Source organism: Balaenoptera musculus, chromosome 16 (genome assembly GCF_009873245.2).
Source record: "Balaenoptera musculus isolate JJ_BM4_2016_0621 chromosome 16, mBalMus1.pri.v3, whole genome shotgun sequence".
Lineage (NCBI taxonomy): Eukaryota > Metazoa > Chordata > Mammalia > Artiodactyla > Balaenopteridae > Balaenoptera > Balaenoptera musculus.
The window spans coordinates 1,691,351-1,979,708 of record NC_045800.1 but is presented as its reverse complement, the minus strand read 5'-3'; the positions used below and the strand labels follow the sequence as shown (position 1 = coordinate 1,979,708).

The 288,358-nt window shown below is 48.9% G+C and overlaps 1 protein-coding gene and 2 long non-coding RNA genes across 3 annotated transcripts; all 3 read right to left on the bottom strand.

Annotated features, from left to right (window-relative positions):
• Nucleotides 1-72,827: 72,827 nt before the first annotated feature.
• Nucleotides 72,828-73,888, bottom strand: LOC118882939. The gene is made up of 3 exons (XR_005016888.1): nt 73,788-73,888; nt 73,355-73,519; nt 72,828-72,861 (listed from the first exon to the last, which is right to left on the bottom strand). It is a non-coding gene; the product is annotated as an uncharacterized LOC118882939 (long non-coding RNA).
• Nucleotides 73,889-75,008: 1,120 nt separating this feature from the next.
• LOC118882938 lies at nt 75,009-77,071 on the bottom strand. Its single transcript, XR_005016887.1, has 3 exons — nt 76,771-77,071; nt 75,478-75,560; nt 75,009-75,131 (listed from the first exon to the last, which is right to left on the bottom strand). It is a non-coding gene; the product is annotated as an uncharacterized LOC118882938 (long non-coding RNA).
• Nucleotides 77,072-83,064: 5,993 nt separating this feature from the next.
• TCERG1L (transcription elongation regulator 1 like) lies at nt 83,065-276,475 on the bottom strand. Its single transcript, XM_036829411.1, has 12 exons — nt 276,155-276,475; nt 273,984-274,130; nt 272,732-272,912; nt 237,121-237,306; nt 145,989-146,080; nt 142,536-142,624; nt 131,487-131,641; nt 119,139-119,208; nt 102,393-102,528; nt 91,092-91,181; nt 87,053-87,171; nt 83,065-83,363 (listed from the first exon to the last, which is right to left on the bottom strand). The coding sequence occupies exons 1-12, from the start codon at nt 276,473-276,475 to the stop codon at nt 83,207-83,209; spliced, it is 1,743 nt and encodes a 580-aa protein (XP_036685306.1). The 3' UTR covers nt 83,065-83,206.
• Between the last annotated feature and the right edge of the window lie 11,883 nt (nt 276,476-288,358).

Below are 288,358 nucleotides of genomic sequence, written 5' to 3'. Positions count from 1 at the left end.
ACAACTTTATATGCAGTAAGAAACCAAAAAATTCATGTGATTTGCTTTATTGCGATATTAGCTTTACTGGAGCCAAACCCACAATACCTCTGAGGTTTGGTTGTACAGCTATATGCATATATAGTTATATATGTATGTGTATAGCTGTGTATACATATATATACACATAGATATATATAAAATAAACATTAATTTATTCAGATGCATAGAGAGACCAAGCAACACGGGGAATATCACACAGAAACACACACACACCCACACACACACGCAATTGTGCCAGTAGGAAAGCTGGAGGGGGCCCATGGCACAGTTCAATCTTGACCTTTAACTAACAGGGGCCCGCTTCCTAACTTTTATTGATGAGCTAAATGGGCCGCGTGTCCAGGTGCGTCCAGGACACACACAGGAGGGTCTAGAGAAGGTAACCTGAGGAAAACAATCACAGGTTTTCCCCTCAGCCGTCAGCAGACAGATGGAGGTGACAAGAGGTAATGCGTGTAACCCCTTCCTTTGATCCTAAATTATCTATCCTTTTAATGAAATTGATGGCACTTGGGGAGGAGGGCACTGGTGCATTTTGTGCTTAAACAGTAAGCCTGAGCTGTCCTGTATTTAGTATTTTCATGGGTCAAAAAAAGTCAAATAGAAACACCTTCCCGGGCCCCAGCTGGGATTGCCCGTCTCAGTGATGTGATCCTGCAACAGTCCAGCCGATTGCCTTAAACACTGATGTTTGTTCAAATGATCCAAGTCAACAGCTTTATAATTTTGTCCGCTCTATTCCTGGGTTTAAAGGCCTTGTAAAAAGGGGACCTTCGAGTTCCACTGTTCACCAAGTTATTCTCCACGGTCAGGGGTGTTCTTTCCTGTTAACTATGACTGAGCCAGCAACACATCTGCACAAGGCTCAGAAGGGGGCTGTGCGTGCTTTACAGAATTCCAGAAGGTGTTTCTTGTTCCAATTCCAGTAAGTACTGGAAATTTCCTTTTATTCCTTCTAAATGCAAATTAATCAAGGCTGTCACTTAAACTTAAAAACTGTTCCCAGCTCATCAGAAATGAATTTGATATTCCACAGCAGCGGGACCAGTCTTGGCAGCATGTACTGGCTTTGCAGCCCTGCGGGCTGCTCTTCCGAGATGGGCGTTTGCTGCTGCATCGGTCACGCAGGTGGTGACCCTGCCACCGCCGGCCACCCAAAGATCTCAGCCCAGAAGAGAGCATCTGCCTCTCTGTCTCACCACCTGTCTGTGATGGCCAGACGGGGCTTCTGCTCTGTGGTCTTTGCTTAGAGACTCAGGCTGCAGGAGGAGATACCTTCCTGTTTCTGGATTGTTCGGGAGGGAAGAGGGGACACAACAAATTGGCCCCGGGCTCTTCACCTTTCCGCCCAGAGGTGACATGTGTCACTTCTCCTCATACCTCATCAGTCAAAGCAAGCTCCGGGTCATGCGTTATGTCATCAAGGGCAGAGGCTCTGATTCTCCCTTGGGTCCGGAAGGAACTGAGTTGTAGATATTTGTTCTGCAGATAAATATGGAGCCTATTAAAAGCACCTCCAGAAAGCTGGTGATGCTGGGGGTTGAAATAAAGACACCTGCAGACGTGTCAGAGGCTCTCACTCTTGCTTCCTCAAGGTGGAGGCCTCCCGCACCTAGAAACTAAAACAGTGCGTCTGACTTCATTCTAGAAATATAGCCACCACCCTGACATCCGCTATCTCTGCTGGAGATGGGATTGGGGGCACAGCAGGTCACAGCCCCCCAACATAGGCATCTTCTCCTCTTGGGAGCCCCTGAAATGCCCTGCATACAACTGTCTGCGTCCCCCAAGCCCCCCACCTGGCACACTCTACCAGCCCTGAACCCCTTGGTTAGACAACACGGGGCACGTATCTCCTCCCCTGTAGGAGCAGGGCCTGGGGGGGGGCTGTGTCTCTGGTCTCGGAGCCCCTCCCGGAGCTGGGCCTGGTCTTAGGAGCGAAGCCTCAGTTGGTGCGATGACGGAGGTGAACCCACGGGGCGGAGCCGGTGCCCTCCTGCTGCTCGTGCCCCCGGGTGGACTCTTCTTGTTCTCAGGGTCGCATCGCACACGGATCGCCCTCCTCCCAGTTGCCCCCTGCCCCGCCGCCCCGAGGCACAGCCTTCTTTTTCTTGAGTAGGAACACTGTACCGGAAAGACAGCTTATGCTGTACCACCGCTTTCTGGTCATTTGGTTGATTCCAGAAGCGCTTTCCACAACATTTATTCCGAGGGAGCTACCTGGGTCATCGAGGGAGGGCTGGAGGAGAAGCACGGTATTTCAGAGTCGGGGGAGCCCCACCTCTTCATCTGAACTCTAGGAAACGAAGGTCCTGAACGGTCTCAGAAGCAGAACTGGGACCCAGGGCCAGGCTGCCCAGGCCAGCCGTCACCAAGACGCAGAAAGCTCCTCGCGGCCCGGACTCACCCCGGGACGGTCTCTGGCAAAGGCGTTTGCAGAAGCCTCGTCTCGATGCACACCAAGGCCTGCATCCTGCTCCCCCAGCGGGGCAGCCAGGCTGAACCCCAGCCCTGGGGGCAAGGTCGGGGGGGCACATCGGGCAGGCCTGACCTTTTGTTTCCAGTGCGATTGAGGCAGTGGAAGCCAGGAAGCAGAGTATGGGGGGTGGGAGAGAGCCGAGGAGAGAGAGCCAGCGCCGCCCATAGTGGGGGGCTGGGGGGGGGTGACTCCCAAGGAGCTGTCTAGGAGGGGACCAGCGTCGGAGCCTCTGTTTTCAGGACTGTGGTGCCCCTGTGTTACTCTCCTGGGGCTCCACGACAAAACACAACACACTGCGGGGGCTTAAAACACCCGAAATCCTTCCTCTCGATGTTCTGGAGGCCAGAATAGGAAACAAGGTGCTGGCAGGGCTGGTTCTTCTGGAGGCTCCGAGGGGGATCTGTCACGCCCCTCCCCTCCCTTCCAGTGGCCCCTCCGTCCCTGGTACCCCCTGGGCTGTAGACACATCCTCCAATCATTACCTCCGTCTTCACATGGCCTCTCCCTCCCATGACTCCCCATTTCAGATCCCCCTCTCTTTTCTCTTGTAATGACACTGTCTTTGATTTGGGGTCCACCCTGAATCCAAGAGCCTTAACTTGATTACACCTGCATGGACACTAATTCCAAATCAGGCCACGTTCACAGGTTGTGGGGTTAGGATGAAGATAACGTGTTTTGAGGGTGCACTGTTCAATCCACTCTGGTACCCACGCACTCTGGTTTCTAAGGATGGCTGGGGGCATACGGAAGAAGACAGTTCGGGGGTCCTCAGCCTACAGGGGGAGAAGGCAGAAAGCAGAACTGGAGAGAGACCATGGGCCTATTTAGAGACGGGAGCTTTTTAATCCTGCTGAGGCTGGAACGAGCCCCACGGCCAGCAGGGTGAGGTGCGGGTTGCAGCGGGGCCATGGGGAGGCAGGGCTCCTCTGAGAGCCCCGGGAGGCCTGGCCCTCAGGTGGGGGCCACGTGTGGGCACTGCGTGCGGAGGCGCCCTCTCCCTAAAGTTAAACTCCTCGGCACCCTGCCCAGCTTCGCAATGCCAACGGCTGTGTTCCGAGGAATGAGTGAATAAATAAAGGAGTCAAGTCAATAATTTATACTCCTAGGGTTTCAGTATTAATAAATTCAATGCTCCATTTGTTAAATTTAAAAAATGAGAACAAAACACCAGAAATGAGACAATTTCCCTATTCTAATCACAAATTCACATTCCTCTGTTTCACCTCATATCACCATGTAGAACATGTTATTATATTGAAAAATCAGATTATGCCGTTCAGGTTGCAAGGCTCAGAACTAAGCCTCTAGGAAAGAGAATAAGCCTAGAATATTAAAAGTTGGGTGTAGAGTCCGAGGCGATGGGAGGCTGGCACAGTTTCTAGCTGTGACTCTTCCACAGCCGAGCAAACTGACTGTGTGAGCCACGGACCTTTCTGGCCTCTGCTCCCTGTCGACAGAGCTGCACCAGCCCTGCATCTGGACCCCGTGGCCAGGGGCCCGTGAGACCCAGGAGGCACCACATTCAGAAGCTCCCGAGAGATTTAAAGTGTTTGATGAAAATATGCTTCCAATGAGGAGTAAGAGAAGAAACAGAATAGATGTCGATGGAGAACCTGTGTCAGTCACTGTAGTAGATGCTCTCCTGTGTGTTTCAGCCCCTAAAACTGCTCTCACATTTGTTTTTCAGGTGACAGCATGGTGTGATTTGTCTATTTCTCTCTTTACCTCTCTCACTTTTTGCTTCATATGTTTTGAAGCCCTATTATTAGGCACACACATTTATGATTTGTTACGTCTTAGCAAACGTATGGCTCTTTTCATCATGAAATGTTATTTGACCTTTAGTTGTATTTCTTGTTCTATTTTGCATGATATTAACAATATAGCCTCCCCTGTTTCCTTATAATTACTGTTTGCATATACATATATATAATTTATAATTAATACATATAAAATTTATAAACACACATATATATATAAAGATATATATACCTTTTTATTGTGGTAAAATATATATAACATAAAAATTTACATTTTAACCATTTTTAAGTATACAATTCTACAGTATTAATCATATTTACAATGTTGTACAGTCATCACCAGTAATTCCAAAATTTTTCATCGTCCCCAACAGATACTCTGTACCCATTAAGCAATAACTCCCCTCCCCCTGGCCCCTGATAGCCTCTAATCTACTTTCTGACTGCATGAATTTGCCTATTCTAGATAGTTCATATAAGTGGAATGCTATGTATCTACCCAAAAGAACTGAAAACAGGGACTGGAACAGATACTTGTACACACATGTTCATAACAGCCTTATTCACAATAGCAAAAAGGTGAAAACAACCAGGTGTCCATCAACAGGTGATGGATAAACAAGATGCTGTCTAGTCATACAATGGAACATTATTCAATCACAGAAAGGAATGCATAATATATGTTTTTCCTTCATTTGATTTTATCCTGGTGTTGTCTTTGTTTTTAAAATACATTTGTTTTTGCTGAGAGCATCTGATTGGGTCTTACTTTTTAAAATCAGTCTGGCAAGCTCTGCCTTTTAGGTGGAGTGTTTAGTTTATTTACATTTGATGTAATGACTGATGTTTGATTAGGCATGCAACTTGCCCCTTGTTTTCTAGTCATCTCATCTATTTTCGTTCCTCTATTTCTCTTTCCCTGCCTGCTTTTGAGTTAATTAAATATATTTAAGGATTCCATTTAGATTCCTCTGTTGACTTGGGAGGTAGAGTGCTATTGTTCACTATTGTTCACTATTGTTCAGTGGTTGCTCTTCAGATTATGATATGTCATGAATTTATCACAATAATTAAAATGCATTGCTTTGTGTAAAATACAAGAAACTTGCCACACCACAGCTCCATTTACCTGTTCACTTTCCTCTCTGCTCTTTAACATCCGTCAAACACAATAACGAGTTCATTTTTTGTTTGCTTTCATGAGTCAGTTTACGCACATAATCACCACATCTGGTGCTCTTTGTGATGCTCTGCTCTCATTTTCCTTCATCGTGAAGTTTTCCTTCAGCAGTCTGCTGCTGACAAATTCTCTCCATTTTTATTTACCTAAAATGTCTTTATTTCACCTCCATTTTTGAAGGGTCATTTCACTGGATATGGAATTCTGGTTTGACTTTTTGTTCCTTTCAGTATTCCATTGCCTTCTAACCTTTATTGTTTCTGATGGAAAGTCCACCTACATTTGTATAATTTTTTTCTCTTATATCCAATGTATTTCTTCAGATGCTTTTAAGATTTTCTCTTTATATTTGGGTTGAAGCAATTTGATCATGATGTGTCCAGGTATAGTTATTATTTGTTTATTTATTTATTTACCCTACTTAGCATTTCTTGATCTTCATGGATCTATAAATCAATGTTCTTCATCAACTTTGGGGACATTTTTGCCTATTTCTTCAAGTATTTTTTCTGCCCTCTCTTTTGTCTCCTTTTAGAACTTCACTTATATATATATAATATTTTATATATGCTAGTATGCTTGATATTTCCATGCATGACTTTGAGATTCTGTTTTATATTTTTAATCTCTTTTTTTTCATTTTATTCTTCAGATTGGATCATTTCTGTTGATCTATCTTCAAGTCTGCTTTTTTTTCTTCTTCTCAAACCTTCTGTTATGCCTTCCTAGTAAAGTTTTTCATTTAATTTTTGTACTTCTTGAGCTGTCAATTTTCCACTTGGTTCTTTTTCTAGCTGTCTACCTATATGCTGAGAATCTCTGTTTTGACACTGTGTGTTTATTTTTCTTCAAGTCCTTGAACATGTTAAGAAGAGCTGCTGGAAGTCATCATCTGCTAATTGCAACATCTGGGTCATCTCAATGTCAATTTCTATTTAACTTCTTTTCCTTCTTAGCTTGGGTTACATTTTACTTTTTATCATTATTATTATTACAATTAAATAGTGGGTGTTATGAGTGATATGTTGTGGAGACCCTGGCAGTTCTTACGTTATCTGAGGAGTGAGTTTTGTCTTAGAAGGCAATTAACTTACTTGGAATCAAACCATCTTCTCTGTTTCCTCTGTGGTGGAAAATAGCTAATCTCAACTCAGTTATTTCAATTTTCAGTCCTTCTTTTCTACCATCCCTTGTCCCTCCACACGCAGGTTTAGCATAGTGGTAAGCCAGGGATTTGTCAGGTCTTACACACAGTTTGGGAGGCTCCCTCCCTGCCCGGCTTTCCTCACTGATTTTATGGCTACCCTGAGCATTCTGTTTGCAGTCAAGTCTCACTGGCGTGAGTGGTCTTCTCCCACCCCAGTCAAAAACCTACAAACTGGCAAACCTCACCCACCACAGTTCAGTGTTCAACAGAAATTCCCTCCAGTTTCCCTAGTTTCCAGTCTTCCTCAGTGCCTGCCAAAAGTTATATTCTTTAAAAATATTTTTAGTCTAACATTTATGATTATTATCTGTGAGCAAGTTAGTTTGCTAAGCTAAGGTCGTTAACCTCTAATAGATTTTTGCTAACCATCTGGTTAAGTAACACTGATTCTGGATTCTTAAGGAAGAATATTTAAAAGGTCATATTCTAGGTTTAGGCAACAGCTAGAAACTCAACAAGATGGTGACAATAGCCTTAATCATTTACCTCTACTAGTCAGCTTAAAAAAAAATCATTCTGTGATTAAAATATGAGGTGCTAAAATCAGAGTATAATTATTGTACCCACAAAAGACTGTTGCTAAGGTTTTTGTACAGTTCCCTAGGGTTTCAAATCAAACTGTGTCAGAGACCATTCCATCAATTATTTTGGTGCTTGTGCTCCTTGATGTATGGAACCTAACGAGCTAGTTGATTGCCCGTGGGGTTCCAGACGCTTCCTTCCTGAATCACAGGGAGACCCCACAGTGTGAGTGCCCGGGGGCGCCTCCCCGCGAGAGCAGAGAGCTCTGGACACAGGCTGTTCATGGGACACCAGGTGGGCAGGAGGGGCCGCTCTCTGGTGTTAGAGCTGGGCCAGATGCGAATCTGAGCAGGCCCACTCCTGGCTGCAGAGGTGGGATTTCACCCTGATGACAGTGAGAAAAGCCGGCAGGCAGCATTGAGGAGCGGATGGTGGAGAGAGTTTGTTTTTTTTTTTTTTTCCTAGCTTTTTGTTTACTTTATGTGTTTGTCCTTCCAAATTTGGGAAAAATAGTCCTTTATAGGCTGAGGAGGATGAAATGAAAAGAGAGTATTTAGTGATACAGGAGGAGAAGGCATAAATGTTGGGACAGGCTCTGCAAAGGGCTTTGGGAGTGGGATTCAGGTTTGGATGGAGGGACCTTGAGTGGGATGATTGGCTTTGCTCCATTTCCACGGAAGTGACAGATGGAGCGAGGGGTGCCGGTAGAGATGTTAGCAGGTGAGAATTAACCCCACTTCGTGAGCGATCAGCAGCTTGGTACCAGGCCGTCGGAAGGCGAGGACACCTTCCTGCTTCCCTTGTTACTGAGACAACACAGGCAGGTGGACCCCTGCTGTTCTCACCTTCTCATCAGAAAGCAAGGCACAGAGGTCATCCTGCCAGGTTACAAGAAAAAAGAAAAGCATCCCTGCAGAATTAAAGATTGACATGCCATCATTCTATTTTGGGGACGAGGAACAGAGGTTGAGACAGGACCTGGGAAAGGTCCTGAGTGAGGCCCCGGGCTTCCCCGCCCCGACTCTGCTGTGGGCACAAAAACAGTCAGCAGAATCACGTTCACTGCAGGGCCCGCACAAGGAACAGCATGGCGTTTCCTATTTAGAACACTGAACACGAGCCAGTACTGAACGTCTTCTCTCGGCAAAGGTAGAGTTCTGTGTGTGCAGGGAGCGCTCCGGGATGGCATCCACTGAGGCCGTGCTGCCCTGCCCCTGCTCTCCAGGATTGGAGGGGTTAGGGGCACAGTGAGGTGCCCTCTGGATGGAACCCCTTGGGCTGCCGAGCTCGGGTTTCTCGCTTCGGATTGTCGAGCCGTCAGCGCCAGCATCTTACAGCATCTCCACTGGTGTTTGTCAAGCATAATCTTCTCTCCCGTGTTGCTCAAGCACCTGTTTCTCACCAAGACAGGCTTCCTTTTCCCCCCTTTCTAAAACCAGCGTTCCGAGCCTTTTCGCATATTATTTAAGAAACGTTGTCATCTTTATAGGGACAAAAATAAACATTTCCTCTCTCTTCCCCCTTCCCGAGGGAAGCAGTCCTAGAGGCCAGCTGTGTTTTCAAGGAGACCATGAAAGGCATTGTGAAGAGGGAGCGGGTGTGGGAACGGGGCGGGGGGCGGGGGGGTCCCTGTTCCTGTCCCGGGGGCGGGAGGCTGAGCTCCAACCCGCCTGTGACGCAGAGCGAGAAGCAGAAGCTTGAGGAGACGAGGGGCCTGACAAAGCTTCTGTACAGCCTGAGAGCTGGTGCCCCGGCTGACGTGCCTTCAGGGGGAACTTCAGGGGCTGCCGGGGGCCCAGAATTGACCCGTGTCAGCGGGAGTCAGGAGTTTCTGTGATGGGTTCTCTGTGCTCAGAATTCTCCTGTGGTCTGTGGTCGGGTGGGGTCTTCCCTTGGAAGAGTGGACAGGACTGGGTCCCCCCTTTCTCCTTCCCCCCTCACCCCGTGGCCACTCACAGCCACAGAGGACCAGGGGAAGTCACAGCCGGGACCCCCGGGGCCTCCGTCTTGGGCGCTGGCCTCACCTCACCTCACCTCCTCTGTGGCTCTGATACCTCTCAGCCTCTGGGTCTCCAGACCCCCTGCTCTACCCCTGGTTCAGACGCAATCCCCACCGGGTCCAAGACTGGACCTGGTGTTTTCACTTCCTGCCTGGGGCGCCTGGGGTCGAAGAGGCCCTCGGGCAGCCGGGCTGCTGAGATTCAGAGGTGCCGGCCTGGTGGGCATCCTCTCCCCTTCAGAGCCGCGGCTGGACACACAGGCAGGGCTTCCCTGGTCTCCCCACAAAAGACAAGTGCGGGCAGAACAGGAGGCCACCCTGCCTGGCTGGAATACGTGCGGGTCGTCCATTATCAATTCACTCCGTGATGGTGTGTCCCCAGCCCCGCCCATCCCCCCAGGGTCCTTGCCCTCTGGGAGAAGCCATGTGTCACGTGACTTTGCATCCCCTTAAATGGTAGCGCATCTTTTCATAGGTCTTTGATACCCAGAATGTTTTCCTAGTCTTGGTTTCGCCAGGGATCCAGCCCAGTTTCACACACAGCGGCAAAGTGTTCCCTCTCTTAGAAACTCACGTGCCCTAAAGAACCACAGAATAGCGAGCTTCCCTGCGAAAGATTGGCTTCCTCCACCAGAAATGACTGAGCAGAACGAGCTTTGCTGAATTGACGAAGGCTTTGAAGCCTCCGATTTCTGGCCGCCTGCTGTGGTCCCCCTGCTTGAATCTCAGTCACTCCTGGGTTCCTGGCCCCAGGGACTCAGAGCTGCCTGGAGATGTGTCTGTGTGGACGGAGAGAGGGGGGAAGAGGGGGGCTTTCTCTTCCTTCCTCAGCTGTAGGCTCTGTGCACCGTGGGGCCGGGAGCCTCCTGCACACAGAACACCCCTGGTGGGATCGGGGGGCTCGGGGCTGCAGGAAGAGGCCCCGTAATCCTCGAGGGCTCTGGTCTGTGTGGTCCTGGGGCGATCCCCACGCCTGCATGAGGCCGCCGCTCAGTATTCAGGATACGAGTTCTTCCCTTACTGGATCTGTAAGAAAAAGAGAAAAGGAAGACAAGTATTCTTGTTTTCACTTATTAGACACAAGACAGACGTAGGCAGGGACGGAATTCTGGTGAAGCATTTGGTGGAAATACGATTCCACCTGTTGAGCTATTTGAGGCCAAGAGATGTATGGCCATGACTCCTCTCACTCCTCATGAATGCCTCTGACAGCTCTGGGGGCCGGCCTGGCCACGCCACAGCCGTTTGCATCCTGGCTTTGCACAAAAATATAATCTGGTTTCGCAGTCAAGTTCGAAGGCAGCCTATGGAATTGCAAATCTTTTCAACGGTCCAGTCTGCACCTGTCTCAGCCTTGTCACGGCCAAGCAGTGCTGTGGGCACCAGCTGCAGGAAGGGCACAGCCTCTCCTCCTGGAACGGCTGGATCTCTCCTGGCCCGATTTGCTGCTGGTTAAGGACCTGTTAGGGATGGAGAGTGATCCATGGGTGGTGATGGGGAGAAGCAAAGTGTCAGCATGCAAATCATGATTCTTCTCTCTTTCCTGCTTGTCTGGTCTCAGAAATGATGAGGGTGTGAATTTCAGTTCATGTCACCCCACAAGTGGCTTAATATAGTTTTCTCAGAGCTACCATCTTGGTTCTTATAAGGGTTCTCCATCTTCTCATGTCACAGTTGGGCTCTGGTTTTGAGGACAAGAAAAAGACAATAGCCCTCTATTCTGACGAAGCCCCTGGATTCTCCCCAAGGCTTGCTAAAGGGATTCTGTGTGCCCATCATTCCTCTGGGCTGCAAAATTTGTGGTAAAAGATCTGACGTTAATATTCTTTTCCCCCACTCCTCCTGCCAGACCCATTCTCTGCCAGACTAACAGGATGGGTCATCCACACCGATGAAATAAGAACCTGTTCTGTGAAAGACTGTTTCCTTTGCATTAATCAATATGTTATTTACTTAGGAAGTTAAATTACCTGCACATTGACCTTGAGGTGCTAAAATATAGATGGTTTTCATAAGCTGGGAATGAAACACAAGTAACACATCTAAGTCAAAAGTTTTGTGATAAATGAAGAGAGCAAAATTAATCTGATATTTATGGCCATTTTGAGTCTGTTTCATGCTGCCAGCCATGAGGAGAGAAATCAGATTTATGCTCCAGAGCAGAAGAGCTGAGCCCCCTCGGCAGCCTTGAAGACGCTGCATTCTGCTCTCACTGAAGCAGGAGCTGGACGGGTGCTTGAAACACTGCATCTTTCCCGGGAGCCCTGACTCCCGAGGGGCTTCCCCCTCCCCAGCACACGGGGTCCGGGGGGTCAGGGCAAGGGGGCAGCAGCAGCAGCCCCTGGACTCTTCCCCCTCCATTGATCCATACCTGTGTTTACAAGGCGCTGCATACGTCTTGCCAGTTAACGGCACCCTGCAAACCATTCTGCTCCAGTTGACAGCAAAGAAGTACAGTGTTGGAGGTGGGGCTTACAGCTGGAAAAGCCTCTTGTTCTCCGTGACCCCATCTGGTTCTCTCAGTGGCAGGGAGAGCAGATGTGGCATGTTTGCAGGGGGCGGGCACAGAGGGGTGGATGAGGCTGGGATGCTCAAGAGGGGAAACTGAGGCAGGGATGCACTCAGAGATTTGCTTAAGAGCTCAGAGTGATGGAGTCAGAACCTGCACCCAAACTATTGATACATTAGCCGAGGTCATGCACACCATGCCTGTGGGTTTTTTTTAATTAAGTCCTGGGAATGACTTCAGTGCTTAAACACACGGTGAGAATTTGAACTGGACTGTGATTCCCCGAGGGTATTTTGCTCATTTTTGAATGCTAGACCCTAACACAGGGATTAGTGCACAATTTCACACAAATCCATTTTGTGCATAGCTCAGAGCAGTTAAAAGTCTTTTGTTTGTGTCGTTTGTGATGTCTTTTATTGCATCGCATGTCATCGAGCTGTTCTGTCTCCAGAGAGAGGCAGAGAGTATGGTCCCTTTAGGAAAGGACCCCTGCCTGCCTTCCTGGATGGAAAGGGCTCCCTGGCTGATGAACACTTGAAAAGATGCTCATCCCCCAGGAATCAATGCAGGTGTGGAGAGCAGGGAGCGCCACAAGATTTCCTGTCCGTTTGCTGGGCAGGGCGGGCAGGGGGGTATTAATTAGTAAAATTACTTTGGGAAACTGACATTCTCTCCTAAAGTCAAATATTCATATGCCTTCTTCCACAGACATTTCCCTCCTAGATAAATACCCAAGGGGATTTCCTGCCTCTGGACACCTGGAGACACACGTTAGTATGTTTTTAGCAGCACTGTTGATATAGCAAAGCCCTGGAAATAAGTCAAGTGCCCATCGGTGTAAATGGATGGATAAAAACTGTGGTGTACTCAGCAAAGCATTTTCTAGAAATCAAAGTGAATAAACACAATAATACAACCTGATATGGTTTAATCTTGGCAATATAATATTAAGTGAACAATTAAATCCCTGAAGGTTACAGGCAAGAAAATAACATTTTTATAAAATTAAGAATAAAGAAAATTAAGAATAATGAATAATAAAATAAAACATGTAATTTAAAGAAAAATATGCAAATTGGAAAACAAAAGAATGATGAGTCTGGGATTGAAGATATTGACTTCGGATGGAAGGAGGCAAGGGAGGGGATGGATCCACCATAGGTTAGAGGTGGTTCCTTTTCTTTCTTTCTTTCTTTCCTTTTTTTTGGCAAGATCCTAATTTTTGTTTTTGACAGTGGATTTGCTGGCACTTATAATATCATAAAAATAACTAAGTAAAATATAACTAAAGGAAAGAGTTACATGTTCTGATAAAAGGTTTCTCTCAGAGAGCCCTACTACGTGCAAGGCAGTATTTTAAGAAATAATGTAATATTTAATACTGCAACTTTCTTATAAGGTAAATACTCTAAATTTCAAAGATACTATCTAAATTTCAAATCAGGAAACAAAGGCAGTTTCTAAACCCAGGCTGCCTAGAACACAGTCTAAGGCACATTTAAAAATTGCAGGCACAGCAAATTCACTGTTTTGAAGAACCACCTTGAAATAAAAAGTGTTTTCAGGAAAATAAAACCAGGCAAATTGACCACCCTCAAGCCCTGCTCTAGGGAATTCTAAGAGATGCACTTCAAGGGGAAGGACCACGCTCTCAGGAGGATGATCTGAGGGAGCGACAAGCCTGGTGAATGGGGTTAAATCTAAACAAAAACAGACTGTGTGAAAATAACGGATGCTCGGTTTCTGGCGGTAAAATGGGGGCAGGTGGTAAAGAGCCCAACAGGAAATGGGGAGCGGGGATCAGAGTTCAAGTGCTTTAGAGAATTTGTGTTTTTCCTGCAGAAGAGGGAACTATCGATTATCTAGTCTCTGTTCAGCCTACAGTGGAAGTTTCCAGGATAACCACGAAAGCACAGCACTGGGGCTTTGGGGAGGCACTGGGGTGAGTGTCTCGGGGTAGGGGGGTTATGACGTGCGGGGTGGCGTGACCTCCAGAAAGGACAGCTGGGCATACGGAGGAGATCCCAGACAAGACTGGATTCCCTGTCTTTCAGCCATAGGTGGAGAGGGACAGTGGTGACCCTGCAGAAGGGCCTGCTTGACTGGGCTCTGGGCGGGACCCGGGGCTGCAGTGTGCCCCTGGGCGAACCTAGCCCCTGCGCACCGACCCTTCTAGCACAGGGAGCTCGCACCAGCACAAACATACTTTCAGCACCTCTAAGAGTGTTGTTTTTCTCACCTTAAGAATATAGCTGGTTTTTCTTTTCTAATATAATGGTAATTGTTGCCAGTTATTTTGAGCACAAACACCCATCCCTCAGCTGTTCCACAGAGCTGGGCTGACGGTCTGCTCTCATCCCAACATACATCCAACCCGCATCCCTATTTCAGTTCTGTGCGGCTTACTACTGTTACAGAAGATGGAGTAGCTTTCATATTCTGAGAGTTTGTAAACTTCATGGACAAAGACTTTCTTTCCTTCTCTTAGCATTGTCAGCGGTAAATAAGGAAAGAGAACAATTTGACATAATAATCATCTCTCGCAGACCATTAGCAACAACTCTGGAAATGATTTTTGTTTTGCTTTTTATTCCTGCAATGAGAATTAGTCTTCTTTGGTTTTTGGACCCTGAAGTAGCATGTCAAACGCTCAGGTGACATCGCTCTGGGGAAAGTAAACCTCTTTTGTACTCAACCAAGAGCTAATCATCTTCTGTTATTTTCAGAATTAATTTTTTCCCTGGAAATATTAATTATCTCTTCATGTATCAAGTCGTCAATACAAGTGATTCTAGGAGTCTCAGCTTGGGGGAAAAGAGAAACGAAGTCACATGAAAACAGAGTGAATTTTGTGTTTGGGTCAGTAAGACACGCTGAGACTGCAAACATCACGTGGGTGGATTTCTGGGAAATGTTTCCTTTGGTCAGAAGTGGTGCTTTTATCTTTGACCAGTACGATACTATCTATAGCAATTCTGTATAGTTGAGAACAGACTCTTTTCAATAAAGTGAGGATAACACTAGTAGTGTCTTAGACAGCTGTTCCTGAGATCAAATAATCTCCTGTGAATGGAAAAGTGGGTACATTTTAATTCTAAGTGTCTGGTTTAATTCTTTTGAAAAGTTTGCACAGGGACCGCTCCTGCAGCCACCTGAACAGGCCTGAGAAAGGGGATGCGGCCGAGCCAGACGTGGGAGGAGTGAGGGGGCCCAGCGGGTGGCCAGGGTCAGAGACAGAGGGCCCGCCTCTCCCAGGGCCGGGGGAAGGTGCGAGGCTGAGCGCTGGCTCCCCACGCCCCCAGCCCGCAGAGGCCAGGCATCCGAGGGCCTCACAGGCCGGGCCGCGGGACTGAATCACCTCCCATGGCCCACCTTTGCTTTTGGTGGACCAGAGACTAGGAGCCGGTAAACACCTGTGTGTTGGTTTCCATTTATAAACTTCCTCCACCTCTTCCAAGGGCAGCGCTTAGGGCGAGGCCCCGCCGCATCGCAGCAGGATCGTTGCAAGAGCCCAGGGACCGAGTGCCAGGCTGGCCTGGGGGTTATCGAAGGGGAGTCAGGACAGAGTGAAGAGACCTGAGGTGATGAAAACACTTGCACGAGACCCCAGCAGGTCCTGTAGGGGCCCGTCCCGACCTTCCGCCCCGGACCTCCCACCCTGAGTCTACAGCCACGGAGAACAGGCCCTCTCCTGTTCTCCTTCAGGCATACCTGGGCCTGCACCGTTGTTTCTCCAGACTCACAGCCCCCGTCCCCCTGTAAATTCCACCGATCCTATGCCCTGGTTTCCAGATCCTTCTCAGCTGTCGCTCCCTACACATGGCACCAAGAACCCGAGGTGGTGCCTTTCATGGTCTTCCCTGCAGGGAGGGAAGCCCGTGCCTACACCTGCTTAAGTCTGGAGTCTGCTCTCCTCTGCGTGTCTGTGTCTGTGCCTGGAGGGGTAGGGGTGGAGGTAAGCAGCCGGAGTCCATCCGTATTCCCGGGGAGGGAGGTTCAGGAGCAGAAGTCTTTTCCTGGGAAGAGCAGTGGTTGTGAATATTAGTAGGATCGGGAGAAGCTGGGAGTCAGCAGAGAAGCCGTACAGGTCCTAGGACCGACGGCAACACGAGTTTGGCCACAGAGCAGGGGCCGGGGTGCTGAGACCAAAGGTGTGGTCTGTCAGGGCACTGATGTCAGCTCCCACCCCCACACTAAATGCCCTTGTGGGAGAAGACCCAACATTAAGGCTCAATATTGCATGCTGCCCTGGCATCTGAAACTGGGGGGCCTCGAACAGCTAACTGCTGGTGTCCCCTCTCATCTCCGCTCCCACCGATAAGGTCCACTGGCCCAAACAGCCCTCCTTCTCAAACAAATTGAATACAGGCCCTGCCCATTCCTGGGTGGCGAGTCTTGGGTCCCTGCCGTCCTGAAGAATTATCCAAGCAAGCCAATCACATCCTCCCTCAGGATCCAGGGCACCTGCTCTCCTGTCACTATAAAGCATCCCCTGGCAACTCCTGCTGGTCCACTCTGCTCCCCAGAGCCCCTGCCCTATGACCCCGTGTGGCAAGCCGTGTCCTCTTTCCAGGAGCTGTGAGCACATCTGATGGATGAACTGTGCTGATCTCCTCTGTCCGGGGTCAGACGTGTGTCCGTCCATCCCCATAACCCTAAGGCGGAGGCTCCTCCCTCACCGAAGGGGTGAAGAGGAAGCAGCCAAAACAACCAATGTGCAGCCCAGCCGGCACACTCAGAGGGAGCCCGACCCAAGCCCGGGAGAATGGGAACCGCTTAAGCCCAATACGTTGGAAAGTGTCTGCTTGTCTTTCCCTGGCCTTGTTCTCCAATTGGATAACTGGGCATTTATCACCTTCCCAATGTGGTTTCCCCAGGCACCTCCAACCGGTGACTGGGGCCCCTGCCCGGAACCCTGACCTGAGTCTGAGCCAGCCCACCTGCACCCAGACCTGCCCCGGGTTGCCCACTGCCTGGCTTTCTGTCTGGGTGACACCTCTCTTGGAGTCACAGTTGTCAAACTCTCCCTGCTGGGGGCTGAAAGTTTATGTCCTTCCAAACTTCATATGTTGAAATCCTAACCCCCAAAGGTGGTGGCATGGGTAGGTGGACCTTTGGGAGGTGCTCAGGTCATGCGGGTGGAGCTCCCATGTATGCGATCAGTGCCCTTTTAAAAGAGGCTTCAGAGAGCTCCCTCACCCCTTCCACCATGTGAGGACCCAGGGAGAGGGTGTCAGCTACGAACCAGGAAGAGGGCCCTCGGCTGACCGCGCTGGTGCCTAGATCTTGGACTTTCCAGCCTCTGGAACTGTGAGAAATAAAGTCATGTCATGTGTAAGCCACCCAGTCTGTGGCATTTTGTCATAGCAGCCCAAGCGGACTGGGACCTACCCAAGCTGAGGCTTCTTCAGGCTGGTCACCACCCCGACTGGCTCTCACTGGCCATCTGCCTCCCTGGCCTCTGGAATCCACTCTTCCTCTGGGTTGGCAGTGCCTGCCCACTTCTGAGCCCTGGGACCATGCAGTTGGCTCACTGGAGGCTTTTCCCAGGGCTCTGCCTGCACGTCAATGGCTGGCCCCGCACCGTCCCCTCCTGCATCTCACGCTCCCAGTGATTCAGCACAGGATGAATCCAGAGCCTGGGAGCCACAGAGCCCGACAGCTAGCAGTGGCTCTCGGGTCCCCGTGGGCAGAGTGGCCATTGCTAAGTGACCACGTGGGGTCAGTGTCTGCCCTCAGCTAGTCAGAGGGCGATTATTCCAATCCATTTTATTCCGAAAGCAAATGATACAATTCAGATTTCTTTTCATGCACAAAAATAACTTTATATCTTTAAATCACATAATCACTACTAATTGATTCTACAGGCTCTTCTATTTTATAAATGGAGAAATTACTTTATACAAAAAAGCCAGGAAATATTCTAAAATGATATCAATTTGAATATTACTCATAAATAGTACAAACGAAGTTTTTTAAAGTTCTTATTTTACAAATATTAAGTGACATGGCCTATGAACATTTTTTTTTAATTTTAAGGTTTTTACTGTCTAAAATTTAACAAATGAGTATTTAAAAAGGACCTTGTTTGGCTTTGGTTCAAGATAACACAGATGGCAAAGAAAGCTTGATGGTGGGTGAGGTTTCTTTGATTGAAAGCAGTGGAAACTCTCTATGATCATTTAAGAAAAAAGGAAACGCATGGAATGATTCTTGTGGCTCATTGCGCTGGAGATGGTTGGACCCATGGGCCCCTGGAAGGAAGGAGAGCAGGCTGAGATTTCCTGCCATCCTTTCCAGGGCTGGGAGTCCTGTTGGCCTGGCCGGGGTGACCCCTGGCTCTAAGGGGTCACGGCCCCCAGTCAACAGACTCACCAAGACCTCAGAGAATGTGTGGCTCAGCTCCCAGAGGAAAAGGAGAAGCTACGACCAAAGGGGGAAGAGCAGGGGTCCTGGGCAGATAAAGCCCACGCGTGCCCACGGATGGCAGATGTTTAGTGATGAGGAAAAAGTGGCCTAATTAGCAGCATTCAGACACAGGCACATTGTCAATTTCAGATAAATGATCAATAACAGGTTAGGATTTAGTAGATGAATCATCCTTTTGTAAATTTAGAACATAATCATAGGACACTATGTTTAAAATATTTGTATTATAAAACACAGGCTAAGCATAATTATAAAAATCATTTGGGATGGTGCATTTTTCTTAGTCGTTTGATAATTTTCTGAGATTGGATTCTCATACTCATCTCTAAATTATTACCGGGACAATCTGGCATTTTGTAAGAGTAGAAGAAAAATTACAAAAGAATTCATCACGATGTTTACAAGCTGGGAGATAAATTTTGTGGAAATGTACCTAAAAGGATTCTTGGAGAAGAGTTCTTCTTGCGTTTGAACATTCATCTTATTCCATCGATAGGAATTTTCTTGGTGCCTCCCACATGCATTGGACTGAGGGGAATGTTTTATATATTTATAACTATTTCTATGTCTAGTTATTGATCTACCTATCTGCCTGTCAACCATCTATCTATCAACCTCTCTGACTTCTGGGCTGACTACCTTTTGGCACCTGAGACATGTACATACAACTGACACATGTACTCCAACTACTGAGTCAATTCCAATCCAGATGTGTATGAGATGGTCCCAAATGCAGGGGAAAAGGGAAACACTGTGAAAGTCATTAGGAAGCAGGGAGGTCTCTTTCACATGTGGCCTGAGCCCAGGTAGAGAACACCTAGGACTTGAAGGACTTGTGTGAGGACTTGGCCACACACAAGGGAGAAGGGAAAGTGTGACGTGGGCACAGCATGAGCTGAGGCTCCGGTGTGTGTGAGTAGAGGACGGGAAGGAAGCAGGTCTGGATGAAGCCCTGGTTATATTTTGGGGTCCATGGGAGATAAGACAGTTTGCAAAGACCGAACACAAACATTTACCTCAAGAGCCCCCAGTGCTCTGATAGACAGGTCCCAATGAGAACAGAAACTTGCCAAGCAGAGGAATCTCCAGAAAAAGCTTTTGTTTTCAGAGATTCAGAGCCTAGAAATGGGAGGAAGGGGAGCTGGAAGGGGGATAAAGGCAGGGCTGCCGTCCCTTGCCTCTGCAGGTACAATGTCCCGGAGTCCAGATACCTGGTGGACATTGAGGGCCTCGCTGCAGGAAGGAGGGATACCCAGCCTGTCCTGGTCCCCATCAGTGCATCCCCTGGAAGAGTTTTACTCGTGCCTTTGTCGAGCAAAGTGTTAAAACAAACCATTGTTGGGTAAGTGCCAGCCTTCAGATCATGCTTCTTCTTTCCCTCACCAAGGAATGCAGTGTGAGCTCTTGCATTTTATAACGCACTCCAATTCTTTGCGTGTGTGGGATTGTAGATGTATTTGCTCTCTTCAGTTAAAAATCAATTTTACATGATACTTTTATTCTCAAAAGTCTTCTTTTTTTAAAAGTGAATAACTGCTCACCCTAACAAAAAATGATGAGCATCTTGGCTTTTCATTTGTTGTTTTAATCAGAAAAATGATACCCAGTTTCCCATTACTGGTCCAGCCCACTTTTCTCATGAACAACAAAAACATGATGCACGTTTTGCTCCATACTCTTTTTACAACACAGTATTATTTTTTTTGAGGAGTTTTCTACAATGGTCCGATTTTAAACCAGGGAGCAAAGTGGAGCTTTTGGTGGCTGCACTATTGGTGGCCATTGCTGTTGGGTTAGGGTGGCCTAGGAGAGAAACAGCGCCGACAGAAAAGACCAACTAAAATACATCACAAAAAAGTGCAACCCAGGGAAGTCTAGAAGGAAAAAAGCAAGGCACCAAAAACTGCAATGAATCTACCTCAGTAAAATCAGCTACAGATATTAAATATGCTTTACCCTCTGTCTTAATATAAAATGGTGCCCAGGAATAGCTAACTTAGTAATAACGCATATAAATGTGCGTATCACAATAGGTATGTACACAGATGTGTGTCTTCAGCAAAGAGAAAGAAATTGAACAAATAAGAAGTAATAGGCGGGCTTCCCTGGTGGCGCAGTGGCTGGGAACCTGCCTGCCAATGCAGGGGACACGGGTTCGAGCTCTGGTCTGGGAGGATCCCACATGCCGCGGAGCAACTGGGCCCGTGAGCCACAACTACTGAGCCTGCGCATCTGGAGCCTGTGCTCCGCAGCAAGAGAGGCCGCGATAGTGAGAGGCCCGCGCATCGCGATGAAGAGTGGCCCCCACTTTCCGCGAGTAGAGAGAGCCCTCGCACAGAAACGAAGACCCAACACAGCCAAAAATAAAATAAAATCAATTAATTAATTAAAAAAAAAAGACTCCTTCCTTTAAAAAAAAAAAAAAGAAGTAATATGCACTGTCTAAATTCAGTCAGGGGTTAGAACTCTGAAGCTGTGAATATTCATAAAATGAACCCCTCTTGTTGAAGTTCCCACTCAGACTGACAGTAAGCATAGCTTCCATTGCTAATAAATAAGTAAATAAGCTCTTCTTTCCTTTTAATTCTGCTACTTCCGACCATGGAACCAATATTGTTGTTTCCTTTGATTCTGAATCGCTAACCCTATGAGTCTCAGCTTGGCTGCAAGTGTCATAGCCCGTGGGGTCAGCAGTGTCCACATTAACACAGCCAGGGGTCCTCAGCGAGCAGTCTTACTTCCAGTACAGAGCTGAGCTCTGACTACTTGGAGCCAAAGGAAATTTTGAGCAGGAAATGAAGGAGCCACAGCACCTGCCCTAGACTGGGGAGCCCGGCTTGGGATCCCAGGCGGCCCTGAAGGCACCTGCAGGCTGGGTGAGGGACGCCGCCATGCTGTCCCAGCAGGAAGGGGTGGATGAGTGCCCCGCGACCTGATGACCATCTGCCAGTTCCCTCTCGTGTCCACTGTCGGAGGCTTGGGTGCGTGGGGTCTGTCTGGCTGAGGTAAGTTCCCTCTTGGGGGAGGGAGCCACTGCTACAGCCCTTTTAGCTGTCAGCTTTCCTGGTGGCAGGAACCACCAAGCAGAGACATCACTTTCACCAAGATTGCTCACACTGGGAGGGGCTGCAGCAGATTGGGAGGGCACGGTGAGGAAGGGACCATCCTTATGGACCACCAGAAAGGAACAGGTATCCAGGTATGCTGTGTAGCTGGAGCACTGCAGAGAGTTTTCTCAAAGCTGATGGCAGCTAAAATACCCTCTCGAATCTAAAAGCTTTTGAAGGTTTGCAAGTGTTAATAAACAAACCAAATATCGGACTCAATTTCAAGCCAGTGTCCTTTCTCTAAAAGACGGTGTTGCAGGCAGTCTCTAGGGCGCTCCTGTGATCCCGCCTCCTGGGGTCCACCCTGTGTGATCCCCGCCTGCAGGGCATGGGCAGAACTGTGACTTGCTCCTACCCACTGGAGTATAGCACGTGACAGGATGTGACCAATGCACGACTGCAGTGACCGCCTTACACAGGCTCTCCCTTGCTGGCTTTGGAGAAAGAAGCTGCTGTTTTGTGAGCTGCTGCGGGGAGAGGGTCACATGGCCCAGAGTAGAGCGCAGGCTCAGGCCATCAGCCGGCAAAAACCGAGGCCACAGGACCTGAATACTGCTGATGAGCACATGAGCTCAGAGATGCATCCTTCCCCACGGTCCTGTAGCCACAGGACCTGAATACTGCTGATGAGCACATGAGCTCAGAGATGCATCCTTCCCCACAGTCCTGTAGCCACAGGACCTGAATACTGCTGATGAGCACATGAGCTCAGAGATGCATCCTTCCCCACGGTCCTGTAGCCACAGGACCTGAATACTGCTGATGAACACATGAGCTCAGAGATGCATCCTTCCCCACGGTCCTGTAGCCACAGGACCTGAATACTGCTGATGAACACATGAGCTCAGAGATGCATCCTTCCCCACGGTCCTGTAGCCACAGGACCTGAATACTGCTGATGAGCACATGAGCTCAGAGATGCATCCTTCCCCACAGTCCTGTAGCCACAGGACCTGAATACTGCTGATGAACACATGAGCTCAGAGATGCATCCTTCCCCACGGTCCTGTGGCTACAGGACCTGAATACTGCTGATGAGCACATGAGCTCAGAGATGCATCCTTCCCCACAGTCCTGTAGCCACAGGACCTGAATACTGCTGATGAGCACATGAGCTCAGAGATGCATCCTTCCCCACAGTCCTGTAGCCACAGGACCTGAATACTGCTGATGAACACATGAGCTCAGAGATGCATCCTTCCCCACGGTCCTGTAGCCACAGGACCTGAATACTGCTGATGAGCACATGAGCTCAGAGATGCATCCTTCCCCACAGTCCTGTAGCCACAGGACCTGAATACTGCTGATGAACACATGAGCTCAGAGATGCATCCTTCCCCACAGTCCTGTAGCCACAGGACCTGAATACTGCTGATGAGCACATGAGCTCAGAGATGCATCCTTCCCCACAGTCCTGTAGCCACAGGACCTGAATACTGCTGATGAACACATGAGCTCAGAGATGCATCCTTCCCCACAGTCCTGTAGCCACAGGACCTGAATACTGCTGATGAGCACATGAGCTCAGAGATGCATCCTTCCCCACAGTCCTGTAGCCACAGGACCTGAATACTGCTGATGAGCACATGAGCTCAGAGATGCATCCTTCCCCACAGTCCTGTAGCCACAGGACCTGAATACTGCTGATGAGCACATGAGCTCAGAGATGCATCCTTCCCCACAGTCCTGTAGCCACAGGACCTGAATACTGCTGATGAACACATGAGCTCAGAGATGCATCCTTCCCCACAGTCCTGTAGCCACAGGACCTGAATACTGCTGATGAGCACATGAGCTCAGAGATGCATCCTTCCCCACGGTCCTGTAGCCACAGGACCTGAATACTGCTGATGAACACATGAGCTCAGAGATGCATCCTTCCCCACGGTCCTGTAGCCACAGGACCTGAATACTGCTGATGAGCACATGAGCTCAGAGATGCATCCTTCCCCACAGTCCTGTAGCCACAGGACCTGAATACTGCTGATGAACACATGAGCTCAGAGATGCATCCTTCCCCACAGTCCTGTAGCCACAGGACCTGAATACTGCTGATGAGCACATGAGCTCAGAGATGCATCCTTCCCCACGGTCCTGTGGCTACAGGACCTGAATACTGCTGATGAACACATGAGCTCAGAGATGCATCCTTCCCCACGGTCCTGTAGCCACAGGACCTGAATACTGCTGATGAACACATGAGCTCAGAGATGCATCCTTCCCCACGGTCCTGTAGCCACAGGACCTGAATACTGCTGATGAACACATGAGCTCAGAGATGCATCCTTCCCCACAGTCCTGTAGCCACAGGACCTGAATACTGCTGATGAACACATGAGCTCAGAGATGCATCCTTCCCCAGTCAAGTCTCAGATGAGACCCCAGCCCTGGCAACACCTGATCTAGCCCCTCAGAAGACCCAACGGAGCTGTGCTGGGACCGCTGACCCCCCTGGAAATGAAAGGTGATTGTGTGTGCAGTTCTAAGCACTAAGGGTCTGGAAATGCAGTTACAGAGCAACAGATAACATACAGCTGGTTAGTCATAACTCCCTGTGTTTCCTGTGGAAAACAAATAATCGTAGAACTGTAGGAGCTCCAGCACCCCTTACATCAACCACGCTTGGATGCTCAGGGCTTCCTAACCAGATGGAGGTGAGGACCAGACCACATCGCCAGCCTGTGGGCCCCCAAACTCTGTGCCCCCGCCTGTGTGCTCCTCATCTTCTCTGAAAGCAGCTGGAAGTTGAGGTTTTGCAGTCTTACTGAGCACATTTGACATTTAGGAATAGACAGTACAGTCTGTAATCTCCTCTTGGTGTTTTTTGGCCTGTTGCCTATTATTTGTCAGCCCCAGTTGAAGATCAAGTCTCTATGGGAGAAACAATTACAGACATAATGGCAGGGGAAAAAAAAACCCCAAAAGCCTCCAAATGAAATATTTATCTGGCATCACTCATGTTTTTTAAGTTCCGCAGATCTTTTTCACAATTGATAAACTGACCATTTTCTCAAACAAAATGAATACGAACGGGCTTTGAAGATAAAGGCACAGCTGGAGCAGGTACGTTATTGTCAATGCTCCTTGGTCTGCTTCCCCCTGCACCCCCTCAGCAGGAAGTAGCCTTGAACGAGGTGAGACAGACAAGGTCCGCTTGTCTGAGCCCCGAGCCGGGCACAACTTCAGGCTGTGTGAAGGTCATGAAGGTCAAAGCTCAGAATCCTGCTTCCTGGTTTAGAGAAGCACCTGCTTCACTTTTTTTTTTAAATTGTTTTTTGATCCCTGGGTTATGAATTAGGATTAATTTGTAAGAATTTTCCATCAATTTAAGTGGATAAATAAACAAGCAGGAGTTCTCAGCTTTCGGGGATCAGTGACCCCAAAGGGGAGAGTTGATGTCCCAAGGTCACAGCCCGTCCTGTCTCATCTGCAGTTGTGATGGACCAGGGCTGGGCCCTGAGGGCTGTCGGGTGTGTTCCCCTAGCCCCCTGCTGCACTTTGCTAAGGGCTGCAGCCCAAGTGCGTTAGCAAAGCCGAGAAGGAGATGGCAGTGAGAAGCACGTTTGTCCAGCAGAGCCGTTCCTGTCCTTCCTCCCAACTGTGAGCTGAGGACCATTGCGGACGGCGGGCCAGCAGAGCTGTTGTGTTGGGCTGCACTCCGTTATTTCTTGGTGATGGTCCCACCCTGTGCTCGCTGCACTTGGGAAAAGGGCCCCGGGTCGCTGCTTTGTCATCTTTCAAACAGCGGCAGCTTCATGTTTATCGGACAGGAGATGATGCTTCCACACCGTTATCCTCCTGAGGTGTCACTGGCAGGCGGGATCAGGTTCAGGAGGGACCCAGGAGACGCTGCTCTCAGAAACCCCGTGCATCTGCTCATGCGCTGTGTGTGTGCGCGATGTAAAAAGACTACGGTTTTTTGTCCCCCTAAGAAACAATTCTCGTTGCCCTGACATCCCTGTTGAGAATGCACGTTTGGACCAAAGGAGGCTTAAGAAATAGACTGTAACTATTCGAGTAGGACAAGGGCAGGGGAGGCTCGGGGAGGTCGCCCAGGCCACACGGCCCCTCAGCATAGGGACACAAAGGAGACAGCGGGGTGACATTGGCAGGGAGAGCACAGTCATGGGGACGCTCTGCCAGCGTGGAGGCCGTCCCGGAACTCAGCCACCGTGAGAACCACTGGGACAGACACCTGGGTCTCTCTCCTCCCCCGGCGTCTCCTGCTGGGGTCTCCACGGCTGAACTCAGCTCTCCCTTGGACACCTCAGGCCCCGAGGCACAGGGACAGAGAAGGATGGAGAAGGGGGGTGGGTGGATCCGTGGAGACACAGCAGGGCTTCAGGGCGCCCTGCCCGCCTGCTGGCCTCTCTCTCTCCCTGTCGGCAGCGCTCCCCAACAACTTGCCCCCCCAGATGAAGCAAGCCAGCCCTGCCCCACCCCACTCTGCAAGAGCTTGGGCTCCCATAGACCACAGAGTTCATTCATGGAGGGCAGGATGTCGCCAGGCCTCTCTTGGAGGCCTCTGGCCGCCTGCTCTGCCCACTGGACCGTCCACCCCAAGTGCTGTGAACTCATCACATCAGGCTTTCCTCGTCCTGATCCTGCCGCCTGGACGCCCTCGCCTCCGAGAAGGGAAGGTGACTTCCTACAGAGCACAGCTCAGTCCCCAACTCTGCTTCCGGGGCCAGTCCTCTGCAGACCCGCTCCGCCCCGGTGCTCCAGAATGTTCCTCTCACAGCCTGCGCGTGCAGGGACCTAGGCCTGTCCAGGCGCAAGCTCCCTGGGCAGGGAGACACCACCCCTGTCTGTGCCCCTGCAGTGGGTTGGGGGCTGGGGGACTTGCCACATGGAGAGTCCCAGCAGCCTGGGCTTCGTGGTGGGATGAGGGGATTGCCCCCCCCCCAAGGCCCTGTCCTCCCGCAGGGCAGGTACTTCCGTACAGACAACGAGGATAACGCCATCCTGAGTCTTGATGGGCTAGGAGTTCACCTGGGCAGGAGGGGCTTTCATCCTTTCGGAACACACACGGCATGCTCACGCTTTCCTGCCACACAGGAAGCTCAGGCTCCAAGGCCCAGAGAGGGTGCTGGCCCAGCCAGGCTGTGCGCCCTGCATCCTGTGTGTCCGTCCGTCACCTCCGCCTGGGCAGGGTGGACGTCGGGTGTTGTTCGCACAGTGAGGCCGGCGTTGAGTCTGGGTGTTACCTATACAATGCAGGGGTGGAATGCCAGGGTCCTCAGGACCCACGTCCCATCCTCTTTTCAAGGCCGTGGCGGGTTCCGTAACATGACTCTCCAGAGCCCGCGTGGGGTGGTCTGAGGGGAACCATTTATCCTGAGCTGCCCCATCAGCCAGAGCTGCCCCTCGGGTCACCCGTGTGCTGGAGATACTTGCTCTAGGAGAGTCTTTCTAAAACCAGCACAAAAGGCCCATCTTGGAAGCATCCAGTTACCTATTTCCTGGATTAGCCCCACCTTCTGTGGATACCCAGCTGCGCTGTGGATTCACAGATGCTCGTACCCTCTTTCCTGTGTCCACAGGAAGAGGAGGAAGGTCCCCCAGCACAGGACCAGCTCGAGGGGAGCAGTGGGCCACTTAGAATCCAGGTGGGGGGCTGCCAGCTCTGGGGTTGATCAAAGATGAAGTTGGACAAAGGCACCTTCCTTAAGAGACAGAAGGGAAGTTCCCGGGAAGATAGCACGTGCATTTCACACAGTGGCCAGGATGGAAGGACACCTCACCAGGATAGCACAGCTCGGCCCCCAAGGAGCCAGGACCCTGAGGCAGTGCCTTCCTGAATGCAGGCTGGAGGGGACAGAAGTTCATGACCCCCCCCAGGACAGGGCAGGATAGCAAGTATGCAGGGAAGATCAAAGGACGTGTCCCGGGGCTTCAAAGGGGACAGAACGCACGGTGGGGTGTCCTCGCTGAGCTCTCTGAACGTGTCCATCAGCAGCCCTGGACGGGGTACTCTGTCCTGCCCTGGACCCAGCTGCTCGGCCCTGGAGCTGGTGCATTGGTGGCCCGCTGCTGAGTGGGAGGGAAGGAGAGCTTGTTCTCCAGAAAGCGGTCACACGGCAGGAACCCCAAACACACCGCAGGAAGGTCAAGCTGGTGAATGGAACCAAGAAGGGGGGTCTCGTGGAGGAACGAGGGTGTCCAGCAGCCTTCCCCTTTGCTGCCCCCTCACCCGAGGGAGTGGGCACCTGGGCCCTGGGTCACAGGACGACGAGGCCCCACCCCAGGACGGCCCTCGGGCTGGTCCTTTCAGCTTCTCCGCACCAGGGCTGTCCATGTGCAGCCCCTGAAGACTCAGGATGGTGGCCTGGAGCCTGTCGGACCTGCAGGCACACAGGCAGTGCCCGACAACTCACTATCAGGGTCATGGGATGAGGCGAATCTCCCAAATATAATTTTTTAAACTTGGCCCAAAATGCTGTCCATCTAACCCCACGTACCTGCCCCGCCCCCATCATTGCAGGGCAAGGATGGAATTAGCCGGCATTAGTGTCATATTAAACACATAACCTTTTTAGCACATCAGGGAATCCATCCACCCAGGGCAATAAAACAGCAACTGCAGACCAGCCCGTACCCTCCAGACACAGGTCTGCCTTAGAGAATGGGCCAGAGGGGCGGGGGCTTGCTGGAGGGCGGGAGGGAGACCTGACCTGGAAGGGCTGCTTCATCACCTCAAGGCATCAGAACAAAAGCCCAGGTGTGATCCAAGACCAGGTGGAGCTGGTCCTGGAGGACACGCCTGCCCTGGATTTCACAGGGAGGGTTGTGATGCCCACTGAGATGAGACCGGGCCTCACCTGGAGGTGCGTGTCCGTCCCACGTGAGCCCCTGGAGGCCAGTAGTCCAGCCCTGGCACGCTGCGTGTGGCACAGGAATCGAGGCATTTCCCCTACACCCACCAGCAGAGAACCTCTCACTGCGGCACAGAGGGGGCCTGGGGAAGACGGCAGCTGCAGGTGCCGCGTTCACGTGGCTTCTTGGAAATCCTGAGATGCAGGCTGGGCTGGGAGCCTCAATTGGCTGGACAGACAAATCAGTCCCAGTTGGAATGTTTTCCCCAAAGAGACGCATCACAGAAACTGGTTTGAGAGTCAGGTGCACCAAATTTGAGAGCCTGGGTAGGTAAGGAGGGCAAATTGGAGCTATCAGTGGGTTTCTCCTTCTGCATTTTAAGGGTAATAAACTGTAGAAAGGTGATTTCAGTGCTGGTGTTTCAGAGCAGCACCCTGGCAAGGCTCCCAGGCCACCCGCCCCACAGAGCCGCCTGCACTGTGCAGGACACGCAGGTGTGTGGGTAGGCGGGGCAAAGGCCCAGCCCTGGGACAGTCCTCAGGGCCAGGCTGGCGTCCGCGGCCCTGTGGGATTTTCTGCACAGGCTAGCTGATGGGAAGCAGGGGCAGCCGGGACCAGCTCTTCTCTGGTCACCGTGCCTCTTGCCTGCAACCTACCTTGGTCCTGGTGGCCCTTCAAGGTCCTGGGCTGCAGGAACTGCACATCTGTCACTGCCCCACGCACACTACCCCCCAAACACGTGGGTCAAGAGTGTGGACTGGGGCTTTATAATAGGGTCACCACACATCCTGCCTACAGGGACACTTCACTTTACGTCCATCGTGTCTCTGCAGTGACCCCCAGCCCCTGTTCTCTCTCTAAAGTGTTCTGGTCTGAACAACAGAACATAAGACCGCCCCATGAAGAACAAACAATTAGGCAGGGGAGTCTTTACTGGTCAGAATTCAGCATCCCGAGACTCTAGGGGAGACCCTGCCAGTTTGCCACCCTTCGGGGTCCAGCTCCTTGAAGAACCAGAAGTGCAGACACCACACGTGCTTGTCGCTGGGGTCCTCCCATGGGGGATGTGCCATCAGGACCCGGCGAGAGCACAGGCCAGGCCACGACACAGCTGGAGGAGGACAAAGCTACTGAAAACTATCGCAAGAGTGACCATCTCTATTTTCTATACAGTGATGTGTATCTGTTCATCCCAAACTCCTAATTTATCCCCCCTTTCCCCTTTGGTAACCGTATGTTTGTTTTCTATGTCTGTGAGTGTGAGTCAATTTCTGTTTTGTAAATAAGTTCATTTAGGTCATTTTTTTTTAGATTCCACATATAAGTGATATCATATGGTGTTTGTCCTTCTCCGCCTCTCTTTACTTCACTTTGTATGATTATCTCTGGGTCCTACAGCAGCAAGGACCTACTGTATAGCACGGGAACTATATTCAATAGCTTGTAATAACCTGTATAATGGGAAAGAATCTGAAAAAGAATATATATATATATAACTGAATCACTTTGCTGTACACCTGAAACTAACACAACATTGTAAATCAACAATACTTCAATAAAAAATCTATTACTAAAAATTTTTTTTTAAAAAAGCTCCATTTACTTAGGCAAGCCACCTTTACTTTATCTCAAAAATGTTTTGTAATTTTCCTGTGTCTGACTTACACAACTGTTAGTTTTACTCTTTGATACAGGATGCTTCTTGATGCTAATGTAACTGGTATCATTTTTAAGAAATCGTGACTTTATAATTTTATCTGTTATTACACAGTAACATATATTTATTTGTATATTGACCAGGTATCTAGAGACCTTGTTAAATTCATTTTCAATTCTATTTCAATAATATTTTGGATTTTCTATATACATAATAAGGTCATACGTGAATTATGACCATTTTGTTATTTTTTCCTAAACCCCTATGCATTTTCTTTCCTTTTTCTTTTTTGTTCCTTGCCGTACTGTTGAAGAGAGGACTTATCTCAGTGTGGAGACAGTGGACATCCTCGTCCTGTTGCTGACCTCATGAGCAAAACTCAATAGTCACTATTGAGTGGAATGTTTGTTAGAGATACATTTTTGTATATTTTTTAGTTGAGATTGAGTTTACATACAATACAGTGCACAGATATTAAGGATTCAGCCTCATTACGGTTTACATGTGTATATACTTTTGGAACCACCACTGCGTCAACCACCATTGAACATTCCAGTTGTCTCAGAAGGCTCAGGTGAGCCCCTTCCCATCCTCACCGTGCCTCTGGCTTAGTGACTGAATCCAGTCGGTTCCTGATCTGTTCAATTCATCTGAAATTCATGACCCAGAAAAGCCCCCTCTGGATGTGTCCTGGGTTAGCTCCTGTCCAGCAAGGACACTCAGCTGATGGGCTTCTACCTAATGCACACTTAGGAGGCCTTTCTCTGCTCTCTCGAATTTTGAGTTCCTAACTTCCCTATAATTCTTCTATTTATTTAAAAAGTTATAATACTTACTTAACCATAAAAAGAAACGAAATTGAGTTATTTGTAGTGAGGTGGATGGACCTGGAGTCTGTCATACAGATTGAAGTAAGTCAGAAAGAGAAAAACAAATACCGTATGCTAACACATATATATGGAATCTAAACAAAAAATGGTTCTGATGAACCTAGGGGCAGGACAGGAATAAAGACGCACACACAGAGAATGGACTTGAGGCCACGGGGAGGGGGAAGGGGAAGCTGGGACGAAGTGAGAGAGTGGCATGGACATATACACCCTGCCAAATGTCAAATAGATAGCTAGTGGGAAGCAGCCGCATAGCACAGGGAGACCAGCTCGGTGCTTTGTGACCACCTAGAGGGGTGGGATAGGGAGGGTGGGAGGGAGACGCAAGAGGGAGGGGATATGGGGATATATGTATACGTATAGCTGATTCACTTTGTTATACAGCAGAAACTAACACACCATTGTAAAGCAATTATACTCCAATAAAGATGTAAAAAAAAAAAGTTCTAGTACTTGAAGATTGATTTTTTATTTAATTCTTATTCGACGTAAATGGTGTTTGTTGCTATAGTCACATTTCCATTTTCCCTCTCCCCTCTAAGTAGTGACGATACTGTTTCCACGCTGATTGGGCTCCATATGACTGACGTTGAATTAAACCAGGCGCTGGTGTGGCTAGCCAGGGAGGGTGAGGCCCACGGAGGCCAGAGGCCCCCCCGCACCCCTCCCCCTTTGCAGCTGCAGGACAAACGTGGTTGATTCTGTGCTCAGTGGTCCTTCACCAGCACAGCTGCAAGCTAAAAGTAATCAGAACTCTGACCCCACGGCGCAGCTCGCACTTTATAAGGCGAGGGGTTCCCCCCCTGAGCTGGTCACACGGACGCTCTGAAAGGTCACAGAAGGATTGCTGGTTGTTCTCAGAGACCTCCATGGCGAGCATGAGGGCCCCACGTGGTTTCTGAGGTTAGGGGTTGCTCCCCGGAAGGGAGGCGATACACAACATCGCAGCGATACAGGACATCCCCAAACGTGTTGGCTAGGGGTCTCCCCGCCACCGGATCCCCTGGTTTTGCTCATGAGATGCATGAAGAGGGTAAGTGTTGCGAAGAGCAGCCTTGACTTAGTATTTCCTCGTTCACGTCTCAAAGCCGCCCTCAGGGGCAGGTATTCTAAACCCCTTTGCAGAGGCACAGATGTGACCCTCCAAGGACACACAGCTGGTGTGTGCCCCTCTGGGCACCGAACCAGGTGTGGGTGACCCCAGGTTCACACTTATCCCCTTCAGGGCACGACCTGCATGTGGGCAGCGGCTTCACCTGGATGACTCTCTCCCCTGCAGGAGGCACCTGGGCACCTAGCATCGGAGGGATGGAGGAAAGCCCACCGCAGAGGCACACCCAGACCCCGGAGGGAGCCCTGGGGCCGCCCGGCCAGTCCTGCAACTGCACCCAGGTCTGCAGCGCCGCAGAAGGAAGAGGGGCCCCGACGTCCCAGGAGCTGTGGTCTCACTGGGGAGATGGGAGGAACTTGAGTGAGAACTGAGCATGCGTCAGAACGAGGCTCTGCGGGAGGGTCCAGCTCTCCTGAGCACGTGTTGACCAGGAGGTGCTGTGCCCAGACCGTGCTGGACGTCGGGGTGAGGGCTGGGTGTGCACGAGGTCGCAGGAGGGCTCAGTCTCTCGTGGGACACGTCCCGCAGCCGCAGGGTGGGAGGCCACAGGGAAGGCTTCTGTTGACACAGCCGGGGTCTGGGGCTGGAAAGAGGCCGGGGTGGGCAAGAGGAGAAATGGGAAGGACCCTCCAGACTGGAATGGGGGAGGGGAGGGCAGAGGCTGGGCCCGGGGAGGGGGAATGGGGGTGGGCCTGGGATCCTTCTCCCGGATGATGGAACTCCCGTGGCTGTGGTGGTCCCCTCTGCTCCCCCAGATACAGCCAGCCACAGAAGAGGCGGTCAAGACGGCCAGAGCGGCTCCTCTTCCAGCGTCTCCCAAGGCCGCTGGCCACCCTGGTGAAGGCGCCCAGGCACGTTAAGCCAGCAGCAACCCACAGCTTCACCGTGCGGGACACCAGCCAGAGACCCTACAGGCAGCCTCTTGGGAAACATGACTCGGAGGATGGACATCCGTCCGCAGTGCCCGGGAGGGAGGGGCTCTCAGAGCAGTGGAGCTGGGGGACCTGGCTGGGATCTGCTTCTCCGCGCAGAGACGGCCCAGGTTCCCTGGACCTGCGGTGGGTGACACGGACCAGTGGACACCAGAGGCTTGTGACAGGCAGAGGCAGCGGGGAGGCGGTGCCCAGCAGGCAGGTCAGGGCTCTTAGGTTTGAATGTTTTTATTAAGCTACGAAATATTTTTAAAGCAAAGGAGCCCAGAGAACATCGTCATGAAAACATGGGACCCCTTCCCCGTCTGTAACAAATCTTAGCACTTCCGCATAACTTCTTCAGATTTTTAAGGTGTAAAACGTGGTGGACGCATCAGAGGCCCCGGCCCCTCCCCGAAGCCCCTTCCACTGTCTTCCTCGCCCCAGAGGCACCCCTGGTCCTGAGTTTGTCGTTTCAGTACCCGAGTGCTTTTAGATGTGGGTCATATCAGGTTTGCGCGAGGGCACAGGCCAGGGCTGAGCGGGGCCACGTGAGCCTGCACCCAAGAGCCCTGCCACTTGGGTCCCTCGGGGCCCAGCCCCCCAGCGCCACCCTGGGAGGAGTGGCTCCTTCAGTGCTTCCACGGAGGAGGTGCGCCAACATGTGGCCATGTTGGGGTGCCCTGTGATTTCTGTGTAAATCCATAAGCAGTTTGCGCGTCCTACAATTTTATGTAAATATCCTGCGGTCCTCCCTGCAACTGGCTTTGGAGATTTAGCCGTCTTGACATCTGTGGCTCCTGGTTGCTTATTTAAACTGGTGTGTCACTGTGCATAGTTTAAGTCTACAGACTTTACCCGCCCATCTTCTTATTCATGGGAATTCAAAGAGTTTCAGCGTTTCATATCACAACACGCGTTCTGATACTCGTCCCCGTGTGCATATGTGGAGGACTTGGGGGGCATCTTCAACTTTACTAGTTTTTGTTAAATTGCCCTAAAACGTGGCTGTACGGTACTCTCCTACGTCAGTGTCTGAGCGCCACGCCGCTGTCTCATCCGAGCGGCTGAGTCCGATAGCTTCTCATTTCAATGTCCATTTCCCCAGTCGCCTAAGGCTCAGAAATGCACTGGATGTTTTTGGCCATTCGTGGTCCTTCATCTGTAAGTTATGTGTTTGTGCATTGGGTTTTGCCTTTTATCTTATCGATTTATTGACCTTTATTTATCTGACATTGATTATATGCATTGCAAATACCTTCTCTGTCTGCACCTTGAGTTTCCATTCTGTTTATGGCATCCTCTCTTTTCAGAAACGTAAAACTTTAGTGTTACCATATTTATCAGTCTTTTCTTCTACAATTTTTGTTTTGTGTATCTTATTTAAGAAATCTTTGCCTACCCCAGAGCCAAAGAGACTCTCCTAAAAGTTCTTCTAAAACCTTAAAAAAAAAAGCCCTGTGTCTTTTACATCTCTGTTTCTGTTTATTTCAGACACACAGAAATGTATTAAAATTATTTTTGATCCTAGCTATGTTTCTCTGGCTTCCCTTTTCTGTACTGTGTATGTCATTGATCTTCACTGGAAGCTGTGGAATGCATTGAATCGTAAGCAGTGTCCCCTTTCGGTCAGAAGTCAGCTCTGATCCTCAGGGAGACAGCCAGGGTGGCAGGCGGGATGGGAAGGACGCCTCCCCGTGACCTCATTGAGGGAGTCTTGAGTCTACAGGTAAAGTTCCCCTGACCTCTGTTCTCATTCCTGAGATCAGCAAAGCATTGTGGCATTTGCCAAAGTGGCTCGTTGCTTCAGCGCGTTTCCTGGGTATTGAGTGTTTAGCTTTCCAGCTCGCTAATGCAATGGCCTCGACCTTTCTCTTGCTGGGGACCCAGGGCTCTGGCAGGATATAAGATTCCCCGTGACAACTTCTCCATCAGTTCTTCTCAGGCCTCGCTTTCAAAGAAAGCCCCCAAGCAACAAGGGGGCTGGAGGGAGCCCCCAGCAGAAGGGCCCCATCCTCAGGGTTGGTCCACCGTGGTTCTGCAGCGGGGACCCTTTCTGCTGTTGACGCCCTGCCCTTCTGAAGCCACACCGATCCTGCACTCAGAGGCTGGTGCCTCTTCTCATGGACAAGCTCTGGTGCATCAGCTAAGCAGTGTGTGTGCGTGGAGCCATGGGTGTCACACCATCCTTGTCCCAGGAGTCTGTGCGTGACAGGCGAGGCTGGTTTTGGGGGTGCTGGGTCCTCCCAGGCAAGGACTTGCCCAGCACACCGAATTTTCTCTAAACTCCTTCCCCTCAAAATGCACCAGTGTCATTTCCCATTGGGAAGTCTTGTTTGTTATCACACATGAACTCAGGAAGACGGGAATGACGAGGGACAGCTGGCATAACTTTAGGGGCAAAGGTGGCCTCGTCTTCAAAGGCAAAATCAGATGCAGCCAAGGTCCTGGCTCCAGACATCCCTGGGGTCACCTCTCCTGCACTGGTGGACACGCTACCCTTATACGTCAGCATCGAGCAGATTCGAGGCTTTGGTGGTCATGGCTGTTCTGGTCTGACCTGCTTTCCTTCCAACGGGGACCCCCACTCCTCATTCCATGATGTCTTTCCCAAGTGCCCCCTGCCCAGCAATGCCCCCCATTTCCCCTTCCTACCACTTCAACACCCATCAAACTCAATACCCTCCTCCCTTGACAGCCGTCATTCCTGTCCAAGCATCACGATGATTATGTTTCTTGTTATGGCCCATCTCCCCATTAGAGGGTAAACTTTGCGAAGGCAGGCATGCTGTCTCTTGTCTGTTTTGCGCCCACACTGTCACCAGTGCCTAGAACATGCCAGCCACGGGAGGCACTGTTCTAGGACCATTGAGTTACGTACAAGGATGTTCTTCCGATGGGCCCCACGGCTCAGCACGACTCCAGTTTGTCCAAGAAGAGGTGACAGATCCAAACCGGCCTTTCAGAGCTCTTCTGGGGAGCCCAGGGAAGCTCCCTCTCCCTTACGGATCACAATCTGTAAGGACAGAGGCTTTGGGCTGCCGCCACCATCTTCCTCTCCACACGGAGAAAGCCCATCTCTGGCAGAAGCGCTCAGAGACAGCTTGAGAAGAGGCGCAGAACTGAGGGATGAAGAATAAAAAGGAGGAAGAGAGAGATCAATGACATCACCTGAGCCCTAGGATCCAGCTGTTCCTGAAGCTGCCCTTCGAATGACAAGTTCCGTGTGTCAATCAATTTGCCTCTTGGCTGGGGATTCCGTCACTTGCAACTTTTGATGTACTGGATATTACAGTGTGCCAGCCTTGGGCCCACACTAGAGAGCTAACGGAGCCCCACCCCCCAAAAGCATCTGAGAAATACAGAGCTTTGAAAAACGCCCACATCCATGCTAAAGGAATGAGAGGTCAATTTCAGCCAGACCTCTGCCCCTCCAGGAGGGCACTCAAGGCTTCCCAGGTGCCTGGTCCCTGGGCTTCCCCTTTAATCCATAAAGCTCCAGGTACGGGACATGCCCTAACTCAGGCCTCCGTGCAGCAAGGTCCGATGTGAAACCTACCTGCCAGCCTCCAGACCTTCCCCGCTCCTCTTTCGTGTCACATAACCCCGACTGGGTTCAGACAGCTCTGTGCTCAGCCTGGAGGCTAAATCAGGGTCTGCCCGCGTTGATCCTGCCACCTGCTGCCTCTTTACCTGAGATGGGTCTGGGATGGCGTACAGCCCAGCTCTGGCGAATGAGAAGCACAAGTCTGCTGATCAATAATTTTTAACATATAGACTTAAAGTTTGAAATCCCTTAAGACTGACAGGATGCAGCAATCCCACGGTGAGTTCCTGAAGCCCCTTCCCCCAGTCTCCCCCAGTAGTGGCGTCGTGCATAATCAGGTGCCTTGTCAAAAGCAGGAAATCAGCCTCAGTACCATTCAGTTGATTCAAATATAGTTCTTGTCCGGACTCATCAGTTTTTCATGGACTCTCTCTTGTTTTACGTGTTTGGCATATAGTCCTATGGAAACTTAGCATATACACAGATTCAAGTTACCATCAGTACCACCAGGGTGCAGGACTGGTCCAGCACCACCCGAACAGTCATGAGTCATGTCCTCCCTCATGCTAAGCCCTGGCCACCATGTTTGTTCTCCATCACTATAGCTTTGCCACTTCTAGGATACCATAAAAATGGAGTTGGATGGCGTGGAACCATTTGAGCCTGGCTTTTGTCACTCAGCATGATGCCCTTGAGGTCCATTGAGTTATTGTGTGTCTTTTTACTGCTGACTGGTATTCCATCCTATGGACCTACCACAGTTGATTTATTCATTCAGTTCTTGAAGAGCATTTGGGTTGTTTCCAGTTTGGGGAGATTACAAATTAAACTACTATGAATATTTGTGAACAAGTTTTTGTATGAACATAAATTTTCATTTCTCCAGGATAAATACCCAGGAGTGTGATTGCTGGGTCATAAAGTATTGTCTGTTTAACGTCATAGGTAACTGCCACTTCTCAGAATGGATGTGCCATTTTGCATTCCCACCAGCAATATATGAGGATTCCAGTTGTTCTGTACTCTTGTCAGCACTTGCTATTATCAGTATTTTTATTTTATCCATCCTAATAGGTGTGCATAATTTTTTCATCCTAGAGCTAATTTCTGTATTATTCATGATTAATAATGGTAGACATATTTTCATGTGCTTATTTGTGATCTAATTCTCTAAAGAAGGGACAGCTATGAATCTTTGGTCAAGCGTCTGCTCAAATATTTTGCCAACTTTCTAATTAGATGGTCTGATTGCTCCTCACTGAGTTCAGAGTATTCTTAATATATTCCAGATACAAATCTTTTCAGATATGTGGTTTGAAAGTATTTTCTCTCAGTCTGTGGCTTATTTTTTCATTCTTTTATCTTGAGCTTTCATAGGGCAAACATTTTTAATTTTGATGAAGTTCAGTTTATCAATATTTTAAATGGATTTTGTCTTTGGAATCATACCTAGTAAGCCCTTGCCTCAGAACAGGTCAAGAAAATTTTCTCTTATATTTTCTTCTAAAATTTGTACAGTTTGCTATTTTACATTCAGATCTATGATCCATTTTGAGTTTATTTTTGTGTAAGATATGAGGTACTAGCTGCTTTTCAGAAAGATTTACCTCACTGATATATTATAGAACTACCACTAGATGGCCCTTCACCACCTCCCTTTCTTTGCCAGTTTTGGATATTATTATGAAGATGTGATGGCAGGAGCTGTGGCAGCTATTTGGGTATCATGAAGTGAAATGATTTAGGATGAGAAATAACATGACAAGAATGGTAGAGTAAAAGAACCAAAAAAGTCACCAAACCAAACTTGGGGCCTGATACCTTCAGACTTCTTGTTCAGTAAATGTCTTTATAATTTGAGACATTGTTTGGGTTTTCTTTAACTTGTAGTTTAGTGCATCCTAACAGATGCCCCATCCTGGTCAACGAGGTGCCTGGTATAGATGGATTAGTCATCACCGTTTAGTCCAAAAGTCCATATTCATAAGCCCAACAGAGAATGGAGGAAACTTCTTTCACGCCTGTCCCAACAAAGCTGAGGGGGCAGTCAGTCCCAGCCTGAGCTGTAGAAGCATCAGGAGGTCTGTTTTTGCCTGGTCGATGGTGAACCAATGAAGAAAGGGGCTTCTGAGTTTGTAACAGTCAATCACGAGCCTGATCCCACCCAACATAGGATGGAGACAGGACACAGTGGGAGCTGTGCTGCCACAGAGGGGCACAGAGTCCCCACCTGGGCAACAGTGACAAACCAGACAGCCAGGGCCGTCACCAGGCAGCACTCCTTCTGGGCACAGCTGAATTCAACTGTGTCCAGCTGGGCTTTGTAGTAAAGTTCTTCAGCCACCCTTCTTGGGACCAGGACTGTGGCCAACCCTGGATCATGTGGGTGTCCTGCCAGCTACAAAACCCATCAAACAGTGTAGGCTTCCCAGAGACACTCCTGCAGGAATCTCCACCTACATCTTTTATGAGCATATTTATAATGGATTTTGAAAGCATCCAACATTAGCACTGTCTGTAAACCAGGCTGCAGCTCCAGAGTTCACAGCGTGGTTAATTGTGGCTAACAGGAAAATGGGGGACATATGCCAATATTTATGCAAATAGCAAGGCTGCCCGGGGCGTGTGCCCTGGGGACATCTGCTCAGCATGGCCATCTTCCAACGACACAGGCCTTGTTTTCACAGGGCAATTTAGATTACTTTGCAGACTGGATGGAAATAAATTTTGAATATTAATACTAATGGTGTCAAAGGTTCATAATCAGACTCTGTGGCCCTAATTTTAGACCCAGTCGTGTGTCTGTGGGAGAGAAGAAGTTGGGAGTGTCTATGGCCATCATGGGAGTGGTGGGAGAGGGGGTAGTAGCTCAGCTGTTCACCATTCTGGCATCAGGAGAACTTGGTATGAGCACTGAGATGTGAGGACCTCAAATGCTTAAGATGCAGTCTAAGAAATCCCCCAGACACCCAGACTTTATAAAATCTGCATAGCTACTGGCCCAGGTCTGGTCCCCCAGAAGCAGCACTGGAGATGGGACAGCACGGTCCATTGATGTGTTGCGGGGATGGCCCTGAGGATGCGGGTGAAGGAAGAGGGTGGGGCTGGGGACAGCTAAGCAAGGGTGGGTCTTGGCTGGAGACTGGCTTCATTCTGAACTGTGGAATCTCCCAGGAGAGCAATGAAACTCCTTGTCATCGTCCCATTCAGGGCCCTGGAAGCCTCTTTCAAATCAGGAAAGGGATGGAGGGGAAACTTTCTCCCTTCTCTCCCCATCATACATCCATTCATCTGTCCGATGGTGATTTCATTCCGACGTGCTGGGTGATGTCCATCCCGTAAATATGCCTCCACCTCTGCCTCCGAGGAGGCTTGGAGGACGTGCTGGTTCCAGATGGTCAGAGGTGGAGTGGGCAGCAGGGAGCAAGTGGAGGGAAACTTAGTCTAAGTAACGATAGCAATTCCTCATGCGTCCTGATGGGGGCGCAGCAAAGGAGTTTAGATAAGGGTGTGGAGACCACGAAGGCACCTGCCTGGTGGCCATGCTCCTTCTTTCCCAAGAAAGCATCCCTTGTGGACCAGAGCGCATTTCCTGACCACTGGAGCTCTGATGGGTCTCTCAGTCATTCCCAAAGCAGCGCTCCGGGAAGCCATCACGGGTCACTCGGGGTGGGCAGGCAACTTGGACTCTATTTGCCTCGGCTAATCTAGTCCACAGGGAGATACTGAGGCGTTTTGATTAGGGGAATAATCTGAGTGATGCTTTCGTAAGACTAACCAGGCAGGAGAGATGAAGGAGCATAGAGGCCAGGACCACAGACTGTTGGCTTTGACGGTCATCCTAGTAAGGGGTGAGGACTGCTAGGAAGCAGGTGGGTGCAGCAGTCAGTGCGATGGGAGTGGAGCAGTGGCTGCGTGGGTGGGTGGTGTGGAGGGGGCCATGCTCTTGCCTTTGATGGAAGAGGAGGCTTCCAGGGGGTCCTCTACCCACAGCCTGCCCAGGAGAGCAGGATCTGAGATTCAGCAGCAAAGACTGCGGGGGGGCAAGCACGCTACCTAAATCCAGTCAACTGGGGCACCGCCTCGCCCCTTTCCTGATGGTTACAGGCAGGAGGGAAGGTGAGTCCCACTGCCACAGAATTGGCTCCAGGGCATTCTCAGGAATGCCCCCGCCCACACCCTCAGCCACTGTGCTCACTGGTGTGGAGCTCACAGCTCACTGCCTGAGTAAAGGAGCCACGTCTTCTCCCCGAGAAAGGGCACGTGATATGTAGAAAGACCATCAGTGCTTCTCCTTTCCGGGAGCCGGGGCTGCAACACTCACCGCAAGCTTCCTGTCCCCTGTCCACAGTGCTGTCCCAGGGACTGAGGGGGGGCGAGGCCAGGCGTGGAGGCGCCCCAGTGTCTGCAGATGCACCTGTGCAGTTCCCAGGCTGTCTGTCACAGGCTGGCCACTGTGTCCAAGGCCATTGGCTGGGCTCGTTTGTCTTAAGCAGAGCCACAAAACACTCGTTGTCAGGAGCCTTGCTGGACACTTGCCGGACACAGGCTGTGCCTTCCCAAGGGCCTGGGCACCCTGGGGTCACACGTCTGTAGGAAGCTGCTGTTGCTCCTGGGACAAGGGAGTTCCTCCTGCTATTGCACGATGAGGCAGCTGCCGCCAGGGGAGAGACGCTCATGCTCCTGGGCGTTTTGTTAGCGCAGGTGAGGGACAGGACCGGGTGGCCCTCATCTGCACCTGCTTCGTCATCCCCAGGGACCTGTTCCCTGTCACATGGGCCAGTAAAGTACAATAAGAAGCTCAGGCCTTCTCCTTCTCCCTCTCTCTCTCCCCCAACCCCTACCTCTCCCTCCCACCCTCCCTCCCTCCCTCCCTCCCCCCCACTTTCTTGCAGTCACCATGGCAATTTGAGCAGATGTTTTCATCTCTCTCCTTCACTCCGCCAGAGCACTTGGGTGGGTACAGCTGAACTTCTGATCACTGATCTTTAATATTGCACTAATTACAGCCACAGAAATCAGGCCACAGGGGCAGGAGAAGGGAAACCAACATTTGTGGAACCCACTGTGAGCCGGGCCTGCTGCTGGCGCCCTGACCCACGATGTCCTTGGATCCACGCCAGTAACCAGGCTCCAGAAAGGCTTCCTGTGCAGACCCCTGGTCCCGTGGCTGGTGCGTCTGCCCCCTCCAGGTGAGTGAGGACCCCCGCAGAGCCTGGGGAGCCGACCTGAGTCCAGATCAGACCAGGGCACCGCAATGAGGAAGGCAGGTGGGTTCTCCCACAGCCCCGCTGAGGTCCCTTCCAGCCAAGATCATGCTGTTGGTCTACATGGAACTCAGCCGCAAGCACCTCCAGTGTGAGGGGATGGGTTACCTCATCCTTCCTTTGGCATCTCATTAGAGGGAGAGGGAGACAGAAAGAGAGAAGGAGGGGGAGGGGGAAGGGGAGGGGAAGGGGGAGGGGAAGGGGGAGGGGAGGGAGGAGAAGAGAGAAAGGTGGGCAGTTCTTGTTAGATTTTTCCACCTTTAAGCATCTTGATCTGGCATCCTGGGGGTACAGCTTGTAAATGAGAACTTTCTCCACTAGAAAAATACTACAAAACAACTATTAAATAAGGGGAGCAGGTACCATTCATACCTTAACATATGACTAGAAAAATAGAGCAAATTTTCTAATTTTTGAGACAAATATACATTTTGCATCTGCTCTCTGCCTGGCATGTGTAGGTTCACTCTGGAGGGAAATAGTGACCAAAAAAGGTGTGGTTTCCCCCAACACTTCCTCCACTTTTGTATTATCTAAATTCTAGCATAGGGACAGAATTTAATCATAAAATATACATTAAACAAAGTAGTCATCTGATAAAATTATGCAGAGGAACATGGATTTGCTATAACATTTCTTTTCCTATTCATGTTTTTCATGTGAAACACCCAATCAGTCACAGATTAGTTCCAAGGTGTTATGAAACCCAAATAAATCTGTTTTTTTTCCTACTTGCTTTAAGGCCCATCTCAGCCTAGTTCCACATCTGAAAGAAATACATTTGCCTCTAGAAACCTTAAAGTGCACATGAGTATTCAAGGAAGGCGTTCTTTAGGGGGCTGTACCGAGAAATGACATCGTGTAACTCAGAGCAAGATTTCTGCCTGATCCCCACACCATTAATCTCCTCACAGTGCCCCCAAAACCCCTTTCACAAGAAACTTGCCTCTAAATAACACTTCCCTTCGCTCGCTTCCCTCCTTGCTACTCCCCTTTCTGGCCACCACCAGGAACGCTTAAGACAAGAGTTTGGTCCCTGTCATAACTGCAGTGGACCTTCCTTCTGCCTCCGAGAATCTCGTGGGGGAAGAGACAGAATTTAGGAGCTCAGAGACCACTCTGCCAGGCTGTCACACCTGGAGGGGGAACAGCATTGGCGAGGTGGGCCTCCAGGGCGGCCCCATGGATGGATGCCATGTGCCTGGTCCCCCTGGTCAGGGGCAGAAGGCCACGCTGAGAGTCCTGTCACGGCATCCCGGACACAAGGACTGACCCTCCCCAGGCAAGGCGGCCTTGTCCATGTGGAGCCTCCACTTTCCTGGCCGAGCCGGGGGCCAGGGGACCATCCTGGGGAGCAGTGGCCAGGGAGATTGAGAGCCGGCCAGCAGAGCAGGGGGGAAGAGGAAGATGCAGGATTACAGAGGAAAGAAGCTGCGAGAACAAAGGCTTGGGCGGGAAGTGGCTGCGTGGGCTGGGAAGGTGTTAAACAGGGGTGGGGGGGAGGACCCTGCGATGCTGTGAGCACTGTTTGGAAGGGGCAGTGGGATGAGGGATAACTAGATGCTGGGCTTCAGGGGAAGGGCGGGCTAGCCAGGTCTCTGGCTCAGGAAAGCGGGACCCCTGGAAGCCATGGTTAGTTCCAGCAGGGGACAGAGAAAGTGGAGTGAGCCTCAAAGGAAAAGGGGTGGGAGGCTTTCGAACACCTGAGTTTGAGAGGTTGTGAATGAAACTATGTAGATCGTCAGAAATTAGGGTCAAGAACAACAGAGTTGGGGTCTCATTAGTAAAAGATGGTATCTAAAGCCAAGACAGTGAATGAGCCTACAAGGGAAGCATTGTGATGTTGGCATGAGAGGAGGGACAGGGGAGAAGTCCTAGGCAGGCACTGTAGGAGAGACTCCGGGGAGGGTGAGAAGAACTTGCCAGAGATGTCGGAGCGGAAATGGGAGAATGTGGGGTTAAAGAAGCCAAGAGAAAACACCTTGAAAATTAAAGCATGGAGATGGTGCCAGCTTCTTCCAGAAGAGGAGGATGAAAGAGGGGAAACGTGCACTGGCTTTCCCACCGAGGCTGAAGCCCTCTTTCAGATGTCACACGTCGAGGGAAGAATGCAAGGTGAAGAGGCGAAGACCTAAAGCAAAAGCATTATTCTCCGTGATGCTGATTTCTGAAGGAAAAGAGCGTGTGGTGGGGAACCCTGGCTCTGGGCATGGATTCGAGAGAGAGATGTTTGACAAGAGACACAGCCATGTGAATGCCGAGGGGAGGACGCTCCGGGAGGAGACCTGGCAGAGATGCATGAAGAGCTCACCTGCAGGAGGGGCCCAGGTGGGAGGATGAGACAGGACCAGAGGGAGGGCGCCGCTGAAGCCCAGTGGATGGGAAGGAGCCAAGGAAGTTTCAGAGGCAGGAGAACCTGCAGGTTTGAGGTCAGGACATTGCCGGGCTCTTGGAGCCCCATGAAACCTCCGAACTCTAGGCCCCCGGCGTGCTCCTCTCCTCCCAAAGCCCTGGGAGGGACCCTAGTGAAGTGGTCACATGTTCCTATATTTTTAATAAAATTTGTAAAATCTCTGCCACTCTTCCCCTCATGTGTGGTGGTGTTGGGTCAGATGTAGATATTTTTAGGATCCAACTAAGGAAGACTTAAGTTCAATAAGACATATTTATGGGTTTAGAGTTAGCGCCTGTCCTGGTGTAGGGGTGGCTTTGAGGAAGCATGGCCTGCTCACCGTGGTGACTTCTCAGGTGTGGGGACATGAAGGTGCAGGACCAGGCTTCTAGACAATGTGGACCTGGCTCACGGCACCAGCACTGGAAGAATATGGTTCACGAAGGAGGAAAAGGGCTGGAAATCTACGGAGCCAGAAGCTGGTCTGGGGGAAATTTTCCCAACCATCATCTGGGTAAAACTCTAAGAGGCGAATCAACTTTCATTAATACCTAGACAAAAGGGAAGTCTCTCTTGTCAGGTTAAACTCAATGACTGAGCACATACAATTTAAAACGTGCCATACACAAATATGCCATAGATACATATTCTCTCTGGATGGATAGATAGGTGGATAGAATATATTCTCTCAGAATGTATATTCTGTATATTCTATGCCATATAGTTTCAATAAAAATAATTACATATATAATATATATATCTATGTATATATAGAGAGGTATATATAATTACTTTTGACTGAAATTGCATGGAATGTAATTTATCAGAATTCCTATTCTATATGGCACACAGTTAGCAGGACTGCCTAAAGCCCCATTACCAACCCAGTTCACTGTTCTCATGCACTCACATAAACCCACCGGGGAAATATTTATATTCTCTGCTCAGATGACATGAATGTTTACATCAAAGAAGATAACATAAAACTCATACCGCATGAGTCCATCAATGACAAACTACTTAACAAGTGTTGACAACTCAGTGACTAATTGAGATTTAGCAGCTGCATAGGACACTCAAATGCCCTGAAGTATTAGGGTTCATATATGAAAGAAACCTGACGAGATTTTCCCACATTTGACTACAGTCCTAAAATGTGCACCACATTCCCAAGAAGTTGTGAAGCTGAAAGAAATTGTCTAAGCTATCAATTAAAAAGAAAAGAAGAAAAATAAGTTTGATCTACCATGCTAGAGGAAAGAACTGATTCATTTTACTATTCTACGTAGAAAATGTTTTGCAAAACCATGTTAAGTGAAAAGTCATTGAAGAGTCCACAGTCAAAAATGTAGTAAAAATAAAAAGGATCATATGAATGTCAGGCAGCTAATACATGCATGATGGGTTCTTTGTTGCGGGGAGGAAGTTTGTGATGTTTCTGGTATTTGTCATTATTTTCAGATTTCGTAATTTGTTGTGATTTCTCTCGTCATTATACATATGTATTTTTGTATCTAACTTATATTTGTCATTTCGTTGTCTTTCTCAAAGGTTTTTCTTTTTCCTCCCCATCAGCAGTGCCTGGCAGGTGACGGAGCAGCCAGGAAACGATACCTCTCTTCCTAGGGAAGGACACGGGGCTCAGGTAAAGTGACGCATTGCTGGTCCAGACCAGGGGGAGATGCACGTGAAGACGAGAAGGAAATGGTGGAGCAGAATAAGGCCCCGGGGCTGCTGGCCCTGATGAGGTCCAAGAGGGGTGCTGGGAACCAGGACGTGCGATCCAGAATGACAGGCGCCAGGGCACATGTCAGTTTCAGGTCTCAGAGATGCCACCGTGCCACGGTGAAACTGGGTGCGGGGGCTGCAGTGTGTAGAGGTGACGGTGACAAGGCACGAGGGCCAGGCATTCGGATGGCTCGTTCCCAAGGACCCAGGTCACTCTGGATGCAGGTGGGCATTCTGGCCCAGGAGAGCATCACCGTCCAAACACCGTCTTCAGGGCAACCAGGACAAGAACAGATAACAGATAAGGAAGAGGGAAGCTTTTCTCAAGAGAACACGAGCCTTGAAAGAAAAACAGAGCTTTGTGGTTCCTGTTTTGTGAAGAAAAATGGAGCGTTACCTGGAAGGAAAATGAACATTCTCTCTCCTCCTCTGAACTTGGAGCAGCAGTTAACGATCACAGGCGATGCTTTTGGTGTTCAAGTCACATCCTCTCCACCCTGTTCCAATTTCAGCCACAGCGGCAGTGGATGGCACAGGCTCCATGCTAACAGCTGGGGCGCTTGCAGCTCAGACCACCCCCCTAAGCTCCCCTGAGCACCGGGGGGGGGGGGGCTAGAACTGGGGCTGCAGAGGAATGAGGCCTCAGCGTAGAGGGAAAGCTTAGCAGTGCGCTCTGAAAGTGAAAGCCCAGCAGGCAGGATGCTTCCAACACACACACAGGAACCAGCACTTTAGATCTGATCCCATTCTTGAGAAAAGATCAAAATCCAAATATCCCCCCTCCACTGCGGACATTGTGATGACATTGGAGATAATGCCCATCAATATATAACAAAGACTGCAGTAGCTGTTCTCACGGCACCCTGCCTTCATTTGCTCAAAAGTAAAGACACACCGCCACTTTACAGAAAAGTAGGAACCCTCCACGTTAGAAGGTAAATTCTCTTCTCTAAGAGTTTGCTTTTTATCTGCTCTATTGGAAAAAAAAACTGCCTCTTTGCTCAGTGAACTAATGAAGGGTTTCCGCCCACCCACCTCCACTGCACAGTGTGTAATCCCTTTAGCATCACAAACGGGGTAATGAGCCTACTCTTCCTCCAGGCTGCCCCCCACAGAGTTAATCTTCAGGATTGTGAACAGGAGGGGCACACTTCAGTGGGCCCAGCCGGTTGCAGGGGGAATGAGGATTGGGGCCAATGACAATATTTTTCGATTACTCATCCCTTGTGCTTGGATGACTCAGGCTAAAGAGACCCCAGTGGGTGCTGCCCTGTGCTGTCTGGGTGCCTGGTCCCCGCTCTCCAGGGGTCCTGGTTCTTCTCCTAATCCCTCTCCTGGTCTGATTCTTGAAAGCAACACTTTACTGAACAATAGAAACACTACCATACAATACAATACAGTTGTATTTTCCACGCAATGAGGCAAGCCACAAATATCACTTTTCAACATTTTTCTGAGGACTTCCCTGGTGGTCCAGTGGTTAAGACTCTGTGCTTCCACTGCAGGGGGCGTGGGTTCGATCCCTGGTCAGGGAACTAAGATCCCACATGCCGTGCGGCGCAGCCAAAAAAAAAAAAAAACAAAACAACATTTTTCTAGCAGCCACATTTAAAAAAAAATGAAACAGCTGAAACTAATTTCAATAGTATTTTATTTAATCCAATATATCAAAAATATTATCGTTAAAACATGCAATCAATATAAAAATTGTTAATGAAACACTTCCCATTTTTTTCGCACAAAGTCTTTGAACTCTAGCATGCATTTCGGACTTACAGCACGTCTCAGTCTTGCTCAACCCCATTTCAAGGGATCAGTAGCCTCACAGGTCTAGGGCATCACTTGCCATAATCCTCTGTTCAAGAACTTCACTGACTTATTATTGCTTCTTCAGGGGTTCAGATTGTGGGTTGCAGAGTCAGATCACTTGGGCTAAATCCTGCTACACCTCCTCTTGGTGACCTTGGGCAAGTTGTTTCACATCTCCGAGACTTGGTTTCCTTATCCATAAAAATACCATAATACCAGTGTGTAGTTCATGGACCTCATGTGTTATGGCGCTTGTCTCATAGGAGGTGCTGAGTCTGGGCTCCCCAAGCCCGTTGGGCAAGACTGTGGGGTTGCTCCCCCTGCAGCCCTGGTTTTGAAAACAACTCTTTTGCCCTTTTCTTGTTTGCCCGTTCCTGTTCCCCTCTCACCTTAAAAGAACCTGATTACAGGAACGTGATCACCCGGCAATTTAACCTAACTCCTGACGTGCTCCACTGAATGCACACCATGCCTTACCTAACCTGTTGATTCTCTTCCTAGACTAAAAGAAGTAAGAATGAAGAATTAAGTAGTTAAAGAATGACTAGCTCTCTACCCCCAGCAAGCCCCCTTAGCAGTCCAGCAGGCAGACCACACAGGCAAGATAACATCTGAAGAAGGATCATGAGTCAGCCAGTCTGCATGGAAAATGATGCAGAATCCATCCTCCTGTCTCAATGATTTACTGAGATTCTTTCCCCTTTTTTCCTTTGAAAGCTGTCATGGCCAAGCAGAATCTTCAGAGTTGGTATGGGACACAAGTCTGCCTTCTCCCCAGGTTTGCCAGCACCCTGAATAAAGCAACCTTTCCTTTCTACCAACACTTGCCTCTTGAGTATTGGCTTTTTGAGTGGCAAGTAGTCAAACCTGAGTTCGGTAACCGTTTGCGGATGTGTCTGAGGGTAGAGAATCCTGGACAGACCCTCATCCGTCCCCCATCCCTAAACATCATCACAACCCTCCATGACTACCCCCCCCCAACAACTCTTCCCCACCTTCTGGTCTCATTCCCCACCAACCTGGTCCTTTTCCTTCTGCCGCCTCCCCACTCCTCGGACTTTTCTCTAACCATAGTGAATTTACACAATTTCTCTTCCCATTAAGGAATTCACTGTGACACTGAAGCTGAGCCCCCTTAAAACCAAGTCCCTTGCCGAGTTTATGATTAACTTCCTTATCCAAAACTGTATTCCCTTTCTTGTCCTGCTTCTGTTTCCCTGAGGATTGAGGAGCAAAAGAAAAGGGGGGGTTGGAACCAAGCAGATCCCTGTGGGGCCTCCCAGGTACAAAGTCCCTCCTTGTCCCCTGTTTCTTGTTTGTAGAAAAAGGCATTAGTCTCCTAGGCCTTCCCTGAGTTCCAAAGAGCAGACTCCAGCACTTACTAATTAGAGAAGTACAGGAATGCAGAAACAAAGGAAAAGCAGTTAAGCCAGAAAAGTAACAACAGTAGTTCAGTGATAAAACAGAGTCTTATTTTTCCCTCAAGGGATATACATAACAATCTGACGCATATCTTTTGAGCACCAGCTGTCCATTCTCCTTGCTTGGCACCCTTCAGTAAATGCTGTACTTTCCTTCACCACAACGCCATGTCAGGTTTGTGAAGGGTTGCCACCTTCTATATATTCCAAAGACTGTAGTGGATTCCATGTTAGTAATTACGAATCATTGAATGAATGGCGTGCATAGGGCTTGGAATAATGGTGCTTTTTTTTTTTTTTTTTTTTTTTTTTTTTTATTTATGGCTGTGTTGGGTCTTCGTTTCTGTGCGAGGGCTTTCTCCAGTTGTGGCAAGTGGGGGCCACTCTTCATCGCGGTGCGCGGGCCTCTCATTATCGCGGCCTCTCTTGTTGCGGAGCACAGGCTCCAGACGCGCAGGCTCAGTAATTGTGGCTCACGGGCCTAGTTGCTCCGCGGCATATGGGATCTTCCCAGACCAGGGCTCGAACCCGTGTCCCCTGCCTTGGCAGGCAGATTCTCAACCACTGCGCCACCAGGGAAGCCCCGGTGCTTGTATTTATTGTTTAGCAAAAACGTTCCGGACCTGGCACTTTAGTCATCACTGAACACATGAATCCAAGCAGCTGCATCACTGGAGACAGAAATCATAGCTAGTGCAACACAGCAGTGCAGTTCTTGTGCTGTGTGGAGTTAGTGCAGACCGCATAGGGCACAGCCCCCAGCAAGACTGTCCTCACTTCAGATGCCAACTGCAAGTTCAGGGTTCCCCAGGCCTCCTGAAATTCCAGCCAACTGGCTACAAACTTGAGGGTTTCATGACCCTCTCAGTTTCAATAATTCACTAGAATGACTCAGAGAACTCCAGAAAGTGGTACGCTTATGATTCAGTTTTATTATAGAGGATACAAATCAGGACCAGCCATGTGAAGAGACTGCTGGGGAGGGACACAATTTTCTTTTGCCCTTCTAGGTTCTTCTGGCTGGTCTAATAAAGTGACATGAGACAGATTAACAGGAGAAAATCAAGCAAAAGTTTAATAACAGGTATGCATGGGAGAGACCCAGGAGGACTGAGTAACACCTCAAGATGGCACCTTAAGTACCATCTTCATACAAGACAGAAGAAGATATTGGGGGCTGCGGTTTGAGACTTCAAAGGGGAGAAAGGCAATTGACATGGAGAATAAAAAGCAAAATTTTTGGTGTCGCATTGTCTCTCCAAGGCCCAGCAAACATTTGTTTACCAAACCTTTGCTTTTCCATGAATTTCCTAGTTAGTATAAGCACAGATGTGGTCCCAGTGCCCACCATGAATAACAAAGACATCAACTCTTATGCTCACGAAATCCAAAGTGTTTAGAAGCTTCCTCCCAGCACATGGGGATAAAGGCTAGATGCATTATTTATTATGCACGTTAGTTATTCAAAATGCATTGGAAATCGGGTTCTTGTTACTGCCATTTCTAGTAAATCAAGAATTATTACGCTCTTACTTCTCTCTAAAACTATGAAATAAAAGTTTTACACGGGCACACACATTTTATGTGCACTCACAGTATATTCCCAAAGTCTCTGGGAGAGCACAGCTCCCATAAGGTAATAGAAGGATAGAATGTTGTGCCACTTTATGCAGACGGAAATAACGAAAGGGCTGGAATTCACATATACAGATGTTTAAAACACAAAAATACAATTATTATGATATAGAAAATTCTGGTAATGGATATATTTTTTGAGCCGAAGGATAATAATTTTCTTCAAATTGTGTAAATTGACATCTAGTGAATGAGCATAGCATTACAGGTAAATAAAATTGTATTACCATAAATTAATGGATAAGATGATGAGCCCTGTGGTCCCTGTTACTATTTTTATTTTACTGTGATCATATCACAAGAAATGCAAAGTAGGAAAGAATTTGTAGAGCAAATCTTCAGTTTTTCCCCCAGAATTACTGCAGTTTAGAGTCTTATTTTTCTGTTAGGGTGGAAAGTTGAATTTAAAAAAAAAAAGCAAAAAAACTCTCCATAACTTAGAGGCTTCCTGGCAAGGGAGGAAATTTCAAACTTTATGACCCTTGATGATTTAATTAACCTGTGAAATTGTCTTTCTAAGTGCCTCCAGAACCTCCTTTATTTTTGTCCTAAGGCCTCTATCAAACCACTTCCAGTATAAAACACTAGTATTTGTGACACAGCTCTTCTCAATTTAGAACTTTTGCTTTTGAGAGAAAATAAGTAAGTCACTTTCCTGAGGTTCTGGTGAACCTGAGTTCCATTTTAAAGGAAGATTTTCTTGGTACATGAATATCCTTCAAAGGAAGAAAACAGGAGTTCTTTACCTAAGGTCTACTGGGGTACATACACCTTACTTGGAATTTTTACAAACTGCAATATCAAATGATCTCATTGGTTATTTGGTTTCATTTCTAAGCATGGGATGTGACCGGGCAGAATTATTGCAGGAAGGGGGATGCCTTCTAGGGCCCAAGAGTGGGCTCTTTTCTAACACTCGGAAATGAATTGTCTGAGGAGACACACGTGCTGATAAAGCAAGAGACTATTGGGAAGGGGCGCCCGGGCGGAGTGCAGCAGGGGTGAGGGAACCCGGGAGAACTGCTCTGCCACATGGCTCGCAGTCTCAGGGTTTATGGTGATGGGGTTAGTTTTCAGGTTGTCTCTGGCCAATCGTCTTGCTTGGCCTGTGTTTGGTCTGACTCAGGGTCCTTCCTGGGGGCACGAATATCTCTCACCCAAGAGGGACTCCAGCACGAGGGTGTTTGGGAGCTTGGCAGGACATATTATGGGCTGGCGTCTCCGCCCTCTTGTGGCCCCTCCCGAATTCTCCCAGTTGGTTTTTGGTGGCGGTAGCATCATGGTCCTTATCAGACCTCCTGCTGTGAGACAAGTCATGCACGTGGTTATCATTGTGCCTGGCCAAGGCAGTGGTTTCTTTCAACAATTCCCTAACAGAATCAGGTAAAATACCAATCATTACCACCATGTTATAGCCTCTAATAATCTTTATGTCCAGCAGCCAGAATTTTTAAAAACTGCTTTGTCATTATTGATGGTTTTTTTTTTACATTTCTTTTAACATAATTGAGGTAAGCAAAGAAAAGAAAGCACAACAGAGAGAAAGTGTCCATGGAATTTACTTTTGTCCCTGAGTGGAGTGGGAGTCAAAGGGCACAGAGCTTCTTGTTAAGGTTGTTGGCAACTGACACACTTAGCAGTGATTTACTTCTGTGCATCTGCATAAGTACATTGGAGAATATGGATCATTTCAGAGGATAATTGCTCTTTTTGAAAAGACTGTAATTTAAGCAAAACTCAAACCGGCCCCAAGGCAAAAACCTTGCCTTGAAACACCCTGAAAGGCTGCTCATTTCCTGCTGAGTAGAAAAAGCCACATAAAAGTGGGGAGCCATGAAAAAAACCCTGGGTCCTGGAACAAACTGGATTTGTAGCTTAGAGTGGAGGAAGGGAAGGGAAGCAGTGCCTCTGTTTAATGATGCAGCCCTTTCCAGAACTGCTGCCATTTCATGTGACACACCTGAGCAGGTGTCCCCTCCTCATGCACCCGGATGACTCCACTGGTACCTGCTTTCCACTGTGTCCACTTGTTACCAAACACAAGTTCATGTGTCCGACATACAGCGAGGCCAAACAAACTGAAACATCAGAGTTTGGAGCAGAGAAAGTTTTATTGCAAGGGCCAAGCAATGAGAACGGGTTATTCATGGTCAAAAACCCTCACTCCGTGATGGCTTTGGGGGAAAAGTGTTTCTAGGCAAAATTTCAGGTGAGGGCTGCAGGGTGTGTGACTTTCTTTTGATTTTTTTTTTTTTTTTTTTTTTTGTGAAGTAACAGGGCGGTGCTCCAAGGATCTTGTGCTCAGCCTGAAGTTACCATCCTCAGCCTGGGTGCAGGCCTCAGTTCCTGCAGAAGAGCTCAAAGATATTATTATGTATATCCCTTGAGGAGGAACCAGGACCCTGCTTTAATTGTTGGACAACCATTTCTTGACTCTTCCTCCCTTGTTTCTGCATTCCCTCCCTTCTCTGATTAACAACAGTTTGAATCTGTCCCTTGGAACTCAGGGAAGCTCTAGGAGCCTGAATGATACCTATTTCCTACAAACAGGAAGTGGGGGACATGGAAAGGATTTGTACCCGGGAGGGTCCCACAGGGTCCTGCTCGGTTTCACACTCTGCCATCGTGATCTGTATGCTGCCTGTCCTCGGCTTCCCTCTCCTGCTTCTTTTTTAAACTTCAAAGGATGTACATATCTTTGAAACTGTGGAAAGTTTTCATTCCAAGAGTAAGTTTGACTGTAGTAAAAATCTTAGTATTCAATACACAGACAGAATGCCTTCTGTGTCTGGCAACCCATCTGGCTGTGCTGCTTTTGGTGTAGGAATAAGCGCCATGAGCCACCCTGTCTCTTCGCATCCGATATCAGATTACACTCCAACACCATCAATTATCTGGAAAATGCCTATGACCATGGATTTATCAAATTCATAAGAGACAGTCTTGAATTACTGCCTTTCAAGAGATTTTTGTCAAGAAATGGAAGTAGGATGTAAGATTTTTCTCCGCAGAAATCCTTTTGCTTTTCAACGCGTTCTTAAGTGCCCACTTGAACCTCATACATACACTTCGCTTTGCGGGAGAAGGGGAGCTGGCTCTGGGGACAGCTTGACACGGGAGATGTAATTCACAGCTCGGCTCGCTCGGTGAATTCTGCTGACATGTGAGCAAGGTAAGCAGTGTGATTAAAAGTCCCACCATCACCACGTTGAGTGCGACTGCAAAGCTTTCCATGGATGAGAGCTTTGTCCTGCTTCAGAAATTCAGGGCTGGGGCTTCCCTGGTGGCGCAGTGGTTGAGAATCTGCCTGCCAATGCAGGGGACACGGGTTCAAGCCCTGGTCTGGGAAGATCCCACATGCCACGGAGCAACTAGGCCCATGAGCCACAACTACTGAGCCTGCGCGTCTGGAGCCTGTGCTCCGCAACAAGAGAGGCCACGATAGTGAGAGGCCCGCGCATCGCGATTAAGAGTGGCCCCCGCTCGCCGCAACTAGAGAAAGCCCTTGCACAGAAACGAAGACCCAACACAGCCAAAAATAAATAAATAAATAAACAAATTAATTAGTTAATTAATTAAAAAATTAAAAAAAAAAAAAAAGAAATTCAGGGCTGCCTCTCCCATATTTCTGCAGACAAAAGCCCAGAAGAAAATATCTTTCCATTTCTCTTTTAAAAGGAATCTAGGGCTTCTTCCAGCAAGATGGAGTAGATGAGCTTTTCCCTGTGCATCCCACTAAGTCCACCACCACCCCAGATGCTGTGTATGTTATAGACACAGGAAGACTGTGCCCTTGCAGGGAGTGTGGACTGGTGAGCCACCTCGGAGGTCAAAGATGACAGGTTGCCATGTCCAAGTGCCAGCTTCACTTTCAACTCACTTAAGTCCGTCTGTGGAAATATTTTCATTGACTTTTTCTGTTATGCATTATTTAAGTGCACTTTTTTGTCTTACTGGTCTAACTAACATTTGTGTAAGTTATCTTACATAAACTGGAAATCAATTTTTGCATGAGAACAAATGAAGGCTAAAAGATATTTCCTACAAAATGTGGTCATTTGTTTTTATTAAAGATAGTTGTCTCTGGTGCGATATACCACAACTGTATGCAAATTTCTATGAGCATGTGTCAGTAGAATATAGCTTTTCTCAGAATCACAGAGATCCATGATAATATATACATATATATATTTATATATATATATATAATATATATAAACATATATATTTTATATATAAAAAATATATAAAAATATATATTTATATATAAAATATATATGTTTATATATATAAAAATATATATTTATATATATATTTATATACATATATGTAGTGAAGAAGCACTGAACTTCTAGACTTTAACAACTTGTAGAATTTCCCAGTAGGAATTACTTGCAGAGTGTAGTTTAGACCAGGGGTCCCCAGCCCCTGGGCCTCGGCCTGTTAGGAACCAGGCCGCACAGCAGGAGGTGAGTAGTGGGCGAGCGAAGCTTCATCTGCCGCTCCCCACCCTTCCCACCCCTTCCCACCCCTCCCCATCCCTCCCATTACAGCCTGAACTATCCCCCCCACCCCACCCCAAGTCCATGGAAAAATTGTCTTCCACGAAACTGGTCCCTGGTGCCAAAAAGGTTGGGGACCGCTGGGTTAGAGCATCTAAATGTTATTTACTTAGAAAGGAAGATGAGAAAGAAGCTGCTGTCCTCAGGAAACAGAGACGCGACGCATTGGGTTCAGAGCAAGCGCACGCCCAGAGGCCCAGGTGGCCTTGATTGAAAGCGTCACCCAGCCCTCGCTGCTCTGCATCCCTGTTGCCTTTCAGAGAGACGGTGCTCAGGTGTCCGAGACAATGACGTCAGTCCCGGTCTAAAAATGACCCGCTATGGAATATCAGAACTGGAAATCTTTCACTCTGGGTGATAATCTCCCTCCCTTGAGTTTCAAGCAAGGGCCTTGGTCTCCTCACCTGTGACCCAAGGGGCAGATATGAGTTATTACTAAGCTCTCCCTGTGCTGGTGCTTGGAGACCGCGTGTTCCTGCATACGTTTTAAGCACCTTCTCGCTGGTTAAGCAGTATCACTTCTTGGCCCTCTGGGCCTCTACTGGCGTGGCTGTCTTTGGGTGGAGGGCTTAGGAGTGAGCTGAGGCAGTGTTGGGCTCAGGTTTAGAAGATGCCACAGCAGCATTCCCTGAGTGTCTGGATCATAAAACCTAAGACGGGCTCGGCATGGGAAAAGAAAGCACCAACTCCTATGTGTCAGAAACACCACGTAGGCCACCAGCTAGTGACCGTGGGGTCGTGCTCTCCTGGGGACCGGGGCGGACACCCACTAGTCATCATAGGGGTACTCTCACTGGAAGCCCACAGGGACGCCTGCACATCCACCCACTGACATCCCATCTCCCCACGAGGCTGTGCCAGTCTGGACGGTCCCACATCTAGGTCCCCCTCTAGGGAGACACAGAGGCCTTTAGGATGTCTTCTCAGGCGGGACTCGGTGAGAGTCAGCATCCAGGATAAAGCGGGCAGCCAGAGCAGGGTTCGGGGAGGCAGACGGTGGCGGGAAGTGCAAGTCTTCCCGAGGAGAGGACAACGGGGCCCGGGGCCTAGCATCCAGCCACACAGCCCCGATCCCAGGGCACTCAGGGTGTCCTCTCACACACATCACAGTGGCCTCTGTCTGAGCCCTGTGTTCCCACTCACGGAACAGCCTGAACCAGCCCGTTTCCCCACCTGTGCTGCTTCCTCTGCCTGGAACCCCCTGGCCTGCCTCCTGCCCACCTGAAAAACTCCTACGTGCACCTCAAAACCCAGGTCAAGCATCACCTTGCTGACAAAGCTTCTCCTAGTTTCCCCAGTGCCTCACCACTTCCGGGTCATTCAGCTCACACACTGTCTACATCAAAGAGCATCCCTGAAGACAAATACCCCTGAGCAACTGACTCTTACCCTGGATTCAGAGGGCCTCCAGGTGAGGGCTTCCAGGTGAGGGATTCCAGGTGAGGTTCTCCAGGTGAGGGCCTCTAGGTGAGGGCTTCCAGGTGAGGGCTTCCAGGTGAGGTTCTCCAGGTGAGGGCCTCCAGGTGAGGGCTTCCAGGTGAGGTTCTCCAGGTGAAGGCCTCCAGGTGAGGGCTTCCAGGTGAGGTTCTCCAGGTGACAGCTTCCAGGTGAGGGCCTCCAGGTTAGGTTCTCCAGGTGAGGGCTTCCAAGTGAGGGCCTCCAGGTGAGGACCTCCAGGTGAGGGCATCCAGCAGCTGAGGCCTGACCCCTCTACAGGAGGGTCTTGTGGTATTCTCTGAATGAAGGGAGTTTAGCTGGAGGCCACTGTGCAGATTTCAGTGACCAAACACAGAGCAGCTGTGGCCAGCCAAGACAGTGACACCTGGGCTGGGGACAATGATATATGCCTTGGCAGCTGGAGGCAGACACGGGGAAATGCACAGCCTTGAGCCCACTCATTGGCTCAAACAGGGCCACCACCCCTGCGTCCCAAGGTCAGGGTGGGAGTCACAGATGTGGAAGTCCTGGCCTCTGTGGCTGGGCTCAGCCCCTCCTCTGATGGTCAGCTGAAGTGGGACAGAAGGCCATGGTGGGTCCTGAGGCACCCAGACAGGAGGGGACAAAACAGACTGGAAAATTAAGATCTATAAATGTGTAATGATGTATGACGAGGAGCTTCTTTAGTCAATAGAGAGCAGAATAGAATGATGTGATTTTTGCAGGAGGCTGACTAAGGCGGCAGATGGAGGTCCAGCTAAGAGGAGGAGTTGATTTACACGGTAACTTTGGGGTTTTGAAACTCAAGCACCCTAGCTCAGCTGCTAGAGCCCAATACAGCTCTTTATGTAAAGGACTCTGGTTTTGTCATTACTATTATTTTTAGGAAGTGATACATACTTATAAGGAAGTATAAAGAAGAGATATTTTAAAGAAGAAATGTATTCTAAAGACCTATAATGCCATAACACAGGGGTAAGCACTGTTAAATTCATCTGCATTTTCTGCTGGGCTTATGCACAGAGATTTACATAATTGGAATTATACTGCATGTGTAATTTTGTATCCTGATTTTTTTTCAGTTAATATTGTGTAGTAAAATTTTTTACATGTTGTTGACAATTTTCGAGAAGTATTTTCTTGGTGGTGTAATTATCTGTTGAGTGATCTAGCACAATTTAATAATTCCCTATGGTTGGACATAAGACTTTTGCATTTTTTCACTGTTATGGATAATATTAAGATGAGTACCTTTACAAAGAAGTCTTTGGTGGTCAATTTGACTGTTTCCTGATACTAAGAAAAGTAAAACAGATACTAACAAAAGGAATCACTGGGTCAAATTTTGTGAGTCAAGAAAGACTTTTTTTTTTTTTTTTAGATTCATAATTGTTTAATTAGATACATTTTATATATCCTGAACATAATGGTTCCCATAGAAATAAATATTTTGTACACAAACTTTATTTACTTTGCCACAGTCATAATGTGCCAGTTAATCCTTAAGTAGAAGAAGCAAGCTCACTGCACTCTTCCCTAACAGGTAATAACTATTGTCATTATTTTTAAACTTTTCTAATTTAGTAAGTAACAAATATCTCACTATTGTGATAAATTGTCTCTCACTAATCACCAGCAAATTTGAATATTTTTAAGTTGGCTTATCAGTAATCTCCTTGTCAATAATCTACTCATTTCCTTCAACCACTTTTCAATTAAGGAAAACAAAAGACTTTATTAATTTCTCTTGAGTTTTTGTCACTTAGGAAATTGACTCTTTGTTTGGTATATTTGTAGACATTCTCTTCCCTAACTCCTGCTCCCCAGGTTATAAATCATCTCGTGTGCTTTTCAAATGATGTTTTGAACATTTATTTAGTCCTATCCAGAAGAACATCATCTTCTTGTGATTTCTTGTACTGTTTATCTACTTCAAACAAAAAAAGAAACAGCAAACAAGAAATTTCCACTCATCCAGAAATCAGGTAATAACCTCCTAAATTTCCTTCTTGTTCCCTGCCCTCAGCGCTGTGCTTCTGCCTTTAGCTCCACGTGGCTTTTGTTTTGTTATAATCGTGTAGTGTAAGAACCCTATGGCCCCCTTGTTTTTTTCAAGATAAGAAATGTCTTGGTAGGTTACACTGACTAATGCATCTCTCCCTGATTGAGCAGCAACAATTCTCTGATTAAATACTAAGCCCTCAGACTCAGTCGGGTCCGTCTGTGAAAAGCCTTTTCTGTTTCTCTGGTCTCTCCATTCTTCCAAAAGCATCGCACTGTGCTAGTTCCTTCAGGATTGCAGCATCTGAAGACTTTTTCCAGAATGGCCCCAGCTCTTCTCAGCTGCCGATTATTCAAACACATTTCTGTGAATAACCGAGTGTAAGCAACTGTCCGCTGGGCGTCTAAGAAAGGAGCGCTGCCCCTGCCCTTCATGGGGATTGCATTTTTACAATCCACCTGCAACCACAAGGGGGTGGAATGCTGGAAGCAAGCAGACTCAAGGAACGTCTAGTCCAACTCCTAAATCATACCCCACTCGAGGCCTGTGGCATTGCCGCCTGCCCCTGCCCTGGCCCCTGAGGGTCCCCATCCTTGGTGGCTCTCACGGTGACTCAGGGCTGCTGACCCCTCTGGGGCTTCCTCCACCCACAAGGACCTGAGCCCTCCAGAGACACAGGGAGCAAGTCACTACTGCCTCCGTGAGGATGGTCCAGAGTCTATGGAACCAAGTTTGAAAACAGAGTTTGCAGGGCGGGCCCTATCAGGATGCAGGCTCTGGGCGGCGGGGAGATTCTTTTGCTCCTTGGACCACTTAGGAGATGGATCCTGAAGTGATGCCTTCTAAGGACCAGACTTATGGTTTCTTCATTTAGACAGTGCATTGCACGAGTCTGATAAGGAAGCTGGGCTGGGAAAATGTCATTTCTGATACAGAAGATAACAGGAGTGACTATAAGCCGATGAGGGAATTTGAGGAAATAACCTCGAAGGAGGCTGGAAGTGTGGATTTTCATCAGGAAACCCGGGGACACTTTTTGAAAAAGTCAGCCGTAAGATGTACACTTCACCTGTGTGCCGTCTTCCAGCAGGAATGCTAACGTGATAAAATCCATGACTATTAGAAAGATAGGAAAAACTGTTAAAAAAATAGGAAAAGAGACTATGTTCTGCATACGTCTTTAACTTAGTTCACAAAAGGAAAATTCAAGGTTGACCAGTGATCATTCAATGAATAAATTTTCTTGAGAGTTTTAAATGCCAACATTCTGAGAGAAACACAGAAATAAGTAAGAGTGGTTCTCTGCCCTCATGTGTAAACAACTGAAAATAAAACAAGATTCGATTTTAAACTCTGTGGGGCAAGGACCGGGACTTTCCTTCAGCCCGTGGTCCCCAATTCCTGGCACAGGCTACGTACTTGATAAGCGTTGTTGAAAGAGTAGGAAGCAGCCGTCCTGGCAACCTTCAGAGCTTCCTGTTGACGGGACTCTCCCACCTGTCATCTTGTTGGTGTCTCCAACAGTGAGTGGGGTATCATTCGCTATTCCACAGCAGTTACTGAGGCAGGAGCCGACCACAGCTCAGTTCTGCGTCGACCTCTCAGCCCCACCAGTACCCCTGCCCTCACCGCACACGCGCCAGGAACACTTGTGGCTGCGGGGCCGGCTCTCCTGGCGTCCTCACCACGGATGAAGCGCCCTGGATTGTGGGAAGATCTGTTTGCTGATGACACACAGGAAATGGGTGTCTGGGTTGACACTTGGCTTTGTGGGGCCAGTAAGGACCAGGTGGTCCCCAGGGTCTGGAATTCCAGCTCTGAACCTACGGAGCCTCAGAGCCACGCTTGGGACTCCAGCAAGGGGAGCCCCTGACAGGTGGCCACTGTGGATCCTGCCCCATTCCCAGCCGGATCCCAAACACTCGGGGCTGTGTTCCAGCAGCAGGGCCAGCACCTGCTCTGAGGAAGAGCTTTCCTCTCAGAGTTTTGTTGGATGGGAACAGTGGTCAGACACAGAGTGGTGCTTCCTGAAAGCTCCCTAGAAGCTCGGCCCCCAGAGCAGCCGGCACAGGATGAGTGCTATGGGGGTCATCTCTCAGGCACCTCCCACTCACACACAAGCACTTCTTCACGAACACCGGGGTCCAGAGCAGGGGAGCTTGCCATGAGATTAAAAACCAGCCTAGAGCACCGAACCGAGGAATTAACATAGCTTTTCTTTTCATTGAATTTACATCCTTTTTCTTTAATTGAGGTATGGTTGATTTACGATATTATATAAGTTTCATGTGTACAACATAGTGATTCACAATTTTTAAAGGTTATGTTCCATTTACAGTTATTATAAAATGTTAGCTATATTCCCTGCATTGTATAATAGATCCTTGTTGCTTATTTATTTATTTTATTTTTTCTGTATTTTTTTAATTGAAGTACAGTTGATTTACAATGTTGTGTTAGTTTCAGGAGTACAGCAAAGAGATTCAGTTATATATATATACTTTTTCAGATTCTTTTCTTATATAGGTTATTACAAAATATTGAGTATAGTTCCATGTGCTATACAGTAAATCCTTGTTGTTTATCCATTTGATATATAGCTTTTTAAAGAACTTAACCCCAACCCAACAATGCATTCAGCTGGCACTCAAACTCAATGGGCACAGTAAGTGTTCATCTAATGCCTGGTTTGCTTAGTGTTGAGGGAGGGTGCTGGCCGGGCTCAGTGCACACGGCCCTTTCCTCTCACAGGAAGTTCTCTCAGGAGCTGGGCCTCTCCCACCTGAGCGTGTCTGGCTGCCGTGGACAAGGGCCACCCTGCGTATGGGACACAGAAGCTGCGGTCTCTGCGCCTCAGTCTTTTATTCCTTCCTGCCGGTCGACCCAAGTCCTGAATGCACAGCTTCTGATCCATGATAGGTCTACATCTCAGAGGTTGCACAGCAGGTGAAGCAGACACAGTGATCCCCGCTTGTTTTCACCCTGTAGTTTCCAAGGACACAGTGCTTGGAGACAGCCCTGTGTGAAACTTCATGCTTGATTTGTGGCTTCTACAAATCCCAAGGCCAGTTTCTGATTAAAACAGCAACAACAAAGATGCTCAATTAGGTAGGAATTGATGGCAACAACCTTGATGTGATAAAATATCCCTCAGTCCCAAAGCCAAGCTGTTTCCTAATAAGAAAACATGGTGAGATGCCGCATGCACCATCTCCATGCCTGCTGGATGTTCCGCTGGAGGTGTCAGCCAGTGCAATCAGACAGGAGGAAAGAATAGAGGGGCAGGAAGAAGACCTCCTGTTTGCAGTGCAGTCAGACAGGAGGAAAGAATAGAGGGGCAGGAAGAAAACCTCCTGTTTGCAGTGCAATCACACAGGAGGAAAGAATAGAGGGGCAGGAAGAAAACCTCCTGTTTGCAGTGCAATCAGACAGGAGGAAAGAATAGAGGGGCAGGAAGAAGACCTCCTGTTTGCAGTGCAATCACACAGGAGGAAAGAATAGAGGGGCAGGAAGAAGACCTCCTGTTTGCAGTGCAATCACACAGGAGGAAAGAATAGAGGGGCAGGAAGAAAACCTCCTGTTTGCAGCTGTGTAAGCATATCCGTAGAAAACCCAGGAGGATCAAGGATAAAGCTAAATTTACTAAAGTAAAACTGAAACCTAGATGTACAAAAGCAAAGCAAATTCAGTGAAGTATCAGGATATAAAATTAACACAATAATAAATAGCTTCTGTGTGTACAAACAATGACCACATAGAGGGGATGGTGGATTAGAGAACACCATTTAAATAGAATAAAAAGAAAAAAAATACAAAAAAATAAACTTAACAAAACTGTGAACTTATATGAGGAAATCTTTTAACTACTTAAAAAAAATAAAACCAGACTTGCCTGAATAGAAAGGCATCTTCTCTTTTGGGGTGAGACTATTCAAAGTTATGAAGATGCCAGGTCCCTCAGGTTAATGTATAAATTTCCTGCGATACCAATAAAAATACTAATGAGTTTATTTTTTCTGAAAACAAACAAGTAGGTTCTAAATTTCATATGGAAGCTAAAGCAAAAGATCTTTTAAAAAATTAAAAGGAGGACTTCCCTAGTGGTGCAGTGGTTAAGAATCCACCTGCCAATGCAGGGGACACGGGTTCGAGCTCTGGTCCGGGAAGATCCCACATGCCGCGGAGCAACTAAGCCCACACGCCACAACTACTGAACCTGCTCTCTAGAGCCCGCGAGCCACAACTACTGAGCCCGTGTGCTACAATTACGGAAGCCCGCGCGCCTAGAGCCCGTGCTCCACAACCACAGAAGCCACCGCAATGAGAAGCCCGCACACCGCAACGAAGAGTAGCCCCTGCTCACCGCAACTAGAAAAAGCCCGCGTGCAGCAACGAAGACCCAACTCAGCCAAAAATAAATAAATAAATATTTTTAAAAATTAAAAGAAGAGCAATGAAGGGAAACATTAGATATTAAAAATATGATAAAGTATCTATGATTAAAACAGTGTAATATTGGGACATGAATCAACAGACCAATAGATGAAAGTAGAAATCTATAAATCAACACAATTATATGTGGAAATTTAGTATATTTTAAAGTATATTTGACTATCTCTCCAATCTCTGGGGAGAATATAAATGTTGTTTAGTGATTTTAGGGACTTGACAGCCACTTGGAAAATTTGGCCATCCCTCTCATCTTTCATCATAACACAGTTCAGATAGATCTGAAGATAAAAATAGGTATATGCAAACATTAGGGGAAAGCAGGGGTGAACTTCTCTGTAACCCAGAGATGAGAAAAGCTTTTCAATTTGGAACTCAAAATTTAGAAATAATAAAATGAAAGATTGATAAACACAACAGCATACTTTTAATATTGTGTGGTACAAATCCCCATAGATGAATTCAGGAAAAGAACAAACTGTGAAAATGTATTTACAGCTTTACTCATAAAGGAGAGTAGTAAGTTAAAACAACGTGTTGATCCCATTTCTCACCTCTCAGATTAACACGAATTCATAAGTTTGACGACACTCCCCTTGGCAGGTAGTGGGAGGAAGGGCCCCTTCCCCAGTGATGGTTGGTGTACAGAATGCTACTTCCCTGTGATGGGGAACTAAACTAAATGTCTAAGAAAATGGCATAATCACACAATTTGGCCTCGGGGTGCACTTCTAGGAATCCCCTCAAAGATGAACCCACCTTTGCACACATTCACCAGGGCAGCGTTTTTCCCTCTGGGAATAGTGGAAGCACCCCGGGGATAGTCATGTGGACCACAGCACCTCCTGCTGGTGGGAAGTCAGGAAACCGGAGAAATGACCAGGGGCCTCTCTATGCTGAGAGGGCAGGACCTGTTTTATTATTACTTTTACTATTTAAAAAAGATTGGACTATAGTTAACTTACAATGTTGTGTTAGTTTCAGGTGTATAGCATCAGTTTTATATATATATATATATATATTTTTTTTTTCAGATTCTTTCCCATTATAGGTTATTATAAAATATTGAGTAGAGTTTCCTGTGCTATACACTAGGTCCTTGTTGTTTATCTATTTTATATATAGTAGTTTGTTAATCCAAAACTCCTAATTTATCCCCCCCCCACTTTGGTAACCATAAGTTTGTTTTCTATGTCTGTAAGTAAAAATAAAAACAAACACAAAAATTCCAAAAATTGCACATAGTACACAATCACTTGTTTTTTTTACAAAAGGAAGCCCAGGAAGACTAAACTGTATGATTTGAAAGGACACAGGGTGAAGGGGCAGGAATGGGTGTGAGGCTCCTCTGATTAATCTGTTTTATGATTTTAATTTTGAGCCATGTAAATATTTTCCATATTCAAGAAATGAAATTAGTTAAGAAAGAAAGAGGAAATAAAAGCAAGCCATAAAACTGAATTCAAACAGAACTACATGGACCCAAGTGTATATCAAATTTATAACAAAAAACAAACAGGAAAATAATTCAAAGATCTTTTAAATAGTGCACTCTGTCTACCCTTAGTGGGATATATTTTGAGAGCGAAAATAAAAAGTTTTAAATTTTAGTTAGGTTTACTGTTGAAAGTGGCAATGATGTAGTAATTGTGAAATGATTTTGTGCGTACTGTAGGAGAGGGCAAATGAATGAGAGCTCTCACTGTGGTGGAAGGGAAATAACATGCAGAACGACAGAGGGTGTAAGAGAAACCTGTGATGCTGGCTTTGAAATAGTAGTGTCGGTATAGCCTATGATCTTAAAGATATACATTCTTTAATTAAAAATATAAAAATAAAATTCCATGTACCTCTGCTGTAATTGTGTGTATATATGTGTGATGTGTGTGCCTATACGTGTATGTATATATAATCTCCTGTATCTGCCCAGTAAAAGGAATCAGCGTTCCTTGGAGCCTGGCAGAGGGAGAGTGGCACATGAACCCAGGACATCTCACTGTCCCAGAAATAAGGCAGAGCCCGAAGCCAAAGGACTCCATGGCAAAAGGACACAGATGCCCATTTCAAGGACCACCGACTGGCTACATCTGAGACCATTTGAGCATCAAAAAGAATACTGGTGATAAAGGGTGATAACGCATTGAAAAACCTATTCATACAGATGACCATGAGAGAGGAAGAGGCAAAAAGGAATATTTCTCTTTACCAGTGTAACACACATGTCCCACTATTTTGCCACCTGTGGTTCCCTAAGTGAAGGGTCGTGACCCTGGGAGGGAGGTGGCTGGAACCAGGCGTCCATGCAGGCTCAGCCTCGCCCACTGAGTGCACAGCACTGCAGAGCGCGTTTCCAAGGACACCACCCAACTTGGGGACTGATAGCGGAGCAAGCGCCATCATGTGCCTCCTGACAGGAGGCAGGGGGAAGATGACATAGTCGAGTTCTGGGCGAAAATGCTGATTCCGAGGTTAACCATATGGGACAATCCGACAGTCCCAAGGGCTGATGCTGATCTTCCAAAGAACCAAGGTCCTGAAAAATAAACAAAATACTGGGAAGCGAAGGGAGTTCTGGATTTTTAAATGTCCAAAGACAACTGACCACATCTAGTGAGTGAAACTGATTGTATCCTGGGGGAGGAAAAAGTCTGGCATTTTTATAAATAGAAAAAACTTGAATATGGACCATGAGCTGATATTATTGCATTGCTGTCAAAACGCCTTAGGTGTGACAATGGCATTTTTGGCTGGGTGGGCAAGAGTTCTTATTCTTTGGAGACTCATGATGAAGCATTTAGTGGTAAAATGTCATGATGTCTTAAATTCACTTTCAAATAATTTAGGAAAAAGGTAAGTGTGTTTACAGAGGTGTATGTGTACGTATGTGTATACATATATAAAGAGAGAGCACAGATATGACAAACTGCTGAAAACTTATGAATCTGAAAAGTACAGCACTGTTTGTTTTACAATTTTTAATCTTTTTTTGTAGGTTTCAAAATTTTAAACTAGAAGCCAGGGAACAAAGAATAATTCTTTGTACACAAAGCTAGGTAATTTCTTTAATCACTAATATGAAAGGTGAGTCAGAGCTGATTCTGGCTGGAAAAGAAGGAATCCCTCAGAGAAGCAAGTATGTCAGGCCACCACCCGGCAGGGACCGGAATTGCCTCTGGCCCTTCGGGACACAGAGGAAGAGGGGGCTCTGGGCACAGTGTGGCCGACGGCCGCATCCTCCTCCAGCCCTGGGCAGAGTGTCCTGGTCTCTGCCCTCCCATCCCTGCCTGGGTGGTTTGTCTTCAATGCCCAGAGGTTCCTCAAAAATACCCCCTTCTCTAAGCTGTATCCCTCTAACTATACACTTGTAAAATTGTTCAGCGCCAATCTACTCGCCCATGATTCCATTGATGCAACAGCTACGTGATGTCCAATGTTTATGTGCTCACTACGAAATATTTTTACAGCAAAATAAAATTCATATTTCAAAAGGAAGTGATGCCTTTAATAATTTCTGTACCCAAATTATCTGACACTTGCATTTCCCAGCGTGCGTGGGTGTGTGGACACAGGGTGCACTGGGTCTTGTGTTGAATGAACACACATCCAGGGCTTTGCTCTCCCCGTTGTCAGGAAACCACAGGCCCTGCCTTGCTGCTGTCTGCCATCCAACCCTGCAGTCCAGGTGTGGACAGGTCACCCACCACGTGGCACTCTTCTCCTTTCCTTTCCATGCACACACACGTGCGCGCACACACACACACACGTGAGTCCTTGCTCCCCAGGTGCTTTCAACTCTACGTTGCATGTTTAACCCTCATAGCTCAGACCGTGCAGCGGGTCCCTACGGCATCCATGCTTCCAAAGCGTGAGAGCTCAAAGCATCCCAGCCCAATGGGGCAGTGGTCCCTGCATCCTGGTGGCGCACACAGCTCGCACTACCTCTACCCTGAGCACCCCTCCACCCAAGCTGGCCTGGCCTCCACTGCTGCCTGTCTGTCCAGGCTGAGCTCAGTAAATGTCGTCCAGGTAATTGAGAAAAGCAGGGTGAAATTGTTGGGTTGGGGCTCATGGCAACAGGCATGAGTGCCTGAGAGCCACAGGTCAGCAAGGACAGAAACGACCCTGACCCCGACGGAGAGACCCCGTGTGTGATGTTCCAGGGGAGGACCCACCTTAGAGCCCCGCTGGGCATGTGCTCTGGCCGTGGTCTCAGCCCCCAAGGATTCTGTTGGAGGGAAGGGTGTGGCATGTGTCCCTGCAACGCAAAAGGGGCTGCTGTGGCCCCTGGAGGACCGGCCCCAGGCTGTCTAGAACACGGCAGGAAAGAGCCCAGGAACACAGAAGTTTCCACCCAGAACCAGGCGGCTCTGCGGGGTCCATGGGGCAGCCTCGGGGCTGTGCTCCTTCCTGCACGTGACCCCATCTTCAGGTGGCTCCCCTTGGCTTCACTCCCTTCTCAAGCAGATCCCCGGCCCCCCCTCCAGACCTCTGCAGCCCACTCCCTTCCTGACGGCAAAGCGCCCCGAGCGCCCCCTGACAGAAGACCCTAGCCACAGGAGAGTCCTCGCGTCACCTCCACGAAGGCTCCTGAAGCCAGAGGCGCACACGGTCACCGTCACCGGCACTGTCCCTCCAGCCTCACAACTGCACACACGACCCTCCCTGCAGGGCTGCACCCGGGCAGGGCGTGTGGGCTCAGGGAAGGGCCTGGTTATGACGGGCGGAGCTCACCCGGCCCTGGCTGCAGAGTAACTACCCTCCAATCCACTCAGAACACAAGCTTTTCGGTCCAGGGGTTTCGGGAGACATTCTTTTCCTGCGTTTCTGTATTGAGTCTGACCAAGAGAGTTCTCAATGCCTCTCTCGTAGAAAAAAAAGTCTTTTCATTAATCAATAGTTTGTCTAACGACTCTGCTGAGACGATCAATAAACTTCTAAAGATGTAGATTTTGTCCTAGTCTCATTATTGGGCCTTCATCACAAATTTCTATTTCGCGCAGCTGATTCTAAACTCAAGAAAACAGCAGGAAGGTCGGCTGACCTTGAGCAGTGCGGGGCCAGGCCCTTGATGACCGAGGGCCCAGCAGCACCTGAGAGACTGGGCCCACACGGACGAGCGGTTTCTGCACCTGCTGAAGCTTGTCTGCCCAGGAGAACCGGGCTAGCCACACCCAGATGTCACCTCCATGGAAACTGGTCTACACGGCACAACGCCGCCCAAACAACAAGTGCACGCAAAACTGAAAATGAAAAGAAACATCAAACCAACCAATGCACAGAGGACCCGGCGGGCCGAGTGGCTGGATTTCCGCGGGCCTAGGGAGGAGGTGGGCTTTGTTGGGAGGTGGACTTGGGCTGGTCATCCCTCGGCAGCACGAGGCGGGAGCAGGGGCCTGGGAGCAGGGGCCTGGGGTCCGGACTGTTTCTCTCTTTATGTCACCAACGCAGGGTCAGGGCCGTCTCCACTCCGGGCAGAGCTGAGTGGGATGCTGATTGGGGCTTGTGCCCAGGAGCCCTCCTCGGTCACCCCCTGACCCTAGGTGCTAACTCTGGAGTATGAAGTCTGGATCTGGAGGAGGAGGGGGCACCCAAAGGCCCAGCTATGGGGACTGGGGCTCCTGACATGAGGTTTGGGGTCCTGGGGCTCACTGCTTTCTCTCCACTCTTCTACATGTTTGAAAAATTCCATCTTAACATTTTTTAAAGGCCTTAATTCATCCAGGTCAGAATCTCATCTAGGTCCGTCTGAGTGTTGCTCAGAAACAGGGAAGGGTGACGGTTAGGACGTGTAAGCACGTCGCCTGTCATTCTTCTGGTGCCGAGTCAGCCCTCGTTCCTTCCTGGGGCCTCGCTTTCCCCGTCCTGGTCTCCAGCCGGGCCTCCGTCCACTTCGGGCCGTCACTGCTTGCCAAGAGGAGACGTGTTACTCACCAAGCGGTCCCAGCCTCGCTGCCTCCTGGGTCCATCCGCTCCCGGGCTGAGCAATCCAGACGCGGCCAGAGCCTGCTGTAAAAGCAGCCCATTCCTGGCCTGGGCCCCTCGGTCACCAGCGTGATCTGATCTGGCAGCGTCCCTGGCCTCCCTGTCTTTGCTCCCAAACAGCCTCTCGCGGTTTGGTGCGAGGACTGCTGAGAAGGTGACTAATTCATGAAATATGCATAAAGGTAACGAGAGGCTCCACCAAGCTCGGAGCATTCAGCTAAGGCCTCTGCGGTGGCCTCATTCACAGCCCCGGGGGTGCTGCCAGAGGCTGGGAGGCAGCACAGAACCCACAGAGGGAGGCTTGGAGATGATGGAACCCAAACCCTCACCTACGGGTGGAGAATTACAGTCCCACAGAGGAGGAGGGATTGACCGGCTTGTGCTGCTGGATGCCACCTCCCACCCCCGCCCCGTGGCCAAGCCCGGACCAGCAGGAGGCGGTGCTGCTGGGGGGAGGGGGGTGCACAGGCGAGGACACCGCTCCCCCCCCAGCCACGACCCCCCACCTGATCAGAGGCTCTTTAAAAAGCCACCCTGCATCCGGCCTGCTTTCTCAGCCTGTGGATGAAAGGAACAGTTAAATCTTAAATATTTTCATGTAAATTTGCCTTTAGACTTAATACTAAAACCACAAATGATCGTGGAAGTGAACACATAGCTGAGAGGCTGATTTTTTTTCTGGAGATATTTTCATTATTTGATAAGGATATAAATGGATTTTAACTACCTCCCCAGATAGTTCTTTTTAAATGTTTTAATTTTAAGAGCTTCCTGGCTTCATATATTATATGGTACATAATCAGGTTACATATTCTCTATCCTAACTCTGCCTGAATAATAAGAAAATGGAATTATAATAATACCTCTGCAGGGGCGATTAAATGCAGCAAGGCTGGTCTCCTCCCCATCTGAGCTGGACGGGGGGGAATCTTTGTCCCCATACCCGCCATCTCCCTGACCTCCTCCGCCCCGCTTCCACTGTCCGCCTCCGCAGGCCCTGGGTCCTGGCCACGTCCAGTGCAGTCCAGACCCCAGGGTTCCTTCCCTGTGATAAGGACGTCTTGGAGGCCTAAGATGTTGTGCATGTGGCATCGGCTGGGCCTGTCTTGTGCCAGCCACCTGCACGTGTGACCCCCTCGCCCTGCAGCCCTCACGAGACGGGAACCGCTATCTGGCAGCAGAAGAACCGAATTGCCTCTTCCGAGAGTTTACAGGGCCAGCCCTAGCTTGCTGGATGCCCACCAGCCCTCGCTGACCCTCTGGCTCTATTCCAAACAACACTGAACGTGAGTCAGCCCTGGAGGGACCACGAGGTCGGGTGTGGGCTAGGTCTGTGGCCCTAGGTAAGTGCCTTCTGTCTGAGCCTCAGAAGGCATAAGAAAGGACTCCTGAGAGCTGGGTGAGTGCGGGAGGGGAGGGGCTAAAAGGATTGATGGGGCTCTGGGCACAGAGTGGTCATCACAGGAAGTTCTCTCTCCCTGGAGGTCACCTCCCGTCCTGACTGTGAGGGGGCCGTGTGGAACGGTGGCTGGACACCCAGGTCCTCGAGACAGCCAGCTGTGCTCCAGTCACTGCCCCAGTGCACACGGCCTCTCTTTGACTCAGTCTGTCCATCTATAAAATGGGGCGATAGTCTTGACCAGCTCCTGGGTGCATGTGAGGATCACGGGAGTCTGCAGCGTGAAGCAGAGAAATGCCTGGCAGGGGGTCTGCACTGAGGACATCGAGGGCCATTGTTGCCTTCAGCCCATAACACCCTGGACCTGGCTGTGCTAGGTCAGCAGGGCCCCGTCTCACGTCTCCCTTGTCTCCACTGTGAGCCCTGGATGCAGGGGCTGGGTCTACGCCTTCCATCCCCAGAACGTAACAGGCCCTGGCACTTGGTAGGGATGCAGCATCTGTTTTGCCAAGTTGCCACGTGGGACCTAGTTAGTTGTCCCACCGTCCACAGCTAGAGATGAGGGCGGTGGCAGGATTCGGACAGCCGACAGCCCACTGGGCAAGGGGCTCCTCAAGTCGAGAACCCAGGGTTTGCTGACCTGACCTCACGGAAACCGTCCCGGCTGCCGGAGTTCATAGTCCCCTGAATTGGCGCCAGGAACACTTTACGCTTTACTGCGAGCAGCCCAGAGAGAAGCGGTCCTTCCCTTTGCCTCCCGGGCGATGCTGATGCGTTCACGGCGGGCTCACCGGCTTCTTTATGGGCTGTTTCCATTTCTAAAATATGGTGTCAGTTGCCGAGTGATGATGCATGTGGCAAGAAATATTTATTATGTGCAGGACCGTAATAAATGTTTCTTTTATATCCTAAATAAAACCTAAAACTCCTGAGCATTTTGTGGGCCTATTTTATGTCTTCCCATTATGGACTTTGTCCTGTGATTCAGCCAAAATTTAGTGGCCATGAACGTGAGCTACCGTGGGGCTCCCCTGTCCCCGGGCAGCTGTCAGCACTTGGTGCCCAGAGCAGGTTCCATCACCTTTGCCCTGAAGGGAGACCCCTAGGGGGGCGGAAAGCAGGGGGGCGTGGCTGAGAGGGACAGCTTTCAAAACACGGGAAGTGGCCTCTGATACACTGATTCCTGCCTTCAGGAGCCATGGTTGGATCAGGATTTCTGTTTTCAGATCTCCGAGGGCAGTGCGTTGTGTAAAAGGTAAGATTGGTGAAGGCAGTATGTTTGCAGATACATCTGGATTCAGAGAGCGTCTCAGTGCTGTCGGTCAGACCTGCAAAACAAGGGGGCTGCTGGTGTGGGTCTCTGACTTGCGTATGGGGTGTGGGTATGGGCGGCAAAGTGGTGGAAGTTGGAAGGGGCGGAAGTGTGTGTCACTCCTCGACACACTTGGCCAGAAGGTGATTTATCGTAAGAGGCGTGTGGGACGCCCACATTCTAAGGTTTCGCTGGCAGCATAGGAGGACGGGAACAGAGAGGTTCACCGCGGACGACGTGGAGATGAATCCAGTAGCGTTGCCACCAACGCCACCACCCAGTCGGCCTGCAGCTGTAGGGGGTGTTTGTCCTCCCCTGGGAACCGTCGTCCCGTTTGTGGTCATGTTCTTAACTGTTACCCCCACGAGGTGGCAATCATCTCCCTAAGACTGGTCCACGCAGGACCAAGACAGGGGCCCTAGAGGACGGCTCACGGAAGAGGGTTCAGAGAACAGACACATCCAGGTGGGGCACAGGGGAACCCGGAAACACTCACGGTCCCCAGCATCCTGCTGAGAGGCTCACTCTAAAAGAGCCTCTGAGGGGACAGACTGCCTAAGGACAGGGGAGTGGGCGACAGAAGGTGCAGGGACACGGCGCTATTTTGGTGCACACTTGTGCCCCAGGCACTGTCATGGGGCTGTTCACACACACACTGCACACGCGTGTACACATATAGCCACACGCACACACCTCACACACGTGCACGCACTCACTGAGGAGGGAGCAGGGCGGCCTGCTAGCTCAGCACCGCTTCGGCGCTGGAACCTCCACCACCGGCCGCCGGGCACACAGAGGCCTTGATGCCAGCTCTGCTCTCGAGGGCAACAAAGCCACAGGGTTATTTCTCCTGATAACGCAACCAATCCTCCTGAAATGAAAATGTTTCTACGCCTTCTCGCCGCAGCTGGCGCCTCGAGCCCCTCTGCCTTCTCTTAGACAATCCCCTCCTGCGAGGGGTGGTGGAGGCAGTAAGGATGGTTCCGGGACCGAGGGACGGACACGGAAGCAGGTGGAGAGGGTCCTCTTGCTCTGACCGGTGTCCAGTGAGCCCCCTTCCTGTAGCTCACAAGGTCATAGCCCAGCAAAAGCAGAGAAACAAGAATCCAGACCAAAGGACAGGAGTTCCCCCCCTTCAACAGAGACGTTGTTTTAGACCATCTGAGCCAGGCCTGCGTGAGCAGTGGACGGCACGTAGGTGCCCATGTCACTGATGTGAACCTACCGGTGGAGATACTGCTTTAAAATCCCGCCTCTGGGTCCTCGCAGAAAAGACATGTTCTCACGTGGAAAAGCCCTGCAAGGGAAGAAGCAGGCCGCGCGGTGAGCTGAGTACAGTGGCTGCGGGTCCCCGTCTCCTCCCGGCAGCTGGAGGCTGAGAAGGCCCTGGAGGAGCTGGTGTTCGGCTCTGGAGGAAAGAGACTCGGGCAGGGGTGGAGGAGGCGACACGGGCAGGTGTCCCCCAGGCTGGCAGGCCCGCCAGGCACAGGCGCTCCAGGCCAGGGCACCTGGAGCCCAGGGTCCCCGTGAGAGCAGGTGAAGGGGCACATGTGCTGCTGGCCACCAGGCAGCAGGAGGGTCACCTGGGCTCTTCCCATCAGCTCCGTGGCATTTCTGAAAACAAGGGACCTGCTGATATGTTACTCAATCCTTACTTCCCTTTCCTCCCGACCCCCGATCCACCAAAAATTGAAAAGTGACAAAGTTCAGTGTCCTCAGAGAACCAGCTGGGTGGCCTGCTGGAACCCGCACCTGGGTCATCCCCACCAGGTGGGCGGGGGTCTCCTGACCTGAGTGTCCGGAACTCCCGGAGGATTGACGATATCCCCAGAGTCCACCGAAGGGGGCACGTGGAGGACTGGCCTGGACAGAAGGTTGGCAGACGGCTGGCTGAGGACTGACCATGAGGGCACAGCACCGCTGGCATGAGGCTCTACCTGCTGGGGGCAGTGTTCCTGGAGAACGTGGAGGAGGGCATTTGGAACAAAGAGGGAATGAGGATGGCAGCCCCCAAGGAGATTCTCCATGAGCAGCGGCTGGAACCCGGCCGGGGGGCTGCTAGGGTCGCCGGGAGAGTGGTGCCTCCTGGGTACTGCATAGGACACCCTCTGCTGTTCTTGGGGCGACAAGGATATGCCAGATCATGCCAGCCTGGGAATAAAGCCAGGATCCTAGGGGCAGGGGAAAAATGGAAAAGTAGGGACCCTCTGGTTTAGGACCAACCTGCTAAGGCATGAGCACCCTTGTCACCCCCCCTCCACGAGATGATGTGGGCCATTTCTAAAGGTGTCGCTCTGGTTTCACAGCAGCTCCTGGGAGGGTCCGTCATCCAGCTGTGTTCGGGGTGCATCCTGATGCCCTGGGTGGGATGGAGATGGAGTTGAGTTTCGGCTGAGGGCCGGCTTCTGCACACTCCCTGTTTTCAGGTTATTCTCTCAGTGCTCACAGCAAAACGCGTGTGCCGGGCCCTGAAGAGAATGAGTTGATAAAGTCATCTGATTACAACTTTTCTGTGTCGGGGAGAGGTGCTACGGAGCCGGGGAGCAGCTGTTTTCATCTGTGGCTCGCAGGAGGAGGTCACCAGGTTGAGGGCATCTGGGTGAGGTGACTGGGCTGGGAGTAATTGATCATTTCAGGACGGTCTCGGCTGGCGCTGCAAATTCACAGCCACCCGACACAAACTGCATCTGAAAACCCGGCGCCTGTGCACTGAGTGAACAGGGAGACAGTACAGCTAATTGGCTTTACTGTTTCTCTTACACGATAGCAGGGAGATGGAGGGAGCTGAGCAGCTGCCAGCTGTGTCACCCAGGCCAGGGACACAGTGGATTTAAAGTCACCCCTTCCCTTTCATGGGGTTAGAGAGCACTGACATCCCAGCCCCCGGGGCCTGAGCCTATGAGACCGAGGGCAGGGCAGGGACCGGATGAGAATGGTCCTGTGACTGGACCCAAATCAGACGTGAACTGGAATCAGGGTAAGGGCAGAAATGAGACGGGCTCTCGGCCAGTGACCAGCGAGGCCTGGCTCCGCCGGGATGGAGGGCTCTGTGCTTCTAAAGAACAAGGGGGCGTGAGGCTTGGAAGACCTGGGAGAAAATGGGGCAAATACCAATGGTGCTGATTCAAGTACCGTCCAGGGTAGAGGTTGGGCGAAATGACCTTGAGGACCGTGGGCGCCTGGGGGAGGCTGTCCCCTCACAGGGGTGAACGTGCGGCCCTTGCACCCCTGTGGCTGACGCACCACCTACAGCAGGTGCTCTCTGCTCCCACCACAACTGCCTCGTCCTCCCAAGAACCACAGCTCAGCAGGTCCACCCGCCCTGGGGTTTTGGTCCCACTGAGCCCTTGACCCGGGACCTGGCCCCTCCCGTGCCTGCCCAGCCCCATCTCCGCTCTCCGGGAGGCTCCCCGTGACTATCTACACTGGGCACATGCCCCTGGACCTCTGTCCCAGCCACGACCCCTTTGTGACCCCACGTACGGACCAGGTCATTCCCAGAGGGCGGGGTCACATCTCTTCGTTTCCTCGTTTCCTGCCTGGCACCTCCTAGAAGCTCACCAATATCTGTGGGTCAAATGAATGAATGAGGCCATCCAACAATATGATCTTGCTCTCCATGGACACACATGTGACAGACTTTGAAGAAGCCTCCCGGGCCACGTCACTGACTCAGCCATTTGGTGTGTTTGTGCTGCATGCTCCCCCAGGAGGGGCCGGGCGCTGGGTCTTCCCTGGGCCTCAGGTGCATGAGACATGCCCTTGTGGGGTCACTGATGCTGGGACAGGATGTTGTGGGAAGTTCCTGGGGCTGATCTCGCCCCCCCCACTCTGAGCCTTTGCTGACCTCTTCCCTCCCCCTCCACCTCTTCCCCTCCTCACACTGCCCTGCGCCCTCTCCTGCAGCACCTACCTAGCTCTGCATTAACCGCTCCATCACGGGCTGACCCTCCTGCCGGCCTGGGAGCCGCTGCTGGGGTTTCCTTCCCGCAGGGCCTGGTGCGAAGACACACAGTAAACGTGAACGTCCCTGAGCAAAGCAAGGAATGACCACTTCCAACCACAGTGGCCTGAGTCCTATGTGCCCTGGCTGGGGGGGTCGGGGGTCAGGGAGGGTAGTGGTTTAGAGCACAGATTCCAGAGTCAGACCGGCTTCTGTGCAAGCCCTGCCCGCATCGCAGTCTAGGTGCCTTTGGGCAAATTGCTCACCCTTCCAGACCTGAGATTCTCCTGTGAACGGAGGAGGGTAACAGAACCCACCGCAGAGGTTGCTGAGAGGACCCGGGAGGCCCTCGGCCAGTGCCTGGCACGGAGCAGCGTTCGTGACATCAGCCACCATGATTGGTGTCTCCGTTACCTGCACATCAAGTGTGCTGGTTGCTTGGAGCCAGGAGCTTGTCCTGGTTACCGAATCACTCTGAACCGCGGCGGCTCCGAGCACGGGCATGTCCCGTTTGGCTCACAGGCCTGCAGTTTGGGTGAGGCTGGTGTCTGCTCCCCCCAGGGTCAGCGGCTGCCTCTCTGAGGCCGGGAACCACGTGCGTGGCCCCCAGCTGGGGCCGTGAGTGGGACACCCGCACCGGGCCTCTCCGGGGGGCCAGGTCTTCCGCACAGCACGGCGGCTCCCCGGAGCGGCGTCCCGGCCTGGAGGAGCTAGGAGACGCGGCATCCCCTCCCCTCCTGGCCCGGGGAGGCTCAGCACCGCATCTGTCACTCCCCGCTGGTGCAGGCGGGTGCAGACTCCCACCCAGCTCCCACCTTGTTGGGAGTGTCAGGCAAGACGAGCAGGAGGGGTGCAAAGGGGGCGTTCATTTTGGGCAAAGGCGATTTGCCACAAAACTGCACCAGAGGGAAGTGTGTGAACTAAAACTGTCACTGCCGTATCAGTAAACAAAGGATGTTGCTGCTATCAAGCCGTCACATGGCAGCCGCCCCTCGGGGAGCCCGGAGGGAACCTGGGATAGAGGCAGGCTTTGTCGCCCACTCCCCACCTAGCTGACAGCCCCTGCAGCCGGCGGTGCCCCGAGGAGACTCGGGATGAGAAAGCACAGGACACCGGCCCCAGAGAGCTGAGGTGCCCATCAAAGGGACGATTTCAGTGAGCCCAGACTCCTGCATCTTCTCACACACAGAAAAGTGCTACATTCCTTAACTTGAGATGTCTGGTTTTCTTTATTTAACAGTCATCTTTTGATGTTCTGATTACCTGGTCTTTGTTGCAGAAACTCCTCTGTATCCTGGCTTCACCCTGACCTCTTCAGAGCGGCCCCTCCGAGCGATCTGAGATGCTGTGTCCCGGGATTAAGTCCTCAGTTTTGTCCACCGAATAAAGTGTAACTCTCATCTTCTAGGCTGTGCATTTTTTTCAGGCGACAAGAGGACGCTGCTGAGCCCTGCGTCTGGGAGAAGTACACCCAGGCCCTGGGAGAGGTCGGAGCTCCACGTTCCCCCACTTCTGCAAACAGCAGGTATTCTCTTCATGGTCGTAAAAACATTCTTAAGTGTAATGCAATTTTTAAAGATTGTTTCTTGGGAAATAGAAAGTGGAGGTGGAGAATTATCACATGACAAAAATCTCTAACGTTCCGTTTAAACAACTCTGTTTGCCCCGCATTCCATGCTCCTGAGAGGCTGTCCGAGACCCTCCCTCCTCTCGCTCGTGCCCACCCGCCCTCTTCTCTCCCCACATCATCCCTCTGCCCCCCACCCCCTGGCTCTGCCTTTGGACCTTATAATTGTCTGTAAAGGCGAGCACGGTGGTTTTTTAAAGGCCTTCCTTTAAGCTTTCTTTCATAGCAGTGACCCCCTGCAAAATCATCGCTTCGTTATCTCTACAGCTGTTTCATGAATCATCAAGAGCCTTTAACCTAGTTGACACTTTAAATATTTTATGGGGAAAATATAAATAAAGCAAAGTTTACGTACTTGGGGGAAAAAAGACAGAGGAACAACTTTCCCTCCTTATTGTTGATGAATTGTTTGAAGCGTATCATTCAAATGAAGCAACCAGAAAATGAACAGTAAAGACAGTAAACATTTAGTAAGAAAATAAACACTCAGCAGATCAAGGACGAGGAATCTGTCACAGCTGTCAACAAGGAAACACGTGGGAAGGAATCCACTCGTGTTTGTCATTCTTGCTCATGTCAGCAGACAGGTCAAACCTCCATTCTAATATTACTGCTCCGGGCCAGTAAGACCCAGGTCCAGGCCCCCTGCCCGCCTTCCAAGGACCCTCCCTGCGGGGCTGGGGACCCGAGGAGGGAGATCCCTCCTGAGGTGAGCTCTCCCAGGGACGTCTGCCCTGAGCGAGAGGTCCTAAGACGATGAGGAAGTGAGGGACACGGCATCACCAAGAAGGACTTGAAAACTGTTGGGTGGAGAGAGGGTCACTGCCCACCCAGGGACCACAGACAGGACTCCACCTGTGGGTGGTGTGTGGCAGGATAGCGGGGGAAGCACGGTCTGGAGGACAGGTTCTTGTCTGGGTGACACACGGGAAGAGAAGCAAAGGGAGGGGGTCAGGTTGAAACGGAGCAGGACCCTACGGTCCTTGCCCCCCGACCCCATGTCCTCCACCTGCCTTTTGTCTGTGGAAAAACTTCAGCCAAAGAATAAGTTTAATCAGAGAAGTGAGAAAATGTAGAGACAAAGGAAAACAGTCCAACAAGACTAAATAATAACAGTTTAGTCATTAAGCAAAGTCAAGGACCTTTAGTTCCTCCTCAAGGGCTATAGATCATATTCTAAGCCATATACTGTGAGCTGTCTTGTGGATACTGAAACCCTCCACCCGCCAACTCCATGATGACCAGGCTGTAGCCACGACAGAAGCTGCCACAGTTCCGAGAACTGGACTCAAGGAAATGGGAACAAACCGACCCTGGAACTGAAGATTCACTGTACCTAAAACAATCATGAGGACGCTGGTCAGACCACCGATGACTTATTTCAAGATGACTGTCAGAGCTGACTGTATTGTTTCTGCGTGCAGCCCCTTCCCTCCGCCTATAAAAGCTCTTGCTCCCTGATTGTCAGAGGCGGGGGGAGGGAGGGCCAGGGTGGGGGGGCTTTGGACAGGAGTCCGCTCTGCAACCTCACCCCCGTCCCCCGTTACTGGCATCCAAAATAAAGCAAACTTTCCTTTCCACCAACTTGCCTCTTTTTTGGCTTTTGAGCGTCGAGCAGCTGGACCCCACTTCCGGTTACAAGGGGACCAGGGGACCAGGACCAGAGCCACATCGTCCCGAGGCTCTGGCCTCTGGGGCATGAAAGGAGGTTTAATCCAATGATCGATGACAGGAAGACCCACCTCTTCTTCCAATTCTCATCTTTGTCCTTTGATTGGATCCCGTGTTAACTGATTGACATGCTCACAGTTTCCTGCTAAATTGTTTTTTAAGAGAAGACGCACATGAGGTTTGTTTTTTCTCTCCTTTTCACCCATTTCTCCCACCTCCACCCCTTGCCCCTGGCAACCACCAATCAGTGGTTAGTTTCCTACTAATTTTTAACAGCTGAGAAGTCACTACTGAGTTAACCTAATCTATGCTAGTGGCATTTAAAACGAAAGTGAAATGTGCAAAAATTAAAGGAACTTACCATTTAAAAGAAATCTTAGTCTATTGTATTTTTTTTAAAATAAATTATTTTATTTTATTTATTTATTTTTGGCTGTGTTGGGTCTTCGTTGCTACGCATGGGCTTTCTCTAGTTGGGGCGAGCAGGGGCTGCTCTTCATTGTGGTGCGTGGGCTTCTCGTGGTGGCTCCTCTTGTTGCGGAGCACGGGCTCTAGTCTAGGCGCGGGGGCTTCAGTAGTTGTGGCACGTGGGCTCTGGAGCGCAGGCTCAGTAGTTGTGGCGCACGGGCTTAGTTGCTCCATGGCATGTGGGATCTTCCCGGATCGGGGCTCGAACCCATGTCCCCTGCATTGGCAGACGGGTTCTTAACCACTGCGCCACCAGGGAAGCCCAGTCTATTGTAGTTTTACAATGACTTAAATATATACAGAAGTCTAAAAAAGTGTTGATTACTTCTACAGCCCTGAAAAGGAGCACATATTTCAAATATAGTCCATGTACAAAGATAAACCAGCTTTTCTGAAACTTGTGTTTATCCTTGAGGGCCTGTCTGATTAGACCCGAGCTGCCCTTTCCCCTCCTACAACATACTGATTGATAAGTGATAGGTGTGAGTCTAGATGTAGATATAAAGATAATCATAGAGATGATCCGTCTATCCATCTACAACTTTAAACCATTTAATTTTCTTAGATTCAAAATCACGATTATGTGAACTAATATGTAAGCTTCCAAATACTTGGGTGAAAAGCAAAAACGTCTAGAAATTTTCCTACAGGCCATCAGGCGCCTGTGTCTTTCTAAGCACTAAGATATGTATAATTTAAGCTTATAGGCAACATTCCTTTAATGATTAACTTGTAGCAAAAGCAGTAGAATACAAAGGTTAAAGTAAAAGAAACAGATCCAATATGGAGTCAGCTTTGTTCTCCCTGTTACAGTTTCAGCTCCAAGAGGAGTCGACATGGCCAGAATCCAAGTGTCTAACTGAGCAGAACCAAGGCGCTGGATTCTGCCCTTGGGCACCAGGCCCTCCAAACTTACCAAGCTGTGGGCAGTGGGAGTAAGAATTCCCTGTGTGGGTAACTGAGAAGGGCCCCTCCCCCCTCCCCTCCCACTGCAGTCGGCACGGGGAGACAACCCCACACCCCGGCCGCGGGTTCACCACCTCCTGTGAGAATCACCCAGCCTCACGGGGTCTGTCCCTCTGGTGGCACTGTGTCCACACCGTCAGCGGGCTGCCCAGCACTTCATCAAGCCAGCTGCTTCTGGGGGATAAGACCCATGGTCACACCAGTGAATTTGGTGGGCAGGAGCCCATTGTTGCCTTGTTTCCCTTAAAACAAGTTCCGTGGTCAATAGGACGTCCTGTGGGAAGCCAGGACGATAGACAAGGCCTTCTGAGAGAGCGTAGACTGTGATGATGGTGGAAGCGCTTTGGGCAGGAAAGGAATCCACATCTTAGGGATTCATTTCTTCACGAGGAGAAATTGCTGCCCCGTTAACAGCCAGAGGATCCACGTGATCTGCCTGGAAGGGCGCTGCAGTGGGGACTCAGAGCCACCTCTTGCAGCAACAGCGACACCACAGTGACAGCGATGTTGCTAAACTCACACACACACCCCCACCCCCAGCATTGCAGTCTCTCTGCAGGTTGGACCACGGAGCAGGGATCCAGGGGAGGACGCGGCTGATGTCCCGCAGGACTGCCCACCTGGCCCACCTGGCGTTGAGAGCTCTTTGTGACGCTCGTGGGGCATCAGTACCCCCAGCTCTGTGGTGACCTCATCATCACCCATCACCCCAGCCGCTGGCACCGCATGAACCCCAGCCGAGAGCAGCGTGGATTCCTGCCTCGGGCCACCTCCCCCTTATGCGGTGGATGACGCAGTTTCCAGAGCAGTTGCTTGGAACAGCCTCAAGCTCCCCACGGAGAGACTCTCCCTCCACTGGTGCTTTTGGGGTCTCTCCTGACCAGGGCTGCGAGGGGCAAACAGCAGCTCATGGCTGGGGCCAGCGGCACGTGAGTTCGTTCACTAACCCAGGCTGCACCTTCTGGGTGATGTGCAGGAGGCAGGAGGCAAAGCCGCAGACAGGGAGAGGCATCCGGAGGGGGGCGTGGGTCCTCTTATGCCTCCAGAACGGCTCAGGCCCGGTCTCGGCTGTAGTCGTTCATTTTAAACGACGCTGTCATGCACATCTGGTGTTATGCTGGGGGATCAGACGGCAGCTCATGGAGGGCGACTCGGGCTGCAGACACCTGGTGTTCCGTGGTCAGGTGGTCAGCACCTCCCCACACCCCGGGCAAGAAGCAGGCAGCTGGCTTGGCAGATGGACGCTGCCCATGGCAGGAGAGAGCACCGGCTTCGTGCAAAGCCCCAGGGGTCCCCGGCGGCCCCTTACTGCAGCGCCCAAGGGCTGGGGAGCCAGAGCCTCGCCTCCCAGACACCTTTCCTGGTGGTTCTGGGCGGAGTGCAGCTAATGAGACACGGCCACAGGGCGACCTTCCCCCGGAGGGTGGCTCACCAGCAGCTCCCGTCGGCTTCCTGGCAGTTCGCTCGGCCGGGCTGTGCCTTCTCTGGCCGTGTCTGGATCTCTGTGCTGGTGGGGAAGCTCGTCTGAGCTGGGGCGGGGCGTGCGGACGGCCGCTCCTTACCTCTGCTCTTCCCATGTTCTTCAGACCTGTCTCTACTCACAGCCCTAATCACCCCAGTTCCCTTTCTGCTCAGTTCCTCTCTTCACATTACGAGGGGACTTCTGTCTCCTGATGGACCCTGTCTGATCTGGCAGCGGCATATGCATCTCAGGGTCCATCTCCTGCAGCGCTGGTGGCCGCAGACGCCCAGCCCCACTGGGTGATGGTCTGAATCTGAGCCACGGCTCCGGAACCCACAGAGGTCACTGGCATAGAAGGTAACCAGTTAACAATACGGGCAGTAAGACCAGGGCGTACCCCGATAAAGAGAGAATCCCTCCTTGCCCAATTCCCTCCTAATATGTGTGGCAAAAAGTGTTCTTTTTTTGGGAACTGACTGATGAGAAAGAAGGTAGGTGGGGAGGAGGTGCCACTGTGAGCTAGAGACAAAGACAGGGTTAGTGACTCCATAAACCTGAAATCAGTGAACAGGTGTTCAATTGATTAGAATGCAATTAATTAGCTGGAGTTCTATCAAGTAGGGTTCCACCCGGAACTCGTAATTTGAAAAGCAAGATTTCTATTTGAGTAGTACTTTCACAGCCCTTACGTGCAATCGTAAATATTTTTATGAATCTTTCCAAATAGAGTATCTTTAGCTGAAACACAGTTTTGTTGCTTAAGATCGTGTTGGAAGTCTAAGCCACAAAAATACACTGGTTTAAAATATTTATTAATTCAAAAAAATTTTTAATTTTTTATACAAAGATGGTGAGAAAAATCTCATGCAAACTCTGGGCATACAAGAAAAATAACTTAAATATTAATAGGATGATTTTGTACAAAATAATTCTTTTTTAAGTAGGACCTCCCACAGAAAGCACAGCCCTCTTCTCCAGGCCCGATGTTCCCGGAGGGGGCTGAGGCGATCGCCCTTTGACCTGTAGGTGGTCCACAGTTCAAGTGTCCGACGGTCACAGGTGTCACTATGATGATGAACAGCCTACACTACTACTTGGAAAACTAGACCCGGGGACCCGAGCCGGGACGTCCCAACACCACAGAACTCCTGAAGGATGGAAGGAACTCATGAAAATTTTCACAAAAGTTTCAGATAATCAGCTCGACTCATGAAAACACCTTGAGATGGTTAGAGATGGTGTCTGTTTCTGCTGAGGTACAAACCTGCAGATTTAGAATCTGTCTATATTACAAGTAATTTGCATAATTAAAGCAATTAAGGGAGCAACATATCACGGCAATTAGAAATGCATCAAACTCGGAAAGTTCTACCAAAGGGAGCTTCAATATGAAACAATAACCCTCTGAGAACGAAGCCCACGGCCCCTGGGGCTCCCGACCTGGCTGTGTGGGCGGCCGCCGCCCCGGCCTCCGCCACGCTCAGCCTGATGGCATTTGCTCACACTCATCTCATTTTCCGGAGCCTGAGTCTGTTTTCCTTGTCCCGCTTCTTGAGAATAAGGATGAATTGGTTGAAAAAATGCTCCTGGTCCTTCCGTTTTTGGACGAGTCGAAACCTCTGATCCCGGCCGTACTTCTCAGCAAACTCCTTAAATGTGGTCCTGAAAGACCAAAAGCACCCTGAGAACCCTTCCTGGAGGAGAGCGGGCGCTGGTGCTCTGCGCACCTCCTGCCCGAGCTCAGGGTGGGGAGCTCCCCCTTCCAGGCCTGGGAGCAGCACCCTCGGCTGGAGGGCAGCAGGAGGACGGGCAGCAGGAACAGCGCTGGGCCTCCGGCGCCACCTGCCTGCTCCCCTCACTGGCTGTCATTCCCCACTGGGCCCGGCAGGGGCCTGAGCCACGTAACTCGCACACTTGCCCATCTCTGCATCCAACCGGCCTCTGGGCATGAGCCTGGCCTCACCTGCCTCCTGGGCCTGGTGTCACCGCGAGCTTCTCACTGCCCACCCCCATCACCGCTCCGGCCACACAGGTCTTCTGTCCCCTGCTCTCACTGGGCTCCAACTTGCCATGGTCTTTGCGTATGCTGTTCCCTCTGCCTGGCACACCCTTCCCTCATTTCTTCCCTCATCATGTAAAGCCCTCTCCTCATTAGATGTGAGGACCAGCCCGTCTTCCTCAGGGAAACCCGCCCCATCTACGGGTCAGAGAACTGGGTATCATCTTGAGGAGCCTCAACTGTGCAATGTTACTCGCCTCTCCCTGCTCGAGTAGAAGTGTGTCACCTGCTTTGTTTTCCGTGGAGCATCTCGAATATCTAAGCCCAGTGGCCGGCATGTGCTCCGCACCCAAATACTGACTGAATCCGTGATTGTCCGGCCAGGGAGTCCCCTGTAAGAAGCTCAGTGGCACCAGCCAGGCCAGGCCAGAGCGGGTGGGGCAGCTCAAAGGGCAGAAGGAGTGGACGTGGCTTTGCAGACAAATGGAACCTTTGCCAGCATCGGCTCCCCACGGCTTCCTCTCCTCCCAGGCCGGAGCTTGAAGCCAGTGGTTGGGACGGCTCCAGGCAATGGAGGGGGGAGGCGGGGGGGGGGGGGGAGGGCGGAGGAGACAGTTCCTGCACATGTGTCGCCCGCCTCCTGCTCTCAGAGAGCTGGGGCTCGCCCTGTGCCGGGGGGAGGCCCCTTGCTCCTCGTATTTCTCTTTGCGGAGAAATTTATATTTCATTGCAGACATTTAATTGTTGCATTAAGTTATTATAACTTAATGGTTCTTTTTTTTAATCCGTGAATAACAAGATTATACTGACGTGGCTGTTAGGAGACAAGATGAATCATTAGTAGACCCACCCTCACTGCTGTCACTAAACGATGAGTCTCATTCCTTCCTCACCAAGCACTGCTCTCCTCCCTGCACACGCCGGGATTCCGCTTGCTAGACACTTCCCAAGGAGAGAAAACCCTTCTCTCTGGTTTTCAACTTTCTCCGTTCGTTCTTTCCTTCTTTTCCTCCCTCCCTCCCTTCCTTCCTTCCTTCCTTCCATGATTTCACAATTGCCATGAGGTGTGACTAACGCACACTTATCTGAGCTTCCATCACCGATCTTGGGAAAAGTGAGACGCTGAGAGGCACAGGGGGCTTGTTATCCTGGTCGCGTGTCTGGGGGGAGCCTGAGCACCTTCAATCAGGGGCTGGGCGGAGCCCCTTCTAGAGAGGTCCTATTCTGGGCACCTCTGAAAAGAAGTGTCCCTGAAAAGAAAAAAGAAAACTCCGACCCTTTAGCCGTGCCCAAGGGGACAGCCTGGCTTACTGCTGACCCTGGTGGACCGTCCAGTGAGCCTGGGGAAGTCCTCCGAGTCGCCTGCACTGCATCTCCCTTTCCCCTGGGGACGTGGTCACCCGCAGTTGAAGGAGGTGGCCGCTGTGGCCAGAGCACCAGTCCGCCAGCCCATGGGGAGGTCCCCAGAGGCTCCTCTCCCCTCTCCAAGACCCCGAGAGCCGGGCAGGGCTGGGATCTGGCCCTGGACCATCCCCACGGCTAGCATCAGAGCCAGGATGACTGGAGGTGGGGCCGAGGGTACTCAGGACGCCTGTGCTGAGCCCGCTGGCGACCAGTGGGCGGCAGGGAGAACTGTCACTAGGACGCCTGCGCAACGGCAGGAAGAGAATGTAAAGAAGATCTGAAAAGGGTTTTGAAATGTCGCAGAATTAGCTACCTTTGAAATAAAAACTAGTTTTATAATTATAAAAGTAACATATGCCCAGTGTACATTTCTAAAAAATAGCAGGCAATTAAATCTAATTTCAAAGAGTAACTTCATTTCTACCACTGATTTTCCTTCTCTGTGTGCATAATCTTGTTCGTAATTGCTGAATACATTCTGAATATCTCTCCTTTGCCTTCATAACATATTCATGGCAGGGGGACTAGGCTGGCTATTGTTAACATTTTACCAATGGATGGCCAGAGACGATTAGCTAATTGTCTTCACCGACGGCACCAGTGGTAATGATGGGAGCTCTCCAGGACCTGCCAGGCGCCGTGTGTCTTGCCTACACGAAGCCCCACACACCATCCTCCTCGTGGCCCGTGAGGCAGGGCAGCTACACCCCCTCAGATTAAGACACTTGAGCTGTGAAGGTCCAGTGCCTGGCCCTGCGGCGGGGGCCAAGGATGGGCAGGGCTGCTGTGCACTGAGGCAGGGGCTCTAGATCCAACCCCCTCTCCCCCCACCCAGGGTCACCAGCTGGGGGGACAGAGCAAAGCCACGGCTAGAACCCAGAGTTCTCATAGAAAATCACAATTTACAAATCATTAGACCCACATTTGCTTTCCTGGGTTAGCATTTGGTGATGGGGATAATTCATGCGAATTTTTTTCCCATTCAGAAAGTATCTATCCTTTAAATAGGCGAAGAAGTTTTCTGAGGCCTATGTAACCAACACTAAATTATATTATCCAGTTATTGGCCAATGAATTAACCAATTATTGATCAAAATGTAGATGCTTACATCTGCGTAGAAGGCAAACATCATTCATTCCTTAAAATGAATTAATGTTCATTTAAATATGATTTATTTATGCATTATTAAAAATGCATGATGTCAGCATTATTATAAAAATTATAATGTGTAAATGACCATTTAAAAATAATGTCTCAATTTAAAATGAAAATACATCAAAATCAATCATTTTTCACTTATAAAAGTTATAGTTGTATAATTAAGTAGTTCTTGCGCATTAATTTTTAAATGTCAATTAAAGTTAATTTTAAAGTCGAGTTCAGCTTATGTATTTTTCTAGTTTCTAACATCGTTTTCATATTAGTTTGTTTTATTTCATGGGAATAATGCCTGATTATCTTAGGTGAGGTTGACAGCCAATTTCACTCGGGCCCTTTGCTGGTGTGTAGTGTCTTCACTTCACACTCTGGACAGCTGCCCAGGCGTGTGGAACCCAGGGGCTGGCGGGGTTTATTTTACTGTTGCTGTGTATCATTTGTTTTGCATTTGTATTCCTCCATCATTAGATCAGGGGAATTAGGCCCCATCTCACGAGGGCTGACCTATTGATGAGTTATTTTGGCCTTGGAGTCAGGGCTGCTGAGCTGTGGAAAACCACCACGCAAGGTGGACAGAGCTGCCGGGGTGCCTTTGGTTAGCAAGAAGTGCTGGGAGGTTTGTTCACGGCCGGCACAGGGGAGAAGGGCTTCCCGCTCCAAAATTACACGTTTGATGTCTATGGAACATAGGTCACATGATTTAACCCAAACTGACTTTAAAAGACCCCTTACAAAATTTGGTAAATTTCCAGCCCCAGAAATCGCCTGGCCTTAACTCACTTTCCATACCTGGGTGAGAGTTTAGATTCCTCTAGAAGTTTTTTGAATTCTTCTTTGGCTAGCAGCAATTTGCTTTTCTTTTCCTTGTATTCTTCTTTTATTCTTGTCTTGACAAACTGTTCAAATATCTTAAGACACACACAAAAGAGAACTATTACAAGAATGCATATCAGAAATGAACTCTCGTGCTTCAAACACCACGCAAAAACACAGCAAGAATCTGAGATGAGCCTGCCTTTTTCACAGTTGCTGGAGCTACAAACTAGAGCCTTTAATCTGGCCTCTCCATGAAAACAAGTGTCTGGACAATTACACCTGCTCTCCCACGAGGCCAATGTGCTTCTCCACGTCCAGGCACCATCTGGGCGTCAAACACTGAATCAGCCTGCTTAGGAATCCTGGGTATGAGTGGGCGGCCATCTCCAGAGGCGCGGTGGGAGCGGTGGACAGTCTGGAAATCCCAGCCCCAGTGCTCCGGAATTTCTTGTTTTGGAACCTCTTGAGCAGCACTTACCTGCATGCGTTGTCTCACCGACTTTCACATCCTGGCCAGCAGTACCACGACACATGAGAGTACGTGCTTTGTTCTAGTAATCCCTATGGCAATGTAACTGGCATTTGAGTCTCCAAAATGACTTTGAACTTGTGAAAAGAAAGTCAGCCCAGCATCTCTGGTTTCCCACACTCTAGTCTTCAAGAAGACCCACTTGTGAACAAGGGTCTGGTTCCCCAGGGGCTCCTGTGGACAAGGTGAGCCTCTCCTGGGTGTCATGGAAACACCCAGTGAGGAGACCTGACCACCGGGCACTGCACTCCCACTCCCCAGCTTGATGAGAGGTGGGCTTTGAAGCCTACCTCAACAGGAAAACCAGCCCCTTAGCCTAAAGGATATGGAAATTGTCTGGTAGGCAAATCCATCCAAGACCCTGGAAAGGTTTCTCTTGGGTACTGGCAGCCGACATAACTAAATGCCACCAGGGAATCCTTCTTTGCGGTAGACCATAGTGTGAACCTCCCTTGCTTGGATTAAGACCGCTCGTTGTTCTAATATCAGAAAATTGTCATTTGTAGACTAAAGCCAAAGGGAGGTGGAGACAGCTGTTTCATTCCCAAAGCTCTCCAAGCCTCGAGAACGTTAAAAGGAGAATAAACTGGAGAAAATTTAGACGTGTGTACGAACGTAGATAAAAAGATCAACAAAAAGCCCACATCTGGTCCTATTAGGCCAATAAACAGCAGTTCTGTACCAACCCAGTCAGTGGTCACTGCAGATACTGGAAGCTGAGCCAAGAGCTCAGGGAATCTCCCGCCCTCCTGCCAAGGACATGGAACCAGGAAGCGGCGACTTGGCCGAAACCCCATCACTCCCCTGCAGAATGGGTCTCCCGGCTCTGCCTGATGGTTTCAGATTCCGTTTCAGTCACGGCCAGCCTTTACAGGAGTATAAATACAAAATGCTACTCGCCTGCTGAAGAATCATCAGCAAAATGAAATAGTCAAGAACAGGTTAGACGGAGAGCGTGCATATATATTTAAGTGAGAATATGATTGGCTTATTTCACCTTCAAGGCAAGTGGTAATGTAAACTCTCCAGTTCTTTTATAATTTAAGCTAATAAAAAAGGTAAATGTAGGGTTATTATCCAAATAAAAGCGTGTGGGTCCATCATTAGTCGGAGTTTTGCTCTATTAATTTTAAATCTGGATAGAAACCCTGGCTGGTGGTGGGGTCAGAGCTGGTGAGAAAGACCTCCTTCTCTCTCTGCCTGGAACCATTTATCCCTCTAATCAGATTTTGCTCTCTCCTCTGCCTTTGCTCTGCTGCTTTATTTATGCCGCTACAATTTAATGTAACAGGTTCTTTTCCCCTCCTCTTTAACAAATTACACCAGTTTTATTCAAAATGGGGCATGACTTTTTAAAAGAGAGACCATTGGCCATTATCTTGTCATGGCGTGTTCTAGTGAAATAAGATGGAACACTCTGTGTTACCATAGAAACAGGTCTGATGAGCGCTCCCAGGACCCCTACTCTCTGTTTCGGCTCATTCACGTCTCCTCTGCAGACCCCATGGAAGGATGGATGCAATATGCATATACCATGAGCCTCGGCTTTTCCCACGAACGCTACGTGACAGTAGGTCCCACACAGGGTCCACGTTTGGTGCTTGCCAGCCCAATTCATTCATAAATAGGACTGTGTTTTCTGAATGGGGCCCAAATATTGTTTCCTTCATCAGTTCAGCTTCAGCCCCATGCCTCTTAGAAACTACCACACTGTCGATTTGCTGGGGTGGGGTTTCTCTTACGATGCAGGCATTTAATCTGAGGCCTCTCTGGTGGGGAAGTGCATCAGCTACGGGAAGCCTGCTTCCTCCTCCTCCTCGTGGGGCTCTGGGACCACGCTGTGGTATGAACACAGGCCTGATGTTTCCTCTGCGTGACTTCACAGGGACGTCTGAGGGCCCCCCACCAAACGGCGGAGTCTGGCTGTGAGCTGACCTTCTAGTCTGATCTGTCTGCCCCGAGAGCACCCTGGCAGTCACGGCCCCTCCCGGTCAGCGCCTGTCTCTCTCACCGGGGCTGTGGGCGTCCAGCCCCCCTGCTCCCGTGGGTGAGTCCTGTGCCATGACCGCCCCCCAGACACCCGGAGGGCAGGAGACCCTGCCCTGCCCAAGAGCCTGGTCCATTCCGGGCAAACAGCGCCCTGAGCTCCCTGACGTCTGAGAGACGGGACTTAAGCATTGAATCATCAGCTCGGCTTTTCTTGGGGGTGTGGTGGGAAGGGTCTTACTTCTTCACTTCTTCAACTTCCTTTAAAGGGCCTGATGGCCTCTAAAACCACCCATGGACTAGAGCTGGGATAGCACTGATCACGACCGTCAGTGAGGCAGAGTCTACAGCTGTGCTGATCGTTACCTGTTACGGTTTAAAGTGATCTTGTCACCAAAATAAACGGGCTTCTCTCTGGTCACAGCTGGAGAGCTGAACTTTGTGATTTGTAATAGGGCAACAAAAGGGTGAGATATTACCAATGATTAAAATCACCGAGTTTCCTTGGCTGTGGGGAAAACAGATATAAAACACCCAAACACAAAGTGAGGCCCTGCCCGCTTGGCCTGCATTGAGCCCCTTGGTCTACACCTAAGGGAACTTCACGAGTTGATGACAGAATTGAAAATAAAATTGCACTTTCCATCCTCCTGGCCCGGGCTTTCCCAGACCCTACTGTCTGAAATCAGATGGATGCCGCCAGGGCCGTGACATCGGAGGTGAGATGACCCTCATGGGCTTGTGTCTCCAGTGATGGCGCCTGGTCACCCACTTTCCACATGCATCTGCTCTGCACTCAGAGGGCAGAGGGAGGGAGACGCACGATTGGGGCGGGACCAGAGATGCAGATGCAGAATCTGGATCCTTCTGGAATTTATCTTGGGGCCCTTCTTGGATGTGCTCCAGGAGCCACCAGATCCTGGCAGGGCTGTGAAAGCTCAAGCGTCCCCATCGGTCAGCACAGCCCGTCCCTCTGTCTGCTTAATCCGGGAGACAGTTCTGGCTCCGTGACTTGACTTGTCAACAAGCCAGGGCGGACCCCTGTCAAGTGTCCATTTAAAATGACCTCCAGGCCAGCTATCTCTAATCCATTCTTGCTTTTCTGGGGACCCACTTTCTAGAAAAGTCCATCCTTTACTTTTGCTACTATTGTTCCCTGGACCCTCTCCTATTTCACTTTAATTATCTCAGATCTTAAGTCTTTTTAATACAGCCATCCAGGATGTGGTTAATGTTCCCCAGAGCTGAGTTTTCACCTCTGTATCTGTCTCACGGGGTCATGACCAGGCGGTTCGCTAACAGCAGGTACCAGGGTGGCCTCCCTCTGCGCCCGTAGCTCTTCCCATTCACGAGCTCACAGGCCAGCACTCAATTCTCATGGCTCCCCCACTGACACAGCAAAGATGACAGGCACCTGCTCGTCCGCAGAGATCTCGGGTGGAGCACCGCTTTAACTCCACGTCCTCGAGTCCATCACCACACCTCCTACCACCTTACCTGCTTCCGCTCCTCGGAGTTCAGCAGGAGATAGCGCGGATCAAACACGATTTTATGTAATTCTTTCTCCCAGGTAGAAAACGCTGACACCTGAAGAAAGATAGTCAATAGAGTTGCTTTTAGCATCTCATGCTGAGCCTGGAGTCACGCTGAAATGATCAACGGTGAGAGACAGCACTAAGGAACCGGGGGTTCAGGGATGTAGCATCGTTTAAAAGTGTTCAACTTGTCAAACTTTTAAGAAAATCAATATTTAGAGCATTTGAAAATCTAATTTCTAGACTCACGACATTATTTCCTCCCTGGATATCTTCCAGAGCCATGCGTCCTGCTCTAAAACCCCAATTATGCCTGTGAAGCTGGGACATTCTGAAACATCACATTGTGAAAGGAGACATTTGTAAAAATTTTCAGGACACCGCAGGTTGTAACAGAGGACAGTGTTTTAGAAATAATCAGAGTTTGGCACAATTTTAATTGATTTTTAATCAACATTTAAACCTTTTTTAGATAGGTAACCTTTTTAAACAAACTACCCTACTGTCTAATAGTTTTAGATTTACAGAAAACTTGCAAAAATATTATGAAGCTACCGTCTACCCCATACCCAGTTTCCTATATTGCTGACATCTTAATGTTAGTATGCTAGATGTGTCTACACTATTATTAACAGGAGTCCACACCTTACTCAGGTTTCTTTAGTTTTTGCCTAATTTTTTTTTCTGTCCCAGGATTCCACGCAGGACACCACATCACATGTAGTCTCATGTCTCCTCGGACTCCTCTGGGCTGTACAGTTTCTCGCTCTCCTTGGTTTCGATGACCTTGATAGTTCTGAGGAGTACTGGTCAGGTATTTTGTGAGATGTACCTCTGCTGGGATTTGTCTCAGTTTTTCTCTTGGTTCAACCAGGGCTGTGGGTTTGGGGAGGAAGACCCCAGAAAATGTGCCCTTCTTGTCCCATCCTATCAAGGTCCATACTGTCAACGTAACTTATCAGAGCTGATGTTGACCTTGATTGACCAGCTGAGGTCTTTCCTCTATGAATTTATTCTTTTTCCCCTATCCCATGCTGTCCTCTTTGGAGGGAAGTCACAATGTATAGCCCACACTTAAGGGGTCCTGCTCCACCTCCCGAGATGGGAGTATCTGTATAAGTTCCTTGGCATTCTTCTGGATGGGATATTTGTCCATTCTCTCACATTTACTTATTTGTTCAATCATTTGTTTATATCAATATAGACTCATGGATATTTATTTCATACTTTGGGTTATAATCTAACATGATTATTGATTTGCTCCTGGTTTGGCTGTCGTGGTTGGCTCCTGTGTCCCTGGGACGTACCCCATCATTTTGTTTTCTGGGCCCTTCAAGATGCTCCAGGGTCATCTCATATCGCTCCTACCTTGGCCCTATTGACTGTGCCTTAGGCCCCATGCTGGGTGCTGAGGGTTCAGAGAAAATAAATCAAGGCCACTGGCATCAGGAGGCCCACGGTCCAGGGTGAGGCAGAAAGCTAACTCAGGATCTCCTGGGGGGCATTAGTGTCCTTCCGGAGACATGCCCAGGAGCCAAGGGGACACAGAGAAGGGCCTGGGGAGAAGTTGTCTCGAACACTGGCTGTGCTGGAACCGGGCCCATGAAGGGCCTGGGAGGTGCTCACGAGGCGCTGCCTGCGGAGCGAAGGCCAGGCTCCGGGAACTGTGGGGGATGTGGAGATGACAAGGGCGGAGCACGGCTGGGATGAAGGAGGCCATGCGGGGCTGGGAAGAGGCAGGAGAGACGGGCAGAGCAGATGCGCGGGACACTCCCAGACCCACTTAGGCACCAGGGCCTTGTCTGGAGAGCAACGGGAGAAGAAGAGCCAGACGTGATGTGTATCTAGGAGCCTGGGCAGGGGAGGGACTCCCGGGACGTGGGGAGGTGAAGCCAATGGGCAGTTTACAAAAACAAGATCCCTTCACATTCTGACTTTTGAGCAGGTTAAAACATTTCTGGTAGAGATATTATTTCAATAGGAATTGTGCTTTGCTTGGTGCATCATAACATAATGATTTTTCAAAATTGACAATTCCTATCTTCACTAATAAAAATTAAAGCCCTTTTTAATACTCATGAGCTCTTTTATCAGGCAGGGTGACCCAAACTCCACCAGGGATTTTTTTCAGTTGACTAAAAACATGGTGAAATTTTGACACATTACAGGGATTGGGGGGAGGGGCTCTGGAAAAGCATCAGGGCAGAATGATTTTTCTATTTTTTGAGAGCTGACACTTGACCACGTGAGCATTAGGGTGGATATGGAGAGAAGGAAAGGCCAACTTCAATACAGCCCAATCAGATGGACGTCTATCCACCATGTAGGGACCTGTAAACCCCTCCAAGGTCCTAGTTTTATAAGGAAGGCCAACGATTATTAAGAATTGGTGTCACATAACTGACTCCACCAGTTTGTTGAGAAGTTTTGGAGTTCTAGATGTATAATCAACTACGTTTAAAAAAATTAATATATTGTCCTTGCCTCCAGAGGAATTTACAATCTGTATACAAGGCAAGATGGGCCATCTCCCCAATGACTGTAATTTGTGATAAAACAGACATCGTCACATAACCTGACAGCCACACTAACAGATGCTTTTGAAGTTCAGAGGAGGGTGGCAGTTTTGGACAGAGGGGCAGCCCGGGCGTGGGACCTGCGACAGAGGCTGGAGCAGAAGGGAAGCCTGGGCAGTCGAGTGTGAAACGGGGCCCGTCACTGCCTGCGGGTGGGCACAGCCTTGTCTGTGAGACAGACTCTTGCCAAAGAAGGACCTTGATGACTGTCGTTCCCTCGACTGTGAGACTCACTCTTGATGGAAGCCCAGCCTCCCTGGACCTGTGTCCCCACGGTCACGTTGTCTGGTAGGTTCATTCCATGGGGCAGGGGCTGAGGTCTCCCCTTTCTTGCTGGAGGCCTGCGGGGAGCCATTCTCCACTCCCAGGGGCCCCCAAGTTCTCCACGGTGGGCCCTCCACAATAGGTTGGCTTCCTTTAAGCCGGTGGGGGAATCTCTATATATGAGACCCAATCTTACATAACATGGTGTCACACCCACATGAGGGTGACCCCCCATCCTATTTGGAGTCCTGCCCACTCTCAAGAGAGGGGGTTATTCAAGATGTGTGCCCCGGGGTGGGAGTCTTGGGGCCACCCTAGAACTCTGCCCACACAGCAGGCCCCCAAGACAAATGCACGTTCTTGCCTCTAACTTGGCCTTCGTTTCTCAACAGTGATCTCCATCCCTCATCTGCCTAACAGTCCTTTGAATCTTTGACACTTTACATGTGATTTGGTCCAGGATAGTGGAACTCTTCAGCCAATTTTAGACCCTTTCCTGCAGAAGTCCCGTCCTTCCCTGCAGCCTGACCGTGTCGTGTAGTGAGTCCGCCTCCCTTCCTGGGCCGTGTTCTGTGATGTATACATCATCTCCTGACAGTTGGCAACGTATTCCGTCTCAGGGTGCTGACACCAGGTGACTCCGGGCCGTGGGTGAAGGTCAGCACTACTCGTCTTGCCGAGAGTGTGTTTGGACACTGTCCTGGCCCATGCCGCTGGCCTCTGGTTAGCACTCATGCACATCTTTATTTAACCCCCACTGGAACATCACGCGCTATGGGCTGGGAGTCGGGAGACGTGGGCAGCGGGTCCCCTGAGCTGGGCTGGAGGCCAGCCTCCTGCAGTCTTGTGCTTCTCCTGCTGGCAGACTCCCCTCTGATTCATCTTCAGTGTCCGAATTGTGTTCCCTGCCATTTCTACAACAGAAGACACCAGAGCTGGTGGTTGGAAACCCAGGCACAGAGAAGCAGCGGCAGCGTGGACCGGCCAGGGCGCAGTTCCCAAACCTGGACAGACGCCGCCATGAAGTGGAAACTGTCAGCGGGCGTCCACCCCCGGCAGTGGTCCGAGGCTGCCGCCTGGCTGGCTGACACGTGGGCGTCCCACGTGGCACTGTCTGCACCTACAGGTGCCACTGCTGGAGGGACGACAGTTCCAGCGAGGCTGCAGATCAAAGGGGAGACACTGGCACCCTCTCTGCGGCCACATAAACCAGGCCCTTCCTGTCATAGTTGTTTTCAAGGTTCTCCCAGAAAAATAACCTTGTTTTAAAACCCCGAAGAATCGTGCCAGCACAAGTAGCAAAATGACGACCTCACCCTTGTCGCCTTTGGGGGTGGTCATCTCGTGCCTGGGCGACCACAGTGGCCTCCTGATGGCTCCCCGTCCCCCAGCGTCATTTTCCCTTGACCCGCAGCCCCCACCTTTCCATGAGCCCTCAGACCAACGGGTCGGCCACTCGGCCAGCACCCAGGGCTCTTGGGTCTGGCCCCAGCTGTCCACCCAGCGTCCGGTCCAGCTGAGCGGCCCTGAGCGCCCCCCACCAGCGAGGGTCCCCGACGGTGCCCACGCCGGGCGGCTGACCCCTCCACCCCCTCCACCTGCGGGGCACGGCAGGGTGACACCCTCTCAGAAGCCACCACGAGGTGACCCTTCCCCGGATGACACCGGCTCCAACCTCAGCCCCACCTTCACGGAAACCTCTCCGAAGGCCAAGGAGTGGGCCCTGCGTTGCTCCTGGGGAAAGGGACCCCGTTAAGTAACGTGCTCAGAGAGCGTTGGGTTAAGGCTAAAAAGCGGGATAATAACGCAAGTCCCGTGGGTGCCACGGGGCCACGGCTGTCCCCTCGGGGTCCTGCCCCCAGGCTGGGCACCCAAAGGAGGCAGGCATGCTTCGTCTCCGAAACCAAAGGCTGTTCTGAGTTCTTGTCAAGCCTTGGGTCACAGAAAAGGCCAGGAGCCGAAGGACGAGAGGAAGGCACCCGTCTGCCTGTCTGTCTGTCTGTCTGCACGTGCGGGTTGGACCCTCGGCTGGCATCCTCTCTCCCCTTGCTATCACCTCTGCTCTCTCCTGGTCTCAGGGAAACGGACCAAGGCCTCAGCCAGGAGGTGCGAAGGCCTCTCTCACCTGGGAAGGGGAGAAGCAGGTGTGGGAGCTCTGAGGGGGCACGAGGCCACTGGGGGGGGAACCTGACATGCTGAGCCGTGCAGGAGGCCCAGTGGCCCCTGAAGACGGTCCCTGAATCTCCCTCCAGCCTGAGCCCACTGCCCTCTGCTTCCAGGGGCCGGAGACCGTGGCCACGGCCCCTCCGTGCACTTGCCCAAGTTTGCCCTCCTGGCTTCTCTACCTCCAGCCCCCACCCTCGCCCCAACACCATCTCCCTCCGTCGGCGCTCACCCCACCCCTCCCGAGCCCAGACCCCCTCCCTGCCCACTACCTCTCCCTCCGGGGCCACCCTTCCTGAGCACCCAGACCCCGCCGCCCTGACACGGCGGGTCACGTGTGAGGATGTGCCCAGCATCCTCTGGTCCTCTGCTCTGTCCTCCACGCCGCCTGCAGGCTCCGCTGATGAGAGAGGGCGTGTTGCTTGTAATTAGCACTCCCGCCATTCCCCTCTTTATCCAATTTCCTGGAACGCACAGCTGTGTCTTCTATTTCTGGCTCTGGAGCTCCTGACAATTAAAGGCGGCTTGAGGTGGACACAGCACAGGATGAAGTGAGCAGGCTGTGCTCCGGGCTCACCCTGGGCGGGAGGCGGTGTCATCTCCGGGACCATCTAGAAGCAGCCGCGAGAACGGAGCTTGGGTGACGGCGGCGCATTTGGGAGGTGATGCCAGGCATGCAGGACACTGACACGTGGAGGGAGAAGAACGGTGCATAAATGGGCAGGACACTGACACGTGGAGGGAGAAGAACGGTGCATAAATGGGCAGGTGGCCCCTGGGGGTCCCAGGCCGCCGTGCCCCCAGGGAACCGTGGAGACTCACGCAGAACACGCTGGAATCTGCCTGCAATTCGTCCCACCGAAGGCGGGGAAGTGGCGGTTCACCTCCTGCTCCCACCCTCCCTGGTGGAGCGCTGCCCCTGGAGATGCTCAATCCCTAAATTTAGAGGGGGGAGTGGTCGGCATGTGGAAGGTTCCCCTGAGCCCAGGTGAGCCAGGTGACCCACAGGTGATCCAGAAGTGAGAAAGGGGCCGCGTGCTTCCCCCAAACTCCAGAACATGTCAATGCCCACCCTCAACTCCTAGCGCTCATGGTATTTTGCCAATTTTGGCGCTTTTTTTGGGTATTTTGATTGATAAATAAAACTTCGCACTGTTATTCCACCGTATCTCAGCTAATTTTACTTACTTCTCTTTCACATTAGGGATAGTTATAACCCCTTTCTAGGCATTAGAGTGGGTGGTCCACAACTCCCCCAAGGTCATCTTCATGATTAGACCGCGATCTACTCACTAATAGAGAGGTGACCACAGTAATATCTGCAGAGCTGAATCGCCAAAGGCCATGGCAGTTAACTCAGGAAAGAGACACCACACCACAGCATAAAAACCAAGAGAAAACCCAAATCAAAGGAAAAGAAGAATGAGATTCAAAAAATAATAAATAGTAAATATTTATACTTCTTACTATTCAGTGCTGGTGGAGCACGCTGGTCAAACACCGCTGGGAGAATACATTGTAAGAAAACGACTTTTTCCAAAACAATTTGGTAATACAGGTCAAATGTTGACAGCGTGTAGGAAACAATCCTACACACAAAAAAACCAACATTAATGCATCAATATGGTCATCAGAGTGTTATTTAAACTAGCAAAACTGGGCAATAAACTAAATAAATGAAAAAAGGGATTTTTGAACTGACAATGAATCGACTACTATACCCTCATCAAAAATGTTCCCAAAGGTTTATAGTAATATTTTAAAAATGGGTAAAAGGAGAAAACAGTATACCAATGTATAAGTTAGGTTGAACCTTATGAAATTGACTATATTAAAAAACTTTGGTTCAGCCATGTTCAACTACAGTTCAATCTTGGTTATACTATATAATACAAATGTTTATTTTTGCTATTTCTTTAAAATCTGTTTCTAGAAAGAAAGACTGGAAGGAAATGTACCCACTGATGATAATAATTGTCTCTTAGGGTTGGGCTTCAGGTGATTTTTTTCTTATTTCTATTCTTTGTATTTTGCAATTTTCCTATAATGAGCATGTGTTCTTTTGAGAGCACGATTTTATTTTATTAGTTGTATGTGCCTGGTGAGACTTTGAAGAGCTGCCATCGGAACACGAAGCGGATAAACTTCCCAAGGAGCAAAGATTCACCTCGTGGAAGAGACCCTGCAGGTGTCCACAACTCACGAGCTACAGCTCAGGCACCTCACCTCCAGAGCCATCTCACCTGTGATGTGTACCTGCACCTGAGGGTGACCGAAACCCTTCCCCACATGTCTTGGCCCAAGTGCCGCTACAGCCCTAGGCAACACCACTTATGCATCTGGGTGAAGGAGCACCGGACATCCCCCACGAGGGAGGGGGTCTTCCTGCCACATGGGAGAAGATGCAGCTTCCCTGATGGTGGGAGGACACCTGGTAAAGAGCCTCTCCTTCATTTGGACCAACTTTGCACCAAAAACCTCAGGGTGGACGCCTGTCTTAGCGCAGAGAGAGACCACTGTGGCTGGGCTGGCGAGGGCCTGTGGCCTGTGAGTTCCATATTTCAACACAGACTCGGACCCAAGTCCAGGGGTCTCAGCTGCAGAGCTGGCCACTGTGCCAGTCAGTCTCCCCAAGGCTGCCCGCTGCTGGGAAGCTGGCTGTGGGTCACTCGCAGAGGGACTCTGGAGTGCCTGAATCAAGGTCCAGGGTGATGGAAGAGTCTTTCTTTCTCGGCGCCTGGGAAAGCCACTTCCAAGGGATACTTTGCAGAAGGAAGACACCTTCGATAAAATGTCTCTAATGCATTTATCTAAATAGACAGGGTTAAATTAATCCTCTGCTACTCAATGAATCCTGCCCCTTTATAGACCAAAGTTTAAAGAAAACCCTACTGTGGTTTATACTAGTGAAACAATATAAAAACAAAACCTTCCACTTACATATTTCAAAACCACAAAACCGAAGGCCCCTTCCCCAAGCCATAATCCCCATGGAATGCCCCAAACCATATGCCCTTTTAAAACTACTAGAAATCCACACACCTAGTGCCATCATTCTATAAGCACATGAGTTTCTGAGCTGAAGCACTGAGCAAATGCAATAAAAAATCTTATTAATCACCCAACCTGTGAAAAACGTGACCTTTCTCGGCCGCATTTTTAAGCAACTGGAAATCTGATGGGCTTAGCTATCAACCCCTCTTGAGCACGAGTAACTCATAAAATCTGCTGGCACACTTTATAAAGTCCAGAAGTCATAAACGCTGGCTTTGCTTTACGACATCAGCAGTGCATTCAGGTTGGCCTTTTCTCTTCATGAGCAGCATACGGGCTTCTTCTGAAACCCTTGTAAGATAGGGGTCTAGGCTTCACCCCAGTCTCTCTGCAGAGAAAACCCAGAGCACTGGAGTTGGTGCCTCCCATTCCCAGGGTGTTTTTGCTGAGGCTCATGCATGAGTACCTAAGAATCAAAGGCTGAATGGAATCACCCACCTCAACGAGACAAGAACACACTGAAAATCTCCTTAGTAAAACTGCTCAACTGAGGCCACTGGGATACATTCAGAGACTCACATCCTTGGGAAGGAGAGGGCGGAGTCTCCGGCAGCCCTGATCTCCCACGTGGGTTAGTCTGATGTTGTGCTGGTAAGATGCGCCTGGTTGGTTTCCAAGACAAAGAGGTGGACAACTTGGACATTGATGAGATGAACGCTGCATCTATTTCTCAAATGCTCACAATGCCATCACGTCTCACGGAGGACGGGCCATGTCTCCCACTTAACTCCACTGGGACAGACTGGCTGGGTCCATTCAGATACTCGGAATTATGACTATTTCTGCACTGTCCTTGCAATCAGAAGAGGTGTGGCAGCACAACTCAGGAGTATCCCTCCCAGTGGGTTTGCAGCAGAGAATCTTATTCTCAGTGGCTCCGAGGGGAGAGGATCTGCTTTATCACATTCACGTGAGCGATGCCATAAGCCCTGTCGTGCAGATGCCTTGGGGCCACACGAGTGGCGGAGAAGGAAACAGAAACAGCAGCTGCTCCAGGAGATAAACCCCCTTACCCAGGCTCATGGGCCCACTCTGGGATCAGTGCTGGGCCGGCCCGGGGCACGTGCAGCAAGACCAGAGCTCGGACACAAAGGGAGTCCTGGGAAATCATTGAGCGCCTCCTGGGAGCCAGGCCCTGGGAACCCAACGGCGCGTTGGAGAGTCCCGCGTCTCCAGGAGCTGCAAGCCAGCACGGTGACTTGGCGATGTGGAGGGGACACAGAGCGGCCGTGTGGCATCATGTGTCAGCTGGGGAGCCAGGGAGGCGAGGGACGGAGGGCCTCCCAGGGAAGGGACCCCATGCCAAGAGTGGAAGGTTGGTGAGGGGGGCTGTGAGACAGCTGAGGGCGGCCACCAGGGATGGTGACCGGTGGTGACACTGGGTACAAGCCTCCAGGACCAGGAGGACACTGACAGCCACGGAATAAGCAACCCCGTCGAGTGGCAGTGACGACATCTAAATGGAGTCAAAGCCCTGTTGGCAGAACCCTCCGGGGTGGCTGGAGAAGGGAACGTGGGCACCGGACCCATTTCTCCGCTGTAGGAACAGAGGGGCTGGATGGCCAGAGCTCGGAGCTCCGGCCTGTGTTCCTGGCCTCCTCTCCTTAGCCAGGCAGTGACACTGGCTTTGTCTGCCCGTCTTTGCTGTTGAAGTGGGAAGGCTGAGAATGGGGCGAGGGCCGAGCAATGGGCGAAGGGAGAGGTCGGCCGGAGCCCTTTCCCAACTGCCACGCGGAGTCTTCGGTGGGTCGGGCAGGGAGCCCACACCACACACACAAACACACACACACAAGCATGTACACTCACAGGCGCACACACACACAGACACACACACACAGACACACCTCTCACAAGAGAGTCAGTTGTTTCAAGGCTATTTCATCCTGCAGGATTTCTTTAATCAAATCATCTCTATGTCTTGGTAAAAAAAAAAGGAAAGTTGCATGGGGAGGGAGTCTTTTTTTAGAAATAAAATTTTAGCCTAGTAAATATAGTTTTTAAAATTATGTCTTTTTACAAAAACACGTCCTCGCTCTACACCAGGGACCACTCCAGTGTGCGTGTGCGTTCACGGCCTTCCCATCTTGCACTTCTGGGTTACTCGGCATATATGTGAATATAGGCTTAATCCATTGCATCGTAGTTTTAAGCTCACAAGCCTACTTTTCCTTCCAGGTCCTTGCGCCAAGGGCTGTATTTTATTTTTGAGTGAGTCTCTAGATAGATAGAGCAATGCATGCATTAAAATTCATGGTGCAGAGGAAGAGAGGTCTCCCACGGAAGGTGCCTGAGATAATCTCCTTCTTACGCCTAACTCTTAAGCGCTGGCACCGTTTAAGTTTCCCTGTAGCCCCAGGGCCTCACCCTGCCCAGGTGCCAGCGCTGCTCAGACCCCCTGCTCTGGGGGAGAGGAGGTCTCCCCAGGCCGCCCCCCACCTCAGTTCCCAGCTGCACCTGCTCTGGGAGAGGCCATGCAGAAGGCAGCCTTGGGTGGGTGCTGACTGCAGAGGGAATTTGCTTTTGAATTCCTAAGGCCATTTACAGTGTTCATTATAATTATCATTACACACCGGTTCCTATTACTGCCTTCTGCGTTCGGTCTCATTTTATGAAGAAATCCAACTGGGCTAAACTATTGTATCGGGCTCATTTTATACCCAAAAGCCAAAACAGGAAATAAAAGTCATTGGAAGGAGATTCAATTATAAACTGTTTTTTCCTCCTCAATTCAAAATGAGATTCAGAAGTCAACTACAATTAAGACATCCCAGGTGTACGAAGACCGTTGGGTTGATCCAGAGGTGTACGAGTCCCTCCCCAAGTGAAGTGGAGGGCTCGTCCCTCTGGGGGTGTGGACCCCGGAAGCCAGCAGGGCTCCAGCAGGAAGGCCATCAACACAGACCAATCATTTCTCCACATGGCCCCGGGGACCGTCCCTTCCAGGTGACCCACACCTGTTCACCTCTCAGCCGCTTCCTTGGACAGGTGGCGACAGCTACCCCGCGATGCATCACACCCTTCAAACCTCCTTTCCCTTTTAGGACAAGAAGCAGGATTCATTTCCCTTTGCTTTGGCCTCACATCACGTGGCCCCTGAGTGTCAGGCAGCGTGACTGCGGGCTCGGTGAGGAAGGGGAGGGGTCTTGGGCTGGGGGACAGTAGCTCCGCCACCCCCACTGAGGAGCGCTATCATGTGGCATCCTTACCCCTCTCTCCAGGAGCATGTCTCGGAAGTGGGTCACCCGCTCCTCCAGGGGCAGAAGAATCTGGGGCGGCGGCGTCTTGGCACCCGTGTCTTTTCTCTCTGCCTCCTCGGGCCCGGGACTCACATGGCCTTCCGTCCTTCAGGGCACAAGACACAGAGAGTCAAACGTGACCTTGGAGACCCAACTGCTTCTCACTGCAAGCTTTCAAAACCCTCTGGGTAACCCTGTAAGGGGCAAAGATTCTTTGGACACATGGCAAAGCTTGGAACAGTCAGCCCAGAAAAGCAGAGATTTTGCTCTTGGGATGTAAACAGCATTGCTGCCTTTGGGGCGGAAAGTTGAGACTGAAGCCCTAACAGGATGGACACCCTCGGGAGGGAAGGCGACGGTGGGAGAGGGCACCCCGCTGGGCCACCAGGAAGGAGGCTGTGAGTCCCTCACCGTTTCACCGCCAGAGACCGGTCGTCACCCGAGGGAACGGAGCGAGCCTGTCACTTGAACCAAGCGGTGGAGCTTCAACTTGGTTCCGCTTTTGTTTTTAGATACTGTTTCATTTCGGATAAATGCATGGAAGACATTTATGGGGAGACTATTCTATGAACACTCAGGGGACAGAAAACTTAGTTCTGACGTCTAACCTGCAAGGGAGATTTCAGTGACAGCGGGGAGACGGGATGCCACCTGGGCAATCTGCACAGGGACGGGGACAGCTGGGCAACGTGAGCCCAGAGACGGTCCGTCCCCCTCCGCAGGGGTGGCTGCAGCCACGGCCCAGACACAAGGGGCAGGGAGGAGGAGGGCCCAGCGTGGGCCCAGGGCAGGGGCCAGGCAGGGCGGCTGGGAGGAAGGAGAGAGCCTGCTTTTACGAAGCACCAGCTCGGCAACTTGCATCATTTTATTTAACTGGCCATTTGATAGATCTCTTTATGGTTCTACACCTTCTTCTGAAAGCATCTGGAAACCTCCTTCTAAAGCACCTTGACGTTTGCTGCTGGAAGAAATCATCTGGCCAAATGCAGACGCGGTTACCCCCACTCCTGTCCCTCCTGCTCCCCAGCCTGGGAGTGGGGTCTGCCCAGCCCCACCCCCGGTCTCCTCCCAGGCAGCCTGTTCTCAGCCATGATGCACAGACCGGACCTCCACCGCCTAGAGAGCAGCCCTGCTTCGACACCCAGACCCCTCTGCGGGGCCTCCTCCCGGCCTAGCCCTGCCCCCCCAGGACCAGGGCCCTCGGGCAGTGACTTCAACAGGCTGGTGCAAACCTGATCCTGAGGCCACCTTTCTGACATGCGCTCAGGTCAAGTGAGGATGTCAAACCTAAAAAGCAGCCCTCTGGGAAGCACCGGGACTTAGTGTCTCCTGCATCCGGGACAGCGTCCTAAGTGCTTGGAGGTCCAGAAGAGCAGGGCACACACACTTCAAAAGCCTGGCACTTCCCTCCCTCTTTGCAAAACCAACCGCAACCCGGGAATTGCAGGGTTGAAGGCGCTCACGCCACGCACATCCGGGTTTTCTGATGTAGGTCAAGATCAGGGCTCTGGCCCGGGTGCTTTGTTCCTGGGGGACTTTGGCAGTGTCTGGAGACATCTGTGGTTGTCACCACTGGGAAGGTGCTCCGGCACATAGGAACAGAGGCCAGTGATACACAGGAAGATCTGGGCACATCTGCACTCCCGCGTTTCGGGACAAGGAGACGGACCGTTCAGGTCATACAGTCACTTAACGGCTCAACCAGGGCAGCCCCACCTCCTGACGCCCCCCAAATCTGCAGCTTTTCCACCTCTGTCCAGGGTGCTGTAAAAATATGCAGGCTACCAATTTGGGGACATGATGAGAACGTGGTATACCATGTGCTACGTCTAACAAGGGTTTTCACGCATCAGGGTTATAACGTGGATTAATCAAACCTCATACAAAATGTGCAAAGAAAAAAACCTGCTCGCTCAGCCCAGTAGGGAATCTTATTTATAGACCAACTAACTATTGCAGGAGAACTTACATTCTTCGTTTCTCGTGCAATTATGCGGAATTTTGAAAAAAGAAAATTACCAGTGGATTTGCCATTGAATCACACTCCAAAGGGTATAATTAGGATTTCTTTGTAATACATTTTCATTCGTTAAAAATAGAAGTGTGGAAACAAGCCTCGCATTGTTGTAACTTGAAATAAGATTAATAGGAACGTTGTGAGTGTGGCAATGATCACGGATTACAGCTTATTCCACAAAATATTGTGTTCAGAACCACTGGGCACCTTCCAGACTGCAAAGCTATTGGTTCAATTAGAATTAATCAAAAGCAAATGAAAACTTGCTAAATATATTTTCAATATTCTTATGGCTGAAAAATTTTGGTACAAAAAGTAAATTCTGGGAGGAGCTTCAAGATGGCGGAAGAGTAAGACGTGGAGATCACCTTCCTCCCCACAAATACATCAGAAATACATCTACACGTGGAACTGCTCCTACAGAACACCCACTGAACGCTGGCAGAAGACCTCAGACCTCCCAAAAGGCAAGAACTCCCCACGTACTTGGGTAGGGCAAAAGAAAAAAGAAATAACAGAGACAAAAGAATAGGGACGGGACCCACACCAGTGGGAGGGAGCTGTGAAGGAGGAAAGGTGTCCACACACTAGGAGCCCCTTTGCGGGCGGGGACTGCGGGTGGCGGAGGGGGAAGCTTCGGAGCCGCGGAGGAGAGCGCAGCCACAGGGGTGCAGAGGGCAAAGCGGAGAGATTCCCGCACAGAGGAGAGGCGCCGAGCAGCACTCACCAGCCCGAGAGGCTTGTCTGCTCCCCCGCCGGGGCGGGCGGGGCTGGGAGCTGAGGCTCGGGCTGCGGTCGGATCGCAGGGAGAGGACTGGGGTTGGCGGCGTGAACACAGCCTGAAGGGGTTAGTGCACCACAGCTAGCTGGGAGGGAGCCCGGGAAAAGGTCTGGAACTGCCTAAGAGGCAAGAGACTTTTTCTTCCCTCTTTGTTTCCCAGTGCATGAGGAGAGGGGATTCAGAGCGCGGCCTAAACGAGCTCCAGAGGCGGGCGCGAGCCACGGCGATCAGCGCGGACCCCAGAGACGGGCATGAGATGCTAAGGCTGCTGCCGCCGCCACCAAGAAGCCTGTGTGCGAGCACAGGTCACTCTCCACACTGCCCCTCCCGGGAGCCTGTGCAGCCCGCCACGGCCAGGCTCCCGTGATCCGGGGACAACTTCCCCGGGAGAACGCACGGCGCGCCTCGGGCTGCTGCAACGTCACGACGCCTCTGACGCCGCAGGCTCGCCCCGCCTCCTCTGTACCGCTCCCTCCCCCCGTCCTGAGTGAGCCAGAGCCCCCGAAGCAGCTGCGCCTTTAACCCCGTCCTGTGTGAGCGAAGAACAGATGCCCTCAGGTGACCTACACGCAGAGGCGGGTCCACATCCAAAGCTGAACCCCGGGAGCTGTGCGAACAAAGAACAGAAAGGGAAATCTCTCCCAGCAGCCTCAGGAGCAGCGGATTAAAACTCCACAAACAACTTGATGTACCTGCATCTGTGGAATACCTGAATAGACAACGAATCATCCCAAATTGAGGAGGTGGACTTTGGGAGCAAGATATATATATATTGTTTCCCCTTTTTCTCTTTTTGTGAGTGTGTATGTGTATGCTTCTGGGTGAGATTTTGTCTGTATAGCTTTGCTTTTACCATTTGTCCTAGGGTTCTGTCTGTCCTTTTTTTTAGTATAGTTTTTAGCACTTGTTATCATTGGTGTATTTCTTTTTTGGTATAGTTGCTCTCTTCTTTCTTTCTTTTTTTTTTATTACTTTTTAATTTTCTTTTAATAATTATTTTTTATTTTACAAACTTTATTTCATTTTATTTTATTTTATTTTATCTTCTTCTTTCTTTCTTTCTTTTTTCCTCACTTTTATTCTGAGCCGTGTGGATGAAAGGCTCTTGGTGCTCCAGCCAGGCATCAGGGCTGTGCCTCTGAGGTGGGAGAGCCAAGTTCAGGACACTGGTCTACCAGAGACCTCCCAGCTCCACATAATATCAAACTGCAAAAATCTCCCAGAGATCTCCATCTCAACGCCAAGACCCAGCTCCACTCAACGACCAGCAAGCTACAGTGCTGGACACCCTATGCCAAACAACAAGCAAGACAGGAACACAACCCCACCCATTAGCAGAGAGGCTGCCTAAGATCATAGTAAGGTCACAGACACCCCAAAACACACCACCAGACATGGACCTGCCCACCAGAAAGACAAGATCCAGCCTCATCCACCAGAACACAGGCACTAGTCCCCTCCACCAGGAAGCCTACACAACCCACGGAACCAACCTTAGCCACGTGGGGGCAGACACCAAAAACAATGGGAACTACAAACCTGTAGCCTGTGAAAAGGAGACCCCAAACACAGTAAGTCAAGCAAAATGAGAAGACAGAGAAACACACAGCAGATGAAGGAGCAAGGTAAAAACCCACCAGACCTAACAAATGAAGAGGATATAGGCGGTCTACCTGAAAAAGAATTCAGAATAATGATAGTAAAGATGATCCAAAATCTTGGAAATAGAATGGAGAAAATACAAGAAACGTTTAACAAGGACATAGAAGAACTAAAGAGCAAACAATGATGAACAACACAATAAATGAAATTAAAAATTCTCTAAAAGGGATCAATAGCAGAAAAACTGAGGCAGAAGAACGGATTAATGGCCTGGAAGATAAAATAGTGGAAATAACTACTGCAGAGCAGAATAAAGAAAAAAGAATGAAAAGAATTGAGGACAGTCTCAGAGACCTCTGGGACAACATTAAACACACCAACATTCAAATTATAGGGGTCCCAGAAGAAGAAGAGAAAAAGAAAGGGACTGAGAAAATATTTGAAGGGATTATAGTTGAAAACTTCCCTAATATGGGAAAGGAAATAGTTAATCAAGTCCAGGAAGCATGGAGAGTGCCATACAGGATAAATCCAAGGAGAAACACGCCAAGAGACATATTAATCAAACTATCAAAAATTAAATACAAAGAAAAAATATTAAAAGCAGCAAGGGAAAAACAGCAAATAACATACAAGGGAATCCCCATAAGGTTAACAGCTGATCTTTCAGCAGAAACTCTGCAAGCCAGAAGGGAGTGGCAGGACATATTTAAAGTGATGAAAGGGAAAAACCTACAACCAAGATTACTCTACCCAGCAAGGATCTCATTCAGATTCGACGGAGAAATTAAAATCTTTACTGACAAGCAAAAGCTAAGAGAATTCAGCACCACCAAACCAGCTTTACAACAAGTGCTAAAGGAACTTCTCTAGGCAGGAAACACAAGAGAAGGAAAAGACCTACAATAACAAACCCAAAACAATTAAGAAAATGGTAATAGGAACATACATATTGATAAGTAGATTAAATGTAAATGGATTAAATGCTCCAACCAAAAGACACAGACTGGCTGAACGGATACAAAAACAAGACCCATATATATGCTGTTTACAAGAGACCCACTTCAGACCTAGGGACACATACAGACTGAAAGTGAGGGGATGGAAAAAGATATTCCATGCAAATGGAAATCAAAAGAAAGCTGGAGTAGCAATTCTCATATCAGACAAAACAGACTTTAAAACAAAGACTATTACAAGAGACAAAGAAGGACAATACATAATGATCAAGGGATCAATCCAAGAAGAAGATGTAACAATTGTAAATATTTATGCACCCAACATAGGAGCACCTCAATACATAAGGCAAATACTAACAGCCATAAAAGGGGAAATTGACAGTAACACAATCATAGTGGGGGACTTTAACACCCCACTTTCACCAATGGACAGATCATCCAAAATGAAAATAAATAAGGAAACACAAGCTTTAAATGACGCATTAAACAAGATGGACTTAGTTGATATTTAGAGGACATTCCATCCAAAAACAACAGAATACACTTTATTCTCAAGTGCTCATGGAACATTCTCCAGGATAGATCATATCTTGGGTCACAGATCAAGCCTTGGTAAATTTAAGAAAATTGAAATTGTATCAAGTATCTTTTCTGACCACAATGCTATGAGACTACATATCAATTACAGGAAAAAATCTGTAAAAAATACAAACATGGAGGCTAAACAATACACTACTTAATAACCAAGAGATCACTGAAGAAATCAAAGAGGAAATCAAAAAATACCAAGAAACAAATGACAATGAAAACACGACAACCCAAAACCTATGGGATGCAGCAAAAGCAGTTCTAAGAGGGAAGTTTATAGCAATACAATCCTACCTTAGGAAACAAGAAACATATCAAATAAACAACCTAACCTTACACCTAAAGCAATTAGAGAAAGAAGAACAAAAAAAAACCCCCAAAGTTAGCATAAGGAAAGAAATCATAAAGATCAGATCAGAAATAAATGAAAGATCAATAAAACTAAAAGCTCGTTCTTTGAGAAAATAAACAAAATTGATAAACCATTAGCCAGACTCATCAAGAAAAAAAGGGACACAAATCAATAGAATTAGAAATGAAAAAGGAGAAGTAACAACTGACACTGCAGAAATACAAAGGATCGTGAGAGATTACTACAAGCAACTATATGCCAATAAAATGGACAACCTGGAAGAAATGGACAAATTCTTAGAAATGCACAACCTTCCGAGACAGAACCAGGAAGAAACAGAAAGTATGAACAGACCAATCACAAGCACTGCAATTGAAACTGTGATTAAAAATCTTCCAACAAACAAAAGCCCAAGACCAGATGGCTTCACAGGTGAATTCTATCAAACATTTAGAGAAGAGCTAACACCTATCCTTCTCAAACTCTTCCAAAATATAGCAGAGGGAGGAACACTCCCAAACTCATTCTACAAGGCCCCCATCACCCTGACACCAAAACCAGACAAAGATGTCACAAAGAAAGAAAACTACAGGCCAATATCACTGATGAACATAGATGCAAAAATCCTCAACAAAATACTAGCAAACAGAATCCAACAGCACATTAAAAGGATCATACACCATGATCAAGTGGGGTTTATCCCAGGAATGCAAGGATTCTTCAATATACGCATACCAATCAATGTGATACACCGTATTAACAAATTGAAGGAGAAAAACCATATGATCATCTCAATAGATGCACAGAAATATTTCAACAAAATTGAACGCCCATTTATGATAAAACCTCTCCAGAAAGTGGGCCTAGAGGGAACCTACCTCAACATAATAAAGGCCATATATGACAAACCCACAGCAAACATCATTCTCAATGGTGAAAAGCTGAAAGCATTTCCTCTAAGATCAGGAATGAGACAAGGATGTCCACTCTCACCACTATTATTCAACATAGTTTTGGAAGTCCTAGCCATGGCAATCAGAGAAGAAAAAGGAATAAAAACAATACAAATTGGAAAAGAAGTAAAACTGTCACTGTTTGCAGATGACATGATACTATACATAGAGAATCCTAAAAATGCCACCAGAAAACTACTAGAGCTAATCAATGAATTTGGTAAAGTTGCAGGATACAAAATTAATGCACAGAAATCTCTTGCATTCCTATACACTAATGATGAAAAATCTGAAAGAGAAATTATGGAAACACTCCCATTTACCATTGCAACAAAAAGAATAAAATATCTAGGAATAAACCTACCTAGGGAGACAAAAGACCTGTATGCAGAAAACTATAAGACACTGATGAAAGAAATTAAAGATGATACCAACAGATGGAGAGATATACCATGTTCTTGGATTGGAAGAATCAATATTGTGAAAATGACTATACTACCCAAAGCAGTCTACAGATTCAATGCAATCCCTATCAAATTACCAATGGCATTTTTTATGGAACTAGAACAAATCATCTTAAATTTGTATGGAGACACAAAAGACCCCGAATAGCCAAAGCAGTCTTGAGGGAAAAAAACGGAGCTGGAGGAATCAGACTCCCTGACTTCAGACTATAATACAAAGCTACAGTAATCAAGACAATATGGCACTGGCACAAAAACAGAAACATAGATCAATAGAACAAGATAGAAAGCCCAGAGATAAACCCACGCACCTATGGTCAACTAATCTATGACAAAGTAGGCAAAGATATACAATGGAGAAAAGACAGTCTCTTCAATAAGTGGTACTGGGAAAACTGGACAGCTACATGTAAAAGAAAGAAATTAGAATACTCCCTAACACCATACACAAAAATAAACTCAGAATGGATTCAAGACCTAACTGTAAGACTGGACACTATAAAACTCTTAGAGGAAAACATAGGAAGAACACTCTTTGACATAAATCACAGCAAGATCTTTTTTGATCCACCTCCTAGAGTAATGGAAATAAAAACAAAAATAAACAAATGGGACGTAATGAAACTTCAAATCTTTGCACAGCAAAGGAAACCATAAACAAGATGAAAAGACAACCCTCAGAATGGGAGAAAATATTTGCAAATGAATCAACGGACAAAGGATTAATCTCCAAAATATATAAACAGCTCATTCAGCTCAATATTAAAGAAACAAACAACCCAATCCAAAAATGGGCAGAAGAGCTAAATAGACATTTCTTCAAAGAGGACATAGAGATGGCCAAGAAGCACATGAAAAGATGCTCAACATCACTAATTATTAGAGAAATGCAAATCAAAACTACAATGAGGTATCACTTCACACCAGTTAGAATGGGCATCATCAGAAAATCTACAAACAACAAATGCTGGAGAGGGTGTGGAGAAAAGGGAACCCTCTTGCACTGTTGGTGGGAATGTAAATTGATACAGCCACTGTGGAGAACAATATGGAGGTTCCTTAAAAAACTAAAAATAGAATTACCATATGATCCAGCAATCCCACTACTGGGCATATACCCAGAGAAAACCGTAATTCAAAAAGACACATGCACCCCAATGTTCATTGCAGCACTATTTACAATAGCCAAGTCATGGAAGCAACCTAAATGTCCATCGACAGACGAATGGATAAAGACGGTGTGGTACATATATACAATAGAATATTACTCAGCCATAAAAAGGAACGAAATTGAGTCATTTGTTGAGACGTGGATGGATCTAGACACTAGATCTAACTAGTAAGTTAGAAAGAGAAAAACAAATATCGTATATTAACGCATGTATGTGGAACCTAGAGAAATGGTACAGATGAACTGGTTTGCAGGGCAGAAGTTGAGACACAGATGTAGAAAACAAACGTATGGACAGCAAGGGGGGAAAACCACAGTGGGGTGGGGATGGTGGTGTGCTGAATTGGGCGATTGGGATTGACATGTATACACTGATGTGTATAAAACTGATGACTGATTAAAAAAAAAAAAAAGTTAAAAGGGACTTCTCTGGTGGTCCACTGCAGAAGGCCCGGGTTTGATCCCTGCTCGGGGAACTAAGAGCCCATGAGCCATGCAGCACGGTCGAAAAAAAAAAAAAGTTAAAAATGGGCAAATCAACTCTGACCTCTTCATTGGGCATATTGAGCCATTTTCACTGTGTTGGGCCTTTTCCAGCACCATGTCTGACAGTGGAATAAACTCACAGCCGCTCTCTGTCTCCCTTCCCACCATATTAAGATCTCTTTGCCTTACTAGAAGTCATCTCAGCTGGGCCTTTTGAATTTGCCTGAGCTGCCTCTTCCCCCGGCGCTCATTTCTCTGTGGCCTCTCCCTGTGCTGACAGCAAATCTCTCACCCTCCTCCATCCTCTTCAGGACCAGCCTCCGTCCCCATCACTGGGGCAGCAAACGTCAAGCTGAGCACGCTTTCCGGCAGAAGGCGTCGCAAGACTGAACAGAGTTAAACCATTAATTACCACAAACAGAGGCCAAATACATGGAGATACGACGAAAGACTCTCAGATGACTGCACAGTTATACCTCCAAGGGGCTGTACAGAATGGGCCAAAATTCTTGATAACCAGTCTTGGGAAGAGGATGGTGGGTCGATGTGAGATGTACTCCCCGCCTGGCGATGTTTCTCTGTGTCCCTGCGATGAGGTGCAACAAACCTCTGGCAAACCATAATCACAAAATAAATAAGGATTAACTCGATTACACGGAAGGATTGCTGAAGATAGACCCGCCATCTGCAAGGAGGCACGTCTCCTCCAATGCCCTCTTCCTAGAGTCCTCTGCTCCCTTGAGAAATCTGTCAAAATCCTACTTAATATTTAAGACTCAACTGACACGTCACCTCCCCGATTGCCTGATGTCCCCATGGCCTTGTCGAAGTCCCCGAACTGCTTTATCACGGATACAGCACTGGCCGGGATGCAATAGCTCCGGTGTTGATGGGAATCTCAGAGACCTGACCCCTGGGCCGTCCCTGCCCAGGGCAGGAACTCAAATCAAACAGCAGCTACTGCTCCAAACATGCAGAGACCCAGGCTTGTCCACCCAGAGACCCTAAGGAGAAGCCGGGGGCCCAGGGAGGCATGGGAATCAGGCAGCGTGCCCGGCCCCGGTGCAGGGGCGGCAGAAGGTCCCCGTGCCCAGGGGCAGGGGCTACAGCTCAGCCATGTTCTCATGAGATCACCAGACTGTCAGTTCAAAAAGAAAGGGCCAGGGCTTCCCTGGTGGCGCAGTGGTTGAGAGTCTGCCTGCCAATGCAGGGGACACGGGTTCGAGCCCTGGTCTGGGAGGATCCCACATGCCGCGGAGCGGCTGGGCCCGTGAGCTGCGATTACTGAGCCTGCGCGTCTGGAGCCTGTGCTCCGCAACAAGAGAGGCCGCGATAGTGAGAGGCCCGCGCACCGCGATGAAGAGTGGCCCCCACTTGCCGCAACTAGAGAAAGCCCTCGCGCAGAAACGAAGACCCAACATAGCCAAAAATAATAAATAAATAAAAAAAAATTAAAAAAAATATATAATGTTGGCTTTGTTTAAAAAAAAAAAAAAAAAGAAAGGGCCAGAAAGGGGAGTAGTGACATGGTGGGACATGGGGCAGGAGACAGAGATATTTCTGCAGCTACGAGCTGGCAGCAGGGTGCTTCCAGCCAAGGAGACGGTGCGATTTCCGGGGTACCGCATCGCAGTACTCTCGCCGGGAAGAGCACATCTCACTGTGGTCACCTGACACACCATTAACACACCCTTTCTCCTGCGCTAGAGCATCTAGGGGCATGGAACGGCACCTAACTGACCTGTGTCCCCTGGTTCCCTGCCCCCCCCCCAACACGATGGGTGGCAATAGACCTCTGTTCAATGCTTGTCCGAGAGAGAGGACGTGGTAGATGGGGGAGGGGCAGGAGTAGTTATAATCTGGGAATGTGGTCATTTATTTTTTCCTCCATCTGCTTTGCCTGCCTTCCCGGGGCCATGACCTTTCATGGAAGGGCCAAGCCTCCTTCTTCCGCAATCAGTTGGCAGGTGATGTGAGCCTCACACTGTTCCTGAAAGTCTCCATCCCATCAGGGAGAAGGGGGCCTTGGGAAGCTCCCAGATGTGTCCCGTCTGGACCAGACTGGGAACCTGGCATACGATACACTGCATACAGCAGGCACTTAGCATCTGATAAATTACTGGTCAGAACCTCAGGACTGGAGACGAAACAAGGTCTCCTGTCTTTCCATCTGGGAGTGGCTTGGTGCCACTCCGTGGGCAGGAGAAAGACCTGCCTGTGGGTGGGCGCCATGCTGGATTAGATGGTCATCAGGGGCTGGGAAGGCCCCCAGGTCCCCAGCAAATGCTGGACATTTGGGCATGCTCTCAACTGCTGAATGAAGCCTCAAAGAAGATTCTACAACAGGCCCCTCCCTCACGCAAGGGAGGACAGACCTATGATGGATTCATCTCAGAGGTCACGTGCCTGCTGCCAGCAAGCAAGGGCCCCAGGAACGCCCGGCCAGGTCTCCTTCCTATTGGTATGTGAGGATACGTGGTACGTGGTAACAGCTGAAGGCCAAGTGCTACTGAACAACAGGGCCAAAGGCAGTGAAAGGCAGGCAGACTTGTCTGAAAAAGAACCAGTGAAGACACTCTAAGGTCAGGGGCTCTAGAACCGATTCTAGGTTGGCCTCCTAGTGGTCAGATTTCAGATTTATCTCCGTGTCGGTGAAAAGTTTCACGGAAACTGGAAAGAGAACTTGGCCTATTCACCCAAACCCTAGGAAACAACACCTGCCATAGTACACGAGGGTGTGATGCACGGGTCTCAGGATTAATGCTGATATCTGGTCTCCCTTCTCAGAAATTCATGTTTTATAATCCTTTTTTGCAGAGAAAATAAATGCCAGGTAATATTTATGCTTCAGTCTGAAAGGACAAATTAAAATCCCATGACAAATGACTGTGCACACAGTCTTCTCATGGGCAGGTATTAATGAGGCGTCCATCCCAGGTAGGATGTCCTAATGACACAGGGCACAGACTCCGTACGGTTTACAAAACCGCAGGTTTCTATAGAAACTAAAATCATGAACTATGTACAGAGACTAACTTACAAGGCAAGTGGATGTTAATAATTCATTTTCCGTGGATGTTAATAATTCATTTTCCATGCATGTCCAAGGCCACAAAGAGACGCACACTGCCCCATCTTATGAAGAAATCCAGACTCCGGCACTGGCATTGGAGTGTAGATCATTCTCTTGTTATCTTGGGACACATCAAAGATGTAATTTTATAGCAATCTTAACTTGGATTCACATACTTTCTAGCATTACCTTAGAGCATTTCAGAGGAGCCATGCTCTTACTTTCTCAACAGCTAATTTTTCTGGGATTCTGGAAATCATGTATATGGAAGTGAAAGAGCTGGTCTCACGGTTCATGTGAGGACAGGGCCCAGCACGCTGGCCCCTCCTTGCTGCCCACACTCACTGACTATCCTTTGCCTTTGCACCTCGGGTGGCGGCAGCAGCTGTCTGACTGTGAACAGAGTGTTTCCTTTCCTCTCTCACAGTTGACTCTCTCTAGGTGTGGGCTTGATCTGGGGACAGGCTCATGGGTGGCGGCTACAAAACCTCCAGACACTAGATTGTTTGGTCTTGTCCTGTCTTTTGGATGGTGGTGTTCTTTGTTTGTCCTAGACAGATGCCCCCTGCCCCAGGTGGCCCCCAGGTGGGATGAAGAATTGCAGGTGAATGGATCACAGTCTCACAGCTCTGTGAGGGCACCCTGGTGTCACGGATGGGCATGGGGGCTGGGGACTACCTCCTCAGGCTGCCCCTAAATCCTTAAAGATGCAGCCTGGTCCAGGGGACATGCTTTCAGTGTGATGTGGTCACCTTGGTTTGTCAAGAGGAGAGTAATGGAGGGCATATTTGGGGAAAGCAGAAAAATACCACAAGGGCACTTCTTGCTAATTCCATGCTCTTGTGTCTCCAGCCATAGCTGTATATGACTCCATGGGAGCACCTACTGTAGAAGGTCAACGTTACCACTTACATCCAAGGCCATCAACGGGACTTCCCCAAAGTTTACGAGCTACCACAATAAACAATGTTCCAAGCCAAGAGATTTCTTTCGGTCACTTACCGTAAAAGGCTTCTGCACCAAATGGCCTAGAAACATAAGTACACTTCCAAAGCCGTGGGGCCGATGATATTTAAAAACTCAAAAAAGTAACTGCACCCTGTCACGCTACAGAAAACCACTAGTTTAGCAGGAATCCCCTGGCTCGGCAACTGGCAAAACCTGGCACCTCGTGAAGGGGCTGGAAGCCGTACGTACCACTGACAGTTTCTTTACTAACGGGTTTTGTAAAGAGTGATCATTTCACTCTGGCTTTTAAACCAAATATACTTTTGCTGAATCCTTCAAATAATTCAACTCAACGATTTGAAATAAATTCTAAATTCTTTAAGTAGACAGCACATTTGAAAAGCAGGTCTGAACTATAAACAACGTACACATCAGAAACCAGCCGAACCCCTAGGCACTGCACACAAAGGGGAGATGCAAACGATCAATTTTCCGGTCCCAGGGAATTCGCACTATCGTGTATCACAAACACATTCCATTAAACAGTAAATAACAAGCCATCTGCAACAGCGCTTACCAGGTAGCTGAAAATATTTGGGTAATTTGAAAGCTTGTCATTGTGACATATTTCTCTTCCCAGGGAACTTTAGGAAAAGTTATCATTTGGACCTGAATCATATGCACAACTGATTTAATCCCATCTGTGTAAGAATGTTCAAAATGTATATGACCTGGGCCAGGGTGTGTAAAAGATGCAGGGAGCAGAGAGCAGCGTCCAAAATGTGCCTCGTAGTTTAGAGGCCAGGATATGGCCGCTGAAGAGTCATAATTTGCAGAAGCACTTAAGTGCTTTTTGATGTGAAAAATTACACTATGTATACGAAAGGGAAGGTCAAAATGGACTGATTTGGGCAGGTTCTCTGGAGCCTGGCCTCTTACTAGTTATGCAGCGTCTGCTAAATACAAGTGCCCAGAAGCAGCTGGAAGCTTGAGGAGTCCTTGGGCTTACTGACAACCACCTTCCCCAAAAGGACAAAAATGCCAAGATGATGCTGGGGTCCATGCACCCGAGTGAAGAGCTCTGAGCAAGGGGCACACAGGCCCAGGCTGGGAGGAAGCTTTGGAAAAAGCCACACGAGGGTGAAGCTTCCCCTAGACTGGGCGCAGTTTGCAAAGCGGCTCAGAAGTGAATGACCAGGACTCATGGAACATTCCAGACCCCGAGTGCAGCCCCCCAACTTCCGCTGAAACCTTTTCCTCCTGGATCTCAGTGGCAGAACAGAGTGACCCAGAGACCGAGGCCTGAACCATGGCGGGAGCCAGGTGCCTGGGCACCTGACGGCCGAGGGGGCTTGGAATCATATGATGGCCAAAAGCTTCATGCAAGCACCCGTGTTGGTTTCAAAGTCAGTGCTGAGTCATGGAAGAAGTCTTTCAGATGATGAAAACCGAGACTAATGCTTTGACATTATTTAAATGCCGAGTGTTCAGAGTTTGGGGCCAGTCCCACAGGAAAACGAATAAAACTGGGTGATATAGGCAGACATCCCCACTCCTTTGGAACCAGCTGAGACCTCCCTCCTGCACGAGTTCAAAATGCATCCAGTAATGGCTAGATTGCTGTTTCTCTTGTGCCTCAGGAAGCTCATCTTGTTTTTAAAATTATATACATTTATCCAAAGATCACAGAGACTGGCTTAGCTGACAACCAGGGTGTGAACACAACAATAAAGAGATGACGCTTGATTTCCTTTCCTGGAGCCCTTGGTCCCCAATGAAGACACTTGGTGTCCATCCTCTGTGGCCCACGCAAGTGTCCTTTGACCCCAAAAGTGACTGTCTAAGCAGAGGATATGGGGGAGCAGGAAAACAGAGGCCTGGGCGATTGGGTGGGAGGTGCCTTGCTCCAGTGCCGCAGGGAGCCCCCGGTCCCGCCAAACTGCTGCCCCAGGTCTCCTTCACCCGTGGAAGGAGAACCCACCCTCCACCCAGACTGCCTTCCTGTCTTGGGAAGGACACTGCTTACCCTTCCCTGCATTGTTTCCAGAAAGTTCTGTGGGGTCTGCTTGGTACCAGTTAAAATAACAATATACCTGGGCCCTGGTCAGCAAAATAGTTTTGTGAGGGGTGCACAGTGGAAAAAGGTATTGAAATAAAAGGAATAATGTACCCACTTAGGACTAATTCTGTAGGCTTGTGTCTCCACAGGCACCCTGACCCTTGGCTGCCAGCCCTGCCTCCACTTCCTCTCTCCCTTCCTCTCCCACCGTCTTTCACCAGGAAGCCACAGGGCAAGGATGGAAGAGGTGAGAACGGGCACAGGTTCTGAGTCAAGATTGTATTTTCCTTCATCACTGCGAACATTTGTTACTGCAAAAGTACTTCTTCTAAGGCACATTTTTTTAAAGAGAAAATACGCACAGTGCAAACATCCTGACAGCTGCTCAGGGATTCCTGCCGCAGGCCTGGGGTGACCCATGATGGGGGCTGATAAATGGGCACCCGGTACAGGACTGAATGCCCTGCTAGGCTGGGATGAGGGCCATTCCCGCCGGGACATCGGAACCACGTTGGCACAGGAAGTGGCCTCGTGGGTCCTTTTTAGATTTGCCTTCATCCTTCCCTGCCTCGTGCCTCCCACGTCCCCCTTCTGGGAACTTGGACACACAGACCCCTAATTTTACCCCTTTACGCAGAACTCAGTAGGAAAGGGACCACAGACCGGGCCTTCCAGGAGGGCCAAAGCGGGAACAACCGTTCCCCGCCCCTGGCTTGAAAGGAAGGGCGGATTTCCCTCCTTCCTGTGCTGTGGGCACAACCAAATCATAACACGCAAACTTGGACGGAGAACTTATTCTCCTGGTGCCACAGGAAGTCACACGGGCAACATCTCACTAGGGCATCACCCACTTTGCAGATGAGAAGTCTGATGTGGGAGTGAAATTACTTTGCCCAAAGTCACTAAGCGAGCAAGACACAGAGCTGGACCTCCAACCCAGGGCTGCCAGACGCACAACCCCCCCCTCACCCAGCGCACAGCACCACCTTCACCTCGGTGCTCTCTCCACTCCTCAGGGCCCCAAAAGCAAGGCTAGGGGTGAACGTGGTCCCGGGGAGGCCAGGGGAGGGGAGACGACATCCAGTGTAGACCCGGTGCACCCAGAGCTGGTTCTGCTAAGACAGACCTGGGACCTCCCGCCCTCTGTTTAGGGGTTGGATCCATTCTTGGCTCAGTCAATAGAGTCAAAGTGATCCCTTTTCTTTCTCCACCACCAAATCATCCCTCGAAGAAAGACGCACAGGAAAGGGCGTGGCCACCTACCGATTCCTCTTGGTTTTCACGTGTGGGTCTTCCCTGCCATCTTCGGAACGTGATCCATCGCCGGGCTTGGCTGAAAGAAAGCCAAGTTTGCCTGTTAGCACGGAGCCTGTGGCTTTGACAAGCCATCGGGAAGCACCACTTTCAAGCAGACTCATCTTGAAATTAAGAAAACAGGCTTCCCTTAAAGATGGACCTCAATCCTGTAACTACGCTCTCAGGGTGCACTCCTTTCATATTTCAGCAGAAGAGAAATCTGATGTGCTTTGGTGCAGAGAAGTCATCTCTAGCTGCTGGCCGTGTAGAGGCTGCTGGACCTCCCAGAAGGGCTGGAGGAGGAAGGGGCGTCCACCTGACCCCACCCCTCACAGGACTTAGGCCCTGGACCAGCCCTGCTAGCCACGCTGCCTTCACCTTCTTGTGCTTGAACCACAGATCCGGACTCCCCGCTTTGTCTCCTGCAATGAACAACCCAATTTCTCCTGCATGCGGCGTGCCCACCACCGCTGTCTACGTGTCTGCTTTCTAAAAGCCAAATTGATTTTGAAGTCGGGTCCCCTACTTACATCCTGAAGAGGTTGGCCCTATAAATGTTTGATGAGCTTTCGGAATGAAAAAGTAAAAAGGTGCTTCGGTGTTTCATATCTGTCTCCAAAAGGAAAGAGGAAAAATGAGCATAAAGATGGTTCTAGAGCATCATTGTTTCGGTGTTGACAGGTTGAATGATGTCCAAACACTTCCTGGCATCACAACTGCCTCCTTGCCTGCTTTTTATTCTGTGTCTGTCATCCCCAAGAAACCACTTTCTCATAACCACGTCCTGCGTGGGCACAGGTGCAGGGTTCTGGGCTCTGCAGTGCGTGTCCCATGTCCTCACCCGCTGCCCCCGTCCCCCAGGACTGCTTGAACCCACGTCCTTCCTGAGGAGGCTCTGTAATGAGCTCATAACGAATGTGAAGCTTATGGGAAAAGATATGAATTTCCACGACTGCGAAGCCCTCATCACCTCTTCTTTTTATAAAACCTGACAATTCTCCATATGCGCTGTTTGAAATCCCAGTAATGCCTCCTGCTCCAGCTCCAACCCCCATCTACTCTCAGGCTTGCTTTCAGTGCACAGTGTGGGGCTGCAGTGAGCTGAGAGGGGCGGGTTCTGGAGGCGCCCAGCTCGTCCAGACCACCCTGCACCTGGGTTCTGGTGGCCTCTTCCCACCGACGGCCCGTCCACAGCGGGTCCTGCCCAGTACAGCATTGTGGGACCAGTGAGCGCTCCCTCGGCGACAGCCCAAGCCCAGGTGGGCCTTTCGGGGCTCTCCAGTGGGGCCCTCCCCACCTTGGCTCCAGTGACACGTGGGGCTGGATGATGGGGCGTCCCGTGCACCCTAGGGTTCTGAGCAGCACCCCTGGTCTCTGACCCCCAGATGCCCGGCGCCCCTCCCAGGACTGACAAGCACAGGTGTCTCCAGTAATTGCCAAATGTCCCCCAAGGGACAGAGCCTCACCCCATCCCCTGCCCCTGATGAGAACCAGTGGTCTAGAGAGAGACCTTTGCGGTGACCGAGCTGACGGGGCGGGGACGGGCTTTCTTCTTCACTCCGATGCTCTCTCCCCACGAGCCCATACATGGCTCCGACAGTCAATCCCCTCTCTGCTGTGACCCCAGAAGGCACACTTACCTCCCCTGCTCCTGCCCGGCTCTCCACCTCCGTGCCCCACGGGCCCCTCATCTCAGCACATTCAACCTGGATCTACCCTCGCTCCCACTCTGCCGTCTCAGCCTCCAGATCCACCAACACCCCTCCACGTAGGAGCTGGGACTCTCCCTTACGACGCCCCTCCTGGCCCCCACTGGCTCTGGCTGGGTTTTGAGGAAGGAGTGGGTTGTGTTTGTCTGCTTGTCCTTCAGGCGGATACGCAGACATCAACATCAAGACATTTAATAAGGTGTAGACGAGGCAGACCCTTCCCCACACCCCACACAGGACACACTCGGGGAGACCAAAGGCAGGACAGGGAAACTGAAGAAATAATGTTTTTAAATGAGGTCACACAATTTTAAAGATGTTGGTTATTTTCTAGAGTGTTTTTGTTCATTTTGAAGAATTCTATCATGAGTGAAGTTTCCTGATCAAGATTCAAAATTCAGAAGTCATAAAGGAAAACACAAATTTGACTGCCTTTAAAAATACAAGACCAAAGGAACATCAGGAAAAACGGTGGAATAGGGGACTCTCGGGTCCGTCCCTCCACCAAAACAGCTGCTGAACTGGAAAAGTGACTGGAATCAAGTATTTGAGAGCTCTGGAAACTTCAACATCAAGGGCAGTGCTGGCTGGGGGGAGAGGTTGCTGTCCTTCAGCTGACCTCAGTGATAACGGAACAGAAACTTCAGTTTGGGGATTGAAAGTGACAAGGAATACACACACAAAAACTAGTTTGGAGGGACTTCCCTGGTGGTCCAGCGGCTAAGACTCTGCACTCCCAATGCAGGGGGTCTGGATTTGATCCCTGATCAGGGAACTAGAGCCCGCATGCCACAACTAAGACCCAGTGCAGCCAAATAAATAAATACATATTTTAAAAATCTAGTTTGCAAAAGTCACAAATGGACAGCTCCAACCCTCAACAAGCAGGAATCAGAAATCCTTGAGGAGTGGGAGAATCGCATTTCCAGGGTTGCCCCACCGTCACACTCAGAAAGTCCAGATCTCAATAAAAAGCTACAAAGCATACAAAGAAATGAGAAAGCACGGTCCATTCACATGAAAAAAAAGAATTTGACAGCAGCCAGCTCTGAAAAAGCCCAAGTAATAAAATTCACTCAAAATGGATGAAAGAGCTAAACTTAAGAGCTAAAACTATGCAAATCTCAGACAAAAATGTAGGGGGTAAAAGCCATGATGCAGGATTTGAAAATGGTCTCTTAAATATGGCACCAAAACACTGGCAATAAAAGAAAAAAAAATAGATAAATTGGACTTAATAAAAAATTTTAAATTTCTTGCATAAAAGGACACTATCAACAAAGTGAAAAAGCAAACCACAGAATGGGAACCACATTTGCAAATTAAATATCTGATAAGGGATTCGTATTCATAATATATATGACTCCTACAACTCAGCAACAACAACTAAAACAAAAACAGCCCAGTTACAAACGGGCAAAGACTTAAATGGACCTTTCTCCAAAGAAGACACGCAAAAAGCCCATGAAAAGGTACTCAACACGTAGTCATTAGGGAAATGGAAATCAAAACCGCAATGAGGTACCACTTCACACACTCTGATGGTAATAAAATAATAATAATAAGAATTTTAAAAAGGAAGACAAGTGTTGGCAAATATGGAGAAGGACATGGAACCCGTGTGCACTGCTGGTGGGAATGCAAGATGGGGCAGCTGCTGTGGTAAAAGGTTTGACTGCTACTCTAAGAGTTAAACATAGAATTACCATGTGAGCCAGAAATTCTACTCCTAGGTATGCACCAAAAAGAACTGAAAACAAGGATTCAAACAGATATTTGTATGCCAACATTCATACCAGCATTATTCACAACAGCAAAAAAGTGGAAACAACCCAAGAGTCCATCAACAGGTGAATCAATAAACGAAATGTGGTTTATCCCTACAATGGAATACTATTCAGCTGTAAAAAGGAATGAAGCATTGACACATGCTATAACATGGATGGACCTTGAAAACGTTACGCTAAGTGAAATAAGCCAGACACAAATGGACAAATATTGCATGATTCCACTTACATGAGGCATATAGAACAGGCTAATCTATAGATATGGGAAGTAGAATAGAGGTTACCAGGGGAATTATCAATAAGTGGTTACAGAGTTTCTGTTTTGGGGGAGGAAAAAGATGGGACATAATGGTGATGGTTACATAATACTGTGAAGGTATTATTGATAAATGTCTCTGAATTGTGCACTTAAAAATGGTTAAAAAGGCAAACTTCATATTATGCATGTTTTACCACGATAAGAAAAAAATTCAAGATCAATTAGTTTTATGGAAAAAAAATCAAAAGAAAAATCTTGGAATCACACTATAGACAAAATATTGATCTCCTTGATTTACAAGATTCCGTATAATTCAATAAGGAAGACAAACACACACTTCACAGGAATACAGAACAAAACAAATGGCCAATCAACCAGTTGAAAGGTTCAATTTCACTCACAATTAAAGAAATGCCAACTGCCACAATGAATGGGTCTAAACACTTAAGATTGGATGATCTACAGTGCTTATGAGAATAGGCAGAATCTATTAGTGGGCATGTGAACTGGTTGATCTTTTTGGAGGACGATTTAGCAATATCTGTCAAAATAAAATGCATGTACCTTTTGACCTGGCAATTCCAGTAATATGAATTTATACAAGAAAAGTACTCGTAAAAATGCTCCTAAGATAAATATATGTGTACAAAGGTGTTCATATCAGCATTCTGTGTGTGCATGAACAAACAGATGACCTAGAAGTCCACCAACTGGAAAGAGTCATGGGTATCCAGCCGAGAGAGAGGGGAGAGAGAGAAAGAGAGAGAAGAGAGATGGGCTATGGGGGTAGAGGGGCTCAGAACACGGGGAACCGGAAAGATACCCACAATGGTGAAAAGCAGAAAGTGCAGCATGTCAACTCCTCAGCTGTTCTACTAAAAATATATTCAATACATACTCACAAACATCTACCTATTTTCAAAATTTATTGTTTTATGCCTTTAACCGGCAAGGAAAGGCATGTACATTTTTTTTAAAAAGGCACTGAGCATACAGTGAGGCTGGAGCAGGTGGTTAAAGTTCTTCGGAGTCTGTGAGACAAATGTCTTCCTTTGGGCAAGTGGAGGTGATGACCCCTATTATATGTTCGGTCCCCTCTCTCAGAAGGGAAGGCACAATGTCTGGTTAAACTTGCTGGAGAACTGCAGGAGCGGATTTGTCGGGGGAGGGCATGTTTGCATTCAGAGGAGAACCCTGGTATGCGGCATACACCTGTGCCCCAGGCAGATGCAACTTGGAAGAGTCCAGGGCTGTAGTTGCCCCCGGGGATCTAGGAACAGTGGTGCTCTGGCCTGTGAATTGCGCGGAATCCAAAGTTCACTCCTTAAAGGCAGGTGCTGGTCACCAAGGCTGGGGTCGCGTCCATCACCTGAGCGGGCTCCACTCCTCAGCTTCCAGACTCACTAGCTTTTTCCAGGGGAGCCGTACGCCCTTAACACAGATGAGCTTTCACCTTAACACACGTGAGCAAAGCACGTGACCTGAGATCTCAGGGAAGTTCTAGGGGCGTCTGCAAACATCTGGCTGAAAAGACTGACAGCGGGTTAAATAGCCTTGATATTCAAGAAAGGCACGGGCTGCTCAGCAGAACAAGACCTCAAAGTTTCTCCACCCCTGGAAATGCTCACAGCCCACAGGGAGTGCTGGCCCGAGATGGGGCCGTCATATCAGTGGGATGGCCCCTCCGGCCAAAGTTCCGTCCTTTCACTGGGGTGTCTGCAAACAAGGCAGTTTGGGAACCTAGCAGACAAAGTGATGCGGTGCTTCCGTCCCGGTCTCTGCGAGTCATCAGCCCCTCGAGGGTCGTCTGCCCAACGAGGCAGCACTGAGCCGAAACCTTCGTCAGCTCCTGAGACTGTGACCTGGGAACCCTGCCAAGAGAACGTGTGCTCTGCCCACCTGGAACGTTTGCGGAAAATGGCCCTGGGTGGAAGCCTGGCTGGGCCATGCGAGCTCCACCTGCACAACGGCTGCCCTCATTCCTGGGCCAGGAGGGCAGGGCATTTGAAGCACTAAGTTCTGGGGGAAACTGCTTTGAAAAATGCTGTTCCTGTCCAACCTATTTAACAGTCCTGGGTCTTGAAGGCACAGAGACAGGACATAACCCCTTTATCGGCACTAATTCAGGGTGGCATCCAGAAACCTGGATGAGCCCTGGCCCTGCCCGTCCAGCAAACTGAAGGTGAGTGTTACAGAGCATCGTAAAGACACCACGGTGCCAGCACGTCCGGCTCCTCCCTTCCCATCACAGGCTGCCTGGTAAATTCTGTCAATAAGCGATTCTCTGGAGGGATGACCAGTCTCCACTCACCTCCCTTACTTGTGGTCCTGTTACAGGGACTGACCAGTGTGGGCACCGATGCTGATAATGGCGTTAACAAGCCACCTGGTTCATTCATTGTGCAAAGAGGAGGCGTAGGCGAGGCTGCCAGGTGGCGTTGGGCTGTGGATGGGACACAGGTTCCAGGTGATGGTCAGGGTTCCTCCCAAACAGCCGGGGCAGGTGACTTCTGCATGGGGAGAGCCCCTCTCATCCACCTGAGTCCTCGCGGATGAACAATGAGGCACATCTTTGGCACTTTGGAGAACACCCAGCACCTGTGTTTTCAGCAGTCCTGGGTCTTTTGGAGTACCGGGCACCTGGTCCCACTGTGAGGTGGGGATCAATGCACCGTCCCTGGGCAAACAATGCTTGGGAACGTGACCCGTTCACAAGTCCTAGCTGGGTTTACTCACAGGGACGGTTTCATGTCCTCCTTGGTGAAATGCATGTCATTGTCAATGTACATTTGTCTTGAATATAAACGACTGAAATGTTTACAGAGCAATTGAAGCCAAGTGACTTCCTGCCACGTGGAAGCGCCAGGCTCCCCGCACCTGACTGTCCTGTATCAGGCACAGGGAGCATAATGATCTCCAGAAACTCCTTTTTATCGTATGCTCATAAGATGCCTGGCGAGGCCACCCCTCCTTAGATCTGGAGTCAGACCCTCCAGGGTGCAAACCCTGGTCCCCTACTGGATAGAAGTGTGACCTTGAGCATGTCAATTGATCTCCTTTCTTTAATTCCCTCTTCTGTAAAACAGGTATAAAGATGATGGATTGCAGAATAATGGCCTCCAAAGATGTCCACATCCTGATCCCTGGAAACTGTGAGTATATTAGGTTGCGAGGCAAGGGGGATGAAAGTTCCTAACCAGTCAACCTTGAGACGGGTGGTGAGCCTAAGACATCCAGATGGGCCCAGTGTCATCACAAGGACCCTGAAAAGTGGAAGAGGGAGGCAGAAGAGTCAGCCAGAGAAAGAGCTGAAGATGCATTGCTGCTGCTTTGGAGCGGGTGGGCAGGGCCACGGAGCCCAGGAAACCAGGTGGCCTCTTGAAGCTGGAAGAGGCAGGGGAACGAGTTCTCTCCTAGTGCCTCTGGAAAGAATGCAGTTCCGACGACAACAGTGAGACGTAAGCTGGGCTTCTGAGCTCCAGGACTGGAAGGTAATACATTGGTGTTGGTTTAAGCCCCTAAGCTTGTGATGATGTGTTACAGCAGCAAAAGGAAGCTGATATGGATGGCGCCCACCTCCTGCGGCTGCGGTGAGCATGAGGAAACAAGCGCCCCTTTTTCCCTCCAGGGTTCCCTCCCCCTCCCCCCTCAGCACTTCTTGCCCCCCCACAACGCCCCCCCCAGCCCCCCTTCCTGTCCGCCTCATCCACTGGGAGGCACCTGAGGGAGACAAAAGGCAGGAGAGAGAGGCTGGGAGATACTCCTCCTCATCTCTGCCCCCGTCTCCTGTCTCCCCCACCCCAGAGGATGGGCCCCCAGGCGTTTTATCTGATCACCCTCTGATACATCCCCCCGGACTGCACCAAACCCTCCCAGCAGAAGGGACGGAACCCGCTGTGGATGGTGCTGGTGACCAGGCAGCAGGTGCCCAGCCACACTGCCGGAAGATTTCTACCTCGGACAAAAAAAGAGGGCGCCTGCCGTTTCAGTCAACAAAGAATGTTTGTTTGATGGCGAACAAGCCATCAGCCACGGCAGCTGTCCTGATGGAGAGCCCTGAGGGGACTTCAGGATGGAGAAAAGCAGGGTACTGGCCCTAGATAGTTGAGGTGCGTATCTAAGGAATGGTTTCAATGAGCCCAGACTCTTGGATCTTCCCACAGAAAAGCGCTAGAATCATTAACTTGAGATGTCTGGTTTTTATGATTAGCTGTAATCTTTGATGTTCCATTAAATGTTTGTTTTTTTTTTTTCTTCCTCAACAAAAACTCCTACATATCCTGGCTCTTCCCTGACCTCTTCGGAACAGCTCGTGATCTGAGAGGCTGTCTGCCTGGTTTATAGTCCTCTGTAGGTCCTCGAATAAAACTAACTCACAACTTTTAGTTTTCCTTCAGTCTACACTACCCATTGCTCAGAAGAGAGGTCTTTGGTGCTGCAGGTAAATACAATGGAAGAATTGAGCCTCTAAGAGATTTGAGAAATGCTGAAGCTGGCGGAAAAACACACATGAGTATGGTACCCTCCACACTGAAGTGCTTGTAGCAGCCCCGAGAGCATCAGGACATAGAACGGATGTGGGGTGAAGGCTGGTACTTCTCATTTCACGTTAGTTCAACAGGCATTTATTCCCAACTAACAGTGTGTCTGCTAGAGACATAAAAAAATCTGGATGTGCTGCAAGATAATTAGGAAATAATTCAGGCCTTCATCTGAACCTCTCAGCAATGAAAACAGAGTGGAAAAAAGGGGACTTTTCCCTTATCTGCTGAATGATGAACCGCTTAGCACTTTGGGCATCTCTGTATCCTTTTCCCCGTAGTTGTCTGACACTCTTAGCTCCCCCTTCCACAGCTGACATTCCTAGTACACACACACACACACACACACACACACACACACCCCTTCAAACCTACTAGCAGTTCAATGTGGCAGCGATTTTGTCAAATTCATTTATTTCATTTGCCTATTGAAAAATAATCAATATCAACTGGAATGTTTAATGCTTCCATTTCAGGCGAGAAACAGGCTTTAATTTTCAAATCTATAATGACTCATACTTGAACAAAATGTGAAAAACAAAATTCTACACTGAGAACAATCTCTTCTAGAGCTGGTTCTTATAATAATTAGGGTCAAATCACTGGATGAGTCATGATGGATGACCAGCCAGGGAAAAACGCCCCTTGCTGGTGGCCTGAGGTCACCAACTCTGCCTGCTCACTGCTAATTAGTCCTCCAGAAATATTTCCTGTCCTGTTTTGCAGCAGACAGAACAATTGGGGTGAGTGGCTTTTAGGAAATTAGAAGTAATGCATTTAAATGCCAATTCTACTCTGCAACAGCAAGTTGAGAATTGAGGTCATTTGCATATCTTTAAGATTCAGGTTAAAATACGCTGGTTTAAGGCAGTGTCTTCCTCTTTTTATAAGAGTAAGTAAGGTTAAAGCTCATTTTGTAACTGCTTGTAAGTTTATAATCACACATCTATCTAGATAGAGTAGTTAAGGGGCTGCCATTATAAAGGTGGCAGACAAAATGACTTGATATGTTAAATCTAGGAGAATCAGGTATTTCCGGTTGTGTTTGTTAGATTTAAGGTTCCATTCTCCACCTTTTTAAGTGTAAAATGAGATTCAGGTCAGCAGAGTGAAATGGAGCCATGATCTATGACCCAGATAATTCAGGTCCTTGTTGCAATTAATTATACAAGGAGGCCATTGGACCAACATCTAAGCCAGTAGAAGCCTCAAGGTTACAAATCAATGGAAACGCTAAGGAGGACCAGTCTTGGCAGCTGGCTGGGCTTTACCTGTCGCCCATCAGGTAATTTCCTTTCTCTGCCTCTGCGCCTTCACTAGGTCAGCCTTCCCAGGCTCTAAGCACTTCCAGTTTGGTGCTGCGGGATTGGAATCGATTTTTGCTCAGATGAACTCTTCGCGTTTCTAATATGCCTGTTACTCTTTTAACGCTGTCTTCCACGTACAGGCCTCACAAGCCTCGAAAGGGCAGAAGACCCAGTGGGGGACTCTGCAGAGCCCTCTCTGCTCTCGCAGCCCTGACTCGACTTGGTCCAGAGGAGAGAAACAGGCCAACAACTGTACACTGACTGCTAATGAGTGCCTTCCTTTCTCATTCCTTCCGGGCCTTGGGGAAAAAAAAGAAACAGCACCCAATGATCTCCAAGAATGATAAGCTGACGAAAGGAGCAAGGAATCTGCCTGCATTGTTTGCGTCTACCACGAAAATAAACATCATGGCTATGACAAGCTGCACCCGACTGTCCTTGAGGGGTTTGTAGGTCTCAGGACACCCCCTCCCAGGGTGTGCTGCTCTCTCTTGCCCCAGAGTGAGGGCCTGGGGACATGGCTGTCTGTGAGGGGTTTTTGGTTCAAGCCTCCGTTCAGCGTGCAAAGCATCCCTTTTAGAAATGGATGCCACTTAATAAAGGAGGAAACAAAATCACAAACCCAATTCTTCCTGTCCCTGAGCACAGCTCAGTGTTACAGACTCAGCTGGATGTGCACCTAGAACGTTCCTTTCTCTCCACATCAGCTGACCTGAGTTGACTCTCGGCAGCGGGTGGGGTGGCGGGTACGGGGCTGTACTCTTTATCTTAAGAGAGGGGGACTATTAACCGTGTCAATCTCTCCATCCTAGCAAACTGCTACCAGCTTTGCAAGAGCAATCTTTCCCATGTCTCTTAGCACTGATAAAAATGTTAAAACTTTTATGATACCTTTTCCTAAATTTCTGTTCAAATACCTCTGGCTCTGACTAAAAATGGGGGCTGGTCTCTGTCATCTGTGTTAGCCCCACCTCAGGCGGAATCAAAACTATCACTGCAAACCCAATAAAACACCCACAAAAATAAAACGAACACTTCTTCAAGGGGTCAAGATCCTACTTCCTGGCCTTTCAGCCAAGCTCTGCGGGTCAGTCAGGGAGAAGCGCTGATCTCAAGTTTCCCCAGTGAAGCCAGTACTATTTTAACCCACGTGCTCAGGGAGTGGGCCTTTCCCAACACAGCAGCTGATTAAAAATGTATGAGATCTAATGGGAAAGGATCCTTTCTGAAAATGTTAAGTGCTCTCCTCTGACTCTTGGGGAAACGAGATTTGCTGGGGCATCATTGGGAACAGTTACCGCTCTGCAACCATCCGATTCCTCTACAGCTGAGAAGAATCCTTCTCCTCTCCACATGCACTTCCACTGAAATCAAGCATCCCTTCAAATAAAGAACGAATGGATTTCATACAAAGCTCTGAAGTGGGTGTGTGAGGGGGAAGGGTTACGTGCTCCCATTCGTGACATGTGGTCTCAAGGGGCGTTCCTATGACATTTGGAACAAAAATAAATGCTGGAGAGAAAAAAAAAAAAAAGGAATTAGTACATCAAAATGACCACCACGGATGAGCCTGAAAGGTGAGACTTTTCTGCATTTTCTGAAATGTTTAACCAGTACACATTAATTTAATAGTAGAAAACAGATTTTAAAAGCAAAAAAAAAAAAAGAAAAAAGTTAAATGCAGGCTAATGTCTGTGCTGGAAAGGAAGTTTTGAGTGGCTGACAGATGAGAGGGCTTCCTCAGGTTAGTAACTTTATGTGAAAAGAAAGTCATTAGAGAAATGCAAATCAAAACTACAATGAGGTATAACCTCGCACCGGTTAGAATGGGCATCATCAGAAAATCTACAAACAACAAATTCTGGAGAGGGTGTGGAGAAAAGAGAACCCTCTTACACTGTTGGTGGGAATGTAAATTGATACAGCCACTATGGAGAACACTATGGAGGTTCCTTAAAAAACTAAAAATAGAACTACCATATGACCCAGCAATCCCACTACTGGGCATATACCCTGAGAAAACCATAATTCAAAAAGAGTCATGTACCACAATGTTCATTGCAGCACTATTTACAATAGCCAGGACATGGAAGCAACCTAAGTGTCCATCTACAGATGAATGGATAAAGAAGATGTGGCACATATATACAATGGAATATTACTCAGCCATAAAAAGGAATGAAATTGGGTCATTTGCAGAGACATAGATGGACCTAGAGACTGTCATACAGAGTGAAGTAAGTCAGAAAGAGAAAAACAAATATTGTATATTAATGCATTTATGTGGAATCTAGAAAAATGGTACAGATGAACCGGTTTGCAAGGCAGAAATAGAGACACAGATATAGAGACAAACATATGGACACCAAGGGGGGAAAATGGGGGCAGGGGGTGGGATGAACTGGGAGATTGGGATTGACATATATACACTAACATGTGTAAAATAGATAACTCAGGAGAACCTGCTGTATAAAAAATAAATAAATTAAATTAAATTAAAAAGAAAGCCAGAGCCACCCCCTTGGGAGGATCAGTGTTTCTGCAGAAAGCGCCATAAAAACTTAATGACTAAATTCTGCAACAGGGAACACGATTCCTTCAAAATCAATTGCCAACATAACCAGGAAAATCGCGCTTTCCTTTCATGCTCATTGGGAAGGTACAGTTTAGACCCTTATAAAACTGGGTTCACAGGGCCCGTCTCTCAGTTACCTATTGCTGCCTCCAGCTTGCGCTTGTGGGGAGGGTCTTCGATGATCCTGTTGAGGTCCCCGCGGTTCCTCAAGTCCATCGGCTTCTCCCAGACGGACAGCTGCATCGTCGGGTTGAAGAAGAACACCCGGTCATCGCCCGTCCAGACCACACACCTGTGTGAATCGAGAATCTCCTCTTGGTTTCCCTCAAAGACCCTTGGCATGAGCCCTAACTCAAAAAGCCCTTCAGGGCTGAAATCCACACCTTTGCAAAGGTTACTTTCGCAAAGTATGAATGACGGTAGCAATGTCTGGCTTTTAGGGTGATTTACAGATATTTCTCACATGTTGTCTCATTTGATTCACAGGCAGACATTGTCCTCACCTTCGTTTTACCGGTAAGGACACCAAAGTTCAGAGAAGTGAGCGGCTTAACCGGACCCCAGGGGCTCTGAGCTCTTCCTGTAGGCCAGCTCTCTCCTTTTAGCGGAATTCCCGCTCTGGCCCTGGATCCAGGGACCGAGTAACATGGAGCGCGGTGCCCGGTAAACCTCCCCAACTGGGCACCGCCCGTGCAGCAGGGTTCACAGGCCCCGGCGGCCCACACAGGCCTGCAGCCCACCCCTCTCCAGCAGAGAACTAGCACATGGGCTGCTTGAATGAGCGGCCTCAGCCTCAGCTCAGTCCTGGTTTGTTTTTAGAAGAGCAAGGAATTAAGCTTTGTGTTTTCACATGTAGGATTCTAAAATCTCCGAAAGGAATAGTATGCAATTTTAAGACCTCTTATCTGTGAAAGGTTATCAGGGAGGAGAAAAAGATTACAAAGGAAAAATAGTGAAGAAAAGAAAAACAAAAGAAAGGAAAAGCTTCCTTCCTACGGAATATGTCTGTAACGTGGGAATGCACACAGATATTCGGATTTGGCCTCAATGTATCCCAACAAACAAGGCCAGTTAAGGCCACCAGACTGGCCTCTGGCTGTGTCCTGTGACCAGTCTTGTGATGGTGCAGAGAAATGAGCTCTGTACCTGTTTCTGGTCTGGGCCTTCCAGAAGATTCCTCTTGGGCAAGAGGAATCCTCTCCCCTTCCTGGACCTCAGCTTCCCCCAGTGACCTCTGAGGGCCCTGAAAGCTCCAGGACTCTCCTCGGGCTCCTCAGAAGCTGCGGAAATGGGCAGGACAAGTCCACATGACCTGAAACCTGAAATCTTTGATTTCTCTCTGGGGGGAGACTGATCAGGGACACTTCTGGGCAGTGCCTGGGCTTCCGGCAACCGGCTCTGGCCTTACCAGGCAGACACACATGGATGTCTGCCCTCTCTCTGGATCTGACCCAGCACAAGCCACTCTGCTTCCCGCAGAGAAAATCATTTCCACACTTGAATCTCCATGCTCAGCCCAGCCGGCCACTTCCCATAGGCCGGACAGAGGGTTCAGGGGCTGAGCCTCATGTTAGGGGAACTCTGTACAGACCAGGTGCCTTCGTAGAAATGACCTTGAGTTGGTCTGTCTGATTTACTACCCGGCCAGGCCAGGTTCATGGGAGCGGTGGACCGAATAATGGCCCCAAAGAGGTCCACATCTGACTCCCTAGAACCTCTGAATGTTACCTTACATAGCAAAAGAGACCTCGCAGACGTGATTAAGTTAGTATCTTGAGATGGGGAGAGTAGCCTGGACTGTCCAGGTGGGTTCAGTGTCATCACAGGGTCCTCATAAGAGAAAGGGGGGGGTCCGAGTCAGAGAAGGTGTGAGGACAGAAGCAGAAGTAAGACAGACAGACAGGCAGACACACGCACACACCTGGGGTGGGTGGGTAGGGGGAGAGAGAGATTGGAAGATGCTCCACTGCTGGCCTTGAAGTTGGAGGAAGGGGCTAAGGAATGCCGATGCTTCTGGAAGCTGGAAAGGCCTGGAACAGATTCTCGCCTGGAGCTTCCAGAGGGAACCAGCCCCGCCCACACCTGGATTCAGCTCCGTGGGGTCCGTGTTGGATTCTGACCTCCAGAGCGATGAGATGACAGATTTGTGGGGATGAAATCTCTGAGTCTGTGGTAGACTACCCAGCGCGCTTCACCCTTGGCCCCTCTCCGTCCTGGGTGCCAGCATCCGGGCCTGCATCCCTCCAGCAGTGACCCAGACCCCAGTGCCCACAGCATTGGCCCCTGCTGGCCTGGTCAGCCAGGTGGAAGGCCACAACCCGCCTCTTCAGTGGACGCACCCTCCAGCTCTAGACCTGCCCTTGACCTTCAGGTGATCTTGAGAGCCACCCTCACCCTCTGTGGCCTTCGTTCCATCATCTGCACAGGCGGGGGTTGGAAAGGAGATTCGTGTTGTTCTGACATGCTCACCGCTGTGGGAAAACTCAGGCAAGACGTGAGGGTCCCGCCTTTATTAGACACTGGGCGGCTCATGGGCCCACAGGGGCTGGAAGTCGAGGGGCAACGCTGGCAAACTGGGCAAGATCCCTGCCTATGGATTGGATCCGCCCCAGCCCCAGCGAGCCCAGGCAGGGGACAGGTAACCTCTCGGGGCCTGGAGGAAGCTGCGTGCCTTTTGGTGCAGAACTCAGCTGGCATAAGACGTTTTTATTGAGTATAAAGCTGCAGGTAATTATGCTGTGCTGTAGATTATGTACAATTCCGCCACTGAGTGAGCTCTCAAACAGGATTCTGGGCTAGCAGGGACGGGACCATAAACCCTGCTGGGGACTGTGGCCCCTTCCCTCTCGGACACGGCTCCGGTGGGTGATGGAGAGCTTCCTGGCGGGTCTGGGAGCTGCGCTCTTGGCAACACTGAGCACATGTTAGCTTCTGGGGACCATGGGGCAGGGTTGGGGGAGGTTGTCTGTTGTGAACGCAGGCTGTTTCCAGCTTCAACTGGATGAGAATGCAGGTGATGTCAAGTAAGAGGCAAGCAGACCAACAGCAGCACAGGGGTGATGGCAGGTCCCACCCGGGCACCTCCCTCCCTGTTGAGCGCATCAAATCAGGTTTGTCTGGGGCACAAAAGCAGCCGGTCACCTGCCCACATGCAGGCTTCTGAAGCCTTCTTTGGCTGGGCTGTGGCTGGAAAGATTTCTCCAAGACCAAAGCTCCTGGCAGCCACCAGGGTATGTTTGTAACAGTCTGGCTTGAATTTTTTTTTTTTTTTCATGATGTTTGACTTCACTTGGCCTGAGTGAAAACTTCTAGAAGCATCTTTGGCTCCCTGCATCCCTGTCTATACACTTAAAAATTTAAGAGCTGCTGTGTGGACCCCAGGACCCCTGACCTCACTTGTAGGACAACGAAGTTCTGCAGCTGATACACCTGACAGGTACTGCTGTCCTGGCAGGAAGTCATCCTGTCCCCACCACCCATACACACACAAACACGCGCATACCAGAGATCTGGGCTTCACAGCCCAGCCCCCAGCAGCCTCATGCCCACAGCCGACTGGTCTATTTCCTCCTCTAAGAGTCACAGAGGGGAGCTGGGGACTGGGGGTGGGCACCCAGGAGCCCAAGGGCGTGGAGACCTGCCTTCCAGGACGGCTCTGTCTCTGTGTCTCAACACCTCAGACAGTGAATTCACTCTCCTGGGCCTCAGTGCCCTCATTTTTTTTTTTTTTTTTTTTTTTTCTATTTATTTATGGCTGTGTTGGGTCTTTGTTTCAGTGCGAGGGCTTTCTCTAGCTGCGGCGAGCGGGGGCCACTCTTCATCGCGGTGCGCAGGCCTCTCACTATCGCGGCCTCTCCCATTGCAGAGCACAGGCTCCAGACGTGCAGGCTCAGTAGTTGTGGCTCACAGGACTAGTTGCTCCGCGACATGTGGGATCTTCCCGGACCAGGGCTTGAACCTGTGTCCCCTGCATTGGCAGGCAGACTCTCAACCACTGCGCCACCAGGGAAGCCCAGTGTCCTCATTTTTACAAGAAGAGTGGACGAGGCTCCAGCCCCAGGTGATTTCTCAAATCCCTTCTGACTTGTATTCTAGCTTCTATTCTTTTCCCTTAATTTTCCAGCTCAGTCCAGGGCCCCAGTCATGGTCAGGTCGGTGCCCTCCCCATGGATCAACCTTACGGGCAGGCGCACCCACCCCCAGCTCCCTGAGCTGGTCTGCCCTGGGCTCGGATAATCGTGCTCAGTGGGTCACTGCCTCACCTGGAGACCATGCCCACCCTGGGGCAGCCTCCCCTAACAGCCAGGGGGTGAAAGCATGGGTCAAATCCAGGTGTTCATGGCCCAAGGCACCCAAGGCTTGGCCTCCAGCTGAGACCACATCCTCTCTTAGCCCAGCCCCCTCCTGCCCTGCCTCCCCACTGCCCCCTCCCTGGAAATCACTCCTCAGGTAACTGGTAACCCACAGGCACCCGGAGCGCTGTCCCGGGTGCTGCTTCTGGGGACCCCGATTCAGGACAGACCCCAAAGGTGAGGAAGGACTGACTATTCAGGAAGACCTTCCGAAAGCAAGGCAGCAGGTGGTGTCTGGGACGGGCCACCCTCCCCCACCACCTCCCTCTTCCCTAAAGACCTGCACTCTGGGTTTTCAAAGATGAGACCTGGTCCCACCAAACACGGCACCGCCATCGCTACAGCAGCTGAAGGACCCAGGGAGTGATGCGCTTGCTGAGAAAGTGCAGTCAACTAGGATCTGCCGACGTGGGAAAGTCCGGGGCGTGTGACTCCATCCCACAGGGGACAGGGTATTTCGGCGAGAATCACTGAGGAGCTGGCAGCCTCGGATGCAGAGGCGGGGAGGTGGTCATGCACCCAGGGGCGCAGAGAGAGCAGCCCCGGGCCCACCCCCAAGGCCGTGAGAGACCAGCCTCAGCACACCCCAGCCCCCCCACTGGCTCTGCGGGCGTCCTGAGGTCCTGGAGCCGGGGGCCTGCCGGACATGAGAAGGTTCTGGTCGGCGGGGGGCAGGGCCTGGGTAATAAGAAGCAGCTGGAAGTAGGTGAGTGAAGGTGTCCCGGCCCCTGGCTGCGGGGAACGGGCCCTGTCCTGTGCTGCTGGGGGGTGAAGAGCAACAGGGTTTCAGCTTTCAGCCCAGGCAGATGCTGACAGATGTCACCGCCACCTAATGCTGGGCTGAGGGCAGACGGCTCACCTGGGCAGGTGTCCTTCCCCAAAGAATCGGATAGACTCAGACACAGGGAAACATGGGCTCCAAAAAGTCCCCCTGACGCGAGGCCCCAGATGTTCATCAGGTGGACACAGTTCAGTATCTCAGTTTCCTGGGTACCTGCCCCTCTGGCTCCAAGCCTGGCTATTAAGAAAGAAGCTTTCCACTGGGGGATTGACTTGGGCCAATTCTCTCCCGGTGCTGGATGGGTCTGTGTTGTACCTTTGCTGCCTCGGGGATGCACTGACTCTGTAAGCGCCCAGGGCTGCGTCCACGGATGCCCACACCACACATTCATCGCGGGGAAGAGCCAGTGCCCAGGACCACAGTGTAGGACACATTCACAACCTCCTGCTTTCACCACCCGCTGAGCCTCTCCAGCGAGGGAGGAGTGGAGCTAATTAGGGACTTAATAGGGGATTATTACCTGGGAGATAGAGGAGTGGCAACAATTAGCACGGCACATGTTCATATCTAGGCTACAAAAAACCCAGTTCCTGTGCCGCAGGGACACGTGTGGGACTGAAGCAAAGAGCTGGCGGCCAGGTAAATAAACATGATTCCCCAAGAGAAATCTGCTTATCCACTTGTTATGGTTGGTCTCAACTAGACCAAGCCAGCTGTGACATGCAAAATTAATTTTATGTATCGTTTTATGCACATTTTAAGTAATATGTATACGTTCCTCTGCTTTAATCACGCGGTATAATTTCTGGATGGTTGCCATATTCCCTCTTCTCTTTATCTGTCCGCAGATCCCAGAGGACATAATTAGTGCACCAGAGTTAGTTAGGCCTGGTACAAAGCATCCATACTTAGCAGCCTTACTATATGAAGATCTGGATTTTAGCAAATGGAAACGGGGATTGCTGGTTTGTCGTACAAAAGGATCCCCACAATCACCTTCACATTGCAAATCCAGATGTTTATGGGTTCTGCAAGATGGAAGTCACCTTTGCTTCTCCCTCCAAGCGTCCATCTCAGCCCAGTGGGGAAAGGGGTACATGCCTTGCCACCCCCGACAAAGACACACGTAGGTCCCTCTCTCCACCTGTTGCTTGCCCCCCAGCGCCCTGTCCCAGGAGGAGTGTCCCATCGGCAGGACATTCACTGGGTCACATCCCCAGGGCTGAGGTCTCTGAACTGAAAAGGCAGCGCCTCTGTGTCCTTTGCTCTCTGTTCCTCTCCTCATTCTGCCCACCTTTGTTCCTGGGAAGGGGCTGACCTGGAAGGACTGAGCAGCCCCGGCTTCACGGGGCAGGTTGCGTGAGGCACACTGGGGCCCGCAGACACGAAGATTTGAGGAAGAGAGAGTAGAAACCTCGCTCCCACTCTCCCTCCTGGGATATCGTGATTTATGCTCAGACATGTATATTTGGTCCCCGTCCCCGTTTCTGCACAGAGCTCCTAAACTCTTCGCAGGTGAGGAGGGAGGAGGGATCGAGGTGGAAGGAGCGTCTTCTTACTCACATCCCAGGCTCCTTCCTCCACGCCCGAGGTTATATCAGTGAGGGACTCTGGGAAGGTCCCTAAGGAAGGGGGCTGGTGGCCAGGGGACCAAGCCTGTGATTAGAAGGTGGGAAATTTCTGTCCCCTCCCCAACCTCTGGGGAGGGGAGAGGGGCTGGAGGTTGAGTCAGTCACCACCGATCAATGATTTAATCAATCATGCCTATGGAATGAAGCTCCCATAAAACCCCACAAGCACTGAGAGCTTCCAGGTCGGGGAACATGTGACACTTGGGGAGTGTGATGCCTGGGGGGCCATGGAAGCCCTGAGCCCCTTCCTCATACCCCACCCGGCACATCTCGTCCATCTGGCTGTTCCCCAGTTGCACCCTTTTATAACAACCGATGACCTAGTAAGTGGACGGTCTTCCTGAGCTCTGTGAGTCGCTCTAGCAAATTCACTGAACACAGAAGGAGGTGCTTCGAATCTTGATCTATAGCCGGTCGGTCAGAGGCACAGGTGACAACCTGGACCTTCACTCGGCATCTGAAGAGGGGGTACAGTCTTGTGGTCTGAGCCCTGAACGTGGGGTCTGACAGTGTCAGGTGGGTTGACCTGTGGGACACCCAGCCGGTGCTGCAGAACCACTCCATGTGGGTGGACCACACAACATGTGTCAGAAGTGAGGTCAAGGCTTAGGGGGGTCTTGAGAGCAGAGGACACACCGGCGCGTTTTTGTTCATCCTCTAAGCCTGGTCTCCAGCTCGGGCACCTCCGGCTGCCATGCCCACCGACACCAACGTGCGTTTAGTGACCCGATAACCTGCCGGCTGGAGATGAGGGCAGTGACCAGCCACAGGAACGCCTTGCGTGTGCCGGGGAAGCACCCGCGGGTCCTCAGCTCCCAGCTTGGGACACGGGCGCCTGGAAAGGCCCCAAGACCCTGGCAGCGTGGGAGCTGCCTGGAGAAGGGGATCCACCTGTGCCCCTGAAGGCCCCACTTGCTTTAACTTCTTTGTGAAGCTCCTGGAAGATGCTGCCTGCCAGCCCTCAGTCATTGACCGTGAACTTTTGGTCCCATTTTCAAGTGGTGGAGACAGGGGACAGCACAGAAGCATCAGGCAGCCCTGCGGAGAGAGTGACCCCCGCAGGGGGCTTGTTCTCACATCTCGTCTAGGACCCCAGGCCATCTTCATGGAACAGACGCCTTCCGGGTGGCTCCATCTCGACCACGGGCCAGGGCGTCCAGGAGAATCCGCCTTCAGGGACAGTCACAGTGTTTCCTCCTCTGCTGTCACATCAACCAGCCGTTGCCCTCAACCAGGCAGAGAATGTGCCGGGGACCCGCTGCAGAGTCCAGCTTCCTCAACCCGGGGGTCTCTCACTGCAGGGAGGTTTGAGCGCTGGCTTCCCTGCCAGCCTAAGAGGGCAAGACGGGGGTCGGCTCGGTGGGAGCGGGCCCGGAGTTTGACTGGCTGGGGACTTCCATGGAGAGGACGCACCATCAAGGGAAGAACACAGTGACTTCGGACACGGAGAGGCACTCCGGGTGCTCGGCCGTGAGAAGTGGAGACCCACTCGGTGGAGACAGCCGAGCTCCCCCGCGGCCCTGCCCACTCCTCTGGTCACCGCAGCCTCTGACAGCACCTGGGGACCCGCCGGGATCCCTGGACTCACGTCTTACAGACCCAGTCACCTCCCCCAGTCTCCCCAGTGCACTGTCGTGCGGACGCCCCACTGTGAATCCCTGCTTACCAGAGAGCTAAAGGCAGCGGGTCCCTGGCACGTTCTCGGTCTGGGTGAGGGCTTCCTTACACACGTGGGCGAAGTCAAGCTTCCTGGCCTGCGATGGCCGGTGGGGACGGCCGGTGGAGGGGCCAGCGTCTTGGCCTCCCACACCTCCAGGAGGTCTCCCTGTCCTCCGCCTCCTGAGGACCTGGTTGACCCCAGGCGCAGGCTGACGACTAGCCCACTCCCTGGACGGGGTCGTGGTGGGTGACCCGAGCTCACTGGGTGCAACAGGTGCAGCCCCCAGGGCAGAAGAGCTCTCCCCAGAGGCAGATTGCGGTCACACAGGGTGTGTCCTCACCAAGGCTTCCGTTGGTGCAACACCAAGGTTAAGGACGCGTCGGACCACGCTGCACACAGCCTCCCCCAGTCGGGAGGGAGGGAGGCTGCAGGAGAAGCCGGTCTGGTGCTGCCCCTACGCCCCCCTGCTCCCTGCGAGGTCCAGGTCCCTCTTCCACTTTTCAGGGGATGCCCAGACCCAGCCTCCCAGGAGTGGGGTTTTTTATACACTGGCACCCTTTACCCCGGGCTGCTCAGTGAGGCCAGGCAGCCTCGCTCAGCTGGGGCTGAGTCAGGAAGGCAGGGAAATAGGGGAGCAGGGGTGGGAAAGATGCCCAGGTCCAGCCGGCGGGCCTAATTCCCGCTCAGAAAGCGCACCACGGCCTCGTCTGAAAGTCCGGACCGCGGCCTGGACACGCCGGCCCTGCGGCACGACTTCCTCGTGCAGTGTGACAGCCTGAGCCACCAGCCTCCCTGTCCTGTGAGTCAGGAGAGGACAGGTCCCTCCATGGCCGCCACTCGGGCTGGAAGCCTGATCAACAATTCAGGCAAAGGACCCACGCAGAGGGCGAGGGGCAGCCGAGGACGGTGTGACTTCAGGATCCCAGGAAGCATTCTGTGCCGCAACACAGTGTTATTGAGGAATCGAAACCACAGCTTCCACAGTTAGAAGCTTCCAGGGCCCAAGGTCATGTCTTCTCCCCACTTATAATCCCCAAGGGCGGCATCACGTACTGACAGTAACAGGGCCACGCACCGCGCTGAATTTATCCCCACCCCCAGTACGATTTGCGGCGAAGCGCGGTTGCCTTAGAAACACACGTGAGGAGTCTGCTTACAGAAGACCCCAAACAGCCTTCGTGGCGTCATAAAAAATAAATGGTTTAATTTTGTTTTGTCCCCCATTCGGTTCCTGGCACCAAGCTCCTAAAGCCCTTGGAATCAGCTAAGTGACTGAGCGTCTTTTTTACTCATAAGGAGCCCCTCTGAGCACACTCGAGTCTGCGCCCACGCCCCATGCGGTGACCCTTGGGGGACGGGGCTGGGCCCGGAAGGACCCGCTACGTGATGAGGGGCTTGGTTTGTGGCCTCACCCCAAGCCGTCCAGGAGGGGAGAGGGCGTGCCTAGTAATGAGACGTCCATAAAACCTCCTTCAGGTCAGAGAGGTTGAACGTGGTGACCACACTGGTGTCCTGGGACGGTGATGCCCCCAAGAGGGCATGGGGGCCCCGAGACCCCTCCCACACCTTGCCCTGTGCCTCTCTTCCACCTGGCTGTCCCTGTGTTGTGTCCTTATAATAAAACCGCTATCATAAGTAAATCACTCTTCTAAGTTCTGTGAGTCGTTCTAGCAAATTCTCAAACCGAGGGGAGGTCGTGGGAAGCCCTGAGTTCGCAATCAGCTGGGCAGAGATTCCGGCAGCCGGCTGGGTCTGAAGGAAGAGGGGTGGGACTGAGCTCTCAGCCTGTGGGGTTTTGGCTAACCCAGGAGTGGGTGTCAGAAACCAACTGAATTGCAGGACGCTCTGTAGGCGTAGGAAACGCTGTGTCACTAAGTGTTAGCATAGGGAGCGCCGACCCGTGAGGCTTCCCCAGGGTGCCGAGCATTTCAGCTGAAGGCAGAGGGCGGGAGGCCCCCGGGTGCCGGCGACACCGACCATTGTCCGGCCAGAGGAGCGGGTGCCCTGTCTGTCCAGTTAAGAGCACAGGTTCTCGCCGTGAGCAGGTGACCAGGGCAGGGCCGCAGGGCAGGACAGATGCCGGAAATCACTCAGGACGCCATGCAGGGCGAATGCCACGGCCGGGGACCACGGTCGGCTGCTGCTGCCGCCCTGATGGTACATTAAGCGATGCCAATGGTTCTATTTCTGCTCTCTAAATTAGCTGTTCCTCCTGACTGTATCCTGCAATCTAATCTTCAGGTTTTAAAACTAATTTTACTATTATAACCTTTTTTTCTGCTTCCAAATTACTCCATTATAAAAGGGCATTTTAAAAAACCAAAGTCAGTGGCTCCCTCGTGGAGGGCGCTTTGAGTGCGGCGTACTCAAAGACCAGGAATCCTCACAGGGCAGCTGCAGAGAGCCAGACACATCTTTAATTAACATCTATTCAGTTACGCTTTTCTTGGAGTAGAAGAAAGGCCTTTGAAGCTCAAGGCGTGCTGCCGTTTCTTCAGACACTGCCTTTCACTGATATATATGCAACAACATTACTATTTTAATACATATTTGCAAGTATATTCGAGCAGGGTAACTTATCACTTAAATGCTATTTTTCGGCAGAAGGTGACAACAGTGTGAAGTCCTACCTGCCGGGAGCTGCAAATTAATTTTTTAAAACAGCATTACCGATGGAGTAGGCATTTCTCTTTCGTGACAACAAGCAAATGCTGGATCAGACAGGGCTCTTTCCCACCGCTCCCAGGCTCCGGGCATCTTACCATGGGGATCCGGGCACCGGGGTGGAGGCCACGGGTCTCGTGCCTTTGGCCGCACTGTCTTCGCCTGTCACTAGGACCGATGCAGCCTCCTTTCAGTAGAGAGAGAAGGAGAGCACTTTAAAAAAAAAAATTTAAACAGTCCTCTTCAATTACAGGCAACCGAGTAAAGAATAACAAGTCTCCTGCAGACAGACCTGCCCACAGTAGCTATTAGATAATGACCTGCTCAGTAGAGCCAGCTAATGGGACCCGGCAGTCACGTGAGAATTTAGAGGTAATGGCACCACGGACCGTGTTGAGTGACTCAGACTAAGGCTTCCCTCTAATTATCCCCAATTGGCTCAGCTGCCTGCTTTTGTAGAAGCAGACACAGGCGGTGGTGGCTGACGGTTTGCTTCCGGATGCCTTAGTGTCTTGGGGGCAGAAATTCCCACTGGATTGTCTCTGGAGATGGGCTGACCCAGGGGCTGGAGTTACTCTACCGCCAAACACTGCCTTCAGTGGCAGGGAACCCTGGAGCGGTGAGGGTCCCAGGTGCGGCTGGGCTGGCCCGTCCCGTCCCTTGAAGGCAGGGGAAGTGACAAGCCTGTGTCCTTGCAGTGTTCCCTTGCTCCAGTGACTCGCCCCCCCCACCTTCTAGAGCATCCATGTGAGGGCAGAGTTCAGGGCGTGTTCTACATTGTGCAGGTGACTGTGGTGCACAGTTGGGTTTGAAAATCACTCTGTCTCTGTCTTCATGTAGAAAATAAAGAATGTTTGAATATGACATCACCCAGAAGAAAATGAAGATTATTCCCTAAAGTTAAAAAAAAAAAACCAAAACCTATGGCTGGGACACTTGATCATTGTTCATTATGGACAGAATCCGGAGAGAAACAAAAGTTGTTTGAGATTAGAAAACATGGGCAATTATGACGCCAACATAAACATGGATCCAAGATTCAGATTAACTTATTTAGCTGCACTGATGTACGACATGTATCAGATTTTCTTAAACAAAGGGAAACAGAACCAAACTCCTACAGGTGGAACTGAAAAATCACCATGAGGAATTTTTTTTTTTAAAAGTCAGTGCCATCTCAATTTTGGAGCAGCTATAAGAAAGAAATGAAACCATAGTGAGCACAATAAATTCTAGTGGTGAGGAAATACTTTTTCTTCTTCTACCAGCTGTTTCCATGGTTTTAATCTCAAATTTAGAATAGTATAATAAGGACTGTGTTCTCTTTCACAAAATCAGGTGAGATTAAAAGATACCAGTGCATTATTCAAAGCAGCGACCAGGTTCTGAGTTGAGAATTAATTTAATTGTCAGGAGCAATTAAAGCTCTAGATTCGTTTAAAAAGAAATTAAATGTCATCCTAAAATTTGAGGATCTGTTTCTACCATCGTCAGTGTCAGTGCTTTATGAGGCCGTGTGGGTGAGGAAACGGTTAGCCATTTGTGGGAATGATTCAAAGTCAAGGACGCCAATGCTGCCACGCCCCACGTGGGCACCGCTGCCAGGCCGGCTGCACAAGGACAGGGCAGTTGCACCAAAAGCCCACAGGCTTGTTCCAGGGCCCCCGAGGGCCATACTGGGACCAGTACTCATTCCCACCGTCCCAACCTCCTTTGAAACAGAATCGTTAGCAAGGAAAGTGCTACTTTATGAGAGCACTGAAACATCAAATTCAAATATAAAGTTAAAAGATCACCAAGGCTCTATAAGGGTAGGAAAAACCCCCAAACAAGTCACGTGAACTCCGGCAAAACCACAGGCAACGGAGTGAACCTGCTTCCTGCTCACTCGGGAGTAGGGCCCACGACATCAGGAGAGAACGGCCAGCGCCAGCAGAGCCAGGCAGAGGACGGACGGGAAGGGCCGGGATGAAAAGGTCGTCCGGACCAGGTCCAGTGCGGCCTCTGGGCAAGGACCACGGGGAACCGCATCAGTTAAAGGTTAGACAGGCAAGATTCATGACATGAGGGGTGATCTCGTTCACGCCTGTCCGTCCTGGTGTCTCACTGGGGTCTTCCTGGGGCCCTTCACTCACTGTGACGTATAATTACACTGACTAAATGATTTGTAATTTACGTAATTATCCCTAAGCTCATAAGTTGAAGAACAATCTTTTTTTAGAATTTTGGGGTAGTAGAAAATGTCTTTGTTTCCTATGAGAAAATAACATAACTGGGAGTATTCAGAAACAGTTGTGTTAGAAATACATGTGTATATCAAGACCAGAGTTTACATTACTAATCCAATTAGAAAAGCGAGGAGAGATTTTCATTATGAAGCTAATTGAAGAATGAAACCTAATGCGGGGCCTCTGAGTAGTAGATTTCCCCCACTAATTATTCAAGTAAATACGGTGGGACATGATTTCTGATGGGGACTAACACTTAAATTTGGCAAAGCTGGGGCTCTCTTGGTGATTCTCACTAATTACCAAGGTCTTCTTCTTGAGATGCACGCTGGTTATGATTTCCTGTTGGTGATAAAAATGGCTAATCATGGAATAAAACTCCCCTTCCACACTGAAGTCATAAAAGTGAATTAGAGGCACAGAGCCCAGAGATAAAGAAAGTAGTTAAAACAGAAGAAAGACGATCTGTTTAATAAATATGTAATTCTGACACGGATGTTAATCTCTTACAGAGAAATCTTACATCAGGGAGCAACAGTTTAATTTGCACTAACGTTTGTGATCCATTTATACCATTTAGCATTGGCACTAATGATGGGGAGGAAGGCATGGGCCACAGGTGAGTGTGCCCAGGGATGTCACTACCGGGGAGCTGGCAGGACAACCGCGGGAACGGGGACGTAACAGGCTGAGGCAGAGACACACCTGGTAACAGCAAAGGAAGAGAGAATGTTCACACGACACTGGGGCAGACCAGAGGCCAGCAGTGTATCCGACAGATCAGACCAGAGGCCAGCAGTGTATCTGACAGATCAGAGCAAGTTAAGTGCCATTTGTGACTTTCAAAAGCAGCAATGAAAGCTGATTTCTTGGGTTAGTCATGGGAAGAGAAATGCACCCAACACATTCACAGTCTATAAAATGCCTTTTGGTAAACGAGCAAAGGGAAGGACCTGAGATTCTAATGTGTTCAGAAAACACAAACAGGCGCTGGTTTTCCTATAACAGTGAAACCAAACTCAGACCGCAGCCTCGCCTGAGGGGCGTCCAACTGCATAGCCTGGCTGCCCGCGTGCCCGTGCCTGCTGAGACGTGAGGACGGCGGACCCAGACCAGGAAGGGAAGGCCAGGCTGCTTCTGCCCGGCTCCCGGATGCACCTTCCCTTCCTCAGGGCTCTGGAGCTGTCCTGCTGGACCCGGCCCTGTTCCACACAGGGGACTGCAAAGCACCACGGCCGAGAGCCAGGTGGGAAAACAGGGGCGAAGGCCGTGCAGGCCCCGCAGCCCCCAGCCCGGGGTTTCCCGTCTTCACAGCCCACTGACCTTGGCTGGTCTGTCCCCCGCCGGGCTCTTCGTCTCCCCGTGCAGCATCAGGGCTGGCGGGCAGGGCGCCCGGCTATGCTCTCTGCTTTTATCTGCGGGGCCAAAACAACCGTCATTAGCATCCGTCTGTCCTGTCAGTTTGTGAAACTGAACAAGGACAAACAGTGGCTTGGAGAACTCAGAGTGGTGGCGCACACGGTGCCTCCCACGGGAAGCTGTGCCGACTGCGCGGTGCTGACCACGCCTCCGCTGCGACCTCACGGCGAGGTCCTGGCAACCCCGTCTGAGCCTGCCCAGCGCTAGCCACGGAGCACTTGGCCACGCATGCATCCTGGACCAGGCCACGTGGGTCACGATGGATGGGATTCAGGTCTCCCTGACGGGGGGCCAACGCGGGCGGCAGAGCCAGGATTCCATAGGCTTCAACAGCCAGTGGCCGTGATGGGCCACCCTGAGCCCTGTCCCAACAGGGGCTGGGGGTCCATGCTGGCCAGACTTCCCGTTACTGTTGTTTGCCCATCACTGAAGTGGACTCTGGCCCCCGTGGGTGGCCTGCACAGTGCTTTGACTGTGCAGACAGTGACTGTCTGGGAGGAGGGAGGGGAAAGTGGCAACAACCTGACTCCAGATATGAAAACAGACTTAGGCTTCATCTTATTCAGAGACGTTGAGTAGCCTCAGACGTCTGCGGGCAGTGACGGACAGCAAGATTAACCACGGTGTTAGGACCAAGGATTAGTAGAAACACCAAGCCACCTAAACACACCAGCCTCACAAATGGGTAAATTCACCGAGGAGACCCTGGAAGGGTCTGGAAGGGATGTTTGACCTGGAGCTCCTGTCTGTGCAGCACAGTTGAGAAGGTCCCAGGGTCTCTCCTTCCCAGGGGAAGGGAGGAAAGAAGGATTGAGCATCGCTCTGTGTGTGTGTGTGTCTGTGTGTTCTCATGAGTGTGCATGTGTGTGTACATGTGTGTTCATGTGTGTGCATGTGTGTATGTGTGTGCATGTGTGCGTGTGTGTACATGTGTGCATGTGTGTATGTGTGTACATGAGTGTGCGTGTGTGCATGTGTGTGTACATGTGTGCATGCGTGTGTGTATGTGTGTACGTGTGTGTATGTTTGTGCATGTGTGCATGTGTGTACACACGTGTGCGTGTGTGTGTATGTGTGTGCATGTGTGTGCATGCTTGGGCTTGGCGCCCACCTGGGGCCCGGCCATGGCGCCGCGGTGGGCATCGGTGCCTGGCACCCTCGTGGCTGCAGAGCCAGGTCCAGGCTGCAGGGCAGCCGCCCCAGAGCCTGGGTGAGGAAGCAGGCACCCCACTAACAACCGTACCTCAGAGATGCAGCAGTGCCCGGGGCCAGCTCTGGACCTGGACCAAAAGTCCAGTCCCCACAGAGGTGCTGCGTCTGGGCGAGGCAGAAGCACGCGGGAGCCAGCCCTGAGGCCCCGCCTCCACCTGTCATGGACATGGATGGACAGACAGAGGTTGTTATGACCACAGCCAGGCTTGCTGTCACTCTGAAGAGTGGCCTGGCCTGCAGGCTCTCCCCAGGGGCCAGCTGGCTGGTCCTGGCTGTTAAAGGGACCTTAGCTCAGGCTGGTGGCAAACAGACCGAGTGTGGACCCCAGACTTTGCGGCTTCCGGCTGCCCTCACATCTCCAAACCGCGTGCGTCTGGAGCCTGGAACGCACATCCCCTTCACACGGGGGCGGTCAGTGCCGACCACTGGGCTCCCGGGCAGCCGTGACCACCACCCAGAGGCTCGCCTTGGGCCTGGCAACACCGCGTACAGGGCCATTTCACCATCGGCCTTGGGGAAGGAACTGTAAACCAAACCTCAGTCAACAAACCACACCCCAGCCTCGAGGGCAGTGGAGCTACTTTGTCATCCCTCACGGGGACCAGCAGAGCCCCTGGGCCACGTGAGCGTTTCCAGAACCTGTAAGAATGACCCCCCCACAGCCTGCTTCTTGTCAAGGTGCAGAGGGCTGTGCGGGGCCAGGACGGCCCCACACCAGGCACTCCTGTCCCCGCCCCCTTCCTGTGTGTGCAAAACAGGCCAGCGCGTCGCACCGTCTACAAGAGACATAGGAGCCGATAGATAGGGAGGATTTAGGGAAACGGTCACTTGCTCGGTGACACTGCGGCTCTGCTTGAAAGAACAGAGGCAGAGACAAGTGTGGCCCAGAGAACAGACACCCCAGGAGCGGGGGCTTCGTCATGAGGTCACGCGACTGCATCCGCGCGCCTTACGCTGTGTGTGGGACGGCACGTCCCCAAGTCAACCACGCGGGCCTCGGCCATGTCCATGTCCGACCACCCGCTCCAAGCTTCCTCCCGCGGCTGCCCGCTCCTCTCCTGTACTCGGAGGCCCTTCGCGAGGAGGAGACCCAACGCTCTAACCCCCCGGCAGCCCCCAGCAACAAGATTTTCCTCGTCTGGTAGAAAGAGCCATAAAGCAAAGGCGGATGGTTCCACTGAGTCAACAGCAGATCCTCTGACACCCGGTCCCCACTCGTCCTGCAGAGCCCGGCGTGTCACAAGGTCTAGAGCCGGGGACCCCCGTCTGGGCTTCCACTCAGGGCCTGATCCCACCAGCCACCAACTCCGTGCCAGACGGGAACGGGGGTTTGCCAGGGGGCATCCGTGGGGCAGTCCTGGAACCCAGCCCTTCCCGCTGCGGCAGCTGAGGAACAGGATGGGCGGCTGGTGCCCAAGGTGGGCAGAGGGGGTTTGCAAGGATGCCTGGGTGTGGGGAGCCTTAGCAAGAGGTCTACACCGGCCAGAAAAGCGCAAGGGCCTGGGCCGGGGTGGGGGGAACACTGAGGAGAGAGCCACGGAGGGTGGCGTCTGAAGAGGCCACCAGAGCAGCTCTTGTGAGAAAGAGGCCGGGGACACAGGGACACTGCCTTGCCCAGGAGACCAAGGCTGCAGAACCTCCCCAGAGCCGCCCGCAGGACCTGGGACCCTCGACCCCTGCTCTGTGAAGGAGGCCAGAGAACAAAAAAGAAGCTGAACTCCCCCCGCTCCCACCTTGCCTCCCGGCAAGGCCCACGGAAGGGGGAGAAAAGCTTGAACTTGCAATGAAGTGGAAGGGTCTGGGTTATGACCCTGGGCTCTGCTTTCTAATTGCTGGACCGAGACCTGAGCTGTGCGTAGAAATGAGCAGCTTTCCACCACCTGAGCACACGGTGTGGGCTCCTTCCCAGTCCGCACGGGCCGTGCCCGGAGGGAGGGGCCGTGTGCCAATGCGGGAGCTCCGCACAGAAAACAAAGCAATCGGGCGTCCCTGGAAACCTGAGGATCTTCTCACCTCATGCAAATACTACACGGTGTAAAAAAAGTGCGAGGAAACTGACCGCAAGGCCCCGTGCTCATCATAACGCAATTCTCAATGAGAACAGTCTTGCTTCCGTGTATTCCCTCGTTATTCTGAGAAAATATGTTATTTTTTTTCCTTTATTGAAAACACTTGATCTTTGTAAAAATCAGCTCTCAAATCTGGCATTTGGGCTCCATGCACGGCGTTGCTCGCCGTGACGGCTTCTTTGCAAAGATGGTCCTGATCGTCACGCTAAAGGCCCTCACGGCACACGCGTCCCCCAGAGCGCCTGTGACGATGTCGAGCCTCGCCCTGCACGGCTTCCTTAAGAGCCGGCCCCTCTCACAGCCGTGGCTCGCGCAGCCTTGCTGCTGGGCTGAGCCGGGGCACCCAGATGCCTCTCGTAACAGCCTGGGTCTCCACGTTCGTCCTGGAGGAGCCGATGCCACGTCTCCCCGAGGGCCGCTCTGGCGCCCACTCTGACCTGCTTAACCACGCGTGCTTGGGGCCTCTCCACAAACCCCGATGAAGCTGCCATCACATGCTCCCTTGGGTGTCAAAGAGAACTAGTTTGTGGAGGAGAATCAACAAGTCTGAAGACCTGGTGCTGAAGTGCTTAGGGGCGTGCATGACGCCGTTCCACCCTGTGGGGGGGGCAGGATGGTCAGGTCTTTTGGGGCGGTTGGTCTATTGATCAAGCCCAGCCCTGAGAGGGGAAGAGCTCTCAGATAGCTTGCTTTTCCTCCTGGCAGGGCTGAGCGACAAAGAGGCCCAGAAAGGTCGCATGGAAGCCGGGAAGAAGCAAGGGGGCCTGTGTGAAAACTACCACACAATCCACTGAAAACACGTATTTGCTGCTTGTACAGAATCCAGCACAGCCCTGGCTGTTTGTGGGGAGAAGTGGGGGGAAGTGGAGTGAGCAGTTAGACAGCACCTTCCCTCAAAATGCTGCAGGAGTTGGCAAGGGTGACGGGAGGGGATACACAACAGCCCTCGGAAGGTGAAGAGTCGGCATAACTTGTCCCGTGGAACAAAGGGGACGGAAAAGCCATGCTCCTTCCATAGGCGAGACTTAGCTGTGGAAATGTCTAGCTCAGCAATCAATCAACCTCGTTTCCCTAAAAGAAGAGCGAGGTGGGCTTGCTGTGTCCTAATCTGAGGTCAGGGGTCCAGGTCAGCTTCCCAGCATGTCACCTCTTGGCCATTAGTCCCCATCTAAGCCACCTGTTCCCTTAGAGTCCTGGGGACGTGAAGACTCAAAGTTATCTGGTATCAGGCCTCGGACCAAAGATGGCTCATATACAATGGTAATGGGACAATAGCTATATACCCCGAACTATATTGAATAAAGCACTAGGATTGTTTTAAACATTTAAAAATTGCTTTCTTAATTATTAACATAAAGAACCACGGCAGACGAGTCAAAATTGTCTAACTTGTCAAAAAGATATGAAAACACGTCTGCATCTTTTAATTCAAAAGGTGACTCTGAAATTCAATCTCATTTTAATCCAATACATTTTGCCCTCCCTTGGTCTCAGTTTCCTCATCTATAAAATGGACCAATCTCCTAAGTGTCTTCCAATTCTGGGATTCTGAAAGTCAACAGGACATCTGGAACTGTTTGGGGTATATTCCCCCAAAATAGAAGATATAAGCAGTGAACTTGGAGGGCCAGAATAATCTTCTGGTTTCCTGCTGGGGAGGAAGGAAATGGATTAACCCCAAGGAAGAGGGCAGAAGAGACAGTTAACCTTGTCTATCCTGAAAACCAACAGTGGCTTCTGACGAATTTGGAATTAGTGGGGAATCTCCTCTTAGACCAAGGGGACCCTTGATCCACAGATGGTGTGCACCACATGACCCTGACTGTGACCTCCTGGGGGAGCCCGTGAGGTTGGGGGGGACAGCAGGATGACTTGAGTTCCCTGGTCACTGCAGACCATCGGCCACGATGGGAAGGCTGACAAAGCCAGCCCACACCACGAAACCCCACGTGCGCACAGGCCTCCGCCTGCAGAGACTGGAAGTGAACAGAGTGAACAGGGTCCCTGCCGGGAACTGTGCCCAGAAACAGAGGCTTCTCTCCAGTGGCCCCCAAGTCCTGGAGAAGCCTGTGTAGGATATGGGGTGCTAGGGGGGGCAATCCTGGAGTCTTGGGGTCCCATTTTCTGTGTTTGCCACGATCTAGTGACCCCACTTCCATATATGAATGTTCTCACCTCCAAGAACCAATAGCGTATCACCCACTTAAAGAAATGTCTTAAGGAGAATAATGAATGGTATTTTAATCTTGAATACTGTCTCCTGTAAGTGCTGCCTTAAAATAATTTCTGCGATGCTTAAGCAAAGTAGAAACAATCACCTCATTTTACACCTAAGAAAACTAGACAATGCCTTCTAGCCTCCACTGTAACTGAAGATCATTTTCAGGCAAATGGCAAATCATTTGTGAGTCCTCCTACATTTTTTACAGGCAGTGATTTCCCAGAGTTGACAAGCTGTAGAGAGAATTCATTTTCTACCCATTTGTAACACCCTGGGCTTCCCTTTGCAGGAACAAAGGGTTTTAAAACACTCACATTAGAGGCCTTGAACTTGGCTTCCTCCACGAGAAAGGATCACAGCACTGCCACGTGGCTCCACCCCTGTAACCTGACTGTTGCCCACTCCTGCAAAGCGACCACACTACACGTAGCTTGTCTCCATCTCCTCGGGCCCAGCCAGGATCTCAGGCCAGGGCTTCCGGATCCTGCTGCTGGCCTGACTGACTTAACAAGGGTCTGATGTCACCATTGCCCAGAAGGGCGGTGGAGATGATGGGCCAGCCTCACCAGACTGTCCTAGAGCCTGAAGCACCCCGGTCCTCTCGTGAAGGCAGTCCGCATTAGATGACAGGGAGCCACATTAGAATGGAGATGCAGGAAACCTGCCCGCAGCACGGCGAGCTGTTGAACACTGATGGTCAGAGCACTCCTGCCCTGTTTTCATCAGGAGACACGGAGAAGGGCGCAGTGACTGCTTCACCTGGACGCGGGGCTCCCGGAGCAGAGGATGTCAGGGTCTGGGAGGGAAACTGGCTCCAGTGCTGTGCCAGCCCAGAGAGCTACTCCCAAGGCACCCGGGCACCGCAGCCCCCCAGGAGCAGGCCCAGAGGAAGCTGGCACCCAGGGACAGTGTGGATCCAGGAGATGCTCCAGAGGGTTGGCTGCCTAGTCCACACCCCTGTCCTCAGTAAACACGTGTTCAGTGAATGGATGAATGGATGCATGAGCTCTGCATGTGAGTCCTGTGCAATTTCAAACACATGTTCAAAGTTCTAATTATCATCCCCAAATAGGGATATCAGAGGCAAAAGAGACGCATTACATGAGACAATTTCTATAAGAAAAGAAATTAAAAATATTCTGTGCACTTCGTCAGATATATGGTGAGCCAACTCGGACCAGGAAAAGAGGAGAGGCTGGATGGAGAGATGGAGGTGGAGGTGGAGACTGGAGGGGGAGGGAGAGGAAGAGGGAGATTCCTGTAGACTGCAAACCATCATTTAAAACACTTCTCTCTGGCTCAGGTAGAGCATGTTGCAAAAGTGCAGCATTCAACCTTTTCCAAAAAGCAGAAATCCATTTCACAGTCCCAGGCTGAGTTATGTCAGCAACGCCCACCTTTCAAGGCAGCACAGGAATTACAGCTGCTGAAAGAGGGAAAACACCCGCCCATCACTCTACGTCGCCCTGGGGATGCCAGAGAGCACACACCTGGCAGTGCTTGTTCCACCAAAGTGGGTGTCACAAGAGTCACAGCTGGGCTTGTCACGGCGGTTACCCTGAGGACTTGAGCTGGCACCAGGGGCTCAGGTGCCCATCCACCTGAGAGGCAAGGGTGCACCCCCAACACACACAGGCACATGCTTACACGCAGACAGACATACACACGCATGTACACACACACACAGAAAAGACTACTATTTTGATGATTTTTCAGCCATCGCAGAAGTTAAATGCATTATACAGAAATCCACCGCTTAGTTAGGTTACTCTCTGGTCCACCCATGTCAGAAAGGAATGGAAAAAAAGCTGACATATGTGTGCAGGAAGTGTGATGACTTTTTCTACAGCTGACATCAAAAATAAGTTGTCTCTGTTATAAGAACTATATAGACTATGCACTGCTTTCAATACACGGACAGCATCTTTGAAAATTGTCCTACGGTCTATCATTTCCCCTCTTCTGACTCCGAGGGCACTCTGCCACCTCCTCTTGCTTGGGCGCTCACACCTGCAGGCACGTGATGTGGGCAGTGTGTGCTGTGCCCCCACCTCCAGCAAGCCTCCCGCGGCCACAGCTAGCAGCCACCTCCGGGGCTGGCACCGAGCAGCGGCACGGGACAAACGTCAGCTGGTGGGCAGGTGAAAGGCTGGAGGGCGGGCTCCCAGGACAGGACTCCCCACGATGCCCCCTGTACGCTGCCCCCGTATCTCCCGTCTCCACCGACGTCTCACCGTTCTAGATCCAGACTCCAGTTTCTTTTCGTCTTGAATGACACTTGCACTCCCAGACTGTAGCCGTCCAGCCCCCAAGCCCCTCTGCTGTGGTCCTTTTCCCTCTAGTAACAGGGCCTGCATGGTGCCATTTTTTACCTAAGGGGCCTCTACCTTCCTGGACAGTTATTAAGTCTCTTCCTTCTCTTGGTCCTGAGGCTTTTTCAAGCTCCCTCGTGGCCCTCTCGGAGCTTTAACAAACCGCGGCTTCCACAGGGGACTGAAGTCACGGGGGAGGGAGGTTCTGACCTCGTGTGGTCAAAATGGCAAAGCCGGACGCCTCCCCGCCCAGCAGGTGCAGACCTCGGCCCATCCCCGGGCGCCTGAGAGCTCTGCCTCACGGCTGAAGTCTCCTCGGGAGGGCCGCCTGAGGAAGCTCCGTCCAGCCTCTGCGCCCCGAGGTTACCTGTGTTAATAGGATAATGAATTTAAAACAAGACAACGGCCAGCGTGATGCTCCCAGGAGCTTAGCAGTGAGATTCTCATGGGCTGGTGCAAGGAATGAGAAGGCCCGCCGGCTGAGGTCCTCGCAGTTGTTTAGGACAAGGATGACACGGTTGGGAGTTTGAAGGTCTCTCTTTCCATCAGCTGAGCTTCGACACATGTAACGACGAGCATCTCACGACTACTGAGAGCTCCTCCAAAGGCCGGAAGGAGCCCCCTCGGGGCTGAGCGTGATTCCAGGGTCTCACTCGACAGGCGGGCTCCTCCACCCTCGGGGACAGGACCCCCAGCTCTTGCGGGCACTGGCCTTAAGGTAGAACCTGGTCGTGGAGACTCTCCCCCATCCCCCAGATGTGAGGTCTCCCCAACGCTGGGGCTCTGGGGGAAGCACACGACACGGGGCGGCCTCCCCCCGCCCCACCTCCCAGGTGTCTCCAGATCTCTCAGGACCCAGCATCTGCCTCAGTGTAAATGCTGCCAGGTTGACTGTCCAGTTTCCACACCTGCTGGCTCTCTCTTTTATCAAGTTAAAGAACAGAATCAAGAGACAGGACTCCACTGTACCCTCCAAAGAGCCCCAGATTAATTGTTTAATGAGAAAACACAGCAACTCCAAGAGAGAAGTGTTAACTCCTTCATTGGACTCAAGCATTTAATAACTCGACATGATCCTTGACGCTGGTTTTGGTCCCTTGGGAACACGCTCCTGTATGGTCCCACCGAGGGGGGGCCTATGATTCTCTCTCCTGGGGACACCAGGCAAACATCCCTCCCTGGGGACCTGTGTGGACACCTGTCAACACACCCCCCACCTGCCCTCCCTGCGGTGGGAAGGGTGAGTGGGGCCCCGTCACAGAGTGGACGGGTGGGGCCCCCAGGCCACCTGGGTGGGAGCTACACCCGTGAGCAGCCCCGGGGGAGAACCTCTCTGTTTCCTTTCCTGGGTCCTGGTGACAGCCCACGCTGTGCTTAAGGGCAGGACTGGCTCCAGTTAAAAATACAGAAACATCAAATTGGTATCATTTAAGTTAATTTTTAAACTTTCTTCTCTATTCGAGAATGCACTAAGCAGAGGTGTCAAGACTCCTCTGTTTAAAGCGCTGGGATGTGAAGAGCTCAGCCTGTCCTGTCCCACAGGCCACTGGGCCCCCCGGGTTCCCCTGGGTGTCAACCTCACAGCAGCCAGGAGGCCGAGCCAGCCTAGCCCCAGGAACCTGGGAAGTTCAGGCAAAGCCCAACCACCAGTAAGACCACCATGGAGGGCTGGGAGACGGGGGCTTCCAGCAACTTCTTTAAATCCAAGGTCATTAAAGCAAGGATCACAGATTTTTATTTGATTTGGGTTTTGAGGTTAATGGAAAGGTTACTAATTTCTGGTCTACAGCAGACGAATAGAACCTGCTGCGCACTGGCACGTCACAGTGATGGAAACAGTGCACACACAGCGATGGTTTTGTCACACCGCTGATCAGGGCGGGTCCTTCCGTGAGAGGGGGCCCACGCACCCTGATTCCCCAGAAGCCACTTCCGATCTGACCGCAGAGGGGTGACTGCCAGCAGGTTCAGTAGTCACCACATTCTCGTTTCTGCACCTGCTGACAGCAGTGCTCCAAAAGGCTCACGACAGTTTCTTCATTTTTTGGTCAAAACATGTGGCAGGTGTGGCCCTGCTCTAACGTAGCATGAGGTACAAGGTGGGTAGAGGGAAAAGAAAGGCACGTGAGGACTTGAGGACATGGGGAGGGGGAAGGGTAAGCTGGGACGAAGTGAGAGAGTGGCATGGACATATATACACTACCAAATGTAAAATAGATAGCTAGTGGGAAGCAGCCGCATAGCACAGGGAGATCAGCTCAGTGCTTTGTGACCACCTAGAGGGATGGGATAGGGAGGGTGGGAGGGAGACGCAAGAGGGAGGGGATATGGGGATATATGTGTACGTATAGCTGATTCACTTTGTTATACAGCAGAAACTAACACAACAATGTAAAGCACTTATACTCCAATAAAGATGTTTTAAAAAAAAAAGAAGAAAAACAAGAAAGGCACGTGAAGCCAGGTGAGCTGCAGGCCTCAGGACCAACCAATCCTGCAGCCAGGGGCGCCTGGGAGAGGACAGGACAGGTCCCTCTGGAGCTGGCAGGTGAATCTACAGTGGAGGGAGGGTCCAAAGATGGATACGGGTTGGGACAAGGGGGCGGGAACAACTTATGGAGACAAGGAATAGCAAGTCCCAGAGCTGAGACCCACATCCGGGACAGGACTCAGACCACAGTACCAGGGTAGGTGACAGAAGGCAGGGCCCAGTGGGGAGATGAGGCCACTCAGGCCAGCGAAAGAGCAGCCATCCCCCTCCCCCCGCCATGTGGATATGACAAGGAGCAGTGAAAGCTAAAAATACGAGGACAATGGCATATGAACTTGTCAATATAACTAATGTTATACATACTACATTATACATAGTATATTATAGAGTGCTTTATACATGTAACAAAATAATTAAATTTTATTTTCACACTGAAGATTTTTTCAAGGCTACTAGCTACTGTTACTATTATTTCATAGACAAGGAATCTCAAGAGAGGCCTGTAGCAGTCTTAGGAGCCTTCTGACGATGCTAAAATTAAGTGTTAGAGTCTTAGAGTTCAGATATCGTATTTAACACATTAGTTATCTTGGCATAAGTATTCATGGCCTCAGATTTTAAAACATCCTCAAAGTACATTTTTATATAACCTTTAGTTACATATGGAAGAGAAACGCATGATTAAATGTATTCATATTCTAAATTACATCATTAAATTTTATCGAATAGGAACATTTATGTAAAAAAAAAAAGAAATTCAATATTAAAGCAATTGTAATATAAAAGGGAGATTTGTGAAACCCTTGTTGCTGGAATGGGAATTATGATCACTGAGCGTGTTCTATTATTAGCAATGTCCAGCCCCGTGAAGAGGAGGTGTGTGGCTAGGCCCTTGGGTTTGATGTGGCCGTTGGAGGGGATTCTCATCTTGGCGAACTTTAAGGCTCAGGACAGGGGGGCACAGCCTCCCCTCAACACACTGCCCACCAAGGAACCGAAGCAGCCGTCCCGAGTCTGAGGAATCTCCTGGGTCTGTGTGGTTGGGACATACCCTCTGGTTCTCCTGCCAGGGCTGGGCCCTCCCCCAGCAATGGGTCCCTGGCCTGGGAGGAGGGAGTTGCGGTGGGGTTCAGTTAGGGACCACCCTCTCCCTTCACCTGGTTTGGGAAGCTCAGGAACCAGGGAGTTTGGCACAGCAGCCACTGCATCCTGGGGGACCAGACTGGTGTTGGGCTCAGCACAGAGACTGGGGTTCGGAATCAGGCAGGCCTGGGAGTCTAAACCCGGCTTAGCCACTTACTAGGCCTGAAATATGGGGACAATCTCTCACCTCCTTTGAGTTTCAACTTTTCCAACAGAACAGGAAAAATAATACCTTAGTCAGCTCAGGCTGCTATAACAAAATACCATAGATGAGGTGGCTTAAACAACAGACATTTATTTCTCCAGACTCTTCTGAAGGCTGGAAGTCCCAGATCAGGGTGCTGGCACTGTGGGGTTTTGGTGAGAGATCTCTTCCTGGCCTACAGATGCCACCTTCTCCAAGAGTTTTCATACAACAGAGAGAGACTGCTCTGTGTCTCTCTTATAAGGGCACCAATCCCATCATAAGGGCCTCACCCACATGACCTCATCTAAACCTAATGACTTCCCAAAGGCTCCACATCCAAATCCTATCACATTGAGGGTTATGGCTTCAACATATGAATTTGAGGGGGTGGGGGCAGGAACATTCAGTCCATAGCAATACCACATGAAGATTCTGGCTGTGGACAGAGATATTGAGTACACTACAGTGCTGAGCACAATGTTTGCCAAGGCGGGTGCTCATGCAATGGGACCCTAGCAATAACTGGGGCAAAATCATCCTAAACTAGCCTCACCTACTGCACAGGGTCTGCCTGCCATTGAGCAGGCAGAGAGGACCCCAGCCTGGACGGAGACCCAGGAGGGGCCCTGTGAGTCAGGAGCAGAGGGGCTCCCTGTGTCCCTGCTCCCCACGTGTGTAAACTCAGCCCCAGGTCCAGTTATCTTCCATGCAAAATACAGCTTGTTATTCTGGCCAGATCTTCAAAAAAATTGTAGTAGCAACTATTCTATCATGAAAATCTTAAGGGAAAGTTTGTCAGCCCTTTGCAAGTACTATAGGAAAGACCATTTACTGCTCCCAAAGCATCATCGCTCATGTTAAGATGTAGCTGCAAATCAGAACACAGAAGTCAAAACCATTCTGGGGGACCCACCATCAGTCCCTACCATCAGGAAGCTTGCACAATCCTCTTAGATAGCCTCATCCACCAGAGGGCAGACAGCAGAAGCAAGAAGAACTACAATCCTGCAGCCTGTGGAAGGAAAACCACATTCACAGAAAGATAGACAAAATGAGAAGGCAGAATACTTTGTACCAGATGAAGGAACAAGATAAAACCCCAGAAAAACAACTAAATGAAGTGGAGATAAGCAAGCTTCCAGAAAAAGAATTCAGAATAATGATAGTGAAGATGATCCAGGACCTCAGAAAAAGAATGGAGGCAAAGATTGAGAAGATGCAAGAAATGTTTAACAAAGACCTAGAAGAATTAAAGAACAAGCACCTAAAAGAATTAAAGAACAAACAAACAGAGATGAACAATACAATAACTGAAATGAAAAATACACTAGAAGGAATCAAGCAGAATAACTTAGGCAGAAGAACGGATAAGTGACCTGGAAGACAGAATGGTGGAATTCACTGCCCTGGAACAGAATAAAGAAAAAAGAATAAAAGAATGAAAAGAAATGAAGACAGCCTAAGAGACCTCTGGGACAACATTAAACACAACAACATTCACATTATAGGGGTCCCAGAAGGAGAAGAGAGAGAGAAAGGACGTGAGAAAATATTTGAAGAGACTATAGTTGAAAACTTCCCAAACATGGGAAAGGAACTAGTCACCCAAGTCCAGGAAGTGCAGAGAGACCCAGGCAGGATAAATCCAAGGAGAAACACGCCAAGACACATAGTAATCAAATTCACAAAAATTAAAGACAAAGAAAAATTATTGAAAGCAACAAGGGAAAAAATGACAAATAACATACAAGGGAACTCCCATAAGATTAACAGCTGATTTCTCAGCAGAAACTCTACAAGCCAGAAGGCAGTGGCATGATATATTTAAAGTGATGAAAGGGAAGAACGTACAACCAAGATTACTCTACCCGGCAATGATCTCATTCAGATTTGATGGAGAAATCAAAAGCTTTACAGACAAGCAAAAGCTAAGAGAATTCAGCACCACTAAACCAGCTCTACAACAAATGCTAAGGGAACTTCTCTAAGTGGGAAACACAAGAGAAGAAAAGAACCTACAAAAACAAGCCCATAACAATTAAGAAAATGGTAATAGGAACATACATATTGATAACTACCTTAAACATGAATGGATTAAAGGCTCCAACCAAAAGACACAGGCTCGGTGAATGGATACAAAATCAAGACCCATATATATATACTGTCTATAAGAGACCCACTTCAGACCTAGGGACTGAAAGTGAGGGGATGGAAAAAGATATTCCATGCAAATGGAAATCAAAAAAAGCTGGCGTAGCAATACTCATATCACATAAAATAGACTTTAAAATAAAGAATGTTACAGGAGACAAGGAAGGACACTACATAATGATCAAGGGATCAATCTAAGAAGAAGATATAACAATTATAAATATATATGCACCCAACATAGGAGCACCTCAATACATAAGGCAACTGCTAACAGCTATAAAAGAGGAAATCAACAGTAACACAATAATAGTGGGGGACTTTAACACCACACTTACACCAATGGACAGATCTTCCAGACAGAAAATTAATAAGGAAGCACAAGCTTTAAGTGACACAATAGACTAGGTAGATTTAATTGATATTTATAGGACATTCCATCCAAAAACAGCAGGTTACACTTTCTTCTCAAGTGCACACAGAACATTCTCCAGGATAGATCACGTCTTGGGTCATAAATCAAGCCTTGGTAAATTTAAGAAAATTGAAATCATATCAAGCATCTTTTCTGACCACAACGCTATGAGATTAGAACTCAATTCTGGGGAAAAAATGTAAAAAACACAAACACATGAAGGCTAAACAATACGTTATGAAATAACCAAGAGATCACTGAAGAAATCAAAGAGGAAATCAAAAAATACCTAGAGGCAAATTATAACGAAAACACGATGAACCAAAACCTATGCGATGCAGCAAAAGCAGTTCTAAGAGGGAAGTTTATAGCAATACAAGCCTATCTCAAGAAACAAGCAAAATCTCAAATAAACAATCTAACCTTACACCTGAAGGAACTATAGAAAGAAGAACAAACAAAACTCAAATTTAGTAGAAGGAAAGAAATCATAAACTTCAGAGCAGAAATAAATGAAATAGAAACAAAGAAAACAATAGCAAAGATCAATAAAACTAAAAGCTGGTTCTTTGAGAAGATAAACAAAATAGATAAACCTTTAGTCAGGCTCATCAAGAAAAAGAGGGAGAGGACTCAAATTAATAAAATTACAAATGAAAAAAGGAGAAGTCACAACAGACACCGCAGAAATACAAAGCATCATAAGAGACTACTACAAGCAACTCTATGCCAATAAAATGGACAACCTGGAAGAAATGGACAAATTCTTAGAAAGGTATAACCTTCCAAGACTGATCCAGAAAGAAATAGAAAATATGAACAGACCAATCACAAGTAATGACATTGAAACGGTGATTAAAAATCTTCCTACAAACAAAAGTCCAGGACCTGATGGCTTCACAGGTGATTTCTATCAAACATTTAGAGAAGAGCTAACACCCATCCTTCTCAAACTCTTCTAAAAAATTGCAGAAGAAGGAACACTCCCAAACTCATTCTATGAGGCCACCATCACCCTGAAACCAAAACCAGACAAAGATACTACAAACAAAGGAAACTACAGACCAATATCACTGATGAATATAGATGCAAAAATCCTCAACAAAATACTAGCAAACAGAATCCAACAACACATTAAAAGGATCATAAATTTGTATGGAGACAAAAAAGACCCTGAATAGCCAAAGCAGTCTTGAGGGAAAAAAACAGAGCTGGAGGAATCAGACTCCCTGACTTCAGACTATACTACAAAGCTACAGTAATCAAGACAATATGGTACTGGCACAAAAACAGAAATATAGATCAATGGAACAGGACAGAAAGCCCAGAGATAAACTCACGCATGTATGGTCAACTAATCTATGACAAAGGAGGCAAGGATATACGATGGAGAAAAGACAGTCTCTTCAATAAGTGGTGCTGGAAAGCTGGACAGCTACATGTAAAAGTATTAAATTAGGACACTCCTTAACACTATACACAAAAATAAACTCAAAATGGATTAGAGACCTAAATGTAAGACCGGACACTATAAAACTCTTAGAGGAAAACATAGGAAGAACACTCTTTGACATAAATCACAGCAAGATTTTTTTTGATCCACCTCCTAGAGTAATGGAAATAGAAACAAAAATAAACAAATGGGACCTAATGAAACTTAAAACCTTTTGCAAAGCAAAGGAAACTACAAACAAGACGAAAAGACAACCCTCAGAATGGGAGAAAATATTTGCAAATGAATCAATGGACAAAGGATTAATCTCCAAAATATATAAACAGTTCATGCAGGTCAATATTAAAAAAACAAGCAACCCAATCCAAAAATGGGCAGAAGACCTAAATAGACATTTCTCCAAAGAAGACATACAGATGGCCAAGAAGCACATGAAAAGCTGCTCAACATCACTAATTATTAGAGAAATGCAAATCAAAACTACGATGAGGTATCACATCACACCAATTAGAATGGGCATCATCAGAAAATCTACAAACAAAAAATGCTGGAGAGGGTATGGAGAAAAGGGAACCCTCTTGCACTGTTGGTGGGAATGTAAACTGATACAGCCACTATGGAGAACAGTATTGAGGTTCCTTAAAAAACGAAAAATAGAACTACCATATGACCCAGCAATCCCACTACTAGGCATATAACCAGAGAAAACCATAATTCAAAAAGACACATGCACCCCAGTGTTCATTGCAGCACTATTTACAATAGCCAGTTCACGGAAGCAACGTAAATGCCCATCGACAGACGAACGGATAAAGAAGATGTGGTACATATACACAATGGAATATTATTCAGTGATAAAAGGGAACAAAATTGAGTCATCTGTAGAGACGTGGATGGATCTAGAGACTGTCATACAAAGTGAAGTAAGTCAGAAAGAGAAAAACAAATATTGTATATTAACACATATATGTGGAACCTAGAAAAATGGTACAGATGAACTGGTTTGCAGGGCAGAAATAGAAAAAAACAAAAACAAAAACATGCAGCAGTGAATCTAAGTGCATCTGCGTGCTGTGTGTGCTCTGTGTGTGGGGGTGTGTGTGTGTGTGTTTGTGTGTGTGTGCATTTCTAGGCTTTAAACCAAGTCATGCTGCTGAATACTCTAGACCCTTTCACAGGTCCCTGAGTCTCCGGTGTGAGTGGACATAGGAAAAAAGGCCTGAAGAATTTTCTCATGCCTCTTAACAAAGTTCATCTTGCATTGTCATTGTATAGACAAGAGGAGAGCACACAATGAGGGTCTATCAGCATAAAGACAGCGAGGTGCGTGGAGCCTCACTGAGTGGCTTTCTGTTCCCTGCATCTAGCAGGAGGCCTGGCACCAGTGGGGCCGCATTAGGTATATATTTAATAGGAATAAACACCTACCTAAAATTTTTTTCTTAGATATAAATCATGATATGTGATAAATTCATCCTAACCTAACCCATTGGTGTGATTTAAATGAACAGATACTTACAAGGGTATATGCCCAATGCACAAAAGTGTCCTTATGTTTCTTCAAACTCTGCATGGCTAAAGCAAAGGGTGATTTGGAAAGAGCTATGCAGACTCCCTGCATACTCGACGTGGCAGCCATGGATTTATATACCCACCGCTTTAGCATTTGTAGGCTGGTTATTCTCCCAAGAACTCATACTGAGGCAGCTCTGACTTCCTGCAGACTAATCTATATGAACCTGCAGGCCTGGCTGAGATGATTTATTTTCACATTTAGATGTAATAAAATTAATAGTGCAGTTCTATGTCAGTTGATGAAATTAACTCAGACTTTTTTTTGGGGGGGAGCCAACTTCTTTCAGTTATTTTCTTTATTTTCAAAAGGGAAGTTGTTTCAGTCATTTGATACAAATGGCTTTAATTAGTTTAAGGCAAACATAACCTTTAACAACAATACAGGCTGGGGACTGCAGGTCTGTGTGCTACGGGAGAAAAAATGGTGCAGTGCTCACGAGTTGGTTTGTCACGGCTGCTGCATGATCCGATTTGGTTCAACGTCAGAGTCAACAACCCATCACCTGGGAGAATGATTCCTCTGTTGAGCCCATCAAGAAGCCAGCCCATTCCCACACACAAACGTATTCTTATGACAAGTGCAGGTGCATGGAATGATGGGGAGGAGGAGATCCACTGCATCCATGTCCTGTCTATTCTGCTCGGTGCCACCCAAGACAGGGCTTGCACTGGCTGAGAGCATAGGAGACGTTTTCCAAGGGACTTGCATTTTTAATGACTAGCTCTTTTAAAGGTATTAAAAATTAAAAACAGTCAATCCTACACTTACCATGAAGCACCTGATAAAAAGAGACCCTTTGTTTTGGAAATACTCAAATGAAAGTTCTTATCTTAGGTTTACCCTTCCCCAGTTCTATGGGGCTGGTTACCACCTGGGTCAGCTCTTTGTCAGCTAGAATCAGAATTATTGGTCCAGAAATCAGCCCTTCTGTTGTAAATCTGACCTTGGACCTCCCATGCCCTTCAGTGGCACCCCTTCCTCCACAGGACAGAAGCCAATCCGTTCTTTCCTTGTCCTAGGACTTGTCAATCTTGTTCTCCAGGACTCCTGCTGCTCTGAACCCCTCCCCAGAATAAGCACAGGGTGCAGTTTCACGTCCCCGCTGTGTCTGCAATGATTTCCTGCAAAGGGGACTCAGGGCTCATCCTCCCCGACGCTGTCCATGACTCTCCACGTTGAGCAGAGCATCCTTGCTCTGCCCTGTGCTCTGTCCTTTTCTTATCTCTTTACTGGAATTATTGGTCGATGCGTCTCTCCTGGAAGATAAACTCCATAAGGTAAGAGCCATGTACCTACACTGGCACTGGTGTTCAGCGGGGATCATCTGACCCCTTTGGCCAAAGTCACCTCCCCACTTTGACTGTTCCTTCTCTCTGCATCTGGTTGGGCTGGGCTGTTGGCTTTTCCACACTCCCTGTGTCTGTGCCTCTGCACTAGAGTTTTCTGTTTGCTGGAATTTGCTTCCCTCTCTGCCTGACAAAGTCCTTCCCTCCTCCACAATTGCCAGCACCACTGTTGCTTTCTTCTGCAAAGCCTGCACTCAGTGCCACTCGGAGTAAAGACCTCATGTCCTTCTGTGTTTTAAAATCCGTGATACATATTTCTATTCCTGCATATCACTTTTAAATGACTGATTTCATAGCTGTGAGCTCCTTGAAAACAGAAGGAGCTCTTTTTTTCTTAACATCTTTATTGGAGTATAATTACTTTACAATGGTGTGTTAGTTTCTGCTTTATAACAAAGTGAATCAGCTATACATATACATATATTCCCATATCCCTCCCTCTTGCGTCTCCCTCCCACCCTCCTTATCCCACCCCTCTAGGTGGTCACAAAGCACTGAGCTGATCTCCCTGTGCTATGCAGCTGCTTCCCATTAGCTATCTATTTTACATTTGGTAGCGTATATATGTACATGCCACTCTCTCACTTCCTCCCAGCTTACCCTTCCCCCTCCCCATGTCCTCAAGTCCATTCTTTATGTCTGCGTCTTTATTCCTGTCCTGCCCCTAGGTTCTTCGGAACCATTTTTTTTTTTTATAGATTCCATATATATGTGTTAGCATACGGTATTTGTTTTTCTCTTTCTGACTTACTTCACTCTGTATGACAGACTCTAGGTCCACCCACCTCACTACAAATAACTCAATTTCATTTCTTTTTATGGCTGAGTAATATTCCATTGTATATATATGCCACATCTTCTTCATCCATTCATCTGTCGATTGGATTTAGGTTGCTTCCATGTCCTGGCTATTGTAAATAGTGCTGCAATGAACATTATGGTACATGACTCTTTTTGAATTATGGTTTTCTCAGGGTATACGCCCAGTAGTGGGATTGGTCGGTCATATGGTAGTTCTATTTTTTGTTTTTTAAGGAAGCTCCATACTGTTCTCCATAGTAGCTGTATCAATTTACATTCCCACCAACAGTGCAGGAGGGTTCCCTTTTCTCCACACCTTCTCCATGCCTTTTCATCTTTAAATCTACTTTAAATCAACTGTGAATGACACAAAGTAGGTGCTTAATAAGTGTTGAATGGTTGAGTAAATGTGCACACAGATGGATGAATCTACCCCCTGGAAGAGGTAAGTGGTCTTGTCAACTGTCCTCTCCCCTGTAGAGAGCAACCAAACGAAGAGGAACAAATCAGCAGACAAGCAAGAGACTGGACGCGACGTCTGGCAAGAGCCGAGGCAGCTGGTGTGGGGTTTCCACTCCAGAGCAAAGCCCTCTGCACCAGTCATCTAAGGAGCCCACTACCAAAGGGCGAGCTCCCAGCACACCCACACCCAACCTCAGGTGAGATCTGTCTACAGAGGCTCTGCGGGAACACAAGAGATCACAGCGGGAGCTCACCTTTCTACTGGCTGATTCTAAAGTGTGGACGGGCAGCCCAGGACTGCCGGACACCTGAGCAAGTCTGCCGTGTGAAAGAACAAGGTCAACTGTAAACACAGGGCAAAGAGTGACAGTGGATCTCAGATAACAGAGGAAAAGGCAAGACATCCCACCTAGGGTCTATTCATGTTTACATAGTGTCCTTAGAGGGACTGGAGAAGGTACTTTATCCATGAAACAAGAACAAAGTGCTATCAAAAAATAACAATCAGAAAACATAAATAAGCTCTAGGAAACTATATATATATCCTATTATATTTATATATACTTATGTTTATATTTCCCAAAGAGCACTTTCTTACTCTATAATGTATATAAATATAATATATGTATATATTTATATTAACATATGTATATTAATATAGATATGGATATATATCATCCAAACAGAAAAATAATAGAGGTTTGAAAGGCAATATCAAGTAAATATCCCCAACTAGAGAAGAATGTGATAAAGATTTTAAAAAAAGAGACATGAACTTGGACTTGGCAATGGATTCTTAGATATGACACCAAAAGCATGAGCAACAAAAGAAAAAAAGTAGATAAATTGCACTTCACCAAAATTGAAAACTTTTGTGTATCAAAGGACAATATCAAGAAAGTGAAGAGACAACTTGAAGAATGGCAGAAAATATTTCCGAATCAGGTATCTGATAAAGGTTTAGGATCCAAAATATATAAAGAACTCTTGCAACTTAACAAGAAAAAGACAACCCAATTTAAAAATAAGCAACAACTTAACTAGCTATTTCTCCAAAGAAGATACATAAAAGGCCAACAAGCACATGGAGAGATACTCTACATTATTAGTTCCTAGGGAGATGCAAATCCAAACCACCCCACGAGGGTCCTTTCCCACCCAGCCCACTCCCTCACTCCCTCCAGCACACAGCTCTGGCCCTGTGACCAGAGGCAAGTCCACCAGAGCTGACACACACGGTGGCTCCAATGGTAACAGGGAAGCATAGGCTGAAAGCTGGACGAAGGACAGAGTCTTGAGATACCAAAGACAGTGACCTCGGTGATGGCAGGGCACCTGGGTCAAGTTCACTGTCACCGCCACCCTGACCCCCAGCTCTGGGGCAGGAGGGTCTTTTGGAGGACGGGGTGATTCACGGAGGATCAGGTATTTACTAGGGCTGCGTGACCTCGGAGTCAGGGTCCACGCTAACCCACAGCTGTCCTGGACCCTCCCGTCGTCCAGGACATGACAGTGGACGTCCAAGAGGCCCAGCAGGGGGCATCCCACCTGGCGCTCCACTCTGCCGATGGTCAACCCGGCGGCCTCACTCAGGACTGCCCGGTCCCTCCCTGTGCTCCTCGTAAGGCGGGCAGGTTCGCAGGAGGCAGCCGATCTCTCCCGCACTGTGTCCTTAACTCCGAGACGGAAAGCCAGAGGCTGAGGTACGTGCCCCTGTGGCCGAAGTCTCCTTGGTCTTCCTCAGGTCCTCAGTTTCCCAACTTCCCGCCGGCCCCCCTCCCTATCCCTCACCCACAAAACTGCCCTAAATGCTGGTGTTTGGGTCACTGGGGAACTCTCACGCAGGCCCGTGCCATGCTCCCCTGTGACACGCTCTGTGCCCTGCTTTGGGGGACTCAAGGTGAACAGGTCAAAAGAAGGCAAGGACCACACGGTCTCCCGCAGAGGGGGTGTCCCACACAGCCTATACGGTCAGCACGAGCCCCACACCTTCCCAGCCTGCCTCCTGCCTAATGGATGGAAGGGGGTCCACCTGGAGGTGAGTTAAGCGCGCGCTCTGCATCCCAGGATGCTGCTACTCTCCTGAAAGGCAGCCTATCGTTTGTCCCCAGCACACTCTGCGCTGGGAGACTGCAGACACCTCCAGCGCCCGCCTCGGTGCAATCAGAGCCAGGAGCACACAGCTTTTGACAAGAAAATGGAGGGCTTGGCTGTCGTGCCGGTTAATTGGGGGTGTTATTTATGTGTTTTGAATGCTTGTGATGTTCCCTGGCTGTTTCTGATGCAATTAGTTTCATTGACGGCCAGGTTTACGAGTTGAAATAGTGGGAATCAAAGTACCGCCAGATACAATACAATAAAAATGAGTAGGCTCTGCTGATTTCCATGCAGAACACCTAGAAAAGGGGTTTCAAAGTTTTTACAGGGAGATAAAATCTCCCTCTTGCCTACACAATTACTTTATCTACTTTGGAAATATATAGGCCGCAGTCAGGGAGAAATGAGCTTCTGAAATAAGAGGCGAACATAAACGGAAATAATTTTACTGGTAAGGCAGCTCCAACATCTAATTAGTGTGGCAAAAACAGCTAAATTTCTACATTTCACTTACTTCTACATTCAGTAATGGGCACATAATTAACATGAATTCAGGACAATTACTACAGAAAAATTCAAATGATGTCTCACACAAACGTTTCAGTGGTTTGACTTTGGATTTTTTGCATGTGTAAGTAGGACGGGACTCTTCTTTTTAAATCAATTAAAATTTTTATAGATATACTACTGTGTCTTTGGGATCCAGGTGAATACAGCACACAGTGACCTTCTGAGCAGCTCAAGATACCCATTTCATGGATGCACCAGCGTCTGTTTTCTCTAGTCTTTTGTTGTAACATGCAGCCCTGCACACACCCACCTGGCACCAGGGAGTTTACTGAAGCTCAGTCCCCTTAGGGGAGTAGCTGGGTAGAAGCTACACGTACTTGTGATTTTGATAACGTGGCCAAACTGACCGTCTCATCTTTAATTGTAATGAATGACCGAGCCTCCCACCTGGAGGCGAGTCCCTGGCTTCCTGCGTCCTGGCCTCACAATGGGACATTCATGACCTGTGCCAACCTGAGGAATGAAAATGCAGGTCTTAATAGAGATTCACCTAACTTTCACTCCTCCATTCAACAAATACTTTTTGAGAACTTACTGTGTCCCCGGCACTGTCCTTGGCCTGGAAGAGCACAGAACAGATGAAATTCCCTGCCCCGTGGAACTTACATCCTGATGGTGGCAGACGGGGTATCATTACGATCGAGTCTGAGCACCTTTCCAAGGTTGACAACGTTGCTGTGCTGTGCTTCCTCTTCTGTGACCTACACACTCGCGCTTCTGTTCTTTTCCCTTTCGGGTTGTGGTTCTATTGTCTTATAGATTTAAGGGCCCTTCTGTCTAGGATAAGAATGGCAAAATACTGTTTTCCTTCTGACTTTCCTTGTGATTATGGTTTCTACGCCCCCAGTTTTTTAAGGGGTTAAATTTACCATTCTTTTCTTTTAGAGCTTCTGGGTTTTTGTTGTCTTGGGAAAGACCTGCCTCACTCCAAAAGTTGGCAATAATTCTCCCGTGATTTTTCTCTGGGAGTTTCACGGTTTCATTCTGCATGCCATTGTTAGGTCCATCTGGACTTTATTCAGGTGAAGGTGTGAGGTGTGGATACACCTCTGTAATTCACCAGGTGGCTTCCCTGTTTCCTCAACACCATCACCCTCACAATCCATTTCACCCCTTGACTTGAAATGCCTTCCCATCATACACTAATTGCCTGCGGGGACCTGAGTCTATCCTTGGACCTATATGCACATATTTAGATACAGGCAGACCTCATTTTATTGCACTTTGCTTCACTGTGCTTCGAAGGTGTGGTGTTTTTTTTACAAATTGAAGGTCTGTGGCAACCTTGCACTGTCACACGATACTTAGCATTTTTTATAACGGAAGTATTTTTAAATTAAGGTATTTCCATTGTTTTTTTAGACATAATACTACTGTACACTTAATAAACTGAAGTATAGTGTAAACATAACTTTTATGTGCACTGGGAAACCAAAACATCTGTGTGACTGGCTTTATTGCTGTATTTGCTTTATTGCAATGGCCTGGAACCAAACCAAACCTCTCAAAATCTCTGAGGTGTGCATGTACTGTCCATATATTTTTGCATACACACACATGCATGCACACGTGCTATTTTAAGATGGTAAAATTCGGCTGATGATACACATGTTACTAAATCCAACCCACCAAGGTTTTTACCATTCCATTTCTTGAGGTCCCTGACGGAGGCAGACAGCCCTGGAGAGCCAGCCCTCCTGGTGTCTGTAGAATTCACCTTCGAGACAATGGCCCAGGCTGCGTTTCAAGGTCAAGTGCTTGGGACTTGTTCTGGCAAGTGCGGGGAACAGAGGTGAAACGGCGATTAGCAAACCCACGCGGGAGCCTGACGTTGTGAGCACCGTGCCCGAATCACAGCCTGTTCGTCCTCACCTGGCAGGTGGGCATGCCGTCTTCCTTACATGTGGGTGCACATTTCAGTTCAGAAACAAGTGCTGACGGACAGAAGGGCACCTCACCAAATCCCTCGTCTCAAAGGCTTAGAACATCGTGAGTATAACCAGACCGGCCAACAACATCAAACTGAAATTGAAACATGGAACTCCCCTAATTTCAAGGTTGATTAGCATTGGGAATCCCTTCCTGAAATGGACCACAAGGAGGCTGACTTATTTCTAGAGAGGCTCTCCTGGACCATCTTCCCAGCTCCCCTCCCTGAGGGCTGCCGGGGAGGGGCCCACAGGACCAGGACAGAGCCCCGCCTGCCCCTGGGTGCCTGGAGCACCCATCAGCGGTGGAATGTGGTCCCCACACACCAGCCCCCTTTGTGGGCTTGGTTCTTCCCTTGGCCTGGGATGCTTCACTGTGGTTCCCCAAGCCTATTCTTTCCTCCTGCTCTATGCACCCTATGAGGGATGCCTGGCTCAAGCATCGCCCCTCTGCAGAGCCCCCCTGCACACGCCGGGGCGGTCAGCTCTGCTTACGCCTCTCTCATCCCTCTGGCAGTGCAGAGGGGGCGAGCACAGCCGCTTGCGTCCCAGTCTCAACTGGACTGGGGGTCCTCGAAGAACCATGTCACGTGGGTACAGGAAGCCCGTCCCCAGAGCCTGGCCCGGGGTTGGTACGCGGCGGACGCACTAAACCAGAAGGATAAAGGTCAGCCGCCCTGACCACCGGCTGTGCCCCCATGTTCGGTAGCCCCACTGGGGCGCCGGTTGGTAAAGAGTCCAACATTCATGAAACTCACGTTGTAGGGGACACAATAACCAGGGAAAATTAATGGAGAAATGAAAGTGATAAGATGTTCTGAATACAGTATAAATTAGTAACAGACAAAGCAAGCTCACGACCAGTCCCTGGGTGGACGCCGGGGGGTCGGGGCTACAGCCTCTTGATAGCCTGCCCACCGGACAGCTTCAGTTTGCGGGCAACCTCTGTCTCCAGCAGCTGTGGGTACGGGGTGCTTTATGTCAGGAAAGAAAGTAACCTCTATGCACTGTAAAATGAGTCTCCATCTGTCCCAGCAGATGGAGATCTGACCTCTGCCCTGGAGACGGGACTTTCATAGGCTCAGCGCCATCTGCATACCTGGTGACAACACCCTCTGGTCACCACTCGTCCAAGCCTGGACGATCACTGTCTTCCTTGAACCCGAGACAGAGGCGCAGCCATGTGGTCTCTGTACAGTCACCTCCCACGTCTGCAGGCGTGCGGGCCCCTCCCAAGAGGAAGAGGAGGCAGGACGCTGGAGGCCTGGGTCACGGGCGCTGGTGTGGCTGGTGGCACCCACGCCTGAGGCTGGAGTAGTCCCTGCAGACGGCCCGGATGTGCAGGGGACGTCTCCGCTCTCTGGGCTCGGAAGGGCCAGTCTCCACGGTCCTGAAAGTCTGTGAACACGGCCTGAGCTCCTGCCGGTGCAGACTTAGAGACAGGGCAGGAGGGGCCATGGGGGCAGGAGGGGCCATGGGGGTAGGAGGGGCCATGGGGGCAGGAGGGGCCATGGGGGCAGGAGGGGCCATGGGGGCAGGAGCTCACCTCCCCACCCCCGGGGTCCCTGCCCAGAGTCTCAGCTTTTCTGCGGCCTGAGCGGATTCACTTTGCCTGGCCAGACTGGCTGGGATGCCACCACCAAGCAATTTTTAGAATTAATAAACATCCTCAAGACAAGCACCAATCACTTCTACTAACATCACGTAGCAGTTATTCACCTCTTAGTACAAGTGGGTAAATTTGTGTTGTTGATACCGGCGACACTAAGAGAAGAGGAAGAACTTTTTAGAGTAGGAGGTACTTAGGAAGGGCCCTGACCTGGCCCTAAAAGGGAGGTAGAATGAGGGAACTGGGCAACAGGACAGCAAAAGAGTCGGGGCTTCTCCAGGGAAGCAGAAGGGCAATAAGAAGCTGCCGATGGGAGCACAGCCCGGTTGGGAGACCCTCCCACACACGCCTCCCCTTTCTGCACACGGCGCTTCCCTCCCGGTCCTTCAGCATCGGGGACCAGAAGTCTCATCACAGCTTTCACTGGGGACCCAACTCGGTTCCCTCTTCCTAAGCATCACCCAAGGGTTCCCTTCTCCCTCTACTTTTCTCTGACACTAACCGCAGAACGTTTGTCAAGGATCAAAATACAAAATGAAGCAAAAAAGAAAACTATCCATAACCCAGTATGAAGAGACAATAACTAAACCCTAGTGAATATTCTGTTTACATTCTAACCTTTACTGATAAACACACCAACCCAGTTGAGATGATTCAGGGTAGAAGGCTCATGTAGATGCTGGGCCCTCATTAAGAAAAATAACATAAAAGTATATGTATATGTATATATATATATCACCAAATATTGTATATATGTATCACCAAATCCAGAAAAATAACATAATATTTACATCAACTCCCTTTCATTTTTCTAAAATTATTTTTGCTCCTACATCTTCAGGCTGCATCCTTGTCAAATGCTTCTTCATGTGATCATTTTGTAACATCATTGCATCACTCTATAGAAGAATAGAAATGTAATTCCATTTTCCTGTAGTCTCACTAGTAACAGTCGCCACACCTAAAGCTGTTTCCACACGTGCAGACATGCTGGGTGGGTGCAGCGCCCCTGCCCAAAGGCACAAGCATTCAGGTAAATTCTGTTTTGTGGCATTACCGTCATTGTACATGCTGTGTTATAAAATATAACTGGACCAGAGAGGATGCGTATTAGACCGGCTGTTGTTGAGAAATGAATCCTCATCTCACAGTTTCTATGTCACTGTATTTTGGTCTTCAAGGTACACTGCTAAGTAAAAAGACAGAAATACACGCACTATACAACGCCACGCTAGTTTAAAAAAATCCTTCATGTTTTTAAGAATACATGTGAATGCCATAAGGAGTAGGAAATATTTGATTATCACACCAAATTGCTAATAGAAGTCTCCTTTATAAGAAGAATAAGGTTGAAAGGAGCAGAATCTACATACTTCTAAATTGTTTCCATTTCTGAAATAGAATATATTCACAATTTATTGTTTAATTCGAAAAAATGTAAACATTTAAATAATTCAGTTTCTAGTCTACAGAGACACACATCTCAGCTTAAAATTGCCTGGTGACTTATGTTAATCAGTCTCCATCCTAAGTGGCAGTTTGGGGTGAAGAGGCTTCTTCTGATTCCTGGATGATGAGAGGTGGGAGGCAGGGGCAAAGACCCTGCGGACGCGCGTCTGTCTGCTTGGTTTATCACAACACCGCTGGGAGCGCCACTTCTAAACTCAAGAACCACGGAGAACAGCCCTTGAAGAGTGTGAATGACTGTGACAGCTTCTCAAGGAGCGGTGACTGCATCTGTGAATGATGCCTGAGCCCCATCGCCAGCCTCAGAGCTCCGCGCATGCCATTCCCTGAGTGCAGCCGAGTGGGAGGAGGGTCTGCCTTATGACTTTCAACGTGTTCCACGGAGACGCCCACGGGGGCTCAGCTCTTCGGACCAGCTTATCTCGGTGAAGGACGGCGTGTTTAGTGAGGTTGATGGCTAAGCAGTCCCCAAGACTGCTCTTTTGTCATAAGACAAACCATTCCCGGTGGAATACCCAATTGGCGCCAGGCAGGCATAGATGTTTTCACCTTAAGAAAATGCAGTCTAGGCCTTGTGATCTCTGCCACGAAAATGTCCCTCTGTGTCAACCCATTCAGGTTGGAGATTAGTCATCCCGTGTAAGAACCAATGACTCAGGGCCATGGTCCCTTCCTTTGGGGGTCCTGCCATCCCCAGAGCCTCAGAGGAGTTAGAATGAAAGTTAGGTGGGGGACAAGAGTGGAGAAGGCAGGCCCTGGTCTTGGCCACCGTGCCGGGGAGCTGGCCTCGCCACTCTGCTCAGTCTGCCGGTCTGTGGTCCACGGCCGGTCACCTCAACTCAGGGCAGCAGGGAAATGCAGTCCTGAGCCAGCAGCCACGTTCCAGCTACAACCCTGCACCTGGCAGGGGGAGCAACCTTGAGTGGATGGCTATTGTCTCGGCACAGCACAGCTGGCACGGAGCGGGCGACATTAAGTCACAGGCCAAGAAGTGGGCTGGTGTCACGGGCTCCACCTCTCAGGTGTCCACAGATCACCAGGGCTCCTGGGTCTCGGCATCGCTGGCAACCCTTCAGGGCTGCCCCGTCAGGGTCCTCATGTAGGTCCCCTTGAGCATCCAGGATGGGGGTCCAGGGCATCAACCTCATGCCCTCAACTCACTTGGTGGCTTCAAAGGGTACGGAGGTGCACTGCTGTAGAACACCGGCTCACCCAAGGATAAAGCGGATATTTTTGTAGGAGACAATGGATTATAACGTTTGCTCTTAATTACTGTCATTTTAATTGGGTCATTTGGCCTTTGGGTGTGCTGCCACCCAGCGTGGATTCCATTACGTCGTAGAAATAAGTGGAATATTTTGACGAAGTCGGCCGTGGGCGTGTAGCTAAGGATATCCAGCCCTACTGGGCTCCTCTGCTGAATGTCATTCACGTCCAATGTCACGGCACCTTCATGAGCTGCCAGCGCTGTTACCAGGCCTCCAACAATAAAAGGTGCTTGGGCCGCAGGTGTGCACCCCGCTCTGTGCAGTGGGAAGGGTCCCGCCGGGCCCTGGCTGGGAGGGGCTGGGTCAGCCTGCCTGGTGGGGTCTGTTCCCTCCCACTTACGACAAGCTTTCTCTTCTCTGTGGCCTGTGCAAACTGAGCATATTCTGGGTGGAAGTGAAGGGGGCGGCCAGGGACGGGTACCAGGAGAGAACGTTGACCATGAACCAGAGCCACCACTGGCAGGTTCCGAAAACCCTGCCAAGTGACTCGTCCTCGTCGTCTCCATATGCATGCCTGAGAAATGGGGTGAGAGGGTCAGACCCGCCCCAGGCGCTAGCAAGCACCTGTCCAGCCCTTTCCAAAGGGAGGAGTCCTATCAGATGGCAGCAGAGCTCACAGCTGACCATCCCTTTAGCTCTGTGGGTGGAAGGATGGGGTGAACCAAATGCACGTGTCCTCGAGTTGAAGGACTTTGGTGGAACATTCTTCCTCTGGAGGATAAAACAAGCCAATAAACCTGCAGTGTTTTCAGCGCAGAAGCCTTCAGGGAGAGGGCCTTCTTTTTTTTTTTTTAATTGGGGTATAGCTGTTTTACAATGCTGTAGTTGTTTCTACTGTACAGCAAAGTGAAGTTCCCTGTGCTATAAAGCACGTTCTCATCAGTTATTTATTTTATACATATTAGTGTATATATGTCAATCGTAATCTCCCAATTCATCCCACCCTCCCCTTGTCCCCGCCCTTGTGGGGTGTATTTTCCATCAGCCCTTCGCAACCGGCCTGCAAGGCCAGTGGGTTGCCTGGGGACCAGACCTGTGAGAGTCTGGACCTCAAAGGGTCTCTGCATAGATAAAGCCAGGCAGACAGACCAGAAGATGCAGCAAGACTTGGGGAGTGGGGGGAAGATGTCTAAGGCAGGGGATGGTCACGATGTCCTGTGCTGTGTCATATGCATCACACATCCCCCTAATTTTTCCAAAAAATGTCACATTGCCCCGTGTATTGGTGTCCTGGGGTTGCCAAAATAAATTACCACAAACTGGTTTAAACAGAAATTTATTATCTCACAGTCCGGAGGCCAGAAGTCCTAAGCCAAGGTGTCGGCAGGGCTGAGATCCCTCTGAGGGCCTAGGGGAGGGTCCTTCCTGCCCCTTCCAGCTCCTGGCGGCTCCAGGCAGCCTTGTCTTATGGCCCCATCACCCCCATCTCTGCCTCTGCCTTCACATGGCCTTGGTCCCTAGATTTCTGTGTGTCTCTCCTTTTCATGTAACGACACCAGTCCTTACATTGGGCTTACGGTCCATCCTAAGTCCAAGATGATCTCAAAATCCTTAACTAATGATATTACAAAGACTCTCTTTCCAAATTAAGTTCCATTCTGAGCTTCCTGGTAGACATGAATTTGTGGGAGGGGACGCTATCCAACCCTGGACACCTTCTGAAATAGATTTCTTCCTAGAAGAGGTTACAAGGATGGTTCCTGCTTCCAAGTCGGTATAAGTTGACACCATCAAGGGGTTTGCCCAGGAATGAAAACACTGAGATATTCAAAGGTGGAAACGTTACTTGGTCCTTTGTACTAAGAAGGGATCTGGGGAATAATGCCGCCCACTTCCTGGACTCCAGGGTCAGGGTCCCGGGAGGCCAGGGCTCAGCCTGCCTATATTCGGGATCCAGACTCCGTCTCTGTCTCTGGGACTGACCCCCCAACCCTGCCCCTTTGCTTGTCCTGGGGCGGCTCTGAGAACCCAGCCGAGTCACGTCAACTGGCTCATTTTGTTAGCAGACCCACCCTCCCTCAGTCCAATCTCATCACACCTGCTTTATTGCCTTTTGTGCCTGATAAGTGATTCCCGTAAAAAGGGAAAGAAAATGTTCATCTTAGTGCTTTATCCTTTCATCCCAACAGATCTCTTTCGTGGGAAGCTGCATAATTAAAAAGGCAAGGAAGGTCTCATTGTGCAGCATAAATTAGACACATCCTGGCTACTGGCTGTGTCACTGACTTCCAAAATGTGAAGCAATGAAATCTAAACAGGTTTTCAATTTCTCCTAATGTCAAAAAATGGCAATAAAATCAAAAAGTGAGAGAAAAAGGGGGAAGGAGAGAGACTCGGGAACAGCGTCCGCCCGGAAACGACATCAGATGTGAATTATTCCCACGATGATTTCTCTGTAGAATTGCCTCATTCCTGCCTCTCTCTCACACTGAAATGCTTTCACAGGTTGAAATTTTATTTGGAAAAAAATAAAGACTTCCTCCTAAGTGGCCCAGCTGCAGGGGGCACTGCTTCCTGGGACCGCGGCACCTCGCCCCCAACCCAGGGGCCTCCTCGCTGAGGACACCAGCCCTTCAGGCCCAGCATTGCAGGGACTTGACCGCTTCTAACATGCAGTGCCCAAGGGGACCAGAGGCAGAGGGTGCCCTGGACACAGCGTCCGGCACGTGGCCGACGGCGTAGGGCCCAGGTGACAGCTCCCTTCCCATGCACCCCACCCCTGAGCCTCTGCGGGGTCTGCAGAGCCCTGGGGATCTCTGCAGGGGCAGAGATGGATGGATGTTGCGGACCCCTGCACCTGCTCTTAGGATTCCCCGGTCTGGAGAACCAGCTGGCAGCTCTGCATTCTAGAACAAAAAAGCACAGACGGCACCTAAACAGCGCCTTGGGCACCAACCGGCCTCACAAGAGAGGGGCCTCACAGGAAGGGCTGAGGGGTCCCGCCAGAACGGCTGGGCTGGTGACCAGGGTCCATGACCCCGTGGGCTGAGGCGGCAAGGAGCAGCAGAGGGTCCTCCAGTGGACACAGGCTGCTGGTTCGGACGTGGGCACGTGGAGAGAGAACAGTCGCAGGGAGCTCGGACCCTGCCTCCGCGGCCCTCTGACAACCGGGACGGGCGGGACCGGGCTTCAGGACCCGACAAAAGGCAGAGTAGTGGACCTTTCGTGCGCGTACCGGCGTTTGTGGAGGCCAGCTGTGAGCCAGGCGGTGGGGCTCGAGGTCCCCGACAGGGACCCACATGGCTGAGCTCACGGCCAGTGGGGAGGGCGGCTGCATCCCCAGCGAGTGACCGCGATGGGAGCCAGAGAGTCATGAGAAAGTGCCCCCCGCTCCTGGAGCCTGGAGGGAGGGCTGAGATCAACGAGGGCCGGAGGGGAGCCTGGGGCAGCCCCGGGGCACAGACCTCCCTCCCGGGAAGCAGCGCAAGGCCTGGGTTCACTGCGCAGAGGATGAGGAAGGTGGGGAGAGCATGGGGTGCGTCCAGGCAAGGCGTGGGGCACTGTAGGGTTTGGGACAATCACTTCGCTCCCAGGGACGCCAGGAAGGGCCGCGGAGCAGACGGTCCTCCAGACTCTCTCCTAACCGCGGAGAGGTCTACGCGGCACCCGTGGCTGGCGCCTTCCTCAGCGCCTGGCCTCAGACCCGATCCAGGGATCTTCCAGGGCTGCTGTGTCCCTGTCTGTGACTCTCGAACTGGGAGCTCCACACATGCTGGCCGTCGGCAGAGCGCAGAGAAAGCTGCACGCTTATTCGTGGGGAGGTCACCCCCTCTGATCCCAACACCTGGGACCCCACTTCAACCTCTGCTCCAGGCAGGGTGATGCCAGCTTCCCCAAAGGAAGGAAGGTTCTGTTGGAGACATGGTGATGTCAGCTGTGCTTTCCAAACCAGCTGAAATCGGCAGAAGGGTCGCGTGTGGAGAGGGGGCTGCTGTTGACCGAGGCCGAGCTGCCAGGAGGGGCCCCAGGCACAGTGCCAGCTCAGTCCCTCGACCAGAAGCCAGTCACAAAATGCCCCCTTCCACTCAGGCTGGGGCATTCTCTCGCCTCAGTCGCATCCGTTTTGTCCTGTCCTGGCTGCAACCAGTGGGCAAGGAAGAGCCGCATGGGGGTTAAGAACGCGGACTGGCAAAAACTAAAAATGGAGAGAAGGGTGGTACAGATTGGGAACGTGCATCCCCAGGCTGGACGCGGGCACCGCCCCTGCAGACGCAGGGCACCCCCGGTGACCATCCTCGGACACAGCCTCGGCAGGCCCAGGGGCAGCCAGCCGTGAAAAACCAAGGTTCCCGAGTGGGTCTTTGGCAGGGTGGCATTGATGGAAGGGAGAAAGAGGGCACCAGTATCAGCTGGGGACAGGCTTGACCTCCGAACAAGAGCCCCCCAGGCCAGGCAGCTTCAGGGCTGAGGCAGGAGGAGCCGGGCTGGGAGACCCCCAGGGGCCTGAACTGCCCCGCAGGCCAGCCCACCCCTCCCACCTGGGCTGCCCCACCCTGTTTTCTTGGGTACTGGTGGCCTGTTTAGCCTCCGTGAAACACAGGGCCAAGCTAACAACTTCTCCTGGAGTCCCTGGCCTGGAACGCACCTTTCTGAGCACACCAGCCAACCCAGAGTCCACACCGCTCCCAACCTGCTTCCACAGCAGCCCCCTCTCCCCTGCTGAAGGAGGCTACCCTCACCCAAAGCCCACCGAGACCACTCAACTCACCAGTCCTGAGCCCTCGCCCTGCCCCTCCTGCTCTCTCCTGAGGAGCCACCGTGAAGCCTCTGGACTTGGCAACAAGTCCTTTCAGTGGCACTTTTCTCTCCATGTGGTCACAAGTCATCTCTATGAACTAAATCCCAGACACAATGCAACCCAGCCTCACCCAAGCCCCCGGGACCCCGAGGACTGCAAGAGGACAGGCCTGAACTTCATCAGCCACCATCGCCCCGTCATCTGAGTCACACTGGCTGCAATGCCCGGGAGGGTCAGCAAGGCTGGCCGGCCTCCACTGGCCTCCTCTGCGGCCCAGTCCAACACCCCTCCCCCAGGAAGGGTCCCCAAAGCCAGTGCCCCTCCCCCTAAGGGATCCCCTAATCCAGTGCCCCTCCTGCAGGGAGGATCTCCAGATTACTTCAATTGCAAAAGCTCTCTGCCTGAGCTGTGACAGCGCCGTCACCTGAGTCGCCCTGGCCGCCATGCCTGGGAGGGTCCACGGTCCTGGACTTCCTCAGCTTGGCTCCCCCATTCCGGCCACGTCCAGAAGCACCAGCTCGGTAGAGATGATGCGCTCCAGCCCGGGCTCTGAGCGGACCTCTGTGGAGGTGAGGTCTTAGCAGACAGAGTTTCGTGGTCAGAGTCAAATATAAACAGCACTGATGTCCGGGCGCTGTGTCATCTGTCCCCCGCCTGACCACAGGGAAACACTGTCTGCCTGCCGCAGAACTCCCCTTCTCAGCCCATCCTTAACAGATATGAGAAAATCTGGGAAACCATGAACCGTTTACGTACAAACGCAAACTTAGTTCACGGATAATTTCCAGTGTAACAGTAAGGGAAGTGTTTACCTGCATACTGCAATTATGATTAAAAATAGCAGTTTTGTTTAAAAATCATTAAGAAATCACTATTACAGCTTGGAGGAATGGACATTTTTATATGCACACGGCATGATGAATACAATAATTCTATTATCACAAATGTAAATGTTCTAGATAAATGTACTTAGCAATATAAAATAAATAATCCCTACCACTTGTGAGGCCTGCCAACCTTCTCTGAACAATCATTCAAATTCTGTAGGTTCTGGCAGCTAAACACCCCTATCTGTCTCCCCCGCATAATGACCGGCACCACAGAACAGCATTACAATAATCACTATATTTTATAATTATTTAGATACTTATTAAAATAAGTTATGAAATAAAACATTTTTAATTATCTAAATAAATATAAGTATTGATTTTAACCTGAAAGAATACTTTATGTTTTTAATATTAATTTTCAGAAATAAATGCTTTATAAATATCATTGTTTAATATATCAGAATCTTAACGATACGTCAGCCCAAATAGCTATATTTCGAATATATTGTGTACCTACAAATGCAGCATTCATGGATCGGACTGTATGATGAAGATACCATAATTTCACTGGGCTGGTCAGGTCATACCAACAAAAGTGAGAATTTTGAAATCTAGAAAAATACTTTCCTTTTCCTAGTTTTCAAAAAGGTATTTTTGTAACAAATATCCATGAGATAAAGATTAGCAGGAGAAATATAAAAGCCCTGATCTGAAATTCAGTATAATACACTTTCACGCATCCTGACACCCTCTCTCTCTCAGTATAGCCATAATTTCAAGAACGCTGGGAGCTGTTCTTGTGCCCATTTTGCAGATGCAGACACTGATGCTGGAGGGACATGTTTTCCCCAAGGGCTCCAGCTTTGTAAGAAGTGTCAGCTCACAGGCCGACACCAGCACCTCCTGGTTCCTCGCCAACCCCCAGCCCTGATCGCACCCCAAGCAGAGCTGAGAACCTGCCCTCCTCGCTTTAGTCCCTGCTCTCACCTGGGCCACCTCTGAAGGGGCCCCCTCTGCAAAGCCCCTTCTGGCAGGGAGACAGCAAAATGGGAAATGCCAAGGGGGAAACAGGAGAAAGAAGATCATTTGGGGAAACTAGGGCGTGTGCATCCAGGCTTTGCCTCTTACAGGTGGTGTGGCTTTGCTGAGCCATTTAAACCTGGCGACTCTGACACTGAGGACACTAGGAACATGCTTAGCCCCGGGAGCATTACAGGATGAAATTCTGGGTCAGGAGGAGCCCAGCAGGTCTGGCCTAGGGCCACATCCCCCTCTCCCTCTCCCTCCTGGTGCCCACCCCCTCACCCACATCTTAGTATTCCTTCTTCCGGCTTTGCTAACCACCCCAGCAGGCCCAGGTTACAAACATATTTTTCTCATTAGTAAAATTAAATCTGCAGTCGATAATTCATTTTCCGAAAATTAACTTGGGAGCAACAATACCCAGCTCCCCATGTAAAATCAAGGAGGCACTTCAAGCCTGGGAAACACCAAGCCATTATTTCACGTTCTTCCTGTTTTCTCATTTTCCTCCAGTAAAGATTTACAATTTCCACCAGGAGCTGCCACACACTTTAATGTTTTAATCAAAATAAAATGTCTGGAGACTTTGCATTCAATCTCGCCTTCTGACTCAGTCCCGCTTGGGGACCTGCTGATGCTTGTTTTCGGACTCTGCCTGCAGCGTATGCATCTGTGCTGTGAGGTCGGCAGCAAAGGGTAGTGCAGCAGGGCAGGGAAGACTGTCTGGGGATGCCGTGTGGGTGGTGCAGTGCGGTCAGGCCCAGTGCGGCCCGGTGCTTGATGCCAGAGGCACCACAGCCCTCCAGCTGCAAGTACAAAAACTAGCACGGCCTGGTGGGGACAAGGGCCATCCTGGGCCCTCAGGCCCGCAGCAGGTAGGACTAAAATTAGACCAGATGCCCCAAATCAGGACAGTGCCTGGGCATCTGAACGTGCAGGTACCCACGGCTCTGTCCTACCCCACCATCGCCCCAGGAGATGATGAAGGGCTTCCTGCTGCAATTCCTCTCCTGGTGTTCTGGACCCAGCCTGTGATGGGGCCCTGCCCTTAAACACAGCACTTCTACAACACTGACATCCATCATCCACCACTGCCACCACTGCTACCAGCTCCACCACCACCACCACCACCGTCACCATCATCACCACTACCATGACCACCATCATCACCACCATGGCAGCTGCCAGCACCATCTTCACTATAACTGCTCACACTTTTGGAGCTTTACACGGTACAAGGCCCTGCATTAATTATCCTCACTTGCAGCATTTAATTTAATTCTTCCCTCTACCCTCTGCACTATAAATATCCACATTTTATAGTAAAGAATCTGAGGAACAGAGAGGTAAAGTAACTTTCCTAAGATCAAACAGCTTTTACATGATAAAGCTTAATTTTGAACCCTAGACCTCTGACTCTAGGACCATGGTGTCTAAGCCCTAAACCATTCGTTAGGGTCCCCGACACTGTCCAGTGCTAACCAGTTTCATTCTCCTCATCTCTGGGCCAGATGTCTCTTTTCTAGTACCAGACCATGATTGATGGGAAGGTGAGGCTGCCACCCCCGACTCCCCTTTGACCTGTGGCCTGGACTCCCATCCAGGTCCCACTCCTGGGCATCCCTCAACCCTTGCTCGTGGTGCTGTGTCCTGGAACTGAGCTGGAGGTGTCATGGTCCTCTGGACAGTGGCTGGTTTCCCTGCAGGGAGAGCAGAATCAGCGAGCCAGTTCTAAACGCCCACCTCACCTCGTGCATCTTCTCCCTGGAGGCTCCTGAGTCTCCCTGAGCTCTGCCATGCACATTTGACTATCACTCCATGTGGTTCCCAGGGAGCAACCCCTGGCCAGAGACTGAGCACGGAGCCACAGGATCGGGGGTTCCAGGGTGAAAGAAGGGAGTGCACTGGACGCTGACACAGGCCGGCCTCCACCTGGAAGTCAAGGCACCCAGAGGAGAGAGCCCATCCCCCATCAAGGCCCTGCAGGGGATGGCATCCCGGAAGGAGAGTGTAGATGGGCAGCACAAAAGACAAGTTCCCATGGAGTGTCCCCTTTACATGGCCTAGCCCCTCTCCCTCCCTCCCTCCCTCTCTCTCTGTCTATCTCCCTGTCCCATCTGCTCTGCTTATCTATGGACCCATATACATAAGGCTGGGAAGCAGGTACCTCCGCCACAACCTGCCACATCCCATCAGCAAAAGGAGACAGTTTTAGAATGAAATCAGCCAACATGCAAAGTGATACAGAGAACCACAATAATTGTTTGCATGTGGACAAGTTAAAACCCACTCTTGGAAAAGTTTATGACGTTTTGAGGGTCCATCAATCCAATGTCACCAGGTGTTCTCGGAAAGCTCCTTCCCCTTTCTGCTGAGTGCCTCAGTGAAGTCCTCCTGCACTTTGAAGTTAGTAACTGAAGAGCAGGGGCTCTCAAACTGAGGAAACAGCTCCCGAGTCCGGAGGGGTGGTGGGGGCTTCATGGACCATCTTCCATGTTTCAGAGAGCACAACCCTTGCCCATGAGGATCCTGGGGCGACAGTGTACAGGTGAAGTGAAAGAGCTCAGCGCACTGACAAAAATGGTGAACTCTCCGAAAGAGAAATTAAGGAAACAATCCCATTTACAATCACATCAAAAAGAATAAAATGCCTAGGAATCAACCTACCTAAATGAGGTACAAGACCTGTATTCAGAAAACTATGACACTGGTGAAAGAAATTGAAGATGACACAAACAGATGAAAAGATATACCATGTTCTTGGATTGGAAGAATCAATATTGTTAAAATAATCATACTACCCAAAGCAATCTACAGATTCAATGCAATCCCTATCATAATACCAATTTCTCACAGAAATAGAACAAATAATTTTAAAATTTGTATGGAAACACGAAAGACCCCAAATAGCCAAAACAATCTTGAGAAAGAACACAGCTGGAGGAATCATGTGCCCTGACTTCAGACCACACTACAAAGCTACAGTCATCAAAACAGTATGGTACAGCCACAAAAACAGACACATAGATCAATGGAACAGAATAGAGAGCCCAGAAATAAACACTTATGGTCCACTTATCTATAACAAAGGAGGCAAGAATATACAGTGGAGAAAAGACAGTCTCTTCAATAAGTGGTGCTGGGAAAACTGGACAGCTGCCTGTAAAAGAATGAAATTAGAACATTCTCTAACACCATATACAAAAATAAACTCAAAATGGGTTAAAAACATAAATGTAAGACCAGATACTATAAAACTCCTAGAGGAAAACAGGCAGAACACTCTATGACATAAATTGCAGCTATATATATATATATATATATATATATATATATATATATATATATATATATATATATATATATTTATTTGATCTGTCTCCTAAGGCAAAGGAAACAATAGCAAAAATAAACAAATTGGACCTAATTAAACTTAAAAGCTTTTGCACAGCAAAAGAAACCATCGACAAAATGAAAAGACAATCTATGGGATGGGAGAAAATATTTGCAAATGATATGACCGATAAGGGTTTGATATCCAAAATATATAAACAGCTCATACAACTCAACATCAAAAAAACAAAAACCCAATTAAAAAATGGTCAGAAGACCTGAATAGACATTTTTCCAAAGAAGACATACGGATGGCCAACAGGCAGATGAAAAGATGTTGATTCAAATTAGAACCATTAATATCTAATTCAAATCGGAAAAGGAACTATGACTTTGATGCAGTTTATTTTGCAGGCAAAATCCTTTAAAACAAGAATCCATGGTGTGGAGAAGTGCAGCATAATGGGAGACCCGTGGGTGGTAGAAAGTTGCAGGGCCCAGGATTCAGGTGCTAGATTTGATAGAACCTCATAAATTGCCACGACGTGTTACAACTTGGGGCACAGTGACACCTTCATTCACCTCCCAGACCCGTGGAAGAAAAGCCAGGCTGCAGCCCAAGTTCCAGCCAAAGGTGGAAATTTGTAAGAAAGATTTTAAGTGGCTTCTTTCATGCATACAATGTACGTTATTAACATTTAGAGCTTCGAACTGCCCTAATGCTGCTCTAACTGCTCAGCCATGTCACAGGAATTGCCCGAGTGGAGGAAGATGACTCTGGGATGTGGACTCAGGCCTCAGGGTGGGCTCTGCCCCAGGAAGTGCCAGAGAGCTGGCTACTTGGCCATTCACCCATAGGCACCTCCTGGACACCCAGTGGCTGGAAGCACCTATTTCTCTGATTGAAAGGATTATGCCAGAACTGTAAAGCATCCAAGTCATCAAATAGACAGAAATGTCCATAGCATTAGTCCTGGGGAAAATCCTCGTTGTGCTACTGCTGAGAGGGTATACAACCATTCATAGATTTTCTTATTTTTTCCCAGGTTATGAAGCAACGACAGATGATAAGACACTGTAAGTCTAAGGCTTTGTGCAGACATGTACACGAACACACTTAGGGCCATGCATTCTTTCTGTGGAAGCTGGTGCTGCCTGGGGAAGCACAGGGAGGGGACTCCATGGAGAAACCACTCTGGCCCTCTGGCTGTGTGGCCCCAGGAGAGAGGCACAACCTCTCTGTGCCTCAGCATCTTTATCTGGGGAGAGAATCATAGCAGCACCTACCAGTGCCTTCCCCAAGGGCTTGCAAGGTGAGCAAGATAAATGCTGTTACTACGATTATTATTCTCGTGGGATTATTAAAAGTTTCACCAGAGAAGCCTAGACTATTTTAGGGGAGCACTTTAGCATCCTGAGTTGGCTTAGAGAGAATTGTATTTCTGGGCTGGAAGCTGACATTTGTACCCACTGCTAAAATCTCCCAGCTAAATTTAATTCTTGGTTTGGCTCTCACTCTAGCAAAACTCAAAGACATAACACACAAAGGCTTTGAGACACAAGGTGCAGTGAGCCACGTTACCCTCATCTCTCAGGTGGACAAGAGACCGTCTCATCCCCTGAGTGATGCACTGAGGTGCGGGCAACATCAGCCAAGCTGTGTCTGCTTCCCTGTCCTCTCTCTCTGCCTGCTCACACCATCTTAACTCAGACTCAGAGACCAGGCAAGAAAGCCGTCCCCTCTCCCCATTGCCCTCAGACCCATGGCACAGTTTATTTTGCAAGGTCTTATAGAAAAGATCTTGAAAATCCTCCTCAATGTCCACATCCATGACCTGCTATTGAGTATCCCAAATGCATGATGGGAAACTCATTCATCCAGCCAAATGCATGATGGGAACTTTCATTCATTTAGAAATGGCACCTGTAAGATGATAATTATGAGACCTTACCTAATGAACCCATAATTAAATTTAGCATGCAAAAAGGAAGGGAAAATAAAAGAGGCGAGGTTCCAGGTGATTTGACAAATGTGTGTAGATAATTCTTTGAAGGGTCTCCGGGTCCCTCTAATTTGCACATATAGAAGTCTGCTATTCCAAGATTCTTAATTACACCTGAAACTACTAAATTAGGCCTGTTGTTTACTGATGGCTAATAAAACAACTAATTAACTTGTGAATGCTATGAGTAACCACAGATGCAAATAAAAGCTCATTTTACAATAAGATGAAAATCGCTAAGGCGTGAGTAGTTAGGACAGTTTAAGAGGATATGGTGCAGGCCCTGGGTGACACATGCTATGACAGGTGACAAAGGTGCCCCTGCGGGGCTGTGTCCCTGGAGCACTCTTTATAGAAAGGTTCCAAATACACCCTCCCCACAGCCCATTGTTAGACCTTCAGCGCTTGTTGGATCTGCAGACTTTAATCACTAATCAGCACCCAAATGCCCCTTTCCACTCCTGCGAGGCAGGCAGCCCAGAAAACCATTTCCTAATCGGCCTCAATCAGAGGCGGCATCAGCAATGGGGGGTGTGGAGCGGCTGCAGCCCCCTAGAGCCCAGGCGGGGCCCCTCCTGTGGCTGGTGCAGTCCAGACACCCCGGAATGTCTTGCATTTCAGGGTGGGAGAAAGGATCACCCAGACTCTACAGAATCAGCACCTGCATTTCGATCTTCCCCGAGATGCTGGGAGGGCTGGAAATCCAGGACATTTCTACAGAAATTCAAACACTGGAAACAGATATAATTGGAGCCATAGCTCATATTATAAAATAATTCTTCACTAGGACCAGCCATTTGTGAACTTCTATAAGGTACTTAAAGATGATTCTGTTCTTCAAATTCCTAGTAAACTATCAGAGAGCAGCTAAGAGCTCAGACTCCGGGAGCCCTGCAGACTCAGTCAGGTTCTGGCTCAGCTGGGGCCGCTCTCTGTCTGTCCAGCCAGGCTGTGTCTCAGTCCCTTTCTGCAGATCTAGACAATCCCCAGAGCTGTGTCCAGTGCTGCTGGGGAGGTTCAATGAACTGATTTAAGCAAAGCACTTACAAGGGCATCTGGATCAAGGTAAGCCCTGAACAAATGTGATTGCTGTATCCTGCTCTCTGCTTTGTTTGCTGAACAAATGCCTGATTCAAAGACCGATTTACACGTGAACGTGAGAACTTAGGTCAGCAGAAGCTTAGGGCTACTGATGTGCTGAGCTCCAGAGACAAAAAGGGGGAAAACCGGACACCTGCCCCACAAGAGGCTGGGAAGCTTAGCGGGAGGACTGTGCATTCCCGGGTCCTGAGAAGCCCTCCCAGGTACCAGTCTGTCCTACAGTGGGGATGCTGTGAATCAGTTTAACCCAGCAGAGGTTCCCTGCGTGTCAGAATGGGGACGGGCTTTCAATGTAAAACAAACAAAACGAAACAAAACTCAGTGACTCTGTTGACTGAAGAACTGGGCATTTTTTGTGTGAATTCCCAGCTCCTTTCAGATACCCACAGGCTTCCTGGCATCCCCTGCACGTGGCTCTGAGGTCCTGCCAAGTGAAGGGTGGGGTTCTGAGGGGCCGGGGCTCACGTCTGAGCCAGCTCGGCTGGTCCTGAGCTCCCACGTGAAGCTGATTCACCAGACCCCAGGGTCCCTTCCCATCTTCAGTTACCCCTCAGTGGGTAACTGTGGGACCATCAGTGTCAAGGGACATTTGGGCAAAGCCGGGCGGGTTATTGGAGTAGCTCTGCTGTCCCAGATGGACCCAGATCACTTCTAAAGTCACCAGGTTGTCCTCCACAAAGACACAAGCATGTGCTCTGCTGCCCTGGTGCATTCCAGCCGCACTGAAAATTCACAGAGTGGCCAGAGTCCCCTGCTTCCCAGACAGCCCTTGTCCCTTAGAGAAGTATAATATGTCCTGTGCATCTTTCAGACTCTGACCCGGCTGCCGCCTCCAGGAGCTGCCCATACTCCTCCCGCCTGGCAGAGCCCCGGCCGCACTCTTGGAGGACCAGACCACTCTCAGACGTATGCGCACACAGGGGCTGGTTGGTGGACTTCTGGTCTGAGTCGTCCCCGCCAGCAACGGGCTGCCTGGACACCTCCTTCTCTCCCAGGTGACCCCTGTGCTGGTCATGGAGCCCGGCACACAGTAGGTGCTCAATAAATATGTGTTGGGGGTTGAATGGCCCTTGGCCCAAGACCAGTCAGCAGCCCGTGGGCTCCGACCCTAAGCTACATGGGGTGTGGTGCTCAGGCCCCTGGGCGGCTTCCTCGCTGCTCTCCGTCCACATCCCCAAATCCCCCGGGAAAGCTTTCTCAACCCCCCCCTCCCCAGGAGTCTCTGGGGCACAAAGTCCACCGATGGGCAGGCACCCCAAGGCCAAGGCCATGGGAGTTAAGGCTCATCTACCTGCATCTCCCATTTATGCCACACTAAGTGATTTAAACCATAGTTGTCACCACAAAACAGTTACCTAACAACTGGAAGGCAAAATTAAAGTCGATTGTTACCATAAATGCTGTGGTTGAAGACCGCCCTCTGCCGCCCTAGGACCCTCCTGGGGGGTGGGCTGAACCCCAGCCCTGGTGGAGCTCTGCCTGCTTGGCGGGTCCCTGGCACCCAGCACAGAGCAGAGTGTGGGACACACACACCCACACCCACACCACGCACGTGCACAGACACAGACACTGTCTAGATTCTGCCATCCTGCCTTTGTAACCTGGAAAATGTGCCTGGGTCTCATCCCACCGAGATGCCGGCAAAATAAAAACAAAACCCAGAACAGAACCCAGCGGTGCCAGTGACGCCTCGCAGCCCTCCATCCCTTTCACACGCAACCCCTGGCTCCCCAGACCCACTGTGCATGTTTTACATCGTGACCCAGAGCATGGACTTCGGCTCTGGACTCACCACCTCGGAGTTCTTCCATAAGCTACCTGGGCTGTGGCTTCCTCTCCTGTAAAATGGAGGTAAGACCAGCACCTTTCCCCGGGCTTGTTCTGAGGGTCACAGGAGGTAAGGTGTATAAAGAGTGCACATCACGAAGTAAGTGCTTAATAGGCGCTGAATTAATACTTAGTTAAGTAAGTGCTGAATAAATGCTCGGTGCTCTGTAAGCATGATTTTACAATACTGGCTGATGCTCTGTCTTTCCTAGACTTGATCAACACCCCAGGCATGGACCAAACAGGGGGACCATTCCCTGTCGGCCTGGACTGATCAGAGAATGAACAGAGAGGACACTTTGACTGACAGCCTCCACTCTGCAGACACCAGAAAACTGACCCCAGAACACAAGTGTGGGTGGGCAGGTCACACGTCAGCAGGTCACCTCAGATGCAGAGCAGCTTCTGTCTCCAGGTAACAGGTGAGGATAGAGATCCTGGTCTCCCAAGGGAAGAAGGAAGTAAATTAAAAAGTGTTTTTCTCTCCATGACTGAGACCCAATGTCCCACCTAATTCTCCGGAAAGTTTTCAGCTCAAGGAAAGTGCTGATTCCAATGTTCATCAACTGATTTTAGAGAAAGAACACATTCAGAATTTTCAAACCTATGCCTTTTAGAGACATTTCGAGCAGAATGCATCTTAAAATTTTATCAAGGAAATCATCTCTTTATTAGCAGCAAATGTCATTGGTAATGCCAATTGTATATTTCTATGCATTTAATTTATAAAGATTCCTAAAGGAGATATTTCCTGTGAATTAAAAAATTTAACCACACTTCTTCTTTTATGCTACACTCGTCTAGTTGTGTACATACAAACACAGTTTTTATGCTGAGAAACATGCTGTTATGCGTTAGGGAGGAGATTCAGTTCTGAGATGGTAACACCAGTACATAGAACCGAGGGGCTTTCATCTCAATGTCAACTTCTACAGAAACCGCCAAGAGGTGCCGTGAGGAGAAATCCTCCAAGGAGAGGGCAGGGAAGGCAGTGGAGAAAGACTCTGCCCAGGAGAAAAGAGCACCATCCCCAGAAACCCACCTGTCCTCCCAGCAGCAGGCGGCCCGAGAAAGACGGGGTCTTCCAACCAGGTCTCCAAGTGGGAGATTTCCAAAAGGTATATAACAGGCATACAGCATCCAAAAGTAGTACACTCTTAAAATATGCCAAACAGGTTAAAAATTACATGTGCTTTTATTGTTCATTAAAAACAGATTTGAGGACTTCATTGGTGGCGCAGTGGTTAAGAATCTGCCTGTCAATTCGGGGACACGGGTTCGAACCCTGGCCCGGGAAGATCCCACATGCTGCAGAGCAACTAGGCCCGCGCACCACAGCTACTGATTCTGCACTCTAGAGCCTGAGTGCCGCAACTACTGAGTCAGCGAGCCACAACTACTGAGCCCACATGCCACAACAACTGAAGTCTGTGCCTAGAGCCCATGCTCTGCAACAAGAGAAGCCACCGCAATGAGAAGCCAGCGCACTGCAAGGAAGAGTAGCCCCTGCTCGCTGCAACTAGAGAAAGCCCATGCACAGCAATGAAGACCCAATGCAGCCAAAAATAAAGAAATAAAATAAAATATTTTTAAAAAACCCCACAGATTTGAGCTGTTTGCAAAATGAACTTGGTACCATTTTTCACAGCCAGGCAAGTCCCCGGGCTGCCACTAAACACAGACCCCAGGATGCGTCATCCTCAGACAGGAGGCAGCGTGGCCACTCTCTGCTGCACTGACATCGTGCGGGAAGCAGTGGGGGTCTGTCCCTCTGCGGACCGCTGGCCCTGTCTTGCACAAGAGCCTGTGCGGCCACCCCACCTACAGTGACCTCAACCTGCGGTGAATGCAGGAGCCCAGCTGCGGTCACAGCGTGCTCCCTTCCACCCGGGTCCTCCCAGGCCCCCAAGTCCTAGTCCTCAGAGAACACGGAAACCCACTGAGTCCCTCCAAGCCCTGGGAGCAGTCCACATTCTGCAGCTACCCAAACCCGGCTACCTTCCTCCGTCTGGAGCTCAACTGTGTAACGCGTTACGCGGTAAAAATGAAACAGTCACAGGTCCCAGGCCGCTGAGATGCTGTCTCTCTGCAGGTGCTGGTTTTGTCCCAGCAAACACGACGATTCATTCAAAGATGCCTCCTCCGGACCCCGAGTGTCCCACCTCTGACAAACGCTTCAGGACTATTCACACAGGGTGTTTTTGTTTGGACAGCGATGGCTGTATTTGGAACGATGCTCTGCTTAATATTCATGTGTGAATTTGTGCTGCTCCAATGGCCCATGAGTCTGAAAAATGCGTGGGCTCCTTTACACAAAATTCAGCATTCTGAGAAAGGTGCGTATCTCTATTGGCAGACGGGAGACTCACTGTAATTTCTCCATCTAAATCAGGAGGCAAACACAGGGTGTGTGTGTGGCCAAGGTACTAAGTTTCCTGATGAGAGAGGAGAAAGTTCGAGGTTCTCAGATGGTTTGTTCAGTGCAGTGGATCTTTGCAAAGTGAAGCTCCGTGAAACAAGCAAGATGTGGCCTGTTTGGGACCGTCCCTCTCAGGAGAGGACATCACGCACACAGCCATTGGCATGGCCTCTCTCACGTGGGCATTCTCGCCTGGTCCCCTCCTGCCCCCTCTCACATGTGGGCGGGTCCTTGTCAATTCAGAGCCTTCTGGGAGGTCATGAGAGGAGCCCTGGGGTCCCGTCAGCCGGGGGCACTGGCTATGCCCAGTCTGATCACCTGCCCTCCCTGCCCTCTGTCATTAACCTTGGGGCAGAATTCCATCCTTGGTGATGCCCTGTCCCCAGCCCCCTCCCTGGGGCCACAGAGCATGCAAGCATAGTTCTTAATTCCCCATGAATCAACTAGGAGGGGCGGGGACCCCAAAAGTTCCCAATCAGCTGTGTGTCTAAGGGAGCAGAGACCAGACATGATTTGTGCACTTCATCAGAGCTGCGTTTCACCCTTTCCCTCGGTCAAGTTCCTCACTGTTAACTAATGGCTCCACATCAGGCCTTCGCAGCCACGGGCCTCAGAGACGCCCCAGTGGGCAGTGGGGCAGAGGACCAGCCGAGCCGCGTCCCACTCAGCACAGGAAGACCCGCCGGAGGCCGACCGCCATGTGCCTGGGGCCATCTCGCCTCTCTGATCCCCTGGGCTTCGCCCCTCAGGGCTCCCCCATTACCGCAGCTGGGCTTGTGTTCTGCCCCTGGGAGGGTGAAGTGACACCACTGTGCTTTATTCAAGTATTCTTTAAAGACCACCTTTTTCTGTGTCTTCAATTGCTCTCTGTTGACTCTTAGAATATAAATAGATCCCAAAGTCTTTACCCTAAAAACCAATAACTACAAAAATTAAACAAAGTATGTGTGTGTACACACTCACACAGGGTCACACAGCACTCCGACACAGAGGCTTACACACACACACATACTTTGACCCAGTTGGGGTCCAGTTACTGCTTGGTCAGCTTTCTTATTCTAGGGCACTTTCCTGAAACATCAGACTCTGTTCTGAGTCCGTGTCCTGCCCCTTTTAACCCCCGCCCCAGCCAGTGACAAGATAATCAGATAAACTTTGCTCTTACTGCAGTGACTTTACAGACAAAGGGCGCAGGGTCTACCCTGGCTCTGCCCGGACGGCTGCTCTGAGACCGGATGCTGGTGACGGGCGCCCTGGGGAAGCATCGCTGGGACCCATCGGACTGCAGGTTTGGTTCAGCTCTCGGGTCAGGGTCAGGGTCACCCCCTCACAGTCTGCCCCTCACTCACCGAGCCCCTCCAACACCCGGCGTTGCCCAAGGGTCCTCCAGGTCACTCTGTCCCGAGTCCCTCCCCCAGATCTCCCAGATAAAACATAAGAAAACACCAATAATCTGTGCAAATAACCAAAAAAAAAAAAAAAAAAAAAAAAAAAAAAGCAAGTCTGGCAAGTTTCAATCTTCATAAAATCACTGTTTCTACGCTAATGAGAGCACTTCTGCTTTAGGAATTCTGAATACAGTGATAAGTAGAAAGTGTTTTCTGATCATTGGAGACAGTAATAATAATTTGGAGATCACATGGCAATGACGACATGGTTTATAATAATAAGAATAACGCACAGCACTCTGCAGTGTGTCTGTCCCGCACCAAGTCCTGGTCCGGGCACTTTTGCTTATTAATGCCATCAGCATGTCACTGAGGGGAAATCTGCTCATCCCATTTCACAGGTGGGAACCAGGAGGTGCTGAGGGCACAGCCCTTGCTCAGGATCCAAGCTTGCAGCAGTGGGATTCCAACTCGCTCCCCTTGGATGAGCGCGGGCTTCCTGCTGCCTCAGGCATCTTATCAGCTTAGCAGAGGACAGCCAAACTGCTACAGGCTGACAAAGCGTCGTCCTCTGTGAGGGACCACGTACCCCAGACACGAGCATCCAACAGCGAAGCCCAGAGACCGTGACCTGGCCGAGCTGCTCAGACCGGAAACTATAGCCCGAATCGTCAATAATGATCTAAGAAGACTGGCACCTGATCTAAGAACAAGCACATTCAGAAAGGGGCGGGGGGTGGGGGGAGTCGGGGAGAACATAGGCCGTCCTCATTTTCCTCGTTTTCTTAACGAAAGGACTCCAAGGACACCAGCTCAGAGCACTGCCCTTGTGACACTCCCACTTGTTTTTATTCCAGACAAGGATATACTTTGACTAATTTCAAGACCCAGTTGCCATTTAATGCTGACATCCAAAGCAGCACATCAGAAGGAAACCCCCAAATCTCACAACCAGCACAGAAGTGGTCCCCCCAAAGTACTAGAATATGGACCCCCTGAGATGCAGATGAAGAAAAATTCCCATGTCGCTGCACATCCCTGGATATCACACACCGTCCCTCACATGAGCAGTGCTCTTATCTGTGTGTGTAATGATACCCAAAGTTAGGCTAAAATAAGTGTTCTCGGCTGCATGAATGCAGATTCAAAATTAGTGACTTTGTTTTAAATCATTTAATGAGATGAAATGACTTAAAGGATACACACCTCAGTGTCACAAACTCCAGACTCCAACTATGAATGTCCCTTAAGCACCTAACTTGCCCTATATTTCTCCACTCAGCAGAATTCTAGTCAGTCTTAGAAACAGGAAGAACACTGTTCTTCTTTCAGAGAACAGTGGAGGATCCAGAAAATGATTGGGTTTTCAAGTTTTCCTTCAGAGCCGTAAAAATTAAGATTAGAGCCAGGGAAATCAGCATTCAGAAGGAGCAGTTTTTTCTGCTCCGCAGCCGAGGAACCGAAGCATGGTCTTATTAAGCAGACAACTAAAGGAAGTGAGAAATAATTAATGCAACAGCTGGTGTGAAAGAGAGAAAAATACATCCACAAATTCAATTTCAAGGCATTCAAGGTAAATTAGCCACATAGTAAATACACGTAATCAAAAATAATTATCGTTTATAAGTTTAAAAGCCCAAGCAATGAAAACTAGGTTCATTTTGAACAAAGAGGAATCCTGTTTTTACCTCAGGGCATATGGACAGAGAAAATGTTGTATTGTAATGTTTGTGCAAAATTTGGAAGGAACTGAGCTTTCCTGCTTCAAAATAAAAGCACAGAAACCAAACAAAGACCGGAATGCGGGACATTCTTACACCTGCTGGCCTCTGTGTCAGCTCCCAGCTGCGGGAGGTCGCTGCTCCAGGCCAGGGGGGGCTCCAGGGGCAGGAGGAAGCGCCTCCCACTCTCTCCCCGGCGCTCACCTGCTCCCTCCGGTGTGTCCCCTGCCTCTGGCCTCCTCACCACAGCAAGGCTGGCGGCCCCAGGAGAGAGCCACAGCCCATCAGAGGCCTGCTGTCCAGAACGTTCCATGGCGGTGGCCACGGGTCTCAGGCAGGGAGATTTCCTTTAGTGAGGAGTCACGACCAGGTGTGAGCCGCCAGCACCTGTCCCCGTGGAGGGCTCCCATCTCTGCGCCCGGGCAGGGTGGTCTAGGGAAAGACCGCCCCCATTTCTCAGCCTCCCGGGCTGCACTCAGAGCTGGGAAACTGAGGAACAGAATGCACCTGGGCGTCATGAGGTACGGGCGGCGATGGACAGAGTCGGCCCCTCCCACAGCCCCGGGCTCTGCCCGCTCCCAGGTGGGGCTGTGGACCCCCGGCGTCAGGGCTGGAGCAGAAGGGGGGGCCCACCCGGGGGCCCACCCATCCCTGACACACACCTGACACAGACCTGAGACGGCAACGCCTCCAAGGGGGAGCCCGAGCACGTCTGCAATCACCAACACCGCTGGTTTTCACTGAACTGATTCTCCGCTGAGCCAAACGACCAGTCCAGCCGAAGCTTCAGAAGCCATCACGCTGGCTGTCTCTGAATTGGCCATTTTGGACTGAATAGATGAACAGGTTACGGACAGGAGCACACCGCCTAAGAGGTGTGTTGTGATTATTACAAAAAGATGACAGTCATACTCGCTAAAACACCGATCACTTACGAATAATGGGTTTTTTTTTCTATAAAACCTCCGTTTTATTGTATATTCTTGTGTTTGCATTATTTCATAAAAAGCACATGGAAAGTTAAGGCTACCCTGGCTGCATTCACAAAAGTTCAGACTTACCGAAATATTCCCAATTAATCTATCAACCACAAATACATGAGGTGAATATAACAACAATTGCCTTGCAGAGTTATTAGAGGAGATTATTAGAGGATTACAGACATTGATAATGTATGTAACACAATGCCTTGCATATTAATAGATGCTCAATAAACTGGACTATAATAAAACATATTCAGCAATGACAATAGTCTTAATTATTTAATTATTTATAGTACTTACTAACAAATTTGTATCATTTTTAGATAATTCAGAAGTTAACTCAGAACCTGGAAGTACCTCAAGGTCATTGCCCCCTAAACCCACTTAGTCACCAATAATGTTCTTTATTTCTCATTTTTTAACAGAAAAGGGAAACTCTGCTCACGGTGTCTGTCTAGCATCCAAGTTTTCATTTGGGCACCAGCATCTTTAAAGTCGAATTCAGCAGCGGCCTGGACACACCGGCTGGAGACATTCATCCACGTTTCATTCCCGCTGCCCCGGCAGTTCCCACCTTCACCCTCGTCACCCCAGTCCTCCCTTCGTCCTGACTTTGATCCTCTCCCCCCAGCCCCCCAACTAGGGCCACCGCCTCTCCTGCTCAGCCCCACCTGTCCTTAGCTTCCTCAGTAACATCCCAGGCGTATTACTCTGGATGATTTCCATGTGCTTCAGAGTAAGGAAAAGGTAGCTCTCAGTGACCCTTCGAATCTCTCCTCCTGGTGTAACCTCTGGGTCAGAGTCGCTCCAAGCCGGCAGGGGCCACTTCCCAGGACAACAAAACTGGGGGTCAGTTCTTCCTTCAGAATTCCACACAGATTTTTTATTTCTCCCCAAAGAGATGGACTGGGGAGGAAGCTAAATGCCTTCAATAAAATATCAAGGTCTTTAAGCAGCACGGGCATCGGCAGTCAACGAGGTTCGCGTGTTTCATGCTTCCTGCCCTCACTTGCCGCCAAAGTGCCTGCTGGCACCTTCATCCTCCGGCAAGGCTGTTCAGCTTCACTCCCTGCACGCGCCTGACACAGAGCGAGGGGAAGGCTGCGCGCCGGGAAGTAGAAATGCCCACGACTAATTAGTACAGTCATGGACCTCTGATTCTGGGAGGGGAATGAAAGCCTTAAATAACCCAGGAAATAGAGGGATAGTCTACGTAGAAAAGCGAACGACTAAGAATAAAGGGATGGATGAGTAGCCTTCTAATTCGAGTGCAAGTGTGACCCTGGAAGAACGGGATCCCATCTGGCTTTCCCCTCCAACCCTTACTGCGTTTAAGAGAACAGAGCCGGCCCCCCACAGAGAACTGGCCCCGAAGTCTCTCTGATCTGCAAAGAGGGCAACGATAGTCACGGATAATCGACAGACTCGGCCCCCAGCCCCCAGCACGATGAGGTAGCTGTCTACCCACATCCCAGCGGGAGCACATTTTAGCGCTGTGTCCCTACCAGGCGTCAGCAACCTCAGAGCAAACGGCCACCCGGGGCAGCAGCCTGGGTGAAGCGGCCTGCGCTCCCCGCGGGGCTGGGCCCCGTCCATCCGCGGGGGCCCAGATGGAGGAAAGGAGTGGAGGAAGGAGGGAGGAATCGCGCTCTGCCTGACCCAGTGCTGGGACGTCCTTTTCTCCTGCCCTCCCGCTCCCGGCTCTCAGGTCCTCCGACAAGGCTGGAATCCACCCCACCCACATTCCTGCTCTCAGGCCTTAGAACCACCCTCCAGCGCTCCTGGGCCTCAGCTTGCAGACAGCAGATGGGATGGTGGGACTTCTCAGCACCCATAATCACAGAGCCAGTACTTTATAATAAATCTCATCATAATCCTACAATCTCAGGCTATAGAACCCTTAATAATACAACATACATACAAGTGTACGCACGTGTCTGCATATATGCACGACTGTATGAGATGTACATATGTCTGATGCATGTGTATACCTTTAAAGTGAAGAGGGACCTTCACTTTCATGGACAATTTTGAGATTCTAATTGCTAATATTTAAGTATGTGTCAAAGGGAAACCTATTTAACGGCCGATCGTTCCCGATGTCGGGGGCCACAGAGGCCGGGCGCTGCTTCTGTGTGGCCTGTGCCTCAGCAGCAGCCTGAGACCATCAGCAGTGCAGGCTCCCAGACCCCACCCAGACCCGGGAATCAGAATCCGCAAGTTACCCAGCTCCCAAGGGCATGACGGTGTGAGTCACGCTGGCTCAGAACGCTCCCTTCAACCTGCAGAAAACTCTGAACCAGCGCCCAGCCCGCAGGGCGTTCAGGGTCGCATCCCTCCCCGCACGGCACCCTTACCTCAGCGTCCTCGCCGGGAAGCAACAGCGCGCCCGGCTGCAGCTGCAGGGCCCGAGGCTCCCACGGGGGTGCGGCTCCTCCTCTGCTCACTGACCGCCCGGCCCGCTTCCCCCAGGGCCACTGTCCTAAACTCACCTGCAGCCCAGCCAAGCTGTGCTCACACCCTGGCCTTGGGTTACTCCTGAGGCTATTAGCCTGCACACCAATGAACAGTTAAAACACGTGTTCATTATAACCCCGAGGGAATCCTCGTCGAATGGAAACAGAGCTGATAGCTTCCAGGAACGACGGATACCAAACACACAAAGCCAGTGTTCTCCCTTTTGTAGAAGGATGTGTATGTGAGTGTGTGCGCATGAGTGTGTGTGCTAATATGAACAGAAAAAGGAAAGCTCACAGTACTACACACCACACTTTCTACCAGCAGCTGCCGTGTTCCCAGGGGAGCGAGATCAGACTGGGTACAGAGTATTTTCACGTTCACTCTGTATACATCTCTGTTGTTCGGACTATTTCAAAAAATACGTGCCACTTTTGTCATTAATCCTTACGTCCACCGCGTGCCTGTGCCTGGCTCTCCCGCCTGCCTGCCCGACTCCTGGGCCCCCAGCCCCACTCAGGCTCCCCATGGCCACGTCTCTCACGGGCTCCTCAGAGGGGACCAGGTGAAGAAGCAGAATCTGGGTAGTTTTCACCTGCGGCAAATCTCTAGCAGGGGAAGGAACACCCGGTAAAACAACCATCTGCAAAAGACACAGAAATATTCTGCCACTTGGTGATCCTGGTGGACCCCCAGGGAGGGACAGGGGACACTGAGTCACAGCTCAGCAAAGCCATTTGTGCTGGAGCAAGATGGCAGCCGCAGGCACGCAACCTGGGACGCCCGGCTCCTTGGGCCACAGAGCTCAGGCCGCTGGACGGCAGCTGCTCCCAGACGCCAGCCCCTTGGGGGCAGCTCACAGGCCCCCGGAGCAGCCCAGGGCTGGGGCTCCCTGGCTGCAGAGAGGAAGGTAGCTCCTGACAGGCAAGCGGCAGTCAGTGCTGAGGGGCCGAGGGGGACGGTGCGCCCCACACCAGCACCGAGGGGGCACCTCGGGGTTGGGGGCAGGTGTGCAGGGCCAAAATCCAGCACTTCCGGCTGCTCGGGGTGCAGGAAATAGACCCTAAGAGCCACTCCTGGAAGTATGAAAACTGCATAAGCAGGTGTTGCCGATCGATGGTCATGCCCAGGAGCCCACGGTTGGCACGACCATCGGATCTGGAGCTGGGCTCTGGCCTCCTCCACCTGCCAGGACAAGGTGACTCAGACACCAAGCGCACCCCCGGGTTCTGGGTGGGCGGCCCGTCACTGGGGCCACACGGATGCCAGAGAAGGCCTGCGGAAGGCACCCTTGATTTTAGGGCGGGCGACACTAAGCATTTCCGGCAGTAAAAAGCCACCGGGTCACCCAGCTGCTCCTCCGCGTGGCTCCCCGTCTGTGACAACAGAACTGCCATTGGAGAATGACCACGTCAACTCAGTCAACGGTGACAGCTGTCTAAGCGACCACTAAATGCCAGGGATGCCCGTCCACCTCCTCCAGCCCCACCCTCCTAGGCGAGGGCCACGATGAACAGCTGAGGCTCAGCGAGCCTGAGCTCCTGGACCCGGGCCAACCTCAGGCCACGCCTGGACCCGCCTGGACCCCGGCTGCGGCGCCTTCGCCCCGCACCACTCTGGCTGTGCTGCTGCCTGGTGCACCGCAGCTGCGAGCCACACGACGAGCCCCGCCATCATCGGATGGGCACGGTGCCGGGGAGTGGGTGGGGCGAGTGTGCTCTGAAGCACATCATGGCCCTTCTCTGGCATTTCTTCGCTCTTGACCTTCCTCCTGGCTGGGCATCCACATGCCTTGGAGGAGAGATGAGGCCTCTGGAGCGGGAATGGGAGAGGGGAAAGGCCAACATGCAGATTTTACCTAATGCACTCAGATTTTACCTCCACTCAGCCCAAGAGGACCCAGATGGGCCCGAGTCTCAGAGCTTGGTGACTGTTGGGGGCAGGGAGGACTCGGTTTCCATATGTGGGGCTCTGGGCAGAGACGACAGGTGGACCTGACTGCCAGGCGCCCCACAGTTGGGCAGACGGCAGCCTCAATAAACCCTTTAAAAGTTCCCTTGGGTTCACGTAGCGCGAGGGGGTCATGGAGGAAGGAGGAAGGGGAGGGAGGGGGAGGGAGCAGCACGGGATGGTGGGGGTGGGGCACTGCCTGGGGATGGTGGACTTTTAGTGGAAAAACACCAGGGAGCCACCCGCAGACTCCCAGAGCCATGATGGGCTGATCAAGCCGGGAAGACCCCGTCTGGGCCCCCTGACCCTTAGAAGAGATCTGGTTGACACCCTGCAGAGCTCAGCAGAGGGTCTCGGACCGCAGTGAGGGTCTCAGATCAGGCCACTCAGGGGACAGCAGCCAGCACACCCACGCCAGCCTGAGGCCCCAACACCACAGGGACACCGCGGGCCCGACAGCTTCTATCCCGGAGAGGCAGGCGCCACCCAAAGTCACCCGAAGAGTGAATAATCCAAGGAGACCGTCTCAACCAACCGCGACAGGGAGTTTCCTTCTGAAAAGACTGAATCTTTAAAGAGAATAAAGCACTTGCACACAGAGACTGTGAAATCCTGCTTAGTTTAGTGGAAGGATGACTCAGAATACAAGGCTCACAAGGAGGTGTACTTGCCGTGTGTGGTAGCAACGCTCTGTGCAGCCTTGAGGGCTCTGGGCTTTAATGTCACAGAGCCCGTCCACCCTGGGAGGGGCAGTCCCGCCTCCTCCCTGACCTTCAGCCGGGAGGCTTGGGGCTGATGGCACGTTGGCTGATGCGATGCAGCTGGGGCTTGAAGAACCTGTGCCATCGGGCTTTCTCCCTCTCACGCTTCTGCATCCCCGTGACACGTGGCTGGCGGGCAGCCTAAAGGATGAGGGCCGTGTGGAGCACCCGTCATTCTGCATGAGACCATCCTGACCGCCAGCCAACCCCCCGACCTGCTGAGCAGCTGTCCAGCTGACGCTTATTGTTGCCTGCCACCAGGATCTTGTTATTTGTTATGCGGCATCACTGGGAGGATAGCTAACTGATACACCTCAAGTACCTAAAACCAGTATGTGCCTCCCAGAAGGGGCTTTGAGGAAGTCTGTGCAACCGAATCCATTTCCTGTGCTTTGCCATAGCTCATTTTCATTTGACGAGTCCTGAAAAAAGTTTTAAAATAGCTTTTGTTCTTTCTCTTTTAAATTGCAGTGTGTAGAAACTTGCCAAGAAAGAGCTACTGTGTTCTCAGTGCTGACTCCTCAAGGAGTGTGTGCCCAGAAAGCTGTTGCCAGGAGCTGCTCAAGGATGCCTGGAAACCCCTCCCGTCCCATCTCCATCACACAAGTGCCCGCCTTCAGCTCTCGAGACAGGAGGCCAGGGACAGAGACTGGTTTCATGAAATCCCCCACCAGCTTCCAGTCTCCGCATCTGAAATACACCATGTGTGGTCAGCATTTCATGTTACTCTGTAGACTTGGTAAATAGCTTTTTTTAAAGGTTACATAAAAGAGTTACTTCAAAGAATAACATATATACAATACTGTTGGAGATGTTAGCTGCTACCCATATTAAATATCACAAAGAGCCCTGCCTAGAGTCAATTTCCTACGACCTGAGACTAAATTCCTCCAAGAAAAAGTGTTGGTCGGATCACACTAACTCTATAAAGGAAATGATACAAATTCTCAAAATGTTTTCAAAAAGATACTTTACCCTGCTAACAGTCAGCCTCTGCACAGGTAATATAGTACCGCAGGGAGCGTGGGAGCCATGCAGTAAAATATTGAGATCTCATTGTTAAATTTGTGTTTTTCGAATAAATGTAAATAAAAATATAATAATAAAACCAATGTTATATTTATTCAATAGTTTATTAACTCACGTAGTTCTGTTTTCTTGTTTCTTTATTCACAGCACTATATTTTTATAAATAAGAGATAGTGTTCATACATATGTGTATGACACACATGTATATATACACATATGCACATACATATATACATATGAAATTTAGATTATGCATTCAAGTTTCTCTGTCTTTCTGGTGACTTTTCTCTCATTTCTACAGTTTACTAGTCCTTTTCTCTCCAGACGTTTTTCCTAGTTAGCACTGTTTTTATATGTAACTTTATAATCCATTTTTAATGGTACATTAAAATATAAAATTGGAAACTATCAAATATATTGCAGTAAAAAAAGAATCTGTATTTTTACTTTCCATTAAACTTGTAAGAAATTACTTAATTCTTTAAAAATTCTTGGAAGCTGACCATCAGGTATTTTTATTTTGATTATTTCCTGCTCCAATCAATCCCAATCCATTGCCTCCCAAAGACCCAATATACCTTTCAAGTACACTGTTGGAAATACACTTCATAGTAAAATATGCTAATTTTACTAACGTAATTTCATGAATGACTGCGATGATAAATAATATTTTTGCAATTTATCACTAGCTGTTAAGCACACCAAATTGTTAAAATCGTGGAATGAAATATGAAGCCTATGGAGCAAAATTATTAAAACATCTTATGGGGAAGTTTTGAGGAAACCAGGGCTTCCTGGCTCGAAGACAGGAGGACTGAAGGAGACAGAGAGTTTACTTAGAGAACCGTCTTTGAAGGTGATGTTTACATCCTCCTATCACAGCATCGTAGCGTTTAGCACGTTTGTAGCTAAAAAATGGCATCCGTTCCATCCCAGCCATCCCCACAGCGTGGAAGAGCTCTAAATCTTTTAATCAGCTCTCTCCCTGTCTTGGATCACAGCTATGGATGACCCAGGGTGAGGACACTGCATAGAGGCAACTGTGTCTATAAGGAGAATCCACCAGGAACTCAGACTCTGAGAAGAAAACCACTAAGGCAGGCAAGTGAGAACATCTACAAGTCCCTACAGGCCGGTACAAATCAAAACCTTCAACGGATCCATTTGTTTTACACGAATCAACAACTTGACATGGAGAGACAATCCATTGTTCTAGTAAATTTTATCAGGTGAACATCTGCTTTGCCCTTTGCCCCACAAGGGTTATTCTTAGCAGCCAGAGCGGTACTTTCTAACTATGGAACGTAGTGGCACATCCTTGTCCCAACCCTGTACAGGCCCCACTTCACTTGCAGTAAAAGTCAGTCTTGAAAATGTAACAGGGAAGAGCAAATCTGACTCCATATTGGATCTGTTTCTTTTACTTTAACCTTTGTATTCTATTGCTTTTGCTGCAAGTTAAGAATGTGAAATATATATTCTCAAGGCTTTGACCTTTAAAGGTATAACACTTTTCCATTCATACAGAGATAAAAAGTTGCAGAACAGAGAATAACATTTGTCTTGTTGGAGGTTTACAGGAACATCGTGACCTGACCTACGCAGACAGCTGCAAGAACAAAGGATTCCAGCACCAAGAAGTCTGCAGCAACCAACCACACCCCCTTCCCTTCTAGTATAAAAGAGGACTAATTCTAACTTGAGGAAGATGGTTCTTTGGGACACTAGTCCACCATCTTCTCAGTTTGCTGGATTTCTGAATAAAGTCACTATTCCTTGTCCCAACAACTTGTCTCGCGATTCCTTGACCTGTCGCGCATCGAGCAGCTCGAGCTTGGGACTCAGTTACAAAACCTCCTCCATAGCCCCTCTCCCACCACCCCTGTCTTAGCCTCCCTGCTGGCCCCTGAGTGCATCAGAATCACTCCTGACTTAGGTCTCCATGGCGGCTGTCCCCTCTGCTGGAATGGTCTTCCCCCGGTGAGTCACGCAGCGGAACCCCTCACCTCTTTCCAGCTTTGCCCGAAAGGTCATCTTCCCAGTGAGCCTACCTGCCTCCCATTTAAACTGTGACGGTCCCTCTGTGCCCCTTGCTTCCTCTTCTTTTTTGCCGGTCTGTTTTCCATAAAGCTATCACTTTCCAACATTCCATATAATCCGCTAACATACTTTATCTTTTGTTTATCATTTGCTTCGCCTGCTGCAGTGTACACCCCTCAAGGGCAGAGATTTTTATTTTGTTTCTCAAGGTTTTCCAGGACCCAAAACAGTCCTGTGCACATAGGTGCTTAATGAGTATTTATTGAAATGAGTGAATAAATAAAGGAAAATAAGTTAATGCATCCACTAATTTAATATTTACTTGCATTGTACCTGATGAACTAAAATTGCAGATGGATAATTTGAGGGACATACATAAAATTCCACCATTTTGTGTAGTACTTTAAAAGGGTATTGATGTTTTCCAAAAGGAAGCGTTACATCTCTCAGGTGTACCTGAAGTGGGTGTGCCTGGTGGTCTGTGGCAGTAGGTGTTTTTCATTACTTGCAGAACTGTGTTCTTGGCAAGGCCAGGGGCCATGCCACTTAGCCCCATGTCCTCTGTGCTGACGTGAAGCAGATGGGCAGTAAATAAATCTCTGCTGAATGAACAGAGGATTGAAAGTGTGACCGTGTCTTGCTTGGCCGAGCCTATATCCGGGCAGAGACCGAGGGGTTCCCACATCTCCCATGCAGAGAGTTTTCAGGGATATGACGAAGCACTGAGAGCAAAATACTTCACAGCCTTAACGCAAACGGCGGGGTTAGGGCAGTTTCATGGTTTATTTTGAGACACTAAAACAAGCCAGTGACTTTAGGTAGGTCTGGAGAATGTGGCTGGGATTCCTAATGGCCAGACCTGTGCTCGCACCTGCAGTGACTGGGGAGCCGTCCACACTCTTTGCTTGAGCAGCTGGTCAAGGGGTCAGCTGGTAGAAGAATGTCAGTCTCACAGTTCCACCGGCCAAATCGCTTCTCTTCTAAATATTCCCCTGCAGGTGGAAAGGGGCTGCACCCAGTGACAGCCAACAGTTTGCAAGTTTCAATGCTCTTTCACCACATGTACTGATAATTGAGTTGTATTTGCTCATATTCATGTACTCTTTGATTAGGTATTTTATCCATTTTTTTTTTAAATTAAACCTTTCTTACAACACTTCTTAATTTTATTTATTTTTGCTGTGTTGGGTCTTCGTTTCTGTGCGAGGGCTTTCTCTAGTTGCGGCAAGTGGGGGCCACTCTTCATCGCGGTGCGCGGGCCTCTCACTATCGCGGCCTCTCTTGTTGCGGAGCACAGGCTCCAGACGCGCAGGCTCAGTAATTGTGGCTCACGGGCCCAGTTGCTCCGCGGCATGTGGGATCTTCCCAGACCAGGGCTCGAACCCGTGTCCCCTGCATTGGCAGGCAGATTCTCAACCGCTGCGCCACCAGAAAAGCCCACCATTTTTGAATTAGAGTATTAGGTACAGCCCTCCCACCCCCAAAGTCTTAATTTAGAGCATTCCTAACTCAAGCATGGTGAAATAAATGACTTTATCTTCATCAAAATACTTCTTTGTGTTTTGGAAAATCATGGAACTATTGGTGACGCTGGGGTCTGCCCGATTCCTGCTGCCCCCCCAGCCCGGGCCTGGGCCCGCCTTGCCCTTCTGTCTGGCGCTGCCCCATGGCGGAAAGTTGGGGTGCATCTCTGTGTGCTGTCCGGTTTGCAGGGCCACCTCATTAAGGAATCTTCACGGGGGCACAATTAACACGGGTTGTTCCCTGGATCTGATCTTCTGAAACATTTCTGAGAAGGTCCACAGCTTTCACCCTAAAAGGAGGTCTGATGGAGCAAGCCAGCGCTGAATGGGGGGCAGGGGCTCTCCCCTGGGACCACCCGAAGCCCGGCACGCGCAGAAGCTCGCACGCCGGGCGGCATCAGTGCTGGGCGGCGAGGCCAGTGAGCGGGCACCCCACGAAACATCGCGAAGCCTCACCCAGGGAGAGGCTTCCTGGAAGCTGCGCGTGTGTCCGTGCCGAGCCTCTCTCCGTGTCCACCTCCGCCGCTGGGTCATTCGAGTGTCCCAAGACTCCGTGGGAAACAGGAGATGATGCCTGCACTTGCGGTCCTGCAGCGTCAGCGCGAGCGAGGAGAACCAGGGCCCGACCAGAAGTACACGCCTGGGAGTCTGGTGGTGATTGCTCTAGAAGCGCCGGGGCCACCGGCTGGAAACAGGCCCCCGGATGGCCCGACCCTCTTGCCACCACGAAGGCTGGGCTGAAGGGGAGGAGGGCTGGCTGCAGCCTCCTCCACCTGGCACTGCAGGGCCCAGGGCGTCTCTGCCCGCAGAGGCTGCGCCCTGGGGTGGAGGGGGCGAGGAGCTACTGCCCCTGGTCACGAGGGCGTCCCTGGCCCACACCGCGCACCAGCACACAGGCCGGCTGCCCCGGGCCCCCTTGCCCGCCACGCACTGGGGCTCCGAGAACATGAAAGCAAAGGCCCCAAGGAGCGTGTGTGCCCCTCCATCTGCTTCTGGGCAAGCAGAGCCCTTTTCCCAAAGGACAGGCCATGGGGGCCGCAGGACCCACGCAGCTGAGACCCAGTGCAGCTCGGAGCCGAGCTGGGACAGGCCTGCGCTCTCACCAGAGACACAAGTCATATCTGCAGCCCCCTTTCTGCAATGTAATCCCACGCCTTCACTTGAAGGCAGCCTTTATCAGACGTTAAAAAAAAATGAATAGCAGTCCCTAAATTGTTTTCTGATATGGAAACCAAAGATAGGCAGATAGAGATACAGCCGGGGCACCCAGAATAAAACCGAGAATTAAATGTCAATGTATATCTTATCTCCCCAAAATAAAATCATGTCAAACAAAGAATATGTTCCCTTTGTTATCTGTTTATTTATTACCTCAAAAGAAATCTTTTCACAGATTTTGACAAGTGGTCAAATAGCGGAAACAACTTTGTTAATAATCAGATATCTTTCCCAAACGTCACAATCCAGTTTCTACTTGTGGGGACTGCCCAACGCCTGTGCCGTTCAGAGCCCAGCTGCTGAGACACAGAGTAATGAGAGGTCAGCGGATCAGCAGAGAGCAGAGGGGTTCTTATGGGATTGACCTCAAAGCCCTCGACGCCAGGCACGCCGGCGAGAAACTGCTTCCTGCACTGTGGAAATCTAGCCGCTTGACTTTCACCCAGGCTCCTGCAGAAAGGGGGTTGTGGCTGCTTCCTAATCTGCAGAGACCCTGCACCAGCTCGGCTGAGAACCAAGACCCTTCCAGGGTCCTCACGGTCCCCTGCAATGCGGGGGGGAGGTCATAAAGTGCCCAGAAAACAGAGGACTGTGATCCCAGCCGGTCGGGCACAGGTCGGGTGGGGTCAGAAAATGCGACCTTGGGGTTGGGGAAAGAGTCCTTCCCCTGGACCACTCTGGCTGCCCATCCCTGTGATGGGAGGTGACCCTGGATCTTAGAATGCCGTCTCTGGAAGCCCAGGAACACCATGTCACCCCCCGACTTTAATTCTGTGCAGAGACATGGCCTTGTCTGGGGGACACAGTGACCTGCCATGCCAGTCCTGGGCACAGAAGCTGCTGGGACCAGAGGCAGTGCCCTGGCCATGTGGCCGCACGGCTGCGTCCTCCCTCTGGCTGCAGGCGTTTTGTTATCAGCACAGGAGTTAGGGATGTTTTTCTCATGCCCAGTGCCGTCCCCTTCATTCATTTACTGAGTACATTTAGGGGCTGATTTATTGTGTTTACTATCTGCCTCCTCTTGCTACCCTGGAAGCTTCCTGAGAGCAGGGAGTTTTGCCTTTTTCATAGACTGACAACCTCAAGCACCCGACACAATCCCTGGCAGCAGTAAGACCTCGATGAGTATCTGCTGAATGAATGAATGAATGAAAGATGGTCTATTCCTGAGATGAGGTGTGGAGATGTGACAATGACCACCAACGCAATCCCCACCCGGATGGAGTTGAGTCTCGTGGGAGGACGTGAATCCAACGTTCTCAAGGACTAACGCCCATCCTGATGCCTCGAGGTTATGGAGAGGTGCGTGTGCCTGCTGCCCAGCCCTCCCGAAGTACAAGCACCAAGAGGATGAAGCGATGAGAGGAGGGGGAGCCGGGGGCTCTACCGGGGGGAGTGCACAGGTTTCAGGGAGGTGAGGGCCAGAGGCAGCCAAGGCCTCAGGCCCCGGGGCGGGGGAGGCAGGGGCATCGGGTAATGTGGCTGAAACCTGAGAGGCTCTGGCCGTGCTACTCAGCGCAGAGGAGACCCCAGCCTCAACTAGGAAAGAAGAACCGAGCACGGGAGGGAAACACGAAGAGACCCAGCAGTGAGGGCAGATAAGGCGGGGAGCTGAGCAGAGCTGACAGTGAAGCAGGATGAGTGGCCGCATCCAGGGTGGGCGGGGCAGACGCCACGTGAGCCACGGGACCAGGAAGACGCGCTTAGAGGACGCGAAAAGGTGCTCTGATGCGCAGACAGACATTTAAAAAAATTCAATAGATTTGGGAAACAAAGACAAGGAAGTCTCCCAAAATGTGGAAAAGAAGTCAAAGAGGCAGAAAACTTGAGAAAAAAGAAGAAGAGACCAAGGGGAACAATCCAGGACAGCCAGCCGCCCAGTGATAGGGACCCAGAAACAAAGCACACACGTGGAAGGGGGAAATTACGTAGAACAGATCATTTATGTTATACTGTATGTCATATGCATTTTATACTACATGTTATACAATATACTATGTTATACTATATGTAGTATATAAGCTGTAAATATAGCATAAAGATATAACATATACTATATATTAACAGCATGTGTGAATATGTGTGTGTGTGTGTGTATGTATAAATGGAAGAGAATTTCCCAGAGCTAAAGAATATGAATCTTTGTATTGAAAAAGTTCATAGAATTTTCCATGAAATTAATATTTTTAAAATGTGTAGATATCCTTAGAAAATCACTACACGTCAAAGAGAAATGTGACACCGTTACCACTGTATTTTTTCACAAAGAAAACACAAGTCACCTATAAAGTAACACCAACTGGAACGTGTCTTTCCCTTTGAGAGTTCAGAATTTAGGAGATATTAGAGCAATGTCTTTAAAATTTCTAGAGAAAAACAATTCAAGCAAATGTTGTATAATTCGACAACCTATCAATCAAGTTTGAAGGCAAATGAGAATTTTAAGCATCAAAGACATCAGAAGTATTTTGTATTGGGACGTTATTTCAGGATATCCTCCGGGAAAGGGTGGCCGTGGACGAGGAAAGGAGAAGTTCTAAATTCGAGAGATCGTGGCTCGGAGCCAGCAGAGCAGTGACATGGGGCTCTAGCATCCCAGCCCCGAGGGAACTGCCAGGAGGATGTGAATCACAGAGATAGACGCTCTGAGGAAGGAAGGGCCCGGGGGAAAAAGAAGAGGAAGAGAATAGAAAAGTACAGTGAGCAATTTGAAAAAGATATTGGCAACATGTGAGAGAAAAGAAACGAGGAACGGCAGGACAGCCAACCAAAGACGTAAGAAAGCCATGGCTTTACCTGGCATAATTTTAAGCAATTAGAGGTGCGTCACACAACTGTCTGGCTCTGATGATAACGCGTAGTCCCAGGTGGGGAGGAGGGGGGCTCTCCGGAACAGCATCTACTTAATTATAACATTGAAAATGTATTTATTTATCTACATATTTATTAACTTGTAGAACCAGTCTATGAATGAATCCAGAAAATCTCCATGGTTCCTGTAGAATATAATAATTAGCACCCTTGACCATGTAAAAGTGTAGCTGACCGAGGTTAGCAATGGGAAGGCTGGCAGGGAAATGGGGAGGCTGAAACCCTCATGTTATGAAAAAGAGAGTCACCATGTTAGGGAAGAAACTCGCCATCTTATGGAAGAAGAATTGGAAGTTTAAGTGTTTTATTTACCTGTAATTTAGTGAAAGAGTATTTAGTTTGGAATATCTAAGACAACATAAGCATCATGGTGTGGGACTGTGTACGTGAACTCAATTCTTGAGAGGCAGTGGCAGTAGACAGCGGACTCCTGTTTGCTCACACCTCCTTGTGTCCAAGCCCCTCGGATGTGCACACACCCTCGCCCTCACCTTGACCATTAGACCTGCATCGCCAATGGGACAGGAGCAAATGTGACACGAGCAGAGACTTGAAAACTGCCTGCCAGTGAGGTTTGCCCCTTCTTGCTGCTCCTGGCATCCTGCAACCTCCACGTGGAAAATGCGGTCTCCGAGAGGAGGGGCACGTGGCCCACCCCCTTCCTCCCAGCTGAAACCAACCGACAGGCGTGTGGTTAATACCACCCTGGATAAGCCACCACAGGGCAAAATGGCAGCTGACAGTGATGCATGAGGGACCGGCCGGGTGCAACAGAAGAACCACCCAGCTTAGCGCGGCCCCCAGTGCTGACCCAGGGCATCGTGAGCTAAATCAACAGCAGTTGTCTTCAGCCACTAGGTTTTGGGGTAGTTTATTATGTAGCAGTAGGTGACTGCCACAGAAAGTGGTATGGAAAGAGCCACCAAAGCAAAAACCTAAAAAGCGTGGCGTTTACATCAGGACCGGTCAGAAAGTGGATGCCGGATCCTCTTATGTAGCATCGAGACAATCAGCAAGGCCGTGGCCTGTGGTCATTTGGAAGATGGAAAATACACTCAGGGACCTGAGTCACTGACCTTGGAAGATGATTTGCAGGCCAAAGGCTGCAAGTGCCAGACAGCCCATTGTCTGCGGGTGATGAGATGTGAGAGGAGGACAAGCTAAAGGAGGAATTGTGCAGTTTGCGAGTGGGATTGAGAGGGGCTATGACCTGCGGAGCTGGAAAAAGCACTCTTTCTCATTCCCAGGCCCCCAGCTGGTAAGTGATCGCCAAAGTGAAGTGAAGCCTCTGCCAAAGGCCAAATAAAAGAAGTTACACTTAAACACTTAACACTTACCACTTAAACACTCTGGTAATAAGACCTCTGAATGATTTAGGGTGATGCCTTGCGGCTAGATAAAGAGGCTTCCAAGCAATCTTGCAGGTGCAATCCTACAGAAGCCTAACCCTGTAATTGTTGACAGGTCTATCTTAACAATACACGTGGGTGTGGCTTTTGTTGAATGTGACGCATGGAAAACCCACAGAGTTTTTGAGTGTTGTACCAGCAGAAGAACCACCTGCCTGAACCCAGCCCAAATTGCTGACCCACAAAATCATGAGTTAAATGAGTGGTCATTCTTTTAAGCTGCTACACGGGCTGTTTGGTTAGTCATCAAAAGCTTACTTTTCCATTATGCAGCCGGAGATGACCCACAAAATTCTTCATCTTTCATATGACATCAACAGCCATTGTCTAAAATTGAGGAATCAAGAAATAAAAATATCAACAGTCTAGTTACAGTGGAAAAGTAGCAGCCAGAGAAAGACGCTGCCTCTGGGGCGGGGCAGGAGGTGGGTGAGGTCCTGGGGCAGGAGGTGGTGAGGTCCTGGGGCAGGAGGTGGTGAGGTCCTGGGGCAGGAGGTGGGTGAGGTCCTGGGGCAGGAGGTGGGTGAGGTCCTGGGGCAGGAGGTGGTGAGGTCCTGGGGCAGGAGGTGGGTGAGGTCCTGGGGCAGGAGGTGGGTGAGGTCCTGGGGCAGGAGGTGGGTGAGGTCCTGGGGCAGGAGGTGGGTGAGGTCCTGGGGCAGGAGGTGGGTGAGGTCCTGGGGCAGGAGACCCTCACTCTTCACCTTGGTCTTCTGTCCCCACGTGCACAGAGGCATAAGTAAAAATACACGTGAGAAACCTATGAAATTAGAGCCACAGATGAGAAGTGCTGGATGCATCATGCCATATAGCGGGCACTTGCTTTACCTGGGAGTTTGGGCACATGTCCGTGAGAAAGGGAGATGTGGGTTCAAATCGGGCAGCCCCAGGGACTGAACTGTGTAAAGCGGTAGGGGTGGTTCGGGGGTGCCAGAGGGAGACAGCCTGCGAAGGCTATTTAAGGTGTGATGGGTAGAGGATACAAGTGTGATGTCACCAAGATTTACAACAAGGGGGCCGGAGGTACAATTACAATTAAAGTCTGCTTGGAGAGCAACCAGTAGCCAGCTCACTCCCGACGTTGGGTCCCCTACCAGCCCAGCCGGGGACCTCAGTGGCAGGGTGTCCCAGTGTGGTGGGGCGTCCTTGATGGGTTCTGCTCAAGACGACTGGCTGGGGAGGGTTTCCTCCAGCTCATGGCCACTGAGATCATGGAGCACTCTGAATCTTCTTTCCCTCTGGACAGAGTCATCTGTGTGACCACAATAGCACCACGGACTAAAGGGCCCAGGGGTCCCCAGCCCGGCTCAACTGCTGCCTAGACTACTGACGTCGTTCCCCTTAAAGGTTGGGGGAACCACGAGAGACCTGGTGCATTTCCGATCTCACGAGCTCAACTGGGACCAGGTGTCTTCCTGGCCCGGACACTCTGGCTTTGGGGCAGCAGCCCGAGAGCAGGAGGACCTGAGGAGATTACGGGAAGAAGCAGGTCCTGCAGGGGACCCAGGAGAGAGAAACCCCATTCAGGGCCGTTGTGGCGACGCCTGGAAAAAGCCATGTTCCAGCCCCAGAGACACAGATACACTGGCGGCATCACTGTCAACCATGCCCAGACCCTAGGTAGGCTCGCTGGAAATGAGCCTGACTTCAGTCCCATCCTCCCCACTGGAGAAATCAGGATTCCTTGGTGACAGATCTGCCCTGACGAAAGGCCAGCAGGACCTCACGCTTTCTCGAAAGGGCCTCATTGGTATTTCTGCCGCTGGCGTGTGGAGCAGGGCGCCATGACCCACAACACACTGGAAAAAGTGTCGGTGAAACCTAATTACAGAGGCAAGTGAAAGGAGGCTGCAGCAGCGATATTAACTCCAGCATTTAATCCACTGGGCAGTGCTGCCAGCTTAACCTCCTCGGAATTCTTTGAGTTCGTCTATGATTAATTGTTTTTGGAAGTCACAGCCGACATCATAGCTTGTTAATAGGTTTAAAATAATAAATGAAAAAAACACTGTGAGAGGTGTACGTCGGCTTTAGCTTCCTAACTGCCCGCAGTAGTTTCCCTCGTAAAGCGCATCCCCTCCCTCCCGAGGCCTCCTCCTGCATCTGCGTCCTCTCCCCACAAAGGTGCGGCTCTCCCAGTGCGGGAACAGGAGGTGCGCGAAGTCAGCGGCTCATGACCCTCCCAGAAAACCACGCGCGGTTCTCCGGGGTCCAGGCCAGAGGTGGGGCCGCCCAAAGCTGCCAGAGTGATTTGCTCTGGTTAACACTTGGTACCAAGTCCTCACACAGAGCTGGTCCAAGGTCTGCGTTGGTGGCGGGGACACGGTGGGCGCTGCGCACACTTAGGAAATGTGCGTGGGCTCTTTTAATCTGAGCAGGATGTCCTGTGCCATGGGGATGATGGGGACTTGGAAGGCTGGGCTAGAAGCCCGGCCTGGGCGGCAGAGGTCTCTATGGGGGGCAGATGTGCGGGCGGAGGGGCTCTGACAGTCAGTATCTCCCATGAAGATGGAGCGCCTCCAGGCTCTGAGGTCGTCGCCCCCAGGATCACTGCTGGGGGGCGAGGCTGCAACCACCATGCAGCACGTTCGTCCCGGCCACGGTGCTGTTGGCCACCCTGGGCGCTGGGCTGGGCCGGGGCAGGAGGGAGGGTCACACTGCATCCGGGCCCTCACAGGCTCACAGTTTGGTGACAATGGACAACGAGGGATGGGCATAGTGCTGAGCAGAGCACAGGTAACCCACGTGCACTCGGGGAGCCTCTCTGGGGCGACACCAGCTGAGCGTTCAAGGGTGAGCAAGTGTCGGCCGGGACCACCATGGAGAGAAGCCTGGGGGTTCCGAGAGATGCAGTGAACGCTGGGCCTGGAGAGAAGAGCCAGCACGGTGGGCGGGCTGCAGAGGGAGCAGAGGCCGGGTGGGGAGAGGTCCGCAGGCCAGGCCAGGACCTGATGCTGGAGCCCGGGGAGCGGGGGGTGTGGGGGGCGGGGACCACACGGCTGGGGCGGCTCTCGGGCTGCAGTGTATGCCTGGCCGTGGGAAGAGTGGGCAAGCCGGCCGGAAGGAGCCAAGGGGCTTTACCAGTGGCACAAAGGATGGTGGAGCAAAGGGAAAGCTGGGGGCCATGAAACTCCCCTCCACGCCCTCATCCGCCTTCACGCATCAGTTGGTATCCCGAGTTATACTCTCCAAGGACAGAGCCACCAGTACTCTGTGTTCAAACATAAACGCAGACCCCTTCCCTGACATCCTTGGCACCCAGCGCTCAGGAGCCTGGGCTCAAAGAATTCCCAAGTTCACACGTGTGCAGAGATGCAGACGCGTGAGTTCATTCAACACTGCGCATGGATGAAACACAACACCATCTCGGGTAGGGATGGAAACATGAATTATGCGTGTGCACAGCCATGAGAGCACACACACACCCCACACATATCCACACCACACCACACACACACCACACACAGCAACTGGCACATTTTCACTAGAAGGAGCACCTAATGCCATATGACTCAAACCTGCCTTATGCTGGGCTGGAGCAAAGCGTCTATGTGTGTAATTTATTTCAATTAATTACTAGAAATTATTATGTATTTGAGTACATGCGTTAGCTGTTCTTGTGCACGGTTACCACATTTTGAGACGTGTGCACACAGATCTGTGTGTCCACAGGGCACGTGTTTATCCCCTGCTCCCTCCAGGGGTCCCTCCCTTAAATGACCTCATGCACCCATAGCCCTGACAGACAAGCCCCATGGGGCACGGAAACAAGACAGGGTTTCTGAGGCAGAGGAATTTACAACTTGATAAGAAGGACAAGATTGGACAAGATGGGACAAAAGTGATGAGAAGCACGAGTGAGTAAAACTCCTCCCGGACGAGAGCACATCAGGGAGATTCTAGGACAGATCCTCTTGGACTTTTCTCCCCACGTCCATCCTGGATGGATCTCCAAGCCTCGTCCATGCACTGTTTCCCAAATGGCTCCCAAATCTGCCCCTTAAAGCTCCCTCTCTCCACTGCCCACCAGCACCAGCACTGGTCACCTGGCCTCCAGCCTCGGCCTAAATCACACCCACACACAGCACGCACACTCACACACCGTCTCAAACCCTGGGACACACAAGCACACATGTGTTTGCACACAACTGTAAATCTATGTGAGTCACTGAGCAAACCAGAGGAAACGTTATGGATTCTGGAGAGAAATGCCAGGTCCTCTGACCCCTATAATCTTTGAAATGAGTAGGACAGATGAACACAGCTCCTGGTTCTGGCACACACGTGGAATGAGTGTGAGGTTTCCCTGGAGGGTTACGGATGCGGAGGCCATGGAGACGCATCCCCCAGCCACACCCTCATCCTCGGAGCCGGAGCCACGACCCTGAGCATCTAGGGGTCCGGCTTCCTCCACAGCTCCATGCGGCCTGCCCTCCCTCAAGAGACAAGAACATTCCAGAAGGGCTGAAGGAGGGGGCAGACCTGCAGACACAGGGATTTAGAGCCGGGGGACAGGCGGCTGCCAGGAGGGGCTGGAGTCCATCCCTTCTTCAGGCGGTGCTGTCAGCCGTGTCCGGGCCGTGCTGGGCCGGAAGGGGGCTCCCTGTGGACGGACGCCCCGCCTCTGCTCGCTGGAACCTCACCCAGCCTGCCTCTGCTCTCCCCTACGGAGAAGGACACGGCGCCTCTTGTCTGTTCTCTGGGGAACAATGGGAGCTACCGACCGTCCCGACCACAGCCCGCAGCCTCACCGCCGAAGTCCAGTCCAGGGCCCTGGGGAGGGCAGGGCGTTACAGACACAGGAGGGAAAGGCTCTTTGGATTAAAAAAAAAAGAGAAATAAACAGCAGCTGTGGTAAGCTCAGCCCCTCCCGCAGGCAAAGCCTGTGCGTTTCCAGATTTCACTCCTTCTTTAAGTCAATGAAGGATCTTCAGAAGGTTTTAGCCGGGACCGTTAGCTACGAGCAAAGCTAGACTACAGGTGACCTCCCCATGTTATCTCTACAGAAAAGGGACATAGGGAACCGCTCCCATAAATGTGAATAAAAATGCTAAAATAAGTTTATGTGCCATTGGGAAAACAATAAAGTCAATTTCAGGTCACAGGTTTACCAGTTACTTAAATGTGCCTGAGGATGTGTGTCTGCTGACCAGCGTGCACATCTGGTCCGGATACGCACTCTGGTTACAGGTCCCCTGAGCAGCGCTCCTGGTCTCGCCTGTAACAGGTAAGGACTCATTCCAAGAGAAGGGCCCGGGGAGGCCCTGCCAGTCGCAGCGCCCCCTGTCTTCACTGCACAGGAGCGGACACTGCCAAAGAGGTCAGCATCCGCCTCCCGCTGACGGGAGCCGGGCACTGCCCAGGCCTGACATTCCACTGCCTTTGAGTCCTCTCCCCCATCCCTCATCCCTCCACTCAGCAGGCCCACAGCCTCTCCTCCTGAACCTCCACCCCTCCATCCCAGCGCCCAGGGGACCCTTCCCCGATGGCGAGGGGCCGGAACCTCAGGTGGCCAGACCAACACAGCGGGGCAGCTAGGATCCCACCTCTCAGGGCCTGAGCGCCCCTTTCTAAAGGACCCCGGCCTCAGACGTAACAACGGCTACAATCATCCAGCTCTGCAAAGCTACCAGGAAAGGGCTGGAAGTGACCTGAAAACGTACTTAAATAGAAAATCACGGAAATTAATGGGCTTGACAGACCACTCCTGCTCTCCCTCCAGGAGGGATGTTTAACCACTGGGATCTGAAGTGGTTTTCACATGTCACTTTATTCCAGAAGGATGCACTGCAACTCCCCGCGAAGCTGCACATGGCGGAGGGGGAGGGGAGTGAAATGGGGTTGTATGTATATTTGTTTTTCTATTATACATTTATTAAGATATAATTCACATACCATACAATTCACCCACTGAAAGTGTCCAAGACAGTGGTTTTCGCTAGATTCACAGAATGGCAACCATCACCACAAACCATTTCAGAATATTTTGTCACCGCCCCCCCCCCCAACCAAAGAAACCCCAGGCCCACTAGCAATTACTCTCCTTTTCCACCCAGGCCTCCTCATCCCACCCCTCACCCTAGGCAACCACTAATCTCCTTTCTGTCTCTATGGATTTGCCTATTCTGCACATTTCATATAAATGGACTCATACAATGCATGGTTTTCGTGACTGGCTTCTTTCATTTAATGTAATGTTTTCAAAGTTCATCCATGTTGTAGCCCGTGTCAGTGCATCATTTCTTTTTATTGCTAACTAATATTCCATTGTTGGATTCACTACATTTAATTTCCCCATTCATCAGCTGATGAACATCTGGGTTTTCCCACTTTGGGGCTATTATGAATAACGCTGCTGTGAACATTTGTGTACGGTTTTGTGTGGACACATGTTTTCATTTCTCTTGAGTATATACCTAGAAGCGGAACTGCTGAGTCTTACGGTTATTCTATGTTTAACCATTTAAGGAATTGCCCGGCTGTTTTCCAGAGTGGCTGCACCATTTTGCATTCCCACCAGCAGCGTATGAGGGTCCCAACTTCTCCACATTTTCACCAACACTTGTCCATCTTTTTATTTTAGCCATGAAGTGAGTATGAAGTGGTGTTTCACTGTGGTTTTGATTTGCCTTTCTTGACGACTAATGTTGTTGAGCGTCTTTTCACGTGTTTATTGGCCATTTGTATGTCTTCTCTGGAGAAACATCTATCAGATCCTTTGCTTATTTATTAATTGGGTTATTTATCTTGCATATATCCTTTTATAAGTCCAAATGAATCTTTAACAAATGTCATAACTCTATGACATGTGGCAAATGACAGCTACATACACATAATTAATGCACATCGGATGGCTTGGGTAGTAAACACAAGCTCCTCTCTGTTAGACCAAGGCCTCTTACCAACGTCTACACAGCCTCTCCAGGAACAAGGGCACAGTCTCGGTGACCACAAAACTACTACCAAAGGATGCCCAAAGAGCCACAAGTGTCCCTGCCTCCCGCCCCCAGCCGTTGCCCCTTACAAACCCTCCACTTTCATACCCTACATCCCCTTTCTTTTATTTTTCCCCAGTGGCTTCCTTGAGAAAAAATGAGAACAATAAAAATTATAGCTTATTTGTTGGAATTATAAGGACACTTGGGCACAGTTTGAGATCTGTTCAGTGTGAGGTGGTTACTAAACATACAAGTAGGAATGTCATGTGGACTTCTGGACACGTGAGTCTGGAATTGGGGGGTAACGCTGTAGAGGTGACAATGTAGCCATGAGACTGGGCGATTTCACTGGAAGTTGTACCCATCAACTCAGGCGGCTTTGTTGGAGAAGCTGAGTGGAGACTGTGAAGGAATGAACACAGGTTGGCTCCGTATTTGGAGGATGGGGAGTGGCCAGAGACACACAGCACAGACACGGGGAGGTGCACCCAGGAAAGTGGGGTAACCAGGCTCATGGTGACCTGGTGGCAAATCCAACAAGGGCGTGTCAAGGAGGAGAGAGTGATTAACTCCGTCAAATGCCATAAAGGTCAGTAACAGGAGGACAGAGAATGCACCACGTGAATTTAGGAAAATCCAAGTTGTTGGTGACGTCTATAAGAGCAGTTTCAGTGGAGTGGAGAAGCCAAGACCTGCTTGGATTGAGCTCAGAAGAAAATAGGAAGACAGAAATTATACCCAGGAATAGGCGGCTTACTTGGAGGAAGGTTGTTTAAGGAAAGAGAGACGCAGGCTGTTGCTACAGGAAGAAGCAGGGTCAGAGAAAACTCCGGATCTGCCTTCCCAGGACAGCCCTGCTCAGATGGCCCCTGTGTGATGAAGGGCGTTTTCATTCGCTCGTTGCTCAGGACAAATCTTCGATGCCACCCTTGACTCCATCTTTCTCGCACATCCACAAACATTCGGCAACTAGTCTGCTGAGTGGACCTTTAATTCGGACCCCAACTCAGACCACTCCCCAGCCCCCATCATGATCTGCTTGGTCCAACCTCTAGCATCTCACACTCGTGTCACCTCGGTAGCCCCCTCCCTGCTTGGCTGTCCAAAACAGAATAAACTAACCCAATAACGACTGCACAAGACCCTTGAATACACTACAAAGGCCCAACAGGGTTGATGCAAGAGCATTAAACCAGGAAGATATTCACAAAGGGCTGCACCTGGCATCCTGGCTGTGGTCTGCCCTGACCTTGGAAGGTGCCAGGCTCCCGCATCCCTGCACCGGGGCGCATGGACCCTGCTCTGTGGTCTCACGGCTCAGGAGAACCGGAGGCGTCTCAGGGATGACCTCACTCTGGCGTCTCATTTCACTGCTGACCAAAGCAATGCCAGACAGAGAAGCGGACGGACCCCTTAGATTTCAGAGCCCCTTCGAACGGGGTCCCCAGGCTGAAATCTCTTTCTGCCAAGATCTTTAACATCACGGCGCTCTTTTGCCACGGGGCTCTTCCTGGCTCCACACACACTCCAGATCCCCACTGCTGCCCACTGCGGGGCTGGGACTTGGACCTCCGTAGACCCCTGCTTTCACGGTGGTTCTGCTGGTGTTTTCTTCTTATGTCCACAGGCACCTCTTTATTCCACGGGCACTCACTGAACACCCACCGTGTGCTGGATGGTTCCATGGGCTGAGCCCGGTCCTGGCACCCATCACTCAGCATAGCCGCATCTGCTGCCTCGCCTGGCTCCTGTGTCTGCCAGGCCACTGCCACCGCCCCGTCACCCGGAAAGAGAGCTGCCCTAAAGGTCAAGAGAAGAGAGCTGCCCTAAAGGTCAAGAGAAGCCTGGGGGAGCCCTGAAGAACGGCCTGGAGTCTGAGGGCCTCCTGCCCCGGCCAGCATCTCAACTCACCGTGAACCAAGGGAGTCCCTTTCACTGTTTACACACAGGATGGCATGCAGGCCCCACAGCCACACTTGGTAAGAAATGTCACAGCTGTGAGAACAGTCCGCAGGTCTTCACAACCTCACACGTCATCTTTGGTTGTTATGACCTTTGGAGAGGTCAGGTCACAAAACCAAGCACACCGCATCCCTCCTTGCATCCCAGGGAGCTTGGCTCCCAGAGGGTCCACAGTCCACAGGCTGCCCCGCCACGCTCCAGAAGCCCTCACCTTCCCATGAGGCCGAAGGCCTCCTCCTGCGACCACGACGACTGACTCTCTCTGCCTCAGGGCTGTGTCTGGTGGGGGGCGGTTTTGGCCTTGGTGTGGGGTGAGCAGAAATGCCAGAAAATTTGAGCCGTCCGGAGCTGCCCTCAACCAAACGCAGGCAGACGTTGATGGGAAGAGCCTAGCTTCCTGCCTCCTTGCTAGAAGAACCTGGTAGACCCTCTGCTGCCTTATTGCTTTCCTATCACACTCCCCCTCCTCCACCCATGCTCACATAAAATCTCCACCCCAGAGTCTTCTTCTGGGGCCACCCAACCTGAGACAGCCCTCCAGGTCCTGTGTACCTGGGCCAGCTCCTCGCATAACGACCAGCCCCTGAAGGGCGGGATGCAATGGGCACTGACCTGGTCTGATCCTGCTCAGGACACGTGGGGTGGCTGGTTGATCTTTTGAGTGGGGAATGGGACGAATGACTCTATTTAAGAAAATTCAGATTTTTGCTCCTGCAGAGTCCATGATCCTAAGTAGATCTGAGCAGGTTGTGAGAATGCACAACCTTAGCGAATGCAACATCCCAGTTAAAAAACAGAAAAACAAAGGGAAGACAGCCCGCTCGGGAAAGCCATCCTCCAGGCTCACAGAGCATTTAAACGTCAGGGCCACTGACAGCGGGCTCCAGGGCCTCGTTTAAAGCCCAGCGTCTGGGAGTCCCAGACGAGAGGGGTCCTTTTCAGCACAAGAAGCATGTTCTGGGGCTTCCCTGGTGGCGCAGTGGTTGAGAATCTGCCTGCCAATGCAGGGGACACGGGTTCGAGCCCTGGTCTGGGAAGATCCCACATGCCGCGGGGCAGCTGGGCCCGTGAGCCACAATTACTGAGCCTGCGCGTCTGGAGCCTGTGCTCCGCAACAAGAGAGGCCGCGACAGTGAGAGGCCCGCGCACCGCGATGAAGAGTGGCCCCCGCTTGCCGCAACTAGAGAAAGCCCTCGCACAGAAACGAAGACCCAACACAGCCATAAATAAATAAATAAATAAAAATTAAAAAAAAAAAAAAAAAAAAGAAGCACGTTCTGTTCTTTTGGTTACTATCACAGCTTCAGTGCTTTCTTGAAAAGCCTCAGATGTGCGTGTTTTCCATCCATGTGTGTAAATTAGCAAACTACATACATAAATCTGCTGTCAGAACTTGGGCAGCATGAGTCCCTGCTGGCTCTCCTGGTGCGTCCTGACCTTGGCCCCCCCCAGCGCGCGCACACCGGTGGCTGCTTTAGGTGACAGCTAGCGGAAGCCGAGCCCTCCTCCCTTTCAGATCTGTGCAGGACAACGAGAGCAGCTGGGGACCTGGGAGCAGACAGTCCTGTACAGCGCTCATAGACTAATTCAGACACTGCTCTCCTCCCCTGAGAGAGCTGCACTCACAGAAATCAGCTCGCACCTGCCCAAACGCCCCGACTGGACCCCGTGGGCAAGCACTGCCCCTGGGACTGTGGTTTAACCACATGCTTGACCACGAGGGCTGCCAGCCGACCTGACCAGAGTGGAGAGTAGGAAGCTTTCCCAGGCTGGGCGTGGTGGAGAGGGCGGCGTGGGGTCTGGACCATTTTGTCAGCTCTTTTCTAGATGATCGGGAACTGTTTCTCTGTCCTGAAGCAATGGGCTCCCCTTCGCCTCATCTCCTGGGATCCAGACCTCCCTGGCTCTGAGGTTCCACCTGCCCAGCCTTCCCTGCACCCCTCACCCCTTGGGACCAGTGGGACGTAAACACCTGGCACCTGGCCGGTCCAGGCTCCTCTCCAGCCCACGCCTGAGTGCACGGTGATAGGTGATCCTGGGCGACTTCCCAGCCCCAGTCAAGGGAAGCCCCCAGATGTGGGTCATTTGTGAGCACCGTGGGCCTTCTCGGGCTCTGTGCCTTTAACTCTCTTTTATGTTGAACGGCCCAGAGCACTGCTGTTTTCTCTCCAGCAGAAAGCAAATGAGTTGTAGCCGATGCCTCCTTCTGTGGCTAGAGGTGGGATCATAAGTACCCACGTCTCCCCAGTGAGGCTGAGCAGCTGTGCGCAGGGAAACACAATAATACCTTTAGGAGGAGATGTACCGGATGATGACCGTTTCTTTCTTCAGTCAGTAGGACTGTATTTACACAGCGGAGAACAGGAAAAAACATGTTCTCTACATGTTGTATAAACAAGGAGGGGGCTATTCTACAAAGCGATTTAGTTGTAACAATCCAGCCTAACTTGACCGATGGAAGTCACTGCATGTCCTCTAGTGGCCGAGCCTCCCACCTGGGAAATATCCTCAGAGCTGGTTTAAGTGCTGAGCGGGGAAAGAGCCAGCCCCGCGGCCCGGCCCCGTGGACGTTCAGCGTGGGGAGATGAAGTGCACTCTCGTGAGCAGCTTGGCTGTCACTTAAGTGGCAGGTGAGACAAGGACAGGACAGGAGGTTGAAGGCTGGAAAGCTTTTGCTGGACCGAAGGGGTCAAGCCAGTCACCACAGACAAGGTCCGCTCTCAACTGGACTTCCAGTGAGAGGCCAGGATGTGAACAGAGCAAGAGGAAAGACCATGGAAGCAGGGCCAGATGGGAGCCCAGCAGCGAGCATGCAGGTGGTCGTTCTAACATCCTATCCTGACTCCTTTCTGAGGGTCCTCCCAGGAGCATCCTCTTCATATCCCTTTTCTCGTGAAGGTGGGCCTGCAGCCCGTCCCTGGATGGGCCCAACCTGCGCTGAGACAAGGTGCCAGGGGGAGCCTGGGACCCCAGCACAAAGCGGGGGCTGCGTGCTGCTCCCCCTCATCAATCCTCCCAAATGGAAAAACGTCCTGTGCATCCGAGCTTGAGAAGTCTCGTCCCAAGAACCCTGGGAGCTCAGGAGACACACGGATGGTGAACTGAATCTTGGACGTCGGTCATAACCTAGGTTCGAGCACAGCCATTCTTAAATACATGAGGGAAGGGGAGGCGAGTGGTGAAAGCCAGTGTTGCCCAGGGTCTGCTTCAAAGCAGCGCCCTCCCCTCTCCACTCCCTGCTGTGGCTGACAGGTACGGCTGTTAGCTGACTTCTTAAGGAAATGAGGAGCTCGTATGCTGTTGGCTAAGTAAGCTCGCTCTCCTAACTATCGGCGTCTATAAACTGCAAACCACCGATAGCATATTTCAACGGGGCGCACCTTCCTCAGCTAAAGTTTCCTAAGCACTCACTTCTCTCTCGCGTGGCCCAGCATCACAGGCAGGGTGGACACAGACCCTGTGCTGGCGTCCTCGCCCTTCCTTAGCTGTTCTCCGCAGCTGGAGCTGCCAGAGGACTGGGCGCCTTGAGGACGCTTCAAGCAGCCCCCCGTGGGCTCCAGAAGTTTAAGCACCAGGAGCAAAATGCCAGCTCCCTCCCTGACTTGGGCCAGTGAATAAACACAGATCCCGCACTCCTACAAGGCAGAGGCCTTTGTGTGTGCGGCCCTGATCTTACTGACACACCAAAAGGGTCAATTTGGGAATTAAGACCAAAGTAGCTGGGCCCGAAGATGCTCCCAGGTGCTTCCTGGACCACGGCCTCCAGTGAGTGCACGTCCGGCACCTCATCCCCTCCCGCATCCTCAACTAGATGCCACGGATACTGTTTCCAATAGCGCTGTTATCACAGATCAAATGAGACAGCCCAGCCCTGGAGGGGGCGGCTGCTCTCGTTACAGGGAACTCGCCAAGACCAGGCTCTGACTTGTGGCTGTAGCAACGGGACCGAACGTGGCAACCAAGGATGCTCTCTTAAAGGATGCTCTCCATTAAAGTGACAACCGTCAGGGCTCCTTCCTCCTTCCTCCGTCCGCAGACCAATCTATCTTCTCAGTCCTTCTAGGGTCTCTTCTAAAAACGCCCACCCGCTGGAAGAGCCCACGCCCGTTCCAGGGATCAGACCACATGCATCACGTGTGTGTGTGGCCTGGCCGCCCTCTCTGCCTGGGCTGGTCACAGAGCTGAATTCGGTCAACGTCCCTATAGCACCGGCAGCCCAGCCAAAGCCTCAGTCATCAGGTCATGGGTTCTAGCTCAATGGCTCTACGGCTCAATGTGAACTGTGGCTAGCGGGAGGGATCGACGGTGGGAGGGGTTGATGGAGACGCCTACGAAAGGAAGGCAAGGCCCTCAGGAAACGGGGCTGAGTTCCAGGTTCGCTCTGCCCTTCTTGGCTTTGGAACTTAGGTAAGGAGGTCCTTAATCCCCTCCCACTCTGTCCCCCAGTTTAAAGAACGGGATCAGCTGCATGGGATCCATGCAAACTTTCAGGGTGAAAAGCTGGGGTTTCAGGACACACCAGTCTTCAAGGACGTAGCGACGGGGGGCTGGCCGCTCCTTTGAAGCCCTTCACAGAGCAGCCTGGTTTTCTCCTGGGCATCCTGACTGCACGTCCCGATCGACGCCAGGATGGACACCAACGTCAGCAGCCAGGCTCTGCGGCCGTGAGCGCCGCCGAGGAGCCCTGGCGTGCGGATGGTTGCCCCGATTCCCACCTTGTCTGTGAGGGCTGACTGGGCTGGGGCGGGGGTGCTGAACGAACACCTTCAAGCAGGCCCACCCCCTCCTCTCGCTCATCGAGAACACAGGGAGCAGACGTGCTCCTTCAGCAGAGGCAAGGGGAGACCGTTTGGCCCCAAGCACTGACCTTGGCCCTGAACTCATGGTGAGTAAGACACAAAGGCCCCTGCCATCCTGGATCTCACATCCGGGGATGGGGAAGGGCAGCAGAGAGAAACAAGCCAGGAACAGACACTGAGATGATTCCAGACAATGAGAAATGCTACCAAGGAAGTAAACAGGTGATGAGAGGGAGTTGATTCCCAAGGGTCCTTAGGATGAGAAAGTAGGGGCGCTTCTCAGCTGGGCCTGAACGGTGAAGGAGGGCCTCTAAGGCAGGGCAGTGGCCGGTGCAAAGGCCCCGAGGCAGCCAGGCTGGGTGTGCTTGAGGCTCAGTGGGAGAAGGGAGAGTGGTACCAACAGCAGCAAGAGCACAGGCTGGGCCACAAAAGGGGGTTCCAGAGACTCTGGGGAGAAGTCTGGGGTTTGTTCTAAGCTCCACAGGAGACAATCAGTGGGAGTCTTAAGCAGGGGCAGGCTTGGCCTGCTGTACATCTTTGAGACGGGAACTCTGGCTCCTGTAGGAAACAGCGGCTCATAAGGGTGAGTGGAAGCAGAGAGATTTTGTGCAGCCCCCTCAGTCAAGAGATGGTATCGCTTTGGACGAGGAAGTTGGACTTGGGATGCAGATTAGGAGGGAAGACAGCGCTGATGGGTGGATGTGAGGTTATCAGGCAGAAGGAGGAACCAAGGATGACCCCGGGGTGTTGGGTGCAGACTGGGGTGCTACTTATGAATGAGAGAGTGCTAGTGGAAGAGGGGGTTTACCCAGAAGCCTACAGGAGAAACCAGTTGTTTTGCATTGTTTCATAAGCAGGACCATGGGTAGGAAATCAATACTGCTTTTATAGAAAAGTGCAGCTTGAGGTATCCATCAGAAAGTGCATGTGTCCAGTGGGAAACTGGGTCTATCAACCTAGCACTCAAGGGAGAAACAGGGACTGACATAAAGTCGGGATTAGTTACTACCTGGGATAAGAACACTCGGGACACCAGAGAGGGAGGGTCCTGTGCACCCCAGACTCTACCGATCTGTGCAAAGACCCCCCCCACACCCCAAACCTGGAAGGACTATCAGAAGGGGAGGAAAGTGCTTCCAAAAGGAAAGAGGGGGCAACTGTTCCTGACATTTCAGGAAACAGTCCAGATGCCACCAGTAGCAGAATGGATGATGCATTGCGTGTGTTCATACAAACCAACAAACGCTATGCCACAGTGAATGCGACTGCATTACAACTACAAGCCTCAGTGGGGACTTTACGAAAAACAACAACAACATCATTTTGAGCAAAAAAGGCAATCACGGAAGAATGCACGAACTATGATGACATTTATGTAAAATTCAAAAAGCGCCTAAACTATGAAGTACATTGTTTAGAAATAATGCTTATATGTAAACGTATTTCTCAAAAACAGCATAGCAACGATTGGCACCTACTTGGGAGAGTAATTATTGCTGGGGAGGGTTGAGGCTCCCAGGAGCGCTAGGGGTACAGAAACATCCATTTCTTGGGCTCAGTGGGAGGTACTTGGGGGTCTACTGTATCAGCGTTCTTTATACTTGGCATAGACACAGACATGCTTTTGTGTGCGTGCTGGGTTGCCAATTTTTCTTTTCAAAGAAAGAGTGAATTGGAGCTAACAGTGCAAACGAAGAATACAGCTCAAGTGACAGCAGTTCCTCAGGGAGGCTGCAGCAGACAGGTCACAGGAGGACTTTTCTAGAGGGACAACCTTAAACAAGCTGACTTGCTGATAGGAAGGGTTCACAGCTGGATCTCCATTTAGACACTTCTGCACCCGGCACGGCTCAAACGCGCTAACACCTGCTTGACTGACTATTTGTATCTTGCATCCACAGTATGAGTTCACCTGTGGATAACAAACTATACAAAGTCCTTTTTTGTTTGTTTAAATCCGATAATTTTTCTACTAAAAGCAGCTCATTCTCTCCATTAGAAACACATATGTCTTTCTCACAAGCCAGCTGAGTCTCAGGCACTCTGGGGTATAAGTAATTACGTTGCAGCAGTATTTTTGTCTCTACAAATCTCCAAAATGTTAATATGTATTATGACATTTTTTATTACAGTGGAGGAGGAAACAATTCCTGGATAACAAGAGAAAAGGCTGCATCCCCAAATGGCCGGGTTACTGTGGTTACAGAGCCCGTTTCAGCATCCTTGGATTCCGCTACTGGGATGAGTGGACAGCCCCCCAGAGGCTGCATGGAGAGGCTGGTAAGTTCCTGACTGAAAAAAGAATCGTCACTTCCCAGCTGTTCTGTGGCAGGACAAAATGTTAAATTTAGACCATTAAATTGTTCTGGAAGCAAAAGAACAGGTGGTAAATGGCTTCCAAGGCAGATGGTACTTTTTAATAGTTGTATTTGCTAGTCACTTGCTGTACTGGAGACCACGGCTCTCACTCATGTTTTACCTTTTTCACTTCAATGCTTATGAAATGGTGGGCTAAGTTTTGAAAATAGCTACCATCATTCTTAAAAAAGAATCACTTCGTTTATTTCATCAAAGAGGGACAGACGCCAGAGTTGTCTGGTGCTTGTACCCTCCTGAATGTGGGCTCCTGCTTCCCACTTCCCTGTAACATCGAGGGGGCAGGTGAGGGAGTGCAGGTCCGGAGGGCTCCAGCCTGGAGAGCGCCAGGAAGGCAGTTCCGTTCCCTAGGGCAAATGCTTCTGCACGTCTTCCGTTCCCCCCAGATAAACTCCACCTTCGCCTTAAAAACTAAGAAATAGACAGGATACAAGATATGCTTTTCCCCCGGAAGTGTTCCTTCTATCACCTGAAATTCCAAGGCTTCAAGGAATAGATGGGAATGAGGCAAACTGCATTAGCTGAGACCTGCGGGGGGGAAACGAAGAGAGCAGCCCACCCCTGCCCCTGTCTGCTCATCCTCCTTCAACCGCCGGCTCCCAGCCCACGTCTGAGTGCCCAGCCCTCTCCTGGTAAACCCTCTGCCCTGCCCACGCTTCCCTCTGCCGTGCCCCTGATTCAGAGGCAAGCATGAGAGAAACAGCGTTAGAGATTACGTGAACACGTGGAATCAGCTGGATTCATCCTTTGGATGTCCAATACAGAGAATGGACCTGAGGTTGGGGAAACGGCCCAGAGCTGCTGCAGGCTGGGCAGGGACAGGGCGACAGGGCCCGCCAGCGGGTGACTCACAGGCGGGGAAGGGGCAGGCGAGTGAACAGACGGCCATGAGCATGAGGCCAGTGGGAGGCCCCGGTGTGCACGGGCTCCTGCAGAAGAGCAGCAGCAAGGACTACCTAGGCTGCACACGCTGGCGACACTCCGGAAGAGAAAACCCACTTTCCGATTGAATTTGGAACTGGTCAAGGGGTTTGTATGTATGTATGTATGTATTTATTTATTTGCCTTTCCTCAGGTTTATTTTTTTTATTTTTTATTTTTCATTTTATTTATTTTTTTTACAGCAGGTTCTCATTAGTTATCCATTTTATACATATTAGTGTATACGTGTCAATCCCAATCTCCCAATTCATCCCACCACCACCCCACCCCCCCGCCACTTTCCCCCCTTGGTGTCCATACGTTTTTTCTCTACATCTGTGTCTCTATTTCTGCCCTGCAAACCGGTTCATCTGTACCATTTTTCTAGGTTCCACATATATGCGTTAATATACGATATTTGTTTTCCTCTTTCTGACTTACTTCACTCTGTATGATAGTCTCTAGATCCATCCACGTCACTACAAATGACCCAATTTCGTTCCTTTTTATGGCTGAGTACTATTCCATTGTATATATGTGCCACTTCTTCTTTATCCATTCATTGGTCGATGGACACTTAGGCTGCTTCCATATCCTGGCTATTGTAAATAGAGCTGCAATGAACATTGGGGTGCATGTGTCTTTTTGAATTATGGTTTTCTCTGGGTATATGCCCAGTAGTGGGATTGCTGGGTCATATGGCAATTCTAGTTTTAGTTTTTTAAGGAACCTCCATACTGTTCTCCATAGTGGCTGTATCAATTTACATTCCCACCAACAGTGCAAGAGGGTTCCCTTTTCTCCACACCCTCTCCAGCATTTGTTGTTTGTAGATTTTCTGATGATGCCCATTCTAACTGGTGTGAGGTGATACCTCACTGTAGTTTTGATTTGCATTTCTCTAATAATTAGTGATGTTGAGCAGCTTTTCATGTGCTTCTTGGCCATCTGTATGTCTTCTTTGGAGAAATGTCTATTTAGGTCTTCTGCCCATTTTTTGACTGGGTTGTTTGTTTTTTTAATATTGAGCTGCATGAGCTGTTTATGTATTTTGGAGATTAATCCTTTGTCCGTTGATTCATTTGCAAATACTTTCTCCCATTCTGAGGGTTGTCTTTTCATCTTGTTTGTAGTTTCCTTTGCTTTGTAAAAGGTTTTAAGTTTCATTAGGTCCCATTTGTTTATTTTTGTTTTTATTTCCATTACTCTAGGAGGTGGATCAAAAAAGATCTTGCTGTGATTTATGTCAAAGAGTGTTCTTCCTATGTTTTCCTCTAAGAGTTTTATAGTGTCCAGTCTGCTGATTTCTCAGCAGAAACTCTACAAGGCAGAACGGAGTGACATGACATATTTAAAGTGATGAAAGGGAAGAACCTACAACCAAGATTACTCTACCTGGCAAGGATCTCATTCAGATTCGATGGAGAAATCAAAAGCTTTACAGACAAGCAAAAGCTAAGAGAATTCAGCACCACCAAACCAGCTCTACAACAAATGCTAAGGGAACTTCTCTAAGTGGGAAACACAAGAGAAGAAAAGGACCTACAAAAACAAGCCCATAACAATTAAGAAAATGATGATAGGAACATACTTACTGATAATTACCTTAAACGTGAAGGGATTAAAGGCTCCAACCAAACCACACAGGCTCGGTGAATGGATACAAAAACAAGACCCATATATATGCTGTCTACAAGAGACCCACTTCAAACCTAGGGACACATACAGACTGAAAGTGAGGGGATGGAAAAAGATATTCCATGCAAACGGAAATCAAGAGAAAGCTGGAGTAGCAATACTCATATCAGATAAAATAGACTTTAAAATAAAGAATGTTACAAGAGACAAGGAAGGACACTACGTAATGATCAAGGGATCAATCCAAGAAGAAGATATAACAATTATAAATATATATGCACCCAACATAGGAGCACCTCAATACATAAGGCAACTGCTAACAGCTATAAAAGAGGAAATCAACAGTAACACAATAATAGTGGGGGACTTTAACACCTCACTTACACCAATGGACAGACCATCCAGACAGAAAATTAATAAGGAAACACAAGCTTTAAATGACACAATAGACTAGGTAGATTTAATTGATATTTATAGGACATTCCATCCAAAAACAGCAGGTTACACTTTCTTCTCAAGTGCGCAGGGAACATTCTCCAGATAGATCACATCCTGGGTCACAAATCAAGCTTCAGTAAATTTAAGAAAATTGAAATCATATCAAGCATCTTTTCTGACCACAATGCTATGAGATTAGAAATCAATTACAGGGCAAAAAACGTAAAAAACACAAACACATGGAGGTTAAACAATACATTACTAAATAACCAAGAGATCACTGAAGAAATCAAAGAGGAAATCAGTAAATACCTAGAGATAAATGACAATGAAAACACGATAATCCAAAACCTATGAGATGCAGCAAAAGCAGTTCTAAGAGGGAAGTTTATAGCAATACAATCCTACCTCAAGAGACAACAAGCATCTCAAATAAACAATCTAACCTTACACCTAAAGCAATTAGAGAAAGAAGAACAAAAAAACCCCAAAGTTAGCAGAAGGAAAGAAATCATAAAGATCAGATCAGAAATAAATGAAAAAGAAATGAAGGAAACGATAGCAAAGTTCAATAAAACTAAAAGCTGTTTCTTTGAGAAGATAAACAAAATTGATAAACCATTAGCCAGACTCATCAAGAAAAAAAGGGACACAAATCAATAGAATTAGAAACGAAAAAGGAGAAGTAACAACTGACACTGCAGAAATACAAAGGATCGTGAGAGATTACCAGAAGCAACTATATGCCAATAAAATGGACAACCTGGAAGAAATGGACAAATTCTTAGAAATGCACAACCTTCTGAGACGGAACCACGAAGAAATAGAAAATATGAACAGACCAATCACAAGCACTGAAATTGAAACTGTGATTAAAAATCTTCCAACAAACAAAAGTCCAGGACCAGATTGCTTCACAGCTGAATTCTCTCAAACATTTAGAGAAGAGCTAACACCCATCCTCCTCAGACTCTTCCAAAACAATTGCAGAGGGAGGAACACTCCCAAACTCATTCTACGAGGTCACCGTCACCCTGATACCAAAACCAGACAAAGACACTACAAAAAAAGAAAATTACAGACCAATAACACTGTTGAATATAGATGCAAAAATCCTCAACAGAATACTAGCAAACAGAATCGAACAACACATTAAAAGGATCATACACCATGATCAAGTGGGATATATCCCAGGGATGCATGGATTCTTCAATATACGCAAATCAATCAATGTGATACACCATATTAACAATTGAATAAAAACCACATGATCATCTCAATAGATGCAGAGAAAGCTTTTGACAAAATTCAACACCCATTTATGATAAAAACCCTCCAGAAAGTGGGCATAGAGGGAACTTTCCTCAACAGAATAAAGGCCATATATGACAAATCCACAGCAAACATCATTTCAATGGTGAACAACTGAAAGCACTTCCTCTAAGATCAGGAACAAGACAAGGTTGCCCACTCTCACCAGTATTATTCAACATAGTTTTGGAAGTTTTAGCCACAGCAATCAGAGAAGAAAAAAAATAAAAGGAATCCAAATCGGAAAAGAAGAAGTAAAGCTGTCACCGTTTGCAGATGACATGATACTATACATAGAGAATCCTAAAGATGCTACCAGAAAACTACTAGAGCTAATCAATGAATTTGGTAAAGTAGCAGGATACAAAATTAATGCAGAAAAATTGCTTGCATTCCTATACACTAATGATGAAAAATCTGAAAGAGAAATGAAGGAAACACTCCCATTTACCATTGCAACAAAAGAATAAAATACCTAGGAATAAACCTACCTAGGGAGACAAAAGACCTGTATGCAGAAAACTATAAGACACTGATGAAAAAAATTAAAGATGATACAAACAGATGGAGAGATATACCATGTTCTTGGATTGGAAGAATCAATATTGTGAAAATAACTATACTACCCAAAGCAGTCTACAGATTCAATGCAATCCCTATCAAACTACCAGTGGTATTTTTTACAGAACTAGAACAAAAAATCTTAAAATTTGTATGGAGACACAAAAGACCCTGAAGAGCCAAAGCAGTCTTGAGGGAAAAAAACAGAGCTGGAGGAATCAGACTCCCTGACTTCAGACTATACTACAAAGCTACAGTAATCAAGACAATATGGTACTGGCACAAAAACAGGAATATAGATCAATGGAACAGGATAGAAAGCCCAGAGATAAACCCACACACCTATGGTCAACTAATCTATGACAAAGGAGGCAAGGATATACAATGGAGAAAAGACAGTCTCTTCAATAAGTGGTGCTGGGAAAACTGAACAGCTACATGTAAAAGAATGAAGTTAGAACACTCCATAACACCATACACAAAAATAAACTCAAAATGGATTAAATTCCTAAATGTAAGGCCAGACACTATCAAATTCTTAGAGGAAAACATAGGCAGAATACTCTATGACATAAATCACAGCAAGATCCTTTTTGACCCACCTCCTAGAGAGATGGAAATAAAAACAAAAATAAACAAATGGGTCCTTCTAGTATATTTTTCATTTCAGTTATTGTATTATTCATTTCTGTTTATTTGTTCTTTAATTCTTCTGGGTCTTTTTTAAACATTTCTTGCATCTTCTCGATCTTTGCCTCCATTCTTTTTCCGAGGTCCTGGATCATCTTCACTATCATTATTCTGAATTCTTTTTTCTGGAAGGTTGCCTATCTCTACTTCATTTAGTTGTTTTTCTGGGGTTTTACCTTGTTCCTTCATCTTGGTACATAGCCCTCTGCCTTTTCATCTTGTCTATCTTTCTGTGAATGTGGTTTTTGTTCCACAGGCTGCAGGATTGTAGTTCTTCTTGCTTCTGCTGTCTGCCCTCTGGTGGATGAGGCTATCTAAGAGGCTTGTGCAAGTTTCCTGATGGGAGGGACTGGTGGTGGGTAGAGCTGGGTGTTCCCCTGGTGGGCAGAGCTCAGTAAAACTTTAATCCCCTTGTCTGCTGATGGGTGGGGCTGGGTTCCCTCCCTGTTGGTTGTTTGGTCTGAGGTGACCCAACACTGGAGCCTACCCAGGCTCTTTGGTGCGGCTAATGGCAGACTCTGGGAGGGCTCATGCCAAGGAGTACTCCCCAGAACTTGTGCTGCCAGTTTCCTTGTCCTCACGATGAGACACAGCCACCCCCCGCCTCTGCAGGAGACCCTCCAACGCTAACAGGTAGGTCTGGTTCAGTCTCCTATGGGATCACTGCTCCTTCCCTCTGGGTCCCGATGCGCATGCTACTTTGTGTGTGCATTCCAAGAGTGGAGTCTCTGTTTCCCTCAGTCCTGTCGAAGTCCTGCAATCAAATCCTGCTAGCCTTCAAAGTCTGATTCTCTGGGAATTCCTCCTCCCGTTGCCAGACCCCCAGGTTGGGAAGCCTGACGTGGGGCTCAGAACCTTCACTCCAGTGGGTGGACTTCTGTGGTATAAGTGTTTGCCAGTCTGTGAGTCACCCACCCAGCAGTTATGGGATTTGATTTTATTGTGATTGCGCCCCTCCTACCGTCTCATTGCGGCTTCTCCTTTGTCTTTGGATGTGTGGTATCTTTTTTGGTGAGTTCCAGTGTCTTCCTGTCAACGATTGTTCAGCAGTTAGTTGTGAATTCTGGTGCTCTCGCAAGAGGGAGTGAGAGCACGTCCTTCTACTCTGCCATCTTGAACCAATCTCCTTCAAGGGGTTTTTTAAATAGGGTGTCTGACTCGAAATCCTAAATCTTGTTAAAGGCATATGATTCAGCCACTCTCGTGGCTGATCTTCTTTCCAGCACAGAGGCTTCTTCCTTTTGGGTCCTACAGTTACTGGACCAGAACTTCTTCTTCATACACCAGTCCTGGTTTCCACGGTTTAGGTGGACCTCTAGAACACGAACTAGGGTTTCTTGATGGAGGCCCTACTAACATCTGGGGCCAGATAATCCTTTACCACAGGTGCTGTCCTTTGCTGTCAGATGTGTAGCAGAATCCCTGGTCTCTATCCTCTAGATCCCAGTAGCAACCACCAAGTTTCAATGACCAAAAAATGTCTCTGGTCACTGGCGAGTATCTGCTGGGGACAAAACTGCCCCCAGGTGAGAACCATAAAGCTAAACCACATAGGGCTTCTAAGGTTATCTGGCTTTTATCACCAAGCTTAGGGTGTAAATAAAATAGTCTAACTCATTTATCTAAAATGGGAATTATTATCTTCTGAATAAAAGCAGGATTATTCATCTGTGGATAAATTAAAGTTCATGTGCTTTTATAAAATCAGTTTGAATATGGAGCAAACTTCCCAGAGAGGTGCGTTTTTCTGGGCCTATGAAATCTCTTTTTCTGTCGATGCCATTCTATCCCCTTGGCCCCCCTCCCTCCACCAGCCCTCCTTTCTCCTATCCCCATCCCTCCTCCACTCCGTTTTCAGGGGGGTTAGGGATTTCCAAGCAGAATACCTGGACTTCCACTGAGAATCAGGACAGTCCACTCTTCAATCTCACTGGCTCTCATTCCATGGGGCTACTGACAGGGGTTAAAAAACCCCAGCTCTGATGGACAAACTGCCTGCCCTCAGTCTCCTTCAAGGCTTGGTTTTCAGAAAGTATTCAAGGGAAATTCTGAGAAGGTTTTCATCAGGGACCTGGCCAGTCTCTCTCAAATGCCTTCTTCTAACATCAAGAGGAGAGCCAGGGTAACCCTTCTAGGTGGGTAGGTGGTCCTCCCTGCCAGAGAACCACTTACAGGGGCAGCCCTGGCAGTACCATATCCAACACTGGGATTGGCCAAAGAGCTCAGGGACCGCCCACTGGGCTGGGGTCATTGGTCCAGACCTGCAGCCCCAGTTTCAACCCCTGTAGTGATTGGGGTTTTCAGATCAAAGGGACCAACCAACGCCAGCAAGACAAAGGCCATTTCAGAAGCCACCTGTTAAGTAGGGCCCCTTCATCTTCTGACCATCCACTTCGGCAGTTTTGTACACGATAGATCACACGGAGGTTGTCTTTTTCTAACTGAATGCACATTATGGCAGATTTGATTATAGAGCCTTATAAAATGCCAACATGGAAAGACGCCTAATGATTATGTCACTTTATAAATCATATAAGAGACATGAAGAGTGAAGCCGCCCCTGGGGTACACAGGGTTTGGTTTTGGGTTCTTTCTAAGATTAATTTGCTCAGAAAATAGTAAGTCATCCTTAATAAATGCCAGTGGACTGATGGATTTTAAAACCAGAATCTTGACACAGTTGTAAATTATGTTCCACACAGGAGATTATCCATGTGTTTTATTTATTTTCCCCGTCATACCCTAACTGCATGTTCACTAACACGCTGAAATAGAAATAAGATTTTGTTCTTGAGAATACAACATTCTATTGACCAACTAATTTATCAGGTCAACATAGAAACACAGAAGCCAAGGTCCAGTGTTGAGAAGACCACATCAGATTTACTAGAAACACGACCAGAAAACCAAAAACACTCCCCAAACTGGAAAGTAATGAAACCAGGTTAATCTATTTCTACAATGAAAAAAAGATATGTATCTCACACTCTAGAGATGTTTCTATCACTGACAACCTAGCAATTAATGATATAATGCTAGTATACAATTCTAGGGTTAACTCTAGTATAGAATTAATATTATAATTCCACAGAATTTCTATCCAAGTCTTACTGTATCATGTGAAAAACTAAAACTCAAGTAATAGTCCTGGCTCCCAAGACTCCAGTACTTACTAAAGGTCATTCCAAGTCAAGGCTGTTTTTGTGACATTTAAGGACGGACCCAAACATGCACTCACCAGGACAGCTGGGACACGTGGAGCGCTGGTGACAGTGAGCAGATGTGCGCGTACAGCTGAGAACATGTTTGGACAACAGAGTTGCAACCAATCCAGGACCAGGCCTTCCGCATCTCATCCTGCATCTCAGCATCGCTCACAACACCAGAATGTCTGCCAGCCCCACCTCCGCCCCGCGGACTTAGAATAGTACACCCGCTGCACGGATGAACTCCAAACCTTGGTGGCTATCCTGTCTCTTCTTCAGCCATGGGCTTCAGTGGACCTCTGCACCGGTCCCGCCGTGGTGGGGAGGACCCCACCCCATGTGTTCAGAGCAGGCCCAGCTGGCCAGCCCAGGAGGGATGGCTCAGTGAGAGCCCCATGCGAGTCTGAGTTTTGTACTTCTTTGTGTTTTATTAACTCAGATGCTTAACTGTTTTCCATCATGCTGCCTTTGCTTTTTTCCAAGCCCCACATAAGAAAATTAGAAATTTCTCGGCCATGTGCATCACTCCCCGTGAAGAGTTAGTAAAGGCATGTCTCATTTCTTCAAACAGAAACTTTACACTTTGCTTTATGGCAGAAAATGCCCGGGTTATCTAACATGACCTTGGTCAAGGGAACTGAGGTCCGTTTGCGTGATCTGAGCATAAGCCCTCTCCCGACGCCCCCAGCACGAGAACGCAGGAAACCATGAATCTAGGGGACGGCAGGTCCCTGCCTTGGTCTCCACGCGGTGGACTCCGAACCAGCCCAAGGCTCTGAGAGACCAGGCTGTGTACTTACCAGAGAAGGGTGTGGTCCGCAGGGGTATTTTGATGGGCGCCAGGGTCAGGAAGTGGCAGGGCTGCACGCTGGAGGGGGACGGGCCCCCAAGTCCCTCGGGGTCCACGGAGACCATGGTGGCGGTGGCAGTGGTGATGGCAAAGGTGGGGCCGCTGCCGACAGGCTTAAGGCTGTTGTGATGACCACCTGCAGAGGGGGGACAGGGAGGTCAGCACAGGATGCCCTGTGTCCCCTGGAGACGATGCCATTTCATCATGCAACATACAAGCAGCCAGAAAACAAGGGCGTGGTAACCCCCTTTCTTGGAAGCCCGTGCCCTGGGCCACTGTCCCTGAAATAAGTGTGATGAGCTCTTTACCCACCCGAATGTCACCTGTGCACAGAGCTGTGTGCCCTCACAAGGCTCACAGTCACCAGGGGACACTCCTGCCTTAAAGAGAAGTACTTTGCTGCAGCTCACAATACGACGCTCAGTAAACAAAGCCGATTATACAGTCATTTCCACTTCTACACTATGCAGTCATTCGGTCAACAAATTTCATTTGGTCAATTAGATGCCAAGCATGTTCTAGCTCTTAGGAACAGAGCCACACGTCTCTCACTTTAAATCAAAAGGGCACGCTCACTCCCAGATCCTTGAATTTCTCTTTATTTCTGTTTTTCTGTATTTTCCAAATGTCCTATGATGGGCATTTACAGGTTTTTAAAATGTAATTTAATTTTTTATAGAGCAGGTTGAGGGTTGCAGAAAAACTGAGCGGAAAGTACAGAGAATTCCCACCTATTCCCCCACACCTGGTTTCCCCTCTTACCGCCCTTTTGGGTTGGGTGCTACGTTTGTTACCATTAATGGATAAACCAACACTGATACATTATTATCACCCAAAGTCCATAGTTTACATTAGGGTCCACTGTTTACGTTGTACATTCTATGAGTTTTGCCAAATGCAAAACTAAACATCCCGTGTGCTCTGCCTTTTCATCTCCACAAGCTAGAAATGATTGAGCTCAGTGAGGAAGGCATGTCGAAAGCTGAGACAGGCTGACAGTGAGGCCTCTTGGACCATTAGCCAAGTTGTGAATGCAAAGGGAAAGTTCTTGAAGGAAATTAAAAGTGCTACTCCAGTGAATACACGAATGATAAGAAAGAGAAACAGCCTTATTGCTGATGTGGAGAAAATCTGAGTGGTCTGGATAGAAGAACAAACCAGCCACAACATTCCCTTAAGCCAAAGCCTAATCCAGAGCCAGTCCCCAGCTCTCTTCAATTCTATGAAGGCTGAGAGACGTTAGGAAGCTGCAGAAGAGAAGTCTGAAGTTAGCGGAGGTCGGTTCATGAGGCTTAAGGAGAGAAGCCATCTCATAACACAAAAGTGCTGGGTGAAGCTACAAGTGCTGATGTAGAAGCTGCAGCAAGTTATCCACAGGATCTAGCTCAGATCATTAGTGATTTTCAGTGCGGATTAAACAACCTTCTATTGGAAGAAGATGCCATCTAGGACTCTTACAGCTGGAGAGGAGAAGTCAGTGCCTGGCTTCAAAGCTTCAAAGGACACGCTGCCTCTCTTGTTCGGGGCTAATGCAGCTGGTGACTTTAAGCTGAAGCCAGTGCTCATTTACCATTCTGAAAATCCCAGGGCCCTTAAGAATTATGCTAAATCTACTCTGTCTGTTTGCTATAAATGGAAAAACAAAGGCTGGATGACAGCACATCTGTTTACAACGTGGTTTACTGAACATTTTAAGCCCACTGTTGAGATCTACTTCTCAGAAAAAAAAGATTCCTTTCAGAACATGATTGCTCATTGACAATGCACCTGGTCACCCAGGAGCTCTAATGGAGATGGAGAGGAGATTAACGTCGTTTTCGTGGTAACACAATATCCATTCTACAGCCCATGGATCAAGGAGTTATTTTGACTTTCAAATCTTATTATTTAAGAAACACATCTCATAAGGCTATAGCTGCCATAGATAGTGATTCCTCTGGTGGATCTAAGCAAAGTAAATTGAAAGCCTTCTGGAAAGGATTCATCCTTCAAAGTGCCATTAAGAGTACTTGAGATTGGTGAGAACGGATCAAAACATCAACCTTAGCAGGAGTTTGGAAGAAGACGGTTCCAACCCTCATGGGTGACTTTGAGAGGTCCAGACTTCAGTGGAGGACGTTACTGTAGATGTGGTGGAAATAGCAAGAGAACTAGAATTCGAAGTGGAGCCAAAGATGTGAGTGAATTGCTGCAATTTCACAATAAAAATTTTAATGGATGAGGAAGGAGTTGCTTAGGGATGAGCAAAGAAAGTGGTTCCTTGAGATGGAATCTACTCCTGGTGAAGATGCTATAAAGATTATTGAAATGAAGACAAAGGATAAAGAATATTATATAAACTTAGTTGAGAAAGCAGTGAAAGGGTTTGAGAGGATTGACTCCAATTTCAAAAGAAGTTCTACTGTGGGTAAAATGCTCTCAAACAGCATTGCATGCTACTGAGAGATCATGCTTGAAAGGAGGTCAACTGATGCGGCAGATTCACTGCTGTCTTATTTTAAGAAATTGCTGCAGCCTCCCCAGCCTTCAGCGACCACCACCCTGACCAGTCAACAGCCGTCAACATCGAGGCAACGCCCTCCAGCAAAAAGATTACGACCCACTGAAGTCTCAGATTGTGTGGGCATTTTTAGCAATAAGGTATTTTTAATTAAGGTATGTACATTGTTTTACACATTATGCTATTGTACACTTAACAGACTGTAGTGTAGTGTAAACACAACGTTTATATGCACTGGGAAACCAAAAAAATTGCTTTATTGCTATATTCCTTTTACTGCAGTGGTCTGGAACCAAACCAGCAATATCTCTGCGGTGTGCCTGTACATACTTAAAGTTCCTTTGTGTATTTTCATGGCAAGATAGCTCCTTTCTTTTTATTACCGAGTAATATTTCATTGTCTGGATGTACCACAGTTTACCCATTCACCTATGGAAGGACATATTGGTTGCTTCCAAGTATTTGTGATTATGAATAAAACTGCTATCAACATTTGTGTGCATGTTTTTGTTTGTACATGAGTCCTCAGCTCATTTGGGTAAATACCAAGGAGTGTGACTGCTGGGTCACATGGTAAGACTACCTTTCGCTTTGTAAGAAACTTCCAGACTGTCTCTCAAAGTGGCTGCCCCGTTCTGCATCCCCACCAGCCATGAAGGAGCTCCTGTTGCTCCACATCCTCACGAGCACTTGGTGTCAATGTCCTGGATTTTAGACATTCTCGCAGGTGTGTAGTGGTGTCTCATTGTTGTCACATACGGATTTAAAGTCAGCAAAAAACCCACACTATGCAATATATATTGTCTTAATTAACAATAAAAACACATTATAGAAAAGGTATAAAATGGAGTAAATAAGCATCTAACAATGTCCCTATGGTCCCCCAGCTGAACACTGTTGATCTTCCGTCATGCAGCTAACCAGAAGTTTCCAGAGGCATGGTCTGGTTGTACCGGTGACGGACCACCAGTACACTGCACACACTGCTCTTCCACTTCTCCTGTCATTAAATGGCCTTCCCAAGTCCAGTTATTAATCAGAGACTAGTATTCCAGGCAGTGGAACAGCCACACAAATCTGCCATGCTCACTTAACCAGCCCTCATCATAATAGGTGTTGCCTATTATAAATAAACATGACATAAACAACTGTGTGCAAAAAGGTTAATTTCTGCATTTATTGCCCATTCCAGGATGGTTGTTCAGGGCCAAACAGGGTGAGCATTTTGAGTGTGCATGTGTCAGTTTAATGAGGCAGTTCTGTGAAAGTCCACACACTATGAAGCTGTACACAAATATTTCTTTGTAAATTCAGCTTCCCTCCTTCAAGATTCCTTTATTTATATTATTTTACCACAGGTGTTTCCACTGCAATTTAACCATTGTTGGCCCTGTTCAGAGACAGATCCATTGGTGTGACAGAGGGCTTCAAAGAACTGCGATTCTCAAAGCCAAGTTCAATGACCTCAGTGATAGGCTACCTGATGAATTTGTTGAATGAACTTGATCTTCTGTTCAAAACGAAGATGACCCTTCGGCAAAGAATGAGAAAGTAACAACAGTGACTTAAAAGAAACAGTGCCACAGCAAGAGCATTTTACAGATGGAAGTGTGGGAACAGTTTTATCATCGCATGACTTTGCTGTCAGAAATGATAAGTCAACCAAAAAGGAAAAAAAAATAAGTAAACCGTATCTGCCTCTTTAAAAAAAAGACCCTGGAAAGATAGTTTTTAACCTGCTTTGAATCCATCTGGGTCCATATAAAAATGCACCACTCACCAGTTAGTTCCCAAAATCGACTGCATAATATCAGTGGAGATAAAAAGTTAATAACCAATGTCGACAAAATTACTGTCATAATTGGTGGATGAGATGAGATGGAAAGAAGGGGTCTTATCACTGCCAAGCTCCCACCAGCTTCAGGCCTTGCGCAGGTGCGTTGTGTGTTGATATTAGACCCAGGCACCTGGTGTGGGAGCAGGGTCTGGCTCCCAACCTCCAGGACACAGACAGCACAGATGAGCTCAACCCTGGCCGGCAGGTGGGAGAGGTAACGCGCAAAGCGGGAGGAGGGGCTCAGGAACCTCCACTGACCAGTGGTAACCCCTGGTCCCCATCTGGAACGCCACGTGGGCAGGAGCTGCTGGCAACTTCCTGCTTCCCACTCCATCCCCCCACCCCCAGCTGAGGCATTTGTGGAGCATCTCCACCTGCCAGATGGCACACAGCTCGGCCAGGAAGACGCTACCTTAGGAAACACTGCTGCAAACAGATAATCACCCGCCAGGAGGCAGGCGGGGCCGATGGGCCCTGGGACGCCAGCTGCTCCCAGAGAGACGCCTCTTGAGCTGCGTGTTGGAAGCTGAGCAGGCCCTCAACAAACTGTGTCGACTGATAAGTAATTAGCATAACTTGCTTTCCCCGAAGGACTGCAGAGAATCCCCTAGTTGAGTAAATAAACTGAGATAAGAGGCCCAGCCAAAAAAACCTGCTAAGCCAGCTAAGAGATAAGCCACAAATGCAATCCCATCAGCATCACTAAGAAAAATCAATGTTTTAGAGCTTCCCTGGTGGCGCAGTGGTTGAGAGTCTGCCTGCCAATGCAGGGAACACGGGTTCGAGCCCTGGTCTGGGAAGATCCCACATGCCGCAGAGCGGCTGGGCCCGTGAGCCACAATTACTGAGCCTGCGCGTCTGGAGCCTGTGCTCCGCAACAAGAGCGGCCGCGATAGTGAGAGGCCCGCGCACCGCGATGAAGAGTGGCCCCCGCTTGCCGCAACTGGAGAAAGCCCTCGCACAGAAACGAAGACCCAACACAGCCATAAATAAATAAATAAAATAATTTAAAAAAAAAAATCAATGCTTTAGGCAAAACAGTAATTAACCGTGTGCTTCTCTGCAGGCAGGCAGCTGCGGGGGGGCTGCAGCCGTCCCGCCCTGTGCTGCCCCTTCCGTCACGGCCACCTCCCTCCAGATCCCTCTCTGATGGCCCGACTTGCAAAGGGGCTTTGTTTGCATTTTTAGTCTGAGTGACCCCAGGATAGCTGGATGAAGGAGAACTTCTGCGGTCCCTGTTTGTCGCCGGAGAGCAGGTCTCAGTGAGGTTCAGGAGGCTCACAGGAGCCCTGGAGAAAGCTGGCACCGACTTAAGGCCAGGCGTGTCTGCCCGAGTCCCTCTGCAGGGCTGGCACTGGGGCCCCACCTGGCTGAACGCGTGCCCCATCCCAGCTAGACTCCTGGGCGGGCTGGAGCGTCTGGAGGACTTTCTCCTTTGTGCCACCAGAGGCCCTCCTGCTGCCCGCACGGGGGCCTTCGGTCACTGACACACTGATAGACTCACAGGAGGGGGCGGGCAGGCTCTGCGCGGCCACCTGTGCTCACAGGCACCCTGACCACTGACCTCTCCCGGTAACTGCCTCCAAAACCGGAACCCAGCCAGCAGCTGGATGTGCTTTTCCCAGGATTCAACAGAATAAAAGGAAGAGAAAGGCTGGTGGCCCTGGGACGGCGGGACAGGCGGGGGCTCTCACCATCCGGCCTCAGGCTGAGACGCTAACTGGGGACTGTGCAGGTTCAAGGGTGTCCACTCAGGCTGGACAGTCTGGTCTGTTCCTGTTCCCTTGGGTTTTCTCTTCCTCTTAGGCCTGCGCTGGAACAGAGCTGCTCTCAGCCCCAGGTTCTCTGCCTCTGGCCACATTCCCCAGAGGAAGAAGGGGAGGGCAGGGCTGGAGACAACGTTTACTGCATCCCTACTGGAGGAACACTCGGTGTGTAAGGCCTGCTCTGGCAGCAGAGGAGCCCCAGCATTATAACCACTAGTGGGCTGCAGAGTAGATAAGATGCTAGACATTTAGCTTGCAAATCTTTACAGAAGAGCAGGATGAAGGCCTCGCCTGTAGCATCTGACATTGAGGACACCACGTAGAGAGGAAGACCTTTATCTTGGGATGCAGAGGGTATGGAGGAAACACCAGGATGGCGGCAGGTCTTCCGATGAAGAGGAACCTCACCTGATACACAGGAGATGCTGTGCTCTCCTCTCAGCCATGTCCTCAAAACAGCAAATAGTCATCGGCTAATTTAGTTTATTATGTCCGTTTAGCATGTGATTCAGCTCTGGTGGAATCCTTCAGGCGGTGTATCTGCCAACTGGTAATTACTTCTGCAAACAGGACCGGTCAGGGGGTGACTTCAGGCAGTGGTCCCTATGTGGAGGCTTCGCCAGGAGGAGGGTCTGGGGTCTCTGGCAGCATGTGAGGCTTTGACAACAGGCAGAGGGGAGGGAGGAAGGCTCTTCCTTCCTCCCCTGTGCTCGGAGGGCGTCGTGTCCCTGTGCCCTGACCCACAGCTCTGGGGAGTAAGGAAATCTGTCAGCGCTTACCTGGCTCCTTTTAGGAAGAGCAGTGACGGGCCTTGGTGTCTAAGTGACAAGCCAGCGCCCAGCTCCTGCACACGTGTTTGATTTTGCTTGCCTTTCTTGGTGTTTGCCATTCCGGCAGTTTTCTGAAGGAGACATCCAGTTCCTGGTTTTGGTAAAGTCTTCCATGTTCCGAGGAAGCAAACCCGTAAGCTGGGCTGGATGGTCACCCAAGCTCCAAGGCCGCTCTCACCTTGCCCAACAAAGTATCTGTTTCGTGATCGGCTCTGGCGGGTTGTGAGCTGCTCAAGACACGCACCACATTTGTCTTTTCTGCCACCTCGGCACCTAGGCAGCACCCCGGTGCCGACGGAGTGTCTGTCTGCCAAGAATACCCATGGGTAGCGGGTGGGCGACCCTGGCAGCTTGCACTCACAGCTCACTGACATCGCCCTGCTCCTTCTCCCAGACTGTGCCCTCCCTCGGAGCCTTTGTAACTGGCAAGCTGGATGGGGGGGCTCTCCCCTCCCCCTGCCAGAACCGCCAGCCCCCCATACCATGGAGCAAGCACAAACCCCTTCCCAGGCGACACCTCTCATCTCCCCCCAACACCCCCGTTACATGCTGACCCACAAGTAACAGAGTCTCATACCTTGCTGCCTCCTGCCCCGGAGGGAGGGCTCTGACAATGCCCTTTGACCCAAAAGCCCCCTTTCTGTGTCCCCTTTTGACACAATCACCTATGTGTGCATCTGCCTCCCCCAGGGGACCCAGAGAGCTACAGCGCTCAGCTGGCGGTCTAGCTCAACCGCGACGTGAGCCTGGGCATAAGGGGGTGAGCGGTTGCCTGGAAACCCCTCTTCTCCATCTTTTCAGGAAATAGGAAAATGATGTCAGGATGTGTCCCTAAGTAAGAGTCAGCGGTGAGGGGGATACGTATGCCCAGTTTGCTGTGAGGAATGCCCCAGGAGAAGTAAAACTCTCTGTTTGAGTCTCCCGTTTCCCACTGTTTGGATGCTAGAACAGCAGTGTGTTGGTTTGGCGTGTCATACAAAAGTGACAGCCCTCTGAAGTTTCGCCCCTCGTTTCCCCTGCTGGGCTGTGACTGCGCCTACCTCATGGTCCTGGACCTGGAAGCACTGGAAAGGGAAGACCAGGAAACAGCATTTCTAGAAGGACCCACGTCTTCACTTTCTAAAGCATCGTTCAGTTCCTCAAATGACGCTCAGCACAGAGCCCAACCTGTGGACCGACGGAGCACCACACCACCACCTCTCAGGGTGACGTCCGCTCGCGGGAGATGCGCCAGCGTGGCCAGAGCTGACACTGGATCACCAATCAGAACCCGGCACCTCCCTGCCCCCCAACAGGAACTAACGTAAATCTTTAAGTCTCGGGGTCTGGAGACGAAGAAAGGAAGCTACACGGAGAGAAAAACAAAAACCAGATGGAACCAGCTGGGACCCAGACGGTGATGAATCTGACCTCCCACAGACCCCGGGTCTCATGCTGGGCTGATTTTACGACATTAGCGACTAAATGACACACCCAGCGGAATGATGCCATGACTGGAAGTCGGGGACTGAAAAAGGGTACAGAGGGGTGGCAGCCGCTCCCTGGGAAAGCCCTGCCCTTCCCCGGAGACTAACGCATGGGCCTCCCCATCATCAGCCTCACCCCTCCTCCCTTCGTCTTGACTCTAAAATCAAACCCCTCCCCACGTGGGCAAGAAGTCGACCTGTGAACCAAGTTCCCGCTTCTCCACGCTTTGGCCACTGAATAAAGCTGGCGGTGCAGCCATCTCAGCTTCGGTTTCATTATTTGGCTACACACATCCGAAGGGGAAAAGAACCTTTTTCCTCCAAGGCAAATGGTCCAGCCGGGCTAGGGGTTATCCATACAACTTAATTCGGTAACACAAGCCCGGCTCCCAAATGCACGTGTTCTTTTCTGCTAAACCCATCTCGGCCGCCTCCCCTCATTTCAGACATTTGGAAGATGACTTTCCCGTACAAATCCTCTTCATCTACCCACAGAGCCCCCTCTTGGTTCTTCTTGACGTGCAGCCATGTCTGGCACAGAACTGCTCTGCAAAGGGTGGATTTCAGTCTGGCTGTTTCACTTAAAACTTCACCAGGAACCAGCCCTTCCCAAGGAGGCACTGCTGCTATTTGACTCATTTCACTCCAGCTTTGTCTGCACATCCGTACACATTTTCAGCTACGCCCCAGCACTGGGACACCCCAGTGACCCCTGATACATCTAGTCTGTGGGCACCGACCCTGAAGACCCCATGGTGGTGCTCGGAGCCCCCCACCCCAGGACTGATGACCCCTCCAGGTCCTCGTCCCCGACCATAGGATGAAAGGTGCTCCCGGCCCTGAAGCTGGCACTGAATCCCAGCCAGATTCGTCCGGCCCCTTCCCCTCCCAGCCTTGGGGACCCTCTCAGCCGGGTTCCCTCCCACAGAGCAGAGAAGCAGATGGCACGGCTCTGATGTGTGTCTCTGTTGGGGACACTGATGACACAAGCGCCAACGGTGTGCTGGACCCACTTGGTCACTGTGAACCAGCACCCACCCCCACTGGACAGAAGTCCATGCACCTCAGCCGAGTCACCCCTCGGGAGGGGCATGCATCGCCCGGGGGAGGGTGGGGTGGGGGATGGACCAGCCTCCCCCACCCATGGCAGACGGTGCCAGGCAAGGACATATGAGTTACCTAATGCTAAGAGGGGGAAAATTCACTCAGCTTTGTGCATCAGCTTAGAAATACTAATTTATTGTTATTTTTATGATTTCATGTAACTTGGTACACAATAATTTGAATAGTCACTTTATTAAAACTAGAGATTAATTACACTGCCCCGAAGAACAAATTGCCACTAATACTGGGTAATCTAAACGTCCTGATTGCCGTAATGAACTGAGTCAGTGAAGAAGAGGGGAAGACAGCAGCGTAGGAACTATCTTCACGAGGACACAATTGACCGGCTGACACTAACACCTAAGGAGCCCCGAAAGCACCGCCTCCCGCTCTGGGCCCACACCTGCTCTGGAATCCCAGGTCCATTGCAGAAGGAGTGGGGTGTGCAGCTCAGGGGCCTGGGGTGGGAAGGGGCTGGGACAGGGCCGTGCACTCTGGCCAAGCAGACTCCAGGGCTGGACCCCAGGGGCTGGGCCCCAGGGCTGGGTCCCAGGGCTGGACCCCAGGGCTGGGCCCCAAGGCGGGCTCAGCAGAGCACCTGCCCCTCCCACAGACACACTTTCCACCAGAACACCCAGACCACACGCTCATGAACTCCTGGAGGGCAAGACTGTGCTCATGGGACACATCCAGGTACCAAGTATACAGCAGGTGCTTAACAAATCCACATCAACCGAGTGCCTCCCAGGCAACATTTGTCTCCTGAGGGATTCATCCTGTAAGGGGTTTCGTGCGTTCAGTGGGTCCAAGCAGATTCTCCAACCTCTGAGTTTACTCTTAGCAGGGTCACCCTCGGGGGTCCGGCCACACCTGTCCCATGGACGGTCCCAGGGTGCACGTGGCTGTCCCCAAAAAGAGTGTCATTTTCTATGGAACGCAGTGGCATTGGCAAAAACGTAACCTTCTGCCTTGAAATCAACGCGTTTCCCCGTGAAAGCTGCAGCAGAGGGATTCTATCCCTCACAGGCAGCCCGAGGTTTTGTTGACCTTCAAACAGGACACGATCCCGTCTGTCTGCACAACAACACAAGTCGTGGGAAAGGCTTCTGCGAGGCGTTTACCAAAACCGTGCTGTTCATCACCAGGCAGCTGTTTTCCAACCACTTCATTATGCTCAACGCACACGATTTACACTCACCTCTTACCTGTCTCGTAACATCCCGTGGCTGTAATAAAGCACAGGAAATGATGCTCAGCTTGCGTCTTTCTCTTCAGAGACACATTTAGACAGCGACGCAATCAACCAGCTGAGGATTTTTAGGAATCTTCCTGCTTGACGGTGTCTCTCCTCATTATGAAATTAAGATGACTGACAGCCTCGTAATGGGGACACCAAACCCGCCTTTCCCTTCAGCACCTGCCAAGGGTGGGTTCCGCCCCGAGCCGCACTCGGGTAACGGTGTGCGGCCCATCACAGGACTCGTTGGGGCGGCGAAAGGGGCTTTAATGGGTCACGTCCACACTGACACCTCCGCTCCTCAAAACCCAAACTCTCTCCCAGGAAACAGCCACTGGATCAGGGCTCCACACATAACCCCAGTGAAGATGCCCGGTGTTTGAGAACAGGAATGTCTAAGACAGGAATTTTCAGAAACATGTTCTCATCATATGTAGCTGCTGCTAAAATGTGCTGCACTGAATCCATGTTTCAGCAAATAGGGTGCAACTGTGCCTGTCCTTGTGGAACTGATGCCCTAAGTGAGAGGAGTATTTGAGTTTGCAGAATCAAGGCATCCATCGGTGGGGATGGGATGGGGGGTGATATCCCTGCTGACACAGCTACAGGAGGGAACAGAATTCTCCCCTCACACGCAGACCCGGCCCAGGGAGATAGAAAATCAAGATGGACCTGGAGGAACGCCGGCCATCCAGCATCCCCGAGAGGATGGTCATGCTTCAACAGATCCACCCCGACCGTGACAGGGAAACAGTCCATAAATAGTCCGAAGGCATAAAACATGGATGCGTTCACGGCTGCAGCGGGTCTCAGGTGTGGCCGCGACACCCAAAGCAAACGCGTCCAAACCCACTTCCAGCCCCGCCTCCGCCTTCCATCGCCCTGGTGAAGCCACCCTCTCAGGCGGTGTTTCCTCCTTCCATCGGGAATTCCCACTGGGAGTTCCTTGATGCGAGAGTGTCCCTTTGTAATGGAGCCGAGCAGAGCCAGCCTGCATCCTTGACACTAAGCTCCCCGTGACATCGGTGCCTCTGGGAAGATACACACGCACCTGTTTCCCTCGTGTGGAAACAGCCACATGTTTACTTGTGTAGCCTTCGGGAGCCACCTGTGGCAGGCTCAGAACGGGCAGCGGTGGGACTTGTCACCAGAGGCTCTGCGGCCAGAGGCACCCTGAGTCAGGGCTCCTGGGCCCCGACTTTTCGCATCCCTCCAGCATACAGAAAAGGTTCGTCATCCACGGAATCCTGTGGCCCTGCCCTTCCTCTTGTGTCTCAACATTGATATCTTGGCCTTCAGCGTCCATCACAAGGTTTCAGTTACAAAGTTGCCGTGGTCCTCTGAGGACTGCTTTTCGCTCATCCGTCAAAGTCCACATGCCTCTTAGGATCTCAGGGGCAACAATCTACCACCAACGGTCACTAGCCTTCTTCCTTCTATTGCAAACGGTCAAACCCCATTCTCTGCATCCCACATTGCATCCAATCTTCCTTTTCCTGAATCAACGGACACTTGTGAGTGTCCATCACGTGCACGGTCTCGCAGTAACGCCTCTGACGAGTGCCCTGCGTTGCCTGCGTGGCATGGGGAAATCTACAAGTAGGTTTGTCTCTCTATCACAGGGAATGGATGCAAATAGGCTAATTAGTTCAGAAGAGATTCAAGGTTCATTTCCAATGTAAAAAATCCACTCTACTGAGGATAATACTGCCTGAAATGAATACTTATTTTCCTTAAAGACTGAATAATACGTTGTTTATATAAACGGCATTTGAGTTGATGCCAGAGGAACAAGGAAACTGCAAGTAAAACTCAAGACCACCAGGTCATTATCACAAGAAAAAATGCAAGGCTTGATTATTGGGAAACACTCATATTTCTATTCTTTCCAAAGGCAGATAGATCTGCCTTAAGCTGATGAGGCTTGAGCTCCAGGGTCTTTATTCATACAAACTCTACCAAGGCTCCAGCCCTAATTCCGACTAGTGATTTTGTATTCTTTTCCTTAAAGAGGACAGAGAGTTTTATAAATGTCATGGTCCAAAACACCTGGTCTGCCCCTGCTTACCACCTTCAAAACCTAAAGGTAAATACTGCTGGATACAAATGTAAAACCATTCTTCTACAAAGGCACTTAGAAAGATTTTACCCAAATCTTCATCTCCTAAACCTCACGTGATAGCTAGACACTGAGATCTTAAGCTTTCATGCGTCTCAGAATTCTAACTGAAGTCACATTTACATGCATTCAAGAAATACAGTTATGACCAAGATGGCCATGACATGCAGGGAGTTTTAGGAACACACATTATTTTTTGTGATTCCTGATGCAGTTTTTTTTGAAGACTTGTAGTGTTGGTGATATTTGGAAGCAGAAGGGAAATGATTCTTCATTACAGACACCAGGGACAGTAGCCCCAAGGGTCACACCTGAAAGACTAGGTCTCCCTATCTGAAAACTTCCCACTAAGAGTATTTTAGTCTAGTAATGCGACAAGTGAGACACTAAAATATTAACACAATAAGCTGGGCTGTAAGACCTAGGGAAGCAGAAGTTTTAATCGGTTTTATTTACTGCACTATCCGCCAGCACATATGCCAGAGCATGGTCCACGGTAGGGCTCAATCCATATTTGTGGTATTGATTATTGATTTAATATTTGCCATGTTCTTGTTAGAGACAAGACACTTTACCAGGCACTGGAGGTTCAGTAGTAAATTAGACAGACAAGGCTACTGCCCTGTTAAGAACACATATTCTTACCTGAATGACATTGACACTGAATGCTTAAAGGAAGAAAATCATGGTAGGGGAAGCTGAATATTTAATTTTCATCAAAACATTATTTCTCACCATTTATTTCTTATAGGCCTTGAACCTAACTTTTGACTGAAATAAAGTCCTGGTGATCATCTGTAACTCAAGAGAAATCTAAGAACCTATCTATCTAGCTCTCTTCCTGGCTATCAGACCACAAGGGTATGTAATCTGAGAAAAAATGTATACTCTGATGAATATTTCTTATTATACGATTCTAGAGATAAGTGGGTACGGGCCACTGAGCTGACCAGTCTTTTCAGTCATCTCTAAATTACGATAACAAAACGTAACCACTGGCGAACTAGGAATGGAACGAGCTTTCCTAAGCTCGAGGAAAGGTAGTTAATAAAATCTACAATCCATGCCATTGATACAGGGAAGTATTAGCAGCATCCCTTGGAAACGGGAACTGCAGAGTCCCTACGGCCACTCCTGCATTAGATGCTGCACCGAAAGTCCTAGACAGCAAAGGTAAAAGCGGAATTTGAAAAGTGAAATTAAAGAGCTCGAGAGTAGAAGGAAAGAAACAAATCCTTTTCCTGTTCATCAACTCTTCTGTGGTTCTGCAAGGCAGCCTTGCATCCTTTAAATCAAGTGAAAGACTCTGACAATTTAGATTAAGATGCCTGTAAGAAGTCTCAGAAAGCATTATAAACAAATGATGCCAAAGTGCCTACAAAATATTTACAGACAGTGAAAACTTGGAAATTGTTTTCTCTGGCTTCTGATGTTAAGTATATTCTGCCTCATCTGCTGGATTTTGAAAAATTCATTCAAGATGACATTTACTGGGCTTCCCTGGTGGCGCAGTGGTTGGGAGTCTGACTGCCAATGCAGGGGACACGGGTTCGAGCCCTGGTCTAGGAGGATCCCACATGCCGCGGAGCAACTAAGCCCGTGGCCACAACTACTGAGCCTGCGCGTCTGGAGCCTGTGCTCCGCAACAAGAGAGGCCGCGATAGTGAGAGGCCCGCGCACCGTGATGAAGAGTGGCCCCCGCTTGCCACAACTACAGAAAGCCCTCGCACAGAAACGAAGACCCAGCACAGCCATAAATAAATAAATAAATAAATAAATAAATAAATAAATAAAAGATGACATTTACTAATTTATGCTATTATTGGGAAATATATATTAAAATATTAAATCACAGTAGAATGCAAAACTGTGTTACAATAGTGCATCATGTATGGCAAAGCACCGATACACTAGCAATGTTTGTAAATATTTAGTGGAGTTGAAGCGGAGCAGGACCCTATGGTCCTTCCCCCCCAATGTCCTCAGCCTGCCTTTTGCCTGTGGAAAAAATTTAGCCAAAGAATAAGTTTAATCAGAGAAGTGAGAAAATGCAGAAACAGAGGAAAACAGTCAAAGGAGACCAAATCATAATAGTTTAGTCATTAAGTATAGTCAAGGACCTTTAGTTCCTCCTTAAGGGCTATAGATCATATTCTGAGCCCTATCCCGTGAGCTGTCTTGTAGATACTGAAACCCCCTCCAGGTGGGGGAAGTTAGCTACATGATGACCAGACTGGAGCCATGACATAAGCTGCCACAATTCCAAGAACTGGCCTCAAGGAAATGGGAACAAACGACCCTGGAACTGAAGATTCACTGTACCTAAAACAATCAAGATGATGTTGGTCAGACCACCGATGACCAATTTCAAGATGACCGCCAGAGCTGACTGTATTGCTTCTGCATGTAGCCCCCTTCCTCTGTCTATAAAAGCTCTTACCCACTGGCTGTCACGGGGGGAGTCAGCCTTTGGACAGGCATCCCCCCGCCCCGGTTGCCAGCATCCAAAATAGTTTTCTCAGGAACTGGAGGGAGGCCTGAGTACACTAGCTGGGTGGAGGACAGACACTAAATTGGCCACCGCAAGGCTGAAGTGCCCTTGAGGGTTTCCTGTTACCTCTAAGAGTCAAACACATTTGCATCTTCTCCTGAAATATCTGTTTTTCCATGATAGGAAAGTAGAGTGTCTCCCCCAACTTTCTAAGTAAAATTGGGGACCTGAAAGGTTTATCTCTTTATCCTTTTCCTCCAGAAGTCACGAGGCATGGGGTCACCGCCGCACCCCCAGTCTGAGGGCTGAGGCAGAGGGACAGCGGGGACATCATAGTTTGACTTCCTAGCAAGTCGTGCTGATCCCCGACAGGAGTGATTAGTCTATTTACACTTTACTCCTCCACACCCACACCTGCACCAGCATCAGGACGTACGATCTCAGGTGAAGTCAGACCGGACCGTTCAGGATGGGCGCTCTGTGGGGACACCACTGTGCTGCCACCTGCGCTGGACCCCAAGGCTCCACAGGGTAGTTCCAAGGAGGAAATGAGAGACCTCTGCCCAGCGTTCTTCCAGATGTCTAACGCTGCGGCCGTAAGATGGAGAACTCCTCCTTACCCAGATATGATGAGTGGCTAAAAAAAAAATCAAGCTTTGCCTCAGCGGGGCTGTTTCCTTGTGGAAACAGCAACTCCGAGATGGACACAACTCCATTACAGTGCTGTCAGGGTCACACGGCTGATGAGAGGCTCAAACAGCACTGAATATTCTCATTTTCAATGGCATGAAGAAGAAAGAAGTATTTTCATGTATTTTATGGCATTCTATATTATACTGTGTAAGTAAATTCTGTATAACCTAAGTAATGCATGCTCATTAAAAATGAAAAATAAAAGATATTACATCCAGCATCCAGAAATAACCATTATGAACATTTTCAGATGTTTCCTTCCATCTTTTATCAGCATGTGTGTGAACTGTGTGTGTACAATGCTCTCAAAACTGGTACCATCCTGTTCATTCGTGTTGTAACCTGCTTTTAAAAATTTACTAAAACAAAAGCATTCTTTTGTCTAAATAATCTTCCGAATGTGATTCTACTAATGGTTGAAGACTGTTCATTTTTATTGCTATACTGTAATTCACTTAACCAGTTATTTAGTCATGAACATTTGAGATTTTATTTTTCCTTTTGGCATTATAAATTATGAGGTGCTGAATCACTGTGCATATGTATTTGTTCTTCCTTTAACTTGCCATAGAAGGAGAACCACTGAGTGAAATTATATTAATTTCCTCAGAGGAAAATGGAAGCCAACTTCCATGACCCAGTACACATGACATTTAATACCATGTACGAATGGGTGTACATTCTATTGCACTATTGCAAACACCAAGGAGCACCAAGGCTTTTTGAAAGTCTCTGCTAATTTAATAGGGGAGTATTATATTTGGTGGTTTAAATTTGCATTCCCTGAATTACTTGTGAGTAAGCCATATATTGCGTAATGACCATTTATAATTATTCTGTGAGTCATCTGTTTACGTCTGTCTTTTATTATGGTATTAGAATATCGTCCTATTAACAATTCTCTTAAAACTCATCGTGTTAATCTATATGTAGATTAGTATGTCAGTACCACATTTTAAAAAAATGATGTAACTTTAGAATAATAAGTTGGGGACTTCCCTGGTGGTGCAGTGGTTAAGAATCCACCTGCCAATGCAGGGGACATGGGTTCGAGCCCTGGTCCAGGAAGATCCCACATGCCTCAGAGCAACTAAGCCCGTGCGCCACAACTACTGAGCCCACATGCCACAACTACTGAAGCCCGTGCATCTAGAGCACGTGCTCTGCAACAAAGAGAAGCCACCACAATGAGAAGCCTGCACACGACAACGAAGAGTGGTCCCCGCTCGCCGCAACTAGAGAAAGCCCACGCGCAGCAACGAAGACCCAATGCAGCCAAAAATAAATAAATAAATAAGTAAGTAAATAAATAAATAGAATAGAATAATAAGTTAAATCCCTCATAGATTTTTTTAAAGTACATATTTGTTCACCTCATGTGTATTTCCATGATCAACAATTTTAAGTGATTTTCTCATGTTCCAAAGAGTAATATAATTAGCATTATGTTATATCCATAAATTAATTTGAGAAGAATTGATATGATCACAATGTTCCATTTTCCTATCCAAGCTCACAGTGAGTCTCTCCAGTTGAAAAATATCAAAGTCAGCAAATTCTTTGTTTTCTTTTTTAGGTTTCATTCATAGTGAAGGCTCTGATCTGTATACCTGTGTTGACAGTGTGCCCAGGAACTTTAAGCATTGCCCATGCTGTGTGAAGAGAGGCTCATCCCTGCTGCTATATTTAAATAACTATTAATATGTAGGGACTATGTTGTCTTTTGCATGTTTATATTTTATCAATCCATTTTGATGAACCGGCTGTTTAATTCTGAGAGTTTTTAAGTTGAATTCCGTGAGTTTTCAAAGTACAAAAAAGTATATAAACCTCAAGTGGTATTTCTGTTTCATTTCTTATTGCACTGGCTGGAACTTCCAGAAAACAGTCAAAGTGAAGAAAAAATAGTGACTGATTCTCATGGGAATGGCAATGATGCTTGCCACATGATATGGCAGTTTTTAGATAAATATTATGTATCATGTTAAGGAATTACAGTTCAGTTTTTACTTTCCTGGTTTTTTAATGGCTGTTTACTTTTATCAAACGATACATCTTCCTGTAGTCTAATGAAATGAACACACGGCCATGATGTTGTTGTCAATGCCTATCTTATTATGACACAATTTCTGCAATCATGAAATGCACTCCACTTAACCTTGGCAGATGTTAATGTCACTATACAGTTAAACTTTCAATAATACTTTTAGGATTTGTACAGCTAGCTTTACAACTGGGATCTGCCCATAAAATATATTTGCTTCTTCTTTTCTCCTATTTTTGAAAAACATGGGTAAAATGGGTAACCAACCTCATAATCTATATTAATGCCTCACCGTTTTCTATGTTCTGAAAAAACTGTGTATGAGGAGAAGATTCTCCTTGGAGTTTGAGAGATTTTACCCATAAAATCCGTGGAGTGTCAGGGTGTAGAGGGGACTCAGGCTAAGAGAAAACGTGAGGATAAGGTCCCCACGCACTTGCCCAGGTAGAAGAGCGAGGAGACCTGTGGGCGTGTACACGGGCCGCTCCATCGTGATTCAAGTTGAAAAGCTGCCAGAAATCAGTTCATCTAATTGTTAAAAAGCTGCTGATATCAAGCAGAGATGTCTCCATTTAATGTGTTTCTTTTTTTCTGATCATGGGAGGGCAGATTTTAATCAATTTAATTCATTTCCATTTTTGAAACCATAAATGTTTGCCTTTATTTTTTATCATTTGCTTCCTCAGATTTTCCTTAGTTTTCGCCAAGGAAACTTTTCTAATGCCTTGATTTAAGCTGATTTATGCTGTGCCTATGCTTTCATAGTTCACATATCATTTCTGGCTCTACATTTGCCTTGTAGTACTGTTGGCTACATATTATGACTTCTAATATGGGCACATCACGTTTGGTTATTTTATAAAAGGTTTATTTTGTAATATTGATTTCTGTCTCGTTCATTTATTTTGGGGGGAGTCTTTTAACTTCAAGGCTGCTGGGCATCTCTTTATAGCTTATTTTAAGGTTTCAGTTTTGTTGCACTGTGGCAGGTATATGAAATCTATAAAATCACTCTTCGTAATTTCTTGACGTGTCCTTCATGATATTACTTTTTACTCTTTTTTCTTTAATTTTTATTATGAAAGTTTTCAACAGTAATATAATAGAGAATAATATAATGAACCCCACGTCCCATCACCCACCCTCCACAATTATCAGCTCATGACTGGGCTTGTTTCATCTTCACACCTGCACTCCTAGCACCCACACCTGGATTACTGATAAAACATAACAGATTTTATTTCAGCTGTATATGTTTCTGCAGGCATCTCTAATATACAGGTTCTTTTCAAAAGCATGAGCATAGAACTCTAACAACACCTACAAATTAACAAAATTAATCATTTCTTGGGCTTCCCTGGTGGCGCAGTGGTTAAGAATCCGCCTGCCAATGCAGGGGACATGGGTTCGAGCCCTGGTCCGGGAAGATCCCACATGCCGCGGAGCAACTAAGTCCGTGCGCCACAACTACTGAGCCTGCGCTCTAGAGCCCGCAAGCCACAACTACTGAGCCCGTGTGCCACAACTACTGAAGTCCGTGTGCCCTAGAGCCCATGATCCTCAACAAGAGAAGCCACTGCAATAAGAAGCCCACGCACTGCAACAAAGAGTATCCCCTGCTCGCCACAACTAGAGAAAGCCCGAGCCCAGCAACAAAGACCCAAGGCAGCCAAAAATAAATAAATAAAATACATAAATTTAAACAATCATTTCTTTAAATTGTTAAACACTTAGTCAACTGTTCCAGTTTCTCCTGTTGTCTCACAATTTTTTGTATGCCTTGTTCAAACAAGGGTCAAATAAAATCCACACATTTTACTGGGTATGTCTCTTTAAGTCTCTCTTATTCTAAAACTTGGGTGCATTCAGGTGTAATTTATCTACAGTGGAATTCATTCTCTTTGTGTACAGTTCTCTGAATTTCTGCAAAGGCAGTCATGTAACCACCACCACAATCAGATAACTGTCCACAACCCCAAAACCTGCCCTCTGCCCCTTTGTGGTCAGTACCCTCCTCCCACCAATCCCTGGAAACCACTGATCTGTGTTTGGTCTTATAGTTTTTCTTTTCCTAGAACGTCATGAAAAGGGAATCATCTATGAAACAAATGTTTGACTCTGGGTTCTTCCACTCAGCATGATCTATTGGGATTCATGTTGCCGCGTGTATTAGAAGTCCATTCCTGGTGGTTTCTGTTGTGGTCCATTGTTTGCATGTGCCCGAGTTTGTCAATCCATGCAATAGTTAATGGCTATTTGGACTGTTCCCAGGTTTTGTTACTCATAAAGCCATTATAAACATTTGTGTACAGGCTTTTGGGTGGAAACATCTCTTTATTACTCTTGGGTAAATACCTAGGAGTGAGATTTCTGGGTATAGAATATATAGCCCTTCCAGTAGGTGTGTAGGGACTCTTCATTCCGGATTTTATTTGTGTTTCCCTAATGATAGATAACATTGAGCATATTTTCATGTGCTCATTTGACATTATATATCTTTGTTGGTGATGTGTCTGATCACATATTGATATCCATAATATACAAAGAACTCTTATAAATCAATAATAGGAAAACAAATAACCCAGCAAAATAGCTGGGTTATTTGTTTTCCTATTATTGATTTATAAGAGTTCTTTGTATATTATGGATATCAATTCTTTATTAGATATATGCTTTGCAAATATTTTCTCCCAGTATGTGGCTTTTCTTTTCATTTTATTAGAAGTCATTTCAAAGAGCAACAGTATTTAATTTTGATGAAATCCAATTATCAATGCATTTTATTCTATGGTTCATCTTTTGATGTCATATCTAAAAAAATTTTGCCTAAATCAAGGTCAGAAAATTTTCTTTTATGTTTTCTTTGAGAAGTTTTAGGACTTTGGTTTTAAAATCAGATTTATAAGCTATTTTGAGTTAATTTTTATATATGATACAAGGTATTTATCAAGGTTTGTTTATTTATTTTAAAGATGAATGTTCAACTGTTCCAAAACCATTTATTGTAAAGGCAAGTTTTTCTCTACTGAATGCTTTGGCACCTTTGTAAAAAAAAATCAGTTGACCATGTATGTGTGTGTCTATTTCTGAAGGGTCTATGATCGTGTCCTACTGATCTCTGTTCCTCCGATTTTGCCAGTTCCACAAAGCCTTCATTCTTATAGCTTTATCATAAGCATTCAAATCTGTTCCATATGAGACCTCCACATTTGCTGTTCATTTTCAACACTGTTGTGGCCATTCTACTTCCTTTGGCTTTCCATATCAGTTATAGAATTAGCTTGTTAATTTCTGTGAAACTGGGATTTTGTTTGGGATTACACAGAATTTATAGATTACTTTGGAGAGCACTGACATCTTAACATTATTGAGTCTTCCAGCCCATTAATACAAAATATCACTCCATATATTAATGTCTTTGATTTCTCCACTCAATGTTTTGTAGTTTTCAGGATTCATATTTTGTTAGATTAATCCATAAATATTTTCTGGTTTTAGTGCTTTAGTGACACTGTTATTTATTTTAATGTCTAGTTGTTCATTACTGGTCATACAGGGATACAATTGAATTTTCACACTAACCTTGCATCCTGCAACCTTGCTAAATTCACTTATTGGTACTAGCAGCTTCTGGTAGACTCTTTGAGATGGTCGATATGGAAACAATTTTGTCTGCATGTAGAGACAGCTTTATTTCTTCCTTTCCAATCTATATGCTTTTCATTCTTTTTTTTTCTTTTCTTTTTGCCTTATTGCATTGGTTAGGACTTCAAGTATAATTTTGCAAAGAAATGGTAGAAGCACAAACCCTTGCCTGGTTCTCCATCTTAGAGAGAAAACATCAGGTGTTCACTGTTACATACAATGTTAGATATGGTTCTTTCACAGATGTCCTTTGTCAGTGTAATATTGAGGTATGGCCCTTGAATATCCAGTTTGCTGAAGTTTTTGGGTTTTTTATCATAAAAGAATATTATATTTTTGCCAAATTCTTTTTCTGCATCTATTGACATGATCATGTGATTTTTATCTTTCATTCTATTAATATGCTATATCACATTTATTGATTTGGATATGTTGAACCAACCTTGCATCATAGGGATAAATCCCACTTGATCGTGGTGTATGATCCCTTTAATGTGCTGTTGAATTTGGTTTGCTAATATTTTTTGAAAATTTATTTTTTAATATAGGCATTTTAGTGCTATAAGTTTCCATCTGAACGCTGCTGGAGCTATGCTCTGTGATAATATTTTTAATATTGATATTCATTTTTATTCAATTCAAAATATTTTGTAATTCTCTTTGTCACTTCCTTTTTGGCCCATGGGTTATTTGGGAGTATTTTTTTAAATTTCCAGATATTTGGCAATTTTTCTGGATATTTTTTCTGTTATTGATTTCTAATTTAGTTATACTGTGGCTAGAGAACAAATTGTGTATATTTTTAATTATTTAAAATTTGTTGACTTTTTTGTGGCTTAGAATAAGGTCTGTATTGCTGAATGTTCCATATATACAAAAAAAATATGTATTATATTATCGTTAGGTAGAGTATTCTATAAATGTCAATTTAATCAAGTTACTGGATAGTATTGTGTAAATTCTGTAAATCCTTATTGATATTCTGCCTTCTTGCTCTATTAATTTCTGGGAGATGTGTTGAAATTTCCAAACATAATTATGGATTTGTCCATTTCTTTTTTAAGTTTGATTAGTTTTTGTTCACGTATGTTGAAGTTCTTTTGCTAGATGCACACACATTTAGAACTGTTATGCCTTCTTGGTATGTATTTAATTATGAATTTTTAGTTATGGAGTGCCCCTTCTTATTCCTGCAATACTTCTTGTTCTAAATTCTAATTTACCTAATATTAATACAGTACTCCAGTTTTCTTCTGATTTGCATGCTGTATCTTTTCCATGTTTTTACTTTTATCTACTCTAGGTTTTTATATTAAAAATGAGTTTCTTGTGGACATAATATATACAAGGATGAAAATCTTTCCTTTTAATTATAAAGTTTACACCTTTATTTCTTTACTTTGGCTTAGTTCTATTTTTATTGAAGTATAGTTAATTTACAATGTTGTGGTAGTTTCAAGTGTACAGCAAAGTGATTCAGTTATACAGATATGTATATATTCTTTTTCAGCTTCTTTTCCATTATAGGTTATTACAAGATATTGAGTATAGTTCTCTGGGCTATACAGTAGATCCTTGTTGTTTATTTTATATATAGCAGTGTGTATATGTTAATCCCAAACTCCTAATTTATCTCTCCCCCCATCCCCACTATCACCTTTGGTAACCATAAGTTTGTTTTCTAAGTCTGTGTGTCTATTTCTGTTTTGTAAATAAGTTCATTTGTATCTTTATTTTAGATTCCAAATATAAGTGAAATCATATATTATTTGTCTTTCTCCATCTGACTTACTTAATATGATAATCTCTAGGCCCATCCACATTGCTGTAAATGTCATTATTTCTTTCTTTTTTATGACTGAGTAACATTCCATTGTATGTATGTACCCCATCTTCTTTATCCATTCTTCTCTCCATAGACATTCAGGTTCCTTCCATGTCTTAGCTATTGTAAACAGTGCTGCTGTGAACATTGGGGTGCACGTATCTTTTTGAATTAGAGTTTTTTTCCAGACGTATGCCCAAGTGTGGGATTGCAAGATCATAGAGTAACTCTATTTCCAGTTTTTTAAGGACCCTTCACACTGTTGTCCATAGTGGCTGCACCAATTTACATCTCCACCACCAGTGTAGGAGGGTTCCTTTTGCTCCATACCCTCTCCAGAATTTATTATTTGTAGACATTTTAATGATGGCCATTCTGACTGGCGTGAGCTGATACCTCATTGTAGTTTTGATATACATTTCTCTAATAATTAGTGATACTGAGCATCTTTTCATATGCCTGTTGGCCATCTGTATGTCTTCTTTGGAGAAATGTCTATTTCGATCTTTTGCCCATTTTTTTATTGGGTTGTTTGTTTTTTGATATTAAGCTGTATGAGCTGTTTGTATATTTTGAAAATTAATCTGTTGGTAGCATCGTTAGCAAATATTTTCTCCTAGTCTGTAAGTTGTCTTTTTGTTTTATTTATGGTTTCCTTTGCTATGCAAAAGCTTTTAAGCTTAATTAGGTCCCATTTGTTTAATTTTGTTTTTATTTCCATTACTCTAGTAGATGGATCCAAAAATATATTGCTGCAATTTATGTCAAAGAGTGTTCTGCCTATGTTTTCCTCTAGGAGTTTTATAATATTCAGTCTTACATTTAGGTCTTTAATCCATTTTGAATTTATTTTTGAAAATGGTGTTAAAGAATGTTCTAATTTCATTCTTTTACACGTAGCTGCCTGGTTTTCCCAGCACCACTTATTGAAGAGACTGTCTTTTCTCCATTGTATATTCTTGCATCCTTCGTCATAGATTAATTGACCATAAGTGTGTGGGTTTATTTCTGGGCTCTCTACCCTGTTCCATTGATCTATGTGTTTGTTTTTGTGCTAGTACCATACTGTTTTGATTACTGTAGCTTTTTATCAATAGTATAAAGTCAGGGAGCGTGATTCCTCTAGCTCCATTCTTCTTTCTCAAGATTGTTTTAGCTATTCAGGGTCTTTGTGTTTCCATACAAATTAAAATTTTTTTTGTTCTAGTTCTGTGAAAAATGCCACTGGTAATTTGATAGGGATTGTACTGAATCTGTAGATTTCCTTGAGTAGTATGGTCATTTTAACAATATTGATTCTTCTAATCCAAGAACATGGTATAGCTTTCCATCTGTTTGTGTCATCTTCAATTTCTTTCATCAGCATCTTACAGTTTTTGGAGTACAGGTCTTTTGCCTCCTTAGGTAGGTTTATTTCTAAGTATTTTATTCTTTTTGATGCAAAGGTGAATGGGATTGTTTCCTTAATTTCTCTTTCTGATATTTTATGGTTAGTATATAGAAATACAACAGATTTCTGTATATGAATTTTGTATCCAACAACTTTACCAAATTTGTTGATCAGCTCTAGTAGTTTTCTGGTAGCATATTTAGGATTTTCTATGTATCTGCAAACAATGACAGTGTTACTTCTTCTTTTTCCAATTTGGATTCCTTTTATTTCTTTTTCTTCTCTGACTGCTGTGGCTAGGACTTCCAAAACTATGTTGAATAAAAGTGGCAAGAGTGGGCATCCTTGTCTTGTTCCTGATCTTACAGGAAATGCTTTCAGCTTTTCACAATTGAGTATAATGTGACCTGTGGGTTTGTAATATATAGCCTTTATTATGTTGAGGTATGTTCCCTCTATGCCGACTTTCTGAAGAATTTTTATCATAAATGGATGTTGAATTTTATCAAAAGCTTTTTCTGCATCTACCGAGACGATCGTATGGTTTTTATTGTTTAATTCGTTAATGTGGTGTATCACATTGATTGATTTGCAGATATTGAAAAATCCTTGCATCCCTGGGATAAATCCCACTTGATCATGGTGTATGATCCTTTAACACATTATTGACCAAGGGAGTTTTGCAGAAACTAATGCCTGTGGCGATAATACATCTCCACTCAATAATGTTAATGTATTGTTTGAGTCAGTGGGCTAGTATTTTGTTGAGGATTTTTGCATCTATGTTCATCAGTGATATTTGCCTGTAATATTCTTTTTTTGTGATATCTTTGTCTGGTTTTGGTGTCAGGATGATGCTGGCCTCATAGAATGAGTTCAGAAATATTCCTTCCTTTGCAGTTTTTTTTGAATAGTTTCAGAAGGACAGGTGTTAACTCTTCTCTAAATGTTTAGTAGAATTCACCTGTGAAGTTAACTGGTCCTGGACTTCTGTTTTTTGGGAGTTTTTAAATTACTGATTCAATTTTGGTACTGGTAATTGATCGGTTCATATTTTCTATTCCTTCCTCATTCACTCTTGGGAGATTCTACCTTTCTAAGAATTTGTCTGTTTCTTCTAGGTTGTCCATTTTATTGGTGTATAGTTGCTCATAGTAGTCTCTTATGATCCTTTGTATTTCTGCAGTGTTGGTTGTTGGTTGTAACTTCTCCTTTTTCATTTCTGATTTTATTGATTTGGGCCCTCTCCCTTTTTTTCATGATGGGTCTGGCTAAAGGTTTATCAATTTTGTTTACCTTTTCAAAGAACAAGCTTTTAGTTTCATTGATATTTTCTACTGCTTTTTAAGTCTCTGTTTCATTTATTTCTGCTCTGATTTATGATTTATTTATTTAATTTAAGATTTATCATAAATCTTTATGATTTATCATAAATCTTTATGATTTATTTTCTTTTATTAGTTTTGGGTTTTGTTTGTTCTTCTTTCTCTGGTTGCTTTAGGCATAAGGTTAGGTTGTTTATTTGATATTTTTCTTAGTTCCTGAGGTAAGCTTGTATTGCTATAAACTTCCCTTTTAGAATTGCTTTTGCTGCATCCCATAGGTTTTGGATCATCATGTTTTCATTTTCATTTGTTTCTAGGTATTTTTTGATTTCCTCTCTCTTTTTTTCAGTGATCCATTGGTTTTCAGTAGCATATTGTTTAGCCTCCATGTGTTTGCATTTTTTTGCAGTCTTTTCTCTTATAGTTGATTTCTAGCCTCATAGCATTGTGGTCAGAAAAGACACTTGATATGATTTCAGTTTTCTTAAATTTACCAAGGCTTGCTTTGTGACCCAGCATGTGATCTATCCTGGAGAATGTTCCATGTGAACTTGAAAAGGTTTATTCTGCTGCTTTCAGATGGAATGTTTTATAAATATAAATTAAGTCTATCTGGTCTAATGTGTCATTTTAAGGCCTGTGTTTCCTTATTGATTTTCTGTCTGGATGATCTGTCCATTGATGAAAGTGGGTGTTAAAGTCCCCCCCTATTATTGTGTTACTGTTGATTTCTCCTTTTATGTCTGTTAACATTTGCCTTATATATTTAGGTGTTCCTACATTGGGTGCATGTATATTTAAAATTGTTATATCTTCTTCTTGGATTGATCCTTTGATTATTCTGTAGTGTCCTTCTTTGTCTCCTGCTACAGTTTTTATTTTACAGTCAATTTTGTCTGAAAAAGTATTGCTACTTCAGCTTTCTTTTGATTTTCATTTGTGTGGACAGCCTTTTTCCATCCTCTCACTTTCAGTCTGTATGTGACTCTACAACTTTTTATTTAAATATACCATATTGTAGTTATTATTTTTTAAATTATTTACTTCTTCTGTGCTTTGATCTTTTGTTCTCTTTTTCTGACTGAATTTAGGTTGAGTATTTGTTATGATTCCAATTTTATTGTTTATTGTTAATCTATTGTTTTATTAGTTATAACTCTTTAATTCTTAAGTGGTTGCTATATGCTTTACAATATGTATTTTAATTAATTAGAGTTCACCTTCAAATAATATCACACCACTTAATGTATGATGAGAGCCTTGCAGTTATATCCTTCCAATTCCTTTCTCCCATCCTTTGTGATTCCTGACATTGTTTTGATTTCACATATGCTATATGCACATACTACATCACTCACCATTACTTATCCTTATACAGTTAATTATCTTTTGGAGCAATTAAAAACAAGGCAAAATATATATTTTACCTTAATGTAGTACTCTTTATTTCTTTGTACAGATTCAAGTTCCTCTCTATTATATTAGTTCTACTTGATAAGCTTCTTCATAATTTCTTGAACTGCAGGTCTACCGACAACTAATTCTTTTCAGTTTTAGTTTGGGAAAAACCTTCATTTCACCTTAGTTTTTGATAATTGTTTTTGCTTTGTATAAAGTTCTTGACTGAGATATTTTTAGTTCAGTCTTTTAAAGATGTCACTTTGTTGCTTTGGGGTTTGTATAGATTCTGACAATACAACTCCTGCAATTTTAAATTTTTGTTACTATCTGTGTAATGTGTCTTTATTTCCCTGTTTGTCTTCAAGATTTTCTCTTAACCTTTGAAACAGAAGTTTGAATATGTTTTGCCTCATTTTCAGTCTTGGGGTTTTCTAAGTCTCTTGGATCCATGTTTTGATAACTTTCATTAATTGTTTATTACCTTTGGTCACTGTGACTTCAAATGTTTTTTTCCCCCTCATTTTCTCTCCTCCTGAAACTTCAATTATATGTATGTTAAACCATTTGATATTATCTCATAGCTCTGGGAAAGTATGCTCCATTTTTTCACTGTTTTCTCTTTGTGTAACAATTTTAGTAGTTTCTGTAGACCTAACTTTAAATTCATTCATACTTTCCTTGGCTGTATCACATCTACTCATGAGTCCACCAAAGTAATTCTTCATTTCTGATACCACGTTTTATTTTTTCTAGTATTTCAGTTTGGCTTTCTTATCTTTTCCATATCTCTGATGAAATTCTCTATCTTTTCATGCATGTTGCCCTCCTTTTCCATTAGACTCATTAATATATTAATCATAGTTATTTCAAAGTCCCTGTCTGAAAGTTCCAAAATATGCCATCTTAGGATCTGGTTCTGTTGCTTACTTTATCTCTTGACAACGGTTTATCATTTTTTGCTTTGTGTGTCTTGTAACTTTCTTATTCAATGCCAGACATCATGATTAGAACAATAGAGAATGAGGTAATTAGGATTTACTCCTGGAAATGGGCACACCCTTTCTTTTGTCAAGCTGAATGAGATGTGTCAATGTATTCAGGTGTTGACCTGGATTTGAATTTTGTTGCCACAGTTTCCTACCATGCCCTAGAGGCTTCAAAATCCTTTAACGATGCCTTTTTCTTAGAGTAAGTTCTAGGGTGTCTGATAGTCTTAATATTTGTGTCCCCCTTAACTTTCAGCCATCCCCATACTCCTGCATCACAGAAAAGGGTCACTCTCCATGCCCAGTCCCTGCACCAGTGGTAGATGGCTGTTGCTTTTACTCATATATGTAAGGCTGGCTATAGGGCAGGATGTCTTGCCCTGTGTCAGTCTTAAATAACCTTGTTTTCTGGGCTTCCAGCATGAGAGTTTCCTAGTGTTTCAGCTTCTTTTAACTATATGAGGGATTTTGAAATAATTTGTATCCTCAGATTTCTCAATTCTCCTCTTCCCAATTTTACCAACATAATTTGAGGTTACGTATTCAGATTATAATTATTCTTTTCAGCTTCAGTTTGGGGGAAAAAAGTTGCTTAGAAATTTTCAGTCATTCCTGTAACCAAATTAATGAATGTTTACATATATTCTATGTTATTGACAAAAATTGTTGATGATTATAGATAGTTTGAAACCTGACTTCCCCATTCTTAGCTCTTGCTTTTGATTAATTTCTCAATTAGTGGAGGAAACTAAAGAGAAAAAAAAAATTTTATGATATAAGTCTTTCCCGAATTTTTCATAGTCTATAAAAGAATTCTAAAGTGATAGTATTGTCATAATTTGAAAATTAAGGGAACCATAAAGCTTAAATCTGTTTCTTTAAAAATCTTACTGGTAATTGCTTGAGAAAATAGGATCCGTATGAACATATTCTAAATCACCATATAAAACAAAAATAAACAAAATCAAACAAAACATACATGGCACAGCAAAAGAATAAAAACAGACTAAAATAAAGAAATAACAAAACACGATAAAAAACAGGATATAATAATATGACAGAAGAAATATAAAAATAGGAATTCAAATATAGGTATGCTAAACTCCATTTTTAAAAGGCAAAAGAAGAGACTGTGCCTTTAAATGACTGACCTAAGCTTAAAACAAAAGACAAGGTAAACACTGATAAGCAAGATAAAACAGAAATGTAGAGTGACAGCAACATTAACTTGAGACAAAGTAGAACTTGAGGTAAGAACATTAGACGTGAAAAAAGTCTATCCATTTGTTGCTTGAGAAGGTCTTTTCCTTGCTTATGCATAGGGATGCCTTTCTTGTTGGGCATATATTACTTTGATCACAAACGTTTTTCCTCCTAATTCTCTAAAGTTTTCCCCATTAGGTGATCACATCTAGTGTTGTACATTGATCTGAAGCTGTGCCCACTTTTGTGTTCCTGGAAGCAGTGGCTCTTCCATTCGTAAACTCCACTAGGATACAGTGAGCAAGGTATATGGCATGGCCACATTTAATATGTCTGCCACATTGTATTTGTTTTTCAAGGAGATCAAATCAACATCAATGTGTTGTTTGCTCTCTATCTCACTGTCACCTTCTCATGATTACCATCCCTTTGTTCACTGCCACAGCTACACATGCTTGAGAATCCGTCTATGTTGTTTGCCATCATCCAGTTCAAACCGTCTTGCCACGTGATTTCATGCCTCCGCCAGCTTGCTTTCGATTTTTCTTTTATTGCTTTTCTATAAAGCTCTTTTGTTCATATTAAGGTAAACTGAAAGGTGATTTATGCAAAATGCTTACAAGCTCCTGTGCAAAAGCTGTTTCCCAGATTTGTCTTTCTTCTGCATCTTTTGAGTAAACAAATCTTTCATGAAGCAGAACAGTTTCTGTTGTCCCACCTCATCTTCCACTTTCCCTCCCTCTCTCTCTAGTCATCTTTGAATGGCACAGCCAGTATTTTTTTTCCAACAAGATATGGGTAGAATCAGGCTCTTTGATCTCCAGCCAAAAGGCAATGTGATATAGACAAATCTCCAGTTTCCAGCAAACTATAATGCCATGTGTCCTTACTGGACAGAAGCTGAGTAAATTATTCTCCTGCTTGATACTCTGAATCTAAGTACTTATATTTCTTAATAGCCTGAAGGACTCTGAAGTTCTTATTTTTACAAGTGAAGAACAGGGATGCTTTGAAAAGCACAATTTCCACGCTGGCCCTACTCCCACCTCTACTTGTGATAAACCTCATATCCTTAGAAGCAATGCAAGCCCATTTCTCCCTGGGATAAAGAGGGACTTAGCACTGCATGGGAGAAGGGAGATGTTGAGATTGGAGACAAAGTGATGGGGTCTCGTCCTAAGTGCAGAGACTCCTGAAGAGGAGGGGGTGCCTGTGTCCTCATGCGTTCTCGCCTTTCCTGCATCAACCTCTGAGGACTGGGAATGAATGAGTCCCAGCTTATTTCTCAGTTCAACCCATTCACACTGTAATTAGGGATAATTCCTTAAAAAGCCACTAAATTATTCACTGGAGACTTTAGTTTCCGGTACAGTTGTAACTTTGCATATTTTTGGACGCTTGTATTTATTTTTCCGTGAGAAGACTCGGCCCTTTCTTTGTCTGCTCTGCTTCCTGAGGACAAATTTACACTTTCCTGAAGAAACCATGGCTCCCAAGCTGAAGAATGATGGAACATCCCAGGACACTCTGGAGAGCGCCCAGGACTTACAACACAGGTCCCGTGGGATAATGGGATTCATCTTGCACGAAGTGGCCCTGAGCTGGGCCACCACTGCCGCATCCCACCACCCACTCTCCTCCTTGGTTTAGGCTGCTTGGCTGCTTGTCGTCACCTGATGAAACATTTGTCATGAGCTTGTGACTTTCCATGTTCTGCTCCTCCATTCCCTCTCCTGCCCTGGTCAAGTTCTGCTGATCTCTGTGGTGTGTGTCAGGTACATCATCCCCTGGAGACCTTCCCTGACGACCCTCCCGAGACCCTCCTTGGACGTCTGCAGAGAGCCCCTAGGACGGCAGTGCTGGGTAATGATCTACAGAGTGCACTTCCCCAGGAGAACATGAGCTGTGAGGGCACCTAGCAGAGCCCATGTCTACACCACCTGCAGGGGAGGGAGCTCCTCTGATGAATGCAGGTGGGAACACGACTGACCTTCATGCTTCTAAGTGGCCATCAGGCTTTCTTCAGGTCTGAGTATAACGGCAAATCATTAACTCTATCGTCAACATAAGTGAGTCTAGTATATATCAAAAATAAAGTCCTTCAAAACATTTATTAAATTTTAGATGAGTTACCCAAATTCGTTCAAGTGGTGCTAATATTATATGAGACCCTGCTGCAGTGCAGTTACTTCTTAACCAACCACAGATCAGGAGGGGAGCAATATTAACATGAGCCTCAGAGGTCACCCACCCGACGTCCCTGCCCATCACACCTTCTAACTCAGTTCAACAGACCACATGCTTATTGAAACAAAACCACTTTCTAGTGTCACATCATTGGAGCTCATGGTACATAATGCCACTGTCAAGAACGATTATTACACAAATGTACTATCCATCCAAGAAAGGAGAATGTGAAGAGCCTGTTTAACATGAGGCGAGTCGGTCAGAATGGCCGTCATCAAAACTCTACAAACAACAAATGCTGGAGAGGGTGCGGAGAGAAGGGAGCCCTCCTGCACTGTTGGTGGGAATGTACACTGATACAGCCACTATGGAGAACAGTATGGAGGTTCCTTAAAAAACTAAAAATAGAACTACCATACGACCCAGCAAGCCCACTACTGGGCATATACCCTGAGAAAACCATAATTCAAAAAGACACATGCACCCCAATGTTCACTGCAGCACTATTTACAATAGCCAGGTCATGGAAGCAACCTAAATGCCCATCAACAGACGAATGGATAAAGAAGTTGTGGTACATATATACAATGGAATATTACTCAGCCATAAAAAGAGATGAAATTGAGTTATTTGTAGTGAGGTGGATGGACCTAGAGTCTGTCATACAGAGTGAAGTAAGTCAGAAAGAGAAAAACAAATGCCGTATGCTAACACATATATATGGAATCTAAAAAAAACCAAAAATGGTTCTGATGAACCTAGGGGCAGGATAGGAATAAAGATGCAGACATAGAGAATGGACTTGAGGACAAGGGAAGGGGGAAGGGTAAGCTGGGACTAAGTGAGAGAGTAGCATGGACATATATACAGTACCAAATGTAAAAGAGATAGCTAGTGGGAAGCAGCCGCATAGCACAGGGAGATCAGCTCAGTGCTTTGTGACCACCTAGAGGGGTGGGATGCGGAGGGTGGGAGAGAGACACAAGAGGGAGGGGATATGGTGATATACGTATGCATATAGCTGATTCACTTTGTTATACAGCAGCAATTAACACAACATTGTAAAGCAATTATACTCCAATAAAGATGTTAAAAAAATCTAAAAAAAAAATTAAATTAAATTAAAAAATAAAATGAGGTGAGTCTGACTCCCTCTCCTGGTTCTCCTGGAGTTCTAATAGTGCTTCATTGATTAACTGAAAGGTGATCAATAAAATATATCTAAGATTCTAAGGCCATTTGCTTCTGAATATAACAATTTACAAGATGGACCAACTTAAAGTATCAATCATATAATATATTCATACATTATATATTAATATAGTGTATATAAATATTTATATTTATAAATGCATAACTTTATATAATGTAAATCAATATAATATTTAAATTTATCAATTTATAGCAAGAAATAAGATTTAATAGCAATTATAACAATAACTTTTAACAACATATCTGAAAATTTACATGTAAAATGTTTTAATGAGGCTATATTTTTTCATTAATTACATTAAAATTGAAACAATGTATCTTAACTTTTAACTGACTGGGAGCTGACCCTACCTTCCACCTTTACTTGCTCCCCCTTCCAGGTTCTTGGTTAAGCAGTTAGTAACATATAAACAACACCCTAAATGTGTTCTTTGGACTAACGGTCATTTAATACATGTTTCTAGAATAGTAATTTCTAAGAATCTGAAATGTATCAAAAAATCAAAATTTTCATGAAACAGTTCAGAAACCCCATCTCAGAACAAACGCATTTGACTGTTAGTAAAATACCTCTGAGTACAGATACATTATTCTCCAGAAGATAAGTAAAGCGTGTTATATTCTTATGGTTAATGAGTCCAAAAAAAAAAAAAAAATCCAAGGAAGAATAAAAGCAGAAATTTGACAAATGTTAGATGGGGCAGACAGTTATTCTATGATCGACCATGTTAGTAAGAAATATTATTTTATTTTGTCCTTTAAAAAGGCTTAGTCAAAAAGTCAAAAGGTAAAATTAACATGAATATGCTTTAAGTATGAAATAGGTGCCACACAATGGCAAGTAAAAATGTCCATATGATATAAAAGCTATGATAATTTGCCACAAGCTTCTTCGACAAAATTGGTAGTTAGCATGTTCACAGTATGAGTTTCCTAAGAGGACAGAGGTATAATGCAAATGTCTACATGATATTAAAGAGTGAGCTGACAGGAGGAAAGGTCACTCAAAGCTTTTGTTGGAACAGTTAAACTAATTTCACTGTTTTTTCAACTAAACGTACTGATTATTTTGGTGACAGCATTGCCAGTGTATTAGGAAAGTAGAATATTATCCTTTCATATACTGAAAAAGACGTCTAAAGCCCTGGAATACCATATATTACATGTTATCTGATCATCTTTTGTCATTATTCAATTAAAAAGGATATGTGATCATCTTAGTGTAAAATGTTTATAAGCGTATGTATGTATGACGCTTATTCAGATTTTAACAACTCAGTAATAGATGATTACAAGGACAGAAGGCAAGTTTCAGTCAAGAATCATTAAGGCCTATGAAAAAAACCAAGAGTTGAGTGTTCTTCCTGACTTATTACTAAACAGGACACATAGCAAATTATAATACAGAAGGTAGAAAGAGAAAGAAATAAATATGTCTCCTAAACCAGCACTGAACTATCCACAGATACGTGTCCTTATTACTAAATTTTAGAGCTACATATTGGGACAATCTTGGTAGGTAGGAAATTACAAGGAAGATAATATAATTCTGCAGTCATAAAATATTCCGTAATGGAAGGTGTTGCAAGATAATTTGGGCATGAGCAACATTTGCTTCTGTAATATGATCATATATCAAGGTGATTTTAAAAATCAATTAAAAAATTCATAAGATGATTTTATTCTCTTGTTACTATATAGGTTTATTATACCGTCTTTCAACCAGGGATTATTTCATGGGAGTCTGTTCCAGGACAAATGTTCTTTCAGGTCACGAGACTCCAAAGAGAGAACAAAATCCATCTTCCAAACAGCACACATCTATAGACCATCACCAGTATCACCCCATATTCGTGAAGGCGAAACGTATACAAATCTTACATGTGCCCGTGTCCTGCGGACCAGGGAGCTATGCACCTCACCCCCGATAAAGAACATTTTTTAAATGAGTTGCCTGATCAATTAGGGCTCCTACTAAGAGCTATCAGCAGAAGACTTGGTCCAATTCTAAAAACAGAGCACCAAAAATATGATTCTGTACAAATCCCCTCAGCCATCTCTTTGCCTTAAAACAGATTCCATTCTCCAAAAACACAGTGAATAATCTACCCCAAAGTCAATTTCATTATGAAAAGGAATCATGCCCATGAAAAAAGAAATTATGTTTTACTGAAAGAATTTGAAAGAATTGTTCCATTAAAGTGGCAAACATAGTTTTCATACCCAAAGCTAATTTGTAGCTACAGCAAGCAAACAAACAAAAAACAACCACACATTTTTACAGCTATTTGGGCACCAACCTGGGATGGGCTGAGGTGCTAACACCACTGTGGGAAGAGGCCTAGAGGCAGGAGCTGGCCTGGACAGAGACACGGCTACTTGATTTGCCAACAGTTGAGGCTTCTCATGCCCATGGAACAATCTTGATTCCTCAGGATATATCCATGTTGAGTCCAGAGCAAAGGCATTATTAAAAAAGATCTGTCCAAAGAGAAAGCAAGCATAACATTTAAGACCATGCACATAATAAAAGCTTAAGACTGTAAAATACTTGTCTTACATTGAATATTGGAGATTCTATGCATGGAGATTCTATAAAGCCACTATCTTAAAACCTGAAGATCCACGGGTCTCTGATACCAATCACCTTCTAGTCAAGTCTCCTGGGCTGGTCTTCAGCTATTGACTTGGTTAGTTCATCCCAGCAGCCAGTTAACAGATACAGAATCACCCCAGTGAGATAAGCAGTGGCTTGTAGAACAAGTCACTGTACTACTTTCTATTGGTTTTCAGGTAAACAAAGTGTAGCCAGTATATCTGAATTCAAAAGCCAAGATAAACCATCAGAAAGATGAACACTCAAAGCAATAATACCAAGGAAAACTTACTTTTAAAATGTACACTTGAGTTATATAAGGTTTAAGGCTAGATTCTGAACAATAGTTATGGACTTAAAAACTGAAAAATTCGGGGCTTCCCTGGTGGTGCAGTGGTTAAGAATCTGCCTGCCAATGCAGGGGACACGGGTTCGAGCCCTGGTCTGGGAAGATCCCACATGCCACAGAGCAACTAAGCCCGTGCGCCACAACTACTGAGCCTGCGCGTCTGGAGCCTGTGCTCTGCAACGGGAGAGGCCACAACAGTGAGAGGCCCGTGCACTGCAATGAAGAGTGGCCCCTGCTTGCCTCAACTAGAGAAAGCCCTTGCACAGAAACGAAGACCCAACACAGCCAAAAATAAATAAATAAATAAATAAATAAAATTTTTTAAAAAACTGAAAAATTCAAAAAGTAGATTCTGATTCAGAAGTAGCAATTTTATATTATCCTATGAAATCCAAATATTTTAAGCTAAAACAAAATCCCCCCACACCACCATCTACTGGTGCTTTTGAACAGACCAATCTTATTCTGAAAAGATTTCTCTCCAGACCTAGATGGTTGATCTATTGCAATTAGAAACTAGAAATACACAGTGATTTCTGTTATGGAAATACCCAACAACTTAAAAATTAATAGCCCATTTATCCAATCAGACTAGCTGCATTTTTACCTTACAATTAGGTATCCTTTTGTCTATCCAACTTTTCCCAATGGGAAGTGGAAGAGAAGATGGGCAGACATGTGGGAAAATGGGCACCAATTCCACAGTGGAAGAGGGGGACAGTCCAATCGATGGAGAATGACCACCAAACAGCCACTGAAACCCAAGAAAAGAGAAGGGTGTGCTCATTAGCCTATACCAATCAACTCTACTTTGTACCAATAGATGCTGGGATAGCTGCTCTAAAAGGGAATTTTAAAATGCCATGTATTTGATTATGAGAAAAATCTCCTTTTTCCCAGTCCAAAAAAAACCCCACAAATATTCCAAAATTCTAAAAATTTATAAAAATTTTCATATCTGAATCACCACAATGCATTTACAACACTGCTTTCTGTAATATTAAGAAAGAACTTCTAAGCACAAAACCATGAGAACATAGTAAGAAATGGATTTCTGCCCTGAGAACATGAGAAACCACAATGGGAAGGTGAAATGCTGGGTATTCCTTTCATAATTCTTGAATTCTTTTTATAAGCAAGCAGAGAGCTATATTGTATGATATTCTTTTCCATATAACATTTTATATTAATTATATTTATCATTTAAAAAACAGGCACAAGTAATATTTTCAAAATAAGAGGTTAAGATCAAAGTTTCCCAAGGTTCGCAAATGCAAATAGATTCCAAGGCAAAGAAAACATAAATGAGCTTATCACATAACTGAAGATCCCAATGCACAGAATAAAATAGCAAACGTTGAAAGGGGGCAGACAATTTAGGAGACAGTCTCTCTAATTAAATTAGCTGAATCTCTATCAGTGGAGAATAAGATCATTGTTCAATGGTATGGAATACTTCAATACGTATTTGTTTTAAAATCATAAAAGCATTTTTGAATTTCCTGTTATGTGAAAATGTTCTTCTGGTTTAAATGGTTATTTAACAGAAAATATGGTAGCACAAAATATTTTAAAGATTAATACTAAGTTTTGGGGAGATTTTTTGTTTTAAATTTACACAAGAAAAAAAATGCATTTTCTATACAGAAAAAAAAAAAAAATGTAGTTCCTTGACATCATATACCTCTAGTGGTAGCACTCGGATATGACAACCCCTTCGAAATATCAAAAAAGCTACCAAAGCTTATTAAAAAAAAACCCCAACATGAACTGCATCACACATCAAAGTACCATATCCAGTACCACATACGTGATGTATCATTACGTGTAAAGACCAGTTTAGGAAGAGTTAACAACATCTTTTAGAAAAGCTCACAATATAATATTGGAATTAAATTAATTATGTGGTGTATTCTAACATCCACTCGTTTGAATATGCTAATTAGGACAGTCATTGGAATAAAATACATGTTATTCTCTGATTTAAATGCATCTGCCTAGTTAGGTAGCAAACAATGGATCTTGCCAAAACCAGCTTCCCTTGCTCTGTTACACCATTGATCAAAGGCACAGTCACTTTTTCTTTTTAATTCCAGGTTTTAAACTCCAGACTCTTCTAAAGTGCAATATGACACTAGGTAATTTGGTGGACTCAGGCAGACCTAGGGTGGGAGTGGAAATCACCGGTAGTATTTCTCAGTATTAAAGGCAGGATTTCCCTGCAAGCTTCCATTGGCTTGAATTTTCTTAAGCATTGTCCTGAGTCTATTTTCAAATGAAAAAAAAAAAAAAAACTAGATCAGAATCAGAAATAGCTATTGATTCCCAGCTTGCTTTCCAAGCCTGGCAGAGACTGTAAAAGTATTAACTTCTATTCGGTAAGTCGGCCACAGTTCGCAGCAGCAACGCCGGGCTCCTGAGGCGGTACTTAAGCACCGCGCTCTGGACAACGACCCCGGCCCGGGCGAAAGTTGTGGCCAAGGCGGTCCCAACTCTGGGCTTGGGGTGCGGGTCTCCAAACTGCTCGGCTGAGAGACCGGGAAGACATACTGCAAAAACTGCCTTGAGGCAGAACGGGACGTCGAAGCATGAACTTTGTTGCCGAGGCATGGCTGCCAGGCTGCGCCGTGATGGGCTGGGGAGCCGAGGACCACCGCGGGAGGAAAGAGCGCAAGCCACAGGGCCGGAGCCGCCGGAGCGGGGCGAGGGCCGCGCCCAGGGGCCAGGGGGGAAGCCGGCGACCCCGAACCCGGGGCCGGGGGCCGGGGGACACGTTACCTGCCCGTTGAGCAAGGGGTAGTGGTGCACAGCTGCGGCGGCGGCGTGGTCTGGCGCAGAGGGCAGCGGCAGCAACGGCAGCCAGCCGGGCAGCCCCGGGAGCAGCGGGGCGGCGGAGGGCTGGGCCGAGGCAAGCAGCCCTGGCGGGGGCGCGACCCCGGCGCCCAGCCGGAGCAGCCCGGCCGAGCCGGGGACCATCCAAACCCAGGGCGGCGGCGGCGGGTCTGCATTCATCGGCCAGAGGAGAGGCTGCCGCCGCCGAGGCTGCTGCGGCTGCTGCAGCTGCCGCCGCCGCCGCTGGAGCCTGGCGCCCACCAGCATCCTACATCCCCGCGCGGGCGGCGGCTGCGGGCGCGGCGGGGGCGGCGGGCGCCAGAGGCACGAGCCGGCGGCGGCGCGGGCTCCGGAGCGAACTCACTTGGTTCCGCTGCGCGGCCGCACGCTCCGCCCCTGCCCCGCGCCGGGAGCCCCTCCTCCTCCTCCTCTGCTGGCGCTGCCGCCCGCGCCGCCGCCGCCCCCCAGGCCCGGCCCCGGCTCGCAGCGTCCCGGGTACCGGGCTCCCGCCAGCACTCACCCCGGGACTCCCGCGGCGGCGGGGGAGGGGGCGGGAGCAGGCGGAGGCGCGGGGCGCAGAGGGCGCGCCTGGCCGGGCTCCCGCGGAGCTCAGGTTCGGCCGCTGGAGGCCGCCGGCTCTCGCGGACGGAGCGCACGCCGGGGAAGGCGCGCCCGGCCAGGCCGGGAGACGGGGTCCACCAGCAGCAGCGAGCCGAGGCCAAGGTAGCGGCGCCTGAGCCAGGCACGTCCAGCCGCGGGGCGGTGCTGGGGGCGCCGTCGGGGACCGCGCGCGGGCCGCTCTCTGCCTGGCTTAACCTGGGTCGAGGGCGGAGGGTCCCCAGGGGATGCTGCCTGCAGCCCCCGACGCCCAGCGGGCACCGATTGCCACTGGGGACGGGTAGATTTCTCTCCCTGGAAAATCTGCCAAACACTTTCCTAAGACCCCAGCGGGTCCTCTGCCCCGGCGGCCCCTACCCCACGCCCCACTAGTTCAGGCGCCACACTCCAGGCGGGTCGCCTCCGGGCCTTTGCACGGGACATCCGGTTGCCGCTGGGATTGCCCACTGTGAACTGGTCCTGGATTCTACCGGGCCCAGAATTGTGCTCCCCCTTTACCCACCGCACGCGGCCTCTGCAGTGCAACTTGGGCTGCCTGAGGCCAAAGACCACCCCTCCTGCGAGGACCCTCGCTCGGCCTGCACAGCAGAGCCTGGTTCCGCGCGGGTCACACGCGGTTGCCGCCAGGCGGCGCGCGCCCCGGCTGACCTCCCTCCTGCGGCAGGCCCTGGTCCCGCGCGGTATCTCCTTATGATGCCGGGGCTCTGAGACCCCGCCCAGCTCTGGGCTGTTCGTCGCCAAGAGCTGGTTGGAGACTTCCACGTGCTAATGAACTGCTTAGGTCGCTACGCCAGAGAAACCCCACCACAGTCAACAGCGCAAGCACAGTGTTTCTTAAGACCATTTGGTGAAGGGCCTTCCTGCCGCCTAAAGCAGAAGGAAGGTATTATGAAGCATGCTTTTAAGAGTTTGTATGAAAAGCCCACGCTGACCTGGGCAGGAGAGCATGCACCCACCCAGGTACACCACAGACACACCTGGGACTCTCCAAACACGGGCTCCCCTCACCTCTGGACTGATCCGTCGACCTCTCTCCTGAGATAAACTAAAGCACCAGAGTGCTTTCAATTTGCTTCTAGGGTTGTTTCCTCATTCTTCTAATTTGCTTATTTCCTCCTGGCCTGGCAGGATTTCTTTTAGATCCTGGCATATGCTAATTTACATAGCTGGCATCTCCATGTTTTCCTCCAGGCAAACCATTTTTCAATTAGCAAGTTTATCTCTCTCTTTGATGCAAAAGTCCTGGCAAGATTTTGTTTTTTCTCACCTACAGTCAGAAAGCTCTGCAGATTAGAAGACTGTTACTATTCAGCTTAAGCCCTTAATTCATGCGCATATATTTGTATGTGCACACACTCGTGATATGTGGCTTGATCTTGGTGGCCACAGCCAGACTAAGGAATTGGGGCAGGTGTCTTTGGGCAGGCTAAGGTGGACCCCTTAAAGGGTCCTGTTTGAATGGGAGTTATTCATCCCTTCTCCATTGTTTGGAGGCTGGCAGTGCCCGGCTTGCATGCTGCTCTCAGCAAAAGCAAGTGCAGTGTGCACAGAACCCACACTCCCAGGAAACAGGGTTTAGCCATGATCTGGGGGTGCTTCAGCACGTGCTTTGGGGGGAGTCTCACCCGTTCCCACACAGCCCGGTCCTTGAAGTGGTTCTGCTAAAGTATGCTTTTGTCAACTGGTTGTATTTATTCCCTCCCTGGGCTTTCCAGTGCCCTGAGCACAGGATGCCTTGGGCAGCTGATCGGCTCTGAACAAGAGCTGGGAAATTACAAGTATGTTCATTCAAAGAACCTCAAAGTAGCCCAAACTCCTTTGCTGCTTCCTTCCATGGGGTTGACTGTATTCATTTATTACAGCGTTTTGAACTCCTTTCCCTACCATGCTGTGCTCTGAATTCTGGGAACACAGCAGAGGACAACAGAGGTGCAGAGCGATGTTCACTAATTAATTGATATGACAGGGGAACCCGGAGATGGACTTATCCCCTATTTCTGGCTCTTGTTTCAATCACATGCATCTCAAGGTTTTCCCCACACACCCCACTCAACCCAGGAACAACCAGAAGCCCCCTTTCCTTTGGGTACTCTCTTTCCAATGGGTATTTAAGAGGACTCTTTGAAGGCAGGAAGACTTGTTCTCCATGAGGACCAGAAATCAGGGGATCTCCCATCTGTGCGTGGAGGCTCCACGCCAGGTAGACCTGTGCTGCTGGTGGGCAGGTGTGCTCACCTATCAGTGCCCCCAGGGGGTCAGCCCTGGGCTGGCACCCCATAAACTCAGGCCCTTTATCTCCCTATAAAAATCAGTGACAAATTCTCCTTGTAATGAGTTTTATACACAATCTAGTCTCAAGTTCTCCTAACCAATAAAAACAACCTTAATTCTGTCTGTATTATTCAGGCAAAACCAGCAGAAATTTCCAGCTAATCTGTGACAGACTGAAGAAAGACGAGATCCACAGCACGAGAAAGGTGTGAATTATCCTCATATGCTAATGAGTTCTGAATTGTTTATCACCGTTTTGGAAAAAAAGAATGTTGGGTGTTAGGGAGAGATGGATGAAGTAAGAGTTTGCAGCTTGTAGAAGGATTTTTTTTCAAGGTTTTTTTTTTTTTTACTCTTTTTCTAAGTAAAATATAAGAGAAACTCCCACCTCAAAAGAAAGAGAGAGAGAAGCATGAAGATGCCTTTTCCAGGCCTGCCGAGTTACAATAATCCTCAGAGCAATGGGGCAGGCGGGAGTGGGGACGTGTGGGGTGCAGAACTGAGGTGTTGCCTCAGCGGTGGCCCTGTTCCACCCACCAGCTCACACAGCCAGGACATCTTTCCAGAACCAACGCTGATCCGACTGGGTCCTTCCCTGCTGAAGACTCGCCAACTGTGCTATGATGAGGCCCTGGATGAAAGCCACGAAAGCGAACCGCCGCCTCGGGAGACCGGCCTCTTCAGGAGGAGGAATTGGTGATTTGATATCTGAGTCGGTGTGGGCTGACAAGGAGCGGGTGTAAGAGTGATTTCCAAAGTTCTGCCAGACTCGGGAGTCTGCAGCTGGGCATCCCTTCGCAGAGATGAGGAGCCTTTGGGGACGAGCCGCAGAGAGGAGAGGTTGCTCCAGACAGGACGACTTGGAAGGCTCCGAGGGACACCTGGAAAGATCCGTCCATGGCACGGTTGTCTGGATTCAGGAGCAAAGTCTTGGATGAAGACACGGAACTGGAAGTAGCACAAGAATGGAGAGGGGTAGCCTTCCGCGGTGGTGGCTGAGATCGGAGATGTGGATGGGGTCACCCCAGGCGAGCACAGAGCGGGAGAGGAGAGGCCGTCAGGGGGTCCCCGTAATGGGGAGTGAGGCTCTCTAGGAAACACGGAGGGGAACCGAGGCAGGTGGTAGCACGAAACCACCCTGGACGGGCAGGAGTGTGCTCGTTTGTTAAAGGGTATTATTATAGTTTTTATTATAAATGTGGTATTGCAGAATATCTGGAAAATATAGAAAAGCATCATGAATCAAACCCACTCCGGGAAAAGGAATATGCACCTTTTGTTGACCTCCCCTCTGTAGTATTTTTGTCTTCTCACCTCTCTCTATATAGCATGGTAATGTATACTGTATATATATTACATATAGTAATATATGTATAGCACATATTATAGCATCTTACCGTATTACATTTTATATTAAATTGCATTTTATAATAAATAGTTTAAAACCTTATTTTTCACTCAGCATCATAGCATGAGCGGTTCCCCACAGTGTTGAAAATACCTAGAGGAACCCCGAACAACAGCAAAGCAGAAAGCTCACGGAGAACGTGTAGGAGTGGAGGTGCGTCTGCCCTGAGTGGGAGTCAGTAGCCGACGTGGGACAGCAGCACACCCTACTCAGCAGCCTGTCTATTTTGTAGCCATAAAGAACCACCCATCTACCCACCTAGCTTCCCACCATCCATCGATCTAAGTCGTAGGTAAAATGTCGCAAACACTGGAGTGCATAGACGCCGTGTGGGGCACAGTGAAGACCTTGAAAACCAGACACCCCGGGCAGTTACTGAGGGCTGCTCAGGACAAGGCAGAGGCCCCCCTCCCCGCGTCCGGACCCGCCGCCCTCCGTGGAGCACTTCCCAAGGTCCACACTGATCTCGGGTCGGCTCAGTAGAGGCCCTGGATGGCAGGAACCGCGTGCTCTCCCCTCTCCTCTCCACAACACCTGAGTGTCCAGTGACTAGCTCAGAATACTCTTCATGCTGGATTGAAACCCCAGCCTGGGATCATTACTGAGCCCCCAGTGGGTGCAAAGACAGGCCAGCTGTCTGACCACGTCCCATCCAACAGACAATAACCCAGCCAGGGCTTTGCAGGTTGTGTCCTGCATAAGGGTGCCCAGCCAGGAGAGGGACTGGGGTCCAGCCAGGCACAGGAATGTGTCCACCTAGAGAGACAGCTTCCTGGGGCCCACACCAAGACAGCCTGGGCTCTGGAGAATGATGGTGAGGAAGACAGATGTCCCCCATGCAGCTTAGAGTCTGGGAGATGGTGACAACCCCAAACAGGTGACCACAAAGAGCAGTGGCCCTGCTTATCCTGGTGCCCCGGGTCCAGAGAGCCAATGGTGGGAGAGGGCCTGGCCCAGCATCCCCGCTGAGGTCACCCCACCTCTGCTCCTGGTCCCTTCCTGGGCCCTTTCCTTTCCCAGGGCTCTCTGGTGATCCCAGCTGCTGGGGGAGGGGACGGAGGCCTTTAATCTTATCAGAACATGATTTACGGGCACTTAGACAAGGAGGGACAGGGAGACCTTTGGTGCCATGCGTTCTCACAAGCCACACGATTCATCGGCCTTATTCTCGGCACACACATCTGGTGGCGTGATTTGTGGGGTCTGGAGACATGAAATCGTTTGCGTTTTCTCTACAGAGCCTGACCAGACAGCTAGAAAGCCACCATGATGTGTGCTAAGTAGGGCTTTTGCCAGTCAGAAAACACCCAAACTTCCTATTTGGACACAAACATTTGTGCTTGTGTATACTTTTATTTTATCTTGTCAAAGCACGCTGATCTCACACCAGATGAAGCCAGTGTGTCAACCCTGCTCCCATCTGTCCCACATAAAGCGCTCGTTCCCTGGATTCCTTAACTGGAGTGGAGGAGGGGGCGGGAATTCCCACCACCCGTGTCCCTGTGAAGGGCACACTTGGCCGTCACTCTGCTTAATTATACTGTGGCCAGGCCACACGCTGACACGTAAGAGGGGCCACAACTGGGAAACATGTTACAACAGCCCTGCTAATTGGAAATAATTCAGGAGGAGAAGCAGCTTGGTCTGAACTGGGAGAGAATGTAGATTATCAAGTGCGTTTTTAACACAGTCTTACCGTTAGGAGGCGTAACCGGGAGCACGAGGTAACAGGAGGTCGCGGAAGCCCCACTGTGCCGGACTCGAGCAGGTGAGACGCTTCAGCTGTTAGCGCCCTGAGAGGGTCCCTTTGCCTTCTCAGGCTCATCAGCCTCCTCTGTACAAGGCTACACTTCGCAGTTCCAACCAGGTTCAAATTGGCACCAACTCCAAAGTGCAGGGCCTGAATTCATGACATAGTCCAGAACACGTTTCTTTAGAGGCACCAGGAGAACAAGATTCCTGGGGAGAGGATGGTCCCCGCCGTCCCCAGTAGCAGAGGTGACCGGAGTGCTGAGCGTCACAGCACCCCTCCCCTGCCCGTGAGCAGCATGCAAGCCACCAGGATGCCAGGCCTGCCATGCAGGCTCGCTAGGCAAGGTGGCCGTCCACGTCTGGATCCGACCCGCGGTGTGAGCCGTGTGCCGGCCCTCAGAGCGCTGAGAAGGGTGGAAGTGGGGTCCTTCAGTAGACCAGTCACCAGCGGTTCGTCGTGCTCAGGCCAGGGTGACGCGTCCATCCTTGACCTCATACGTGTTCACACGCTTCCCTTCACATTGGCAGGGCACAGCCGGGCAGCTGTTCTCTACAAGTCTTTGATTTCACCAGCAGCATGCTTTCCTGAGAGGTGACAGCTCTGAACCCAGCGAGCCTAATCCTTCAAATCCAAATTCTCTAACCTCAACGGTGAGTTACATCTCAACAGAAGAAAAGATGGAGATGCCTGAAGTACTCTCTGCGCCGCTGCCTGTCTTAATAGTTTTCACCTTGACAAAATATTCTTAGGGTAAGAAAAAAATACAATTTCACAGAAGATAGTCTGTGTTTTGTCTTCCCTGAACTGTTAACTTAAATAATTCTGTGCATTCAGCACATTCTGCCACTTAACCTTTTCTCCAACTCATTAATAAATATATTGAAATAGACTTGCTTTGGGACCAATCTCTGGGGCATCCAACTTCTGACCTTTTTCGATGTTCAGAACTACACAGGGCAAAAGTTTTGATTATTTAAGGAGCTAAGTAGTAAAATAGAGGTGCATACGTGAAACCGGGGGGGCCCCAGGAGTGAGGTTTTCGTGGGGACACCGGTGGAAGGACCGCTGGGCCATCTTGCTGCTCAACAACCTGTTCTGTGAGCTTCCCAGAGTGACCAGGAGATCAGACAGGGCAGGATGACTCAGCAAAGTGGCAGCCTTTTCCCTGCATGCAAGCCATTCCGTAGGATGTCTGTTAAGTGGTTGGGGGCCAGAGACCCCACGGCCCAGCCTCCAAGCCCTATCAGGCAGTTCATGATTCTGTCCCTCCTACCCCCGGCACCTGCTGGCCAAGTCCCTGACATCTCTGGGCCTCAGTTGTCCATACGTGAGACAGATTTGGATCAAGCCAGTGTTAACACGCAGTGTGGGATCTCTGAGCTCAGTCTGCGATCCATGTGTCCTGAGTGGCTGTGTGCTTCTGGACAAGTCCTGCCTCCTTTGTAGGCTCAATTTCCCCCAACGGAAGCTAGAGGTGAGTCACATCAACTTAGCAGGGATCCGATGGAGGCAAAGCGAGGGAGACCAGCTGGGGATGTTTGCCCGCGGAACCACTGAGTAGGATGTCGCTGGGGTTCATAAGGGTCAGTAAAGTACACGTGCGCCATTTTCACCTCGTGTCTCTGTCCAGCAGCATGTATGCCACTCCTCAGCCACTTCGTCAGGGCTGTGTCCCCACTGCCTGGAACACAGTAGCTCAAGGAGAGATAAGGTGTCTTAGTCCATCAGCTGCTACAACAGAATATCATAGACTCGGCTTGTACAACAAACCTTTACTTTCCATAGTTCTGGAGGCTGGTGCCGTCAGATTCCGTGTCTGGTAAGGAACTGCTTTCTGGTCCACAGATGGCTGTCTTCTCACTGTGTCCTCACATGGCCAAGAGCAGAAGGAAAGCAAGCTCTCTTGGGATTCTTATAAGGACACGAATCCCATCACAGGGGCTCCTCTTCCATGGGCTCATCATCCGATCATCTCCCAGAGGCCCTACTTCCAAACACCAGTACATTAGGGGCTAGGCTTTCAACCTGTGATTTTAGGGAGGCACACAAATTCCGATAATAACAGCATGTGTGTGCAAAAGTTTCTGAACTCCATCCCAAAATAAAACAAAATGTGCAAAAGCCCAAAGAGCTTGTGCTGTTGAGGGACATTCCTACCATGAGATGGTGATCGTACAGCAGACTTTCTGTGCTCCCAACCGGCAAAACTGGCTCAGGGCCTCGCCCACCCCTGGGCACCTGAACTCTGGGAGTCCCACTCACTGCCTGGGGTCCATTGGCTAGGTACCGGGCCAGCCAGACATGGCCACCCTCTTGGGCCTTGGGTGCCTCAGAAGGGATACCTTCCTCAGCACAGAGAAAAAGGCAAAGATCCTACCGTACAATACAATACAACACAATACGACATATAGGATAAAACAGCCTTGAAGGAGGGAAGCAGGTAAATCATCCCAGACCCCATGCTGTTCATTTCAAGATGAGAGCTCCTTTCGCTCGACCAGACACAGATGTGTGCATTCCAGAACCAAGCCCAGGCCGGGCCCCCAGACCCTTCTGGATGCTGCCGTGGCCTCCGCTTTGTGGGAGAGGAGACACCCACGGCGCTGGATGGGGGGCTGCAGGAGCCCGGGGAGCTGTGCGCTCCTTACCAAGTCCCCGCTGCGGCCCTGGGTGCCTGAGGCCCCTCCAGCAGCTGAGGCAAGGCCAGCACCCTGGTTCCTGGACAGCTGGTCCAGGGCTCTTCCTTCTATCAACAAGGCCAGGACGAATTACAGATGGACAGACTTGTCTGGGGAGGAAAGAGGGCGCCCTCGGGGCCGTCACCCGAAAGGCCCAGCCCGGCCGGACCCAGACCCGCCCTGAGCCTGGCGGGGCCCCGGGAGCCCGGCCCAGCTGTGCGGTTCTAACCAGTGGCGCCTGCCCTCCCCCAGCCTCTCCTCTGCACCCTCTCTTTCTCTGACCAGGGTGACTGTGTGAACCTGTGAAGGCTAAATGTTCACCTGAATTGACAGCCTGCCTCAGCCCTGCTGCCCGGAGGAGGCTGAGTGGGCCTCTCCCCGGGAGCTGCTGCCTCTGCCCGAGACCGTCTGTGCGCACACAGAAAGCCAGCGCTGGGGAGCAAGCCGTGTCCTCAGCCCGGGGCAGCAGTGTCACTTTTTCTGATTTTAATATACAATTGTGTACCACCCGGGTGTGGGCACCGCACAGGGGTTCGCTCAGGGAGCCTCTGACCTTCACGGGGACCCGCCCAGGGCGTGGTGGGCCGGGGGCACCGGTCAGCTCAGTGACTGGGTCTGAGCCAAGGAGCGGGTCTGAGCCCCAGGGTGGCCGGCTCTCCCCAAGGCCCGCTGCCTCGCTGGCGGTCAGAGCCCCCCACCTCCCCGAATTTTCCCCTCTCCTCTTCCCACGCAGCCCTCGGAGTCTCCCTGCGGCCCCTGCTCCAGTCCCAGTCCCCCAGCCACCACGGAGAAGCTGCACGCGGGCCCCTGGCCCCCACGCCCTGTCCGAGGGCCATCTGTCACCCCCTCATCCTCCTGCTTCAGGTCGACCTGCTGCAGGTGCCCCTTGACAGTGACAGTGACTCCCCAGGGGGTGGGGAGGAAGGAGGGCACTCGCTGGGGGTCCCGAGTCACCTGGACACCCCCTGCCCGGAGCACAGGAATCTCTAGACTGTAAGCCGCGTGCATTGTGTTCTTGGAACCAGGAACATAACAGACCAGCACTCATCCGTACACTCGTCAAATGAAATGTGTCTTGAACAGAGTTTCTAGTATGAAACATTTTTTTAAAAGTGTGATTAAAACTTAAAAAAAAAAAAAAAAGACAGGGCTGAATTGGGAAAAAAAGAAAAGGCAGAGAGATTCCTAGAAGCTAAAAATGACAAGAGAACCCAAAATGGAAACATGATTAAGCTGAATCCGTCATCTGACCTGGACATTTGCTGCCCCGGTAACCAAGTGCCCCTGCTTTCCTGTGCTGCCGCTGTGGGGAGCAGGCAGCCCGTGAGACTCCCAGGCGGGTCTGGGTCCGGCCGGGCTGGGCCTTTCGGGGTGACGGCCCCGAGGGCGCCCTCTTTCCTCCCCAGACAAGTCTGTCCATCTGTAATTCGTCCTGGTCTTGTTGATAGAAGAAAGAGCCCTGGACCAGCTGTCCAGCAACCACGCAGCCACCAGGAAGACTGTCCTGCAAACAGAGATGGTCAGAAACTTGCTCTTTGTGCATCAGATTCCAGCTGGTGGGTGGAGAATGCCTCCTTGGATAATTTATAACTATGGACTGTCCCACATGACAAAAAAAACATATTTGAAGTGGTCCCTGATGGGAGGTGGCCCCAGGCACCTGGCAGTAAGGAATACAAACCCTCTCGAGGAAGACATAGTAAATGCAGTCCTCAGAGACATGTCACAGAAGACGATCAAAGGGACATCGCAAAGCAAGCAGCACAGGAGGAAAGAGGCGATGGAGGTTTGCGGGAAAAGATTAAAACAGAAGCATCAGACCCCGAAAGATGAAGAGTGTTAGAATTATAAGACGTGGAATATAAAATAGGTGTGCTTGACATCTTCAAATAACACTTAAATATTTTAGTGAGCTCTTCCAAAATATTTTAAAATAATGCACTAAAGTTGCCTCTAAAAGATAAGAGATAATAAAAGACAGCTAGGTGAATTTGTAAATTGATTTAATAAACCTTTTAGAAATGAAAAACACAGTGTTTGAAGTTTAAAACACAGCATGTGGATTAAAAAGCAGATCAGACAGAGCTGAAGAGATAAATGAATGAGAGGAGGAAGGAATCTCCCAGAGAACACCACAGTGAGAAAGCACCGGATGATGTGAAAGTGATAAGAGGAAACATGGAGGACAAAGTGAAAGGGCTAACGTGTGTCTAGTAAGAGTTCCCGGAAGTGAGGAGAGAGAAAAAGAAGAGAGGAGAGACACGATATTCAGAGATGATGGCCAAATATTTTCCAGAGTGTACAGAAATCACAAGTCCCTGGTTTCTGGAAGTGTGACAGACCCCAGCTCATCCCTTATGTGCTCTGAAGCAGACTTGAGAGTGTGATCACCACAAAGGAAGCCCAGGGACAAGCTCTGAGTGGCTCATTGGAAGCCAGGGTTCATGGCCAGCAGCACCGACGGAGCAGTTTCTGGAGTCATGATGCAGGAAGTAACACGCACAGTATTAAACCACAGAGGCGAGAGACGCGGGATGGTCCAGGCACACAGGTCCCCAGGGCCACGCACTGCAAGTCACAACAGCATTGCCATCTTTTTCTCCTGTTGGGAAACAAGAAATTGGCCAGGAATGGTGCTCTTGGCAATAAATAACAAAGAGAAGATTCCTGGACCTGAACAGGAAGAGATGGTGTCTCCCAACGACCAAGCATCTTCACGTACACTGATTGGAGAATAAAGCCACATCTCTGTCCATTGTTCTAAGTCTTCCTGGATAAATCATGATACCTCAAATGGACCCATGGGTTTCTAATATATATTTCATTTAAATTAGTTTTATAGATAGCACCTCACATAAAATACTTGCCCAGGGCCCCACAAACACTAGGGACAGCCCTGGCTACAAACACTAGCCGAAAGAAAGTTGATTTAGGTACACTGATATCGAAGTACACTTTAAAACAAGGAACATTATTAGAGATTGAAGAGAAGCGGCATATAATGACATAAGAAGATAATTCCGTTCTAAATGTATATGTACCTAATAACATAACCTCAAAATATAAAAAATAATTATCAGCAGAATTTTTTAAGTAGACAAAATGAGTAAACACACCAGGAAATTTTAACACATCCCTCTTTGTAACCAATAGACCAGCTTGACAAATACAGAAATCATCAAGTGTATAGAAAAAATTTAAAAGGTGATAACAAAATTCACCTTTTTTTGGATAAATATGGAACACGGTACCCAACATCCATGGAATGCAAAAACAAGGGCAAAATAAAAACTTGTGAAAACTGATAAAAACGGGGAGTGCTTACTTCAATGGCCTCTCGCTAAAGGGAGTTACAGTGAGGTTCTAGAGAAAGAAGGTAAATGATGCCAGGAGGAAGATCAGGGGCGCCCCCAGCAAGACTG

Bases quoted from the DNA above. Each gene is read 5' to 3' on its own strand.
- TCERG1L (XM_036829411.1), bottom strand. From the start codon at position 276,475: ATGCTGGTGGGCGCCAGGCTCCAGCGGCGGCGGCGGCAGCTGCAGCAG. The intron at 272,913-273,983 runs GTAAAAATGCAG...CTCTTTGGACAG, and splicing joins AAAGGATACCTAATTGTAAG to ATCTTTTTTAATAATGCCTT. The intron at 91,182-102,392 runs GTAAGGATGCCA...ATCTTTCTTCAG, and splicing joins ACATGCTCCTGGAGAGAGGG to GTGTCAGCGTTTTCTACCTG.